General features: G+C 41.9%; 3 protein-coding genes across 28 annotated transcripts; 1 reads left to right on the top strand and 2 right to left on the bottom strand.

The window, feature by feature from the left end:
- Positions 1–25,327: 25,327 nt before the first annotated feature.
- Positions 25,328–76,201, top strand: FBXL2 (F-box and leucine rich repeat protein 2). 2 transcript variants are annotated; one of them, XM_054177140.1, is made up of 15 exons: positions 25,328–25,449; positions 36,178–36,239; positions 48,035–48,089; positions 52,340–52,414; positions 56,449–56,543; positions 58,696–58,764; positions 58,850–58,945; positions 59,250–59,376; positions 59,573–59,647; positions 64,540–64,670; positions 68,882–68,942; positions 69,941–69,985; positions 70,263–70,319; positions 75,101–75,313; positions 76,049–76,201. In XM_054177140.1, the coding sequence occupies exons 1-15, from the start codon at positions 25,447–25,449 to the stop codon at positions 76,154–76,156; spliced, it is 1,272 nt and encodes a 423-aa protein (XP_054033115.1). In that variant the 5' UTR covers positions 25,328–25,446; the 3' UTR covers positions 76,157–76,201. The 2 variants fall into 2 exon arrangements, with proteins under 2 accessions (XP_054033115.1, XP_054033116.1); XM_054177141.1 differs by lacking the exons at positions 25,328–25,449; positions 36,178–36,239; positions 48,035–48,089; positions 52,340–52,414 and having other exon boundaries at positions 56,458–56,543; positions 58,831–58,945.
- Positions 76,202–78,495: 2,294 nt separating this feature from the next.
- Positions 78,496–107,191, bottom strand: UBP1 (upstream binding protein 1). Of its 3 annotated transcripts, none has more exons than XM_054177138.1 (16): positions 106,690–107,191; positions 97,798–97,949; positions 97,014–97,090; positions 95,157–95,262; positions 94,452–94,558; positions 92,582–92,734; positions 92,317–92,427; positions 91,659–91,766; positions 86,453–86,556; positions 85,852–85,906; positions 85,582–85,672; positions 84,068–84,158; positions 83,400–83,509; positions 81,924–82,066; positions 81,316–81,367; positions 78,496–80,025 (listed from the first exon to the last, which is right to left on the bottom strand). In XM_054177138.1, the coding sequence occupies exons 1-16, from the start codon at positions 106,800–106,802 to the stop codon at positions 79,988–79,990; spliced, it is 1,611 nt and encodes a 536-aa protein (XP_054033113.1). In that variant the 5' UTR covers positions 106,803–107,191; the 3' UTR covers positions 78,496–79,987. The 3 variants fall into 3 exon arrangements, with proteins under 3 accessions (XP_054033113.1, XP_009897294.1, XP_009897296.1); XM_009898992.2 differs by having other exon boundaries at positions 85,582–85,675; positions 106,690–107,190; XM_009898994.2 differs by lacking the exon at positions 91,659–91,766 and having other exon boundaries at positions 85,582–85,675; positions 106,690–107,185.
- A 13,615-nt stretch (positions 107,192–120,806) lies between these two features.
- On the bottom strand, positions 120,807–258,824 carry CLASP2 (cytoplasmic linker associated protein 2). 23 transcript variants are annotated; one of them, XM_054177099.1, is made up of 43 exons: positions 258,321–258,824; positions 244,676–244,754; positions 236,053–236,156; positions 232,745–232,836; positions 232,334–232,409; positions 230,732–230,829; positions 223,670–223,740; positions 206,478–206,624; positions 185,942–186,021; positions 184,046–184,138; positions 183,078–183,223; positions 181,570–181,705; positions 178,324–178,394; positions 176,373–176,432; positions 175,089–175,166; positions 174,325–174,492; positions 172,532–172,587; positions 171,248–171,418; positions 168,061–168,084; positions 165,237–165,254; positions 163,218–163,319; positions 163,053–163,079; positions 160,052–160,078; positions 157,957–158,127; positions 156,916–157,023; positions 152,676–152,738; positions 151,846–151,955; positions 149,311–149,334; positions 148,610–148,854; positions 147,924–147,987; positions 142,725–142,888; positions 141,350–141,428; positions 141,084–141,134; positions 134,858–135,001; positions 131,106–131,249; positions 130,592–130,698; positions 128,559–128,712; positions 127,627–127,855; positions 126,051–126,244; positions 125,230–125,358; positions 123,529–123,735; positions 122,105–122,221; positions 120,807–121,194 (listed from the first exon to the last, which is right to left on the bottom strand). In XM_054177099.1, exons 1-43 carry the CDS (start codon positions 258,513–258,515, stop codon positions 121,108–121,110), a joined length of 4,710 nt encoding a protein of 1,569 aa, XP_054033074.1. In that variant the 5' UTR covers positions 258,516–258,824; the 3' UTR covers positions 120,807–121,107. The 23 variants fall into 23 exon arrangements, with proteins under 23 accessions (XP_054033074.1, XP_054033075.1, XP_054033093.1 ...); XM_054177100.1 differs by lacking the exons at positions 160,052–160,078; positions 163,053–163,079 and having other exon boundaries at positions 258,321–258,823; XM_054177118.1 differs by lacking the exons at positions 236,053–236,156; positions 244,676–244,754; positions 258,321–258,824 and adding an exon at positions 233,470–233,489.
- Between the last annotated feature and the right edge of the window lie 1,264 nt (positions 258,825–260,088).

The raw sequence follows: 260,088 nt of genomic DNA, 5'->3' as shown, positions 1-260,088 counted from the left end.
AGATAGCTGGTGCTGGGATGTGGTGAGTCTGTGGTTCAGCTGTGAATCTCCGGAGATATGGGATCAGACATGGGGAGAGCTTTCCCTCTGCCACATGAAGGCAGGCAGGGACACACTGCTGAGGCTCTCAGGGCAAGGGCAGGTTTTCAGGTAGGGGCTGAGGAAAGGTGACAAATGCTGTGGGATCCTGGTGACCAAGCCTTCCTGAAGACTGGGATTGAGAAGGATTAATCCTGCTAGTTCAGATCCCAGGCTCAGGATGGGCATATTGAGGAGAGTCAGCTGGTCTCTACCAGTGCTCCTGATCCAGGTGAGTGGTGCTGATCAGACTTGAACACTCTGAAAGCAACTGAAGAAGGGAGTTTCCAGCTTCCACCAGCCTCAACAGCAGTGACATCTGTCCCTTATTCTCATTTGTCCTATGTTTGTCACAACACAAAAGAAACTCCTACAAGAAGAGGAAACGTACTGGTGGTTATGCCAGGATTTATTTTGCTAAATATATAAATGGAATAGATTAGTGTTGCTGTTGGAACTAAGCAGCGCTCAGAAATGTTGTTTTCATATTCTCATCCTATTTTGCTTTTATTTCAGCTTCTTAAAATTTTTTCCTTTAGAAACCTGAATCTGGGCAAAAAAATGCTTAGTCTGCCAGAAACTCTGGCCTCCAGCAAGAGAAGCAAGGACCTGACCCTCCTCAATACCAAAGGCCTTGGTGTCCTATATGGCAAGGTCCTGATAGGCAGCTTACAGGCATCTTCTAATAATGCTGAACTGTCACCACACTGGGTTTGGTCTGACTGAAATAACCCAGGCTCAGGAACTTCTATATGTGATATTCAAGGCAGCAAGTAACACCATAATACTAAAAGCTTTAAAAAGAGCTATGTATGACAAACTCATGCAGATAATGCTCGGACCCTGTTACTTGTAAAGAACCATGGCCTTCTTCCCCTTCTTTATACTTACCCATGGAATGTGAACGTCCACATTGAAAGCTTTCAGACAGGTAGCTGTGAATTTTGTGTTTATCCAGAGAAGAAGGATAGTAGCAGGTTTCTTTTGTTGCCTTGCCAGTCTAACTTGCAAGGAACCCCTTTGAAACTAGAAGGATGGGCAGTCCCTTGCTCACTCAATCCTTAATGTGGGACAGTTAGTGTAATGTAAGTATGCAACCACATTTCATTTCAGTGGAAAACACCTGTTTTGTACAACAGAAAGAGAGAAGGAAACAAAAAACCATAGCATTCTTTGAATTTGTTTGCATTTCTGTCACTAGTGAAAGAGCTAATGGCATAAAATCCAGTTTTAACCTTCCAACGTGCCAGATGTTCTACCCCTACTGTAAAAATCACAGGACACAAAAAGATGAAAGGTACTGCAAAAATCACAGGACACAAAAAGATGAAAGGTACTGCATCTACACACTTTTAGACAGCCTAGAGATTCTATGGACTCAGTAAGTACAGCAGGAGACAAAGACATTCACAGAACCTTGATGTGACCACAACAGTAGCTCCAGGTGTCCCTGACACTACTCACAGGGCTGATGAATTTGCTGTCCCCATAAGTGTGACCAAATGAGTTGGAGGAAAGGACAGTATCTGCATTTCCATCTAAAATTCCAAAGGCCTGTTGGATTAGTTTTGCTACAATTGGATCAGTTCCTTGTGTTGATATATGTAGAGGCATGTTGCCACTCTGGCTCCTGTCTTGGAAAATCTCAGCTTGTGTTCTTGAGTAGAACATCTTACTGATCATAAAGAATTATGACAGACCACACAATCTGTTCCTTTTTGAACACAGGAACAGTTCCTAGAATGACCTGACTTCTTCTTGTCCTCCCATCTCAACTGTAAAGTAAGTCTGTAAGTGTGGAAAGTTAAGGACACTTACGAGTTATAAACTCCTGGGAGGTAACTATCTCACTGCCAAACAGTTTTCCTTCCAATCTAACATTTCTATCAGCAAAATTCCCTGCTGCTAGTGTATCTTGGAAGATTTGCATAAAGCTAAACAGACTATGTTTGTTCCTGAACTGATGTACACCTTGTTTTGCACTGGAAGCAACATCAATAAAGAAAAATCTGCCTTTAGATTTCAGGCTTCTTGCAACAAAAACTCACAGTGAATTCTGGAAGGTTCAATTCTTCAAGCTAAATTGTGCAGAGTGTCCACATCTGAAGCTATTACCTTGTGCAGAGTAACATGTTAAACTGACTCATGCTTTGGTGACAGAGAGGTATCTTTTTCTGAATGGAAACTTTATTTCTATTGTGCTTTATTCTGATATGAAAAGTGACCTTTTCTATGACTTGCCAGTATTCTTCAAAGAGCAGATTCTTTGCCAGCTGCAGAACTTCAACAAATCTGCCAGCATCTGCCCAGCTTGTCTTGAGATAGCAAAAGCTTCTTGCAGAACTAGAGCCTTTACATCTATGATGTTTACAGCATAGAAATGTTTAATGGCAGAAAGTACATATTCCTAGTAGTAGATATGAAGAGACCAAACACAATAATCTCTATTGTAAATAGGCACATTCCTGTTTTCAGATGTGTCTTTGTTCACTTAGACTTCTCTTAGGTGTTTTATTGAGCATTAAAAATCCATTCCAACTTGAATGACACATTCCAGATGTAAACTTATATAGATGCCCTTCAGGTACAAGATGCCCAAACCATTTCTGTGTGTTTCACAGTGTGTGAGTGCTTTGTGTATGTCCATTCATATCCGTATGCATGTCTCACATGTCTCACTCTCTACATGAAAGTTTGCATATAGTGAAGCACTGTTCTATGCAGTTTCACCGCTGGCACATTCACTGCTCCCAGGGAAAGCACAATCCAAGAGTTCTGTAGAGCTGCACGTACAATTAATCTTTTGTGACACATCCTAAGACATTGTACATCATTCACTGAACAGTTTGACCAGTGTGTTGCTGTACTGCTGTGAATGACAAAGGTCCTGAGCAAAAGGTTGTATCTATTTCTAACCATCTGAACTTCCAGATTTCACTGTGAGTTTTTGTTGCAAGAAGCCCAAAATCTGAAGGCAGATTTTTCCTTATTGATGTTGCTTCCAGTGCAAAACAAGGTGTACATCAGTTCAGGAACAGGCTCAGCTTGCCAGGCATCATGTAAAAAGAGTTGAAACAACTAGCAGAGAATACAGCACTCACCCAAAAGCACTGCAGCCAGTGACACCTCCTATGTGACACCTTGGCAGTACTGTACATCTATTGTACTCGTGGATAGTACACCTACTGTACACTGGATCCAAACTTATTCTGCAGCTGTATCCAAGCTTCCAACCTCTAAAAACCAACTGGAAAAGAAAAATTTTTTTAAAAAAAAAAAAGTAGAGAAAGATTTCTTTGTTTATAAAATGTGAATTATTAAAGCAACAGCAACACAAACATTTTTCAGTGTCTGGCAGTCTGCAACAGCCTACTAGCTGCAGGGAACATTTTATTTTATTTGTATAGAGTGTTTGCACCTAATTAAATGAAAAAGTAGAAATGTGCAGAGTTACCTGGAAGTAATTCAGGGAGCTGAAAAAAAAAAAAGTCCCAAACAAACAAAACATGGGGAAAAGGCATACGCCTAAGTTTGTGGGCGGTGCATCAAACACAGAGAGCTGTGTCATGGTGCTGCTGACCCTGACAAAAAGTGTGATTCTCGCACTTGCACCATGCTGTGCAGGGTCAGGCACTGTCATGCGACAGGCCACGACCCTGATACAAATCACTGCCCTGTAAACTGTGGAAATCACTCTTCATGTCTTGAATACTGACCAGTATCAAGAAAAGAATGAAGCTCTCTGTCCGTAGTATTAATTATATGCAAAACTAACTCCTTTGGTTTTCTTTTTTTCCCCTGGCTGGTTTTGGTTGGGTCTTATTTAGTTTGGGGGGAGGACAGCAATTTTTAATTTCTTCTGTTTCTAAAGTTAATGAGTTAAAACTATGTAGCAGTGTGAAAAAAAAAATCCAGTTTATCCAAATGGTTTCTCTTTGGTGTCTGTGGGCATCTGCAAAAGTCTGGGTAGAGACAGAATCTAAAGCCTTGCCTGGACTTCCCTCTTCAGCCTGCAGATGAGCCACTCCAGTTCCACAGCTTCAGCCTCCTTTCCTCAAACCCTCTATCCTTCTTCAGCCATGGTCTTCAGTGAGACGACAGAGCAATTACACTCAAGGCCACCTGCATCTACCTAGCTGATGGCTGCTGGCTGCCTCATGCTATGAACATGAAGTATGAGAAAGCACGAGACTCCTCTGGGCAATCAGAGAGGACAGTCCCGTTCTGGAGGTCTCACTGATGCTAGGAGTTTGTTCTGGTGCCAGGGTGCCCACAGCAGCCATATCTGGTATCAGCAGGGTGCCACACTGCCAGGTCAACACAGACCAACAAGCAATAGCTGAACTTCAGCATTTACCACAGATCCCCACACCCTCTCCATTCACTCCCTCCTTTGACTCCCTCTGGCTAATTGTGAGTCCTATTGCACAGAGACCCAGGGTCAAAGCACCTGTGGCAAGAAGAGTTGGGCCCCAACAAATTTATAAGGTGTCACCTCTCTGGCATGTGGCACTTGACATGGAGCTGTCTTCCTGTGGCATAACTGTGCTGCTGCATCCCAGCTTTGGTTTTCAAAGGGACATGTCCTTCCATTTGCAAACAGTTGCTTGCAAATATGGGAGAAGGAGGCATGCAGAAAGCTGGAAATGGTATCTTGCAGAGCTGCAAATGATCCCAGTCAGGGTTGTGCACAATACACAAGGCCATGGCTGTAATGCTTGTCATGCTTCCAGCATAGCAATTCATTTGTCATTTATTTGACCACTCATAACATTTTGGCTTTTGTGTCTCAGTCTCCTGTTTCCTAGAAGGCTGCTTAATTATACTATAATGTATGTTACCTGGACCTCAAGGCACCCTTAACTTCTCGTTAGCTGTTACCTCTGCCCTCCAGTGCTGCCTGCGACACTGAACTGGATGCTGAGTTATAGACCTGTGCCTTTGTCACAAAGCCCAGCTGGTGTTTCAAAGCCTAGCCTGGAGTACTGCATCCAGTTCTGGAGCCCCTCTTACAAGAGGGATATGGACATGCTGGAACGAGTCCAGAGAAGGGCCACGAGGATGATCAGAGGGCTGGAGCACCTCTCCTATGAGGACAGACTGAAGGAGTTGGGGCTGTTCAGTCTGGAGAAGAGAAAGCTCCGAGGTGACCTAATTGTGGCCTTCCAGTATCTGAAGGTGGCCTACAAGAAGGCTGGGGAGGGACTTCTTAGGATATCAGGTATTGATAGGACTAGGGGGAATGGAATGAAGCTGGAGGTGGGGAGATTCAGACTGGACACGAGGAAGAGTGGTGAAGCCCTGGAATGGGTTGTCCAGGGAGGTGGTTGAGGCTCCATCCCTGCAGGGATAGATGAGGCTCTGGGCAGCCTGATCTAGTGTGGGGTGTCCCTGCCCATGGCAGGGGGGTTGGAACTAGATGATCCTTGTGGTCCCTTCCAACCCTGACTGATACTATGATTCTATGACACACTGCATGCTTATGCAGCTCAGCCTGTGGCTCTGATCCACCCCACAGCATCTCAGCTGTGGGAACATGACCAAGCGCTGCTTTCAGCAAAGCGCAACAGAGAGATTTCCCCTCTCAAGTGCTGGGAGTTTGAGCTCAAGGTAGAATGAAGGGCTGAGCTAAAAAGAGCACAGGGCTCTGCTGAAGCATGAGGTGTCTGTGGCAGGCTGTCACAGGAACCATATGTGGTGTAGTCATGAAATGTCAGTGAGCTTTGCCCTAGACACTTTGCAGTTTGCAAAGCACATAAAGAACTCTGCACATCACAGCAGCAATTCTGAGTGGCTTCATGCAAACTCCACAGCGCTGTGTTTTCCTAGTTCCACTGGGAGAAAACATCTTTGCTCACACACTGAAGTTAGGACAATGTTGTCATGTTTCCTAACACAGCAGAAGGGAGTGCAGGAGACAAATGCATGGGTGCTGATATCAATCGTTGAAGTGCCTCCCCTCCTCGCATGATCCAAGGATTCCGTTACTGAGGTCACTGCAACTTTTGGTAAGACAGTTGGGAATATGAGGAAGATAAATGCTGAAGAAGCTTTGAGTCTTTCTTGTCATAGATGCACATTCATTTTTCTGGTGGACAATAAGTTATCCATGGGACAGCAAGATGCCCTTCTGGCCAAGAAGGCCAATGCTGTCCTGGAGTGCATTAAGAAGAGTGTGTCCAGCAGGTCGAGGGAGATTCTCCTCCTCCTCTGCCCTGCTGAGACCATATGTGGAGTATTGTGTCCAGTTCTGGGCTCCCCAGTCCAAGAGGGACAGGGATCTACTAGATAATGTCCAATAGAGAGCTATGAGGATCATTAAGGGACTGGAACATCTGTGTTATGAGGAAAGGCTGGGAGACCTGAGGCTGTTTGGAAAAGAGAAGACTGAGAAAATATCTTACTCAAGTTTATAAATATCTGAAGGGTGGGTGTCAAGAAGGTGTCAGTGTCTTTTCAGTGGTGTCCTGTGATAAGACAAGGGGTGATGGATGGAAACTGGAACACAAGAAGTTCTATCTCAACATGAGAAAAACCTTTTTACTATGAGGATGATGGAACACTGGAACAGGCTGCCCAGAGAAGACTGTGGACTCTCCTTCTCCAGAGACTTTCAAAACCCATTTGGTTGCATTCCTGTGTGGCCTGCCCTAGGTGACCCTGCTTTAGCAGGGGATTGCACTCCTGACAATCTCTGGAGGTCCCTTCCAACCCTTACCATTCTGATTTTGGGGAAGGAAATACCCTTCCACATTCCCCACCTTCCATTTAACACACCCAGTTTTCACAGTTTCTCCACTATCTCTCCAAGACATGCAAGAACCTGAGGAGAGTGGAACTGAGCCTCTGTGAGTGTAAAGCTGCTGAGGGATATGTATAGGGTTTTATTCAAAGATCACTGGAGCAATTAGCATAACAGATAGTAGATCAGAAAAGCTAATGCAGATGCAGATGGTACCTAGCTGCTGAGGGAGTCTGGGGCACTGAAACATGGAGAAAAGGAGGATAGAAAGGAAAAGATAAAACTCTTCAGCTCTGTTTTGTTGATCCCCCACCTATGTCTCTGCCCCCAGTGTGGCTTTCCATCTTTTCAGAAAATATGTTTATCAGGTTCCTCTCAATCTCTTCGGCATCTTTTCTCCAACTCTTCAGCTTCTGAGTCTCATGTTGACACTTAGCTGTCCCACAGAGGTTGGGAAGGTTGAAGAAGCAGAGCCAGATTTGCTGGACAGTCACGGAAAACACAGTTGATTCAAAGGCAGAGTCAGGGTCCTGTGCAAAGCAATGGTTTCCAGGGGTTCAGAGGAATGGGCAGGGGGCAATTGGGTTGGGCTGTATGATGATACTGAGAATGTTGTTTAAAGGAAGACCAGATACTTAGAACAGTGTACCTACCTGCTGTCAGTTTTACAGCGGGAACATCATCTTGCACCCTTTCCCTTTTAATGCAACAATTCTGCTTGTGCCAGGGAAAGTGGATAAACAATATTCAAACCATATTCACACAACAAAACAACTGAAGTGCAACTCCCTGCAGTAAGTCCAGCTGCCAGGCATTGACTAACACTTAAAACAGCTGTTAAGTACACCCAACAAGTCCTACTGATAACTGGGGTTGCATGACAAGGTAATTTGTGTACCCAAATCAGTTAACTGCTCTTAACAGCCAGGGAGTTAAGGTCAGCCATATGAACAGGTCAGCTCTTGCAAAGTGGTTTGAGTGTTTTTTGTGCAATGGGTGCATCCACAAATGAAAGGCTACTAACACTGCAGCCACCAGTTCTACTTCAAAAATAGCAGTGGATCGTTATTAGCTTTAAAAGTACTGAAAATAGACATTAAATTTAAACTGACATCAAAATATGCACTCTTAGCAGTGGAAATAGCTAGGATTTTTTTTTATATATTACAATATTTATTTAAAAAAGAAAAGTTGTATTTTCCCACATTTGGTAAAAGAAAAATCAACACTGTGTGTCCTCAAAGAACTAACCATTTAAGCTCTGTAAGTAGAAGGAGATTTGTACTAACTCTGGATGCCCAGGGGTTGAATATTCCTGTTGAGGAGGTGACTCACTTAATTTTTTATTTTTTGGTAAATTGTCCTGGTTTGAGCCCAGCCCTAACCCTTGACAAATATCTAAACCATGTATTTTATTTGCAAACAACATTGAACCCTGCCCTGAAGTTTGGAACATCTGCAATATGCAATTGTACAAAGAAGCTGGGTGAACTGAATCCAGACAGAAGCCTTTTGTGTGTACGTGCATGTGTGCATGCACACGCACGTGGGTGGGTGTGCTCCTTGGGGTGGGTGAGAAACAGGGAGGGAGGCAAGGAAAAAGAGAATTCTTTTCCTTGTTTCGTTATTTTTGCTACTCAGGACCTGGCAAAAGGTGATTTCCAGACATGGGTCTAATGCTGCAGAGCTCATCATATGCTGGTAACTCCAAAATTAGATTAGTGGCTAAGGCTTCCCACTTGGAGAACTTCAATACTTTTTTTGTGTTTCTCATGAGCATGTAATTGTATTTGAATAAGTGTACAAAAAAGACACTCCAAAGCATGACATGAAGCTAGATTTAAAGCTCAGTATTTGCCAAAAAATGTTATGGAATAGGAAGGTTAATTGTTAAGGTATATAATAAACTATTTGAACAAATAAAGCAGCATTTAATTATACAATAAATATTGTCTAATTTCAGGAGTTGAGGCATTGCTGACCAAGTTACTTTACTAAAAGCCAATTTTAAACCAGCAATGAATTAATGAACAATAGATAGTGCCTACTATAAGATCTGCTTATTCTGGCTTGGTCTGTGGCCACAGGATATTTATCATCTCACCTTTCCTCTTTATCTGACTAATCTTTTTTTGGTGGTGTGGGGTTTTTTTCCGTCTGTTTTCCTTGTGGAGCATAACCAAAGCTTACTTCTAAGACAAGGTGCCTCAAGAGAGGAGAGAGGAGTGCATCACAGCTTTGCACATGAATACAAGTGCAAATATTCTGTTCCTCCAACCCTACACTCTCAAAAATCTCTGAATGTCAAGGTAACTTTGCCCTCCAGAAGACACAAGGTGAGTGTGCAGCATTTAAAAGCTTGAAAACACCTGGGCTCCAAAGTTTCACATACTGCTACCCATCTGCTAATCCTTTGTTAAACACTGACACAACTTCAAATAATTAACTGGAGATACAGAGCTACTTAGAGCCCTTACAGCTAACAGAGCCCCTAAGCAGGTGCCACACTAAAGATGGGTATATGCAGTGTGTTTCCTGAGTCTTTGCTTTGCTCACTCCTCTTAGAACTTCCCTGTCCTGAGTACTGCCCTCTTCCTGCTTCATTTCTGTTTTCACCTTTGCTTTCCTTTCTCTGTTTTCTACTTCATCTACTAAGCTGCTGTCCCTCCTTCCCTAACTCTCTGTTCTTGTATTTTCACTCCTATAGACTTGTCCACTTTCTTCTTTGTTGTACTACAACAAACAACACAAGACATGGCTGGAACAATCTGAAGGGCTGCAACTCTGGTAAGCTTCCTGCACATCTCATGCCACATGAAGCCTTAACACAGGGCTGGGGCTTGACTTGAGAAATAGCAATTTTTGTTTGGTAAAGAGAAAGCAGCTTTCTAGCACACGTGGCTTCTGGGAAAATACTGTCTGAGCATACCCTGAAGGCTAAGAAACCAAAGGCAAATAAAATGAACCACAAAGTGATTATTTTTTTAGGCAGAAGGCAAATAAAAAGGAACTCCATATTGATTATTTTTGAGCCACTCTCATCATGTATGATTTTGGAGCACTTAGTGCTGACAACACTGCAACATAGATCAAGTGGAGGATTTGCCAAAAATCAGTTTGCTTCCTCTTCTACTCCTACAGATTTTTGAAGACTGAATGTTAAGATCTGTCACCTGCAAACTATCAAAGCCACAGCGTTGCACCCTGAAATCTGGAGAAAAGAAGCAGCAACCCAAATGGGAAATTTGGGAATTTCATAACTGCTGTGCTCCCTCCTTTCTCAGTTCCTAAATGAGGATGGACTCTGAGTCAGGCTCTGAAACCAAGGCACTCTACTGCCATGTTTTTAGGGCTGGTCCACCAGGCCCTACATCTTCTTGTGACCACAGACAGCAAATATTGGTAAAAAGGAGTGGTGGTGTGACAACACAGGAAAGCAGCGAGCGTTGTTTGTCCTTAGGTTCCCAGGGGTGAGGAGGGAACATGCTAAACCACAGCACCATCTTCCTCTCTGTGGTGTAGTTAGTTTCCTCCAATTTCCTTAATGACATCTCAGTGGCAGTTCAGCTTGAATAAGAAACTTCTCCAAACTCACCATATGGAAAAGTGTTTAACTCTCATCGGCTTTGCATTTTCTGTTTTGTCTTGTTAGGAAAAGGAGCATCATTGTCAAAAAATTGTGTAAGTGTGACAATGTTGCCTGTTCTCAGTTGTTCATTTCTGTTTGTGTAGCTAAGATGTCTGGCAGCTTGGTAGGCACCGTGGTATTTGTGGTTGGATTCACGCAAGTCATATTGACACATTCAAACGCTTGGATGTAACACATCCAAGTGCCAGGTTCTACACATTGGCCACAACAACCACATGCAGCACTACAGGCTGGGGTCAGAGTGGCTGGAGAGCAGCCAGGCAGAAAGGGACCTGGGGGTACTGGTTGACAGTAGGCTGAACATGAGCCAGCAGTGTGCCCAGGTGGCCAAGAAGGCCAATGGCATCCTGGCCTGTATCAGGAACGGTATGGCCAGCAGGAGCAGGGAGGTCATTCTCCCCTTGTACACCGCTGTGACCGTTCGAGGCTGTGCCTTTAAGGAAGGGACAGTTGCTGGGACACTCTGGCTGAATATTTTTGTAAATATTGATACTCTAAATGAATTTCATTGGTAGATTGGTGGGAGTGCAGTTTTAAGTTCAGTGCAGCTGGAATTTTCCCTCAGTTCCAGTTCCTGTTCGGCTCCTCTTCGCTCTCCCCTTCTAGCCTGTCTGCTTCTGGGTGTCTGGCCAGAAGGGCCGCAGATAACAGATAAGCATTAATCCAGCACTAATATTTCTTGCTACTAAAATTCTTCTTTTCTTATAACTGCCTTTTCTCTCTCTCTCTAACCCTCTTTGGGAAAAAAGGGAGGCAGGGGGAGGAGAGAGGGAGGTACGGGGGGACCCCCCCTCTGTCCAGGGGTTTTGTTCCTGTTATCCTTCTTGCCTGTATATTTCTGTATATATTGTAAATTCTGTATATTTGTGTACATAAATTCCCTGCGTCCCACATCGCTTTGTAAATACAGCATTCCCTTTTGCTTCACCGGCTGACTTAGCTGTGGTTACTTCTTCTTAGTGGGGGAGGGAAAGCTGGGCCTTCTCTCTCAACCCACCACAACCACACTGGTTAGGTCACACCTTGAGTCCTGTGTCCAGTTCTGGGCCACTCACTTTAGGAAAGATATTGACTTGCTGGAACATGTCCATAGAAGGGCAACAAAGCTGGGAAGGGGTCTGGAGCACAGCCCTGTGAAGAGAGGCTGAGGGAGCTGGGGTTGCTTAGCCTGGAGAAGAGGAGGCTCAGGGGAGACCTTATTGCTGTCTACAACTCCCTGAAGGGAGGTTGTAGCCAGCTGGGGGTTGGTCTCTTCTCCCAGGCACCCAGTACCAGGACAAGAGGACACAGTCTCAAGCTGTGCCAGGGTAGGTTTAGGCTGGATGTTAGGAAGAAATTCTTCATAGAGAGAGTGATTGCCTATTGGAATGGGCTGCCCAGGGAGGTGGTGGAGTCGCCATCACTGGAGGTGTTTAGAACGAGACTTGATAGGGTGCTTGGTGCCATGGTTTAGTTGATTAGATGGTGTTGGATGATGGGTTGGACTCGATGATCTCGAAGGTCTCTTCCAACCTGGTCTATTCTATTCTATTCTATTCTATTCTATTCTATTCTATTCTATTCTATTCTATTCTATTCTATTCTATTCTATTCTATTCTAATGCCACATGCCATGCTCCTCTCAGTACAGCTACCACTTTATTTTTCAATTATTTGCAGGCATGAATCCATCTATTCCTCTCTAAGCTGATCTAATGCTTGGAAATCAGAAATTGTGGAATCCATAAAGAAAACAGCATACAAAGAAGAAAAACAGCTATTTACAATTACAGCGACTGGGGTTTTTCCAAGAAATTCTGATTTTGTGTATTCTTCTTCCCGTGGTGCTTCAGTTTCTGTGGTGGATATTTTGATGGAGTTCAGTTGGAATGAAGTTCGGCACAGCAGAGGCAGAAGCAAGTGCAGGAACCTTGGCAGCACTGCTGTTGGCTGCTTGCTGTTGGCAAGGATGTAGAGACTAACCAACAGTGTGGTTCAGGACATGGGGAGTTAGGGCTTAGTTGCTGAGAGAGACAGCCATGGAAGGGAGTCAGCGATTCCTGTCCAAGGTGAACCTAGCACAGGAGTTTTATGGGTGCACCACAGAGATGCTGTCCACTATGAACAGAGGTATGTTGTGAGGAAGCTGAATGCTTCTAAAGCCTCAGCAATGCTAGGAGAACGTAGATTTGGGTGCACCTTTCCAGAAGGGCATCAAGCTCTTTCTGTGTATTAGCAGCATCCTGTTTCTCCTCTACCTTTCTCCTTCCTGAACCTTCTTGCCATCCTGAACCTTTCCTGTAACTGGGTAAATGGGAATAAACCAGACTGTAACTTATCCTGGCTCTTTTGTCAACTGCACAGGAAGATAAGGTGCTTAAAATAAGCAGTGGTATCTGGTGGTGAATGGTGTGTTTAGGAGCTGGCAGAAACTGGCTTCTGAAGCAGCATCTTTGTGAAAGTCAAAGGATCTCAGTGATTCAGCCAAACTGTTACAAAAATTCCTGACTGCAGGGCTCATTTGTCTAGTTCATAAATCTGCTTCTTTTTTCTTCAAATTGCCAAAAACTATCTAGTCAGACATCCAGCTTTTATAAGACAGTCTCAAAAGTTGTCTGGCTCAATTAGTTGAACTCTGATGGTGCTCCAGATTTTCAGTCAGCAAACCACTTTCTAAGGAAAATATCTACTCACAGACCCTTCCAGTACTGGTAGCTTAATCTACCATGTTATAGTTCTAAAATGCTTTCTTTCAATGAACCACAAGAAAATGCTTTGCAGTCCATCCACACACCACAGTTTCAGATCCTCAATTGCTCAGCCTTTTTTTGTTGGCCTTCTTCTCTGTACATGGTGGAAGTGAGACTTTCTATAGCCTGCTGATGTGTAACAAAACATGAAAACAAATTCTGCAAACTTGGTTGTGACTGAGAAATTCTAAGTACAAAACCACTCTGGGATTTCTTCAGCTTGAGCTCACTCTCTTCTTGGGTAATCCTGGAACAGGCTGTTCTGTATGATTACAGATGTAAATGGCCCCACAGAAGCTGGAGTCTATTACCTGGTTAGACTGTGTATGGTTATATCTAATTACTGTTTCCATTTTAACTTCTAGTAAAAAGCTGATATGGCTCAGTTAAACAGAAGCAATCCTTACAAATGCACAGTTAGAGCTTTTAATCTATAAAAAAGTAAAATTACAGATTTCACAGAATCACAGAAAACATCCGTCTGGAAGAGACCTCCAAGCTCATCCAGTCCAACATTAGACCCAGCACTGAAGGGTTAACTCTAAACCATATCCCTGAGTGCCAGGTCCACACACTGCTTAAACACCTCCAGGGATGGTGACTCCAGCACTGCCCTGGGCAGACCATTCCAGTGTTTGAGAAGCTTCTCCGTGAAGAAATATTCATGAGATCCAGCCTGAACCTCCCCTGGTGCAGCTTGGAACCATTTACTCTGCTCCTGTCCTTTGCCACCAAGCAAAGGCTGCCCGCTCCTCGCTCCAACCTCCCTTCAGGAAGCTGTAGAGAGCACTGAGGTCTCCCTCAGCCTCTTCTTCTCCAGCCTGAACACCCCCAGCTCTCTCAGCCACTCCTTGTAGCCCAGGTGCTTCAAACCCTTCTCCAGCCTCGTTGCCCTTCTCTGGGCAGCCTTCAGTCGCTCAATGTCCTTCCTGAAGTGAAGGGCCCAGAGTGGAACACAGCACTGGAGGTGTGGCCTCCCCAGTGCTGAGCACAGGGGGATGATCACCTCCTGTCCCTGCTGCCCACCCTGTTTATAACACAAGCCAGGATGCCATTGGCTTTCTTGGCCACCTAGGCATACTGCTTGCTCATATTTGTGATGCCTCTCCCTAAAAAAATGACAACACTTATGAAGTTACCCTTTTTCCCCCCATTTTTTTCTTATTTTTTTTCCTTGCTGCCCAATTAACCTCATTGTATTGGGTTGAACTGAGCTGGAGTTAATTCTCCTCACAGCATCGTTCCAGTGCTGTGGTTTTTGCAGCAGTAGTTGATAACACAGCAGTGTTTTGGCTACGGCTGAATCCAGTATCCAAGCTGTGTCCTTTCAACATTTCCCTGCCCCAAGAGTACATTGAGGGGTGGGCAAAATCTTGGGAAGGGACACAACTGAGCCAGCTGACTCAGACTGGCCAAAGCTGACATATGATGTCAGCTCAGGTATAAGAAGGAAGTGAAAGAAGGAAGTGTGGGGATTCATCCATGGCATTTATCCTCCCAAGGAACCACCAAGCTTAGAGAGCCCTGCTTCCCGAGACCGACCACCGTCCTGCAGATGGGAAGTAGAGACTAACATCTCTCTCTCTGCTTTCTTTTGCTTCCGCGCGGTCTATTTGCTTATTAGTGTTACTAAATTGCTCCTATCTTATCCCTGGCTTCTGTTATATTTTCTTTCCCTTCTTCCCCTGTTCACTTAAGAGGGGGAGTGATAGAGCGGCTTGGTGGGTATCTGGCCTCCAGGCCAGAGCCAAACCACCACACTCATTCTTCAAGTTTTACCCTTGGTAGTCAGCGTATACACAGAGAGATTCTCTTTCACAGCAGACAAGGGGCAGAGCTGTTTCCATCTTCCTACGTTTCTACAGTTTTCTGCTAATAACATCATCAACATTCCCACCGGCACTCCCAAGAACCTGGCTGCTTTGGTGAGCCCTTTTCCAGTGACACAGGCATCATTAATGTAGCCACACAGGCAAGACTGTAAGGAACAAAATCCAAACAGAAACCTGAAAAAAACAGAGACTCTATATTAATTGTTCTGGGGAACATTTCTTGCTTGTTGTTTTTTTTTTCCACGCTGGTCATGTAACTGGCTGAAAGCTGTTAGTGATAAAATTCTCCACCATGCAAAACACAAAAGAACAAGAAGGTAAATACAGCATGGGAATGCAATGTTCTCACAGCTTTGCTGTTTCCAGCATTTACTACATGTCAACAAGCAAACTCAGCCAAATCATATAGATTCATTTTTTGTTCTCTGTTTAGTTTGGGGACTTTGACCAACCTCTAGGTAGACAAAATGAATCCAAATAAGATGCTACTTCTTATATACTGTAGCATTAACTCACCTCAGCAAAAGCATAGCACAAGAATTTACCATCCTATAAGAAGCAAATATCAGAGAAGAAAAGCTATTTTTAAACTAGTTGCAGTGAATTCAACACAGTTAAGAGCAGGCCTTATTTTCATAAACTTCACCAGTTAAAATGCTCTTTTCATGAGAGATAATCATCAGGATTCTGTGGAAAGGTGTTGGCACAGTAACATACTTTTAAACAATTCTCCAAATGCTACTCATTCTCAATGATGTTTTCTGGTTGATTGTTAAAAGCCAATCTTATTGACTCAGGAATATACACTCAGCTTTGCAGCCACTGTTAATGTCTTGGGAAATCCTATGCCCTTGAAATGCTATGCAAATCATCTGAAAGGAGCCAAGGTTAACACTCAGACTGAATTAGAAAACAGGAAAATACACCAAGTAAGTAGTTTGAGGACAAAGTTGTTTCTAGCTGAAATTAAGCACTGATTCACAGTGACATTACGAAAACACTAAACTGTACATTAAAATTCCTAAACATCACTGCTATTCACAACAGGCCAATACAAACATTCATTACTTCTGTGTCTGTTAGGACAATGATGTCAGTATAAAAGAATTCAAACCTAATTTTATCTGATTGGCAAGCGAGTTCAAGTACTGAGATACTAAATAAATATTTGACAGCACCACTCCATAGTATAATTTATTTCACATATGCACTAAATTAAAAGGAAAGCTTTTCCAAACTGCAAGTAATTTGCAGGCAAACCATGAAGCAGGATGATGGTGGTGGCTGCCATTGTGTGATGGTAGAGCACCTCCTTGTAAAGGTCACCAGAGTTTTGAGCTAATAATCAAGGCCACAAGGCAGAGAGCAGTACTCTAGGTCTGCATTTGTCACGTTTGTAACAGGGAATTTCAATTTACACCACCAAGAGTTCATGGAGGAGGAGGAGGAAACAATGCTGAATGCCTGACCTGGCATTTGTGTCCATAGGGCTACCACTATGGATGAAAGTTCAGAGTTTTGCCTAGCAATAGGCGTTGCTGGGAAAAATCATTTCAGCATGACAGGGCTGTTGTTAAGATGCTGTTTAAATCTATGAGCTACCTGACATAGCATGTGGAAATTCGTTGTTCACACAGCCACCAGTACTCATGGGCACACGATGGCACAAGGAGGGTGTGGTGGTTTAAGCCTTAACTGGAGTTTAATCTACCAAAAAATAATCTGGAGTTGGTTTGGAAGTAGGAGAAGTAAATTTTTAAACAAAATATATACACAGCAATAACAGGGAGGGTTTACAAGGGTAAGGAATAAGGACAAATAGGCAAATATACAAAACCAAATTTGGATGGCCTTGTATCTCCCTCGATGCATGTGGATTTCATGATGCACTAACAGGCTCAGAGCTTTCAGAGAGGAAACTGAGACACAAAAGGTACCTTTTTAAAAATTGTTGTATGCTGAAATGGAAATTGCAGAGGGGCTGCACTTTGAGGCTCCCACAGTTCTGGCACAGGTAGGCCTATTTAGGGGTACTAGCCAAAGCAGAGTTTCTATGAAAGGATCTGTCATTTAACATTCAAGCAAAGAAGGAAGAATTTCACATCACCAGACGGAGAGAGAGCTGCTTTTTTACTGCTGTAATCATGGAGATCAAGAATCAGCCTGGCTTGGACCTTGCTGAAATGCTAGGGTCAAAGTTAGAACTGAAATTCCCTCAAATTGAGAGATTATTATGCAGAATTTTTCTTTAAACCCTCATAGAGACAATAAATAGCTGCAAAGTTCAGACGATTTATATCCCAAAGGACTTCTCAAGGGCAAGGTTCATAACCAATTATGAGAAAATGTGGGTAAGACTTACCTCAAATGCAAGCCTCACCCATATGTATGTAATGCCATATGCTTTTAAAATACTACAGTGTACACGCTACTACCATGTTTGGGATGTTAAACACAAACCAAAAAGCACTCAATAATAGTTAGACTTACAAAACAACCATTAAAATATCTGCTTTTTTCTCTGTTACAGAAAAAGGAGGAGAATGATAGACATGTTTGTCAAAAAAAAAACCCAACTAAAAGAAGACAGAAATGAAAACTCATTTTGTGTGGTGAGATTCAACTCACAATTACATTTTTCAGCATTTTATTGTACATTTTATGTTTCCCAATTAATTTTCTTTCCTAACTAAGAGAACCCTGGAATTAACCTACAAAAATCCTACTGATAATCCTACAAATCATGAAGCCTTCATGAATGTGCCATTAAAATACTTGGACTGTTAGAAGGAAAATGAATGCAAACAGTATTGGAGGTTCTGCATGAATCTTCATTCTCAACCTAGCAGTTTCTATCCTGTGTGAATATACACGGTCTCATCTTCTTGATGTAGCACACAGGGTCCTTTTTACGTCTAGAGAGTGCCAATAGAAAAAAGATGCATTTGTTGTGGAGCTTCACTAAGACAATACATAGAATACATAGAATACATAGAATAAACCAGGTTGGAAGAGACCTTCAAGATCATCGCGTCCAACCCATCAACCAATCCAACACCACCTAAACAACTAACCCATGGCAGAGTCTCCACAGAGTCTCCATGGCACTTTGGCATTGTTCTGCATGAAAAGCATTGCATGCATGTAAGCTGTGTCATTAAACAAACCACTTGATAGACTAGAAAGAATGAAAGAAAGAAAACTGTGGCTCTGAAAGAAAATAGGAGGGCAACGTTTTATCTTCCTAAGCTGACAGTGCCACATAATTACCAACACGAAGTAGCTGTTCACTGTATATACCATTACAAAAGAAACCCTGTGTGTGTGTCTGTGTGTGTCTGTGTGTGTATGTTTGGAATCAGCTACAAGTCATGGCTACCGAAACAAGAGCAATAAACTGTCTTCTAGCAACATGAAGGAGTCAGAAGGTGGACTTACAAGTCAATACTTACCCAGTTAACTACTAGCCTTGTTTCCTAGCTTCACATATCTCAATATCTTCTTTTGCAATGTTACCCGTTTTGAAACTTTTAGCCTAAATGTCCATGCACCGATGCTACACACAGAGGCTTATGGGCAAGTAAACATGCCTCCAACTGGGCACAGAGTGGACAGAATGGTTGGGTTTGTAGATGGTCAAAAATGCATTTGAATAACAGGTTTAGGTAATTTCATGTACAATTTGTATCAGAAGATTGGACTGTATTATTTCAAACCACAGGGAAATTCAAATCCGTTAAATACAATTGGATCTCTGAGAATACAAATGTGTGGTATAAAGCTGTGGCATAACGAATGCTTATGGAAGTTCTTAATAATGCTGCAGTTAAAGAGCTACTGTGGTGCTGATGTATTATTCCAAATTATGCCAACCTCTACTGGTGAAATCCAGTTAAATATATCTCAGCCACACGATTCTGCCCACACTTGGTTGGAGCTGAAGTGGGACACATCCTGACATCAGACTGGGTTAAGTGCCAGTCCAGAGCTGACTTAATCAGTGGCAGAAAACACCTTACCTTTGTCATGAAATAACTTGAGTAAAGGAAATAAATCTACTGTTTTCAGTGTAATATTATTGAAATAGATGGGTTTAGTAGGTGAAAAATTTTAACACAGGAACTGAAAGCAATTGTACTGCTTTTCTTTCTCTAATCTTTAATTACATTGACTTTCTTCCACCTTTTCCTGCCTTTTCATCTCCTATCATGACCTTAGTGCAATGCTGCATTGTCCATCAAACTGCAAGAGTTTCTCTTCTGGCTTTTTCCTGAGTCCAGGCTTCGATTTCCTGCTGATCTGCACAGTGCCTGAAGAACTGGTTTGTTTTGAAATGAGGTTGGTTTACTGCACTGTGTTGTAAATGCCACTCTAAACAGTGCAAACACATATATTGGTTTGACCTATCAATGTCTTCCAACCCCCCCAGTGTTATGCTGCAGTAACTTTTACCACAGAACCTTTGCAAGAGGCACATTCTACCCATCTGGAGTCTAATGCTTTACAAATACGCTCACCCAAACACCTTGCTTCTCAGTATCAATTTTTCTAGTTAATTTCTGTAGAGTGGAGTGGTCATTCTTGATGTCAAATGTCATTTTCATCTGGAAAGGGTAAAAAGACAAGCAATGAAACATGGAATTCTCCCCATCATTTCAATTCATTTCACACCTGCACATTTTCTGACTGCTTTCTGCCTTCACTGTGAAGATAAAACAAGATAAAGTCACCCTGCTGTGGAAAACATAAGCAATGTATGCAAGAAATGCTCAGGCTTGGCAGTATTCCTATAGATGAATGACACAGGAGGTAAGGCATGCTCCAGCAAGTGACCTTAAACAATACATTAACTGCTGTACGAAAGGAGATGCTGCACTCAAATGGAGAATGTGAGACCTACTACCCAGTGTCCCTGCTGTCCACAGCTGCCATTTAAAGATATGTTTCCCTTAGCGGCAGGCGATACTCAGGCTCTTCAAGGAAACAACCTAGAGGGCTTTTGCTTGTCTCCTCCCAGTCATGGGCCATCACTGCAATACCAGATGGACCAAAGGAGAGCTGCTCAGGAGGTCAGGGTCTCTCCATGCACAAGGTACCTGCATTTATACCGCTGTCATCTTTGCAGTGGACTTAATGAAATGGAGACATTACTCCTATACTAATTTATTTGAATGATTTGCTGTATTTGAGGTGCACTGTGTGTGCATCTGGTGTAATTCTATAAAACCTGTATTGCTGCAACAAGCTTGCCCCCCAGGAAATTAAAAGAGCATCATAACAGAACAGACAGCATTACACTGACAACTTCTAGAATCCCCCTTGGCTGCTTCTATTTTCTGTATGAAGCATAATTAAAATAAAGAAAAACAGAAGTTAAATTCTCAGTATGAATTCTTGAACTAATTCCATTGATGTCAGTAGAATTACAGTGTAGATTAATTTAGGTCTGTGATTGTCAAGGATAGAAGCTGTTCAAGTTTTGGGTTTCTTTTGGTGCACTTTTATTCTTCTGGTAATGAAAGCAGACAAAAATATGTTGCATATGGATTTATTTATTTTTTTAACAACATATCCAATCTGAAAGAAGTAAGATTGACCCCTCATAATTCACTCTTCTCTTCCCCAATGTGCTTATTGCACAGCTAGTTGAAAGGTTGCCATTAGGATTTTGTCACCATTTGATGTAAACCAAACGAAAAAGTTATTTTTAGGTCTCATGTATTCAATATATCACATATATTTCCTACATAAAAATGTAGAGATTATGGAAATTCTCTAGAAACATGGCCTTGGCCTTGTTTTTCTGTCTTACTGTACACTTTTTTGGATATGCTACAGTATTTCCAATCAGCCATCAGTAATAGGTTTAGCAGTTGCTTCAACCTCCCTCAAAACTCTAGTTCTCATTTTTATTCCATAGAAGGCAATTTAGGGATCCATCTGCACACACTTGCTGTCCAAAGCTGTACTTGCCACCAATAACAGTCCTTGTGAAATCTAAGTAGCAACTACTTTACCTAGTATATAGGAGTCTGGAGGATTGGAGCTTAGATGTTAAATGTTAATTCAATTTTGGGAGGACGTTCAGGCAACCCATGTTTCATACTACATGTGTGCCCCATATTCTGTAACTCCTGCTTTCCAGTTCTAATACTGCCTCTGAGCAGCTGTTTATTGCATAGATGATGCTGTCTACATGCTTTAATTTACCTGGATTTAGAATAGAAACAAAACCGTCTGTGGGCTTTTAGGAACTAAATGTTTCATTAAGTAAGCTGAGGACTAACTGTGCTGGTGACAAAAGCAGACTGAGATCTTCCGTGCTGAAGAGTCCATGAAAAGCAACATTTTCAGGGAAATCTTACCCTATCCTTCCTTTCTATGTGGGCATCACACCTGTAACTCCTGTGTACTGTTTCTTTAGCATCTGTATCTGGTGGTCCCACTCAGGGGCCCATTATACTAAACACTAAAGAAGAACATCCTGAGAGCATTAATATTTATGCTTGCCTTTGTACAGGCAACTGTGTTTACACCTTGAGTCATCTAATTTCAGGTGTGCTGCATAGTCAATAGGGAGTGGGTGGATTCTTAACTTTGCACAGGTCATTATAAAGGGAATTTGTTCTAATTCAAGCAGCTAATCTAGACACCAAAAACTCAGCTGTGTCCAAAATTATTCATTGAAACAACTGAATACAAACAAAGCACAACTGTCCAGTTCAAAGTAGAAAGGAGCATGATTCTAAACCACCCAGAAGAATGTATAAAAAAGGTGTCTATGTTATCCCTTCATGTAAGCTCCCTACTCTGCTGCAACCAAAGAATTGGGTACAATTTTACATTTATAAAATAGATCATAATGGAAATGGCAGAGTTCTGTTGAAGCAAGAGTGTGTACTCCAAGTTTGGAGAAAGCAGACATGCCACAAGGCATCCGACCACAATCATTTTTATTCACCATTTAAAGTTCTAGTATTTATCTTTCCTTCTGCTTTTAAGCCAATAAATCTCCAGTCAGATTTTTACCACCTAAGACAACATGGATGCAATGACTTTTAGTTTACCTGATCAACAACAGACCACATTTAAAGGCTTTTATTTCACACTTGCAAAATAACATTATTAGAAATTGTCAGGATACAGAGTGTCATCTGTCATACAGTACAGAACAAGTTTATCAAACACCATTTTCAAACTGCAGAACTGTTGGGTGCTACCACACATTTAAACTCCCAGTAGAACTCCTAAACTTGAGCACTCATTTGAGTGCAACAATGCAAAAAACTTTTGTCTGGTACTGTTACAAAAATAAATAACACACATATTCTCCCCAAAACACAAGGCTCACGAAAAAATCTTTGCAAAATATCTGTAAGGGTTCATATTTGTATCTTTTCCTGGGTGACTTGCAAATGTCTGTTGGTGCTCGAAAACAATACCAAACCAAACCCAAAACAAACAAAAAACAACATGCAAAAAGCACAGCAGCTAGAGCAAAGGATTCTATTACAGTTTGTAAAGGGTATCCTATTCCATCATTGCTTGTCAGCCTAACATGTTTCACAGGAAGGCAACAAATGGAAATTAATCCAAAGAAGCACTAAACACTAAGTTTTAATGCAATTTATCTTGACACAGGCAGAAGTTTAGGACAGGCAATAAAATACCACTCTGCTTATGAACCTAAGTTGTATTTTTTATTTGCAGCCACGCAAATCTTACAATAGTGAGTTTTGATTCTTCTACTTTTTACTTCAGATTTTAAACATATCTCTAAGTGAAATACACTAGGCTGCTGAGGAAGCCATACGTGGTCAAACTGCTACCACAAGTCTGTACTGCAGGGCAGTTTTTGGTGAAAAAAATGTCACCATGTGGTACTGCTGTGGATTGTTGAAAACAGGACACTAAACATGAACATAGCCTCTTAACACTTGGGATGTATACATTGAGACATTCCACAGACAAGAAATGGAGAAGATAGAACAGGATGTTACCACTTTTGTACACACATCTCTGAAGCCTCATTTCCACAACTAATTGCTTATTTGGCAAAACTGAAACCAATGTAGAGGGGCTTTTTGAGCAAGCTTGCCTTATATTTTCAAGTGATAGCACAACACACATAAAAAAGACTCCAGGAAGTTAAGTAATGCAGCACTGTAACATATAAAAGGGAGGGAGCTGGGGTTGTTCAGCCTGGAGAAGAGGAGGCTCCAGAGAGAACTAATAGCAGCCTGCCAGTACCTGAAGAGGCTACAGGAAGGATAGAGAGACTGCTTACGAAGGCCTGCAGTGGCAGGATGAGGAGCAATGGTTTTCTTTCTATACTCTTTTTACTCATAAAATATTGATTCAAATCTTTTCTGTAATGTACTATTCCTTACAGATTTCAATCAAATGAGAGCTGATGTTAGGCCACTTGGAGTCAACTTGAACGTTTGTCTCCTGTCTTATTTCCCTTGCACAAAGAGGTCCCAACTGAACTAATTATGCTGAACTCCTCTTCATCAAACCATCATTATTTTGCAATGTCCCTTCTCCTTGCAATATTTTTTTCCAGGTTTCTGCAACTTGAACTGATTGCAGCTCTTTAAATGTCTTTCTTTTCACTGCAGTGACAGAAAAAGCTGTCACTTTCACAGTCCAGAAATTTGCACTGAACTAAAAAAAAAGAAAAAAAAAAAAAGGGCAATCGTGATACTATTTTTTTTTTAAAAATGTGAACCAATAGTATTTAGAAACTGCTAGTCTGAGCCTTCTGTAATTCAGCTGAAGATATTTAAATTGTTTATACATATTTCACATTTCTGAGGCTTTCTTCCCTACTATGCAAATAGAATCAACTCAGTGAACCAGGTCATTCTTCAAAACATGGAGAGTATAAGACAGTAGATTCAGGAATGTGCCAGCAAATGGTACATGCATGTACCAACTATTTCCTTGCAGGTTCTGAGAAAGGACACTTTCATAAGGAGGATTTTTTTATTATTATTAATCAGACCAAGATGTTTCATTCCTTAAAGGAGGGAATGCAGCCCATTCCAAATAGCAAACTCCTGTTATTCTACAATGGCCACTGAAGTTTCTTAGAAATCTGAAGGACTGAATCAACAGAAAACAATACCTGCTGGGATAATGTTTTCTCCCTAATTTTTCCCATCTCCTGGGCTTTGCGTGTTATTGTGACTGCTGAACAGATGTAAGTGTGCTATTAATGGTATTGTATTTGGCTTTGTCAGCAGTTTTATGCAGTGAGCATTCTCAGAAGCAAGCTGTGCCCTTACTGACAGCACGCATCGCTTTGTAGTATTTGGCTGACAGACAGGGTTTGGTGAATTCTTCCGCAGCAGTTTAGGGCATTATCATTCCCCCTTATCTACAGACAAGCATCAGTGAATTCTTCTGCAGCAGTTCAGGGTGTTATCATCCCCACTAATCTACACCCATGGTTCCAACAACAGCCACTGTGTGCTCTGGTTGCAGACCCTCCAGCTCAGAATCAGAATTGTTTTGGTTGGAAAATATTTCGGAAGGTCATCAGCCATTAACCCAACACACTCAGATCACTACTGAACCAAGTCCCTCAGCACCACATCTACATGTGTTTCAAGTACCTGCAGGGTGGTGACTCCACCACTTCCCTGGGCAGCCTGTTCCAGTGCTTGACAATTGTTTTGGTGAAAGAATTTTGCTAGTGTTCACTCAAAACCTACCCTGATGAAACTTGAGGCCATTTCCTCTTACCCTGTATTAGCTGGGAGAGACCAATCCTCGCCTCTCTACAACCTCTTTCACAAGGAGTGTTTACAATGCCTTTACAAGGCAGCCCCTGTCTGAGCATGGCTCCGTAATACACCAAGTTGCAAACTGCAGGAGAGCAGGGGGCAGCTCCTTCTGCACTAGCAGCATCCAGGAGAGCTTTAGGAGGGGACGCAGCGGGGAGCGCTGCTGCCCGGCGGCTACATCGACCCGTCTTCACCCGTGAGGACAGAGCTACCGGGCTGACTGGGGACAGCTACCGGCGTCTTCCTGTCGGGGGCTACGCAAGAGCCGCGGAAGAAGCAGGCCCTGACCCACAGCCTTCCCTCGCCGAGCTGACAAGCTAGGCCGCCATGCCCAAAGCCAGAACCCCTTCTACCGGCGGCAGCACCGCCCGCCCCGCCGCCGCGCCATGCCCGCCCTGCCGCCGCCACCACCTGAAGCGGGCGGGGCGCAGTAGCCGCGGGGGCGGGGCAGGTTCGCGGCGCAGGCTCGCGGCGCAGGGGCGCTGCCAGTCACGTGAGGCGCCGGCCGCCCCGGCCCGGCCCAGCTCCGGCGGCAGTGGCGGCGGCGCGCGCAGGCGGTGCACCTGGCGCCCTCTTCGGGGCTGCTCGTCGCCAGGACAACCGGCCTCGCCGCCGCGCCTCTGCCATGGTGAGCCTGCGGCCCGGCCCGGCCCGGCCCGCCGGCGTTAGGGGCACGGCACGGCCGTTCGGGGCCCAGGGCGGGGCGGGCAGGTGGCGGGGCGGGCGGCGGCGCTGGCCGGGCCGTGTGGAGCGGCATCGGGGCCGGGCGGCGGGCGAGGGCAGAGATCGGGCTAGGCGTAACGTCTGCGCCTGGCGGGCCAGGGGTGTGCATGGAGCGTGCCGGTGTGCGCCGTGGCGGGGCAGTTGCGGTGCCTGCCGTGCGGCCCGATGCGGGGATGTGTATGCAGGGGACCGTGTCGGGCTGCGCCGGCCCCTGCTGTGACGGTGGGGGAGCAAGAGGGTGTCCGTCTGTCTGCCCGGAGCAGGGGGGGCTGCGATCTCCCTCGCTGCAGCACACGCGGGGGGAGGCTATGTGCCTGTCTGCGGGTGAGGTGTGGCGGGTACCCTGCCGCCCTGTACAGGGCCGGAGCAGCCATGGCTAGAGGCTGCCCGTGTGTAGAGCGGGTCGCAGTGTGTTGTCCTCGGTGTGAAACACAGCTGATCATCTGTGTGTAAAGCGGCTGGGGCGCGACAGAGGTGTGTCATCCCCTGTACGAGGCAGTCAGGAAGCCAACGTGTGTGTCTGTTGCAAGGAGCAGACGTGGGGTGTTAGGGTGTGGATGCATGGGGTGCTGTGCTTGTGCGGGGAGATAGGGTGTGGCCTGGGGTCTGCCCAGTACCAGATGTGTATACTGCTGCACTTCTGCATCAGTGTGTGTGTGTCTGCTACGATTTAGGCTTCAGATGTGTGGTGTAGCACAGATGTGGCGCTGTGCGGGGACAAGACATAGTGTGTGTGCGATTGTGTCTGTGTAGTGCTCTGCTGTGGGCTTGTGTCTGTGTATAGAGTGAGTGCTGGGTGTGGCATAACGTGGGTATTTTTATAGGTATGTATGCTATGGGTGTGGTAAGGATTATCTGTGCTTCTCTATGCGTGTGGCAGATACAGGGAATGGCATTTTGTGTGACTGGGGTGGCATTCACTTGTGTGTGTGAGTATGCCTAGTATCGATGGTTTGGTGTGTATATACAGGTGCATTAATAATAGACTTGTGGTATGCCTGTGGCGAGCACAAGCTTTGTCCTATCTGTGTGTAGAGATGTGTGCCATGGAGTATGTGAATGGAGCAGCAAAGGAGGAGAAGAGTGGTTGGGGGTTGCTCTGTGGGGAGAGCATGTGGGGATGTGATACAGTACATGTACACGGTGAGTAGCAGGGGAGAGGTGCATTGTGATGCTTGCAAAACAAAGATTGCAAGACATGTAAGGAGGAGTAGGCACAGGCAAAATGTGTTCCAAAGAGGGTATTTCTGTTATCCCTGTTTTCAGTTGCAACTTAAGTGTCTGATGTCTTATTGCTTCACAATGATAGCTTTAAACAGGAGGAAGGCACGGTTACTAGCCTTTCATACATGCAGAAATATACAATGCTTTAAGGGAAAAAAATCACTTTGTGTGTGTGTAATCATACTACATTTCCTGTAGCAAGTTCTGGGGAGAGGGAGGGAATGCTCAGCCTCAAAAGGAAGGAGCATATCCCTGTGGTGGTATAACCTTCCTTCCTTTGCTTGAAGGCTTGTTCATGTCCCTTCTCTTTCTTCAGTACTTTGTCTTCTCTTTCTGATTCTAGCCTATATGTTTTGAACTTCAGAAAATCAACACTGAAAACTAAAATGTGAGGTGGGATAAAAATACAGGTGGGCAGTGAGAGATTGCAGTGCACTTCCATGTAGAATCATGTTGGATTTGGTCTGTGTCTTTCCACCAGGAGTAGTAAACGTCAGTGAATGAGGCTGCGAATGGTGTGGTATTGGTGTTTATTGTGTGACTTCATGTCGTGTCCTGCTTCACATTAGTATTCTGTCACGCATCTTATTCCACTTCACAGAAGATACAGTATCTTGAAAGTCAGTTGAATAAAAAGGATGTATCTTATATTTTAAACGTAAGAAAAATTGCAGACTGAAAAGAAATGAACCAAATACATATGAGTTGTTTCCCAATATAAGTAAATATTTTGCATTTACCGTGCTCCACCTATGGTGCTTTTCTTCATCATCCATCTTGACATTCCTGGTGATACCGTTAGCGATCTAAAATGCTGCAGACATAGAATCTGCACAGAAGCATTGAACTACTGCCGTAATGGCACAGGTGAAATCTCAGCCTGCTGTGCCGGTTCTTCTACTGGGCATCTCCCAAGTTGCACTTGAGAGCTGATAAGAAAATAATGAAATAGTGTAATTGTGAGTGCTTATAGTTAGATCTTTCTCTGTTACAGGGTTAGTCTTGATTAGGCATGCTTATGTTGTACTTTCCCTCTTTGTTATTCTGAGCTGTATCTTTTAGGAAAGATGAGGAAGGAAATAGTTTTGACCAGTTAACACCAGACCTTTTAGTGTGGGGAATATCAATGTTTCTACAAATCAGAAGGACCATTACCTTATTGATTGCTTATTTTGGCAGCAGACTGAAGTATTTAGTCATCTTAGTTAAAATCGGGGATAATACAGGGCTAGCCAATGTGGAAAATTTCAAATAAAAGATTTTCACTAAAGCATGGCAACTATTTATAGGTTAGTGTAGAAAAGTAGTACTAATCTTGGCACTGTGACAGTATCGATCTGAATGCCAGCAGAAGGCTACGCATTAACGGTACTTTAGTTCTTTTGTCAATTAGAAATCGGAGTAACTGCACTAATTTCATATACATGGATCAACTTGTGAAATACTTCTGGTAGTGTTTCTCCTGAATGAGAAATACCCCAAAATAGGATGTACTGAGTAGGAGGGCCATGAAAATGATCAGAGGATTGGAGAGCCTCTGCTACGAGGACAGGCTGAGGGAGCTGGGGGTGTTCAGCCTGGAAAAGAGAAGGCTCCGGGGACACCTAATAGAAACCTTCCAGTACCTGAAGGGGGTTACAAGAAGGCTGGAGAGAGATTCTTTACAAAGGCCTGCAGTGACAGGACAAGGGTCAATGGCTTCAAACTAGAGAAGGGTAGATTTAGATTGGATGTTAGGAATGAGTTCTGCACCGTGAGGGTATTGGAACACTGGAACAGGTTGCCCAGGGAGGTGGTTGAAGCCCCATCCCTGGAGATGCTCAAGGTGAGGCTCAGCAGGGCTCTGGGCAACCTGATCTAGTCGGGGATGTCCCTGCTGACTGCAGAGGGGCTTGGTCTGGATGACGTTTGGAGGTCCCTTCCAGCCCAGACCATTCTGTGACAAAACCAGATGAAATTGTGAAACCACAGAGTTCTCCCTCACAGTTCAGAAAGTAGCCTTGAGCTAGTTTAGACAATGCATTCACTTCCATGCTTTCTAATAAGTTTTTAAGGAAGCTGATCTGGAGTTATTTTTATCTTTTTTTCCTTTTCATATCTTTTGTTTCTTTATCTTTTTTGGACGATAGAAAATGCTTGCAATTTCTGATCATACTTGAGCCATATCTTTTGGGTGGCATGATTTGAATGTAATAGTGTTGGAGTCCAGCTGGCTGAGCTTTTGCAAAACAGCTTCCCCACTTGAACTTTTAACACAAAGTGGGATATTTTAATTGTTTGTAAATTTTCTGAGGAGGAGGACTGTAAACAGAGATTAACTTTCAAATGGTGTAAGTTAAACCTGTGTTACTGAAAAGGCAGGAAGTCTCTATCAGTTGTTTCAAGAGAATAAAGGTATACATAAGACATTAAAAGTGTGATGATGGATTTAAAATTCACAGCATACTGTTTGTTTTTCAGGATCAAGAAATTATTTGTATGTCTCTAACAAAGTTTAAACTATTTGTTCTTGAGACTGAAGATTTTTTTACTAGTAGTTTGTAAAGAGCAAGCTTTTCACTCAGATTAGTTTCCCCAAAACATACTGTGCTGTGTCTAACAATCTGTGTACATAGTGTTATTCTACAGGAGCAAGTGAAACCAAACTGGTTGTTTTGTGACAAGTTACATTTTGACTGCAGTCCTTGTGAATGCTGTGGTAGTGGAAGTTGCCTTTGATTCTATTTCAGACTCAAAGTTGGTTGAACGGTCAAAGGAAAGTACCTTTCTCAGGTGTCTTGAACTGAGGCTTTTGCAATTTGCATTTGATTGTCTGAGGTCTAAGGAAAGGGATTTGTTACTTACCTGGTCAAGAAAAATGAAGCACAGAATCTATCTGATGCATACTTTTTGCTGACTCAATGAATTCTCTCCTATGCCCTACCAGGTGTCCATGTAGTTGCATTGATTAAAATACAAGGGCATCTCAGCTTATACATTCAAATCTCTTGAATGATTCCCTCTGGGTTGTTATCTTTGCCTTGTGGAAACCACAGCACTTGTGCTAGAGGAGGACTGGACCTGGAAATGTGCCCTTTTCTGGGCTTGTGCGTTTGTGACTACTTAGGAGCACCAGCTGCTGCTCTGTGGCCCACAAGAAAGTACTTAAAATTTGATACCAACATGCTGCCCTTAAAATACTGGCCGTGTGCTCTTTTCCTATTCTGGTGCTTTCCTGTATTCTGCTTTGGGCATAAGGAAATAGTAAACTCTGTTTTCGGATTTGAGTGCTGTTCAGCTGGTTAAGCAGTCTGTTCTGTAACTTCAAATCAATAAGGAGGCAAGACATCATGAAATCTTCATAAACGTAAAACTCTACCAGTATGTCAAGCTTGTCTGTCTTCAGAGGTTAGAGCTTTGCAGAGAAAAGGCATTTCCATATGGTGTTTTGATGTCATATAGTTGTTATCTAAGTATTAAGGGGCAAAATGTCTGACTCTGCTTGTAGTTCTGAAAATGGTCTGTAATCTCTTTCTGAAGTAACAAGGTTATTTCTGCAGGAATTCAAGAACCATAAATTTTGGCAAACACAATTAAGTGAGTGACCATTTTGTCTTCTAAATCTCAATTCTCTTCTAAATCTCTCTCTTCTTACCTTTCTGGGAGCAGTCTGGAAAAGATCTTTTGGAAATGTTACTATGATGCACTTTGCTTTGAAGTCACTTATAATTGCTGCTTGTAATCATGAAGAGGTACCTAATTTTGTCTAACTGAAAGCTTTTATTAATTATACGCTAAATATGTGCCATGTGCAGCCACGACACTGATTTCTGTCTTATCTTTTTTTCCTGGCTCATGCTTGAGGGAGGTTGCCTTGCAGAGAAGATTTGCTCTTTGTAATAATGAGTTCACACTCTGAGTATCAGGAGAAACATTAGTTCTGACATAGTGTTTGTTTACCAATTATATATGACTAACATGATGAGGATAAAACTTTTGTCAAGCCTGGTTTTTTACCTGTTTCTTTATGTGTCTTTATGCCATATAGAGGGATGCAATTAACAGCTTTTTCCAAATTTCTTAGTGTTTAAACAGTAATAGTTGGTTCTTGTTCTGTTTATTGTTTGTTTTGGTTGGTTGGGGGTTTTGGTGGGGCGCCAGATATCGGACAACGGAGATTGGAATCAATACAGCTGATCGCTATGATCTAATATCGTTCCTTTATTGTTCCAGTATTGCAGGCCTATGACACAGGCCTATGGTGAGAGTATAGCACAGTAAGGTATAGCACAGAAGGAGAAAGGATAGGAAAGGCAGAAGTGCGTAGCAAGGGAACTTCTACAACTTACATAAACTCGGAGTGCCTTGTTGGCATGGACTCATTGGTTCCCTATGAGTGACCACACATCACACTATTATAGATTATTGGTCCAACTACTGATGACACGCGAGGTTTGTTGATGGAGGTGCATGTCCTGTTGTCCCAAGATAACTTGCTGTGTTTATAGTTACCAGTGCCTTGTTTTAGTTACATGCTGCAAGACAGCACTGTTTGGTACACTGGTAGCTGGCTCTGCACTTATGCTGAGCATGGCCTACCACCATGTCAGGCTCTAGGCCTGCACTGCCAGATTGCTCACACTGCTTGTTGCTGGCATTGCCACAACTAGGTAGATCATAACCTGAGCAGAGATTTAGTCTTCAGAGTATTTCCTGTATTGGAATAACCTGGAGGGAAGCAGAACTTGCAAATCTTTTTTGCAAATAATAGTGTGATGTCTGTTTCTTTGGGTTTGGTACTGAACTTGATGTTTTCTGTCATGCAAGCTACCACACATCAGTTACATGATAGCAAGTATTGATCAAGTGCTATCTTTCAGTTGAATTTTAGGCCTGAGTGATTAGGTCAGTCATTAATTCTGCAAACCACTGGATTTCCTGATATCCCCTTCATAATTTTTAACAGGTTAAATAAGAACCATCACTCTGAAGTCAGCCTAAGTGCTGTGTTGACAAGGTACAAAAGATTCTATGCCACTTCTGCGTTCTGTGCCTCTGTGATGGGTTGAGGCAGACCCCCTCCCCACCACGGGCAAAAAATAACGACTCAGACAAATGGATTGCAAAAGTGATGGAAAGTTTAAATGGAAAGGGGTGAATGTTTACAGAAAGAGCCAGAAGCACAGTGACAAAAGAGATCCCAAAGCAGACCCAGAAACATCCCATCTCCACCTGAGGGTACACCCAAGACCCCCAGGGCTCCTTCTTCCCCGCCCCCACTGCTAGGCTAGTCTCAGCTGGCCAGATCTGAGACTGCCCATCCCCCCATGACCTTGGGCCTAGCCAGGCCCATGGCCAGGAGACATCTCCCCCAGTTACCAGGTGCCAGCAAGGGAAGAAAGAGGAAGTGCCAGGCCCTGCACTGGATCTTATAGTGGTGCAGAGAATTATGGTAGGAAATACCTAGTTTCCTGTGTCCACCCGCTGGGCTGGACTTCTGGACACAGGAAGCATCCCACGTAGCAGAGGGCACCAAGCCCAAACTGCTACATGCCACCCCATATTTCATATCATAATCTCTGCACCCAAACATATAATCAAATTAGAAATCTTCTGATGACCTGTCCAGCGAAGTCCATATCTTCATCTGGGTGTCCACCCAAACAGTCTCTCATTCAGGCTCAAGTGTCAGTCCATTCCAGTTCTTCTTCTTTCATCTAATGGAACCTCCCAGTGATGCAGGATTCATTCTTCTGCAGTGCAAGCTCTTCATGGATTCTTTGGACATCCTGGTCACCTGGAAAAGCCTCACAACTTCTCAACCAAACCTTTATTTCCATCTATATTTACTCAGCGGCATATTTCCACCCCTGGGGCAAGCCAGTCAGAACAATCAGGCTCTAACTGCTTCTCCACTCCTCCAGGAAAGTAGCACGCTGAGCCTTCCACAACCCTGCATGGACCTATCCCAAGCCCAGTGCTGACTGCTTCCAGCCGCGGCCCAAGGCTATACAGATGCATGTCACAGGTACACCGCTCCCCCACTGGGCGTTCATGTACCGAGGCATGACAGCATCTGGCTACACAGCCCTCCCCTGGAAGAGGGAGGGGCTGCACCACAACCTACTGAGAAGAAGGGAGGTGGAACCAGGTGCTAGGTGCCATTTTCGGAGCTCATCTGAAAAATTGGGGAAGAGATTAAAGCCGCCCCCGCTGCAGCCTGAGTGGATGGCCAGGGGCTGCCGTCGCCGCTCTGAGCGCACGGCTGGGCCCGCCGCCGCTCAGTATACAGCAGGGCTCCGTCCACCTCTACCGCTGTGCTACAGCCTCCTTAGTTTGTGTTGAAATTAATGGTGAACTAAATGTTTAAGTGAATGTGTCATGGCACCCTTAAATAACAGTGCTGGTAAAACAGCAGTATGTAAAAGTATGCTTAATGTGTGGGGCTAGTTCAGAGGCCTGCTGCGTCTCTGGAGACTTTGTAGGAGGTCTTGCATTAAAGGATGGACAGCTCAGCTAACAGGTGAGGCTAACCTGTTAGGTCTTAATGCCTTGGCTGCTTGGAGCAATTAGGCCATGCTCTTGAAAAAGCTTGATTGGTGACTTCCAAATATGTTGTTGGTAGTAGGTGACTGCTTTCTGGACAGCAGGCAGGAAAGGATAGTGCAGACTATTTAGTTAATGAGCTGCTGTGATTGAGACAGCAGGCAAGAAACCTCTGAGCACCTCTTGTTCCATACTAAGATACGATTGAGTTGAAACAACCAATGTCTGTGAGGTGGAGTTGTGCAGCTGTGGACATCAGCTCTGAAGATCACAAATTACCTTGATCTGTCATGTAGCAGGAACAGGGTCTTGCAGAGTCAGACTGATGCCCTCTAGTAAAATGCAAATAATGTGGAATGAATACGTGTGCTGACAGTACGAGAATGATGACTTTTCTGGAAGAACACCAGCAAAATGGGTGATGTGGCCAACTGCTTCTGGATGGTGGGCTTTATTATACTGGACAGCACTTGCTGTGGGGAAACTTCAGTTATAGGCAGCTTTAGGTCAGTTGAAGGCATTATGGAAAGAGAGATGTTTCCAGGTATATTTGATCTTGTTGTGCAAAGGCGAACTTTAACTGTTTAGGAGGACCAACATAGTAAGAACAGAAGGCTTTCCTATGAGGTGTGTGTTGCTTTTGATCAGTTTGCTGTCATGCTGCAAGGGAAAAGATCCTAAAGAACGACCAATGCAAAAGACCCAATAAGGAGGAACCTTTAAACCCACTGAAGACAATGCCCTAGGCTTTGGTAGAGGGTGTCCACAGACCACAATAGACCAGAATGTCTGGGATTTTAAAGTGCACGAAGGCAAAGCCTGAGACAGAGTGCAGTGAACAGCTAGAGCATAGGAGCGAGAGCCTGGAGGGCAGATTGTGTCTGTGTGTTGAAATAAAAGACTTTGCCGCCTGTCTGCTGCAGACAGGCTTAGTTTGAAGTGGGATCTCCTTCTGAGGTTGACTTTGGTGTGCTGTGATTTTGTCAGTGATACAGAAAGCTTTACCATGGGCTCTAATTTAACACACTCAGCTGTTGTGTCTTTGACATGGCTTATTTCAGTTCTGTTGTCAATGCATATCCCTTGCCTGTCTAACACTCCTTTTGTTGCCTGGATACGGTTACATTTTGCTGCTTGCATGGTGTTAAATGATTCTGCCTGTCTGCCTGTCTAATGCATTAATTATATATTTCTGGAGGAAGTGCCAGCCCACAGCAATTTCCTGACCATTAGAGAGAGCACTCTGTGTTGTAACATGTGAGATAATCCAAGATTTATAGTAAAGGAAGATTGTTTTCCTATTTCTTCTTCCTCCTCATTTTTCTGCTGTACTTAGAAAGCTTTTTAGGATGCCATTCATTACTTCAGTGTGTTCATGAATTGCACTGGGTAGCAAAGCTGATCTGCTGACTTCACTGCCACTGTAGCAAGAGGTAATTTCAGTAGTGCAATGAAGGAGATCACACAGGCAACAATTAGGTGCATCCCCTGAGGAGATGTGCAGCAAGCTGGCCAGTTTTGTGTTTGATAACAAAAACTGGACAAAACTTCTATTTTGTCAGGCTCTTCCTTTAAAGGTCTTGTTTTTACAATGCCTATTACTGCATAAACAGCACTAAAATATTATTCTTGCTAGTGAAAACCTGGAAGACTTGATGCTGTTTAGATATGGCAGTATTTACAATTCAGCTAGGGGATTTCCACTGTCACCCACAGGAGAAGGGAAATGTATGGATTTCCAAACTGCTGCCTCCTTTGGTAACAATGACCCAATGCTGCGTTTTATTCCTCACTTGATAAACAATTCAGCCCTGTTTTCAGTGTAGCTTTGTCTTCTCTCTTCACGGATGCTTTTAGGTGTCTCCCAGATTTCATCTTCCCTCTTTCCTAAATGTACATTTATCAACAATTACTTGCTTTAGCACACTACTGAGCAGAGATGTTTCTTCAGAGCAACCTCTAGTTGATTTTTTATATTTTTTTTGATGGTTTTTTTTCTTAACCAAGAAGCAGAACAAATAGTTACCAAGAATGTGGGGTGTGTTCACAATAGGTGATACTCTGATGCTTGAGTCAGGAGCAGCATATTCTTAAAAGATTTCTTTCATTTTTAATGCTTCTGTTTTGTGTTTTCATATTTACCTTTCAGCATTTAGAAAAGCGTCAGATATTTTGGATTGCTTGTTCTGGATTTTGTTTCTAATAATCTGGACAGCAAATGGCTGCCATAAAGGCCTTTGTACAGGGCAAGTGATCACTGTGACCCGTACTTCCTCTAGTCTGTGCCATGGTTCCTTAAATTCTGATTCACCTTCTGTTTGGTTTATTGCTGTGTTCCTCTGGCAAAATTTCTCAAACTGTAGTATTTACAATAAGTTGTAAGTGTGGCCAGTATCTCCTTTGTTTGGTTTTGCCATTTAACTGTTGATTGCTCTTTTTCTCCTTTTGTGGAAGCATTTTCCTATATAATCTTACTATTGCCTGCTTTTTCCCTGGGGCATTTTCTGTCTGGCTTCTGTCTCCTGTAATGGGACAACTAGTGTGAGTTCAAATCTGTCTTGCTGTTGCTAGAAGGTTTGCTATGACCTAAAACAGTTCTTTATGGAGTTAAGTGCATCTTCTGATTGCTTGTTTGATTATTAAGTTGCTCTGTATTTTTGTGCAATTAAGTCCTAGCTCTAGGGAAGAGCAGGTGTATGCATGGGTGTGCCCTTGTTGCAGACATTGAAATAACTCTGTAGTATTACTGTTGAGTATAATGTTGAAGACTTTGCATTAGCAGTAATTGAAAAGAATTGAACAACTAAGTAGAAGGTGAAAAGACTCTCTAAAACCTGTTTTTCTTGTTGGTCTTCTTAATAACATTTTTTCTTTCTGTTTCTAGGTTTTCTCAAATAATGATGAAGCCCTTATTAACAAAAAACTACCAAAAGAACTTCTGTTAAGGTAATTCTACATAAGAAGTGAAAATTTGAAGATCATGCATTGCTCATGTGGCCCACAGGCTATCAAGTGCTATTCTGTCCTTCTTAAATGTGCCTTGAAATAAACAGCAACATAGCAGTTTTCAGTCTTTGAATTCTCAAGCTTTCTTTTAGTTAGACTTGATTTGCATTCATGTGTTCAAATTATATATTATACTATGGGAGATATTTAATAGTGATCTTTTCCTTGCATACCAAAAAAATGGAAATAAAATGTCAATAAAGCTTTGGTGTACACAATAGTCAGCTTTTCCACACTGCCCAACGTTTTAGCTATAACAAGCAAGCATGTTTGTTTATAATGGTGCAGTTTTTAGTGATGGTGTTTTTAGTATTGAGCTGATGATTTCTTTTCAGGAAGCAATGACCTCTATACAAACCAACCCATTTGATTTGAAGTGGAAGAATACCTCAAATAATTCATCCTAGGGTGCTGAGAGAGCTGGCAGATGAGCTGGCCAAACCACTATCCATCATTTTCCAGCAGTCCTGGCTCACTGGAGAGGTCCCAGAAGACTGGAAGCTGGCCAGCGTGGTGCCCATCCACAAGAAGGGCCGGTTGGATGAGCCAGGGAATTATAGGCCTGTCAGCCTGACCTCAGTGCCAGGCAAGATTATGGAACAGGTCATCCTGAGTGCAATCACACAGCACTTACAGGATGGCCAAGGGATCAGGCCCAGCCAGCATGGATTTAGGAAGGGCAGGTCCTGCCTGACCAACCTGATCTCCTGTGATGAGGTGACCCGACTTGTGGATGTGGGGAGGCCTGTGGATGTGGTCTACCTGGACCTCAGCAAGGCCTTTGACACCGTCCCCCATAGCAAACTGCTGCCCAAGTTGTCAGCCCATGGCTTGGACAGGAGCAAACTGCATTGGGTTAGGAACTGGCTGGAGGGCCAAGCCCAGAGAGTGGTGGTGAATGGTGCCACATCCAGCTGGCGGTCAGTCACTAGTGGCGTGCCCCAAGGATCAGTGCTGGGCCCTGTGCTCTTTAACATCTTTATTGATGATCTGGATGAGGGCATTGAGTCCATCATCAGTAAATCTGCTGATGACACCAAGCTGGGGGCAGGAGTTGATCTGCTGGAGGGTAGAGAGGCTCTGCAGAGGGACCTCAACAGGCTGGGCAGATGGGCAGAGTCCAACGGCATGAGACTGAACACATCCAAGTGCCGGGTTCTGCACATTGGCCGCAACAACCCCATGCAGAGCTACAGGCTGGGGTCAGAGTGGCTGGAGAGCGGCCACGTGGAGAGGGACCTGGGGGTGCTGGTTGATGGTAGGCTGAACATGAGCCTGCAGTGTGCCCAGGCAGCCAAGAGGGCCAATGGCATCCTGGCCTGCATCAGGAACAGTGTGGCCAGCAGGAGCAGGGAGGTCATCCTGCCCCTGTACACTGCACTGGTTAGGCCGCACCTCGAGTACTGTGTCCAGTTCTGGGCCCCTCAGTTTAGGGAGGATGTTGACTTGCTGGAACGAGTCCAGAGAAGGGCAACAAAGTTGGTGAGGGGTTTGGAACACAAGGCCTATGAGGAGAGGCTGAGGGAGCTGGGGTTGCTTAGCCTGGAGAAGAGGAGACCCAGGGGTGACCTTATCACTCTCTACAACTACCTGAAGGGAGGTTGTAGACAGACGGATGATGGTCTCTTCTCCCAGGCAGCCAGCACCAGAACAAGAGGACACAGTCTCAAGCTGCACCAGGGGAAGTTTAGGCTGGATGTTAGGAAGAAATTCTTCCCAGAAAAAGAGATTGCCCACTGGAATGTGCTGCCCGGGGAGGTGGTGGAGTCACCGTCACTGGAGGTGCTTAGGAAGAGACTGCATAAGGCACTTGGTGCCATGGTTTAGTTGATTAGATGGTGTTGGGTGATAGGTTGGACTCGATCTCAAAGATCTTTTCCAGCCTGGTTAGTTCTATTCTATTCTAGTTAGATGGCCAATGATCATAACACTTGGCTGCTGTATCTTGGTGTACAGAGTACCGGCTGTTGCGTCAAAGAACTGAAAAATACAAGCTTGGTTTTGCCACTGTGCTTACTTGGCAAGAATTCTGTAAGCACACAAATGGTCCATATATTTTGAAGGGGGGGAGGGGGGCAGGAAATCTGTTGTCTCAAACATGATCCATTTCCCCACTTTGAGGTTTTGTGTAATTACACAGGGCAGTATTTCACCCTGAGTTGGCAAAGGCTGCTGCTCAGTGTTTGACAATCTTAAGAAAACATTCTAGTTCTATAATGCATATGCAGTATTTTATTTTCATTTTAGATCATGCTTTGCCTCTCTCTGAAAGTCCTCTGCAGTAGTCTGCCAAGCAACTACAATATAGCTATTTAGAATGGGGAACTACCAAACTGATACATCAACAGCATTCATACAGTTTAGGAACCAAGCTGACTGTATAGGAGTTGCTTTTGAAAGTAAAACTTACTTTCTTTTGGTTTATTTGCACAAATGATGATTTCTGTAAAAGGAAATCAAATCATGCCTTGTAGCAGTAACTTCCATTAAGTAAAGTCTGTCTTTTGGTACAGCATGCCTGAAATAACATCTGTCCAAGGAATTACTCCAATCTTACACTAACTACACAATGTAGAAAATGGTTAACTAGAAATATGGAGACCAATGTTGACAGGAAGCAAACAGGAATAGCAAATCAAACCCAGAGTTGCTGCTGTGAAATCATAAACTCATTTCCAATGGTCTTTGCTTCGCCTCCAAAAAAGCGATCAGAAAACCAACCAAACAGAATGAACCACAGGCACAAGTCACAGACAAGATAAAGCCTCTTGAAAGAGTGAAGAGTGTTTCAATCCTTAGCCAAGGAAAAGACAGAATTGTAACTCTTCAGGCCTGTTTAAGACTTGCTCTGTTCTCAAAATTCTCATGTGCGTTGGCAGCAGTCGATAAATAATGTCACACTACCAGTACCATTTGTATTTGTTTTCATGTGCTTGGCTGGATGTCGAAAGGCATAGTTACTTGGTTTCTTTCTGCCTTTGGCCTTCAAAGTGGTGTATCTAAGCTCAAATACACACAGAGAATCCAGTGACTTGCAATTTTCTGTTTAAGCAGCTTTGGCTGGAAAAAAATTCCAATGATTCTGAAGTGGAATTGGGTTTTAAAACTTTACAGTGATTTACCTCAAATTCAGGGCAGAACTTACAGTCAGAGACAAATAAAGACTCACTGGATATCTTAGTAGTCACCCTGCTGTGCTGAATATGGAAAAGTTTTGTGCTGACCTTTTCTCCACACTGCTACACATAGATGCTGGTAAAAATTTGTAAGAAAACAAACACTGTTCCAGATGAAAGTTTATGTTTTTCGGTTCTTTGCCTCACCAGTTGGCACTTTGTACACATCTTCTGGCTTCTTTCTACAAGACTCTGAACGCTTGCAAATGATTACATGATCAATTACATTTCACCTTTTGAAACTGGAATAGGTAGCTGCCATTCTCTATTCACCATGTTTAAGTGATTTGGGTTTGTTCACAAATAAATACAAGAATAAGCTTAAAACTTAAATGTTACAGGCAGAGATGTTTCAGATGGAATTCCTTCTAAAATGTGAGTGAGAGGCTCCAAGGACATGCAGCAAGTTGCATGCCAGTGCTCTTGTAAACTGGGAGATTTGGGAGCGGAGGAGAAATTTTTTGTCAAGATGCAGGGTAAGATTTGTGAATTTTGGAGAGGAAATGCTTTCTTCAATGTTTCTGCTTGAATAGTTGGGACTTCCTTATAAGTAGACTTACATAGCATTACCTGCTTGAAGTACAGGTACTACTTCTCATTAAGAACATGGCTGTGACATGATTAGTCACGCTGGAAAAATTGGAAGTAAATGCAAGCATCTGAAGGAGGAGTGTGGTGGGTTGAAGTCTCCCCACAGCATTAACTTTTAGTCAGACCAACTCAGAAGCAAATGAAGCTGTAATTACAAGCAAAACTACACTCTACAATGGAATGCAATGAATATGTACAAAATACACAGGATTTACACAGTATTACACAGGTATTTACAATTAGCAAACAACCCCAAAAGCCCCCTGGTCAAAAGACCACAGAAGCCTGTTCCACTGTCCCCCCAAACCCCCTGTCCCAAGAGAGAGAAAGGAGTTAGAATCATAGAATCAGTCAGGGTTGGAAGGGACCACAAGGATCATGTCAAGTTTCTTGTTGAAGGTCATCCTCTGGACCTGTAGCAGAGATACAGGTTGGATCAAGTCTCCTAAATCTTAGTTCAGCAACTAACCAAGTTTTCCATAATGTTTATGGAGCATTCCTAGGCTGTACTAGGAGTGTTTCATGTTGTTTTTCCACACCTTTACCTAGCCACTAGTGTGCAGGGTGGGTATAGTGATTTTGGGCTGTTCAGTGCCCAAACCATGTAATCTCCTTGCTCCCAGGGAAAAATAGACTGTAGGGTACTTGGATTGGCAAGTAGATTGGATTTGGACTGTGAGCTACAAGTTGAACCACTCTGAGCAAACCATTAAGCTGTTTTTATTTAGTGAGATGTATTACAGTTGCCAAATCTGTACTTCATAAAATCACTTAGCATTTATATTTTAAAAAGTCCAGCTAAAGCTGCAAATGAACTGTGGAGATCATCTAGTTCATCTTTTCTGCTGAAAGCATCAGCTGGAGCAGGATTGTTCTTGGCATTGTCCAGTTGAGTTTGAGTGTGTTAAAGCCCAGATACTTGATAAACTCTTTAGTCAGCCTTGTCTGATGTTTGGCAGCATGCCCTGAAGAAATAAAGTTTTCTTTCACTGAATTGGAATTTCTTGTATTTTAGCTTTTGTCTTCTGTGTCACTGGACACTACTGAGAGAAGTGGGTCATCTGTATTCCCTCCTGTCAGATACTTATACATACCAATAAGATCCCCTCTTCAACCTTGTTTTTTTAATGTACTCACCAGAAGCTCTAAGTCCTTGTCTGCAAAACTACTTTTGAGTCCGGTGGTCCCCAGCTTGTATGGCTGCATGAGATGTCCTCCCTAGGATCGGTCTCCTTTGGTGGATCCCTGCCTGCCCATAAGCAGTAGTTAATTTCTCATTTATCATGTCCCTTTCTGTACATGAGAAATCAGCAGCTGAGCCCCATTTTTCATTACAGACTGACTGCTGTTTGCCACCCTCTACCCTCCCCAGGGAAGGGGGGGGAGGAAAGGGGGGTGAACAAGCCTGTGCTCTATATCAAAGCAGCTGTAGCTGCAACAGTGATAAAAAAACCTTCTCATCAAGTTCATGTGAGGTATAGCATACAGGCTTCTATACATCACAGGATATTGCAGCTCATGCAGCACTTACAAGTGACTAAATCAGACAATCCATGAGGCTTTTAAAGTTAGAAACCTAGATCATTCGCCTCCACAAATACTTTTAGGAAGACATGAAGGATGAGCATGGAGGTGTTGTTAGCTTGATACCACTTAATTTGTAGGTAAATCAGGTGACTTGCCTCATTCTCAAATCCAAAGATCATTTTTATGGCATTTAAAAAAACCCACAAGCCAACAAAAAAAAACCCAAAACCCTACCCAAAACCCACAAAAACCCAAAAAGTGTAATGAGCATAATATCATCTGACTGAACAGCTCCTGCTCCACCACCACCATTCCTGCACCCATCCCAGAGCTGGGGGCAAGACCCTCACCAGCCAAGATACCACACAGAGGAGCTCAGCCCCAGCCAGCACCCGTGGATGATACAGGAGTAGCAATCAATGTTGTTCCTAACAACCAGGGGGCCACCAGGCCCCCCAGCCTTTGTTGTCACTACCAGCATCACCCAGTGTGCACCATGGGCGCTCACCAGTGATGAGAGGAGGATCCCTCAGCCCACATAGGCTCAGCTTGGGGCTTCTGCCTTTCCTGGGGGGCGATTAAAAAGGGGAGTGGGTGGGGAGGGCCAAGTGGCCACACCTGGGGTGGGAGGAGACTCCAACAGAGTGCTCAAGCCCAGGTGCTCTGGATTTGAGGGGAAAAAGGGGGGAAATGGGGCAGATGAGGGACTTTATAGTGTCAGGTAATGATAGGACTGGGGAGAATGAAAAAAAGAAATGGATAGATTCAAATTGGATGTTAGGAAGAAGTTCTTCACCATGAGGGTGGTGAGACACTGGAACAGGTTGCCCAGGGAGGTGGTGGAAACCTCATCCCTGGGAGTTTCTAAGGCCAGGCTGGATGTGGCTCTGAGCAACCTGATCCAGTGTGAGGTGTCGCTGCCTATGGGAGTGGGTTGGAACTGCATAATCCTTGAGGTCCTCTCCAACCCCAACAATTCTATGATTCCAAAACAATTTTGCAGTTTAGGTTGGATGTTAGGAAGAAATTCTTCACAAAAGGAGATACTGGCCATTGGAATGTGCTGGTGGAGTCACTGGCCCTGGAAGCGTTTAAAATAAGGCTGGATGATGCACTTAGTGCCATGGTTTAGTTGGTTAGATGGTGTTGGGTGATAGGTTGGACTTGATGATCTTGGATGTCTTTTCCAACCTGGTTAATTCTGTGATTCTTGCATCCTGCCATTATATGACACAAGATAACTGATGCAGTGAAGCAACTGATCAAACCTGTTAGGTCACCAGCTACTTTGAACCATATCTAAACAAGGATGTTGAAACTGATTCTAGCATGCATCTGACTCTTTGTGAAGCATGAGAAAAAAAATCTGTTTCATGGCTTGGACTTTTCTTGGACACTTGGAATATATAAATGTTGTGTTTGAGTCTTTACTGTGACCTTTAAAAGGTTGCAAAAATGTGACCTTTTCTGTTGTATTATGCATCCTTGATACCTGAGTAAATATAAATTAAGTGTGCAACGGGGATGCATTCACGTGCTATCTCCTGGACTTCCTTTTCAGACTAAAGGTACTCTGTGATTTACATGGCATAGTTGTATCTATTAGCTACACACCTGACGCCGCAGAAGAAATTACTGTGTGCTGTAGTTGCTGTGTCCTGAACTGGCCCTTCTTGAATTTATCGTTGGTTTCTTAGTTTATCGTTGATAATCTGAGCTTCAGATACTAAGAGAAATAGGCACTGAAAAGGTTGTGATACATATGTCCATAGTTTGCAAATAAGTAAAATTTTTATTTTGTTTTAGGGAGCAAGTAATATGATTCACTTTTCTTGTGGATAATGTATGGGCTATAAGGAGTTAGATGCTGTCCTGTAGTTACAAAATGGCTCAGCAGAGCTGATTAGTTGTTGACAAAGCTGACTTAACGTTTCAGCTACAAACAGGTGCTAGGCATCCTGTTGAAAGGGTGTTCTTTTGCAATCGCTAGTGGGGGCTCGTGTCAGGGCTGTGTAGCAATAAGCATCTTGGTAAAAGGAGGTTTGACTTGTAAAGAAATGGGGGGTTGGTACCGCATTTGTTATTGAAGGACTCGCTATGTAGATTTGCTGAGAAAGGCATCTTAGCTTGAGAGCTTTACAAGTGGAAATTTCAGAAGTAAAAGTTACTGGAAAGTTTTGGAATGTCTCAAGGTTTCTAATTTAAGTGCTTTACTGAAAGTAGCATGTCCCTAGTAAAAAGGAGTTTGTTTTCATAATTGACCTGGGAGGTCAGTGGATATGTCTCTCTTAGAGATATAGCTATTTGTCAGCCTTTTGTGACATGCTGCTGAAAACAGGCCTGACTGAAATGAACTGAAAGACACTTTTTTTCTTATTAAATAGTCAGATTCCTTAAGATTTTAATATGCATCACATTTGCCAAGGCAAGTAGTATGTGGTTTTACTCAATAAGGTATTGCTGGAATTTAACAGTGGGGCAGGTTTACCAGCTCCAACTTTACCAGCAAAGTTGGTGAAATTCAAAAGTATACCAAACCCCAGCATTGTTAATTTGGTCATGTAAGTATAATCTATGCATGCAAAATTCTACTTTTATGGGTTATGGCTACAAATTATTTATCTATGTATTTTCTAACCTCCATATTTTTACTGTATGTGTTTGTAGGTTAGTGCTGGACTGCAGCTAAGGGTGAGATGTCTCATACCTCAGTATGGTGTTTAGTAAAATGGGGGATGACCGGAAAAACCTTCCACATGCATCATTACAATTTTAATTTACTGATTATGACCTTTTAGGAGAAATAACAGCACAGCTTCTGTGGGGGACCTGAGACTTTGTGACCGTCTGCGTTGAAAAGTGATGAGTTGTGATGAGATGTGTAGTTCACAACTAGGTGCTCTTTTGCCCTGTTGCTTGTTAACAGAGCATGCTTGGGCATTCTTCCAGAAAGGTTTGGGGGAAAACATGGTAAAAGAGGAAATTCAGATCTGCAAATGTTGTCCTTTGTATCTCTGTGATATGTTTTCCTGTGTGTAGGCTCTACTCTTCCATGTTACGTTTACATTCATAAGGAGGACTTTCAGAAGAGCATGTTTGCAGTGGATAAGGTGCTGAAAGACTCCTGTCTGGTGCTGTCTAAAAGGCTGGTACAGGGGCCTGAATTGGCTCTGAGAATGGGGGTAGTGCAATCATACTTCATGTCTGTGTGCCATATTGTCAATAAATTGTTTAGTGCTGCACATGCTTCTGAGGGCTACATTTGAAGAAACATACTAGAAAAATAATGTGCAGAGAAAATGAGATTTAAAGACTTGAAGTCAAAAGATTATTACAAATAATTAAATATGACATGATAAGTGGCTTTATAACTTGATGAAGAGAAAGCTGACTGCTAGAGCACGCTTTAATTTGGTGAAGAAAAGTAGGAAAAAGGCATAAATCTGTAAGTCAGACATTCACCTTGCAAATAAGGCAAACATTTAACAGAGATTAACCAGTGGAACAAACTACCAGAGGTGGTGGTGATTTTCCATCTCTTGAAGGCTTTTGAATTAAGAATGGATCCTTTCCTGAAAGCTGGGCTTTAGCCAAATACAAGTTTGCCATAAAGGAGTCAAGGAACTGTGAGTTTGTACAATGTTTTGTGCCTTTGGCATGAAGCTCACGTTGCTGCAGCTCCTATGAATACTGCAAGATCTCCAGGGCCTAACTCATGGGATATGCCCAGAGTTGGTGTGTGCTTAGGGATGGAAGGTTTTGAAAAGCTTCAGTTGTTGGTGAGTGGGTTCTCTCTCTTAAGCTTGATACAGGGTAGCTATGGAGAATTTAATAGGCTGTGATACTGGAACAGATGATTCTAAACTTTTCTGTGGATCTATTAACTTTCAGTTTCCCTCTATAATAATCTGTGCCAAAGACTTAAGTAGAAATTAATCCTACTGCTGGCTCTACTAGCTTCCATCTCTGTAGCTATGGAGGACAGAAGTGCTATACAGCCATCAGCTGCCCTACTTGCTGTTTTTTTCCACTTTTTGAAATTACAAGTGCTTGCTGACACAGCCCTTCACCCTAAGGCAATGTCTGACACTGACAGGTAATTGACTGTGTCAGGGTTGCACTCTCCGTCTCAGCTTCTTTGTTGCATTTAAAGACTTTAAAGTCTTTTAAAGACTTTCTAAGGCTTGAAATCCTTCAGTCTTGTGTCATGTTGGCTAATTTCCCTAAAGGGTAAGTGTTTGACAGGAGTTCTGTGGGACTGCAAGTAGAGAAGGTAGTGGTTCACTTGTATGATTATATTACAGAAGGTAAATAGAAAAGTGTGGGAAAAAAATGTTTGCAAGCAAGTTAACAAAATGACTTCTTGGAATTATAAAAGAATTTTCTAGAGTGTCTTACCTATCATAGTATTTAATGAATAATATGATTTTGCTGTGCTATAGTGTGTCCTAATGTTGTTACCTATCTTGATGGGAGCAGCTTGGGCCACCTTGCAAAATATTTCTTCTTTAGAACAAAAATTAAAAAGCCAGCAGCATTACATTTGAAAAAATATTTCTGCTTTTAGCACAGAGTGACCTCTTTTAACCTCTGACTTTTTAAAATGTCACCTCATACAGAATGGAGCATAAATAAATACATCTGTTCTGCTTTTGTTTTTAATTTACTTCAACATTAATCTCTTAACAGCACTAAACAGTCAAGCATGAAGACAGTCTGCCAGACAACTCAAGAGTAGTGGGGATATGTGAAATACCTAAAATACTGTCTTTGGCATCATACAGTTTCTTCTTTTGTTTCTTATTTCAGTAGAACTTGATACATCACTTCTGAAGCATGTCACATTCTTCATTTAGGCAAGGGCATTGTGACATGAAATGGTTTGTCACAACCTTTCTTTTTATTTGCAAATTACATAGAAATCTGTATTTTATGTCTCAGCTTCTGTAAATCTGCAGAAATCCTTCTCTGATTCCACTCATCCAGTGGCACTACGAAGAAGCCTCTACAAGCCAAGGAGCTTTTGCAGCTCTCTAGCATAATCACACCTTCATCATCTGCCCTTTGCCTCACAGCAGGGGGGCAAGGGGAATTCAAAATAAATGTTATCAGTGGGGTTTTATAAATTATTTCATAGCTTCTGGGAATATCTGTCCTGCTCTTTGCATGACTAATAGGTTTTCTGAGAAAATGTATTACTGTGTGGTGGAAAAGAAACAAGTCTTTCATGTGTTAATGAAATGCTGGAAAACGAGTATCTGAAGTGATCATAATATAAGCGTTCAGAAGGCTGTTGTGTTCAAGAAGTACTTCCATTAACTTCCATTACAATTTTTGACTTTTAAAATCACAACACTTAAGATGCAGGCATCCATTTCAAGCTCTAGCTTTAAATTTCCACTTGGAAAATAGTAACCAGAGTTTTAGATTATTAAATTCCATATCTCTTACCAGTTGTTTGCTTCTCTGTGTTAACATCTCACTAGAAGATGAAATTTTTATTATTACTGTTCATTGTTTTGATGCCTGAAAAAGTTAATTGGCAAGTTTGTAAGTGAATTGCAGTAACAGCTTTCCTATATTTCATATCTTGCAATCTCTGTAATAGAAATGTATTTTGGAGTAGGATCTCTGTTGTATGCTTAAGCTGAGAACATCAGTTGAACAAATGTAATTGTCATTTGGAATTGGTATTTAGCAAAATTAATTGTGACGCTGAAAAATTTCTTTCAGAAAATTATTCGAAGTTGGCAACCTTGGGGAACTGGTTCCATGGTTAGAATGGCAATGCTGCATTTTCAGTTTTAGTTGGTTTTGGTAAACTAAAAGAAGATGCTGACTGTGTTGGGCTTGGTAGTCATTGTGCATCCCCTTTAGAAAATGGTTTCATCTTTCTTTGTGTTGGTACTTCAATACTTTTGAACTTGGGTTTACTTCTATGGTGTTTTCCAATTCTTTCTCTTCATCAGCTTCTAAAAATCTTCCCTGTAACTGTAGCATAATTAAAGGTGTATAAGCCAGTTTCTCTGAATTTAAAGGAGAGAAAAAGAATTTGGTATCATTCGTACATGGCACTTGGTGCTATGATCTAGTTGTGAGGTCTGTTGGAACAGGTTGGACTTGATGATCCTTGGGGTCTCTTCCAACCTTAGTTACTGTGATACTGTGATATGTTCAGGTAGTAAGGAGGGGGGAACAGAAAATTGCTTTTTCAGAGACAGCACCTGCTGGTTCTAATATGTTGGTTCTGCCTTTCACGATAGCTGTGGTATTAATCCTTAAATCTCAACAATAAAATCATTAGGTAAAGCACTCATGTTACATTTAATTTGCTTCTTGTGTAACTGATGTCCTTCCACAGAACTACAGAAATTTCAATCCACATATTAGTTTGACTTCATAACAAAATGTTTTAATTGTTGTTTTTTCCTATCTTCCTAGAATATTTTCTTTCTTGGACATAGTTACTTTGTGTCGCTGTGCACAAGTTTCCAAGGTATGTATGCGTTTCTCTTGGAGTCTTCTGTTCTGTGGGATGTTATTCGCTTAATTATGTGCAAATCATGGGGTTTAGGGCAATTTTCTCCCTCTCAAAAAAACCCAAACAATAATCAAATAGTTCTCTCAATTTCTGTGTTTATTAAAACAAATAAGTAGTGGGTCTGGTTTTGCATTCAGATGTGGACTCAGTTGCTATCTACTGGACTTCTGTTTAAAGGCTATGGAAAAGATACCCAGTTGTATATGCACAATATCTGGAGAGAGGATTAAGCCCAATTTGGCAGGATGGCATTTGCTTGTTATGAAGCACGCAGCTGTATAACACTATTTCCCAGATGCATTTTCTGCTTAAAATTCCATGTAGTTCGGTTAATGTGCACCATGTATCTAAGAAGTACATCCACGTTGGTTACATGCTGAGTATCAAAGGTGTTAAGTAGATGGACTACTAGTAGAGGAAAGAAGCATACAGAAAGCAGAGAAAGCATGCTAAGTAAGCTTTCTTGTTTAGCTCACCTTGATTATTGTTTTCTTGAATTAAAACTAATAATGTTCTGTTCCTGCATCAAGTGTGTATAATGAAGTGTATTCTTATACAGCATGAATGAACTTTTTTTTATTTCATACCTTTCCTCCTTGTCTTAATGAGGTTTGGTCAGTTGCTATTTTTTTCCTGGTGTGTTTTTTGTTAATTGGGTTTTTCTTGTTTCTCTGTTTTATTGCATCATCATGTAACTATTTCCTTCCTACACCCATATCACCTGGCCTGCAACTTCAGTAGGTTTTGCTAAGTTGGCCAACCTCAGGTTTTGTTAAACCCTCAGTGTGACAGTTTTATGCTGCGCCTTTAAGAAAGGGACAGTTACTGAGACACTCTAGCTGAATGTTTTGGTGTAATAAGGAAAACAAAGATAATTCTAAACGAATTTCATTGGAGGTGCTTCTGAGCTTAAAGACATCCTTAAGAGAGCGGCAGCAGGAGCATGGGGACAATAATTTCAGGAGGATGAGACAGATGAGGAAGAGGATCATATTCAAAACGCTTCAGCACCGAGGCAAGAATTGAGACATGTGTGGAAGGATTACATCAGAGCAGAGAATGAGCCAGTTCTAGCTTGGCTTGGTAGATGGTTAGATACAGGTGCACCAGCTCTAATAGTGGGAGATAAGTCAGCATCTCAGCTAGGCACTCCCTCAAAGGATAATGGAATAGATAGACATCTAGGCAGGTCTCTCGGTAAGGTTTCTCTGTGGGTACGCTTTTTATTGACAGCACTCATGAGATACCCATCCCGAGATGATCTTCCATGGAATCCTAAACCCTGGACTACCATGGATGAGGGAATTAAGCGTCTGAGAGAATTTGCTGTCAGAGAGGTACTCTATGGTAACCATGAAACTCTGAATCCTGATGAAATTCCTGTAGGAACTGGTCTTGCTAAAAAGCTCATCAAACAGCTGACCTGTGGCAGGACATTGCTGATCAAATCGAGAGAATTCCAGTGAAGGTGAGACACATTGAATAGAATAGAATAGAATAGAATAGAATAGAATAGAATAGAATAGAATAGAATAGAATAGAATAGAATAGAATAGAATAGAATTAACCAGGTTGGAAAAGACCTTCGAGATCATCAAGTCCAACCTATGTTTTCCTCTACTCCTTGCTACCAACCCAGAACAGTGACTATCCAGGCTGCTTTCCCTAGCTGAATTAAGCCAGCCCTGATTCCTGAGTTCAAATGAGCTGGTTTCCCCCTTGCATTAAAAGTTACTGATTGTGCTTAGCACTTTTGAAAAGCAGACCATCCTGCCATGGGCTGTAGTTGTAGCTCTTCTTCAGTATGCAAGTCTGAAAAATCCTGGCTTCCTTCTTTGGCTGAAAACTGGCTTAATTATGAGAAGCTTCTGCCAGTCTGGAGAGCACATTTTTGTAGTGCTGGCTGTGTGGCACAGATGCCATTGACACTCACATTCCTAAAAGCAAAGCTACTGAGGAACAGCAACACAACCATCAGGCAGATTTAGCTGCAAGAGTTTCTCAAGTAGACATGGACTCTGATCTTGATCTCGACTGGAAACACCGAGGTGAGATATTCTTAGCTCAGTGGGCTCACGATTCGTCAGGACATCAACTGCACACAACACCATTCTCGGTCTGGAGAGACAAATCCTGTGGAGACACAGAACTGCAGAGAGGATTGAGTCAGAAAACGGAACTCACTTCAAAAACAATCTTGTGAAGAACTGGGCCAAAGAGCATGGCAGTGAGTGGATATTCCATATCCCCTACTATGCACCAGCTGCAGGGAAGATTGAATGCTACAATGGTTTGCTGAAGACCACTCTCAAAGCCATGGGAGGTGGATCTTTGAAAAACAGGGAAAAACATTTAGCACAAGCAACCTGGCTGGTGAATAGTAGAGGTTCAGTGAACCGAGCTGGACCTGCACACTCAGGTATGCTACAGAAAGTAGAAGGTGATAGAGTTCCTGTTGTTAGAGAAAAGAATCTGTTAGGCAAAACTGTTTGGGTGTTTTGTCCCTCAGGAGAGGCTAAACCTGTCCGAGGGGTGGTTTCAGCTGAAGGTCCTGGTCGCACTTACTGGGTAATGCAAGAGAATGGTGAAATTCAGTGTATTCCTCAAAGAAATTTAGCTTTAGCTGAGAGAGTTTAATTTTAGACTATTGTACAGATACATCGCACCCAAAGGAAGAATCCATGAGGAAACTATGGTGCATGAACCCTGAGAACCCTGAGAGCCCTGAGTCAACTGAGAGTCCTTGATCCCTTTTCTTCGCTTTGTCTGTGAAGAAACAAACTGTTTTCTGTTTTCTTGTTTCCTGACTTTCTTGGACTTCTGAATCATCTACACCTGAGGATAGCCGAAATGGACTATGAACTTCACTTACAAATTGTAGATATTGTTTTAGATAAGATGGACAGTACGAACAGCCAATGAAGGGGTGGATTGTGACCGTTTTAGGCTACGCCTTTAAGAAAGGGACAGTTGCTGAGACACTCTAGCTGAATGTTTTGGTGTAATAGGGAATATGAAGATAATTCTAAATGAATTTCATTGGTAGATTGGTAGAATGTAATTTTAAATTTCAGTTTTAGTTCAGTTTGAGTCTCAGTCAGTCTCTGTCTGTTTGGAGTCTGAGTCTGAACAGCTGCTGTTTCTCTTTCTGAGCTTGGCGCTGACCTTCAACTAATGAGATATGAAACTAATTCTTTTTTTTTCCTTTCCTGAGCATACGCTTTTAACTAACAGAATTTCCTCCTTAATAGTTATTTCTCTTTCTCTAACCCTTTTTGGGAAAAAAGGGAGGGGGTTTTGGGGGGGACCCTCCTTGCTGGAGGAGGGCAGGTTTTCTGTGTTACATTCTTTGCTGTATATTTTTGTATATATTGTAAATACTGTATGTTGTGTATATATTCACTGCATTTCATCCTGCTTGTAAAATACAGCTCTTTTCCATTTTTGCTTCTCCGACTGAGTTAGCTGTGGGTTGGGGTGGGGGGGAGAACTGAATGCTTTCTCTCACCACCACGCTCAGTTAAAGCCCTAACAAACAGTGGAAGAGAACTGAAGTGATTAAATAAGTTGCATTTTTCTTTCAGAACTGCTTGTCAGTTGGATATGGTATTATTTATTTTTTTTTCATTTTTCCAAATCCATTTGTGTTTCTCTGACTTTTTTTTTTTATATACTTTGAAGAAGTATTGCTTCAACAGTGAAGGACAAATTCTCAAACACACGAGTAAAGGAAAGGCCAGTGGAAAGTCAGCAGTTTTCTGAAAGGTTTCTGTTTCTTTCAGAACAGTAACTAGTGGTTTTATTGGAAGGAGTCTCACCTGCAGAGACTTTCCCCCATATAGATACAGACAGAGTATCTTGTTAGACAAATTTACAAAAGTGTTTTTAGAAATGGAGGATGAAATCCTGCTGTACTCATGTATGTACTTGACATTTAATTTCTTGCTTTCCTGCATCATTTACTGACATAAAATTGCTTCTGAAGTGTGATCCATTTAGGAGGTTTGAGATGTATTTCCACACATTCTATGCTTCAAACGAGTTGATATTTTCTAACTGATAATACCTACAATTCTTTTTCTTATAAACAAATGCTATCTGAAATCCTATATTTTGTTATATTTAAATTAATTTTATTTGACTTACTGAAAGGAAAATGAAGGGGGCAGGCAGTGGAGGTAATAAATGCACTGTGTTTTCTGCAGGCATGGAACGTTTTAGCTCTGGATGGAAGCAACTGGCAAAGAATAGATCTCTTTAACTTTCAAACGGATATAGAGGTTAGTGTCTTGGGATTTTTTTCATTCCTATGGTGATGTTTAAGCACAGCCCATTTTGAGTATCCCATAGGCTGTGCTTGCCTTCACACATTTCAAAGGCTGAAGTTTAAGATACTGCTGCTGTGAAGGAGTAAATAGACAAGGACTCTGCCTTTGTTTTACACTGAATATTTCAGTTCTGATTGCCAGCTATGTATCAGATGTCTTGCATATTCGTATATGTGCAGGGCTCTAGAATTTCAAAGCTGCTGATTTCCTGAAAGTCAGGGTAACAAATAGTGCCTCTGGGTAGAGTGAAATCATCAGAATCACATTTATGATGATCTAAAAGATAATACTGTTGCTGGTCCCAAGTCCCTGTGAGGCTATGCCATCTAGTGCTGAAAGCTCTCTGGATGCTTGGCTGTAGGAGATCAAAACGGTGAAATGCTGAATGACTTCTCTTACCACTGGCTTGCCTAGATTTGATCTGGTGTGTATTCAACTAGCACTTTGTGAACATTTTGTAGAGTTTGAACCCTGCCTGAAATGCAGGTACATGTGGATTTCAGGCCTTTTCTGCATAGAATGAGAGGATTAGAACAGTCTTGTCTTATCTAAGAGAAACTTGTCACATTAGTGCTAACGTGGACGTGCATAACAATAAAATATAACATCTGAAAACGAAGACAAAAATCCATGGGGAGATAACAGTTCCTTAACTGACCTGCCTCATTATTTTTTAATTTGATGACACAATTAATTTGATTAATTAATTTGATTCTGGATTTTATGCTTTAGCTTTTTAGTTGCATAAAAGACATTTAGGTGGGTTTCAGTTGGTATATTTTGCTAACAGTTTTTCAAATTACTCCTCAAGATTTACAGTATTATATAGACCACTTTTTTTTCACCACTCTCTTTCATTTCCAACTCCTCTGCTATATGGATGTTAAACCTGAGAAATTTAGAGACACAGGAGAAATATTTTGGTATCTGCCTCTATCTAAATGTGACTTGCACTTTTAATGTCGTTTTCTCAGTTGCCTTTAAAAAGCTTTTGTTTCTCAACTGCTAAGAAATAATGAAGAAAACAAGTCTTTCTGATCCTTCTGTTAGTTGGCCTTTTCCTTGTCTGAAACCTTTCTGCTATTTAGAAACACACTATTGGACTTTTATGTTTTCAGTATGTTTGTCTTACATTGTATGTAATGGTGTTGCCCTTTGAGGTGCTGTGTTTGTAGCATGGGATTCAGGATAAGCGATTAAATTATGATCCTCTTTTGCTGTAAGTATCTATTGTAGTTTGGAATAATTCAGTTACTTTGGTAGATGTGAGTATAGCTGTAATATAAATGCCCTAAATTTATTCATAAGAGTATGTGAAACCAGCAATAATTACTTAAAGTAGTTTCAAATGATATAGACTTTCACATTTGCTGCCTAAGAACTCTGCTTTTTCTTCATCTTTTTTAGTAGCTTTTTTCCCCCCTGGTTATAGGTTTAAGACAGGTAAAAGCTGCTTATTTTACTTGGCAACATCTTGCTCAGTTGGGTGTTGCACTGTTCAGTGATGTTTCACATGACATCAAGCAGTAACTTGATCTGAGACTATAAATAATGAAAAATTAGGTTATATGAAATGATTCATATTTATGACCTTGTGGTAGAGAATAAAGTGCGGGGAACAAACTCTGTAAAGGAAAAATGTTTGGTTTTTTATCACAAAGATGTGGGATAATCTAGTCCAAGTTAAATATGCCTTAGCATTTCTTGTTTCAATAATAGAATAGAACAGAATTTTCCAGGTTGGAAAACACCTTTGAGATCATAGAGTCCAACCTATCACCCAACACTATCTAATCAACTTAACCATGGCACCAAGCACCTCATCCAGTCTCTTCCTAAACACCTCCCATGATGGTGACTCCACCTCCCTGGGCAGCACAATGGACAATCACTCTTTCTATGAAGAACTTCTTCCTAACATCCAGCCTAAACCTCCCCTGGCACAGCTTGAGAGTATGTCCTCTTGTTCTGGTGCTGGCTGCCTGGGAGAAGAGACCAACCCCCACCTGGCTACAACCTCCCTTCAGGTAGTTGTCGACAGGACTCAAGGTGTGGCCTAACCAGTGCTGAGCACAGGGCAGAATGACCTCCCTGCTCCTGCTGGCCACACTATTCCTGATACAGGCCGGGATGCCACTGGCCTTCTTGGCTGCCTGGGCACACTGCTGGCTCATATTCAGCCTACTATCAACCAGTACCCCTAGGTCCTTTTCTGCCTGGCTGCTCTCCAGCCACTCTGACCCCAGCCTGTAGCACTGCATGGGGTTGTCGTGGCCAGTGTGTAGAACCTGGCACTCAGATGTGTTCAATCTCATGCCCTTGGACTCTGCCCATCTGTCCAGCCTGGCAAGGTCCCTCTGCAGAGCATTCCTACCCTCTAACAGATCAACACCAAATGTAAGCTGGGGTAATTTGAAGAACTAGTTTATTGAGTGACATGGAGTTATTCAGACAGCTAAACACATTTGAATGCACTTACCTTGTCTTTTTGAATAGGCTGTTCATTGTTTCTTTTTTCCCCACATGCTTAAGAAACAGGTGGATTTGGGGAAACTTAGGGCAGTATTTGGGTCTATTTTCTTTGAATAATGCATTAAGATTTGGCTTTTTTTCCTGCAGTGTAGATTGAAGACTATCCTTACAATCAAAGTATTTGGCCTCTACCAAGAAATAATTCTGACTAATGGGAAAGGTTTAAAATTTTTGGTTTTTATGGTTTTCAGTTAGTTTGGCTGTAAATTCTTTAGAGAGATAAGATAAAGAATGTCATTTTCAGACTAAGAAACCAGCTCTGAGAAGAAAATACTTCCACATAGTGCTAGTCAGAACTTTGCTATTAGAATACATACATAGAATACATACATAGAATAAACCAGGTTGGAAGAGACCTTGAAGATCATTGCGTCCAACCCATCAACCAATGAACAACCACATAATGTACTGTTTCAGTAAAATTGTTACCATCCCATATAAAGAGGAAAACAAGCAAAACAGCCCATCTGTAATTTTATAAGTATTTTGTCTTTATTTAAAAAGAGAGAAGAAACTTAAAGGTGCTACTGGATATTAGTCCTGTTTGAATGATCGGTGTGTTGATGCATGTTACCTTACCTCTGTAAAATCTGACACAATGTGATGTCTTGTCAGCTTTTGCAGTGGCCACCTGTTTTTTGCTACCTTATTTTGTTTTTCCTAGCAAAGGGAAAAAAAAAAAGGTTAAAAAAAAAGTAAAGAAAAAAACATACTGTAGTTTAAATAATGCCTAATGCTACTTTCAGATTTGATGTTGGAAGTACTGTGCCATTCTGCTTACTCTTAAGTGTAGTAAAATGCACTTCCAATATGTAAAGAAGCTTTTTGGAGCAAATGTGGGGTCAAGTAGGAATTTTTATTTGTAAGCTGTGCTTCAGCCTTTGACAGCTAAAGAGGTACCCAGCCTGTAAGCTTCACAGTGTGAGAAGTTCTTTAGCATTCCAAAGTGTTAGGCACAGACACCCAAATATATGACAGGCAGCACCCCCCCTACAGCAGGGACTCAGCAGAGTCTGTAGGTCAGTGACACAACAGCCTAAGCACACCTCAGTGAACAATGCAGCCTTACATGCTGCAGTAGTAACTGTCATCCTTGAGGAGCAGATATGTCTCCTGGTCTGACTCCTAGAGAAGTTTTTTAGGTTCCCTGAACATCTGACAAAATTTGAAGAGCATTTCAGCAGTCTTAATGGGTAGATTTTGCTGATTAAAAAAAAGAAAATCTATGTATGATAGATGGAAAAATGAAAAAGAAAACTAAAGATGGAATTGAATAGCACTTCAGTGTGAGTGGAGAGTCTCAACAGGTAACTAGTTTTTCTTAAATCAGCAACAGAGGTATAGTTCCAGTGGGGTATTGCTGGGGCTGGGCCTTACTCCCCAGCATTTTTAATTTGGGTAGAATATTATGTCAGAATAAAACTCAACAAAATCTTCTTTTGATTTGCTTTAAGGGTCGTGTTGTAGAAAATATATCGAAAAGGTGTGGTGGGTTCCTGAGACAACTTAGTCTGAGAGGATGTCTTGGTGTTGGAGACTCCTCTTTAAAGTAAGTAAAGTCCTAGATTAAGATATCACTTATTTCCTAATGTCTGAACCAATAGTAATGATTGTAATTTTGATTTCTAAGTACTGACTAATGACCAAAACGGGATGCTTAAGTAAGTACTAAGTACCTTAATAATGAGTAAATGAGATGTCAGTTTGGAATTAATGTATAGCTATAATATTCTTTTCTGGAAATTAACTAATTAGAGATGAGAACTGTGCTTTTCAGAAACAGGGTGGTTTATTTCATTAGAATTGTGTTGCTATCTCTCCATTTTTCAAGCACTTAAAATGTTTTCAGACCCCGTGCTCTGGCGTCCTACAGCTTCAATTTCATAAAGATTAGCAGCCTTTTAGTTTGGACAAGACAAGGAAGAATAAAGACTGATAAAATTGAGTGCCTGCAAAATCAGTAGAGGCCTGTGATTCTCTTTGTGTTCTAATACAGGCAGGCAAAAGGAACATTTTGGGATGTCTCCAAATAGTCTCAGTGGCTCTTTATAAACTGTGCAATTTGTTCCCAGAGAGGTTGTTTGAATCCCTATAAGCTTTTTCTGTATGCGAACTCTTGAGCCAGGTTCCTCTGTAGATATTTCTGTGAGTGTTTAAACCCAAAGATCTTACCTCCATCTGGAGGTTTCCTAATCCACAGGTACTTCAGGACTCAATATTTGGAGGAAGCCTAGAGTATCAATTTTTCCACTTGTGCTTTCTCTGCTGTCACAGGAGACAGCTGAGATGGCTGAAACCAACTACCACTGTTACCAGTGTTCACATATGCATCCCTGGCAGCTAACTCATGCAGCAGATGGTGGTGTCTTAGACACTTTAGGAAAGGGAATGGTTCTCGTTTAAAATGTAAACATGTTATGTGGAAGTGAACAAACGATTGATAAATGCATGAGCTTTAAGGCTTTCGGAACACTAGCATGAGAAAGATACTTGCTCTCAGAAGGACTTTTCCTTTCAAGCTTTTTGTTTTATTTCCTGATCCATTAGTTTTGTGTGATACTTATTTTTCTGTTTATCCTTCTTCTACATCAACTTTTGTTTTAAAACAGCCAATTATTGAAGTAGGCATTGACTGTATAAGTGCAGAATGTTTGTGGCAGCTCTCTTAGGACATGCTCTATGCTTGAATCTCAGAGGCAAAGTCTGCTGCTCCTCCAGAGCTTAGCATCTTTCCAAGTGATTTGAAGGGTGTCTCTATTGTAAATCTTCCTCCAGTACATGAGTTTTGGAGTAGCTGCTTTGAGAATTCAAGTGGCAACTCTCTTCAGTATAACTGCTTGCTGGGTTTTCTTCCATTGTTTTCAGTCCACACTAGAGAGCCAGGAAGTTGTTACCAGCTGAGCATGTAGTCAGATCTGTTAACCACGGCGAGCCTCCAGACAAAACTGGTTTTGTGTGTTTCCTCCCCTGCTGCCAGTAAAATCCATGCAGTTGGAGGAAAGATGGGCTGAAAACCAGTGTTCTGAAATGCAGCACAGTTGTAAATATTACTTTGCAGAGATGAAAAGAAAGTTTATGTATTTCTTCTGGGTAATTAGTATAATGATAGAGGCTTTTAGCAGTATAATAGCTCTAATTATCCTTAGAGTTCTTACCCAGTAGTTCAAACAGATGAATCTTAATTTTTAAAATCATAAATAACTAATTTGTAATCCACAGGGCTTCCCATTGGTAGTCCAATAAGTTTAGGTCCTGCTTCTGATTTGTGCAAGCTGTGTTCTTTTTCAGTTGATAGGAAAGTCAGACCCTTACGACCTGCAAAGGCTTCAGTAATGAGATGTGCAAAACCCTTTCTCCCTAGCAGCTTAATGTTTAACTGATGTGGTATTTAAACCTTCCTATATTAATGCCCAGTTTTTAGTTAAGGCATTTGGAGCAAGTTGGTTCTGGCTTCTCTATGTCTGAAATAAACACCTTGCTTGAGTAGTGTTTGAGAGAGGAACAATGCTGGGTTCAGGCGTTGCAAAAGCAAAAAGCAACCACTGAAAGAGATAAGTGTGAGGTGTACTTTGTAATTACTCTGTGGCTCAAAGGTTAAGCTTTTTGATTGAGGTGGAAGGATGGAGGGGACAGAGCATGCTCCAGTGACTGCATTCCAACTTGTGACATTGGATTAGTTCTCCAGCTCTTTCTTGTTTTAGGACCTTTGCACAGAACTGCAGAAACATCGAACACTTAAATCTGAATGGGTGCACAAAAATCACTGACAGGTAAGTCAAAGGGTTTTTTTGTTTGATGGGAATGTTTGGAAAAGAAGTAGCTGAAGGTATTTTTAGTGTGTCTGCTGTTTTGCAGCACGTGCTACAGTCTTAGCAGATTCTGTTCCAAGCTGAAACATCTGGATCTGACATCTTGTGTAGCCATCACAAACAGCTCCCTGAAAGGCTTGAGGTAAGAAGATTGTGTGTTTGTGTTAAAGAAAAGCATTTAAAGAGCTGTTCAACATTTAATAAAATCTTGAAAATCAATGCTGAGCCATAGTATTGTGTGTCAGCACTGTCTGTATCCTGTGTCTAGGGCTTCTTGGATATAGTCTATGATGTTTGTGTGATCTTTTCTCGTGCTGTTTCTGTGGAGGCCTGGCACAGTCCACTGGCTGTCATTAATTTCTAACAGTGTGTTTAATTTGGGTTTCCCACTGTTATGACTATTTGAAGACTGGATTTAACTTTATGTATTTTTTTAATTCTCCCAGTGAGGGTTGCAGAAATCTGGAACATTTGAATCTTTCCTGGTGTGATCAGATTACGAAGGATGGTATTGAAGCACTGGTGAAAGGGTGTAGTGGACTAAAAGCTCTATTTCTTAGAGGTTGCACACAGGTACATAACTGCTTGGGTGATCCTTTAGGAATAAAATTTTTATTTTGGGTTTTTGAAATCTCCATGAATTAAAAAATACTGGTTTTGTTATAGTCATTTGTTCAGTATTACAAGATGTGTACATTCCTTGGGCTGCTTTGCTGTGCTTTTAATTTCTTGTTTCTTTTCCTATGTCTAATTTAATTGCTAAATACAGTTAGAAGATGAAGCATTGAAACACATTCAAAATCACTGTCACGAACTTGTAATCCTGAATTTGCAATCCTGTACAGTAAGTATTTGAAGCTTCAAGAGATACATTCTCTAAGAATCAAAACCCATTTTTGAATGCCAATGAGTTGATATAATACACATCATTCAAATAGTACATGTCAGTCTATGGAATTTTGTGTGGAATGGAGCTTTTAAATGACCTGGATGTTTCTACACCTGACTGTGCATTTCTGCACCAGGGTAGGGAGGCTCTGCAGAGGGACTTGGATATATTGGATCTATGGCCAACATGACCAGGATGAGCTTCAACAAGGCCAAGTGCCAGGTCCTGCACGAGGGTCACAACAACCAACACTACAGGCTTGGGGCAGTGTGACTGGAAAGCTGCCTGACAGAAAGGAACCTTGGGAGTTCTAATGGACAAGCAGCTAAATAGGAGCCAGCAGTGTGCCCAGGTGGCCAAGAAAGCCAATGGCATCCTGGCTGGGATTGGAAATGCTGTATCCAGCAGGAGCAGGGAGGTGATTGTGCCCTTGTACTCAGCTCTGGTGAGGCCACACCTCAAGTGTTGTGTCCAGTTTTGGTCACTTCAATACAAGAGAGATGTGGAGATGCTGGAGTGAGAGCAGAGCCAGGGTGAGGAAGCTGGGAAGGGCACGGAGAATAAATCTGATGAAGAGTGACTGAAGGAGCTGGGGATGGTTAGTGTGAAACAGAGGAGGCTGAGGGGAGACCTCGTTGCTGTCTACAGCTACCTGAAATGAGGTTGTGGAGAGGTTGGTGCTGGTCTCTTCTCACAGGTGGCTAGTGATAGAACAAAAGGGAATGGCCTCAAGCTGCAGCAGGGTAGGTTTAGACAGGACATTAGGAAAAATTTTTCAGGGCAAGAGTGGTCAGGCATTGGAATGTGCTGCCCAGGGAGGTGGTGGAGTCACCATCCCTGGAGGTGTTCAAGAGGAGATTGGATGTGGCACTTGGTGCCATGGTCTAGTCATGAGGTCTGTGGAGACAGGTTGGACTCGATGATCCTCGAGGTCTCTTCCAACCTTAGTGATACTGTGATACTGTAATGGCATTGTAACTGAAGGTGATTCAGAATCACTTGGGTGACAGGAGAAGGGCGTGCTTTTTCAGTAGCAATGGAAGAAACACGTTCAGTTGTAATGAAACAACTCGGAATCGTTCATGTACCTTTAATTCTACCTAGTACACAGAAATCAAATTTGCTATATTTTATATTTGCTTTTGTGTCATTTCTGATGTGACTTTCTAGGAATGGGGAAAATCCTCTTTTAGACTCTAAATGCATTTAAGGTGTGCTTTGTAAACAAGGCTTTGAAAAATACTGAAATTATTACAGTTTCAGTGTTTCAGACATGCAAATGTCAATTATGAAGTTAGATTTATTTATTTTTCCTTTTGGAGAGTTTTCTGTATTTTTATTGCTAGAAGGTATCATAAAATCTGCTTAAGACTTTGCAATCTGTTTTACAGATTATTACTGAATGACTGTGGCATGGAACCATTTTTTATTAAGGTTGGCTGAAAAGGTTTTGATTTCTGGAAAGTGTTGAACATTTTTGAGTGTTAGAGATTATTGAAAGTTACATTTAAAACACCGTAGGAGTAAAGAACAGCTTGGATACAAAACCTGAGCTTCCATGAGCCGGGTGTTCAGTGAAATGAGGGAGTTTCCAGGTTTTTCAGTCTGAATTTAGGTGCCTACTGAAGATAACAAGAATGAAAGGAAGTTCCTTCTTTTGGTCAGAACCAGACATAAATATGTGAGTCAGTATGTAATTTCCTCCCTTTTAGTCTTTTTGCTGTCCTCCGTCTCCAGTGGTTCTTCTGTTGTGTTTTACCTGAGACTGATGATGTGGTTTTGTGCAAGGCACTCTGGTGATAATCAGTTATGCTCTTTCCTGCCTAGAGAGAGCATTGGCATGGAAGTGTACTGGAGTTTTCTCCTGGTCAGTATGTTTGTTTTCATGTAGTTACTAAGTACAAACAAAAAAGTATTTTTCCCTTGGAATTTCCTAAGTTGCTTTATTTCACTGGCAGGTTGTACTGCTTGCTATGCCTTAAAAGCCTTGTGCTTTATATGATCCTCACTTTAATTCTAATGGCTCTCCTTTATGGACCCTGGAAAATGCCAAGCTAGCCCCAGCAGCTATGGAATGAACTCTGTAAATTGCACATCTGAGAGGTGTACCATCTGTAGAGGAAAATTTTTAGAACTGGGAAGAGTCAAATGCTGAAATACCTGACTGATGGTAGGCTTCTAAGGAAAAAAAAAAGGCAGCTTCTCTTATCTGTAAACAATACAAATCCTTCTGGATTCACAAAAAGACAAGACTTCTAGTTTTCTGTCTAGAATAGTATTTGACAGAACAAATTGCACATACAAAATACTGGAATTAGAAAGTACTGGGTTGGGTGAAGGGGCATAAGGTGATCTCCCTTTGAGCTGAGCTACTGCTGTTTCTTACCCTTTTTTAGAATAGAATAGAATAGAATAGACCAGGTTGGAAGAGACCTTCAAGGTCATTGCATCCAACCTATCAACCAATCCAACCCACTTCATCAACTAAACCATGGCACCAAGCACCCCTGAACCTCCTGAACACCTCCAATAATGGTGACTCCACCACCTCCCCAGGCAGCCCATTCCAATGGGCAATCACTCTCTCTGCACAGAACTTCTTCCTAACCTCCAGCCTAAACTTCCCCTGGCGCAGCCTGAGACTGTGTCCTCTTGTTCTGGTGCAGGCTGCCTGGGAGAAGAGACCAACCTCCACCTGTCTACAACCTCCCTTAAAGTAGTTGTAGAGAGCAAAAGGTCTCCCCTGAGTCTCCTCCAGGCTAAGCAACCCCAGCTCCCTCAGTCTCTCCTCATAGGCCTTGTGTTCCAAACCCCTCACCAGCTTTGTTGCCCTTCTCTGGACTTGTTCCAGCAAGTCAACCTCCTTCCTAAACTGAGGAGCCCAGAACTGGACACAGTACTCGAGGTATGGCCTAACCAGTGCAGTGTAGAGGGGGAGAATGACCTCCCTGCTCCTGCTGGCCACACTGTTCCTGATGCAGGCCAGGATGCCATTGGCCCTCTTAGCTGCCTGGGCACACTGCAGGCCAGGATGCCATTGGCCCTCCTGGCTGCCTGGGCACTATGCAGGCTCATGTTCAGCCTACCATCGATCAGTACTCCCAGGTCCCTCTCCACCTGGCCGCTCTCCAGCCACTCTGACCCCAGCCTGTAGCACTGCATGGGGTTGCTGTGGCCAATGTGCAGAACCTGGCACTTGGATGTCTTCAATCTCATGCCGTTGGACTCTGCCCATCTGCCCAGCCTGTCGAGGTCCCTCTGCAGAGCCTCTCTACCCTCCAGCAGATCAACTCCTGCCCCCAGCTTGGTGTCATCAGCAAATTTACTGATGATGGACTCAATGCCCTCATCCAGATCATCAATAAAGATGTTAAAGAGCATGGGGCCCAGCACTGATCCCTGGGGGACGCCACTGGTGCCTGGCTGCCAGCTGGATGTGGCACCATTCACCACCACTCTCTGGGCTCGGCCCTCCAGCCAGTTCCTAACCCATCGCAGTGTGCTCCCATCCAAGCCATGGGCTGACAGCTTGACCAGGAGTTTGCTATGGGGGACAGTGTCAAAGGCCTTGCTGAGGTCCAGGTAGACCACATCCACAGGCCTCCCCACATCCACCAGGCAGTCACCTCATCATAGAAGGAGGTCAGGTTGGTCAGGCAGGACCTGCCCTTCCTAAATCCATGCTGGCTGGGCTTTTCATCTATGAAAAGTAATGTGTGTGGTAATAGCCTCAGAAATGTGCTATAGTAATATTAACATACCTAAGTGAAGGGAATGTGTAGAATACAAGAAATACATAAATCTGAAAGGAATATACAGATATAAAAGAAATGTGTATTTTCACGTCAAAATACATTAGAGGTCCTTGTTATTATTGCAAGAGTAATTGCCAGGGAATAAAATAGCCTGTTTTACCTCAAAAAAATTAGTTATTCAGCAGAAAAATTAAATTCCTAAAGGTAGGAGTGGGAGGAGAGAAAATTTTCTGCAGAATAGGAGACCTATAAACAAAATCATATTTGCACACCCTGCCCCGCTGTTAATTTGGTTCCAGTTGCTATTTTGTGTGCAGCTGCACTGGGGCTATCTCTTCTGGTTCCTGTTGCAAAGGCAAAAATTTTATTAATTTTCCTATTACAGAGTTTCCTTTTTTCTTAATACCTAGTACAGAATAATTCTGAGAAAAGAAAACCCACTTTCAGCTAAGTTCAACCGTACAGGGTGGGGCAAACCTGGCTTTTATGTTTGTTTTCCATAAACCATAGATGATAGATAATTCTTGACCTCCAACTCGTGCTTTGAAAATTGGCTGAAGGTGAAGGATTTTTGGCCCTTTGGCCCTAGTGTTCAAGTATGATACTGTGATACAAAATAAGTAGTTAGCTCACCTGCTGTCAGGCTTTAAGCTCTTTTGCCCTGCTCCTAAACTTATGCAGTCACTGGAACAGAGACCTGAGCTCTACAAACATATCAGTGACAAGCTGTCCCACGCAGTGACAGCGACAGTTAAAGAAAACCAAGAAAATAACTCCCCCCAAAAAAAAACAACCAACCAACAACAAGAAAAATTGAAAATGATAAAGCAAAAGCAAAGTGAAGGGCAACAACAGACTCCTCTGCTTCAAACTGTCTTTGAGCAGTACTTGAGGTATGTTGGTAAGTAGGAATTGTGTGTTGATTATCTTCACTGTAATCAGTGAAGGTGGTTTCGTGATGGTATTTCTTGGCTGACAAATCCCCAGGTGGCTGTGGTTATGTCCAGTGTGACACTAACAGCTCACTAATAGGACTTTAGTTTTGCTGAATTCTTGACAACAGCATAACTTCAGCGTTCTTCTTTGTTGCAGCAAATTTCAGATGAAGGCATTGTGAAAATCTGCAGAGGCTGCCACAGACTCCAGTCCCTCTGTGTTTCAGGCTGTAGCAACCTTACAGATGCTTCTCTGACAGCACTTGGTCTAAACTGTCCAAGGCTGAAGTGAGTATGTCGTGTGTCATGTATCATGTTGTTGTTACTAGCCTGAGCTAAGGAGTTCACTTCTGCAGAGAGTCAGCCAATATCCACAGGTTAGGTTTAACTTTGTGCTGTTTGGGTTACCTTTGCAACCAAACCACTGTTAGAACTATCAGCTGGTCCTCTGTAGCTAGTGTATGAATGTAGTCCACTGTGTATTGGAAAAACAAGAATTAATAAATGACAAACAAAACATGTGGAACCTAGCAGTTCAATTCTGTGCTTCTAGGTAAATATTTTAGGTACTAATTACAAGCCAGAAGAAAAAGAAGATATAAAGCCCATTGTTTTTTTAAAAGGTAAAAATATCTCAGTTGTGTTGTGTCTTGTGATGTCTGTAATCTGCTGTGGTTTTATGCAGTCCTTTGTCTTGCAAAAAACCCAAAACAAACACCAAACAGCTAAATCATGTCTGAGTATTGTATTTACAGAATTTATTACAGATGTGTTTTTAACACACTCTGCAGTACCTCCTGGCGTTCTTAAACTCTGACATGGAGCATGCCAGTGTCTCTGCAAGCAGTGAGAACTGATGTTTATGGTGTATATTTTGACTAATTGGGGCTCATCAGTTAAAAGTAATATCAGTTTTTACGTTGGTGTAGTTTGTGCCAATGTGATGGGATTCTCAGAAGCGGGGACAGCTTCAGCCTTAGCAAAGCTCGGTCATGCAGCAGCTATCTGCATGTAATACTTCTTGTAAGGTCTAATTTTAACGTACAGCAAATCAAAAGGATTTCAGATGACACTGAACTGGCATTTATGACAGGAACTTGCAGGAGTTGCAACTCGTTATGTGTCAGTCACAGATAAATGAAGGAAAGTGCAGATTGTAAAATTAGGGGAAGCTACATTCAAAGCCAGCATGCAATACGCTGACACAGCTTTCCTTTAGCAAAAGAGCTTTTGTAACTGTAGAAAACCTGTCCTTAAGGACCATTTCCAGAGTGACAGTGCCCTTCAAAAATCATTCGTACTCAGAAGAGCTTTAGGTGAGCCAGTGTGTGGTAGTGAGAAAAGTACAATTCTCTCTCCCCCCCACCACCCCCGAAACCACGGCTAACTCAGTCGGAGGAGCAGATGGAAAAGCTGTATTTTTACAAGCAGAATGAAATGTGATGAATGTATACACAATGTACAGTATTTACAGTATATACACAATGTATAGTATTTACAGTATATACACAATGTACAGTATTTACAGTATATACACAATGTATAGTATTTACAGTATATACAAAAATATACAGGAAAGAAGGTAACACAGAAAACTTGCCCCTCCCCTCGATAGAGGGTCCCCCAAAACCCCTTTTCCCCCTCCCTCCTTTTTGTCCCAAAAAGGGTTAGAGAGAGAAAGGATATTAAGGGAAATGTTGTTACTTCAAAGCATATGCTGAGGGAAGAAAAAGAATTAGTTTCTTATCTCATTAGTCCAAGGTCAGCACCAAGCACAGAAAGAAAAACAGCTGTCTGGACTCAGACTGAAACAGACTGAGACTGACTGCAGAGACTAAAAAGTTACATTCCCACCGATCTACCAATGAAATTTGTATAGAACTATCTTTTTTTTTCCTTTTTACACCAACACATTCAGCCCGAGTGTTTCAGTAACTGTCCCTTTCCTTAAAGGCACAGCCTAAAACTGTCACACCAGTGTTAGGGCCTTAGATGCCTTCTCAAACACTTGTGCTCCTTTCTGCTGTTGTTACTGGGCTTCCCCCCGCCCCCATTTCGTTCATTCTCTCAGTTTACAGCTCAGATTAGAAATGAAAGGTCTAAAGTGCTGTTAGTTGAACAGTTCTTTCCCAAGGCAGCGCAGCTGTATCCCCGTCTGTGCCACGAGGGGGAAGGCGTCTGCCGCTCTACTTAGTGGAGAGCGACCCTTAGCAGAGATCACCGCAGAGAGTGCACGGTGAAAGGACAGTGATGCTCTTTTGTTTCTTCTAGCCCTGTGGGATCATGGGTGGAAAGTATTTGGATAAAAATTCAGTTGGAAATCAAAGGGAAATGTAATTCCACAGTTGTTTATATCTTCTGGAGTACCCTAACCCTAACACACACACCCCCCCAACCCAGCGCTGGGCCTGGGCAGGCCCAAGGGAGGCAGCTCACACCGTTTTACCTAGGCAGCAGCAGGGGGACAAAAGAGGAAGTAGGGACCCCACGTGGATGTTTTATAGAGGAGCAGAGAATTATGGGTGAAATACTTGGTTTGCTGTGACCACCCAGTGAGCTGGACCCTTTGGGGACCTCCCAGGTGTGGTCTGTGCAGTGGCATCCGGGCCAGCACCCAGCCTAAACCACCACAGCCTGGGGAACCTGCTCTTGGAGTTCATTTTGCCATTTCAGCTCCTGTGCTGGGTAGCTTGTCATGGTTCACTGGGTGGGAAATAAAACTGGAAAAAAGAGTCCTTTGTAATTAGTTACAGGGACTGAAACAAAGCAAAAGGTAGAGCTTTGCTCATTTTCCTGCTGACCAGTGCCTTCCCACCTGTTTTCTGTCCTGGGGCCTCACTGATGCAGCATGTGTATATCTAGCTCCCTCTCCCTGCACACCCCATTTCAGGAAAGCAGCAGCTCCTAGTCTTCTGGTTTCTTACTCCTCTGTTTCCATATTCTTCTTTTCAACCAGATGTGCATTAAGTAGTATCCTCACTGTTTTGCATATTGTGCATGTCATTTTCCCCTGGAGTTGGGGATCCAGTGGTTCTGATGGCAGTTGGAGTTAAAAGCAAGTAATAGATGAAAGGAGTAAGAAGGGTAATAAATATTACCCGAATTATGGTTTTTTTTGTTCTTAGTGGTGGTTTTTTTACCCTTCCTATTTGGTATCCTAGGTAATTTTCAGAGTAGCTGAGAGTATTTGTGATCTCAACCTACCACAGTATTTTATGATAGGTCCTTGATGGAAAGGTGCAAAGTTCCCAAATGTGACTCTGGAATGAAAATCCAGAGATGTTACAACATTTGGGAAGTGATGCCTGTCTTGTACCTCTCTGTTGGCTGTTCTTGAGCTTCCATCATATTTCTGACCCTTGCTGAACACTAGCACTCTGGATATGGGTTTCAAGGGTGTATACTGTGAGGCTGCTTTCCTCTATACTTGGCTGCACTCTTGCTTTTGGCTTGGAAGAGACTGATTCAGCGAAGTCATAGTCGGAGCCTCACATCCTGTACTCTGGTAGGGCTGTGTTTTTCTCAAAGGCTTTTCCCTGTGCACTTTCTCTCTCTAGAGAGAGCTTTCTAATGACCTCCTAAACCAGTGAAAGGATCTAGAAGCCTCTAAGTGTTACCACAGCAAGAGGTTCTTTTGTCCATCTTTCCTTCCTCCTCCCCACCAACCCCAGTGTAGAAGTAGTGTCTGCTGTGGTAAGTGGGCAAGTTGTGCTCAGTTTGTGTTGCTCATTACATGATGCTGTGGTTTCCCCTTAGTCATCTTGATACTTGCCTCCACCTGTAAAGTAAGAAATGTTCATGAACAATTAAGAAAACAAAGATGACAAAACATTAGTGTGATGAAGACCTGTTCTGCATACTAGTGGTGCTGCTTGGGGCAGCTGACCTTGTTTTGCTCTGTCAGTACTGCTTCCCAGTGCCTCGCAGAAGAGTTATGTTTTGCTTTCCAAAACACCACGGCATTTTCTTTGAGGTTGAGTTGGTCTAGGTTATAATTTTTTCTGTGGACTTGGTGATAGTAACCTCCTTGCTTTCTGGTAACTTGCTTCACCACGCATCATGCAGAGCCTCTGAGTAAACTTCTAGTAAGCATTTCTCAGTTTTGTGGCTTCCCAACATCCTGTGTTTAGATAACAGGTTTTAGATGCAGCTTCATCTGTGTTTTCCTTAGCTCAGGGTTTATTCTCTCCTATCTTTCCTCAGATGAGACAACTTGAGCATTTGCTGGTTTACTGAAATGAGGTTAAAATGCATACAGTTATGTATGGCTGTTTTTCCATTAACTGCTGAGATTTGAGAGTTGAACTTAATCTGCTCCATGACTATCAGAATCTTCTGACCAGCCGGCTCAAAAGTCTGCCTAGTGCTTTTTAGTGGCAAATCACTGTGATAAACAGGCATATATTGAGAGCTTTAATTGCAGAAGCCAGATTTGGATCTCAAATGCATTTGCTTTTTTTCTGTGTTAATGTTTTCTTCAACATTTCAAACTTTTCCAGGATTTTGGAAGCTGCAAGATGTTCACATCTAACAGATGCTGGGTTTACCCTTTTAGCACGGGTAAGGGTCATTTCAGAAGGTTAGAGCTCACCTTATTTTTATTGCTACTGAGCAGCTGTGAACTGATACAGTTCTGCTGGGAAGGAATATGAGAAGGAGAAAGTTTAAAGCATGGAGAACCCTGTGGAAGAGTGGACTAAAAATTATCTTATCTCCAGGTTATGCTTAGAGCTGCAACTTGATCTATTTTGCTGTCCATCATTGCACTTTTCATTTCCCCTTTTCCCCCTTTGTTTGATAGCATATTGTAATGGATTTTATCATGTTTAACATAATTCTAAGCTTGTGTGATGTACTGTAGCCAAATTTCCTCTATGAAAGTGGCACATCCCCGTATTATACTTACACTCCCAAAAGTCGCTCCAGAATAGATTATTCTGAGCATACCTTTACTCCAAAAATACTTATTACATCGTAGATTATAAACCATCAGCACTTTTGCCCCGATTGATACTGTATGAGCACATTGAATGTGTCAGATGCTTCAGGCTGGACTTGTATGTCTCTGGTTTAGGACATAGGAACACAAAAGTAGTGCTCTGTAAACAGGATTCCTCTAGGCTGCTGGCAGTGTGAATGGCAGGGTTTTTTCCTAGCCACAGTGGTTATGCTTTGGGTTTCTAATCATCCAGTGCTACAGCTTTGGGCCTTTAGTAGTCACCTCAAGGCTGATGATTTGGGGAGCAGCAAGTTAAACAATCTCTTCCCATGCCTGGAAAAAAATGGGTTGGGGTTTAGGCTGACACTGTGATCTGCTGCCAGGTCACAAGGTAACAGCACTCTTGTGAAATGAGTCACAGTCAGGTACTGAATGCACTTATGAAAACTTGCCAGGGATGTCTCACTGTACTGGGGAAAATCACACCTAGGAGTGTGACGTGTAGCTTTCTCTCAGCCTCATAGTGGACTCTGCTTTAATATTTCCTGCGTGCGTTAGCAGAGCAAGTTGCTTTTAAGGCTTCTTTCTGATTCATCTGTTTGGGTTTTGTTTGTTTCAGAATTGCCACGAGCTGGAGAAGATGGACTTGGAGGAGTGTGTTTTGGTGAGATTCAATATGAGAAGGAGTATTGAATGGCCGGTGAAAGAATGCAGTGCATTAGCACTGCCAGTTAGTTGTGCTTTGGTTTTTATTAGAAGTGCTGCATGTATGGTAATGAATAAAAACAATGACTGGTAAATTCTCTACAGGGAGGTACTTGAAGAGTAACAGGTGCTGGAGTGTTTTCCAGAAATAACAGGAAATCTATCTGGTGTCTTCTGTGAGGGTTGACTCTCCTGCTGTCTGTTGCTCACGGCTGTTCAATTTCTTTTCTTTCTAGATAACTGACAGCACATTGATTCAACTTTCCATACACTGTCCCAAGCTACAAGCATTGGTAGGTTTAACTCTTTGTTGGTGAACTTCAATGCACCTCCCAAACCCACACCCATACACAACTCCTGCAGTACAAATCCATCCTTCTTACTTGACTTAGTTCAACTGACATTCTAGGATTTGACTCTCATAGAATCAACCAGGTTGGAAAAGACCTCAGAGATCATCAAGTCCAACCTATCATCTAACACCTCCTGACAACTAAACCATGGATCCAAGTGCCACATCCAGTCCTTTTTGAACACCTCCAGAGCTGGTGACTCCACCACCTCCCTGGGCAACATAATCCAGTGGTAAATTGCTCCTCCTGGGAAGAATTTCTTCCTAACATTCAGCCTAAACCTCCCCTGGCACAGCTTGAGACTGTGTCCTCTTGTTCTGGTGCTGGTGGCCTGGGAGAAGAGACCAACCCCCACCTGCCTACAACCTCCCTTCAGGCAGTTGTAGACAGCAGTGAGGTCTCCCCTGAGTCTCCTCCTCTCCAGGATAAACAACCCCAGCTTCCCCATCCTCTCTTCACAGGGCTGTGCTCCAGACCTCTCCCCCACCTCATTGCCCTTCTCTGGACACATTCAAGTATCTCAAAGTCCTTCTTAAACTGAGAAGCCCAGAACTGGACACAGGACTCAAGGTGTGGCCTAACCAGAGCTGAGTACAGGGCAGAATGACTTCCCTGCTCCTGCTGGCCACACTATTCCTGCTGCAGGCCAGGATGCCACTGGCCTTCTTGGCCACCTGGGCACACTGCTGGCTCATGTTCACGTTTGAATGCTGTCCCGAAGCAGCATTCAAAAATCAGACTGCTTACAAAATCTCTTTTCTCAGAGGTGTAAAGTTCTGCACAGATATTATGTGAGAAGCTGAGCCTGAAAGAAAGTTAAAGGATCCTTTAGGGGGAGCCTTTGTAGCTGCTCCTGAGTGTTCATTACTTGTTTTCTTAGGGAGTATGATGCTATACATCTAATACTGTATAAAGAAAGCCACCCACTCAAGAGAAATGTAATCCCTCTGTAATCAGCTTTGCCTGCCAGCAGTTCTTCCCTGGGACTACATTTACATAGGAAATGACAAAAGAGGTTTTTTTGACCTAGGCTTTTGAACCTAATTGGAGAGGCTCAAGATGCCTTCAGTGGGGTTCCTTGCTCACTGCATTTCAAAGAACTGTTTTTTAGGGGACCGTTGCCTAGGTCATTCAGAACATTACCAGGTGACAGGAATTTGGCTGTTGTTCTGTCAGGGTACTCTGTCCTTACAATAGGAGTTCCTGTATTTAGGACCAGTTGTCCCATGAGCGTAGATTCCTTGTATACTGCTTCAGCTCTGTGTGAGAGAGCAAGTACCTTAATCATCTGTTCTTAGGTGGGATTAAAGGAAGGTGTGCTGCTTCATTAATTAAATTGTGTTATGATTAGGTAGTGTGACTCAGTGGTACTGAGGCAGCAACATGAGGAGATGGCTTTTTAAAAGGAGCTTGTTCACTAGTTGTTGGTTTTTCTTCTTCATTTTTTGCTTATTAATCGACCTCATTTCTGTACCAAAATGCTTAATGTTAAACCAAACAAGAGTTGTCAGGAGATATGGCATCATTTAAATGGGATACTTTTAGTTCTTCTGCGATAGATATGTTTTTGTGTTGCAATCCCAGCTGTACTTGGAAGGTTTTACTGGACTGGTTCTGCCAGTGTTTCACCAGAGATACTGTAAAACCTGCTCCCTTGGGCAGCCTTTGTGTGTTAGTCCAGGGAAGCATGGGATTGCTGAAATAGCATGTCTTGTTTAAGGGAACCAGAGAAAAGGATTATGTTGTGCTCATTATTGTTGATGTGATCCTTTGTGTAGGAAGAAAGCTTACTGGAAGGTCGTGAGTGAGTAGTGATGGCTGAGAATCACAGGGAAACAAAACCAGACTAGCAGGTGCTGAACACCCTATGTGAACTAACCTTGGTACTTCAAAAATCAAACCATCTACTGCTGATGGTTCTGTAAACTCTTCCCTAGCTTTAGCTTAACTTTTGGTGTATTTGCAGGTTAAACAAACATTTGGGAGTTGCAGAAATCAATTTTCAGTTTGTTTCCTGGTGTTTGGTGACTCAAGAGATGGTAGCAATAAGCCAAAGCACTGCTGGACCAATTATAACCAACTGTTGATCTCACCAATGTTGGAGTACTCAGGTGCTTGATTTCTTTCTGGCTTTAAGAAGTAATACCTGGTGAAAACGTTAAGTAATTGTTCATTCAGACTATTAGAGAAAGTGTGAAATACTGATGATACTCCTGGGGATGAGGAGGCAGTTGCACTCTTCAGTTGCTGGTGCTGTTTCTTGCTGTCACAGTGTATCATGCCACATGAGAGTTACGCACAGCATTTAGTGTGTATTAACCAAAAAGGAAGAAGTGAACCATTATCAGCTTGTTGTAAAGACTTCAAGCAATCGTATTTGTAAAAGCCCACATTATTAACACTTTGCAACAGATTTTTGAAGACAGAAGATCTTGTGGGTTTTGTGGTTTAATACAAGTATGTAGCATTCTGCACATTGGCTTTACAACTCAGCTGTGCATCCTCTATTGTCCTTTCAGTACCAAACACGGTGTCTCAGGAAAGCTGGTTTTATAAGCTGCTTACTTCCTGGGATAGAAAACTCTTAATTAGTCAGTAGACTGCTGCTGTAGCTAACAGCTTCATATCCCCCCCATCCTTCCTTTAAACAGCAAGTTTATTGTTAATGTTCTTTAACCCTGCAGCTGCTGGTTTGGTTCCAGGCTGTGAGCCAAAGTTCACAAAGCTCAGAACCCCTGCATAAAGAATGTAGGTATTTGAGAGAACCTTGGAAGGGGTGATAGGTGTGCAGGATGCAAACCTATCATAAGGTAAACCACTTCTCTAGGCTGGAGAGCAGTGTGGTGGTTGGTGTTGCTGCTTATGTGTGGTGAGGGAGTGGCATTGCAGCAGCTGGAGCTGAAGGGAAGCTGCCCAGGTGGCTGCCCGTCAGACTGGAGGGGAGCTGCAGACCTCCTCTCCCAGCCTCCCCTCTGGTTATTTGTTCATCCTGCTGAGCAGAGGAGGAAAAAAGATCTGAAGGGCAGGTTGTTGTAAAGGCCAGGTCGGACCCCCTGTGTCTGGCAGCAGGAAAGAAATGCTGGTGTCTCCAGCTGAGGTAAAATGAAGGTAATCCTCAGGCTTTCCTTGTCAGGCTGAAGGAAAGAAAGTAGATGGGATGTACTGAGACAAGAGCTACATCTGATCAGTGCTGCAAGCTAGTCACCCCCAGTCTGGGATACCAGGACAGGCAGGGCACAGGCTGAGCCCACAGCAAGGAGCTGGCCCCAGAGCAGGGGTGGTGGGAGCTTGCTGATCCTGCATGTTTCTAGTGCACAAGATATGAGAGCCTTTATTTCTCTGGTGACAGAGTGGTTTTCTAAGCCTCCTCTGAGGATGGCTTGTTTCCTCCTGTTGTCATCATCATTGCTTCTCCAAAGGTCATGAATTCCCTAAAGGAACTGGGAAACTGTTTTATGTGTTTCTGCTCCCTGAGATGGCTGCAGAAGCTCACCAGGAGCTGGCAGTGCACTCACACAGCCCAGAGGCAAATTGTGTCCTAGGCTGCAACCAGAGGAGTGTAGGCAGCAGTGTGAGAGGGGGGATTCTGCCCCTTGACTCTGCTCTGCTGAGACCTCACCTCCAATGCTGCCGCCGGGTCGGCTGTCCCTAGCAGAAGAGCTGTTGTAGTGAGTCCAGAAGGCCACAAAGATGATCCAAGGTCTGGAGCAGCTCTCCTATGAGGATAGGCTGAGGGAGCTGGGGGTGTTCAGCCTGGAGACGACTCCAGGGGGACCTTAGAGCTGTCTTCCAATACCTGAAAAGGATCTTACAGAAAGGCTGTAGACAGACTTTTCATGAGGGTGTCTAGAGTCAGGACAAGGGGAAATGGTTTGAAGCTGAGGGACAGTAGGTTTAGACTGGATCTTAGGAAGAAACTCCTCAGTATCAGGATGGTGAGACTTTAGAATAGGCTGCCCAGGGGAGCTGTAGCTGCCTCCTTCCTGGGGTATTCATGGCCAGGCTGGATGAGGCCTTGAGCAGCTGAGTCTAGTTGAGAGGTGTCCTTGCCCATGGTGGGGAGGTCAGTGTAGATGAGCTCTGAGGTCCCTTCCAACCTGAGCTATTCTACGATTCAAGGGAGTGAAAAGAATAGGTTGCAGAGGAACAGAATTTTGTAGTTGATGATGTGGATTGCTGCAGAAGAGACATGCTCCTGCAGCTGTAGGAGATGTTTGTTACTCCTGCTATGTACAGCCTGAAGGGTGTTTGAAATCATGATGTGGCAAATCAGCCCTGTTTGGTTGTTCTGTGTGGACTTGCACAGGCTTGGTCCTAGTGGTGTGTATGAAAACATAATAGCTGTGAAACTCCTGTTAGTAGGTCCTCATCTATTCCTGCACATTCGTGACCATCCTTCGTGGCAATCTCCTGTTTCTGGTACAGCACACATGCTGTTTGCACCCATCAGTGACAGATGTGGTGCCACTGGAACAGAATTCCTGCATCCCCACAGGGAAAGCAAAGGGGTCAGAGGAGTTTTGCCAGGGAGGTGTTTTAGGACTCCGCTCGCTTTGCTGCCAAGCTGCCAGTAGAAGTGCAGCTGATTCGTTGAGCAGAGATGGTTCTTCTGTTTCCCCTCTGGATGTCAACTCTGAACTCTCTGTAACTGTTTAACCACTAGAGTGAGGGAGGTTATAGACAACTGAGTGATGTCACACCGGTTTGCTTCTCTGTTTTAGAGCTTATCTCACTGTGAATTGATCACCGATGATGGAATTCTTCATCTGAGCAACAGTACGTGTGGTCATGAGAGGCTGCAGGTGCTGGAGCTTGATAACTGTCTTCTCATCACTGATGTGACTCTGGAGCACCTGGAGAACTGCCACAACCTGGAGAGAATCGAGCTGTATGACTGTCAGCAAGTGACGCGTGCTGGAATCAAGCGGATCAGAGTATGTCTGACAGCTTGCTCTGGTGGTACTGCTTGGGACTGCCCCAGGCCTGCAGGATGGAAGAACAGAGGCTCTCCCTCTCTTAGGTCTCCATCTCCAGGCACTAAGTATAGTTGTTCTCTATGAGCAGTAGTTAACTTCTAACTCAGTCTGTAATTCATCACGTCACTTTTGCTACCTTCTGCTTTCTGTACTGTTTGAAGTGCAGGCTTCTGTGTAGTGAGGGTTGCGTGGTGGCATCATCCAGCTTTCCCAAAGCACGTGTTAACATACAGAGCCAATGGTAGAGCATAGCATGGGGATTGCAGCTGAGGGGCTGGAGGGCTGTGAGACCCAGAGGTATCCCCATGTACCTCTATCACTGCTGAGGGGACGTGCCCTGTTCTATTCCATGCTGCTGTCTAGGGTGTGAGAGGCAACAGGGAGAGGTCCTTCAGAAGCCAGGACTGCATCTCTTCCCTGCAGCTGGGCACAGGCCTCTCCTGACAAGGGCTGATGGGTAATTGGTTGGAGGGGAGGAGGAAGCCTGTGCAGGTGAGCGTGCCCAGCATTGGCATGCCATGGCTGGATGGGACACAGGTGTTCCATGGCAGGAGAAGACTGCTTGGATAGCATCAAGTGTCTAGATGCCAAAGAGCTGAACAGGCTGAAGCAGAGCCCAGTTGCTGGCAGTGATTGAGATGTGCTAGCTGTGTTTCTTTCTCTGGTGTTACAATGCAGACTTCTCACCCACAGGCTCACCTACCTCACGTGAAAGTTCATGCTTACTTTGCTCCAGTGACTCCCCCCCCTTCGGTAGGAGGGAGCGGACAGCGCCTCTGCAGATGCTGCATTATCCTTTGACAGCGAGTGCAGCCGCAGGGAACAGTGGTGGTGGTGGCGAAGGACTGCACCTCTATGGAAGGAGTTGGTTTCCTGACAGTCCTAATGGTGGTGTTTGGTCATCCAGTTTTGTGAGAAGAAAAGCATTTTTTTCCAGGTAAAAATCTTAACGTAATGTGCAGCCGTGGATTAAGTTGGTGATGCTTTGGTTTGTATTAGTAACTCCTTCCTTCTGTTGGCATGAGAACCGAAGTACCGCGTGAGATGTGGGGGCCTTGCAGCCAAACAGCTACCTGGTGAAAGCTGACTAAACAGTAAGCGCTGCCCAGCATGGAATCCTAACCTATGCTGGGCTTCAAGTCTGTTACTCCAAGGGACTGAACCTGCTGGTCTGCACTATACACGACAGATTCAGTATCAGGTTTAAGGACAAAATCAGCTTTAGCAGACATTGACCAAAAAAATGCAAGGTAGTGATGCGCTCTGACAGCAAACCAGCTTGTATTCTCTCATGATTCAGCTTCATATTTAATTATGTAACAGGACAATAGGTAATGTCAAAAGGTAAGGTAGTACCTCAAGGTACCTCTATAAATAAATCCTTTCCAAGTTTTGGAACTTGGATCCATTGAACTAGGCGTTAGTATAAAGCCTGCCCATCCCTGAAGCACCTTCTACACCCAACACCATCGGCCTTTACGAGGGGCAAGAAATCCACTGGGGTAGAGCTTGTTCACTCTACTGTAACTGGCTGCCACGATCATACATGGTGCTTACTGCTAAGCTGCTCCTCTGTGTCCTTGGTCACCTCCCCTACTTGCAAGGGCAGGATGCAGCAGGCCAGGAAGAGTGGTGCAGTATTTGTGTGTTACTACAGGGGAAAAGAAGAAATCAGGTTGTTACAGGAACTATGCTGGAGCAAGGAATTCAATCCAAACTCCCTGCCACACCTGGTTTAGCGATGCAGAAAGCAGGTGGGCAAATAAAGCTGTAGGCCTGAGTTGAACCAAACCAAACCTGTGGGTTTCCAACGTGGAAAGCCCAACTATTCACACTGGGGTGAAGAAACTCTCAACTTCTGAATGGTAACAATGAAATCTGTGTATTAATTCTTAAGGCCATGCTGTCATCCTTAGTTTTTCAGTGGTAGAGGGTTAGAAAAAAAAAACCTTTTTGTATTGATTATCTGAGATAAACTTCTCACCAACAGCTCAGAAAGCTTTGTGCAAGATTGACTCTGTGTGTGTGTGTGTTTTAAGAGTTCAGGGCCTGTGTTCACTGAGAAGTAATAGAAATACTGGCTTAACAAGCAGTTGGAGAAGCTTCTGTGGGATACTGCTGCAATTTCCCCCCCCAAATTTTAAGCTGCTTTTTAAAAGGAGTGTGAACACGAAGAGACTTTTATGGATAAGAGCAGCTGGGTTGTGTTCACACTTCCCATTCACAGAGAGTGGGGATGGTAAAGGGAGAGGCCATGGATGAGGTTCCTTACAGCTGTGTGCAGGAGGTGGACTACAGAGTAAGCCAGCTGGGGCTTGTTTGGCACAGCAATGGAGGAGCCGTGGGACAGTGACACCTGGAACTCCAGTAAGAGGCTGCTGCGACAGGAACTTGTAAGCAGATGTTCTTCAGCCATCGGTACCAGTTTGTCAAGGTGTGTTGCCATTCGTTGGCTTTTATTTTTAAGGACATCATGAACCTTGTAAGTCTACTGCATTAAAGATGTACAAAACCAAATGGAACCTACTCTGATATAGGACACTTCAATAAACAGTCAGCTGATGTCAAGTGGGGATTGGTTTCGATTATTTCAGATAGAATTGAGCTTTCCAGGTGGCTGCAGGATGAGCTGCAGCGCTGGCTGGCCTGTGTTATTTCACCTAGCACCAGTGCCAGGGTAGAGCTTGCAGCTAACCTGATCTTAGCAGAAAAGCCACCTCTGAGGGTGGGGGAAGCAATCAAAAAGAAAAGCACATTTACAAAATTATTGAAAAACATTTATTATACTTAAATCAAAATGTGTACATCTTATTAAAAAACAAAAAGCAATTTGCTGGTGCCATAATTTAATTCCAATTTCAAGTGAGCCGGACAAACTACTGTACAACTTTTGATAGTCTTCAAAATTAAGATATTTGGATACTTTCCAATCAAGGATTTTTCCACTTTTTTTTTTTTTTTTTTGTATAAAACATCTGGATTTGAAGATGGTGTGAGCTGAAAAGACACAAGTGTCCGTTCAAGAAAATGCTAGGACCAAACAGTACCCAAAGAAAGATGAGCAACCTACAGGCAGAAATGTGTTAAGTACAAAAGAATACTTCCAGTGCAGAGAACACCAAAAAAAAAAAAAGAAAAGAAAAAAAAAAAGAGAGAAATCCTCTAGCTTTGATGTATTTAAATTCTCAAAATGCTACAGCTTTTAGAAGCTTTTCTGCTACGCACTCGAGCTGGTTACGGGAGAGGGAATGAACAAAGCCAGGCTGCTTTTGCAGGCGCTGCTGGAGGCGCTGGCGTTGAACACTGCGGCATTGAAAGCAAACTGCTTCCCAAGCTTTTAAGCCAGAGAGGAAGGGGCAAACTTCTCCAAGGCACAAAATGACAGCTCTGAAACTGTCCCTTAATGCCTTTTGAAATGCCCTCCAAGTACCTCAGCATTGGAACTTAACATTAACATAGGCAATGCTGTGCTGTGTCTTTAGAAGGAAGGAAAGCGTGAGCCCTGGAGCAAGCAGCTGGCCGTTGCCCAGGGCAGCGAGTGTCTGGTCCTGTGAGGAGGCACTGCAACAGCTGTACAGCCTGGGCTCAGGGAGGCTGAGAAGGGGCAGCAGGAAAGGTAGGAGACTCGTCCGTAACAGTGCCTGCAGCCAGGCCTTTACCTGCTGGGAAGGAGACGTAAATGGTGAACATTTAGTGTTACTTAAGCAATTTATTGGATGGTGCTGACAGCTACGGCAGCCCTCTGGTGCCAGGGGGTCATCTTCCCTCCTCAGCAGAATTCCACTAAGTCACAAACCCCATCTCTCACTGCTAGTATTTTTAAACCCACAATTTTACAAGCAAAGAGTTAAACTGCAGCAGTGCTCCGCAGAGAACCTAGGAAACTAAACATAAAGGATGCATAGGCAATTCTTTTCCATTAAATTCATTAAAGCAAAACACAATTACTCAGTACCCCATAGGACATTAATCCCTCCAATAAGGTACTATTGATAATGCAGTTTGCTGCATGCATATATTGCATCTGTCGGGGGCTTCTTCAAAGCCCTCTTCTGGCATTTACACTTCTTACATACACTCTTATACACAATTTACACAGGAAGCTGTTTAGACAGCCTTACTCTCCAAGACCCAACAATCTGATCACCATCAGCTTAACTACTCATCTCCACACAGATTAGCATGTGCTCTGCTAACATCAAAAATAAAACCAGCCTAAGGTACGAGCAAGTAATAGACAAACTGGCACAGAAAGGTAAATGCCCCCAAATAAGTTTACATTCATCTCCAACTGGACACAGATCATAGAACAGCAGCAGTGCTTTGCTTCTAGAAACTGCATCTACTGGCCATAATTTGCCTTATTTCAGGAAAGGGCAAGCACCTTTGCTCACATTGTCTTCCATGCCTGTACGTCAGCTGTCATGGCATTATACCTCTCATGAGGACACTTAGCTATGGCAGTGATAAGAAAGTTCACCTATTAAACAGCTCATTAGAAAGGTCATTTTGTGTTTTCAATATGAAACATCTTATACAGTGAAGTTAGATCCTAAGGTTGTGAATGATCTTCATAGTCTTTAGGCAGGACTTCATTCTGTGTTGGGGTATCAGTCTAGCAACTGTGTGACATCACTTCAGAATTATATGGAAGCCTTCACCATTCTCAGCTGAAAAAGGAAAAAAGAAAAGGTCAAGTCTTTTATAAACAGAAGCATAACTAACCCAACCACCTATGGTCCTGGGTTTGGCTCTGCAGCACTGGGAGAGAACTTGGAACATGACAAATCAGCAACTTGCTCCTCAGACAGAACTAACACTTTTCAAATCCCTCTGGTGTGCAGGCTGGTTATTTCTGAATGCTTCCCACTGCCCATGAAACCCCCTCGCCGAGAGCGGCTCCTGATACTACCCAAACTAGCCAGCTTCAGCGTGTGGCTTTCATCTTTTGTGAGACTGAGCTACAGAAAGCCCAACGGAAATGTTAAGAAAACCCAAACCCCTGTGGACTTTATGCTTGGAAGCTCACAGTACCACCAAAAAACCAAAACCTCAACAGCCAAGACAAACAGGTCCCTGACAACCACAAACACGAGCAGAACAACTTGTTTCACGGTAGCATGCTGACAAAGTGAAGCGGGCTTTAAAAACACAGCATTAAAACCCCCTGCTTGTGCCACAGAGAAGTGGTATGGTAACACCTTGCAATTGAATCTTCAGCGTTAGGGCAGTTCACGTAGGGAACATTTGCAGTCAACCTTGTCCACCGATCTCTAAAATTTCCTTGGCACCTTCTACCAGAAATGAACTGGGCTCATCTGAACTCCTCCAGAACACTGAGTGGTTAGCAGGGAGCCCCACAGCAATCCTTGTGTTTAACTGCGGGTACACAACTGAACTAATTCCCCACAGCTGGCAGCACAGGGCAGGGAGAAGTTTGTGCTGTGGCTGTTCCCCGTGCGTCTACCAGTTGATGCTGAAGAGCAGCTTCAGCTCAGCGAGCCTCTGTTAAACAGAGGAACTCTGCTGCAGCCTTCCCCTACAATGGCCACATCCTGTCTACAGCAAGCAGCTGCTGACCAGGACCACTTAGAGCAATGACAGAGCAGAACCGGCACTTGGTTCAGCAGTCACTACACAGCTACAACTGCCAGGATTGGGTTTTTTCTCCACACTTACGAGCAACAATCACTGGTCAGTGGTGGCTGACAGAACTTTAAATAGGTTTTCTTACCAGTGAAAGCCTGGAGAAAAGACTGAGGTATGCCACAGAGGCCAAAAGGCCTGGCTCCCAGAGGAGGAGCCTGTGGCCAGTCCTGTCTGTGAGGACAGGTCACCCTTCACTCGCTCTGCTGCTGCTCTTCACTTGGGGGGTATTTATTAGAATGGTAAAGACTGCCTCAAAGAAGGCTCTGTGGTAGAACAAACAATGCTTTAGAGTGTCAGAAAAGAGATGGTACCTTTGATCGTAGTGAATAAGAAGCAACTCTCATCTTGAAAGTTTTGAACCATCTACAAGAAGAAGAAGCAGTAGGTCATACTCAGGAGAGTTTCAAACAATGCAAAACAACAGGTCAGACATTAAAGGCAAGCAACTGATAAGCAGCTGTGTATTTTTATGGCTTCGTTCAGCAAGCATTTCCCAAATTAAATTACAGTACTGTCACAATACTGTGTCTTAATCACCTCACAGTGATTAATGGCCACTGGGAGCCCAATACTGTTGGCTGTGTTTTTGAAACTCTAAATACATGTAGCAGATACTTGACCAAGTAGACTTCAGCAGCATTTAAATGCTGCCAGGCTTTGGGTGTGTTTGAAATAAAACCTCGCTGCTAAGCAATCACTGCAGCACCATACCAAGTGCCTTTCTCTTCTCAGAACTTGTAAAGGCCACTTCAAGGATCCTTCTGTGCATTTTAATGCAAAGGAAACAATACTCCTGTCAGAAGATACTTGGCTGCATTCCCCAACAGAAGAGCCAGTGATAAAAGCAGCATGCATAAGAAAATCCCCCATTCTATCCAATCCACACATAGTATTTGTCATGATAATACTACTTGCTTACCTGATCACTAACAAGGATGTGGATCCCGGTGGGGCCCTGTCTGTAAACCTGGTTGATCTGATGCAGAGGAATATTAAATGCCGAAGCAAGCTTGCGTGTGACTTCTGAGGCTGCCATTTCTTCTAAGTAGATTGCATGATAAACTACAAGGTAAAAAAGTATTTACATAAGCTTGGTGCTACTAGATAACAAGTGACCAGAGGAAAGAAAACAAAATTGGTTGGGTTTTTTTTTTGTATCCAGGCTTCTAAAAACACTGTGCCCTTTCTCACTAAGCAGCATGAACTACCATCAATTCTTTCAAGGTGGAGTCCTAAACACACCTCTCCAAGAGAGGGAGGCTTCTGGTGGCTCTGATCCTGAAGGCAACTTCCACATTTTTCCTATAGCCCTTCAGACAAAGGCAGCCCTGTTAGACTGAAATGGATCTTTAGAGCCACTTGAGGATGAATGTGAAAGTATTTGGGGACCATCTCAAAAGCAGCAGGTCATACATCAAAGGGGAAACTGCTGCTTTAAATAGGGACATAAGGGGGGGGGGGTGTGTTGCTTTGTTTTATCTTTTTGTTTGATTCTTTTTCTCTAAAGGAAGCCTATCTCAAGGAATTTCCTACAGCTATCTCAGAGTGATGGGCAGCAGGGGGGAAATACAACTGAACAGAGCTCTAAGAGCAAGTAGCTGTTCAGCCCAAAGCTGCCTTTGCAGTTTTGTTGCTTACTGCTAGATGCCCTTGGCAGCTCGCACATTTCTCTGTCCCCAACCAAAGACTGAAGGTATCAGAGGGAAAATACCTACTTGACAGAGACTAGAGAGAGACAGTATCCTATTTACAGTTCCTCCTCCAGCTCAGTTCTTGCAGGGAACATACTATTCTATCAGCAATAACCTATACAGCTTTCAGTTAGCTAGGGCACTTCACTTGAGCAAGAACAGGATTTCCAAATGGCTCCATTCTCTTGTCAGATACATTAAAAGCTGCCATCTGTGCTGACACAGCAGCTATCAGGAGAACCAACCATACTAACACCATGAGCCCATGCACCACTTGGCTGTTTCCCTTGTCCCAGCCCCACCAGTTTCAATTGAGTTGCACAGAAAATGACAGGAAAACCTATCAGAAAATGGGGCTGAAAACATTCTGCTTGCGTGTAGCTTTCACATGCACCTACACCGGTCTGCTCATGACCCTGTCTGGAAGAACACAGCAAAGGTAATTTGAGAGCTTCTTAATTAATTAACATGTAACAGAAGTTTTATCAATGGATAAGGAAAAAAAAAATCAATTATTTAACCTTGAGCTGTTTTAAGATTCCATTGCTGGTGTGCAGCTGAAACAGCAGCCTTGTTCTGAGAACAAATGCCTGCACTGTTCGTAGAGCAGCAAAGCAGCCTTTTCCCAGCTCTGTTGTCATTTCTCTTGGTTTAGGCTTGCTGAGACCCAGCAGCAGTGCTCTGAGAGCCCCCCTGCTCCCTACCGTATATTGCACCGTTGCTGCTATCGCTGCTGCCTGCGTCTTGTCTTTCCAGTTCTATGCTCCTCAGCGGCTCCTGGCAGACGTAGATTGTTAACCGGGGCCTAACAGACCTGAAAGGCAGGGAGATCAGTGTCACAGAAAAGGTCTCTTGCTCTGGAAATACAGAAACTGACAGGCCACTGCTTTGCTATGCTGATGGTGCAGCACTTGAAATGTTCTCTTTTGCTGACCAACAGAAATCAAAATACCAACAGTGCTCAGAGGTCTCTGGGGTGCTACTGTGGTCAGGCTGAGTTTCAGTTTGTTCACCAGAGTGCTGCTTGTGGGGAATCCTGGAACATAACTACTGAGTAACAGTGACAATTGCTGGAAGCCAACGACCATGAGCACCCTTTCAGTCAGATGCTGTCTGGTAGCACTCAGCACCTGTGACCTCAAACCCTCCAGCTGCTGTTATTAGCTCCCCTAAATGAGAAGCTTTTATCTTGGCAACAAATCCATCTGTTGCCAAGAGGTTAGCGGTGCCCAAATGCACTGGTACCAGTGTTGCAGCCTCCCTTTTTGCTCACCAGTGCCCTCATCTCTGGGGCCCTGAAGGCACAGAGGGGAGGCAGCCAGTTCTGGGCAGAGCAAAGCCCCACCAGCGGCAAAGGCACCACGGAGGTTACCTGGATTTCAGTGCATTATAGAGCCGAATGCCGTCGGCAGGACCACAGATTTGTACCAGATCTTCTCTTGTCAGCTTTAATAAATCAGCACCTGGACAAACACAGGAGGGTTTTGATGAAGATCATGTCAGAACATCTGTACTTGTAACACTAAATGGTATGTTCATTTTAACTAAAAATAACAAACTCCACCAATCTGAAAATGGCCTCCTGCAAACAGGAACAAGCAAACCACGTTCAGAACCAGAAATCAGCCTCCTCCAGGGGTGGTCAGTGTCACTTGATGATGCTCACAGCTCTGAAAAAGTACCAAGTCTGCCAGGCATGCAGTTTCTGTATATACATGGGACTCTTCCATATCCAGACAATGCCTTAAATGACTCTAAGTGTTAACTGACTCCCAAGGCCAGTGTATATTAAATAGAGCAAAGATTTCTCTCTTTGATGATCTCTCACTTGATGAATTGTCCCAGGTAGTCAACAATGCCTCACATCCTCTATGCCCTGCAGTTATTACAGTGCCCTCATTTATAGAAGATACTGCTACAGGTTGGCATAGCTACAGCAGTGGAGTCAAACGAGTCCATCAGCAGTCTCTGAGGTGAATCCAGATTGTGGAATACTTCCATCCAAAAGCAACTGGGTTGTTGTTTTTTCTATTGTGACCCTGGGCATAAGTGGTCTTAAAACAACTCTTTCCAAAACATTTACTTTAGGAAGGGAAGCTTCAATGAAAGACACTGAGCAAATCTAAGCTCAAAATGGAAGGAAGGACCCTTCCTAGAAGCAGCATGGGTGTCAACAAAGGAAACAGTCTGACAAATCAGTCACTGTAAGAGGAATAGGAGGACAGGAGATTAAAATAACTTAAAAAGATGTCTATTTGTAAAAGTACTCCACAGATGATCTAGGAATGCCCAGGGGAAAGCCAGTAAAAATAAAGGGTCATCATGGCCCTTAAATACTGTAACAAAACCCCCACGCCTGAAGAAGTGTAATAAAACATACATACACCACACCTGCTGCTTCAGTGAACATCTATCAGCCAGCTGCTGTTTGACTTCTATAAAGACAATAATGAAAAGAACTCCTCCTCTCCAAGTTCTCCCACGGTCCCTGTCAGGAATTTGGCACTAGAGTTTACTGGGACAGCATAGCAATCATAAGATGAGCAGCAGAGCTCAAACCCAAGGTAGCAGCAGAGGAATGCCCAGCCTCCTGGGGAAGGGCACAGCAGAGCAGCCAGCCTGCTCACCTGCCTCCCCACAGCTGCTCCTTAATCTCCAAGGAGCAATCACAGTTAGAAGGATTTTGTGAACCTGGCTTCACTTTTGGGTGTCCAAAACAAAGTAGAAAACAAATGCCTTCCAACACAAATAGACCATTTAATAAGCAAATGGGTAAGTTGCTAGAAACACTGGTGCTGTATTGTTTTCAGAGAGTTATTCACACACACAAACCTTGCTCTCTTACCATGAAGAAAGACTTTACATAAAGAAATAAACTATAGATACCTGAGAAATTGGAAAAAAGTCTTGTATAGGTGGAGAACCTGTTCTTGAGCAACCATTGCTGAGTTTCCTGGATTGTGGCTGAAGGATGAAGCTGCTGTAACAAAGAAGACTGGATATAATTTGGATTTGGAAAAAACCATTGAACCATTGAAAAATACCCTTCAGCAAAACACTTTTCAGTACCTCTTAATGCCAAGGTACACACAATCATGTGTTCTGACACAAGCTTACAAATACAGCCATGATCAACACCAGAAAGCAAATACTCACATCTCCAGACCCTTGAGAGGTTCCATCTCCTTGGTGATTTGGGGAGGAAGAATTGCTACAGGTGTGAAAAAATAAGAAGTATTACCAGAATTTAATTAAGCAAAATACTTAAGCATTGCTGAAAAATAACCTGAAATCCACCCCCCTCCCCCAATAGATATCGCTGTAAATAGTGCCTCAGTACAACGTGTTCTAACCAACAGGACACCTGTTGAGCAGCCTGTAAAAATAGTTGCAGAGGTTTTTCTCTTGCAAATTGTATTAACTGTTTCTGAGGGGAACTGAGACTGGTCTTACTGTAAAAAGCTGAACAGCTTCTATAGACAAGGACTAAGCCAGAACAGTTAAAAGGTAAAGAGTTTGCTGTAGGACAACAGACAGGAAGAAAAGTTGTCAAGAGTGTGTAGTGAGAAAGGAAACCATCAGAGCAAATGTAATGACACAAATGGAATCCCATGGTGCAAGGGTCACACTCTCAAATAAATACATAGGCCAAAGCAATCTCCCATCCCCAGATGAACCAGAAAGCAGTCTCATCTACTCAGAAAATGCTGCTGAGTAAGCTTGGTGTTAAAAAGGTTACCTCAGTAAAGAAACCTACCTGTCTGGGACACTGTAGGTATTGTGTTGAGCAGAGGTAAAAGTTGGAGCAGGAGTAGGACTGTTGTTTACAAATGTTGTGGGAGTATCTGGCCATGGTGAGCACTGAAGGTAAAGAATTAAAGCTTAAGTTTCTCTGGACAATGCGTTTTCACTCTGATGCACTCTCGTTTCACCTCAAACCAGGGTTTTATCCACAGAGAATTCCAATTTGTAATTTGAAATAAAAGATTCCCTCCATCCCACATACTACATGCAGAGACTTCAGGTAAAAATCAGTTTGATCTTTTCTTTCATGAAGTCTCCCATTTATACTGTCTGCTGTTAACAAAATGCAGGTCTCTAGACACCCTCACGAAAAATACCTCTGCAGCCTTCCTGTAGGATCCGTTTCAGGCACTGGAAGGCAGCTCTAAGGTCCCCCTGGAGTCTTGTCTTCTCCAGGCTGAACACCCCCAGCTCCCTCAGCCTATCCTCAGAGCAGAGGTGCTTCACCCCTTGGATCATTTTTGTGGCCTCCTCTGGACTCTTCAACAGCTCTGTGTCCTTCTCATGCTGGGGACAGCAGAGCTGGAGGCAGGGTCTCACAACAGCAGAGTCAAGGGGCAGAATCCTCTCTCTTGACCTGCTGGCCACACTCCTTGTCCAAAACTCAAAAGGCATTCAGCAAGGGTGTGATACCAATACAGAAGTCCCTGGCCATTGGGTGTAAACTCAAAAGAAAAAAACCCACTGTGTCACAAGGAAGCATTCAACTTCATAAAAAAAGCCATCAGAGAGCAGAGAAGAGACTGACAGTGTGTCTTTACCTGTAATGAGCAATGAATATATACTGCTGGATGTTCACAGAAGTCGGTTTTGAGGTCTCAGGGCTAACTGTCCTCTGTTACTAGGTACACTAGTACCTAGTGCACACTAGCACACACAAGTGTGCTCTGGAAATAATGCCTTAATTTCCAAGCACTGATTAACTTCTGAAAAGCAGACTATCTTGGCTCCATCTCTAGCATTCTTCTGTACAGAACATGAATGAAGTTATGAAGTGCTGAACAATGGTTTTACTGAATTAGACAGAAAGACAGGAATCTTTCCAAGCCTGACTTTTCAGACTCAGGATAAGTGCAAAAACCCCAAGTTCTCCCAAGCCTCTCTTTGGTGTCATTTCTCTTCCTACTTGCAATCTACCTGAATCTGCCCAAATGCATGCTTCACAACAGAGCTTCTAGTAAGTCCATGCTATACTCAAATACCAAATCAACATGCAGGCAAAAATGATATATAGTTGGGCACACAGCATCACCTTTAGAGATCAGGACAGCACTTTTATCGCACAGGGGGACAGAGCTTTTTCAAGGAACCTACAAAACAGAGGTTCTTGCCCCAGACACCTGCCCTTAAGTGCCAGCAAAAGCAAAACTCCTGCTCATATTAACCTGATTACTCTGAATGCAGAAGAAGTTACTCTCAAAGTGTGACATCACCCACTATTCATATCCTGTGTGCTGGTGCTGCTATATGAAGTAAAGAGATGTAAAATGAAACAGAGGAACACTGTGTGCTTATGTTAATAAATTAGTTTTCTTCCAGCTCCACTTTCTGACTCTTACAGCCTCTAAAAGGTTTTATATTCAAAATTAAAGCCACACTGCTGCCCCAACCTTTTAATGTTCCCATTTCAGTGTCTATACCTGCCCTACAATCAGCTGTCTCTGCAAAACATGACCATTTCACCAAGTTCAATGGAAGTGCAGCTTCAGGTAGTCTAGTTTGTGACATTCTATACGCTAACATCAAAATCAATCAACACACTGAAGACCAAAAAACATGCAAAGACCCCAACTATCACAGTACAAATTTCCCTTTTTCAAATTAAAAGCAGTTTAAAGAATCTGCTGTGGTTTTAATCTCTTCCTCCTTAGATAACTTCTAGCTTCTATATATCACAGAACTGTCAGGGTTGGAAGGGACCTCAAGGATCAGCCAGTTCCAACCCCCCCAACTATGGGCAGGGACACCTCACACTACAGCAGGTTGCTCACAGCCACATCCAGCCTGGCCTTAAAAACCTCCAGGGATGAGGCTTCCACCACCTCCCTGGGCAACCTGTGCCAGGGTCTCACCACCCTCATGGGGAAGAACTTCTTCCTGATGTCTAAATGTAAATCTCCCCTACTCTAGCTCGGATCTATTTCCCCTAGTCTTATCACTACCCAACACCCTGAGGTATTTGAAAGAGAGAGAAAAAAAATGAGTCTCAGCACACTGTTAACTGCATGTGGCTGGCTGGCAAGCACTGAGACAAATGCTGCAGAAACTGCAGTGAATGCATTGAATTTCAGAACATCAGATGAATGGAAAGGACCAATGGCAAAGTGTTATCCAGATGGCATTCTTAGGAAAATGAATGAAAAGGAAAAGATGGGTGATGGCAATGAGAACTGGAGATTCTTTCTAAGGAAAGGATAGAAGAGTAGAGCAGAAAGATCAAACTCCTAGAATCCCATATGAACTAAACTGAAAAGACATTAGATTCAATGTTTCCTGAAGGAAACGCAGGAAGAAACCAATCTGTTCAAATCAGACTGTGGCTGAGCTGGAAAAAATCATATAGGAAAAAAAAACAACCAAACCCAAACTCCAAACCACCCAAAAAACCCCAAATGAAATGGAATTAGAAATATCCAGTAAATAAAACAGCAGAATGTTGGAGGAGCAAAATAAAAAAAGCCAACATACAAAATGAGATGCAAAAGGCAAGGAACAAAAAACCTGTATGTGATGTGTAGCAGGAAGGTAACGATACCCAGCTTTAAAAAGAACTATACACCGGATCAATCTAAATTTCTGTACTTCAGGAAAAGATTCAACAAAGAAAATTGTGGGCATGAGAAGCAGCATTGGGTAAGGAACAGCCAACATGCTCAACTCGGTCACACAAAACACACTCCGAACAATCCTGTTTTCCTCTTGTGATGAAGCTACAGTTCCCAGGACACTTAAGTACAAGGTCCATCATAAATGAACACATAAGGAGTAAAAATGGTCAGTTCTCTTACTTAAAAGTAGATCTTTAGTACTAGTTTGTGTCTACACCCCTCAGTGACAGCTGGTAAGAAAGTGACTCATGAGTTGGCCTCCAAGCTACGGATCAGACATCCCTTTTTTAGGTCAAGCAAACAAGTTACACTAAATTTATGTAGTTAAACCCAACACTTAACAGAGTGCATAGTGACTACCATGGTTTCACTATGAATACAGCAAAAACAGCATTTCATGGTATTTTTAATGGGCCTGCTGATTTCTAATAATAAAAATAATTGTCATGATGGAACAGGTTGTGTTGAAGCTGCAGATCATACCAGGTTACAAGGCTGAAAGCATTTCACCCTGCATGAATAAAACCCTACATGGTCTCAGTTGACCAAATGATCCAAAGGCAGTGTTTATTTAGGGCAAATTGAAACCAGAAGCAGCTGCACGAAGGAGAGAGCTGGAAGGCTGTACATAGCTGTTACGACAAAACATTTGTGGGTCAGAAAATCACAACAGTTGGAAAAGACCCCCAAAACTGTCAGTCCAACACCACCATGCCCGCTAAACTACGTCCCGAAGTACCACGTCTTCACATCTTTTGAACGCTGCCACCATTTCCCTGGGTAGCCTGTTACAATGATTGACCACTCTTTCAGTGAAGAATTTTTTCCTAATACCCAATCTAAATCTCTCCTGGTGCCACCTGAAGCCATTTCCTCTCTTTTTATCACTTGATAACTGAACTGAACCCCATCTCACTACAACCTCCTTTCAGGCAGTCATAGAGAATGAGGTGTCCCCTCAGAGTCCTCCAGACAAAACAATCCCAGTTCCCTGAGTCCTTCCTCATAAGACTTGTTCTCCAGACCCTTCATCAGCTTCACTGTCCCTTGTCACCCCCATCCAAAGCAAGAAGGGAAGGGATGGATAAACACACACACAGAGTCTCCAAGGTGTGCTTTGGGAAAGCCATTAGTCCAGTACTACCTGTTCTATCTCCATTTTTCTTTGCTCCAATTATGGTGTAAGAACAGGTTAGACAGCTTTCAGATGTTGTTAGGCTATGGTTTGTCCTATTCTGGACAAGGCATTTGTCATGTCTTTAAAAAAATCCTCCTTCAAGTCTTCCTATAAGCAATCATTCAATGAACTATTATTAACAACAGAAAGAAGAGAGCACAGTAGAAATCCCTCCAAGAACCACCTTCAGAAGCTGCCTCAGATATGCTTTATAAGTGACAAAATCCTGATTTTCTCCTGTCTGTACCTCCCCAACTCAGGGCCATCTGGAACAAGTGAAAAAGAATGTTTGCATTGCCAAAGAATCAGAAAGGTTACATCTTAAAATAAAATATACACGACTTTTCACAGACCATACATACAAACTACATCACACCTGAGAGACACGAGTCAGACAGTTGCTGCCTGACCGCTGCTGCGAAAGAGCTGCCAGCACAACATGCCCCCTCACAGAACACTCTCACAATGGTCTTCTGAATAATTGACATTTAAACTTGGCAAATGGAAGGTGCAAGATTGTTTCTCATCTATAAAAACCTTAAGGTGAGTGGCACTGAAACAGCACTGAAAACAAAACAGCACTGAAGACATCTGAAATAGTAAACCTTGCCAGAAAGGGTGTGTAGGATGAAGGTCAGATTCATTCTGGGGGCACTTAGAGGGTCAGCCTACAGGCACCATGAGGAAGTGCTGACTCTCCTGAGCTGCATTAACCTGCCTACAGCACAGTATGTAGATGGCTGAAGGAAAAGTCAGTACGATCAACACTAAATGGTGTTTTAAAAACACTGAGATAGACAGAAACTTGTATTGGATGTGAGTACAAATACAGGAAACAACACTAAATGTCACTCTTCTTACTTCCACTAATTACACACAAATAAGAAAGCAAAAGGCTGTTTCAGTTAAAATCATGTAAAAGGAAAGCTCTTGGCTTTTGAAAGTTACACAGTCCCTCTGCAACAGTTCAAGTGTTAGATTTAGGAAGGATTCCTTTGCTGAAAGCAAACATGAAGCAATTGGTGTACATAAAGGTGAATAGAATTAAGGCACAGCAATCAAAGTACTTTTACTTTATGGAATGGAAGTTTCTCCTATATCTAACACTGCACAAGGTATCTTGCACAATGAAAAGGTAAGCAGAAGTCCCTTACACTGCCTCGCTTTGCCAGAGAATCACCGTAGTCTGCTGGCAAAGTCCGCTTGCTGGACTTTTTCTGCTCATGTTCAACTGCATCTTCAATTATAGGCTCAAGCCTCATCTGGACAAACACCAAAGATTGGGATCAATTTCTTTTCATTACACAGTGAGGAAAGATCTATAAGCCTTTTAAAAACTTGTGAAATCTTTATAAAACTGCATAGAGCTCACTGATACTCCAATAGAAAGAAAATGCAAACACCTGCTGAGGCTCTGGCCTTAAACTCCATAATCTGCAAACCAGACTTTGAAGCTCAAAATTTGGCAGATTAGTTCAACTCTAGATTCCCCCCTCTCTTTTTTTGGTTTTTCAGTTGCAAGATTTTTAGATCTGTACCACAAGATTTGCTCTCAGGTTCAGTCCAGTCAGTCAAATGCTGCTCAGTCTTGGTGTGTTTTAATACAAGCACCTATCAAGTATGTAAATAAGAGCTTACTAAACAAAAATGTCAACATTTAATGTTGCTGTTCACTGGACAAGTTTGTCAAACAGAAAAGTTTCTCTCTGTGTAGTACCAATTCTTCCCCAGCCCTTCCAAGACTGCAGCTAGGTGATATGCTGTATCTATGTATTTTCTCCTCAGTCAGCAGAGAAAATGCTGGTTTGTTACCTCTGTAAGAACTGTGGTGTCATATGAAGGCTGATACTTCTCTTTCTCATGTGCGGTTCGCTTTTCCATCTTTTCTCTGTCTGTTTTCTGCTTCCTGTCTGCTCCTTTTGGCTAAAAATGAACAGTTACAAGAACAAGAATGTATATGGAAAATGGGCTTTATAACTGAAATCTGATATCAGAAATCAAGCAGTAATATAAAGATGTCTCGCATCTTTAATGGAGCTTCTGAGACACTTATTAAAGATCTGTTTTCTATTGTTACCTTAAAAACTTTGATTTGACAACTGGCTGAATGCAGATGATCTGTATATTCTCCATTTTCAGTCTGCTTAAAAGTGTCAACCTGAATCCTAAAAGGAACTCCTTTCTCTCCTCCATGTTTACGAGGGGTAAATTCAGTGCTGATACAATGTACCTGGAAAAAAAACCACCACCAAACAAAAAGAACTCTCAGAAGCACTCTAGACACGAATCTTACCACATTCTACCAACATCATGTACATTTTCTACGGACAAGTAACAATTACCCAGCCTATCCCAGGATCAAGTTGCATAACTAAAGCTTTGTTCCTTTTCATGCCCATGTGCAAATGAGCCAAAATTACCATACTTGAGCTGACAGGAAAGAGGGGGAAACAAGTGTATCACCACAACCTCTGCTAAAAGCAGAAGGCTTCATAGATTTTTACTAAATGAGAACTTGTTGAATCTTAAGAAAATTTTAGGTGGGTGACAAAAATATCATCAATAGAGCAAAGGCTTTTCCAAGGCACTACTGTCCAATGCACAGTAGCTAGAAAAAAAACCCTTCAGTTACTAGTAATGAATATTAATTACCAAAGCTATAGAAAGCCACTAAATGGAAGAGTTTTAATTTCCCATGAAATTACAGTATTTTCAAATATCACAAATTTCCCATAGAAGTCAGCAAACTTTTTATGTTGTGCTTGTTTTGTTTTTAATGTAGTGGCTGCATCAGACTAGATTTATAAGGTAGAAATATCTAAAAGGCATCTATATAAGGTAGAAATATCTAAAAGATATCTAAGGAGAAAACCAGTGTAACAAAGAATTATGGTGAACCTCACTGAACATTGCTTCCAATTATTTTTTTGCTTCCTTTTGGAATTTTTAGTGAGCCAAGCACCACAGACACCCTGCACTCTCACATGACTGCAGTACCATGTATTTTCTATGGCCATCAACCACAGATTGGAAACTGAAGCCTGAAGGGTACAATCAGTGCTGCTATGCTGCGCTCTCTAGCCTTTAGAAGAAGTGAACTATACTTGCATAATAAGAATAGGTTTCATTTGCAGTCAGTCTCTTATCACTTCTTCTAAGCAAGTGCATAAATAATACTCACAATTCTGCAAGTAGACTACATTGTAGTAATTACGTAATTCTTGCTGGGAAAAAGCCTTTGGTTGTACCAGATGACAGTTAATTTACTGACAATATGGAATTTCACATCAGCAGCAGCCTCAGTGAGAAATGCTGCTACGTCAAACTTTGTATCTATACCTTCTCCTTTTTAATAAAAAGGATCTGAGACAAGAGCTAGAAGTTCCAATGTAAACTCAACATTGTATCTAGATCATTTCCAAAGGACATGTTCAATAGCCCTGAATACAAAATACATTAATAGTAAAAGTCCTACTGCGAGGAAGTCTGCTGACACAGTAAGAAACATCTCTGAATGTCTTGATTCAAAACCCCTTTTGACAGCACATTATTTTTCATATTCTGTCCTCAAGCCAATGCTTTGCTGAAGCTCACCACTAGGAGAGTGGGCCTCTCAGCTGAAAAGAAAACCACATCTAGGAGCAACACTATTTGGAGGAATAGAAATAAATTCTATAACTAAATATCTTAACCATTCCAGTTTTATTCAAAGAGCTTTCTGAAAGCCTTTTAATTAAATTAGATTCAAAAGGCACTTTCATAAACCCAAATCAAGTTGAAAACTCTCACTAGGGACACATAGAGAACTATGAACTTGTATTTTTCACCAATCTGGTATTTAATGGCTCTCCCACAAATCACAAACAGAGAAGCTTCATAGTACAAATATACTATTTGTGACCTGAAAGGCACCAAACACAGATGTCCAGTCAAGTAAAGTTTCAAACCTGAATAAAAGCAGATGTACATTTTGTTGGATCCCACAAAAATTCAACTGCATTGAGCTGGCTTGGATTTGTCTTGATATCAATGACTCCAACAGACATTGGAATATCTATTAAAACAAGCAGTATACATTTCCATATAATCATATTCCAAGAAAAGATTACAAGTAAAGAGTAAGGTAAGGTTAATGTCAGCAAACACAGGTAGGGTGGAAAAACGTAGTGTTTGGGGTCTTGACCATAACCCCATAAACCATTTCTTCGGACTGATCTAAAGAATCGTAGTAGATTCAACATACTAAGTCCTAAGGGTTTGGGAGTGTTTTTTGATTCCCCTTCCCACCTCCCTCTCCCCAAACACAGCTTATACACCTAAAATAAAGTTATGCAAAATAGAGAAACCATATTGGTGCCATTTCCACCATCTACTACAGGCAGTGACTTTTGTCTGTGTTCTCCTCATTATTGCAACATAGAGTAATCAGAAAGATTACTAGGTGTTTAAGATTGCAGAGTGGCAGCAGTTACAGGTTTTAAAGGAACATGAAAGTGTTAAAAACATTTATATTCAAAAACACACACTATGAGAAAGCAGCACACAGAAAACGGGTCTGTGTTTTCTGGACAGCCCTAGCACAGGCGTGTGCATGATCAGCTTACATCTGGAAACTGAATTCCATACAGAGACAACAGACTGTACAATTGTACCTAAGTCCAGAAGTCTGTCCCCGGGGCGGTTCCACTTCCAGCCTTCTAGCTGCTGATGCTCTGTATACTGCAACCTTCTGTCATGGAACACAACTCTTATGATACTCTAACAAAAAAGAAAACAAATCACAAAGTTCCTGTATGTTTAGGAACAGCCTGGAGTACTAAAACATTACAAAACAGCCACAAAGCTGATAAATAGGTTTACAACAAAAGAAATGGGGCAACCATCAGTATCCCAAACTATTCCAGAACACTGAACAGAACCAAGCATCAGGAAATAGCTGCAAATGTGGTAAAAATTCAACAGACAATTACATCTGATTGCATATTCTAAAGGCCAGAGCTGGCCCTATGAAGGAAAGGTTTCTTTTCTGCTGCAGGAATACACATACAGAGCAATTTGTTATACAGGGGGGAGGGGGAATCTATACATTAACTGCCACTGAACAAGCAAAATGCAGACTAACTTGAAGTCTAATTTTTTCCCATTAGTCTACAGTCTGACCTGTACTAATAGTGGATCAGTGCATTCAAAACAAAACCCAAAGAACTTTAAAATGCAGTGCCTCCTGCAGAGCTGTTGCATTTCCTGGGTTTTATTTCCAAGCTAACAGAAAGCACACGTCCCTGTGTGTCCTTGAGAGCTCCCTTTTCACAGCAACCCTGTATGTTTGGAACTTGGAAAGATCTGCACCACCTTTGGCAACTTGGAACGCCTTCTTTGTTCAAGTCCTGGGATGCTGCATCGTTATACCTTGCTACAATAAAATTTCATTTTTTAAGCTTTTGCACAGCTTTGTAATATTCTCTACCCATCTAGTGGCTCACCACCAAGAGACTCCCCTACAAGGAAACAGCCCATCTGCATGTCTCAGTTTTCTGCTTGTCCTTAATACTTCATGAAACTCTGAACAAGCATCCCACAAAGAACAACAAGGTATAAGCCAGCCCAAAGTCAACTCAGCCTCCTACAGGCACGCTCCTCTGGTGTATAACTGTCAAAGCGAGTTTAATGAGGTTCTTCCCTTCTTTCCCAGTATATGAATAAGCCTTTTTTCAGAGAATTTGATAAAATCATGAAAAGCTTAACAGGAAAAAGCAAACTCTTCCCCTTCATCAGTTCTTTAAATAACTTGCATCGTGAGTTGAACATTTTTCAGTCCACCTCATTGTCAGACATAGCTTCTGCTTCTTTCTGTATGCTCCTCTAGCTTCCTTCCACACCCTCTCACCACTCAAAAAGGTAATAAAATGGCTCAGAAGACAGTGGATACAACTAAGCATCTTAAGCTTTGCATAAAACAATTCAGTCTTCACAACACACAAGGATGCTATGCATTGGGAATTCAAGTTCTTTATAGTCTTTATTTTAAAGATAACACTGGTCCACACTCATTCTGAACATACATCTAATGACAGAGAAAACAATCCATGAACTGTACAGTCTTTAGACTGGATCTCTCTCACCTAACTTCAGATACCTCATTTGGAGATTGCTTTTTATTGAGGAGGAAAGACATGGGCACCTTTCATGGAGATTTATCTCAACTTAGATGAGACTCATAAAGGGTACATCAAATGGTTAGCTTGAGTTTAGCTACCTAAAATGAGATGCAATCAACCTGTTGAGAAATGGGGAAGTGCATACCTGTATACTTAAAATCCATAGCAAACCTGAAATAAATCAAAACTAGGCATAAGGCTCCACTGTGTCCATTTTCTTTATTGGTCAGATCAGCTGGTCTACCTTCCTCCATGAATCAAGAGTACAATAAAAGGTTAAAACCTACTCTTTTTGTATGCAAACACCAGCAAAGATTTTTCAGTAACACTATGCAGAGAACTTCAGCTCACCTTTACCAGTTTTCCATTGATCTCTGGTATGTCTCCAGCCTTCCGATTATCTAGCATCCGTATTTCATAGGACTGACCTTTTAGAGAGAAGAAAGGTTGTATCAGCAGAAAAGTTGGAGCTCAAAGTTATTTTGTGTTTAATGCATCTCAGCTGAGCTTTTAGTTCACTTTACATCAGGTTGCTTGGATTGAGTGTAAACAGGAGCACAAAACTAGTCCTGTATTTTAGGCTATTACTACCTGAAGTTTGCCTCCTAAAATCCCCTTCAGCCTGATTTTAATCAGGAAGGTGGGGAATGGAGAGGGGTAAAACACAGAGAAAGAAAAAAAAAACCAAAAAACCAACCATGTAGTAGAAAGGAAAAAAAAACAGACTCTAAAGTGGAAATAATGACAGACTATCCCTATGGGTTTGAGAGTTGGACAAGAGTACTAGAGTAAGAAATCCAATCTCATTTTTGATGTGCATTTATTTTGCATGTACCTACATGCATCAGAGAATCATAGTATCATTTTGGCTGGAGAAGACCTTTTAAGACAACAACCCATCATTGTCTAACTCTATAAAGTCTGGTGCTAAACCACGTCCTCAGCACCGTATTTCTCTGCCTTTTAAACACCTCAAACGATGGGAACTCAACCACCTCCCTGGGGAGCCTATTCCAGTGCTTGAGAACCCTTTCAGGGAAGAACTCAAAACATGAAATACAGTTGCAGTTTTACACTTGCTCCAGAAACTGCATTCATCTATAGTTATGGCTGCAACATGTATGTACAGACCAACCTTGGTTCAAGTAGGTAAGAGTTTCATCGTACAGTTTTACTGCTGGAGATGTGGCAGCACACATAACATACTGGAAAGGTGGATGTTTGGTCTCATTTTCTTGTGGAAGGCTGGAATCTTCCTGTTTGAAAATAGGCAGTGCCAAAACATCGCTGAAAAGAACAAACAAATAACTTTGTAAAGTCTCACCTTAGCTGAAGTTCAAGGGGGGAAAGGTTAGTTGTTACTTAAAAAACACAGTGGAATACATAAAAAATGTTGTCACTGAGTTTATTGGTGAAACCAATGCGAGCAGTATCCAAAACATTAGACATCCAAATTTTAGGCTAGGATACATAACGATGACACTGCAACACAAGCAGACTAGAAAGCAGACACCATTTTGTGCTGACCCTCTGAAAATTTAAACTTCAGTTCTTGTCTTCAGTGTAAAAAAAAAAAATCAGTTTATCCTTAACTATTCACCTGTCAAAACAGGTAAGCCTGCCCAATACACACACAGTTGGGAGCCATGCATTTCCTTTCTTCTTCAAAATCATATATTCCCCGAAGTAAGTTCCACTGTGAAAATCTTTTTCTTTGGCATAATTATAGCTAACCTATTAATTCTGCTGACAGTAAAGACTTAATCTTAGCTACATTCCTTTACCAGTCACAACGGAAGACAAGGTGAAATACCCACTTAAGAGAAGCAGAGCTCTTCAAGCAGCTTCCTGATCTAGGCAAAAGCAGCAGTGTAGCCAGAGGCATGACAGAAAATTTCATAGATGGGTGGGCTGTTACTGGAGGATCACCTTAGAGAGACAACTTGGTGCCTTGATGACAGCCCAACAAGAGAGGGAGCACTGCAGCAAGCAGAGAGAAGCAGGGTCCCACGAAGGCCTCCCACGCCAGGAACCCATGCCCCGGGAACCCATGCCCATCACCCTTTGGCACACAAAGCATCAATTCGTGTTTTTACGACGAGGGACTTCAAAATGTAAAGAATGCAGCAGCAGTGCTTATGTTTAAAATACACACATAGGAGACAAAGTGCAACAAGGGAGGCACGCAAAGTACCTCACCAAAGAGCCTGTGATTCCTCACTAACTTCTGTAGCACTTGCTTTCACACAAGATTAAAAAGACTGCCTTGCAAACCTCTGTTTTTCACTCACCATTTAAAAATAAGTATGTATCTGGTCTGGCTTAATTTGTGCCACGATTAATGAACTAAATTAACAGATACAGCACTGGAACCCAACAAATAAAAATGGAAGACAAATTGAGCCAGTTTTAAACCTGCTTTTGCTAAAACTTACCAGGTGGCAATGAGTGCCTACCATTGTGGGGGGGGGAAGAGCCATCCAACTCTTCAACCTTACAATTTAGTTGTAAAGAGAGCACAACAGAGCACAATGCAGTCTTAAACACCAGCATTTGGGGAAAAAAAAACCCACACAAAACAAAACAGCTCCAGCAAACAGCATGAGGCAAACCTAAGAATCTCCATTTATTTTCCTGTGTACAAACATACATTTTTCTTAGTAAAGGGTCTGCTTGCTACCAGCACACTCCAAAGGAAGAGAGAAGCCATTTCAGCTTGAAACTCCTTCCTAGATCATCTTTAAACAACTACCACTTAGAGAACATTTTGATTCATTCACTTCAAGAATGCAATACCCATGCTTTCATAACATACACTTGTGCCCATCCAAAAACAAACGAAAGCTTCAGGAACTTAAAAAGTAAGTAGGGTATGAATAACTTATTTCAAATTCAGATCTTAAAAACTGTCAGTGTTAATGAAACATTAAGTGATCTAAACTATTAATTCCTCATAAAAAAGTGATCTGTCCCTACTGACTTATAACGAGGAAGTTGCTACAAAGCCACTGGTCTGCCTTTCAGTTACTGCTGTACAAGAATGGAGGATGACCAGTTTTATTCAATAACCCTGAGCCTATGGTTCACTGATGCAAAAGGTCTTCCAGGCAGCATTGGCACAAAGAATTTCTGCCATGTCAGCTGCTCCATCCCTCCCCTTCCCCTCTACCCATTTTTCTGGGATAGGTCGGGATCCCTGTCAGTTCACAGCACAGCCCAACACAGCTACACTAACTGAGGGTGGCAAAAACCAGGTGGTAACAGACTCACTGGAGAGAACACCCCCTCCTCCCAAACATAACTGGAGGGCAGCCTATTTCCCTCCTCTGGAGCATCGGTAACAGGAACACAGGAATCAGAAGAAATCGTTAACATCTGTATTTACCTTTGAAATCATTAGGAGCACGCAGCTTTGACAAACGCAAGAACACAAAGAACATTCCTCCCAGTTCATGCAGGCCAAAATCCCCTGCTGTTTATGCTGGTATTACTTCAAATGGGGACCACCTAAATGTCAGACACAAGCATTTTCTACGAAGTAAAATTCATTGCTCACACAGCATAGCTGCAGGAATGTTGTGAGATGTATTCACAATTCAGAGATGGAAACCAATGGCAAGCAAACTTAATATTCATAATAGCCCTCTTTAGTTAGACTGAAGAAACATGTCATGATAAAGTGCAGATAAATTATGCCATTATGTAGCTCACATTCCTAAAAACTAGAGATACCCTGAGTGACAAGTCTTTTTATCACCTCTAATTTAATACTGAGTCTATTACAAGACCAAACAACTCCACCCCTCCTCTCCCCCCACAACCCCCAAGGTCAGCCCTCTCACTTCCAGCTTTTTTTCCTCAGATCCAATACAAATTCTACATTTATAAAGAGCCAATGGCCTGGAAATGAAAATCATCTCTCCCTCAGTAAACCACTGGCAGCCTCCATGTTCAAGTGCACTTTAGCACCCTTCAGTCACTGTCCTCCTTGACTGGTGAAATCTGATTTGTGTCAGCCCGACGCAGATGAGTGATGAACACTTTCGTTGCCACCTTTGCTGAGGTTATTTAACATGGCAAAGAACCTCCTACACGAACTGCAGCAGTCACTGGCAGTTGCCCAGATGGATGTAAAGCAATAGCTACTGTTAAAATTATTTCAGGCTACAGGAGAAAGAGCTTTAAGGGACTGATGCATTTCTTGTTCTAATGCTGATAACCTTTGATCTTGTGCACTAAGTTACTTCACTTGTCTCGCCAAAGTGAACTTTGGACTATTACAAGCAGCTGAGCTCTAAATGAATAGTGAGGTTTTGAAGCAGCAGCAACATATTTTGATAGACTTCTTGCTATCATTTGAAAAAGCAGATCCATCAGGGTTTACTTTCCTGATGGAAAGAACTCTGAGATCAAGTTTTTGAGGCTGTTATTGTCAGTAAGAGAAGTCTTATCTTGGTCCCACACAATTTGTCATCTCAAGCATTCAACTGAAATTCCTCAAGTGAGCAGAAAATATTCCCAGAAAATCAAACAGAAAGAGTCTTCATTATACACCAACAGAAGTGCATATGTGAAACTTCACCATACAGAAACAGGAAGGCTTAGAAAAGAAAGCAAAGAATCCAGTTGGACTGATCATGTGTGATTAGTTATCCTGGTCTATCTGAGCATAGTACAAACAGACCAAGAAAAAAAATTACCCTTCTGTCATGTGTTTATCAGCCACAAAAATCACCTTCCTTCCAAATGTAAAACCCTCTTCCCTTTTTCGAAAGTATTAAAAACAAACAAACAAACACCCACAAACCCCAAGCCAACTTGGCTAGCAATAATAACAGGGTCATGAAACAGCCTCCTGTCCTCCCAACAATGTCATAAAAAAATTCAAAGTGCTGTTCCATCAATCATCTGCCTTATCTCTCCTCTGGATTGTATACTTTTGGGTGTGAGTACTAAAACATCCCAGAACATGCGGGTCTGTTGAAACTTTAAAGCATGGTTTACAAGGACAAATACCTTAAGAAAAAAAGTTTCTCAAGTGGTATTTGAATTAAGAGTTATAATCTCAAAGCCAAGCTCTGCACTATTAAGAGGTCTGAACAAATCATAGTAAGACAACAGGAAAGCTGATACTTCCCAACACTTTCCCTGTGTCCACAAAACCAAGTTTGATGTAAGATGAGACCCCCTGGAAGTAGTTGCTGGAAAACAACTCTCTGTGAAGCAGTTGTTAAAACAGGTGCAAATGTAATGCTGCTCCTGGGAATCCTACAACCCATCCAACAGAACCTCAGCTGGTTGAAGAAAGGCCTCCAAATATGCGGAGTCTGGTACAACCTTTAAAAAACAACCAAAGCAAGTACAAAAAGCCCACCACCAAAACCTGTGTATTCCCAAGCTCTTGAAGTTACCAAGGAAAAGCTGTAATAGCATTTGCTCACAATTGCAAATCCTGTGGCTCTCCAACACAGGGATGTCAGCTGCTGCTATAGCTTGCAGCAGCTGCAGTACAGATTGCTCCTAAGCGAGAGTAACACACAAACAAGGGTAAACTTGCTGCCCTGCTCTCAATCTCACACATCCATCCACCTTGAGAGGTGACAAAAATAATTATGCAATGTGAAGTCTTTCCCTTAACAATTTCACTGGTCTCAACTTTTTCAAGTGCATTCACATGTTCAGCTAGGAAGAAGAAAAAAGCCCCACAAACCCACATGTAATGTTAGCGATCCAAAACATAAGGTTTGCCTTTCAATGTTTTAGCTGTGGTAACAAAGTGAGGAGGTTTAGGTTTGTGGATTTTCTTTTTCCTCAAATGCCTGTTTCCTGACAAGTGTTCACATATTTCTGTGTCTGCACAAAAAACTAATATTCAAACAAGCTCCATTGCTAATCAGTAGATAAAAATTTATTTTACAGAGTCTATATGTCATGAAAATTATTTTTGCTACAGTGCAATACATAAAAATAGAACAAACATATTCTGCAGAAAATAGTGTGTACATATTCAATAAACACACATCTCCTCTGAAAAAAACAAGTCACAGTCTCTGAAGAGTGGGAGGCATGAGGAGAACCATAAACAGTCCTTTATCCTGTCAGACAAGATAGAATAGAATAGACCAGACCAAGTTGGAAGAGACCTTTGAGATCATCAAGTCCAACCTATCACCTAACACCATCTAATCAACTAAACCATTGCACCAAGCACCCCATATCCAGTCTCTTCCTAAACACCTCCAGTGATGGTGACTCCACTGCCTCCCTGGGCAGCACATTCCAATGGCCAATAATCCTTTCTATGAAGAACTTCTTCCTAACATCCAGCCTAAACCTCCCCTGGCACAGCTTGAGACTGTGTAACAGCAGCCAGAATGAAAACAGGGCCTGAATGAGCTAACTCCATTCTTGTCTTTCTGCACAGCAACTAACAAGCTAAGATAGTAACTACCATGACCCAACCATGTTCATCAGAGACTCTAAAACCACATCAGTGCACAAAAGCTGTTAGAAGAAATCACCCTCCCTTTCATCAGCTGCAAACAAAGCTGCAAGTTGTCAGAGGTGGTCCTCCAAACCTGAGACACCACCTTAGGAGTTAGCTTAGCCTAAAGCCTTGGAGAAGCTTTGATCACAAGGTTCCCTCACCATGCCTCTCCACAGCACCCTAAGGAAGCAAGATGGATTGCAGTAGGTTTCTGTCTCCTCAACCAAGGCAGCAGCCAGCCCATCTCCAAAGACACTCCAAGTGTTTGGGAGATGAAGCAGAGTCAAACTGACTTGATTCTCCCTAAACAGGATTATCTGGATTTGATTTTGTACAGGCTTTCCCGTTTCAGAAACAAGAGCCACCTTTTTCAATTTAGTTTAATGAACTTCAGGTTTCAATTCAAATTTACACCAAAATAGCTGCTCCCAAAATAATCCTCAAGTTCCCCAACAACAGCTTCAATTTTAGCACTACAAATACCATTGGAATTGCAAGCATTTAAATAAACCCATACACTAAGCTTCCTAACTACACATCAGCAATAAGTCATTCAGGTGCTCGTCCTTCTATTAATGCCCATGAATTTGATTAAATTCATTAATCAAATATTTAACTCAAAACACAAAAAGCTGAATTCTGTTATGCATTTCCTAAAACATATCTTTTAAATCAAACATCTTTAAGAGTTCATAGCAATGGTAGGTGGCTCCCAAAATTGCACATTTGTTGCTGTGTTACAGTGGACATTGTGATGGATTTGCAAGAAAACACTGGGAGTCTTAAATCTACGCAGTGGTTTCCTTACCAACTGAACAGCAATAGTCAAATCTCACTGTCACTGAAGGTACTACGTTTTGACACAGGTTTCCAAAGTGGGGCAGTTACTTAATACATCAATAATTACCATCAATTGAACTGAATTTTATGTTTATAGGCAGTTTCTTATTGCATAAGATGACACTGGAACAGCAATCAGAAGAACTGACTTTCAAGATTTAAATTCTTTTTTTTTAAACCACTAACCTGCAGAGACATTTTGCCCCAGTAGCTTCCTTTTAAAAACCACTCCAGTTACAGGTCAATGGGCATGAGCAATTCTCTTCACAAGAATAAAAAGAGGGGCAATGCTTCTACTTCAGGGCACCAACTGATCATTAGCTCAAGGAAGTATCAGCTACATTATACACAAGCCTAACAGGTGAAAGGATTATCTGCAGGCTTTCCTAACAACACACAGTGGCGTGTAGCTTGGGGAGCTCTCCCATCGTGGTTCCCTGGGCAGTATTTCTTTTTCTTCTATCATTTCTTTGAAAGGAGTGACAAGTAATTAGCCTTTAATGGCACACAGGAGAGCGACAGGGTAGTAATCTTCACTCCTCATGCTACACCATTTCTCGTATTTTTCCCTTCTCACATCACTGATCAGGCAACGATTTCCCTACAGTAGAAACCTAAGCAATACATGTAGTTACTTGCTGAAATTACTCTGAAACCACCCAAGACCAATCGCAATTAGGTGATCCCTTTAACTATGTGATCAAAGTTACAACGTTAGTGTGTGTTTCAAAAGCACTTGTATCCCATCACAAAGCATGTAACAAAACATAAGACTGTTGTATAGCTTTGCCTTAGAATATTACTTCCTTAGAACTGCTATAACTCTTTCTGTGGCAATGCAAAATCTCCTAATAGAGAACTACGTAGACCACAGAATGGTTTGGGTTGGAAGGAACCTTCAAAGGTCTAACTACCATAACTCAGAAAACACTTAGGATTGCTGCCCACCATGAAAGGATGTTAGAAGCAGAAGGCAGAATCTTGTGTACAGATTTCATCAGGAAAAATTAAAATTCTTGAAGCTTTAACAAACTAGACAGTGTGCATTACTAGGAGAAGAAATGAAGTCCACAAAAAGAAAGGGAAATCTTCAAAAAGCCATCCCAGTCAACAACTTACTACAAAAAGTCCTAGCTAGAGCTGGATCATCACAGAGAAGGAAGAATAGATCCTGAACACACGTCATCCATTGGTGTTCAAACGAGGAAAAGATAACCAGAAACTGAGTGATGAGAAGTCATCCAGGCAGCTGCGGCACAGCTGCCCACAACTGGCACACCAATTCCTGGGATGAACGCTTTCTTGACAGAGACATCAACAGGGCAGAATTGAAGATCCAGACAAACTGAACACAAAACCGGGAGTATTCTCATGAAGAGACGTGAACTGCCCCGTTCTCTGAACTGCCAAGTTCTCAAGGTTATTTTTATTTAAAAGAAAAAAAATTAATCACTGCCCCCTCCCCCACCAAACTGAAACACATCCCGCCATAACCCTGCTGAGCGCACAAGCCCAAATACTAGCAAAAGAGCCCTCGCTTCTGTTCTGCAGAATACCTGATTTATAACCTCAAGAGACACTGCAGTTCCAACACTTCACCTCTAAGTTCTGCCTTAAAATATATAACAGCTAAAACTTGTGATGCCCTCCAAATTCCAGGTAGCCCTGACAGTGAATGCATTTGCCTTACAGGCTAGGCCATCAAAAGTATCAAAACGCAGGGTTTCGCTTGTCCAGATTCTCAAAATACTAATCCTGTTAAAAACTGCCTCACAGTGGCTCCAAAGCAGCTTCTCTTTTTCATGCTAAGAGATCACTCAGGAATCCATAACCGAGATAAAATATACTGACTTCAAACAAATACAGTTTTATCTTAACTTTCCAAAAAAGCACACCCAAACGCTACTTTCACAACAAAATCTGGGGAATAATCAAAAGGCAAGGAAGCTGCCAAGCTGATTAAGAACCGAAGCTACACGGCAAGAAAACGAAAAACAAACAAAACCAAATCAAACAACAACAAAACCAACCCCACCCCAAACAAACAAAAAAAAAAAAAATAAAAAGAAGGAAAAAACTGTCACTAAATGCTACACAGAAATATGAAAAAATGAGCAGGCTGAATAAAGTACAACCATACTACTATCCTATTAAACACAAATATTTCACTTGATCCAGAAATAATGTATTTTACATGCTGAAGCGAACGGGGCTGTTTTTTATGAACCAGAATTATATTCGCCAAACTGAGGATGCCCACCTTCTTGAGACGTGTTACTGGTTAAACAAGTAAGAACCAGAAAAGTATGATTTTTAGGATAGATGATATGTGTAGGCTGAAGGCACCCAGCCCAAGGCGCAGCACTCCCTTTCAGGAGGCTATCTGCCAGCAGCAGGAGAGGGCAGGGCGGGGGACCCGCGGGAGCAGCCCTTTCAAACCATGTGGAACCGCACTAGGCAAGATCGACACTTAGGAGACAGCGGGGCGGCCTCCGCCACACGCTCGCTTCTCGGGAAAAAGCCTTAGGAAACCGGAAGAATTTAAAAAAAAAAAAAAAAAAAAGAGAGAGAGAGAAAAAGAAAGAAAAATAGAAAGAGGGAATTAGCGGGGAAAGCCCCATCTCCTTCCCGCCCAGCTGCAGGGCACGGCGGCCCCAGGCCGGTCGGACGCGATACAACCCACCTCCGGCCATGAGTTACCTCATGCTATAGGCACCGGCTCCCAGCTCCTGCCCGATGCCGGAGAGGCTGGCGTCGAAGTCGTGCACCAGTCCAGACTCGATCACTTCATCCATCTTCAGCACCCACGCCATATTCCACCGCCCCCCGCGCTCCCGCACCGCCGCGGGAGGAGCCGAACGGGGAGGAGCTGCTCGGTCCCGGAGCCGCCGCTGCCTCCGCGGGCGGCGTCGGGGTAGAGTGAAAGGCAGAAGAGAGAAGGGAAAATGCGTATAGAGTATGGGAAAGGGGGAGTCCACGTTCAGCCCTGGGGAGGCCCTTTCCCCACGGCGTGACTATGGCGCAGGGTCCCTCTCAGCATCCTGCGCTCGCCCGGCGGCTGTGGGGGGCTGGGGACCGGGCGGCCGCTTCCTCCTCCTTCTCTTCTGCTGCGCCCTTTCCCGCCGCCACCGACTGGACGCGACCCAGGGCCACCGCTGCTTCTGCCACCGCCCGAGCTCCGACCCAACCCAGCGGCGCCTCCGGCCGCATCATTCACAGGGCGGGGGAGGCGGCAGCAGCAGCAGCGCGGGCACCCGCGAGGAGCCGCCGCTCGCCTCGCGGGGCTGTAACACCGCTCACGCCAACATGGCGACTACTTCCACCCCCGAGCGGCTGCCGGGGCAGGGCCTTCCCGCGCTCGAGGTCGCCGATTGGCTGCTCGCCGCCAGAGGATCCAGTTAGAGGAAGGCGGGGTGGAGCGTGGGGAGAGGCAAGCCAATAAGCGGATATTTCCTCACGCGAGGTGACGCCAGCGGCTACCAGGGCCCATCGTGCACTGCTGCGGCGCGCTTCCTTCCTCCCCCGGCCCCGCGGCATGCTGGGTGCGGCCTCGCCGGAAGCGGAAAGCGGTCAGGTAGTGGCGTCATGGCCCCTCAGTTACCTCTCCGAGCAGCGGCTCGCAGGAGAGGGGCTGGGCTAGGACTCCTAAGGGTCCAGTTTCTTCCTCCCGCCTCCGAACTGGTCTGGGACAGCTGCTCATGGTAATCGGCCCCGTGGGCTAGTGCTGTACGCAGCCCTTAAGGAAGTGTGCTCCCCTGGCTTGTAGTTCATAAAAGAGAGGGCTGGGAGCCACGCCGCCCTGCAGCGAGCTGGGCTGTCGTCATGGAGAAGACGTTTCGAGCGAAAGCGTTTCTACCACGCCTGGGGCCAACCTGGCCCAGCGTTTCTCCCCCTTGTGTGTAGAAGAAATCCTTCCTTCTACCTTAGCCTTCCCTCTTTATTACCCTTTGGCCAACTGCAACAGACTTTGCTACAAAGATGGTCCCAAACTTTCGTATAGGCTCCCTTTAGGTATTGAAAGGCCAGAAAAAGGACTTCTTCCTCAACTACCAAAACACCTGTGTGCTGCCCTCCCAACCTAAAGGCAGGTGTTCAGAAGTGTGTAGGAAGAGAACTTTATATTTACATAAGGGTGGGGAAACAAACACCTACAGAGAAGCAATGAAGAAAGATGAGGATGCAGTTAAAATGTGTGCTGAGAAAAAAACGGGACATGCCACACTTCCTCTGGGCTGAACAGAGGCTGAAGAATGGAGGTGTGAGAGGACATCCTCACTTACCTTCCGTTTGCACTGGGAACTGTGCATGTCACTTGGAAACAGGATGGTGTCAGGGAGTTCCAGCACCCATTCACTGAGGGGACTGATGGATGTAATGGAGTGATTTCTACAACTCCAGTGCAGCTGCACACTTTGGAACACAACTATAATCTCTTATTTGTTTGTTTGTGTTTGGATTTGCTTGTTTGTTTTTCAACCTAAACCATGAGCATTTCTGATAAGAACATGCTACTCAACAGTTCCCTAAGAGCAGCAGTAACGCTGTGATGCAGCAGTAGATGTGAGACTCCACCACGTCAAAGTAGGCGATCAGACACCTCACATATGTAGCATTAGCCAAAACGTAATAAAGCTAAAGAGTGAACCACACTAAGTTGAAACTCAATTAACAGATACATTATCTGGAATGGGTAGGCCTAGCTGTTACCAAAACACAGTCATTTTTAATTAAAATTCTGAATACTGGCCACAAATAATACGTCAGTCACAAAGAGGCAAATTGGGTTCATAGCTTACAGGAGCAGGTTGATGCAATAAGCTACATATTACATCAGAACTTCAATGGCATTTAGCCACTGTGCCTGGACTGATAGTGCAAGCAGCCCATACTCCTGATCCTGCAGGTCAGCTGGGCTTCAGCATGTAATCAGAGACTATGAAACAACAAGGTATTTGTAAATCTGTATTGCATCATATAAAGAGAGCATTAGCTACAGATTGCAAAAGTAATTTGAAAAAGAAACAAAAAGTTAACACATCTGTGAACATTATTCTAACCAGTAAAACACTCCTGCCAGTGACTGGCACACTCAGATGGTGGCATGGTTTGTGAAAATCGTGGAGCTACAGTAAAGCAAATCTCCACTAGGACTGAACTGCTCAAACTGTTCTCAAAGGGTCTCTGGCACCAACTCTGCTTGAAGGCTTCACCTTGTGAATTAAATGCAAAGGCTACACAGTTTGAATTCTTGTGGATTAGAACATTACAATTGTTACTAAAGATCAGCTCTGCTCTTATCTTACCGTAGGTAGCTGCTGTTACTGGTGGGATATTGATGATGGTGATAATGTTCAGGCTGGCTGTGCCAGAAAAGCATTTTGGGATGAGATGAAGTGTGCTCAGCTAAGAGGTGATCACTGCAGCAGTGGGAGAGAGGAAAGAGAAAACAGATACATTCAGGTTTAAAATTGTAGTTGGGTTCTGCTCACACCTTTACACATAACTACTGCCACCAAGTTTGCTGGCGTTGCTCTCTGAAACCTGCATAAACATGACTGATTGAAGGAGGAATATACAATGACCTCTTTAAGGCAAGCAAGAGAGCTCAGTAGCATTCACACTGCAACCCTTTCCCTTCTAGCTGTTCATTCTCTACTAGTTCAAGTGTCAGGCTACTACAGAGTACAAGTTACCTTTTTGCTATTAAAGAAGATTCTTAACACCAATTTACACTTGCAAACAAAAGGAGGTACACATGCAAAAAGCTCATCTGAAGAGCCACCTGCAGAGGGCACCCATTCTGCTCGAGATGGAAAGGACTACTGAGAGACGGTAATAGTAGTTCTCTCGTCTGTTTTGTGGTTTTGTATTGGTTTTGTTGTAAATTTGGTTCTGTTTTTAAATACCACCTGCACACAAGCACACATTACTTGTTTTCTGCAATTTATTCTATAAAGAGGTACTTTCAAAAAATTACTGCAACATTGTGATGACATGCAAGCTATGAAAATCAGAATATCAAAGAGCAAGTTTCTGGCAAAAAAAAACCCCACATAAATGATTCCTTATTAAACTGAGATCAATATGCAGCAGTCAAAAAAACTTCAAATAACTTTTTTTCCTTTTTTTGGACAGCCTCAGGCAGTTCTCTTTTAATTTACCATTCTTATTCAGCATCGAACAACAAACAAAAAAGCAAAAGTCAGTATAGTAACAGAAGAGGAACTGTACGTATGGGTAAAGCAACACACCCCCACAACAATGTTGTCTGGAAAGGCAGACAAGAATTGTGACTGCTGGTGTAGTGGTTCTCAGTGATTCTTCTCTTCCAGCAGGCACCTAAGTACCTCAAGGAGGGCTGTCATAACAGACCTGCTTGTGTATGTGGATTGATCTTTGCCCCAGCAAGGATCTGGATGGGGGACTCTTTTCAAGGTTCATTTTCCCGTTACATGTCTGTACGTAGCTGTACACTCGTAATAGGCACCCTTGTAGCAGGATTCCAGTGATCACTGCTGTGTTTTAAACCAATCTGGTCTCAGTAACTGGAAGAAGAATGCATCCTGTTACCCAGTCTGCTCCATCTACTGGCAGGTTCTACAATAAAGATCATCCCCTCTCCAGCCTTAGACTTGGGCAAAGACAAATGTGCACAGGATGGTGCATTTGGAAGCCCCATTTCCCTTTGCAGTGATTGTTCTCAAGAAAAGGACTACATATCCCTCAGACCACTTCCAGTCTTCCCTTGGGGCTGCCATGAGAATCTCACATGGAGGGTAGGCTTCTGTTTTGTTCCCTGACTCGTATTTCTAATAAGTGGAAAGAGTAAACCCACAGATTCCCTTTCACTTGAGCTTTCAGTCCCTAGCACAGAATGGCTCCCACCTCTGTGTGTATCCCACATAGACCCTATGGCTTTAAATGTTCAGGCACTTCCCTCCCCCAGGTGGCCTGTTGCTTCTAGAGATGCTGGTTTGTCAAAGGGCAGGTGGGAACACTGCACCTTGATCAGCCCATTTTTGTGAAGTCCAGCAGAGAACTTGTGAGCAAAAGCAGCTGAAATGCCCAGACAAATCCATAGTCTCTGTGGAGACACACGTGTACACCTGCATGTGCATACTAAGAAACTGTACTCCTGGGTTTCCTCTTTAGCACAGCAAACTCTGCTACTAGCCCTTTCAGAACTGATTTTTGTATTTTTAAGTAAAACAAACAACATTTCAGAAGTCCTAGATTTATTCTGATGTCAAGACAAGTTGCTGTTGCTGAAGATAACCATCCCAGGGGAGCCCAGGCAAGCAGGTGCCAATTAGGCTACTGGCCTGGGGTAACTGCTGTGTTTCTAGGGTGGATGGTGAGCAAGAGCTGTAAGGCCTCAGTGCTTGAGTTGTGATTTCAGTTGTCTCTGTCATTAAGTTGCCTAGCTGATAACAAAGCTTCGACTCTACTGACTGCAGTAGTAGGTCTTGATAAAACACAGGAGCACCACAGTGAATGTGCCCATTCTATCTCCTACCTTCAGTTCTTCAAGTGTTATGTTCATGCTACTGCCCCGAACAGATCAGGTGTCTGTTAGCAGAGAAAGGTGAAATGATGAAGGCTTTAAGGTCCTTGCTACAGGTTCCCCTGCAAACTATTTCAACACTTGAGCCACAGCCACAAAAGCTGCTGCTACAAACCATCATATCGCACTGTGACCACTGTTCCTGATAGTGAAAGAGAAGCAAAGCAAACCTAGATCTTAGGAACTTCAATGCAAAGCCACTGTGGAAGAGGAAAAATCTCTTTTTTCCCCTCCAAGGGTTGACTCACAGCAGCTCTGAGTTCCTTGTACAGAAAGGGCTAGACAGAACATGTAAAACATGTCATTATTCAAACTGAAAATAAACACTACCAAAAACACAAACAAATCAGTATTTTTTTCTTCTTTTTACAGTCCTGTGTTTTGACTGATCTTTGTTGCAAACAGTATATAGGAAAAATTTAGTACAGTATACCTCAGTTGTTTAAATGATGATAAACCTCCCAGGTTCTATTTAATTCTGCTGTTTTGCCTCATGAAGCACTGTATATTCACCACACCCATGCCTGCTGCCCTTGACTAACCTCTAGACATAAAGGTATGTGGTTACAGAGTCTTGCAAGTTTGGGGACAAATAAGGTGAGCTTTTCACCTTGCACTGTTTGTTGTTAAAGGGCTATTTTTGTTTCTTGCTTTATGATCAGCCCAGTAAGTACTAAAACAGACCTCAGCAAAGAACTGTATACACAAGCAACAAGACATTATTTATTTAAAACATTTCTTGCTCTAAGGCTTGTGTATGGCATGCAAAGTCCAACCTGAAATTTAAGGTAGAGAGGCTCATCCCTTGCTGATGGGTGGATCTGCACCAAAGTCCTTTAACATATGGTGCCTGAAAACTTGGTTGGATGTTTCCTTGAGCAAGGTCTGAAACAATGAGGTTGCCTAAGGCACCAAAGAGTTAATCTTTTGTATAGTGATCAGATTCCTCACTTCAGTTTCTGATTCCCCCTCTGAGAACTGCAACAAATGACCTGAAATATTGGTATTGTAATTAGTTATGTACACAGTATGTCAACTTTGCTCTTCCTTTTTAGCAAGTAAAACTTATGCTACAAACAACACTGACTCACCTACATACATTGTTAGTGGGACTGTATTCATTGCCACTACTATGATCAACACTGACAGGTAACAATCACTTCTGCATGTGACTTATCACTGTTCTCCACAGGTCTCCCACCATAATAAGAACTGACCCAGCCCAGTCACATTGTCTGGTCATGTGAAAAGGTGGCCAAAGCCCAGTCTGTGAACGTGACACCATGTCTGCGAAGTGCAGTAAGGGATTGCCACAACACCTGCCTGTTCTCTATATCCACCTGCCACCTTCACCCTGGAGCACTGGGTGGTGGTAAGGCATCCCAAACTTGACCTGCTTAATGCTGAAGCACTGTAAGGTCTGCTGTGTTTACCAGTCCTTCTTTGTGACACAGAGGAACTCTTGAGAAGCAGGAGCGACAGTGAGAGGAAAGAAGAAATGGGAAAAGCCACGAAGAACATTTTTAAACTTCCTAAATGGCAACAGAAGTCGTAGGGTGCTAACAGCACAGACAAGGCAGCACATTCTGACCAGAATGGCTCTCTACTTATGTCTAACAGTACTTAGAACACTGACTACTTCAACAGTTCCTCATAATTCACCTGATAAAATACATCAGGTATATAGCAGACTGTGCACTTGAAATTGTTTCAATGTCTCCTTGATATAAGGCACTCTAAGAACTAACTCTACATGTGAAAGTGAAGTGTGGATTGCTTCCAATGATCAAGTGGCAGTTTGGGAAAAAAGAAAAAAAAAAAAACAACAAACAAACAAACAAAAAAACCCCCAACCAACCCACCCACAAACCAACAAAACAAGACAAAGCACTTGGGCTTTTTTTGAGGCATGCAGGGTATGCTCCTTTCCTTAAAGGATGCACCCTCTTTTTAAAAGTGCTTGAAGTGTCCCCTGCAAGATGCTCCTGCTCTCTAGTTATTCCCTCCAGTCATATTCCTCAGATAAATCACTTCTGAATCCAAGAGAATGTGATTCAAGTGCCAAGTTTGAACTGAGGAATAAATGTCTTGCTGACTTTGTATCTAACGGGATAGAGACATGGTAGCTATTACCTTTGCTTTCTTCTGTTTCTTCTGCTCCCTTTTAGGAAGACTGCAAGGGCTGCAAAGGAACCTGTCACATGGAGGTCATCTGTAGGCATCAAGTGATTTAGAGAGCAAAGATTTTATTTAATCCATCACATCATACCCAACTCAAAACTTACCAGGTTTATACTGCTGTGGCAAAGGATGAAGTTGTTTGGGGATTTTTGTATGGATGATTCACAGGATCACAGGATGTCAGGGACCCAAAGAGATCATCAGGTCCAACCCCCCTGCCAGAGCAGGACATACAGTCTAGCTCAGGTCACACAAGAACACATCCAGACAGGGTTTGAAAGTCTCCAGAGAATGAGACTCCACAACCTCTCTGGCCAGCCTGTTCCAGTGCTCTGGGACCCTTACAGTAAAGAAGTTCCCCATTGTCTTGAGGTGGAACCTCCAGTGCTGCAGCTTACATCCATTGCTCCTTGTCCTATCAAAGGGAGCAAGTGAGCAGAGCCTGTCCCCTCCCTCCTGATCCCCAACCCTCAGATATTGGTAAACATTTATTAAATCCCCTCTTAGTCTTCTCCTCTGCAGACTAAACAGCCCCAGGTCCCTCAGCCTCTCCTCACCAGGCAGTGCTCCAGTCCCCTAATCATCCTCATAGCCCTCTGCTGGACCCCAGCAGATCCCTGTCCTTCTTAAACTGGGAAGCCCAAAACTGAATGCAGTACTCACGATGAAGTCTCACCAGAGCAGAGTAGAGGTGGAGGAGAACCTCCCTAGATCTACTGGACACACTTGTCTTAATGCACCTCAGGATCCCGTTGGCCTTCTTGACCAGGGCATATTGCTGTCTCGTGGATAACTTGTTGTCCACCAGGACTCCCAGGTCTCTCTCCATAGGGCTGCTCTCCAACAGATCACCTTCCAACTTGTATTGCTAACAGTCAACAGTCTGCTAAGATGGACAAGTTCAGGTGTTCGTTTTCTGCTATGCTGTGTATTTGTTAGCCCAGAATTCAAGCGTCTGGACTGCCAGTCTGCTGCAGCAGCGTAGGCATCCTGCATCTTCTGACAAAGCAGGCAGCTGTGCTCCTCCTCTTCCTAATGGACAGAGCCCCTTTTACTGCAGCCTCTCAGGCAGCTTTGGTACCCTGCCAGCTCTAGCACTTTCTAGCATTGGGTTGCCTTGGCTTTGTGGACAAAATCCTCCAACATCAGTGTTTTCCTCTTAATTCCCAATGCAGCAAACAAGACGTTCTGTACTCCAAGAAAATATCCTTCCTAAAAACATTACAACATACATGGGACTGTTGAAATTTTTACAAGCAAGAGCTGCAACTCACAGGGAGTTAAAATAAGAGTATGCACCATGGCTCTCTTCTCATACTTTTTAACTAAACCTTGTTGTTTTCCACTTCCTGAGCAGAGTAGACACTGTTCTTACCCAGTTCATGGAGCAGTGGCTCATTAGCAGGCTTCTGATACCACAGCAGTTGTTTGTAAGGAAGGTTTTAGAAACTTTTTTCTGACCACTTCTGAACAATCAGGTATATCCAATAAATATTCCTCCTCTTAGGCAAATACAGGCTATATAAATAAAGAGGGGGAAACTCCTTAGGGAAAACAGAAATTTCCTCTGGGTAAAATAGTTCAGAATAGCTGGCCAGCATGACCACAGCTTTCATCTGAAAAATCAAAACCTCTATCAAACACCTCTGAAACTCTCTATGTAAAACATAAACATCTGTAAAGGATATTTAGTATAATGTAAATGTTTTATCCACATCACTTTAAGTTGTGATGGAAGGACAAAGAGGTAATAGGCCAGAAATTCCTATTTTACCAGGTAAGAGGCTTTTTAGAGTTGCATACCATTACAGTAACATTTCGAGCATATTCTTTCAAATTAGCAGATAATTAAGACCCTTAAAACATGCTAATCTGCAACTGTAATTGGAGCAGCCATATACAGCTCCCCTACAGGCTCGCACGTCAGCCGTTTGCACCACGCTGAAATTACAGCTTCCTCATCTTCCCTGGTGTTTTAACAGGAGCTACATATGCTCAGGCTAAACAAACTGTGCTAAGAAACACAGGGTTGGGTTTTGGCTTTTTTCCCCCCTTCACACAGACAGAGCCTCAAAGCTCAGGACAGATGTTCACTTTTGCCAGTACATCTGGCAAAGTTTCTGATCTGGTCTGAGATTGTTCCCCAATGTGATTTTTCTGGCGTAGGGCAGGAGAGCTCCCACCAGGTACTCTGCTGGCTCTGTCACAGGCAGAGGTGAATGAATAGAGAGGGAATACCTAACCAGGCTAGCTTACTTTTGAGAGTGTTTACCTACTGCACAGCTCCAATCTGTTTGTTTTTACTGCTTTCTGTCTTCCTTGGCTGGACAGGCACCACCTTTGAATCAAGCCTTACACACAAGTAACAGCACTGTCTCTGGTAATGACATCAATTGGAGTTTAGGATCTAGGAAAGGAAACACGCTAAAATAGAAAACTTGCTCAACTTCGATGCCCAAGATGAATTTTAGTTACCTTTCTACCTACTGCCAGTGGTACAAGTCTGGATGCAGGCATGTTGTTTTGTCCACTGAAAAGAAGTATTTTCCATGTTTTGCTACGCACCATTTGTTTCCAAACTTACTCCCTCAAAATACGCTTCATTAGGATCAGTTCTGACTACCTAAAATACATCAAGAATTAGAATTTATGTGAGAGAAATCATACAGTATTCAGGACTGCTTGCAACAGAGAGTTCTGAAGTTTTCAGGAGTTAAACAGCGATTCACAAACATCCTTGTGATTCTGTCCCAGCAGAAATACCTTTAGGAAACTTTCCTCAGTAGGGAACTTCCTGGTGAATGTGCTAATTATGCTAAAATCCTATCAGCAAATGAAGAAACTCTTTAACTGAGTTAATCCAAGCTGCACAGCTTGGGAACCCAGAGGTCTTGAGATGTGCTTAAAGAAACCATCCCATCACAATTTAGAAAAAAGTAAATCGACATTTTTTGCTTTTTTTTTTCCTCCTCACTTAACAGACTACCATTTTTTTCTCCTACTTCCCACATTACTGGACATCTTCAATGTTTCAACAAAACAGAAATTGATTTGAGAGAACATTTGTAACATACAAATCCAGTCTTTGAAGTAAGTGCTCCTAAAGAGCTGGGAGACAATCAAAAAACAGCTACGGGAAAATGGAAGAATTTTTCTCTGTAACACGAATATTGACTTTCATCTTACTTGGAAGCAGACTGCAACTGCAAAACTGATCACTTCTCTGTTTAAATTGGGAGAAAAGAATCAGCTTCCCTTCCCCAGATAATGCTCGTTCCCAAGCTGCACATGTATCCCCATCATACTTCTGTCAACTGGTGTTCTGTGTTGCCAAGTCCCACCCTGAGACAGCACGTTTCCACAACCAGCTGACCCATTCCCACTAACCTATGATAGGGAATAACTGCAGCATAACTTAACAAATTTATTCCTGAAGATGATTTTTTCATAGATTCATAGAATACCAGGTTGGAAGGGACCTCAAGGACCATCTAGGCCAGCCTTTCAAGGTAAGAAAGTAGTTGAAATGAGATGGTCCACCAGCCTGTCAAGGTGGGCCTTGAAACTGTCTAATGATTGCTTCCAACATGACAACGTCACGTTGCGAATCTGAATTCTTCTGCTGAAAATTAAACTTGAGCAGTTTGGGCCTGTATTCTCAACAAGCTTTTTACATGGGTGTGTTTGTGAATGCACTCCAGTGTTTAAACCTTCACAGAGACTAGTAAGAGCTTGTCAGTGTTTCAGGATACAAATGGTTCTTGCTCTGGGACTCAGACCGCAAATAATGAACACAAGTCAATCTGTTCCAACCTTTATCTTGGAAAACAAACAAGCAACCCAACTCAGCAAAACTTACATCATCAGCTCTCCTTCCAGTTTACATTCACTATCCCAACTTCCTTGCTAAGGCTTCAGCTGAACATAATGTGTTACTCAAATATCTCTAAAGCAAATGACATCCAAGTCTGAGACATCCAAAATTCACATTTCCTATCCTGATACTGCATGGAGCTTTCTTTCCTTCTTCCTCCATTTTTTTTAGCCCAAACATTACATTTCAATATTCAGATGACTTCAATGACCTGTTTTTACATAAGAACATAAAGAAACCCTTTCTGAAACAACAGCAACTTACAATCGTCCCAATTTTTCACAGATCTTTATGTAATCCATTAGAGAAGCCACCTTCAGCAGGAACATAAGGCATGAATAATCACTGCTCAAATTCAACTGAGCTAATGCCTATTTATCATACAGGAAATGAAGGTAAAAAGCAGTGCAGTGAATCTGAGTACTGGCCGCCATGGGAATAATTTCATTGATCCATTGATCCATTCTGTGGGATCAATGTCATATAAACTGATTCTTACCCACTCTGGCAGCCCCACCTTTGTTTGAAACAGAACTAGCTGTATTGTAAATAAAATATTCATTTAAATATACTGCATTTGGATTTTTAACACACAGGATAGCCGCAATTGGAACATTTGAAGATGGCTTAGAAGCAAAACTGATGGACAAACTTCCTCCCACCCGACCTGAAGCAAAATTTTTCAGTCATTTCAGGAATCAAACCCTTTTTTTTTTAACTGACTTTTGTTTACACATAAAAAAGTTAGGAATATATAATCTATGTTTCAATAACTTTTTTTTTTTTTCAGTATGAAACAGCATCTTCAAGAAGATGACAAACAGCAGTCATCTTGAATGATCCTCTGAAAATAAATATTGCCTGTACAAAAAGCAAGAGTTAACATAATTCGGGACTACCAAGCTTAGAATTTGTGTGACTTCTTTGAAGTGACTTTTGTAAGCTACAGGGTTGCAGACTGAAAAATGTTTTTGAATTAAAAAAAAAAAATAAAATGCAAACAATTTACAAATAAATGGAACAGCAAACAAGAAACCTGCCTAGATGAAGCAAACTGGGTATTCATAAAAGATTCTATTCCATCTCCAAACCCCACTTCTGTCTAGCATATTTATATCACAGCAGGATCTCAAATGCCAGGTCAGATTCAGTAACAAGAGTATGTAAAGAAACATTATTTGGACACACAAAACATGAAGGTTAAGATATTTTCTTTTTTTTAAACCAACGCTGGATCAATCACAATTTATAATTTTTCTTATAGCATGTGATCAAATCAAACAGAAAAGCAGAATGTGTACATTGCTGATTTTTTAAGTCATGTTATGTACATTTTATTGCCAGTATATGCACAATGGTAAGCATAGAACTATAAATACACCATGTAATTAAACAGTAGAAAACAACAAGGATGTTACATGTAACAAAGGAAAGAAAGAGGAGATACTATTTTCTTGATGTAGCTGCTAAAAAGGGCTAGTCATGAGTTATGACACTCTTGGGTTTAAGTCTTTACATGTATTTCTGCAACTTTTCCTCCAAGTAACTCTCTGCAATGTCACTGCTTCTTGAACCACATCTCAGCTCTTTCTATTCACTTCAAACTAAAGTGAAAACAACCCTCCATGGAACTACAAGCATCCGACTTGGATTCAATTTTGCTTTTCAGGGTTGCTAGCAAGTAAAGTGTATAAGGAGTTTTTTGTGATATTTGGCTGCAATGTTGAAGAACACAGTTTTGAATACACATTAAGTGATAACTGGAGGGGTGGAAATTGAAGGGGGGAAAAAACAAAAACTATTTTTGTAGATGGTTCTTCCACTGGGTGCTATATGCAGTAGCTCAGTCAAAAATTAGTCACCCTGAAGAGGTAGAGAGAATTTCAGCCTAGCACAGATCATCATCCTTGGCACTGCTATTTTCTCTCTTATCAGGATACACTTCCTACAACTAGACAACATCACAAAGGGAAAAGAAAAAAAAATTCCCTCAGTCAGGAGAAGGGCACTGCTTCATCCCAGCTCTCAGTTAATAAACCTGCTGCTTATATCCAGGACCAAAAGAAAACAGAAAAAAAAAAGAAATTAAAGGCAAAAAGAAAAAGACAACATTTAGGGATACATTTACTTAATCTTAGTTCTCTCTTTCCATCATGAAGGTCATAAATACAAAGAACCATTATTCACAATAAACTAACTCTTTTTCAAAAATGGAAAAAACAAACCCTGGAAACATTTCCACACCTTAATCCAGATGGGTCTGGAGGATGCTATTCAAGAAAACCATGCAAAGAATTTGGTAAAGCTTTCCCAACTCATCCAAAATATATATATATATTTTTTTTTTTTTTTTTTTAATTAAAAGGTGGCAAGATCCATAGCATTTGTGACTATTCTCCCCCCCACCCCCCCAGATTCAATGCAGAAAATCTTGGTGCTTTTAGGAAGGTAACAAATGAATATTCTTCTGCACTGTTGCCATAAAATCCTATGTGACTTACAATACAAGACTACTTGTTCCAGCAATTAGGTTGAGAGGAAACATTCTAGTGATAAAGATAAATACATACTGAGCATGCTTGGGCAGAGCACTCCATTCTGAAGCATCCTGCTTGAAGAAGGAAAAGTGACAAGGATGGTTCACGTCCATCAAGAGACCATTAACTCTGCTGCCAAAAAGCAGACTGCCACACTGTCAGCGGGTCAGCAGTGCTACCCTGAAAGGACTGTCTTCCACATCAAGAGGTACTGCTTGTACCAGCCCTCTACTGCACACACTAAATTCTTATTTATGCAACAAACATACAACCAATGAACAATATACTTTTACAGAACTGGATCGATCCAGCTTTTCTTTTATGGGCATATTTCTCAATCTCCAGAATATCCCAAGCAAGCTGTAAATAAGATGATGAACCACCACCACAGTGAACAAGGCTCACTCCAGTTCAGACTAGTTCAGCCTGGTTTCACATCGCTTCTTGATTCTAGCGAAGGACATGATACTCAAACAAAATAGCAATAAAGAAAGTAATGTTATCTGCAGCTGAATAAAAGCAACAGAACTTAAGAGTTTAACTTCTGAAGCTTAAAGCATTCCTTTTTAATTACCATTAAAAAAAATAATAATCCTTTTTTTAATACAGTAACACTGGCAGAAGTTAATGGGAAGACACAGAGGATTGTGAACAGGATAACTGATGGATTAGATTCTTTCAAAATTTTATTCTGCTTTGATCAACTGATGTTAATACTGTTTTTCCTTGGATTTAGAATAGCTCTATTGCAATAGTCACATGCAGGCTGAGGACAGCCGTTGGTTAAAGGAAAAAAACAACACAAAAAACCAACAGAAAGTATCAACAAAACAAACAACAGAAAAGTGGGGGAAAAAATACACAAGGAAATAAGTTCCAAAAATTGTATGTAAGGATTTTCCTTTCACTGAAGAAGGCCTTGCCCTTGCTTTAGGAGACCTGGTTAACTCTTGTCTGCTTCATTAGCTGTGTCCAGACAGATCAGCTGCTGCATCTCCTGGTCCAGAGCCTGTCTGTGCACGTTTGATGTAAAGGTTCAGTAATTTCATCTGCAAATTGAAGCCAGAAATTCACTTTGTTTAGAAATTTGCAAACTGTATGGACTACAGGAATGGTACAAAGGAGACATTAAACCCTTCTCTTCTCCCCCAAAGCAAATCTGTATTTTACACAGTTGATGCAAAGGTAATATACTTGCCAACAAGAACATCAAACACAGCAAAATTTGTCACAAGGAAGCTGAAAGCTTCTTTAGGGATGTAAAGAAGAGAATGATCTAAAGTAGAAAGATGAAGACAGACGGGGTATTTTCTTCAGATTACAACACAGTAGGTTGGTTGTTTTTATCTTCTAAGTTAATGTTGAAGTTTTAAGCCTCTAGTTAAAACAGTTACTAATGCTGCTACTCACTAAAGCTTGCAATACTGTCTGGAATCACAACCAACACTATCACTGACAGAGTATTTTTAAGATAGAAATGTCTCAGGCAAAGATATAAAACAGTAATTGTATCTGAGAGATGCCAATAAAATCATAAACACCCTGAACCAAAAAGAACCACAGACTGATTACTACTATTATTATTTCCAATCAGAGGTGCTGAAAGGACTGATGAAAGCAAAATAACAAGAAGGGAGAATAAGTTATCTTTCCAATTGGAACTTATGTGAAAATCAAGACAAGAAATACTGATTAAGAGAAGCCACGGTGAGTACAAGCAGTAACTAAATCCATTAAAGAGCAGTAAAAAACATAATTTAGTATTTACCTTAATGCTAAAGTTCATACACTTGCATGAAGATCTACAGATTCACAGTTCTGAACGTTTTATGATGAAGTAGCCCTGATATTCTCATCCCACTACACACCTTTATGAAACTTTCAGCAACTGCAACCAAAATGCAAATGCGTGCATGCATGCAAGAACCAAGATTCCTTTAAGTGGTATCTATTACTTACTTTACTGCCAGTGAGTTGACTGAGATGTGGTTTTAGTTCGTCACCAATTACTGCATGAATGGCTACAAGGCAGAAAACGCATGCCTTACGAACACTGCTCTCTGAATTATCATAACCCTAGAAAGCAATAAAATTAACATTAATACCTTGTCAGTTAATGATTGAAAGCCTCACAAAGCTGTTTATGTCTTTACTATAAAAAAAATCAACACTGAAGTCCACAGTAAATTAATGCTCAGGTAGCCCAGAGAAGCATTCCAACAACAAAACAAACAGGCAAAACCAAAGCATGCACTTAAAGAGCAGGCTGCTTATTAATCCCCATTGATAATGATTTTCCAGATCAAAATTAAACCCCACACAATCCTGGTCATAAATCACACTGAAAACAGAGCTGCTGCCATGCAAGAGGGTATGGAAGAGGAAGTGTTCCAGGTTACACAGACATTTACTTAAAGCAAAGACAACTCAGTTCAGAGCTTTGTTACTCTGAAAGAAGTGTTTTCTTAACAGCCAAAGGTTCTTTCTGGTGAATTTCCATTTCATTCCTTGATGCTTTTGGGTTTTATTGCTACTTTTCTGCTACCCCATGCATCACACACAGCCCTTCTCAGATGGCCCTGTTTCTGCCTCTACCTTCCTACAGATCTATGATCAGATCACACCCATAAAGATGAAGATCTGCACAATGCAGCTGTTGGTATTTTCAAAATCCTTATCCATCACATGCAAATCAATGCATCTCAGCTCTTGAGAAGGTGGGAAAGGATTTATTTTTAAAGGAAAAGGAAGAAAAAAGATTGTATCTTTCTAGTTTTATTAAAATGTCTCCAACCAACTACTGCTCTCCTCCTGCCTCCCCTAAACCCCAAGGGATAAACCCCTACAATTATGCACAAATACAACATGGTCAATTTCAGATCAAGTGATCACAGAATGTTAAGGGCTGGGAAGGGATCTTGAAAGCTCACCCAGTCCAACCCCCCTGCCAGAGCAGGATCACCTAGAGCAAATCAGACAGGAACACATCCAGACAGGTTGTGAATATCTCCAGAGAGACTCCAAAACCCCCTGAGGCAGCCTTTCCCAGTGGTCTTATGCCCTCACAGTGATGACAGCTTGGAAAAAGAAACCACCAAAAAAATACAATGAAAAATTAACTAAAAGAATCTACCAAGCTTCACTAGGAACCAGTACTTTGTATCCTACTGCAATTTCTGCGGAGTCCTAACCACAGTTCTAATTAACTAGCTGCCAATCCAAGAGCTTGTTCCCACTATCTGAGTTATCTTGGGTCAAAGCAGCCATCAGCTACGAGACATAACAGCCAAATGATGCTACTTAAAAATAAAAACAAAAAAATAAATAAAAAAAGAAATTCTTTGCCATTCTTCTACACACAGTTTGGTATGTATAGAACTTACCTGTATTAGACCTGGCACAATCTCTGGTAAAAGTTGAGTAAGGGCTTCTTTTGATACTCTTTCTATGACTTTTGTCTGCATTTTGATTGCAGCCAGATTAATGGGGTAATCTGCAGTTTGGATAATTGGACAAAGAACTTTGATGCACTGATCTGGGCTAATGGAAGTGGCCAGCATGGAAGCAGCTTCTTCAGCAGATCTCACGACCTATTGAAAGAATAAGTAAAAGACGTTGAAAAACAATTTCCTAGAGCTCATTCACTACGGTCTGATTATCCAGCAGTATGCCCAACAGCTGGAATCTTGTAAACAGATTTTCAAGACTCTTCCTTCAGATGTTTCTACAATGTTGTAGAGCTCTTGGTAAGGGATTTTTATGCTCAGCATCATCTCTACTCTGCAGTGCCTTCCAGCTACATACTGAACCATCACCACCTTGTAAACCTATGAGTTGTTCTGTTGTCTTTTGTTACTGCTTGTTAGGTCCATTTTCACATTCATCTCAAAAACACGTTTAATGGCATGTCTAGATAACTGGCCCTAGAAATCAATCCAGCTGTTTTTCCTCCCCTCTCATTTTGAAACAGACATGGGAGTATTTTAAGCCTGAAGAATATGCAGAACCAGAGTAATTAGGTAGCAACTGAATAGGTACAGAAGCTCAGGATATAACATGGGAAACAGAAAATTTTGCATCTGATTCTGTGATTCTGTGATCTTCCTAACAGTGCAGCTGTGGCATCTGCTATCTAGTGAGACAAAATCCACGGTTTGTATGTCAATGATGTACAAAAACCTCTGTAACTCTCTCCATTCTTGTCCCCTCTCCTCTCTCCCTCATTTACACAAAGCTAAGAGACAAAAATGCATGGTAACAGAAAAGGAGAGATGGGGACAAGACACTGTAATAAATACAGTATATGAAACCAATCAAGAGGGTGTAGGGAAAAGAGGAGTACCAGAAGAGTGACAAGAGTCACTGGTATGGAGCTGGTATGGAGATCTACTCATTTGATAATTTTCTCCACAGCACTAGTGACACTGATGAGAACTGATTAATATAGGGGTGGTTACTGTATTTGTATTTCTTACACCTACATGACTTATCCTTTATTGTGTAAATGTGGGCATCTCAAATACTTCTGAGCAAGAGCAGTTATCCTTCTACTTCTGATCCTCTGACTATTCTTGGCCACAACCAGCTTCTCCCTTCAACACGTTCCTGGGCGTTCAATCCTAACAACATCTGAAGCCATACTCTCGAATAGTGCAGAGCTGGCTAAAAATGGAAAGGCTTGACAACTCCTTGCCACATTCAGTCCCATCTCTCAACCATGCACCTTAATGAAATCTGGAAGTTTGTTGTAGAGATCTAGGCCACCTGTATATGACCTAACATGTCATAAAAGTTAAAATCTTCAGTTGCTCCTTGCAGATCTCTAACAACACATCATTGGATACCATGTCCTCTTGGACAGCACTTGAGGCAATTGCCAGAGCTGCTGCTAAGCATTTGAGAGCTTACAAAACTGCAATTGTGGGATTTTTTTCCTTGCATACCCATGTTAACTAACAACAGCTGAATGCTTGGTATTTAACAAATTAATAAGATCAGACTGACTTCTCACAGTTTTTAGACAGCTGTTTCTTTTTGCAATAATTTGTCAGAGCAGCGAAGAAATAAAGGAACTGATTACTAACCTCCTTATGAGGATCCTTATGAGCTTCTAACGTCTTCATGATTGTGAGCTCTGCATAATTCTTGAACCTTGCTGGCTGGTTTCTTAGAATTTCTCTTAGAACTTTCAATGCCAAAGCTCTAATTGCATGCTAAAGATTTAATATTAAAATAAATTAGTTATGTCTCTCTATACAGCCATACATCTTAACATTTGCTCACCAACTGGAAGCTGAAGAAAAATCTTTACTTCCTCACTCTTCTCAATCTCTCTTTTTGCAGATAATTTAGGTGGCATATCATAAGCATACTGTTAACCTGAATTACTTATGCTACCCAGAAGTTGCAAGTTATTTTACTCATCACAATGGTGAACAAATCTTTAGCATCACATCACACAAATACATTGCTGAAAACTTGTTCAGCCTTTTTTTTTTTCTCCTCTTCATCAAAACTGTGTCATTGGGATCCTCAGTAGTTTCAAGCACTTGGCCCTTGCAGAGGACACTTACATAGCACTCAGTCTCTTCACAATAGGCATTACTGGTTTTAAATGCTTTGCCATATGTTTTGATAGTCTAGACTCCACCCTATTAACAGATAAGCTTGGATCCTGGTGAAAAATGTTTCATTAAATGTATGGGGGAATTGACAAATAAGAACGCTTGTGAAGGTACTAGTTACACTCTTCACTCCCAGGGCACTCAGACTTCATGACATTCTTGCATTTATAAAGTTACTTTGTTTTTCAAGTGTTTTTGCTACAAGCCAGACAGATTTGAAAGGAACTGAAAGTAAACCATGTGCTTTGTTGACATTCTTAACTGGATTCATCTGACTTTACCTCTTTATCTCCAAGTGTTTCAAGCAGCAAAAGTAATATTGTTTTGAAGTGCTCATCCCAAACACCAAAAGACTCTTCCTGAGTTAACTTCATGAGCTCATACAGGGCAGCCTTTCTTTCCTCAACTCTCTCATTGTGGTTTGATAACTCTTTCAGTAACTCTGCAACCAGATCAGAATGGTCCATGGCAGGCTCTGTCATGAAGAAATACACCAACACGGTTCTCAGGTCAGGGCAAGTAAGTACTACTGCCTGCTCTACACGCAACTTTCCAGGATGGCTACCTTGCTTGCTAGCATGCTTTTGGTGTTTTGGTTGGTTGTTTTGTTGTTGTTATTGTTTGTTTTGAACTTCAAATTTGTCTGCAAAAACTGCAGTTTGGCTGCTACATTTTCAATGCAGCCAACACTGCTGAACAAGCTTACACTCACCCAAACCCCCTTACAATGCTATTGGAAAACACCCAACAAGCTAGTTTACTGCAAGAGTTTTTATGCTTGCAGTCCCCAAAGTGATCCCTTCAAATGTGATCTGTACATAGAATGCCACCTTTTCTGTATACCCCTTCCATCCAAGATAATAAATTTATCTTTTCTTTGTTAGTATTACAGAATTGTTTACTTTTGTAAGATGTAGTTCCATAGCAGTATCTAGGCTGTTAACACAAACGGGGGAAAAGACATGCACGAGAATGGTGCTTAAAATGAAATAACTGAAAATGGAAGCAAACCAAGGCTGTTAGACCCACATTGATTCCTGACAGTAGTCATTATGAGATGTCTCTGGATTCTACTTTTGATTCAATTGAAGGTTTCTATAAGACATCTTTGCTGTATGACAGAAGCAAAAGAGCCAGAAGAGAGAAAGTTCATTTGTCCCTCAATATTAAGAAATTTCTTTACTTAAAGTCTGATTTTAATCTGTAACTACAAGTGAGACATAACAAAAACAGAAACCAGACTATGGAAGCCACCTACTACATTTTAAAATAACGACAGTAGTGACACTTTGCAATCTTCCCAAGATACACTGGGAAATCCTAAAAAGCAGCTCTAGAAGCTTACAAAACAACAGCCCAAGTTCCAAGATTTAGATGGGCTAAATGAACAATCTTCCTGGTTAAAGCTGGGTTGCTTTGTTTTGTTTTTAAGAGAATGTTTAGTCAATAGAAAATGCCAATGTCATGTTTCAAATGCAAATATATTACCAAAAAAATACTTAGCCTTTCACCTAACTTCCAACCTGGCTTGATACAGTTTTACTTCCTTATTGTAAATACTATTTTCAAGTAAATTTACATGGGCAATGGCTGCTACAGGATGTGCTACCAGAGGTATACAACATTGTTCAGTACTTATCTCATTTTTAATCTTAATTTCTACAAATGGCAAGTAGCATAACCATGTCACTCAAAAGAATACTAACCAGTACTTCTCCACTCAGCATTTGTAAAACCTCTCGAAGAAGCAGCACTGCTGATACATGTATTGCTAACAATAAATTCAGAAACTCAACCACAAGACAGAAAAATCTCACCATTTTTCTTCCAGCACACAGCACGCACTCTGAAGCTTACCATCGGGAAACTGCTCTGCATCATCATCAAACATGGCTTCTTTCAAAGCAGACTTATTAAATGAGCTGATACCATCAGAGTAATTGTATGGGTTATAATCTCGTGAGCGTGGTGAAGAGTGGGGAGGCATTGTGTTGAGTAATGATGTTTTGTTATCGAGAGCTGTTCGGCCTGTATCGCTCACACCGCTTCCTGCTCGTAGGTCAACTATGCCAGAAGCACTGCAAATCTGCAGGAAAAGAAACCTCATGAGAGCCTATGAAATACACCCTTTGCAACTGACTACATTAACTCATCTATATATAATAAAACCACACAAAATTCAAAAACATTACAAATCTCAAGTATTTCAACTAACCATCAAATAAGGAGTCTTAGAAACAGTTCCTTAAACTTCCCTTTCTTTAAAACACTCCCAACTGTTGCTACTTCATTAATTATTTTGGACTGTATAGATCTTTTTTTGTACTTTATCTCACAACTTTGATGCTAAGTAATTAAAAACACATTTAAGGGTATTTTTCAAGCTCAACACATCTGAAAGAAAAAGTTCCATGCAAACAGAAGTTTGAAACACTGTAGGTAGCACTGATAACCCCACAGGATTTGTACAGAACAGAAGAAAAAACTTTGGAAAATAATGAACAGTCACTTGCAGACTTCTCAAAAACTGAACTCCAGTTGTTTTTCAACATAATCTGTTTTTAAATTGCTAGCAGTTTAAATAAATAAATAGCTAGTGCTACTTAGAACAAGCATTTACTCCAAAGCGTGGTTCAAAGAGTAGAACATCCTTTCCTGAAGCTCTGAAGTAATTAGGAGAAACATCCCATTTCAGAAGTTGTAACATATGAACCTACTGGAAGAGGTGTTTGTGTAATGGACCAATGGTTGGCTTGGTGTGCCAGTGCCAAGCTGCACTAAGTACTCACCGAATCACCATCATCTTTCTTGGACTCTCGTTTCACAGGCTCATTCATATCTTCCTGACTACGAAAACTGAAATTCTGAATGGCTTCACTAACTCCACGCAGAGAGCTGTAAATCTCTTCAGAATTCATATTTTCAGTGTCATAGTCAAATGCACTGTGGGCCACACAGAAAGACATAGGAATTCAGAATTTATTTTTAATTAACACATTTTCTATTAACATAAGCACAGAGTTATAGAAAGTCAAGACATACTAATAAAATAGTTGATTTTTTTTTTTTCTTTCTGGAAACCAATTAAGGCAGAAAAGTGGCTGTCCTCATAACAAATGTGTGTTACAGTACTGTGTCCAGTTCTGGGCCCCTCAGTTTAAGAAGGACATTGAGACACTTGAACGTGTCCAGAGAAGGGCAACAAGGCTGGGGAGAGGCCTTGAGCACAAGCCCTAGGAGGAGAGGCTGATGGAGCTGGGATTGTTTAGCCTGGAGAAGAGGAGGCTCAGGGGTGACCTCATTGCTCTCTACAACTACCTGAAAGGTGGTTTTGGCCAGGAAGGGGTTGGTCTCTTCTCCCAGGCAACCAGCACCAGAACAAGAGGACACAGTCTCAAGCTACGCCAGGGGAAGTTTAGGCTCAAGGTGAAGAGAAAGTTCTTCACGGAGAGAGTCATTCGTCATTGGAATGGGCTGCCCAGGGAGGTGGTGGAGTCACCGTCCCTGGAGGTGTCCAAGAGGGGACTGGATGTGGCACTTGGTGCCATGGTATAGTCATGAGGTCTGTGGTGACGGTGACAGGTTGGACTCAATCATCTTTGAAGCCTCTTCCAACCTTGGTGATACTGTGTGATCTTAGTAGGTGTGATACCACCGACAGAGAAAGAGCTGGGGAGTAGCTAACCAAGGGAAAGGCTATGAACGCAGCACTGTCGGTCCAAAGAAACAAACTCTGTCTGCTTGTTTTTACTCTGATGGGTATGAAACTGGGATCCTTACACCATTCTCTCCTTCTTAAAGATGTTCCAGGAGGTAAGGAGGACCGATAGAACTCAACAGTTTCCACAGGAAGTTGATTGGTAAAAGCAAAGTTATGAAGACTGCTTTGCTGGCAACATCGCTGCCACAAAGCTGCAGACCAGCACATTTATGCACCACTGCTGTTTGTGTCTAGCCAACATCAAGTCTGGTTTGGTGGCCCAGCTGACTTAACACTTGCTAGAGATGAACATTTAGTTCCTTGTCCTGCTAATCTATTTTCAGTCTAAAGTGCCTGTCCTCATTTTGGGCCATGAGCTGCCCAGGCCAAAAGGACAGGAAGGTATTTTACCCCCAAGGGAGTAACCCAAGGGAGTAAAATAAAAAGCACTCAGTGCACTAATTGGAGGTTAAATACAAATGCTGTTTACAAATATATACAGAAATACAATAGGCATTCAGGGAAAAATAATATATACACAAATTAGGCTCACCTGGGCCTACCGGGCCAAAACCTTCCAAAAACCTACACCCCCAGCCTCAGCAGGCCTCACTTCCATGCCAAGGCTGGATCAGGCCTCTCTGCAGAAATTCTGTAGCAAGAGCTAAGCCTGCCGAAGGCTGCAGAAGGCCCAAACTGCCCCAGGAACCACAAGGATAAGAGTGGTGCCATGCTGGGAGAAGAGAGCAGGGAGGAAAAGAGGGAGAACAGACTGTGAGCTCCCTTCCTACAGGGAGATGCAGCATGATGGGATGAACTCAAGTGTGCAATATGCTGCATCCACCCCCTAGACTGCCGAGCCTTGGAGGACTTCTGTATCCACGGTCCTAAACCCTAACAGGGCCGCAGCCCTTCCCACTTTGTGTGAGCCCTGGCCATCATCAGAGCCTTGAGGGGAAGCCAGCAGTTCACTGCACTGTCACTCCGGGGAAGAAGGGAGGGATTCTTTTTCAGGATCTGTCAATGCAAAATTCACTCCAGGCTTTTGCTGGTGGGGTTACAGTTTTGGGTAACGTGGGATGAAGCCCTAGATGCAGAACTGTAGCAGCAAGCATACGTTACCTTGGTGACAAAGTGTTCTGTGATGTATTGGTTGGGGAAGTGAGAGGACTTGACCAACTTGCTGGGGAACGTGGAGTAGGTCTTGTTAGAGGACTTCCCATCGATCCCTGGAGGAGGAGAGGCGAAAAGTAGTATTTCAGCTTCCCTTTCAACTTACTGTACTAATTTTCTACTGCCCAGATGTATTCAAAGAGCTTCCATTTAATCTCTTGGACTAGCTAGCCAATTACTAGTAACTTCAATCGGGTATAACACCGAAATGAGTAAAGATAAACTACTCTTTAAAAGTACATTCAAACTTATTAAGTCACTTGGAAGAAACATAGAAATTACCATTCTCTGGTGGAAAAAGAAAAGCCATTCTATAAAGTGATATCTGCTGCTGGGACAGAATTCTACACTTGATTTGGGTTCTCTCCCCACCACTAACTTTCTTTGTCTCACAAATACCTACTAAATTTCAGTCTGAGTTCAAAACCCCAATAACTTCAGCAAGAATAAGAAGTGTAGATACCTGACCACTGTTGCCTGTGTTACGGAGATGATTATGGAGAAGCTTTGTGGCTCCATCCTGAAAGGTTTTTGGTAAAGCACCCAATAGCATCGTAAACTCTGGAGTATTGAGTTCAAAAAGGGAAATCAGCACTGACTGTGCAGCCTAGAAGAAGAAAACAGATTGAAGACACAGTTGCTAAAGAAATTGTATCAGCAAGGGATGCTATAATGAGTGATAATCACAAAATGCAACTTAAGTCTTTATTAAGCTTAAAGAAAGATGTTAATGGATGTGAACAAACCCAATCTGCATCTGTTGGAAAGCTGGAAGTTCAGAGATTGATAAATCCAGGCATAAAACAATGAGATTACACTTTACACAATCATTTTAATGATGAGTCTGGCAGAAGTGTGCTATTCACACCCCTAAGCACAGGTCCTTACTTAGTAAAAAAAGTACTGAAGGAATTTACAAAATGGCTTTTAAGGAGCTTGGCACATTGAACAGATTTGAAAAGAAGAATGGAACACACCAGGCAGGAACAAGTCTGCAATTCCTTCTCCTGGAAGTGGTGATTACAGATGGATTATGAATACACTTAGCACTTTAGAAATTTGGAAAAACAAAACAAAACAAAACAAAAAACCCCAAACAAACCCAAAGAAAAAGAACCTCCCCAAAACAAACAAGCAGATCATCTGAACAACACAGTCTTGATTTTGAGTTGTGAACACAGTATTTAATATTCTTTGTAACTTATCATATGGCCAAACTAGTTAATTAACCTTTCTCCCTCTTCCCACTCTGCTTGCGTGATCATTTTAGATGACAGGCAAGCAACACGAGGAATAATTTAGCTGTCAACATATTATAAAGATAAAAACTGTTAAGTACTGGAGTTCATAGCCTAATAGATGTAGATGTCCGTTTTAACAGCTCATCAATGTTATTCTCATCCTACAGCTTTACTACGTACTTTTTATCTGATCAAAAACTAATCTCCTTCCTGACAAAGCAACACAGTAAGTTACACGATGGTTGGGTTCCCTCTAGTAAAGCAACGCTCGATACACGACTTGGTAGTGTCTGCACTTTGCAGAATATTCACTAACAAACCTGTCAGCATAGCAACTAAACTAACATGTGCAATGAAAGGCCAGCGATTAAGTTCTCCAGAACAGTTTAATAGCTTCTTTGTAGTACAAAGCTCTGATCCCAATATCAACCAAGTATGGCTAGGTTATACAGCTCACTATCAAGGCCTGCTGTACACAGGAGAGAACCAGTGCTGCACGATAGGCATGAACAATAGACAGCTTCCTTAAGCAGCCATATACTTCAAGGCAGTTGTTTAGAAAATTCTTTTAGACATTTATTCCCCTATTTTTGCTTCCAGAGCAATGAACTGTAGCATTTTCCAATTAAAAGTGGAAGGCCAAGGTATGAGCACACATACCAGTACACATGTCAGTATGAAGTTTAGTGCCAAAAATGCTAGCATGTTAGATAGCCACAGTTTATCTTGAAACTGACACAAAGCAAACCAAAACAAATCCAGTAACTGAGCAAGGGCTCAGGAGTTACCAGTGTCTCCACTCTGAAACTCTGTGCGTATTTAAGACACTCATAAAACGACACAGCAGGCAGTCCAAGGTCACCTTAGGAAAGAAACTGGTACCATCACATCTGCCCAGAATAAAGCTCAAAATGGATATTTGCTCACATAAAGTTTTCAACTATCCAACTATCTGCTTTCTCTCTCTCCCTTCACAAAAGGGGAAAAAAAAAAAAGCAGCATTTCAGGGTATTTGGAGGTTTTTCTTCTCAGCACAAGCTCTCACTAGTCCAGTCATAGAGGTAACAGCTTTAAAAGTCTTATTTTTTGGGTTGCTCCATTCTTAGAAGTTTAAGAACATTCTGATTCTTTCCAAAAGAATTCTAACCTTGGAAGAAATCTAAGTTCTGAAACACAGAGTGTGACCATACAAAAGGAAGTCCCATGTCAGTGAACTGCACCAGGGGAGTGCCCGATTTCAGACTAATAAAATAAAAAAGGCTTTTTCGTAATACTTAGTAATGGAAATGTTTTACCAAAGAAAAAACCAAAACTAAAAACCAACCCCAGACTCATCAATCACACAGAAATATACTTGGCAAGAATGTTTTAAAGAAACCATACTAAATACTGTATGCTTATAAATAAAGAAGCTTGTGGATAGCAGGCTGGAAACCCTGTTAGGAGAACAAAACATTTTTTGGCATCAGAGTAATTCTTTTGACTACATACTGGGGAAATTTTGTTTTAAAGAGCTACTAAAGGCTCTTGGCAGCTAGCTGCCTCTAATAGTTGTGTTAGGGAAAGGAAAAATAAAATGAGAAAACTTTGTGTAATTAAGGTTCCACATGATTTAGCTCACTAGCAAATCTTTCCGTGATTCAGTTACTTATTGACATAAAAATGCTTATTAGAGATATGGAGCATGAGATAAGACAGCTTGCCACGTGCCTTAGTACTAAACCTTTACTGATTCAGAAGATAGTGCTGCTTCAGTTCTTCTCCTGTTTTATGGTCTTACACATAGCACTTGAACATGGTACTAGGCAAGAGCAGTCCATAGGATATAATCTATTACTCTTTTTGTACTCATAAAATTATGCAAGAAACGAAAGACAGAAATGCTCTCTGCAGTATAAACTCTCCTACGTGTTTTTAGTGCATACTGAACACATTCCAGGTATCAAGAAGTCACGGAAGCTGTTTTTATTTTGTTCCCTTCATACTACATACTTCAAATGATGAAGTTACCCAAACTCAAACCTTAACTTTAAAAAGGAAAGGAATCTAAAAAACATGAATTGTTGCAACTCTTCAAACTGCAGAAATAAGCAAAGAAACAGAGGAGAGAGTTCTCTGCATCTAAGATGCTTGCACTTATCAGCTGTAATATAAATATGCTTATTTAGCACTGAAAAAATGTTAGCAAGCTGGTAATGGCAGCTAAGACAGAATGGCTGGTGACAATCAGAAAAACAGAGCCCTGCTCCATCAAAATGTAAACAAAACGCAAAGATTTTTGCTTTCTGTAATTGGAAGAACTATTTAGAAAGCCCTTCCAAAGACTGCATTTGTCCATTTCTCACGGTTACTCTGTATCTCTGGTACATCTAACCCAGCTCTCACATAACTGCTGCTCACAGCAGTTCTGTGTAAAAGGGAGTTTTGCACTGAAAAGGCAGCATACCTTTCATACCTTATTAAAGCACAAATTTTCTGTCTAAGCATCAACAAGTATTTGCCTAGCTATTGTTAAACAGAGGGCTGAAGATCCAACAGAGATTGAACTGAGTTTGCTACAAAACTTACCATTCCTGCACTATTAGAATCACAGGAGGAGGTCTCTGAATTCAAACTGCATGGAAAATGCTCATTGAACAGATTTCAATATCAGACAGTACTTGAAACAAAGTCATTCCTCGTACTATGGAAGATAACCTCAACATATTAACATACATGAAAATACAACCCTAATTTTACTTAAATATTCTTAAATATGCAATATTTGGCAAAGTTTTACTTTGTCACTTCCAATACTTGCTGCAGACAAATTAGGTGTGCTTGCCAAAAAGAATACAGAGGTATGTTTTATCAATAAAAAAATCAGTTTATTTTTAAAGAAACTTTTTTTGGTTTGTTTTTTTAAGCAAGAAATAATAGCTTCTGTGGTGTGCCAGAAGACTTGGAACCTACTGCAATTGGAAGCCAACCATACCTTTCTAACATCTGAGCTCTTCGGCTCTGTGGTCCAGGTGATGATTCGAGACACTGCTAACCTAGTTTCACTTGAATTTACAAAATCTCCAGGGTCCATCTGTTGTACAAGAGTCTCTATGTATTTAAGGATTGCAACCTTGACCTGCAAAGAGAAAGAGGGTCAGGTGGACACTAAAAATGGTGTGCTGTTAGAGCAAACGTGCTCACAGAGTGTACATTCCCCTCAAAAAAATTATTTTCCCCTTCCACTCAAACTAAAAATGTTTTCAGAATTGATAAAGAACTTTACACAATAAATCAATTTACAAATGGATATAGTATTTCCTACTCACAGAAATTCAAATATTAAGAGGAATCTTCACTGGTAGCAACTAAAAGATACACAAATCACTACACATTGCAGAAGCTTGTATTTATTAAAAGAACAGCACACACAAAAAACCCAGAAAATTTAAAAATAATCATGACTTGAAAGAGTTAAGAACCTTTTTCAAGAACTGAATTGCAAAATGAACATCATCTGATGAACCACTAATCAGTTCCTGTAAGTTCCTACTATGTAGTTAACTGTCAGCATTCCTTTATTCACCGCCTGAGTTAATGGTTGCTACCTCTTGGGATGAGCCACAAGAATCTTTCTATTACATGCTAAAAGGGTATGGAAAAGAACTTCTACAGAAGACTTTGAAGTAGTCACCTGCACACTTTTCCTTTGGAAGTAATCAGGAGATGGTGATGGGGATTTACCAGGAGGACAGAAAAGCTGCTCTACGCTCTCTGATAATCCTTCTCCTACTTCTGCTAACTCCCTTTACTCCTTATGCAGAATCTCTTTTGCATATCCTAGGCTGCTGCCTCTCTCTACTTTCTCCAAAGTTGCACCACAGTGCAGCTTTGGGGAAAGGCTATTTTATACCTGTATCTCCCTGAAGCATTTATCTCCTCAGCTCCTGCTGCCCCAGAGATTTGTAGCATAATCTGTCAATAGAAGTGGTGAATATTTAAGTCAACTATTTGACTTAACAGCTTTTATTTCCACTAATAAAAGCAGTGAACCACAAATACCTACCCAGGAGGGAGATACCTGTGTCCATCATAACCAGAAAGACAGTTCTGGGTGTGTTCCAGTACCTGAATGGTGCCTACAAGAAGGCTGGAAAGGGACTGTTTACGAAGGCCTGTAGTGACAGGATAGGGGGCAGTGGTTTGGAATTAGATTAGAGTAGATTGAGGGTGGACATTAGGAAGTTCTTTACCATGAGGGTGGTGGAACACCAAACAGGTTGCCTAGGGAGGTAGTTGAGGCCCCATCCGTAGAGATATCCAAGGTCAGGCTTGACAGGGCTCCAGACAACCTGATCTAATGGAGAATGTCCTTGGTGACTTCAGAGGCATTGGACTAGATAACCTCCGGAGGTCCCTTCCAACCCAAACCATTCCATGATTCTTAATTGCTCATGGCTTGTAGTACAATGGCTCTGAGCAAAGCTATTCAGTAATTTCCCTTGATCATGAAAACTTGCAAGCCACCAAAACCAAATGTTACACTGCCATACCCCTTAGTGATAGCTGATACAGGCAGATTAATAATGAATACTGCATTTCCACAGCTGCTGAAGCTCAGCCTCTCCTATGTTATACAACAAGCAACAGCTTATGCAGATCACTATCGACAAATGCAATAACCCCACACTATTTCCTAAATTATTTTGAAGGGGAAAAAAAAATCCACTAACACCTCCACAACAAAACACCTTAGGCTACATGGTTTTCCAAATATGAAGTAAAATGTCTAGATAAGCAATTGAAACCATTATGCCAGTACTATGTTTCACTGTTCACAAGTTGAAAATACACCTTTGAAAACATAACTCCTAAGAACTGTAACACTTAGAACACCCAGAGGCATCTCTTCCAAGGAAAATTCTGCAGTACTGTATCTGAGAGCAAAGTATTATTTAGTGTTTAAACTACTGCTATTCCCAGCGACTAAGTCACACAGACTTCTGTAAAGATGGAGGCTCTCAGGACTTTCAGATTGCCACATCCCAGTAGCCTGTCCTTGTTACTGGACACTTAAGAACTGCCTCTGCCATTATTTAACCACAGGACTGAAATAGACACTAAGACACTACAGATGAATTTTGAAGGCATCTCTCATCTCTGAAGCTGTGTCTTTGGCCAACTGGGCTTTTTTAATGCATAAATTTTGATATCAACTTAGAACTGCAGTGAGACACACACCCTAAGGTAAGTCTCACAGCTATTTTGGAAGAATGGTTTTGAGAGAAGAAATTCTGGAAGGGGTACCTTTCTGTGCTCACCTCTAGTAAGATAGAATTATTCAGGGACTAAAAATCCCCACCCTGAACTAAACTGCATAATAGCAGCAAAGCTACTCTTGATGCATTTTTATCATTTCCAAGAAGTATATTTAGAATTAAAAGGTCTAATACAGTTGTCTTCAACAATTCACTTCATCTGGAGGTAAGCAATCTTTGACTGCAATGAACGCAGCTCCAAGAAGTCCTACAACAAATACTTGCTGTTAATCTGAAACCACTGTCTATGAAGATGTTTAATACTGTTTTGACTTCCTTTTGTGCTTTTCTAGATTGAATTTATTGTAGGTCTGCGGGACTATTACCACTGAGACATTTTTCCTACACGCCACAAACAGACATCTTGTCTAAGAATAGCACTGGTGTAGTAAGTGAGATGAAAAATAGAGCAAGCCACAATCAGGACTATTACTCGTGGGGAAAAAAGCCAAAACGATTACATGTAAAGTGCTTCAAAAACATCTTCCATGGAAAATGAAGTAACAAATCCTGGCACAAAAGTATGTGCAACTAGCTCCAGAGACTCAAAACACGCTGTAAGGATGCTACCCAGTCTGTACCAGAAGCCTTGTGAAACATTTGAGATTCATAGTTTCATTTGCTGCATAAGGAGGAAAAAAAAAACCAAAATAAGAGGGGGGAAGGGTATGAAAAAAATAATAAAGAAGAAAAAGAGGGGAGGAAATGTGGAGAAGCAGTTTTACTTGAACCAGAAAAAAGTTCATCTCCTAAGGATGCAAGAGACTCAATTCAGACTGAATGCAAGCAATCAGGCAAAGAGACTTTCAGATTGCCACATCCCAGTAGCCTGTCCTTGTTGCTGGACACTTAAGAACTGCCTCTGCCATTATTTAACCACAGGACTGAACTAGACACTAAGACACTACAAATGAATTTTGAAGGCATCTCTCATCTCTGAAGCTGTGTCTTTGGCCAAGTGGCTTTTTTAATTCATAAATTTTGATATCAACTTAGAAAAAGTACAATCTTCTGATCAACTGCAGCAAACTGTCAACAAATTGGTATTTTCAAAGAAAAGAAGATTCAGGGGCTTGGAACGAACTTAAGTCACAATGCTGAAATAGATTCCTTATTGAGTGGGAACCATTTGATAGTCCACCCCAGAAAACTGGAAGTTATGATTTAGACCTCATTAATGTTTATGACCTCATTCATGTTGATAAAGATGTGCAGGGTGAGTGCCACGAGAACGGAGCCAGGCTCTGCTGGGTGATGCCCAATGACAGCACAAGGGGCAACAGTGGAAGGTGAGGCATAGGAAGTTCTATGGAAACGCGAGAAAGAAATTTTTCACCGTGAGGGTGACAGAACACTGCCAACAGGCTTCCCAGCAGGGTTATTGGGTTTCCCTCTCTGAAGATATTCAAAACCCACCTGGACACATTCCTGTGTGACCTGCTCTAGGTGCTCCTGCTTATGGCAGCAGGGTTGGATTGGATGATCCCCCTGTTCCTGCTGCCCACACTGTTCCTGCTGCCCACACCGTTCCTGATACAGGCCAAGACGCCATTGGCCTTCTTGGCTGCCTGGGCACACTGCTGGCTCATGTTCATCCTACTATCAACTAGTACCCCCAGGTCTCTTTCTGCCTGGCTGCTCTCCAGCCACTCTGTCCCCAGCCTATAGCACTGCCTGGGGGTGTTGTGGCCAGTGAATCTGGCACTCAGATGTGTTAAAACTCATGCCCTTGGACTCTGCCCATCTGTCCAGCCTACCAAGGTCCCTCTGCAGAGCTCTCCTACCCTCTAACAGATCAACTCCTGCCCCCAGCTTGCTGTCATCTGCAAATTTACTGATGATGGACTCAATCCCCTTCTTCAGATCATCAATAAAGATATCTAACAGCATGGGGCCCAGCACTGATCCCTGCCACTAGTGCCCGGCTGCCAGCTGGATGTGGCACCATTCACCACCACTCTCTGGGCTCGGCCCTCCAGCCAGTTCCTAACCCAGCTCAGAGTGCGGCTGTCCAAGCCAGGGGCTGACAGCTTGGCCAGGAGTTTGCTGTGGGGGACAGTGTAAAAGGCCTTGCTAAAGTCCAGGCAGACTACATCCACAGCCTGCCCCACATCTGCCAGGCGGTCACCTTATCATAGGAGATCAGGTTGGTGAGTCAGGACCTGCCCTTCCTAAATCCATGCTGGCTGGGCCTGATCCCTTGGCCATCCTGTAAGTGCTGTGTGATTGCACTCAAGATGTCCTGTTCCATAATCTTGCCTGGCACTGAGGTCAGGCTGACAGGCCTGGATTTCCCTGGCTCGTCCAACCAGCCCTTCTTGTGGATGGGCATCATGTTGGCAGCTTCCAGTCATCTGGGACCTCTCCAGTGAGCCAGCCATCAAACAAAAGCTGAAGACTTCAAGACACAGAGTAGTGCCCTAGGATTACCAATTGATCTATGGGACAGCTGGGTGCACTGAGACAAAAATCTATTCAAGATAAATATAAAATTTTCCAATTTATGCTCAATAACTTTAGTGTCTCAATCCTGGAGTTGTAATTACCTCATGAAGATGGAAGTCGGGGGGAGATGCCACTTTATTCTCAAAAAATACAAACTTCCTTACTAGCCACAAGGTCCATTTTAATTATTCTTGATTTTATTTCAGCCTAACAGGTGTTCTTCTACCACAGTAGTTTTTACCAACATCTTGCTGTCAGAAGTCTCTCTACAATACTGGCAATTGTTTTCAGAATATCTCCCTATTGAGTGTCTATGATTTCTTAATTCCTTCTAGGTGGCAACGTGAATAGCCTTGAACTCATCCCAGCAGGAGTCCATATCTCACTCCAAATCTACACTCTCAACTGTGAAACATGATCAATATGGATCTGTCTGTAGGCAGGTATACTACTGTATGGAATAAAAGAACACCTCCACCATCAAATTCACCTTCCTGGGGAGGAAAATCAAGTAAACCAAAACTGAGTCAAATTTGCCCCAAGGATTTATTTAAGAAAACCCCTAATTTTCACTACCTCATTTACTGTCTTCAATAAATTACAGTAGTCCCTTTTTAATATGGCTCTACGAAGCAACAGTGGCCAACATATCAACTGTCCTCAAAAGCTTAAAAATGTTAAATTTTACTATATTGTAGACAAAAAAGGCACATTCATGTGACTTGAGGTTCAACATCACTTGGGAAGATTTATTCTTGCACAGTATCAAACCATGTCAAAACATTTCATGCAGGATAGAGCAGAAAATGCCAGTTACCACATGCTTGTTATTTCCCCATTCACATCGCTTGTAAATCTTAGGATTTGATGCATTTATCCTAAAATCAACTCTCTCTGTAACTGCAAATGTACTAGAGAATACATTTTTGCTTTTCAGTTATGCTGCCAGGTTTATGAACTACAGATTCTTGTGCAAGAATGTGCGTGATTACAAAGCAACACGCTGCTTTCACGAGTACATCTACCAAAAAGGGAGCTGATTTGTAATATAGAAACTGAAGTTCATACTAAGGTAATTCTAATAAATTCACAACCTACCAGGCTGAACTCAGGAAAAAAAAAACCCACACCACAAAACCCCCAAACAAACTAGGAAACACTTGGGAAATCACAAACATAAAATTAGAAAAGACTTGATAGAGTGAGTTTGCATAACCAGCTTGATGTTAGGCGGCCACGTTTTTGTTGCTCATTTTTACTGTGCCGTGGGTTGATTAGATCTCTCTTGCAGCAAACGTTTTTATACTAGTGTCATGTTTTAAGGCTGAACATCTGCATGCTTCAAGTTTCTCGCAGAGGTTAGTAGCAGCATATGAATGCATTCAAATAAAAATTATTGGAAACACTGTAAGAGTTTGCAACAGGGTTAAGAAAAAAGACAATAACTCAGACAAAAACCTTTGAGCTCCAAAAAGAGCGAAGCTGGTCCTGTAGTGCTGGCTTGACTGTCTGAAAGTTTACAAAAACAAAATCCACCAATTGAAAACCTTTTTTTCCCCTTTTTGTGCAATTAAAAAAAACCAAACACAAAACCAACAAACCAAATTAAAAAAACCCCAAAACAACCAATAAACAAAAATAAACAAGTTAAATTAAAATATTAAGACAAGCCAATGTCTACCAATGAAAATTTTGGTTTGCACTGCAAGCCTGAAAATTCTTACCTTCAGGCTAGGTGTTTGGGTCTGGTCAACAGTAAATCTCATTAAAATACTGAATTGGAGGTCATTTGGAAAAGACTCCCTGTAAAAGAAACAAATCAAATTGTGTTAAACTATGTAAGGCACTGAAGTATTCAGTATTCAGTAGTTCAGTATTCAGTATCACTAAGGTTGGAAGAGACCTCAAAGATCATCGAGTCCAACCTGTCACCACAGACCTCATGACTAGAGTAGGGAGGACACTAATGCCCACTGCAGGCTTGAACTCACGACCTTCCCCATTAAAGGTGTTATGTGCTACCAACTGAGCCACACCACTCCCCCAAAACCCTTCCTCTCCTCAGCGAAGAAAAGATTTAGTACTTCTGACAGAAAAAAATGTCTACCGCTTTTGTTGATGTTATATCTGACTTGCAGAAACTATCACCTAGCACTTACAGGACAACTGTTAGGAAATCCCTTCTTTGAAGCAATTATAGCTAGAACAGATAATGCAAGTAATAAGGAATGATATCATGATAGGGTAGCATTCTGATTCTACATCGATGCTATCCTTAAATTCCCATGCAGTAGGCACAGCTAAAGGTATACACCACACCCCTCTGCCCACTTCTCTGAATCCTCCTGTTCCATTCTGGGCTCCCTCTGCTCTGCCACATCAAACAACCCAGGTATAACCTTTGAGGACTCTGCTGCAGCAATGAAAACAGAAATGCAGTAGATGATGCTTCCTCTCTCCCTGCCACAATGAACATGCTCTTCCCCAGACTTCACAGCACATCTGCCACGCAAACAGGTACAGTGGAGGCCTAGATCAATTACACTGCCCTGTACTTCAGAGAACGGAGGATGAGGAGGAGATACCACACAGCCCCTCTATCTCCATTCAAAAATCTAGCTTTCATTTGGAAATGAGACTGTCCAGGGATGGCCAGCTCCCACGGTCACCAAAATCACGTAAGATCATTTTGGAAGCAGGCTATTAGTGAAGTCTGGGAAAAGCCAAGAGAAGACAGAAAAACTCACTACTGCCATAACTCCTTAATGCCTGCTGACACAGAGTGCAATATTGCAAGAGTATTTTTACATCAAAACAAACAAGTTCAAACACAAGCAAGGCATCCTGGCTCAGATAAACATTTCGGAAACTGTATCATACTAATTGTTCATCATTAAGGGACTCAAACCCTTTCATCTCAGAGCCATTTAGCAAACCAAAATGTTTAAGTAGTGAGGATTACAAGCTTCATGACTCATTTTCAGCTCTGCACTTAACCACAAATCTGATACTGTAAAAAAAATCCAAACTTGGAAGTAGCCTGAGGGTTTGGATTTTGTGAGTATTGCTGCTCATTTGTTGTATTTTGGAACTCATTACCTGGTGACATCGAGTGCTTTCTGAACTTTTGCTTGTACAGACCCAAGCAAATCAGCACCCATTTTTTTCAACAGCTGTGTCAGCAACACAAACAGCCAGTCCTGCAGATCTTCTTTATGGACCTGGACGAAGTCCACCAGCGTCTCCAAAAACATACTGAACACCTAAAAGGCAGAAGATGGAAAGAGGGTAGGATGGGGCAAAAGAGGAAACGACACTGACGTATACTGAACTTACAAACAAAGAAGAAAGCAATAAGGGATTCAGAGGCAGAGAAAGGCAGTGCTTTGCAGCCAAGCAGGAGGAGAAAAAAAAAAAAAAGAGGAAAAAAAGAAATCTGTCTTGCTTTTTCATTGCATTTTGATAGAAGAGTACATTGGAAATGTTAGCCGACTTCTGTAAAGTTGGATAATTAGCTATTCCATGCAGTTTCGTCAAGAAAAGAAATGCTTACTGTGATGGCTGGCGCAACCTCAATTTGCTCAGTAAATCTTTACTGTGTATCCTTTTAAGCTTTATCATTGAGTCGATTTGACACATCCCTTGAAGACTAAAAAACCACCACTTTCTCCGGAAAACCAAAAAAAAAAAACTCACTGCATGTACCTGCATTCCTAAATCCTGCCGAGCCATGACAGCTGGTCAGTCCCTTCACACAAAACATTTGCGGAACAGAACAAGACTCCCCTGCTGTGGGCAGGTATCCAAACACAAAATGGTGCAACCATGTAGGGCAAAAAGCCACGACACATCTCAGATTGGCAGCTGTTTACAGCTCAGGAGTATTTCTGTCTCTCCAAAAAGAATTTACCCATTGTGTTCAATAAATAAGGCTGAATACAATAAATACCAGTGATGCTGAAAAGCCTGCATTCAGCAAGAAAATTATGTCTGTTGGCGTCTTTGTAGTAACCTCAGCAGTTAGGCCAGGAAGGCGAACTTTTTGGAGGGAAGGGGTAAAGCAGGGCATGACAAATAGGAAACTCTGCTGAAATGGCCTTCTTAGTATCTCGGTAGCTTTGTGGGTGTTTTTTCAAGGCTTATGGTTAAATCTGGATGCATATGCTCTGTACCAGTGTGGCCTGTGGGTTTCCCATTCCTCTGACAAGAAAAATGGGTGCCTGGGCTGAAAATGCTACCTTCACAATAGACAGGCACCTCAGCTCCGGTATATAGCTGGGTATGGAAGCAGAAGCATTGTTATCATCCAAAATGGCTTGGAGAGATATTGCCTCCTCAGTATTTACGACATGGGTACAAGGGTGAAAAGAGTTACCACAGAGGAAGGTCTGGAACTTCATATTCTCCTGTGGCTGACCTAGCTTGGCACAAGGCCACATTCTGCTACTGTCTGTGAAAGCAGATGATCCCAAACAGTGATCATACCTCACACAGCACAGAACCCAGTCCACAGAAATGGACTTCACTGCACAGAACTGATCAAGCATGGAGCTGACACACTGATGCATGCCTTCATCACGGATGAGAGCAGATCTCTGTTCATGTTACTCAAGCCATGGAAAGCAAATTTACACCATAAAGTAGAAAAATCCATACAGGTGTCGTTAAAAGAAATGCCTCGTAGCTTACATTAGAAATCAAAAATTAAATCCCACTATTTTTGCCAGGAATGGCTGTACCAGATGATCCTTGAGGTCACTTCCAACCTGGTATGCTATGATTCTTTCAAGACCATGGAGAATCTTTTAACAGACATCTTAAACACTAAAAAGCTGTGTTAGAAACCAAACAATACAAATCCTATTCAATGTAAAGCCCATCACGAATTAGCTTCCCTTTGGGGAAGTTGAAACTACACTGAAAATTGTAAAAGAAGAAATAAAACTTTCTACCTCCTCCGCTGTCTAGATCTGTGCTCAAGACTGAGGTTTAAAAATCTCCCTCACCTCAGAGGGAAGATATTTTTATGCCTTCTGTGCTTGGCTGAACTGAGACAATATCCTGCTTTGCGGATGCGCAACTGTAAGACCTAGAAAAAAACTAAACCAAAAAATTCTCTCTGTGTAGTAAAGTGGTAAGTCTTGGATTTGAAAGCCTTAAAATAAGGTAAAAAAAATCAACTGGCCTTGGGCAAACAACAAAAATAGCTCTGGTGCCATGGAGATTATTACACTGGAGGTCTTACAATTGTTCTTTAAACCGCTCCAAATTCAACAATACAGCTCAGCAGACGATGGAAACTGTACCTGCTCCTTCAAGTTTGCAGACACTCACACGCGCTTCTTGTTCATTAACACGTGCAAGCTGAACAAACCAGCTACAGCCTTACTTGATGGAGTAATGTGGACTTCTTATGACACTTAAAACACATAAAGCGGTTTAAACTGGAATCATTATGAAGTGAATTGTGACTCACTATGGCAAGAGTCCTTCAGAGAACCTGGGCCAATGATTTAGTTATTAAAATTGCATATAAAGGAGGACTCGATTTGATTGTCAAGCGTCGTCTGATTTTAGGTTTACGACAGAACGTCGGAAAACACCTCAAGGAAGTTGAGTCATTTTGTTGCATTTATCTTTTTCTAGGAAAAGAAAGAAATTGTGCTGTTTTGTCAAAGCATGAAGAATTTCAGGTGGCTGTAAGAGCATTGAAGGTAGAGGATGACTTTGGAATGGAAAAATGGAACTCGACCCCCTCTATGTTGAATGATACCTGTGGTACTGTGAATTTTGCAGCTTCTGTATTCATGATGTAAATTGAAATTCTGAAATCAAGCACCTGAAGTTAAAGTTTTTAATAATTTGATAGTGGAAAAAATAAAAGGAATATGAAAAAACCTACAGGTGACCTATCTACTTTTGAAGTGAGTTATTTCAGATGTGCCAACCACCACAATATAAAGCAGGAATGCATAACCAAACAATGTCAGTTCATTAGTAGATAAAGCACATCTCGAAACTTTACCACACAATTTACATAATTGTATATAGCATTTTATGATTGCAAAAGGCTTGACACTGCATGAATTTGTTGGGGGCAAGAAAAATAGAGGAAAAGGGTTAATTGCACATTCATGCAAGTAAGGTTAGGCTTCCAACGAATATTGAACCAACTTACTCTCTAAAGAGAGTTCCAACACAGGGACAGCATGCAAAATGAAAGAAAAACAAAAACAAAACAACAAAAGGGAAAAAAGATAAAAACACACAAATTAGTGGCCATCAATACAAAGTTCCTGTATGGAATATAAAACTAAACAAAACAAAAAAGGTATTTTAAAACTTTTATGATAACTTTACTAATTTTATTGGGATACCAAATGTATGTAGAAGAAAGAACTTGGCATGCCCTTCAAATCCTTCTCCCGTTCTTTCCTCCAAATAATATTACTCTTGTTTAATAAGCAATTCCCTAAATCCAGCTATCATGTTAAAGGAAACTTTGAAAAAGAAACTGAAGGAGATGACAGAATAATTGCTATAGACCCTTGAAAAAGAATCTAAGATGGGAGTTGTGTAGCCGTATGTATGTGATAAAAAATGTACAGCTCGTGAATTGTTAACACTTCAAGGATGCTCTCAATACTACACCACCTCTTAATAGTTCGGCCACACCAAAAAGCAGGCAAGGTTTCAGTGATGAGAACAGGTGCACCACAGCTGCAGGCAGAGCAACATTAATTCAGGTATAAGAATGCCCAGTAAAGAAAACAATCAACTATAGTAATTAAACATAACACTCCAAAAGGCTTTAAGGAAACAGAGTATGCTCTTCCAACACCCACAAATCCATTCTGGAACATGTATGTTATCATTTCCTTGCTCCACCAATACAAAGCAATCTCCGGGGTAGTTGTGATATATGCATAGCTGCAACACAAGAGCACGCTAAATAAACAAAGCTGCTGTTCACATTTTTTCCACCATTCAATGTAAACTTGGTAATACTCCAACACTTAATTGTCTTTCCTCTCCTCTGACTTAACTGCTCTTTTTATGTAATATTTTCTTCAGTTTCACTGCTTGGCTTTAACCTTTTCTTCTGGATTTCTGCAGTGTGTGAACAGCTTGGCTGTGATGTTCCTATGTGCCATGCAAGTTTCTTCCAAAATACATGGTGTCACAGATAGCAGCTAAGACACTTTTTCCAGAAGGAAAAAATAAGGACAGACAAACTCCATGTTAACTTGCCCTAACATCTCACTTTGTATTCAGTTTTCCATTGCAGCAATACGGAAGATTTAACAACATGTAAAAAGTATTGCCAGAATCAAAATAGCGTTTCAGAATTTTGCTGGGAAAGAGAAAATACTTCTGAAGTAACTGCTTTGAATTTTTCTGGGTTATCATTTTTTCAGTTCTGAAATATGGACACAAGATGGGACATGTTATACTCAACAGAAAAGATACAAGTTCCTTCCAAGCAAGCCTAAAATTCAAGCAAAATTAGAAACTGCATGTTTTTAACATGATAATATTGTCAGTTTATCAGCTCCTTTATCAGGACCTGCAGTTCTTTTGCTATAGGCAGTAACTGCACCTATGAAGCTTACTGTACAAACTCTATGAAGTAACTCAGAGAGACTGTAATGGTCTTAGAAAACAAGGATCACTCTTCCTGATCTATCATCCATACTGGGTCTTTACCTGGGTAAAAGTGAATAAACATCACATTTACCTTCACAATGAAATATAGTCTCCGCCTTACTGAATACCAACCATAATGGAAATATTGTTCACCAGTCTCAACTGCCAGCCCTGTCTATGACATTTGAGGAAAACATCCTAAGCTATGATAAAAAACCCCAGGCAAAACAGGTCATGACACACGTGGTATAGCTCACTTGTCATGTATGATTTAGTCAGACCACTTGCTATATCATTTGCATTACTGCAGCACAGCCATTTGGTTCTAATTGAGAAAAACTCCATTACTCATGTTAAAATGGCCTCTGTAAGCCACCTGACTTTGTAAAAATACAGATTTTGAGCACAAACTACTGGACTACTTCAGTACACTTTAGATGAAACTAGCCTTTATTTCAAATACCCTGAAAAACCGTCTTGTTCAAAATTGCCAATTAAACCCATTGAGATCTGATCCCATTACGTGCTGGCAGAACACAGCTTGTCAGATTCTTACACATGGAAACATCACTGATGTATTTTACCGCACCTGGCTTTCCATTGATTTATGTTTCCAAACATTTACTGAGAGTAAGAAAAACTTAAACATACCTTACTGTGAGGATCAGCAAACATTCTTGTGAAGATTTCACACAACCTTTTCAACTCAACACGACTGTCAAAGGGACAACAATACATTAGTCAGCTCCTCTGCTAGTACTCCCAGAACGCTAATGCATAGAAACCAGTGAAAACAACTGTAAACACTGAATCAAAAACATCTAGTAAACAAAACAGAGAAAGACATTTAGAGACATGGATGAAAATGTAATGAATTTTGTCTTCAATGAGACTTTCAAACTAGGAAGTGTTCCTTCAATGCATACATTACACCATTCCTGACTATTTTAACAGAGCAAGTAATGGGGAAAAAGTATTCCTAGTAGCTGGTAGTGAACAGTTTCTTCTTCATACACATCAACAACAGGCAAATAAATTGTAAGATAAATAAAAATAAAGATCTTGCATCAGTAAAAATGCCTTAGTGATCCTTTGCACTGCAAGAACTCCCTTGGGTTTAAACTCCAGTTCTTAAACTGAGCTTTTTAAACAGGTCTTACACCCTAGTGGTCAGAAGTTACAATAGCTTGATGCTCCTTCCTCCATCTTACTCTCACACACACTCTGCTTCCCCTTTCCCCAACTCTGTCTTCTTTCAAATACTGTATTAGTCTCTTTTCCTATTTCCCAGCTTCAACTCTGAAATCCAGTGCTTTTCTATTAACACGTCTTCTCACCTTAAAGTTCTCTGATTCTTCAGTAAGTTTTGCAGGCCTAGAAGGCCTTCTTTTCTCTCTGACCAGTTGGTGCTGGCACAGCGGTTTAAGACTTCAGCCACATCTTCTGTCTGTCTCATGTATGTTGGTATGCTTCCATTCCTAGAGCTGTAGGACCTCTCTGAACAGGCACTTGATGCATCACTGTTGGCATCATCATCTGAGTACATCCCATAGGACTCATATCTTCTTCGCACAGGCTTCTTCTGTTGCACAGAAACACCCCATGTTAGCCGAGATGCACCACAGGACGGCAAGCACACCCAGCAGAAACACCAACAGTTCAAATCAGTGTGACCCCAACTACCTGCAGTGACCAACAGCCCCAACTGGTCAGAGCAGGTGAAACCACATTCATGACACTATTTGATACAAGTATGGCTTATGCAGTATTCTAAATAGGAAAGTAAAGCAGGTGTAGAGAAGACACACATTTGATCAAACATTCATCTTAAGGTTTACTTAAAGAAAAAACCCCACAGAATTGCATGATAGGGTGACATTAAGACTGTCTTGAAAGTTAGTTATTTTTGTTTAATAGCTTTATATATGCTACAGAATTTAACATTCAGGTCTATACCCACATATTCTGTCATTTCAACTTATTTTGTAAGTTAATAGCAAAATATTAAACTATTGAGGAAGGAAAATGGTTTCTATACCTTAGTCCGTATGTCTCCTAAGAGCTGTTAGCAGTAAATTATTAAAAAGAAACAGAAATTGAGAACAGGAAGGTAAAGCATAGTAGCATTGTGACTATTAAAGTATCTGCCACTGGAAAACACAAACTCCTTGTAAATGCTGTTCTTGCCTCTCTGTATCCCATCAGTAGCTTATCATGCATTGCTAAAAAGTAGCTTGCTAAGCTTCCATTTCCAGGGAAATAACACGTCACCTGCTGGCTGGTCACAGAGGCTTCTCTGTCAGAGCCTTTGCATTTTAGGCAGTGGTAGCTTAGCATGGAGACTCAACACATGCAGTCAATTGCTAGGTATGAAACCCTCATTTAAATTCTATTTTCCCACTGACCTCTCCACCTCTTTAACTTCATTCCAACATCTATAAAGTTTGTCATTTCTACGAGATGTCAACAGATGCCAACGTCCTACAAAAAGCTGAATTGGATAATGCAAAATCCAAAATCTCTTAAAAACAAAAGCAAGCCAACAATACATGCCAAAGGCCAGAGGGAAAAAAGAAAACAACACACAAACCCAGCAACCTACCAAGATGCTGTTTATCCTAAAGGAAAAACACATTTTTTTTGTAAAATACTCTGCCATTCCAATTTTGGAGTTGACCCTAGCAGTTAAACCTTTGGGTTTCAAGACCTACTCAAAGAAGAGGTAGAGTGAGTGATTGTCTCTCTCTTGATTAATACTGCCATTTGCACAAGGATTTCATTTGTGACTGTGGAGTAACTTGAAGCGCATCACAATACAAACTAATCAATACATCATGTAACAAGTAAGCTTATTGCCAACAGACCAAGCATGGATACATGTGTAAGTGACTAAAGGAAGGAGAAAATCACAAAGACATGAGCCTTTCTGAAAAGGGTCACCAGTACATTAAAAACAGAAAGTAAATTAAAGAAATATTACATAAAATGTCAAGGACTAGGCTAAAGTAAAAGGTATAAAAATATGCACAGATGCCCATAATGCTGCATTTCTTGTGCCCTGTGTTCAAACCAGATGTTAGCCAGAAGTCTGGTACCCCTCCAGCTTGAGCAGTATTTGAACTGGCCGAGTGTTCTTCATACCATAAAAGCAGCAACACAATCCAGAACATTTTGGTTTTTCTAGTACCTCTGTCAGGACTCTACATTCTACTTTTTGAAAACAGTGCTATGAGAGGAGGCTTCAGTCTACAAAAGGAGGATGATCATAACCAGATTTCCAGCTAAATGGAATAATTTGTGCAGGACAACCTGCACATTTAGAGCACGGCAGACAACCAGGCGCGCAAATGTCGGAGTAACAAACTACTGCTGTTCGCGATTCTTCTTTGTGTATTTTAGCTAAACTCTGTCACTACAGGCTAATTTTCCTCTAACATTTCTAGAATTCCCCATTAGTGCTGAACACTTTTTGTAGGTTTGCAGTATCAGAAGGTTGGGGAGGGAAATCATTCCATCTCACCAGGATCTCTTGGGCAAGATTTTACAGCAATCCTGATCTCTGCGCCAGTGCAGGCACATGAATTTCAAGCTTTTTAGCCAAAAATTTAAAAACCAAAACCAAACCAAATAAACTTCCAGACTAAGAACATGACAGTTGTTAAGATTTTTTTCCCTATTAATTTGTTCTTCCTCTATCCAGTCCTGCTGGCTATAATGAATTTTTTCAGCCCAGCACATAGAGTGCTTCACTAACATTGCAAACAATCTCTTCAGTAAAACAGAGTAAGAAGGAATTATTTAGAGCACTCTGATAAATATTTGTAAGTACCTGCTATGTAATTACTGATACGCAAACAGCACACAATCATTGGTAAAAATTTATCCAGTTCATAGTGTCAGAATTTTAAATTATTTGATGATTTCAGCTTGATGTGCATGTCAGAAGATCAAAATACATGACAGATCCAGTTTGACTAACTGGGCCTGGGAGGTAGAGGCACCAAATCTACCCTTTTAAAGAACAGTAGAGGTTAAAAAGGAGAACAGCATAACCAGTTTAAAATTCAGGGTAACAATTTCAAAACAAAAATACCCCAAACCTAAACCTATCAAAAATGCTGCCTGCTCAGTCATCAGTTTCTCTCTTCTGTGTCAGGAACAACTTTAAATGCAACTCAGGCTTACAGTAAGTAGAGTGCTTTAGCTGCCATCATCCCCAGCTCTGACAAGCCTTGCACTTCGCCAGAGCTTGGACTGGCTGTTTTGAGAAGATGCTGGTTAGTGCTATCTACTCAAGTGATTCCTTGGGCCACTCCAACAGAAGAGTTCCATCCAGACTGTTTCCTGCCGGTCATGGAAAAATTTAAATTTCTCAAGAAGTCAAAAAACACTTCTCAAACAAGTCTCCTGTAGGAAACAAAATGCCCAATACTTGGCAGCTCCAGCAATCCAGTATCTCGCTTTTCCCCACCTAGAAGTCAACAATATAACGAATGACAAGCTCCCTTGCGTAAATCAGGTACCAAACACTTTAAGAGTCTGTATGCTTCAGAGGTAAGGGCAAGGTTCTTACCAGGGCATCTGCTACTGCCTCTTCCACATCTGAGCCGGTGTTGAGCACTCGCATCGCACTAACTGATGACGACAACCTACTCGACTGGCTGATTCCAAAGCCTGTACCTGCTATAACAACAGCAAAAATGAACAGAAGGAATTTAATCAGAGAGGTCATGTGGAACCTTAATAGCACATTCACTTAAAAAAAACCCAAGTAGAAGAAAAACATTGGCTTAGCATTTCTAATCAAGTATGTACTGGCTAAAACACTGGTTATTTTCATTCCAAAGTCTTTAGTAGTGTAGAGAAAAGTAAGAAATGAACTTAAAAACCAGAGTCATATACAAACATTTTATTCAAATATATGTAGAAAAAGAAAACCACCAAACAATAGTTTTAACTGAAAGAAGCCTTCCTTTTTTTCTTTTCCCTTTTTTTTTTTTCTCTCCTTCCTTAAATTAATGTCTTCTTCATTTTGGGTTTTTGTTTCCATTTAAAAAGAAAGCAAATACAACAGGAGGATTCTAAGATTAGAAAACTACGTGCATAAAGAATGCTCTACAAGTACTGAAAAATGGATAACCAAAACAAGAAAATGAAAAAGCTTTTCTGGAAGTAAAAATAAAACTATTTTTAAGGATGAAAAGGATTAACACTGGAGGGTGGAGATGGAGACAAAAAAAATCTATCAACATAAAACACATCTACCCGGATGACTGAAACCACAAAACTCAAAATTAATACAAATAGTTTTTTAAAACTGAACTATGAGAATAACCAAGTGGGTGGGGAAAAAAAAATCCAGGATGACTGCACAGATGACAGCAAATTGTACTCATCCTTCACCTGCAGCCCCATAAACATCAGGAGTGTAGAGGGCACCAGTGGATCTGGAGTGATGCCTGGAAGCTGTAATAACAGGATCATACAAACCCTATCTATTACCACGGGATCAAAGTGCTGCTTACACAAACAAGAGAGTACTGATCAAAAGGATTCAGCTTTAGTACAAGAAATTGAGTATTACAGAGAAGGGAAATGCTTCAGAGAAGTTGATTATACAGAAAATTTTGATGTTTAATCATTTAGATTTACAGAGAATATGATTATATAGGTTTATTTACAGTGGACATTTCATGCATAAATTTTTATTTAAAACATTAATAGCAGATTAAAAGCAAGTATGCTTAAGTTCAAAGAAGAGAAAACACACAAACACACGCACACAGAATTCTCAGAAACAGCTGAAAAGTTCCACTGATCCTGTTCTTCCATTGCAGAGTTAACTCAATTCTACACACTCAGGTACCAAATACCTGCACAAACTCGCTGTGTTATAAGCTGATCATTTGTATAAACTTGAAGTCTTACCTATGTGCAGATAAATCAACCTCAGATAGAACTCACCAATACAGCGATGAAAGACAGAATGGTTCAATTTTAATCAAAAGTTTAAAATCATTTAATGCAATAAATACTTCACATTTGTATTGCTTTCTTAAATAACATGTTAGAACTGAAACTTTCATGTAAGTTACTATAACACTTTCCACTACATTAAAGAATGTTAAAGTGGGAAACAAAGATCCTTATGGACTCTGGAACAAAACTGAATACCCTCCTACTCCTGGCACTTGCATAAAACTGGTCTTTCAGAGACTCTAAAGAAGCTGAATCACTATTGCTGCTATTTTCTGCCTTGAGCCAAGTAATCTTAAATTCACGTTTTTTCTTCATTTCAGTCTAAGCTAGAATTTTATAGCTACATTAACAAATCTGTGTTTGACAGTTTTAACCTGAATTCAAATGTCCACCAACTGTGATACAGACCCCAGCTACGTTCTTACCATTTAATAAGTAACTGAATGCAACCACCTTTTGTACACTGGAGGATGCCCCCGCTTACTGCAGGCAGGTTGGACTAGCTGACCTTTGGAGGTCCCTCCGATCCCAAGCCATTGTGCGAGCTTATGAAACTAGGAATGAAATGAATCATCTTTTCCTCTGATTAACAGACCATGTGAGGGCCCAACTGCCACCAACCAACTCTGACAGGGACCAAATCATGTCTGGGGAAGCACACCTCTTCTAACCTGAATGAACTCAGATAATCCCAAGGCCTATAAAAGTCCTAGAAACAACACTGTGGGGTTTTCCAAATAAAGTTCTCTACTATTTACACAGGTACAACTATGAGTTACTTCAAAGTAAATCTGCATGAAGTTGTTGAGCTAGGGAACTGTCATTTACAACTAATGCTTTGTGGAATACTTGGTTCTTTAGAAGGTGTAGCTCAGTGTGGAAAACAAGACAGGACAAAGGATGTCAGAACACAGACATCAAGACTGATAGAGCTTTAAACACAAGCAGTAATGGGATAAACCCTTCTACTGCTTTCCATCAACAAGCCCTGAAAATGAAAAGGTACAAGTCAAAATTCCAACCTCAGGCATATAATTTAAGACTGCACTGCCTCCATGCACATTCAAATAATGCTGGACAAGACCTTAAGACAGTGAAAGGAAGCACTATATTTGATCAAATATTCCTCATTCCAAGAATACTCCTTGCAGAAAGTGAGCAAGTATTTACTTTCCTAGTTTGATTCTTTTAAAAGATAAATCAAGATTTTAAATGGACTCAACATACTTTCTTAGCTGAAATATGGAATAGCAGTCTGTCATACTAGTCTGAGGTTTAGTATTAATTAATAGACAAATGGGCACTTCCATGTAAATTGCAAACCATTTGCTTCTCAGGGTGGCTGTTCATCTCCCAGTTTATAACCTTACACTGTGATTACATAAACACTTCATACCAATGAATGCAGAGCAGCAATTACGCAGCATTTGGGTAATTTTATGCTTTTAAGGACTCAACATTTGTAAGCAAAAACTTCTGTGCTGAGAACCAGTTGCAATATTGATTACATTTCCCCCTCCAACTCCAGACTAAACTGTCTCTAGCTACAAACACAGACCTGAATTTACCTTACTTCATCCTGTACCCTTGAAAAACATTATTATTTTGGACAGAAGTTTCTAGCATCCCATAAGACAAAACTGGTCCGAAACGACAACAAATTACATTCCAAGTCATTCAGGAGAAGTCAAACTAAAGGAATCCTTGGAATTGTCCTTTATTCCAAATAGAGCTGCCCTTTTTGTTTTGGGCTTTTTTGTTTGGTTTTGTGGTGTTTTGGGTTTTGTTTGTGTAGGTTTTTCTGGTTTGCTTTGAGGTTTTTTAGTGTTGTTGGTCTGCTTGTTATTATTTCTTTAAGCAACACTGTATTCCTATACATGCTGCTTAGCATTCTCTGTGCTATCATACAGTTCTATCGTATTCGGTGCACGGCTTTGATACCCAAATACTAAAAATTAACCTCTATCAATGAAAACAAAACCTCAAGCAGCATCCATCCTTATGATCCATCTTTATGGTAAGGCTCCTTATGGTAATAAGCATTGACCAAATATAAAATGTACCTCAGATCTTGCACACATGCAATTGAAGTCAGACTGTAAGGCAGCAAAAGCAGCGCAAGATGATCTGGAAAATAACCTTGTTTTCAAAAGAGAAGGTTGATATGTACTACCACACTGTCTGCCAGCTGTGTTTCAGTATAAGCTTAAGTTTACTGAAGGATGAAGTCTAGTTTTCATATATTTTCCTAATTAAACAGTATCTGGTCAAATTAGCATAAGTTACTGAAAGTACTTTCATCCAATTGTCTGATACTTTCCCAATAAACCCAGGGCTGACAGGAAGCACACTACCTTAACAGATCACAACAGACCTCCAATGGTAACTCAGGAGTACAGCCAGGTGCCTCAGTCTGAGGTGGAAACCAGAGATCATTATTTTCAGACCGTATTTAAGAGCTGGTATTACAGTCCTTAACTGTAAGCCACACTTGAACAAACAAAAGATGGATACATTCTGAAGACTAACTCAGACAAAAATAACACCAAAGGTCAGTTTCAGATACAATTTTATGGAGACAGTTTTGGATTAGCTAACAACAACCAAAAAACTACCCAAAACAACAACATTTAAAGACTTTTATTAAAGTTTACTACCAGCTTCACAAGAAGTGAAGACCATGTTGATGCAGTAAGTAGTTAATCTTCCTGTGCCTTAGTGACATTTCAGAAACAACCAACAGCTTGCCAATCCTGCAAAACCCTTTCAGTGCCAGGCCAATAAATTCAAATACGAAGTGAGAACAAACTTTTGGTTATAGCAGCTCTAGAAATGAGGAGTGAGTGTAGATGTGCCTCTGTGTAAGTTCGAAGTTGTCAATTCCTCTTCTTCCCCACAGAATGAGCCGCTACTTTGACTATTTATCACTTGTTCTACACAGGTTAAAAGTAAACTTCTGAACTATACTTTGTTCATCTGCTTCTAAAAGGACTTCACTGCTTGCCCTGTGTGTTTTCAGAAAATGGAAAGCAGCCTCAGAATGTGCTTCTGCTTCAGTAATTGGTCTCTCAGCTGCATCATCACATTTATTTGCTTTCATGACTAAAAACTGAAGTGTGTTTTTTTCACATCTGACAACAATATAGGTAAGGAGACATAAAATGAAGCGCATCTCCTTCTTGTATGCCAAAGTGATTCACTGACCCAGAAGCAGTTTTGAGTAAGAGCAAGCTCTGGCTGCTGCTACAAGGAAAGTTGAAGATGACAACTGCACACTCTTCTCTGCTCTAGCTGGTCAGTGAAAAACAGCTTATCTAACTGCACCCAAGCAAAGATTCCTGCAATAGAAAGTGAAATGTAGCATTTCACCGATCTTTCCAAAAGCCGGATTGCCCTTTCAAAAACAGTACCTAGAGACTACATACCACACACCTTTCCAGACTTGGTACTTAAGGCAAGACTGACATCAGCAAAGCCACTGCTTTTAGAGTATGCAACCCATTCACACATTGGTCAGTTCTCCATTAAAGGAAGTGGTGAGCCAGCCAAAGGAGGGGAAAATAATGGTGGTGGGCTACAAGCTAAATGAAGGAGGCACGGATTCGTTAAGTGCAAATCACAAGGGCAGGAGCAGCCATGCACAACAAGGGCTCTGAGTACTTACCAAGGGGTGGAAAAGAGCGGACAGGGCTTGTGTCCCTGCTACTTTCACGGCTGGCCTCCCGACTGCACCCCTGACTCACACTAGGCCGAGGAATGCGGCTGCCTCGTGCTAGTATGATTCAGGGTACAGACAAACAGCAGCACAGAAGGGAGAAGACATAAGAAAAGTTGCAATTTTAATGCATTTCTGGTTTGCAATAAGATCAAAGACCTATTGCTAAGAAGAGACACTGAAGATTAATGTTGTATTCTAAGTCCTAACTGCTTCCACACTTTCTAGTTTGTGCTGTATTACACTAAGTGTAGCCAGTTCAAAGAAATTATTTCTTTGTGCAGCCAAAAACGGGGATTTACCAACTCTTTACACAATGGGTGAAAAATCTCTTGAAATGGAGAGAAAACAAGCAATAAAAAATAACACAGTATCGATGCAGAGTTTGTACTCAAGTTCAAGTTAACCAACAGTAACACAAATGAAAAAACCCACAGCTTTTTAAAGAAGGAAAATCTGATGTGAACACAGCTAACGTGAAAATCAAAACACAAAAGAGCAGCATCAATAACATCAACTGGTATTTTTCTACAATATACTTTGTAACAGACCACAGTAAGTAAGATATCCTCTGAGGTTTCAGAGCTCTGACATTGATTTTTGTACCACAGAAGTAACATATGCACCATACACAAACAGAGAAGACACACAGAAAACGAAGAAAAGAATCTTTTCAAAATGGTGTCACACCTCCTTTCAATGGATGTGAGCATTTTGGGTGTGGGAATAAGAAGAAAAGGGAAAAAGATAAAAAGGGAAGATGAGGAAAATAACTCCTGCACTCTGACAACCAAAAATGAAACTTTCTGGTCAAGTTTAAAACTGTTCTGTTTATCAAGAGGTAGCCTCAGAAAACAGGCACGTTGCAGGTTTGATTGATACATTTTCTACTTTTATCATTTATCTAAAACTACAAGCAAGCTGTAGATATTTGGAGCTTAAAGTAAGAAAGGCTATAGAAGAAACTAGGAGTTACTCAGTGGTTCTTACCTACTGACAATCTAGAAGGACTAGCTTCTCTACTGCACCCCTGACTTCGTGGGATTTTGCTTCTTTTTTGTGCAGTTGCAGGATTCACTAGCACTCTCTGAACTCCCGTATTCAGAGTGGAAAGTGTGGTTGTTGTCAAAACTCTTCCAGGAGACCCAGATCTACTGCCAGCTGAAGGCAAAATAAAGAAATATAAGGAACAGCACAGAAGATAAAATGACCATGGTTTGAACGAAAAAGAATACTTGAAGTTAGTAGTTAATTGGCAGTAGACTGAAATGGGCTAGAACAACTTACAAGGGAAAATGTGAAATATAAAATCCTGGTCAAAGTTCTCATAACATTACATACAAAGTAGATACAATGACTGATGCAACGAAGCACTTGGTGTGGCATTTACTGGCAGATGTGCTCAAGAAACTAGAAATAGTATTTCTAGTCTTCACCAACAGTTCTAATATCACTACCATGAATATTGGTGTGTTTGGTATTTAAGCTACGGGGCCTCACTAATCACCTTGTCTATGAACAATGAAACAAAACAAAAAGAATTGCTGGGAAGCCAAAGAGAACAGCTTTAAACTAGTAAGTTGACAGTTATCCCAGTTCTTCCAATACAACCAGTGTTATAAGGAAATATAATTTCTCTCATATTTAAACTTTTTTCCTTTGCTTTTAAGAGCATGGGATCTTCAAGCACTATTCTCTCAGAAGCTAAGTAAATGTGACCGAAGACAATTAAAGTATTCATTAATGCTCATTTCTGTGGAGGTTACCCCACAAATTAAAAACAAACTCTTCAGTTAGCTTTAAACAAGCTAAAAAATTTTCAGCAATACATAACCCAAATTACATAACCCAACCCACATTAACCCAAACTGTACGCCACAAAGTACTCACGACCAGAAACTGGTCACTGATTCCCAGTTTTGATATTTCAGTTCCAAGTTCTAAGCCCTTACAAAGAATCCATTCTTTAGTTATAACAAACTTATACCACCAGTTGATGTATTTTTTTTTTTCCCCAGCTGTAGGATTCAAGAAGTCTGATCAAATAAGAATACAATTTCATCCACAGGTCAATTACATACAGATATGAACCCTTCATTCATCCTTTAAAAATAACCAGGTAACTGTATGACTGCAGCTACGCTACTGGATCTGTGGACTTTACATGCAACATCTCAAGTGAGTTTCATGGGTTACTTCTTATGAGGCACACGTGAAGAAAGAAACGAGTTGATTAAAGCTTCACTACATGGGAAAAGAAACAAAACCCCAAACCAAACAAAACATATGCTGGGCGGAATAGAGATAACTGAAATGATGCACCATGCATATACTTTCAGATTCATTGTTTGAATTCGAACTTGAAATGAGTATTTAGCAAAATCCCTTTTCCAAATTAAGGACTTATTCAGCAGAAACGTTAAATCAAGTATTACACAGCCGGGGGAGGGGGAAGCGTAACATCTATAGCAAGAAAAAGAAATAAACAAAATAAGAAACCCAGGAAATTGCTGTGATCTGCAAAAAACTAAAGGTTTGGTAGTTTCTTCACAACATTTCAGCTTAGACCTGGTATTACTATGTTTACTTCCTAGCCACTAGTACCTGACATCTCCATGAAACAATGAAAACAGTGTAAATTTTCATGGTACTGGAGACTTCACGAAGACTTTTTTCAATAGGTCAGAAACATGAAAAACCATCTTCTCAGAATATACAGAAGAAATGCAACCTCTTATTCTAATACTTTTGTCTTTCTGTTATCTGACCTGCAAAAAGTGCACCACTATAGCATAAATAAACCAAATGAAGCTTCATATGCCAAAAATATTATGCTAATAAGATTACTAGCCTACTGCTGTCAGTTCTACCACTAGTAACAAGCAGGATGAAAGGGCTAACTGAACAAGTATTACAAAAAGGCAAAACATTCCCATTTCTGCCACCTTCTGAAAGATTGAGTCCAATTAGGTAAGTGCAGCACATGGAAGAAAGATCCAGTTTCTGCTGAATAGGGTCCTTAAATGAGACTATGTCAAACAGGTGATCAAACAATGACGTATACACAAATTCTGTAGACTCTTACCACCAATGGGGTTAGCAGACTGTGATCCTGAGCAAGTGTAAAGGCAGGATTAGGGTAGGGGTTTATAATCCATGAAGAGGGAGGGAGCAGAGCAGATTTTAAAATGCATGGCAAATGGAAATAAGAAAGCTTTAGTCATTTCACAAGGGAAAAAAAGCCACAAGGGGGTTACGCTAAAGCAGTGCTTTTAAGTAGCTTCCACAGTTGAAGAACTAAACTCAAATGCTCTATGTACAAAGCAGATGAAGCAAAGCTGCACAAGCAAATTACAATTCTTCAGCTTTCTAAGCAACAACTGGATAACACTGAAGAATTACATTTCAATTAAACGTGAAACTGTAGCCTTCATATTACTTCAGAAGAATATGACATAGCCAAAAAGGTTCAAGGAGTTCAAGAGCTGAACAAAAATCACACGCAAGGCCAAAACATAATTATTTTTCTTTTGAGACAAGACAGCAAAGGAACTGAGCTGCAGGTGCGGCGGATGACAAAAAGGAAATAAATAAAATAAACAACCTCACAATGGCACAACTGAAAAGACTTGCACAGAATTTCAGGTTTCCTCTTTGAAATTTCTCTGAAGTAAGAATTGGTTTCCATTCAGAAATTTAATTCTTTTTCTCTGAATGAAGACTGTAATGTAATTTCAGCACACCTTGCTGAATTACCCGAAAACTGGAAAGGAAAAAACTGAATCCTTTTTTTTTTTCCATAGATGAGAATAATGAGCTACAGATTTTATATTTTATGTCACAATTTTAAAATAGAAGAGGAAGAGCAAAGGGCTTGTCAAACCCTAAGAAAACGTATCTTTTGTAAAAGCATTCAAATTTGCAAGTCTTTCATAAAATGACCCTTGAACAGAAGTGCTAAATACTTGTAACCCTGAATTTACAAAAGCATCTGTGATAAAACGTGGGGTTTTTAAAATACAAGCTTAGTTCTAATATGAAACTATTTTCCCATTATGAGCTGGGGAACTAAATCCCCTGCATGGAAATATCAAACACCTCATTCCCCATGATGCTGTGAACACTTTCAGTCACATAAGGCAGCATCACCGAAATAGCTGGCATACGGTGCCTGAAAATTCTCCACCTGACCATTTGCATTGGCCCTGCTTATCTTCCTTAAAACATCTCAGAATTCTTGTTCTCCCCCACTGACAGGTTATTATGAGCTATCTGCAGCCATTAGTTCTGAGCAGTAGTAATAAAAGGCTGTAAAGATGCCTTTGTGCATTTCTTTTCACACATCACATGCAGACAAATCTAGTTATTTCAGTATCAATTCAACTTATGTCATTAGACATAAATCCTGTGCAAAAATGAATTCTCTTGGGAAAATGTTGTCATTATGAATAAAAAGCAACTGTAAAAGCTTCAGTATGCTTCCCCAAATACACAGTTTAATTAACATATGCCAACAATCAGAAAAGTCTTATATTGCTACCTAAATTTAACCCCTCCCCCAAAGAGTTTACCCAAAACTAACTTTAAAAGAATTTATTAAAACTGTTCAAAACATGAAGGTATTTTCAAAAAGCTTATTTCAGAACTCTGCTGACATTTAAAAAAGGTACTGCTTACAGCTTGTCATCAAGTGACAAAGTTATTTGAGAGGACTGTTACCTCTCCTCCCCCTTCAATTATTAATCCAAATCGTTTTTGCTTGTGATATTGAAGTATCACCTTCACACTTAATAAGTAAGTTTTGCATAACCTTTGTCACAGGCAAGAACTGGATTCTATTTTCAAGCTCTCGTCCCACAAAAACTTGTGGTATTAGAACACTGTAAAAGCAAATAATGACCAAAGAAAACTTATGTTACTGGATTTTATTGTATTTCCCTGTTCCATTTTTTACAAGTTTTATTTACAAAAGCTGCAAGCATTGGATCAGGTTTGATCCAGCTGTGTTTGCTGGAAAAAGTAATGCAAAATTGAGTGGGAAGCACTCTAACAGGGAAAGAGCCCTGAGACTCCTCTGCCTGGTTTTATTATGCTCTGTGGTCATTCTATTTATGATAAATGTAGTAATTGCTATTAACACAAATTCTACCATTAAAAACAGAATTATAGGGTTTTATTGAAAGAAAAGTGCATAGAGCTACTGATAGCAAAGTAATTGTACTGGAAAACTCACCTCCTGTGTCATTTACTAGGTTTGTAACATTAGACTTGACAAACTACAGGACTGGTTATTATAATTTTACTGTTAAATTTGTCTTCCTTTCATCAATTTCACTGCATTTCACTTAATTAGACAAAGATGAGAATGTGAAAGTGCTACAGAGCTAAGTCAGCAGATGTCTGCTGGAGACATCAGATGTGTGAGCAAATTGCTGTGGGTTGGCCAGCGCCAAAGAATGTGAGGTAATCACCTCTCTAATTAATGACAGTATGCTCAGCTAGATGGGAAATTTCACATTAGCTTTGGTATCTAAACACACAGGGAAAAGACTGTCGGTTAGCTGCCATACAGTAAATTGCTGGCCTTAACCCTGTGATTCAAGGCAAGTAACTGGTTTTAAATTTAGGGCTTAGTATTTTTATTTTAGAGAAGAATTAAGGTAGCAGCTGCAATATGAACAACAACAACAAAAAAAGGAGCATATATCCAAGAGTAGTGCCTAGCTTCAAATGAAAACAGCTATTTATGGGTCAAAAATTAAACTTTTTGGAAAATGATCAATTGAGTTCTGCTGTTAACATTGAGGGCACCATTCAGTCTACCCATCCTTCTGTATTATTAGTCCATGCATCATACAGAACTGACATAAGAGCTCACTGTTTTTCATGTTGGGGAGGTCAGAAAGGGGGGGAAAAGAATGTTGAGAAGTCATAATTGAAGACAGAATTTAAGGGTATATTTAATTTCCTGTTGCATGACATAATTTGGAGAACTAAGAACTAACCTCATTGTTTTGTCCAGAGAAAAACAACATGAATCAGAAAAGCATGCAAATACCACTGACCCAAAACACTGAAAAAAATACCTTCATTTTTCTCTGGCGATGATGAACCTAAAGCACAGAACAACAACTCAGTATGTAGCTTTTTTGTTTTAGAATTAACTTTGACTGTAGCCATTGGTCAATGAACAGATGCTTAAGCATTTGGCCTCTCTTATCAGGTATTACTGATGAACAGAAAATACATACGCTGAGACTGTGACACCACTTTGGTTCTACTCCGTCCTCGGGAATCTGCTTTAGAATTTCCAATCCCAACAGAAGGCGTTGAAAGCTTGCTTCGTATACGACCTAGAAAAGAGAAAGGGCATTAAATCAGCTCCTCCCAGTGATGCAGAAAGCAAAGCACCAGTAGCACCTACGAGCGTTCGCTGAAGTTTTGGCAGGAAATGAAGCAGAATAACGTAACTCAATTGGTGGAAATTCGCTTGGGATAATTAGTAGAAATTTGAACACCTTGAAGAATTTAATACTTGAGCAATCAAAATACTTCTCCACTGATGCTTATGGTTCAGTAATTAGCTTCCACACTAGCACTTAAATGCCTTGAACTAGTTAGCTAGCTTGATTCCTACACAGGCTGATCAGAAGGAAGTTTGTTATTAACAATATATATGCTAAAGTTGCTTTATCAGGTGCAGTCTTCTCATGATTACTTGTTGCTGTAATTCTGCTTATGCTGTCATGGAACTACAGAACTGATGTTGACTCTCGTTTTGAGCAGGGTCTGAAGCTTCTTCCTAACCTCACTTCTACTTTTAGAAATCTAAACACTAGCTTTCCTATTACTGAAGATTATACTGTTATACTCCTGGCCACAGTCATACAAACTTCTACAGGGTTTCCCAAGCCTGTTACGGCGTTTTGCCAAGCCTAAGTACACTTAAGTACTTCTCTGTGACAAAATGATATAGGGAAATACTGCTCTCCTCAACAGTGAGAAGAACTGAGAAAAGACAGATTAAACTGACTATGTCATGGTAAAACAACAGATTCTCTTCTCCCTAGAACACCAAACTGTTTTGGTTTTGGATTACAACCTCCTGCATTTAGCCATGCTTCTCTCACCATCCAGAGCGCACAATGGAATTCCAAAAGAAAGGAAGACCCATCTGGATGAATTGTAGGTAACTGAAAGATTACTCAAAGGGAAATGGTAGAGTTGTGTACTACATTTCCTAAGACAACCTCTCAAACAACAGAAAAATGAAACAAAACCCCAAATTATGCTGACCACAATTCTTGCAAGTTGCAAGAGCAAAACCCAAAAAGCTTGTGCAGGGTGGATCTAGCTTAACAAGTAATCCACTCCTACAAAAAGCATAATTGAAGTACTTTCTAGACATCTTTAATCAGTAGTGGACCCAGAAAAATTAGGTACACAGACTGTTATTTAGTTCTAGCCTCTTTAGGTTTTCCACAGCAGAATTTGGAGACCAACCAAGTTAATATTATTCATCCAAGTAGAGGGAATAGCCATAGATGAGAGTCTATAAGAGGAGAATCAGGACAAAGAAGGTTATTCACTAAACTAATAGAAACCAATATGCTAGCAAGAATGGTTAGATCAACTAGTCCAAACTCTACTAGTTATCCCCATGCAATGGCAGTGCTGTGAGACTGCAAGGTATATAACGGCGTTCAGAATTTGGGCCAAAACCTTAGGAATACAGAGTGCCACCATTTCAATACTATGTTAAATTATTGCATGGAACTTGGTTTAATTTTACCAAGGTGAAATACTGTATTTGTGAGGCAAACCAACTGCTAAATCACTTGGAGTCTCAGCATCCATCCGCTAATGACAGGTTTAAATGTTAATGGCATATTGAAAATTAATTTCCCAGCCTGAAAGAGATGAGTAATAGTAGCACCTGCTTCCCCAGAGCATGAACACGTTTGATGAAGTACTTGGTGACAAGATTTGCTTTAAAAAACTAATGCAAAATTACAAAGCTCCTGTACTTTCACACTACAAATGTTAAAGCAATGACACCTACTGCAGATGAGAACTTGAGGATTAAAATAAAAGCAAAAGAACTTAAAAAACACTACATGACAACCAAGTATTAGATGCATAAGATATCTGGAATTATGAACCTCCACAAAGCCCCAGAGAAAGACCACACTCTACTTTTCAAGCTTAACTTATATCAATGAAAAGATGAAGCTGAAAATATTAGCACTTCTAACAAAATATTTTCTTACCATCTTCAGAAGCTGTGCCTAAACAGAAAAAATAATAAAATACATGATATTCCAAACAATGCTGTGTCTCTCCAATTCCTTTTTGAGATTGATCTTGACAAATCATCAGGGCAAGAAGCCTAAGCCTCTGTTGCAAATCCATTACTGAACTGAGGCAAAATTATCAAGAAACATCCAAACTATACTGTTAGCAATCTACGAGAACATAACATGTAGAGCACTGCCTTCCAAACTTCTTACAAAATCACACACAAAAATCAATAGAAAAATAAATCTGTAAGTCAACAAAATTATATGGATAGATCAAAACAGACATGAAAAACATTGTAGTGTAAGCTCTTCTGAAATTATAAGCCATATTGGTATAAATTATCTCAGAAAGAAGCACAATGACAGCGTTTCCCACACTGGACAGTGAGAATGTAATGGGAACTGCCAGCACGGATGTTTTTTTCTGGATTTAATCCATGATTACTCTGAAGATCTACATGCACAAGATCAAGTTTTGCTCAGTGACCACACTTGAACAGGTATGCCAAGCTTAACAAGGCTTGATTCTGGTAAAATAGGAATTGGATGAATCTTTTTACTGTCATCAGTACCTAGGAACTGATGGAAAGTTATCTGAACAGCAGTGCTTCCTCTGTCTATGTTCCTTTGAAACAAATATGATTATGGAATAAACCATATATTAGTAGTGATAAAAATGTTCAATGTAAAAAATACAATATCAAAGGGTATTTTCATTGTTGTTTTAACTCTGCCATTTCTGCTTGTAAGAGACTTACAATGAGTAAAATGTCTGTTAGTGCCTTTGGCTAGCCTGAACCTAATTAATTAATCCAGCTATGGCTTTCTATGTTACACTGCCTTCAAGGCACTATTTTTAAAAACTCTAAAAAATTAATTCAGTTCAAATGTCAATGCTTCTTCACAAAAATCAGTTACACTCATATGTAGGTAGGAGTGCTCAGAAGTTTCCCAGGTAAGATTTGCCAGTTTATTAAAAACAACAACAACAAAACCCTCCACACAAACCAAAACAACACCAACCAACTAAATAAAAAAAAAAAAAAAACCAGCAACCACAAAACCCCACAACTAACAACACAACACACCAAGCCTAACCTACCCCTCCAGATCCAACATTCTCCCAGAAGTCAATCTTGGAGGGCCGGTTCTATGCAACAACTAAGTCAGGCTAACAGCTAGCTACAACTAGAAGTGGTGGTTCTGCTTCTCCTTCTTCTCTGCCATTGAATGCCCATTTAGATTGGATAGCTGAAGGATCACTGTCAGCTCCAAAAGCTAAGTAATAGAACACTACTTACTTCCAGTTTATCAGTTTGACTTACTGTGATCGATAATGGAGTATTACAAGTTACCAGTGAAAGAAATCGTAAAAACATGTGGCCAACATTAGTGACTTGGAAAGGAAAAAGGATTAGTTCCTCCTGGTGGTGGTTAGATCAGAGTAACTGTATCATATAACCACAGCTAAAGCTCCAAGCTGCATTCACTGTCCCACTGTCTCCCTACAGGTAGCCTTTAGAACCCCTCATTTTGAGCAGTTGTGCTAGCATCTCCCCTACTTTTCCTAAACAGATGTGTGGGACACCATTGTGCCTGTTGATCTGAATGAAAGAAAAAGCCTGTACACATGGCCCTAAGAACCTTTGCTGCTGGTGGCAAAGTGAAAAAGCTCAAGATTAAGTGTTCAGCACAGAGAGTTATAAATAAATTCTATTCTATGCAGCATAAGGAAATCTGATATGGAAATAAGACAGACAGACAATGCTTACAACTTCCCTCATTTGAGGTTGGCTTACCATCTGCAACACTCAAAACTGGCTCAGTCCTTCCTATCTGAAAGATCTGTGCTAAGGATTCTGGGCTTTGGAGATCCAGAGATCTTCATTTCTATGAAAAACACTGCCTGCTTTGCTTCCAGTAAACTACTAATTCTTCAAAGCATGTACTGTTACTAAGCACGTCACAGCAATGCTCAAGTAAGGAGCAAACATAACTGGATAGGTTAACTGTTCCCCAGGAACAGTAATCCATCAGAATTATCAGGTATCAAGCTGGGACTCTGTCATTTTATGATATGGGAAGCATTACTTAACACACACCTGAACCAGACAACTGCTATGAGAAACCCAATTCTCATCTGCTTTGCAGTTGGGATAAATATTCCCTCCACACGTTTAACATACTGAATTAAGAAAAAGTAAGCACTACAACTGAAAGAATACTTAGGAGGCTGTTTTACACAGTAGGTCCTCCTTAAACTATTCCTTTAATAGAAATACAAAGTGTTGCAGGACTTACAGGCTCTTCAAGTGATATAACTAGACAAGATTTTGATAAAGTGCATTTGAAAGAAGATTTTAAATATATGTTGTTTTTTAAAAATCCTTAGTAATGAGGTCAAATATCTTCTGCTCTCCAATTTGCTACCGAGAAGTCAATATTTTACCTTATAGGTAGAACTATGAAACACAATGGAACTAGAACTAGTTAAAAAACCCAGGCATGTATTGATTATGGAATTGCTCTGTCATTAATAGAGCTTTTAAAAAAAACCACCAGGAGTCACATCCAATTTCTGATGAAGTTTCTGTTGCTCCTACAGACCAATCATCAGAAACATTGACAAGAACAGCAGTAACACAACACATATGTGAAGACACCAAGATTACACAGAGGTTAATGAAAACGGCATAGTATTTTGTTAATAAACAAATATATTAAACAATTTTACATAAAAGACATAGTATTAAATATGTAATAGAATTAGAGGACAGACTAAACAATTTCTTACCATCCATCTTGTCAGAAGTATCCTCTTTGTTGAAAAAGCAGGCAAAGAAACATGGAAAACTTAGTGTGTTAGAATAAAGGTGTTCACAACAGTCATAAAACATTAATTAAGGAAAACACATTAATATTAAATACAGCAGACATGTTTATCTAATTCATGCATGTACAGGCTGCCTTAAGTAAGGTTGGTTTCGCTCAGTGCAAGGTACAAAATTACAGCAGAGGGTACAAGTACCCTGCAGAGACATGCTGAATCTCTCCCTATTATGCAGATTTGAGCCAATCCTGACAGCAAAATATTGATAAACCATTTCATTCTTGGTGTCAGTCACTGACGCATCAGTACATATTTATATCATTACTGAATCACAATATTGCCATTTATTAGTAAAATTTGCTAATGAGCATCAAGCTCCACCTGGGGTAAAGGACAGGAAGGAAAAAGATCTCAAGATAAAGACAGATGACAAATAGAAAAAAGTCCTGATCCAAAAGCATTCAAGATTTACTGGTTCAGCTGGAAGCCAGTGTACACACATTCAGAGTAACAATCAAAATTAAAATATTCATCATGAGACATATCATGTCATACAGCTCAAGTCTCCTCAAAAAGGACATTAATACTTAAGGACACGAAAAACAATCAACATTTAGAGTAACCAGAGAAGGTCCTCATGCTTCTAGAGCCATCTTTTTAAAAACACCCTGAAAAACAGGCAGGTAAGAGTTCTACAAACAACAGAATGGGGAGAGACAAGGAGAGACAACTACAGATCACTATGCTCATGAACTTCTTGTGATGCCCTAAGATCTACATTTGCAGGTGTTTAAGCCAAAAAGGGGATGTTTCACTGTAAGGAAGGGTGAAAAGGGGAGCCAATGGAAGTTCCAGAGGAGACAATGTTGCTTATTTTCTGACTGCAACACCGGTGCTGTGAAAAGCATTTTCTAGGCATTTTAGTACTCCAGTCAGCATTATCGTGACAAATCTGTCATTTCAGTTGCCACATTTGGATTTAATATGAGCAAGCCCCTTAAAGGGGCAGAGCAGGAAGTTAAGAAGCATTTTCTGACACCTGGTACTTGTTTGGGTTCACATTCCATTACATTTCCTGCTTACCTTTTGAAAACTAAGAGCAAACAGTATTTTGAAGTGGACTCACTGATCAATCCATAGCCTAACACATGACAGTCACTCTCTACATTAGTAGAAGTGGACAGGTATGTGTCATTTAAATTACCTTACAGATATCCAAGAACTGTCATGTGAGTCAAGATCAACCAACCTTTTGTGTAACCGTAAGCAAGCCTTAGTCTCCTTGACTGCCCTTATACCATCTGCAATAGGATCTGACTTTACTATACATTTCTAGTGTCACATTATTTTGCCATTTCCAACTACTATTGTATTCTTCTCCCCAAGTGACTGCATCTGCTATAGCAAGGCAAAACTTTCCACTTCCTTAAAACCTTCGAAAGAATATGGCCTGGACTTACTGCCTTTCCATCACCCCCACTCACCAAACCTATCAACTACAAAAGGGAGTAAACTCTTCTTCATTTCTATTTTTCTCCTGCATAAAGTCACCACTGTTTATTTCCCTGAAGAATCTCTGAGCCCTTCTCAATCTTTGATTATAAAATTCAGGGCACACATCACACATTGTTTAACATGTTCTGAAAACAAACCAATGCTCCAATCATGAGCTAATTTTCTTTCAAACTCTTAAAACCAAACAGTCCCTTCACTTCAGCAGCATGAAGACCATAAATTAACAGAGAGGGGTGTCTTTGTCTTCCATTCAAGATGTATTTCCTTCTACCACCATGCTCTGCGTCACTTTCATTTCTCACAAGAGCTGATCTCCAGCTTTGTCTGAGATTCACAATATGCCCTGTTGCACACCAAACCAGACCAAGCACTAAAGTGGTCTTGGAGAATAATCATCCCACGTATTTCAGGCTTGTAGGTATTGAGTTAGCTCCTGAAGTGATGATCACAAGCAGATCTCCAGCAAGCAGATTCGAGCAGCCCAACTTTGGTGTCCCGCTACTACTCAGCAGGTTCTTCCAGCTCTGGGCACTAGAGGGAGCGCACACCCGAAATTACTCTTTCACATAGCAAAGCCTCCTTTCACTCAGCACTGCTCGCACTCCACACTTCATCCTACCATCAACGGTGTCCAAACCGCTTCAAGTAGGCCCCGAAAACAAAGGAATCAACGAATTCAAAATAGTTTCGCACTCAAATGTCTATATTAAAAAGACCACAACCAAAAACTATGAAAACAACAACTTAAGTGTATCCTAGCATCTCTCCAAACATGAGCTAAATCTTGAAAAATTCAAGAACAATATTCTTTCTCTGCCTCTCCTGTGATTTTCAGCAATACTGAGGACATGCCTCCTTGGTGATCCAGCTGGCACATAAGATAAAAATAAGCCCTAAGTTCGGTAAACACAGAACCTCACTCCCCCCCATTGCTATCCCTACTGTATAGATAACCCAAAAGGAACAAGAACGTGCTCCACTTACTGGAGGTTCTACCACCACCACCACCGAACACTTTTCTGCACTACTATAATTTGTGGCACTTTCTATATCTAAGAGCAAGTATGATCTTGAAGGTCTCTTCCAACCTGGTTTATTCTATGTATTCTATTGCCACCAGCGAAGTCTCAACTAGTTAAAAACACACATGTAGGTCCATCGACATGCTTGGGGAGAACCTTTGAAATCAGTGTTGTGTATTACTGTATAAAGCACTCGTGTTACACAAACATGCCACCACTTAACTGCCAGGATGTCACTTCAGCATTGTAAAATAGTCAGCTAAAGAGCTGAGAAAACCAGAAAATCCAAGAGTCCTAACACTAATTTCCCTATTAGTTCTGGGAACAAAAAAGCTACGTTCACCACCTGCTTTTAAGTGAAGGTACTGCCCCTTTCAATGCTGGATATTAATTCCAGGTTAATGCATCTAAAGAGCACAATATGGACACATTCTTTGCATCAGCATTCTTCCAGCACAAAAACAACAGAGCAAAGCTGGTAAGTTACTTCAGACACCTGCCTTTCTGCAACACTCCAACACAACCAAACCAAAGGATTGTTCCAATATGTTAAGTATTTTGCCCTAACTTTCTGATCAAGTTGTTGGACAGTACCATGAAGAGGTTTCCCTTACCTAGTGAAGCGTAGGAGCCCGGGGGCAGGCCAGCTGCTGAGAAGCGCGCAGCTCCAGCTGCCTGTCCGGCAGCATGGCGAGCTTTGGCACCGGCCGCAGCATTCACATCGATGTCACTGCGAGACCTCTGCAGAGTGCCTGGGCTCGCCACACCCTTGCTGACTCCTGAAACTGCCACAAATACAACAGAATTACAGAATCAGTTGAGAAAGAACGCAAGTAACTCTGTTCAAAAGATATACATTCCCTACTACTGCATCATACCTGCAGAAAGCACAGAAAAGGATGTAAAAAAAAGTGGAGGTCAAATTGGTATTAAATAAAATACTACTGAGGTTAAGAGATAAACTGGAGCTGGTCTTGCTGTGAAATTCGGATAAATAACACTTTATTTCACAATTATCTTCATTTTGCATGAAATATTAGCATTCTAGTACAAATTGTGAGCTCTCACCCTAGGACCAACAGCACCATTCTCATCGTTGATGTGATCTATTACATTACTGAATGCTTCACAAACCTACGGTAATTCACAGCATCCCTTGCAATGAGTATCATTTTCCCACATTTAGTAGCTAAGATAATGCCAGAGGCAAGCTGAACACATACTTTGAGAATTGCTTTAGGGTCTACTTTACTGCTGTATTCTCATATTCACCTCCTATTATTTACTGAATGTTTAACTATTTGCTTCAATTTTAACCACTGGTCTGTGTCTTTAAAACTTGACTCCACCTGACTAGTTTCAGTATCCAAAAATCAGGGACTCTCAATCACTGGCCACTTGTAAAATGCAGCTCCTGGATTCACACCACAAGGCTTATAAAGACATTATGTGAAAAGAAAATTAAAATATTTAATTCTGAAAACTCATGAGAAAATTAAAGTCTTTGAATTACAAAAGCTGTGGTTTTGTTGTTGTTGGTCTGGGGTTTTTTATAAAGAGGAGCAACTACACAGCAATAGATGAAAGGGACGTTTTCAGTTGCTGTAAGCCTAGACCAGAAAATAATGTTTTGTTTCATTGAGAGTTACTGTTCCAAGACAAAACGCCGAGACAGATGATCCATTAATTGACACCAGTACATAGCAAATTACATGTTATACTTGCACAACTGAAATACATAAATTGAAGTGAGCAGGAGGCTGTCTTAGCTCCACCTGCGGTTTGCAGTGACTTGGAAACACAGTTAATGCTTCAGTAAAATTTTAAGCTGCCTTTAAAACTTTTAACTCCAAGAACACGAAAGAAAATTGGTGTACACTATGCTGCAGCCACCTTACCTCTGCCTGCAAGGCTTGATGAGCTGGCTGCAGACCATTTGGAAGACAGAGGCCGACTGGAAAAAAACAACAATAAATAAAATACATCAATAAACCAATTAAGACTCGTGTACCAGATCCAAAAGGCCAAAATAAGAGAGAGGGGAAAAAAACCCCAAATAAATCTCTGGTTCTTCTCTTCCCTTCAACCATCTCAGCAAATTTCAGATAAATTAAATACATTATTATTAAATGCAGAATAATTTGAATGATACACTTAATCTTTTATCACAGTATCACAGTATCACTAAGGTTGGAAGAGACCTCAAGGATCATCGAGTCCAACCTGTCACCACAAACCTCATGACTAGACCATGGCACCAAGTGCCATGTCCAATCTCCTCTTGAACACCTCGAAGGATGGCGACTCCACCACCTCCCTGGGCAGCACATTCCAATGACGAATGACTCTCTCGGTGAAGAACTTTCTCCTCACCTCAAGCCTAAACTTCCCCTGGCGCAGCTTGAGACTGTGTCCCCTTGTTCTGGTGCTGGTTGCCTGGGAGAAGAGACCAACCCCCTTCCTGTCTACAACCACCTTTCAGGTAGTTGTAGAGGGCAATGAGGTCACCCCTGAGCCTCCTCTTCTCCAGGCTAAACAATCCCAGCTCCCTCAGCCTCTCCTCATAGGGCTTGTGCTCAAGGCCTCTCCCCAGCCTTGTTGCCCTTCTCTGGACACGTTCAAGTGTCTCAATGTCCTTCTTAAACTGAGGGGCCCAGAACTGGACACAGGACTCAAGGTGCAGCCTAACCAATGCAGAATACAGGGGCACAATGACCTCCCTGCTTCTGCTGGCCACACTATTTCTAATGGAGGCCAGGATGCCATTGGCCTTCTTGGCCACCTGGGCACACTGCTGGCTCATGTTTAGGCGGTTGTCGATCAGCACCCCCAGGTCCCTCTCTGTTTGGCAGCTCTCCAGCCACTCTGACCCCAGCTTGTAGCTCTGCATGGGGTTGCTGTGGCCAAAGTGCAGCCCCTGGCACTTGGATTGTTGAATGCCATCCCGTTGGACTCTGCCCATTTGTCCAGTCAGTTGAGGTCCCTCTGCAGAGCCCTTCGACCCTCTAACTGACCAACATCTGCTCCTAACTTGGTGTCATCTGCAAATTTGCTGGTGACTGACTCAACCCCCTCATCCATATCATCAATGAAGATATTAAAGAGGATGGGGCCCAGCACTGATCCCTGGGGGACGCCACTGGTGCCTGGCTGCCAGCTGGATGTGGCACCATTCACCACCACTCTCTGGGCTTGGCCCTCCAGCCAGTTCCTAACCCAGCACAGAGTGCTGCAGTCTAAGCCACAAGCTGACAACTTCGTCAATTACATCATGAAAAAATACAAATCCTTTGGTTACCAATAGGCACACATTGCTAACACAAAGTTCAGGTGTTCCAGACTAGAAAAGGAGTAACACCACTATTTCTTTTTCCTAGACTCATACCATTGCACCAGACTGCTGGACATTAATATGTGAACTTTGAAGATATTTTAGCATATTAAAGGCTATTAAGAAGCAAACATACGGATGAGAGGAGCCTGCTAAAATCCAGGTAATGCCTGCCTGCCTTTCTCAGCTGGCTGTGGAAGTACTGCCATAGAGCAGAACACAATACAAGACTTTATTTTAAAAAATTAACTATGACAAAACAGAAGGGCAGCTTTTCTGAACACCACAGAAGTCTGCCTGAGTGGCTTTGGAAAAACACTTTTTGTGTACATGCTCAGAAATAGTTTAAATGACTCTTACTTGAGGCTCTCCTGTGAGCTGGAGGATGACCTGTCTGACTGAGGGAGAGATGCTATACTGCCAGAATTCTTCAAGTAGGTCTGGAGGCTTCTTTGATAGGGTGGCTCGAGAGAATTGTACAGAGACTCAGCTTCACTAGGAAAGTGATTTCTAAGACCCAGATAAGCCCTGCAAAAGAAAAGAATAACCACAGGTAGTAGCTCTATGTTTTCTTCAAAGTGTGGAGTCAGGAAGTAAAGATTACAGAATGAACCAGGGATGGATGCAAAGGAACTTGCACTGAAAACATTGAATGTATACAATGCTGCTCATCACATCAAAAAAGGAACCACCCACAACAAATGAATCTTTTCAAAATAAGAGAAATCTATTCTCTGAAACTGTCACATTCAGTTACTGACTCTGTAGGGAAGTGAGAGAAAATATTTTCTAGCCCATTCTGTAGTCAAAGTGGTGTTTCAGTGGTGTTTAATGACTTAAGGAGTGGCTAAGAATGACTGTGCAGCGGGATAAACCTTTATGACTCCTCTTGCAGCAGAAGCCTCAAATGCTGGCTGATGGTATTAACTGCCTCAACTTGCAGAATGTCTTCTCCAAAAGAAATGAGATCTTAGTTCAGGACTCTGAGCATCACAACATCAGATTTTGACCTCACTTGTGTCTTCTTCTTCAGCCATGGCTGGCCACTCACCTCTCATTAGAGGCTTCTACCAATCCATGTAAAACACACAATTTTGTCAGAGTAAAAGGTAGTCAAAACTCACTTTCTGGCCTCCACTCTTGCTTCCGCATCAGCATCATGAATGCCCTTCTTGATTGTTTCAACCAAGACAGCTGCATGCCTAGAAAACAGACATTCTTCATGCCATTTTGCTACTCCAAGTTCCGTTTTAAGTAGTAAGGCCTTTCCTACCCTTAAACATTCCTCTAAGTCAAACACATCTCAGACACGAAGTAAACACATGCTTAAACACACTCATGACACTTCTGTGAAGGTTTAGGTAAGCTTACTCCTGCAGCCTACAAGAACTATAATCTACTTTATATATCCACCTGTTGCACTTAAAAGTATCTTTTTAAAGCCATCTGCTTTCATGAAATGGAAAAAACATTTCCCCTACTATATTAATGTTAAGAAAATACTTAAGAACAGCAAGTTTGCGTCCCTGAAAATTCACCTCCAGAATCATTTAGCTTAGGAGGTCTGAACCTCAGCATGTGCTCAAAGAACAGCAAGACCTCCATTAGAACAACTAAAAATTGTCATGATAATAAACAGATTTTAACTCAAGACATGTTTTGGATTCTGTTTTGTTTTGTTGGGTTTTTTCCCCCCATTTGGTTGCTTGGCTTTTGGTTTGTGATGTTTGTTTTGTTTTCCTGGAGGAGAGAGTGTTGTTTGGGGGTTTGATGTTTCTTTTTTTGTTTGTTTGTGTTGTGTTTTTTTAATATACACACACAGAGACAAATCAAGTGATGTCACATTATTCCCTTTCTCGGGAGTACCTTCAGGTGACTGGATCTGGATGAACATTTCAGAGCCTTCTCTGGATGCCCTGCAGTCTCTTTGCTCTGATTCTGTGCTTACATTATACATTCTGCAGAGCTGATGTGTGTACTATTTTTCAATCTTTCCAGAGAAGGTACATCATGCTCTTAATTATTACCAGAAAAAGTCCTCCAGCCTGTCCAACTTGCCCTCTTTTACAGCAAACACACATTTTCTCCTTCCAGGAGAGAACAGATCTTTTGCTGCACAGGATACGTGATACAAGTGAAACTCTGGTGTGCGCTGCTCATGTGATACAGGAAAAGAGACAGAGAGTGAGGAAAGAAGGCAACACGAAATACAGGCTGAAGCAGGCAACTTTCCTCCTCTCTGGCATTCCAATGAGCCGTGTGACCTGCTGTGCTAGAAAAGTTGTCTATGCTAGGAAGGCTGGCCAAGAGTGAACAACATAAGTCAATTAAAAGCATTCAGTGAAAAGATTTCTCTCTAAAAACTCCTTAGAAGTTTATTCTCTGGGAAAAAGAACAGTGGCCCCTACCTTTCCAACGAATGTGTCTGCCACTCTTGTAACAACAGGTCTAAAAATTCAAAGGAACGCCTAAAAAGACAGAACAAAGACTTACAATTAATACTAATTTCTCTAATGTGTTTGCTGTATAAACAGTAACCTTATTCTTACCCCTGAAGGAAATGAATACATAAAAGCATGTTTTACCTGTCAAGTAAGGACATTGGTCACGCTATTTCAAAGTTAAAATATTCTGCAGAGAAAGCAACCATAAAGACATAACCAATCCTAAACTTGAAAAAAACATCACTGTGGTTCAAATAATTATCTCCTGCTCAGGCCATGCTGTTACATATAAGCTATATGAGTTTTACCTGCCCTAAGTAACAGCCAGAAATCGGGAAAACTTAAAAATTGTATAAAGCATAGAATTTTAATATATATATATATGAAAAAATTCATCTGCTGAGTCACAACATGACATTTCTATGGTGGTCTATTTCTGCACAGTGTCCCAAACATTATTCCCACCCCTTCATCTATCATTACTGAGTATGCAGCATACTATTAGAGACCATTAGTACCGGTCTCTGCATATAGAAAGCACTCCTAATGATTTGCTGGCGCTGCTCAAACCAAGTTATGTAACTGTATTCAGTAATCCAGAATTCTTGACAATTTAGCACACAGCCACTAGGAAAGGGTGTACTTCAATGTATGTCTGAAGCTATAGCCCAGTGAACAAATCAAAGCAACATGGATTAGAAAGGTGTAGATAACAAGTCTTAAAAAAAAAAAAGTGCACTCTGTTGCCTACAACTGTAAATTTTTTGGGGTTTGGTGCATCTTTTATCTGTGCTGTTCAGACAGATTCTCCCCAAATCCTTTGGACACCTGCGTGGCATGGCAAGAAACTGGATCCAAACTGCAAGTACCAAAGTTACCTACGGCCTGATGTTCCCAAGCAAAGCTGTGGTTAAGTGGAAACACTGAAGCCCTGTAAATTGTTCTGCAGTCAGACTGGATGTTAGAACAGGTGAGTACAACCTGGGTTGAGATACTACTTGTTCCGGATGCAAAGAGAGCTTAAACTCAGAGCAAGTAGCTCACATACCCAAGCTATTCCTTGTATACACACAGCTATAACACTCTCAGGGCTAGTGTGAGTCCAGAAACAGCATTACCTGCTTCTATGAGATTCTGTGCAGACAATTACACCATTAATCAGAAACCAATTCATCTTGTCAAAAGCCAGTCCAAGTGTTCAAATGTCATGTTCTTAGACAAACAGCAAGATGAAGTTGTTAAACATGACAACACATTGATATAGCACAGCCTATCTAAGGCAGCAGTCACTGCCTCAACCTCACAGGTCCCACCATGGTAGGTTTATTATTATGGGCACAGCGTCAGACAACGTAATTCCATGCATTCAGACTGCATTGCACAGAGGTTACTAAGTCCTCCTGGCATCAAGAGAGCAAGATGTTGGCACACACTGTATGCGGCAGACAAGAGCTAACCTCACCAGGCCTGTCAGGTCTGGCCCTCACAGTAACTAACAGGCTCAGGCTGGTCCTTCACAAAGACATATACCTCCTGTGTGCTGTCAACACCAGTTGTGTTTGCTCCCATTAAACTGAGCAACACTGCTTCAGCTACAGTTTTGGGTTTTTCCCCCCCCTCCCTTCTGGTTTTAAATCTGCAGGTATTTTTTTCAACACGTGTGAGAAGTATTTTACATTAGAATAAATAGGCAGAAGGATCCATGGGCATCCCCCAATGGAAAGTACCACCATTCAAAGTACCCGGTAGGAAGCACCAATCCTCAGTATCAGCTGAAATTCACTGATTCACTTTTTTGTGGTTTATTGGATAACAGTTCACAGCCACAAACTTCAAATCTGTTTAGTTTCAACACATGATCACCAAATTTTAAAGAGCAACACCTTTAATAATTAGCTCTTCATAATGTACTCACCTTCGAACTGCAACTGATTTTGAGGTACAGTTGCTTGTTATTAAAGGTATGAGTCGTGGTACATGGGTATGCTGGAGAGAAAAAAACAAAGAAAAAGGAAAAAGACAAAGCTGTTAATGACAACAGAATTCTTGAATTTGTACTGTGCTAATTTAAGTCAAACAGAATTAGCAACTAAATAAAAACTGCAATCATTTAAAATGCTTGCTGAACCAAAATGTGCGATATTACTAAGACTGCTGCTAGCACATCCATTCATTAAACCTATTTTTCTCCAAAATGTCAAGCAAAAAGCACTTGCCATGCCATCAATACTCACATCATGGTGTGTCATATTTAGCTGTCAGGAGTCATCTAGGAAGGCTTAAATATAACTATCTCCTCAAAGGAATTGTAAGCTGATGTTATGTTAGTTTTGCCAGAAGAAAAATGCGATAGACACGCAGTCTTAAAAATCAGCTATGGGCATTCCTTTAGAGATCAGTCAACATGATCAGTGCTACAAAGGGCAAATTCCCTTTAATACAAACCACATCAATAACACAATAAAAGCATAACACACAACATGGAAACACCTAACATCCTCATGGGAAAAGAAAACTCTTGAACTACCACTGAAAGTGGGCAAGACAAACTACAGGAAATCCAAATGCAATACTTCAGTTCAGAATTAAAGGAGACTTACTTTAGCGTAGTCACAAAGTATTAACATTTTAATTCCAAGTATGGGTAACATGGTTTGAAAAACCCACTTTCACTCTATGTCTTTATTCCTTCTCAACTAGTCCTCAATACAGTGTGAAGCTGCAGCCTATAACAAAAGCCTGCTTATGAAGTACAGTACTGAACAATTTTTAGCATGACTCAGACTTTCTCCATAGGTTATTGTGGCAGGATATGACAACACAAATCACCAAAAAAGCAGGGAGATAATTATCAGCTCTGAGAGTAAGGCCAACTTCTGAATTTGGAGGGAATTAATCTGAAAATCTGGAAGAGCTTCACAGTTGCATTTGTTTGTACTGCTACGCTTTTTGAACAGGATTTTAGGGGGGTTGTTTGTGCTTTGTATAGTTTTCAATTTGAAAAGTGGCACATGACTGCCAGAAAGGGAACAATAAGCAACATCAGGGGAAAGAATAAAGCAATTTTACAGATGGAGAAACCTGTATATTCCAAGTCTTTGGAGCTACTGACAGAGTAATTTCTAGAAAGTGTTTTGCAAAGGAATCAAAGCCTCAGGCTTGCTTTCATTCAGCTCTAAGACTGCACATTTCATCTGGCACCCCTTTGAAGCTGTAATGATAGGTACAGGTCAGTCACCAAACCTGAATTCCACCTCCCTCTGGAAAAGATTTTCTGCCACAATGCCATCCCACAATTACACACACCCCCTTCTCTTTTTTTTTATCTTTAAAACCCAAACTTGTTTCTTGATTTACTAGCAGTCAAGAGCAAGAAATCAGCCTGCAGCATAAAAACTAACCAGAGAAGAGCTCTGAAATACAATAAAGGCATGAAGATGAGCTGGAGCTCTTCAAGATCATTGGTGTATTACAGCTTCCCTCTTCACACAAGCTCACTCTCACAGCCATTAGATACTCAAGTACCATGATTTGAACTGTCTGTTGGCGGATGCTGGCAGGAGTTTTTGGATAAAATGCTGACTTCAAAAGCTGTGATGGCTTAGGCTCTAAATAGTCAACCAATTGCACAATCCCTAGCAAACTCATTTAGTCTGAAGGACAGAAGTCCAAAGGAATTCTGCACTTTGACTCTGGTATTTCTTTTTCCACTGTAACCTGTTGGGTTTTTTTCAGCAGACCACCTCGTATAAGCCACCACCAATTGTGTCTTTGAACACTATGGACAGCATTTTCTCACTTCTATACCTGCAAACTGAGATCAAGAGAAGTTTAAACAAAGTCAGGATAGCTGTAGCCAGTATGTAGGCTTGTCTCTGAACTGAACACATAAAGCAAATTTAATAATGTCATTGCTGAATTTTTATCTCATGCTACCTTTTCTGGGTTTTGTCTCCTGTGAACAAAAAGGCAGGGTTAGCTTCTTACATGCCTGAGCTCATCTAAAACTACTGCAAATTATGTTCCAGCACTGTCCCTTTCTTAAAGGCACAGCCTAAAACAGTCACATCCTCTTACAACTGTCATCATCCTGTGTAAGGTGCAGTGTGCCATTATCCATCTCACAGTACACTCTAAGTTTGGGGAAAAAAATAATGACAGATCTTAGACCAAGTGCTGATGTAAAGGTAATGCAGAAGTCAGAGCATGTTCTCAGAGGCGTGGCTATGATACCAAAACATGCTGAGAATGGCAAAAAAAGGTGCAAGACATTAAACCACTCAGGTTTCCAACAATGCACAAAATTAAAACCACAGATGAGATCATAGTGACAAGCAGTTAAATGTCTAGCATTAAGAGCACCACAGCTCTCTGCACCAAGGACAAACTGCATGAAACAGTATTTTGGTAGCTTCAATGACACTCTCTTGAACATTAAGAGTCACTAAATTCTGAAATCATCAGAGACACCTGAAGTGAAAATGAAAGACTGATTCCCAGGAGTTGCAAATGAAGGACAGACATCTCCAACCCCTCCTTCCTGCCTTGCCTGAACACCATCATGGCTGTGTGTGAAACAGCCAGGCTAATTTTGGTCAGAGGCAAGGTGAAACCTGATGCCATACATCTCCAGTTTGCGAGCAATTTAAAGCACCTGAAAGTCTGAGTCAGCAGGTCCTTGACCCACTAGTTTGACTGTCCTTTCCAAAAAGGCAGTTAAATAAACTTGTTCTTCTACCACTACTACATTACCAAAACAACTATGAAAATACACTTGCTTTTCACACCTATTTATAGAATCATAGAACTGTCAAGAGTTGGAAGGGACTTCGAGGATCATCCAGTTCCAAGCCCCTGCCATGGGCATGGATGCTTTCCACTAGATCAGGCTGCTCAGAGCCCCATCCAGCCTGGCCTTAAAAACTTCCAGGGATGAGGCTTCTACCACCTCCCTAGGCAACCTGTTCCAGTGTCTCACCATCTTTACAGCAGTAATGCTGCAAATTTGATTTAATAATAAGTAACATTGGTCCATTTTTGAGAAAAACACCTTCCCCATTAAAGAATGATTTATAATCCTGCATCTCAGAATTTTAAGTATCTCTGCTAAGAGGGACTACCTGAACACTCCCAGCAAGTGAAGTGAGAGAGGAACACCTACCCGAATAATGAATCTAATGGCTGCACACCCAGAAGTTGCCATCACTTTGGCGCTGTTGGGAACCAGATTAAAAAGAGTAGGCACGATAGCTTCAGCGCCATGATCAAACTTGTTTCCCAGAACAGTTGAAAGATGGCTATTTAGGAAAAAGAAATAAAACTGGTTAACAAAGATTTAGTATCTCGAGTCTTCAAATAACAAAGTTCACTGGACATTTTAAAGACTTTGCTTTCAATTTGATGATTTCCAAGCCCTTGTCTCATTAGAAAGGTGGGATGTGGGACACGTTTTTCTTACTTAGCAGACACATTAGTAAGCTGAACACTAGTAACTTTATCTCATAATGAAGAACAAACACCACAATGCAAAGGCTAAGATCCTCATGTACACATAAAGTACTGTTATATTTCTACTTTTTGCCACACTTTCAGAGTATATAAACCTAAAAATCTCACGGAAATTTGAAGCTTTGAAGGATTTTGTTTGGGTTTTTTTCCATTTGAATGCAGGCAAAACTACTGAATTTATCATGTATTAGCCAAGTGTGAAATCCAGCTCCCCTGCTTATTGAAGGTTATGGTTTCCATTTTAACAAACACACAAACACGTAAAACACAAAGCAATTGAACTGTTTAGCGGTGGGAACAAACACTTCCTCCATGCAGAGACACTGTACAAAAAGAACTGGCAGGCAGCAGCAAATGACACATGAAATACATCTAAGTTTTAGGGATCAAGAAAAATTCCCAGCTCTTGGGCCCGAATGAGGACATTTTACACAGTACTTTTACACCACACCTGACTTCACGTTAGGAAAGGTCAGCACTATTTCCCAAAAGCTTCACTTTTCCAACTGTCCTTAGACAGTTACACACTGCAATAGGTCTCCCTGTCCTGTTCAATCAGGGGATCAGAATAGCAAGGGTGAACTCTGGGGCATATCTGTTCCAGATGGCCAGGGAAAATCAGTGGTTACATTAATGTCTCAGCAGAGGAAAAAAAAAAACATGTGGGAAAGGCTGCTCTTGTGTAAAAGTAAGGCTTTTCCCCCTGCCCCTGAATTTAATTAGTGTCTCCAAATTGAGAAGGGTGAAGATCCTACTTCTGTTTAGCCACAGCTTTGCAAGTTGACATGAAAGATGCTACCTTACCAAAACAATGTTCAAACCACCAGAAGGCAGCTCACTTTATCATTGCAGATAGTTGCAATGACGTCCTGTGCCAACCACCCAAGCCGAAGTGCTCCAACAGTAGAGTAATATTTAAGATGCAGTTTGCATTCATTTGTGCTAAGTACTCAGTGTAACTTGTGAGTTACACTTGTTTTGCACATACAAGGTGTTACAGTTATCAGTTACTTTGAATGTTTCTTCATGTTTAAGGCTGATTTGACTCTTATCAGTCATAGCATACAGCAGTCCAAGACAATCTTCCCTGCAACACTGATAAAGCATCTTTAGGCTCCTGCTCAAGCCTGGTGATGCACACGAAGGCACAAGCATACTCACGCTACAGTAATGCAGGCTTCTCTGACCACCTGGGACCGGAGATCCTTGGCTGACAGCTTGAAAGCACCATCCAGCAACCGCAAGTGCTGGAAAAAGCCATCATACTGTGCAGCTCCAGCAACAAGCAGTGACCGGACTTTCTTCAGCTAAAGAATTAAAGGCACCGAGTTTAGGGCACTACAGATATGCACTCCCAAAGAAAAAAGTAACTACCTTGCTACAGAAACATACATAATCATGTCTTTAAAGCCAAATAGCATTTTGAGATGCATGGCAGCAATTTAAAAAGTTGTGAAGAAATTCTATGACTTACATTGTAGACTGGGATCTGAGAATTTTTAATTTGAAAAGACATAACTCTGTTCACTTACTTGTCTTCAAACGCTAAGACAACTCAAATGTGACAAAAAAAATATAAATGCTAGATTCACACAAACATTTTAAGCTTCTAAGTAGAACCCATCATCACATAATGGCTTAGGTTGGAAGGGACCTTAAAAGAGCATCCAGTTCCAACTCCACTGCCGTGGGCAGGGACACCTTCCACTAGACCAGGTTGCTCACGGCCCTGTCCAACCTGGCCTTAAACACCTCCAGGAAGGTGGCATCCACAAGCTCTCTGGGCAACCTGTTCCATGGTCTCATCACCCTCACACTGAAGAAGTGCCACCTGCAAGAGGGACTAATTCTAGCAGTTTACATGCAGAATGTATAGCTTTGCATAAAGGCCAATTGAAACATGTACGATGGCTTTTGGGAATGCTTTCACATAAATATTAGCAGAAATTATTTCAGCCTTTTTTAAATAGTCAAATTTCTTTTTAATCTAGAAATTCAAGGTTTAAAACTTAAACTGAACATTTGTTCAATTATCTAGAGCGTATTTACATTAAGAAGAAAACATTTTACAGTGTCTCACTGCCTGTGCTTTATGCAACAGAACCCCCAAACCCAAATAAAAAGTTTACCGCATTAGTCCGCTGATCCCAATCATGTTTGTCATCTGAGAGAATTTCCCTGATTTTGTTCAATGTTTCTTCAAGTTCTCGACTAGAATAGATCTGAAGGATTAAAAAACCCCAAAATGTATGTTGTTAATAACCCAGGTAACCTGATGACGGAAAGCAGCTTAAAAAGACGGAGAATCCAATTGTAATTCTGAAAATCTAGCCCCAAATATTCCAGGTAACCAAGAGGTATAAAAGGGCATTTTAAGTAAGTCTTTGAGGGTATCAGAGTAGTGAATATTCAATAAAATAAAAAAATCTGAAGAATCAACACTGATGAGGTCATCATACTCAGACTTTTCTTAACTCCATTTAAAAAACCAGGTTCATTCACAATAATCTGTTACCACAATTCGATTTTGTTTTCATACTCACAATCACAGATCACAAACATTTGTTCTTCGCCGGGTCTAGTACAGAAGCTTCTCTCACATAGCAATTAATGTGGTCTCAGAATGTGGGATTTAGTTTTTTTTAAAGATCACAAATTGTTCACAACCAGAAGGATGAAGTTAGACAGCAGGAAGTTATTATTCCCAAGAACACTAAATAACCTTCCCCCCCCACCTTTTCTTTCTTGCATGGTCAGCAGGTTTTTCTTACATTCCCATTGATAAAACAAATTGGTTATTTGGGATGAGTTACACATTTCTCTCCCTACCTCTTCCTCTCAAGACAGGTGAGATATGAGATTAATGAGGATGAGTGTGTCTTTGACCTCCACCCTCTGAAGTTAAGGAATGACCCACTTTACTAGGTCATGCAGCACGCGCCGGTCAAGGAACATACACTCACCTCACCTTTCCTGCAACCTGAGTAGAAAACTGCAAAAATTGAGGCACTGAACTACAAGAAACACATTTTCTGTGCTGTGGAAGATGGCTCTGTTCAACATGATGGGGATAAGCAAGGGCTCTGTGGTTTTGCCCTCTGAAGAATTCTTAACAGTTCAGAGAGGCACTGAAACAAAGCTCTTGCAGGGTAAGGCAGATTCCCTTGACGTGGCAGGTCCCATGGAGGCAGAATGCTCCTTCATAAAAGCAAATGGTACTTGTGCCTACAGAAGGAGATCTAATGAGTAATTAAACTGCCATCCCATGAAACAACAATAGAATCAAACTATGTATCAGGAAAAGGAGCCACACAAAACCCTTCTGTTGTGTTTGGAGCTACGTCTTACTGCATTTTGAGTTGCCTTCCACACTTCAGCTCCTCATTCAAGAAAAGCTTAGTCAGATTAGATCTAGGAAGACACAAGCATATTCAAGACTCAGCTGTGTGGAAGTACTAAACAGGTGCCATTCCCCAGCTAAAGAATGGAAATTAAAAACTCATCTTTCAACTAAGAACTCGGAATCCAACACTAGTATTCAAATAAGGCACTAGAGTTTATTTTTGTTGATGTTTTGCTGGGGATGATGCCATGTATGCCAGAAATGTATCATTACAATTCAGGTACATTTGAAAATACAATGCCTACTTTTTAAATTATTTGCCTGCATTATTATTATTCAATTATCCCTTGAAACTGCAGTGCTACATTTGGAAATCTTTTTTGTATTAAAATACACAATTATTTTCAGTAGATCCCTGGAAAAGATTAAGGAAAGCAATAATGGATTTTAGCTGAAATACTGTGTGATGGTAACTAGTAGGACAGCAAAGAAAAGGTGGGGGGTTTGGTAACCTGGAAAAAGTAAAGAGCTTTCCATAGAGACTATAAATTCAGAGAGGAGAAGAAGCAAAGACACTTGCTTAGAAGACTGTAAAGTTACCTAAGTTTTAAAAGCAGGCTAACACATACTATTGCAAATGGCATCTTTCTTAAAACAAGCCTGAGTACACACAGCATCTTACCTGTACAGTAGGAACATCTGTAAATGCCTTAATAAAATCATCCTCATCCACAGCTCCAGCTCCTCCTTCTTTTGAGGAACCTACAGAAATGCAAATTACTGTTAGAATAGAATAGAATAGAATTAACCAGGTTGGAAGAGACCTTCGAGATCATCATGTCCAACCTATCATCCGACACCACCTAATCAACTAAACCATACAACCAAGCATCCTGTCAAGCCTCGCCCTGAACACCCCCAGCGACGGCGACCCCACCACCTCCTCAGGCAGCCCATTCCAGTGGGCAATCACTCTCTCTGTGTAAAACTTCCTCCTAACCTCCAGCCTAAACCTCCCCTGATGCAGCCTGAGACTGTGTCCTCTTGTTCTGGTACTGGTTGCCTGGGAGAAGAGACCAACCTCCGCCTCAGTACAACCCCCCTTCATGTTAAATGGGTGGAATCCATGTCAGGGTTTTCAAACTGGCATAAGCGTCTCTCACAATACCTACTTTCAAACACCAAATGTAACTTGCAAAAGTCCTGAATATCCACCACATGGAAGACTGCAAGCCTCTGAACCTGGACTTCACCATGAATAAAAGCAAAGATGAACTTTTCTTTTAATTTGTTTTCAAAAGTGAAAAATTCTCAGCAGTTTCCAATTTGACAAAGTTAATGGCTTTGTTTCACTATATCTGTGTTGGAACCAGAAACATGTTTAGCTAACAATCCTCTAGTAGTTGTATGCGTAGAATTATCAGACCTGCATCCTGGGAACGCAATTCCTCAGGATAAATGCTCACCTTAACACATGTACCACAAGCAATCAGCCCCAGACGTCTGGGGGTCTTTTTATTTATTTTTTTTATGTTGCATGGTAGCCCTAAGTGATTCATTTACCTTGTGCTTCCCAGTAATCTCAAGAGGAGCTATGAAGTGAGGTGGATTTCTCCGTCCCAAAGCTCCAAGAACTTGAACAAATAAAATAAGAACAGTGAAGGAAATTTGCATTAGAGCAAAATCCAAACTTCACTGACTGACAGCCTTCCTCTCAGAGTGCTCACCTCCACAACTGTTCCACAGGGGGCCTCCAGGATTGTGTTCCCTGAAGGAAGTTCCCAAGAACCTTCCAGACACATTACTAAAGAACTATCATAGCAAGAATATTTTCTCACCAAGAGCTTCCATGACAGTCATGTAAGCGGGAGGACAGTTACTTTTGTGCAAGGTAAACAATGAACCTATTCTTGCATAGCAGGCAAAGATGCCCCCAATTCCAAGCAAAGGGATTGGGGAAGAATAATAACAGGTAACCTGTTGCTTTCACACTGGCACACAGGTCCCAAAATCCATTAAGATCTTGGGCAGAAACTTGAGGGAACTCTAAAAAAGAAAGCCATTTAAAACCAGTGCCTTGCTTTCAGTTTCTCACAGGTAAGAGTGCTAGAATGACAGTCCCTTTGTGTAGAGGAATGAACTCAAGTTTGCTATCAAACAGAAGAACAAGTCACCAGGTTCAGACTGCACTACAAGCCTAAAACCCCAAGCAGGTGGTGAAGCTTGGCAGAATCCTCAAGTATCTTGAATAATCAAATCATGCAGATCATATGACATGACAGGTTAACTGCATGTAAGTAATCAGTCCAGCAGAATACTTCCTTCTTGAAAGGATTAAAAACAAAAAACAACCAACACACAAACCCAAAAATATCTTAACAGCAAACACATGGGAACAAGGGTCTTGTCTCAGCTCTTTCAAGAGTCAGACAAGAGAGAAGAATGTCCTCCCTAACCTGTAGAACACAGCTGAAATGGAAGCATCAGGCAGAGAAGACATGTATTTTACCAACTACAGAACAAGTGAAAACCGTAAGGAAAGAAGCAGCTAAGATGGAGTGGTCAACTGAAACAAAAACCTGAGACTTCCTGGGCAATCTGGCTCTCGGTGACTGCACTCTTAAAAACCGTTCCATGGTTTATAGTTGCTTATGGAGCAGAGAATTACATCTGCTGTGCTTGTATACTCATGCAGTTAGGAAATAGAAGAGTCTGCTACTACTATAAATTGGACATTAAGTTTATTATATCTCATCACCTCTCATGCCTTTGTGGTTACTTAGTGTAAAAAAAACACTGAAGTGATATCCAGCAAAATTTGGATGTGGTGCCTGCAGCATGGCACAGGAACATCTAACAGATTTTGACAGCCTTAGTTCAAGTATCCCGTAAAGTGATGCTGTATGCAACACAGTTCTGCATGTGTATCTCCAACACCATCTGTCACAACTGCAGAAGTGCCATACAAACTAGTACAGCTCCTCACAGGGAGGATATCCTGCTCAGAGCAGATTTTTTGTGGACCCTTTAAATGAAATTATTTGGCACAGGGGTGCCACACTAAGCTAGGCGGTACAAACTGCTGCCTGGATGCTCCATTTATAATCTCATTTCTCATTCCCCAAATACTCCAACATTTAAGAAAGTCTCATAATACCAAAATAATACTTAGGAAAAGTAAATGGAACAGAAAGCTTACATGGCCAAAAGGTTAACAGTAAACCTACTTTATCAAGGTTAAAACCGTTTCCATACAGGCAAAGAACTTATTTTTTTAACAGTTCTTAGAGGGTTTCTGTTCTTGTCAAAACTGTTTTCCTCAAACCTAAACCACTGTGTTAGTCACACCACAGTAAACCTCTATGAAGCTCACACTACACAATTCTTTGCAGCATGATAAAAGACTACACTTCTGTCACAGGAAACAGGAAAAAAACACCCCTACAATTAAGAGTTTATACAGATCTTGAGGTGAAGTACTTTGCATTCCCATCCATTACTTATTTTCTGCCAAGAGAATAAATTTACAGAAATCAAGTATCAGAAATGGACATACAGAGGCCATAAATACAAAAACATAGAAAACATTTCAAGTATTTTTAGTACACTCTTGTACAATGTTGTGATTAGAAGAGGATGAAGTAGCCTTTGCTAAGAGAAAGAAGAGAGTTGTTACTACTGTTTAAAAAACATTTGACATAGCCTAGGGACTTATCATTTCCCACTGTCCTGGTCTTAACAAGTCCACTTCCACAGACCACTTTTAATTAGTATTCCCTGAAAATTGTTTGATTGCCTCTTTGCCTGGTAATAGAAAAGGTTATGTGTTTTTTGGCAGGTGACACTTCAAAAAAAAAATCCTTATCTCTAAAAGCACATTTACTAACAGGTCGCTAATCTCTCTCCTCCTCTCTTGCAATACCACACCTTCATACAAAAAGTAACTGTCTTCTCTTTACACTGCCCACAAGTCCAAGTCTAGCATGCAAGAGAAGGAAAACCTGAACCCTTCCCACCTTTTCCTGATCTCTTGGTAGGTATGTTTAATAATTCACTCAGTCACTATTTCTGCAGAGACCAAGCAAAAAATGGCAGAACTCAACCCAGTGTTGCCCAGTTCAGAAGAAAATCTCCTACTGTGCTAACAAGATAGGTAGTAGTCACAAGCATGTAGATACCTTCAAAGAATCCTTTGTAAGGCTTGACTGCCCTCCACAAAAGCTGGGGATCTGTAAAGCTCTGCTCCACTTCAGACAGTGCTGCCTTCAGACTCAGAAATGACAGAGCATGCATATCCCTCTAAGCTCTTTTGCTGCTCTTGTTGCTTACCTTCTCAGACCAAGATGTGATTATACATTTCTTAGAGGTAAGTATCTCTCCCTAGTGTCAATGCCTTCTCAACTTCACCCACAGAACACATGATCCTTTAAGTGCCCAGCAGATAACTGAAATCCAGGGCCTCACCAACCAGCTTTTTCTTACATTACTCCAATCTGTTTCCCCTCCTTTGAATCCAAGTGGGCCTCCCCCAGCTGAGATCCAGAAGACAGATGGAGAAGATGGAGAAATGTCTTATGTGGTGTGTTCTCTACCTTATTTGTTAGTTTTCATTCATAATTAACTTGTTCTTAACTTTTAAACACCCCGATTAGACTCACAGACAGATCTGGATCTGACAGATCTGAGTTCCACTTCAGGAAATGAGAATGTACTGCATGTAACAAATAAGCTGTTTAAGTACCTCTAAGTTCCACAGGACCTTTGGGCTTTTTAACTGAAGTGCAATGTGTCTGGTGACAGAGGAAAATGGCAATTAAACCCTTACTTCCTGCAGACTACTGAGACACGTTCCCAAATTAAATGTAAGAATTTCCAACAGTTTGTGAGGCCCTGGAAATGGTGTTCTTGTTAATTAGGTTTTTCCCAGTCACAAGGCCTTACGTTCAGCATTTTTAAGAGCTCAACACTAGAAAGGGTTCTGGTTGCAAGTGAAAAATTAGCCAGTCTTTTACAGTATTAGCTTTGCACCCACAAATTAATTCCTGCGGTCGAATTTTATCTCTCTTCTGACGGAAGCATTTGAAATCATTCCATCATATCACAATGACTTGGGACTGCTCACTCGCTCTACTGTCTTGACGCTCTCCCCACTAGTATCTACAGAGCTGTACATCATGGGATGACAAAACAATAAGGCAACATAAAAGGGGAGAAAAAAGATGTCATGAGAGTGATCCTGGCCTAGAATTCGGTTTTGAAAGGCAGAACTGTCTAATCAAAGCATACAACTGCTGGTCTAAAAATACCCCAAACTGCTCATCTTTTATTTGGCATCATGTCCAATGCAGGTTTTCTCTACTTTTGTGGGTCTTTTGACACAAAAATTTATGACCAAAAAAAGGAATTTCAAAACTCATACAGAAACTGAGGAGTAACTGAACCTCTAAAATTGTTTCACTTTCTGATCTTCAGTGGCCTTCTCAAAACACTTCCCTAAAAAGCTGCAATTTCCAATACCAAAAGCATCACAAGTAAAACATGGGCAAACTTTGAGAAGCCTGTTATTATACAAACACCTGTTATCCTTCAGAAATCTCCAGCTGCAAACAGTGTCCTACAGAGAAACACATCTAAAGCATGATGCAGATTGCAGGTTTTTTCCCTGAAAGAAACCAAAAAACCAGAAAACCTAGATTTACTCTGACAGTTCAACTAATTCAAAAGCTTCGCTTCTTGTCTATCAGAGGCTGAAGATACGATGCAGATCATTTGGGATTTAAAGATAAAAAAGGAAAAGAAAGCAGTTACCCATTTGGCTTTGTAGGGTAATAAACAATCAGCTATAAACTAGGACCTGACAGCAGCTTCAGCTCAGTGTAGGGTAAGTGGACAGGATAAGCTGAGGCACCTACTTAGCTTTTTGTGTAACAGGTGTAGTGGTTTGGGCTGGGTGCCCTCTGCTGTGTTCATATGAGGGACGCTCCCTGTGTCCCAAAGAAGTCCAGCTCAGGGGGCGGACACAGGAAGCCAGGTATTTCATCCCATAACACCCTGCTCCCATAAAGATCTCAGTAGGGGTCCTGGCACTTCCTCTTTTCTTCTGTTGCCACCACCCGGTAACTGGGGGGAGGTTTTCTCCCAGCCTTTTGGGCCCAGCTAGGCCCAAGGCCAGGGGGATGGGCAATCTCAGTCCTGCCAGCTGAGATTAGCCTAGCAGTGGGGATGGTGGGGGGAAGAAAGAGCCCTAGGGGGTCTTGGGTGTACCCTCGGGTGGGGATGGAATGTTTCTGGGTGTGCTTTGGGATCTCTTTTGTCACTGTGCTTCTGGCTCTTTGTAAACATTCACCACTTTCCATTTAAACTTTCCACCACTTTTGCAATCCATTTGTCTGAGTCTCATTTTTTGCCAGTGGTGGGAAGGGGGTCGGCCTCAACCCATCACAACAGGTTAACTGGCAACTCCCACTCCCACCAACCTCCCTCATTCTAGCACTAGTACAGCCGAGTAGTGAATCACAACAGCTAGGTTGAGAACAAAATAAACTGGCCAAGAGCTGACCAGCTCCCGGGTCAGCTTCACCGCTTGAAACAAACGCCATGATAGCACAATGGAGGTCTTGGGATACGCAACAGTGGGGATAGGGAAGGATATTACTCCAGGCTGCTTAACCAACACAGCTGCTCAAATTCTAAGTATAGGCTGAAGGGAGTAGAGCAATACTCAAAACTAACACAAGGAAGGGCAAGTGCAAAACCAACCTAGTGGAATGGAAACAGGCTATCTCACTAAACACAAGGGGAAAAAAGCCACCAAAAATTAATGGAAGTGCTGATTGAAAAAGAGAATTAAAAAAGGCCGGGCCCCCTGCCTCCCCCCCCCCCCCCCCAAAAAAAAAAGGCAAATGTATTCAGGGAAGCTACAAGTAAATGAACAGACTGCAGCACTTTTTGTAGGCAGAGTTTTTTAGCATGGTACTTGCAATAGACAGAGACAGTGCTCAATAACCAAACTCTGTTCCCAGGCCCACTGGGTAGATGTTGCAAAGGTCCTGTCTAATTCTTTCTCTGAATACACATTTTGCTGTTTGTTTCTGAAACTGGTCTATTTTTGGTTATTCTTCTATAGCTCTCACAGTCTTTGCACAGACTACTTGTTTAACCTTGGTTCAGCTCTTATTAGCATTTGAGAAAACTGACAGCTTACTTTTAAAATCCTATCTGTTGGGGGGCCAGGAAGAAAGTTAACAGAACTCATGATCTGAATTGTCACCTCTGAGACAGCAAAGGTGGATCTTAAGACAGAGATTCTGCACAGGGAATCTCAGTAAATCAGTCAGGAATCTCTTTATATTTCCAGGTGCCACAAGAATAGTGCTACAGTTAATAAAACAGTCCAGAAAAACATCATCTCAGATGCACTCTTGACACTATTGCTCTGTAAAACATCAAGTAAATGTCTGGAAATGTAGCTGGAGATTGATAATTTCTGAAAATTCCCTTCATGCTTTGAATTACTGGGTCATCTAAGACCAACTGATATACTGTGTACACACACCTTGACGTCAGCAGAACACAGGAAACACTGGAGGTCCTGCCTTAATCCTATCAATGTTCTAAACATTTTTATTTCCATGTTTGAAAGACTGATCTTTGGATTTTAATGGAAAAACCTGAATGAAAACCTCCTCTAAGACAAGCAAAGAAATACTCTTCCATCTCAACTACTTGGATAAAGCACAAAGATGTTCTTTCATCAGGTGAATGAGAGTCAATTAGTATAGATGCCTCCAAGTTACCTGCTTAAGTTAGAAAAACATTTGAGAGCAACAAAGAAATAGCACTTGCTCCAGCAAAAAAAATCCACTTTCATCAACATTAGACAAGGTGGTTTTTGTAAACAAGGCAGATCTACCTTTAGATAGCTACTCTGCTAAGTCCTACAGGATGGATATAATTAGACTAATTTAAATAAAATTATGTTAGTGTAATAACTTGTCTCAAGTTCTACTCACAGCACAAGCTGCACCAGCCAAGGCACTCAGTGTAACTGTTTGCAGCACTTGCAGGCTTCACTATGCAAGCTAAGAGAGCACACTGCTAATTGTCACAATTCTGCCAGTAGAACTAAGATCAAACCATGAAAAGCTGTAGTGGCCCCAGTTTAGAGAAAAAATTGCATCAACAGAACTAGAGCTGCCTTGTATCCTTTTTCTGATGAAAAAAAGAAACACCAAACAACAAACCAAAAGGAAACCAAATCAGCAACAAACCTCAACACAGTTGCATCTCAAAACAATTTATCTCCTCATCCTCAAAAACCTCTCTGCTACGATGAACTTATCTATATTCCTAGTGTTCCCCTAAACACACTCCTTGCCAACCAGAGAAACCTGACAAATAAAGCTTAGGAAGCCACCGGATTACCTTAGTGGGTTAACATATCTGTCAGATGGTAATTACCTGCACAAGGAGAGAGACGCAGCAGAAGGAACATGCACCAGTCTCTTAAGCCACTGCATTCATTCATTAACCTAAGCTAAAATACCTTAAGCTGAACTGCCTTTCACCAAGACATGGGGCAGACAACTAGAATCAGGAAACCTATTCAGTTGTTCTAATGCAAGCCACCAGAGGTTATTGCTTTTAAATTAAGTTTCAGATATAAGAAGTATTTTAAACCAGCAGATCCAACACTAAACCCAAAGAAGCCTTTGGAAGGGTTTGGGGTTTGTTTTTTTTCCAGCAGAACTTCAACTGACAAAGCTTTCACATTGTTTCAGACTGGCTTAGAAGACAATTACAACCAAGTGACTCAGCACAGCAGAAAAGCCTTGCCAGAAAGCCCACTTTAAGGAAACTGACAGATTAATTCTGTCATGTTCAACCCCAGTGACTGGCATTCATTCTGAAGTGACCTGTCCACACCTCAGCTCCTCCGGAGCTAGAAGTCATTGTCCCTGAGGCACCCAGAAAATAATTCAAGCTGAAACAGTTGCACAAACTGAACAAAATAGCAGAATACCTTCATAGTACCTTCTGTTCCTTTACTTTATCTGCCTACATTAGAAATATGGTTAGCTATCTTCCCTTCAGAACCCACCTGGAGCACACTTGCTTCACTAAAACATTCCTCCTACATGCCAAAGATATTGCATATAAAGTTTCCACTCAGCTAGTGAGTGTGCTGCCTCTGAGGAATGAGATGCTAAGCAGATCTCTCCATACAATTCCTCACTCCAGGAAAGAACAGGAGCAGGAAGAACAAGAATAAATTAGGAGCTATCTTTACAGGAAAGGCAGTGGTGCAAGGTGTTTAACTGCTAGGATAGCAAGTCTCAGTCCTTGAGGCATGGCACATTAGTCAGGAGCACAGGACTCCTGCACAAAGAAGCAGCACAAAATAATTCTGAAGACAATGAATATCACTTCCCCAGTATACATGCTTAAAACCTGGAGATGCTCTGGGGCATGAACGCTCCTTTGGAATTGTGCACTAAACATTCCGATCTCTGAGAAATTTAGTCAGTAGTATTTGAAGCTGATTCTAATACTGAACGCACCATTTCCACTACTTCAGCCTCAATTCTTGTGCAGCACAGCTTCACAGGCATGAAAGACTAGACATACTACCTCTTATTTCAACAGGAATGATATAGAAATTGATTCAACTCCAAAGCATTTGTAAAGCATGCAGGAGATCAAATAAATTAAGAGTGCTGTACTTAGTACCATGTTTGGACAGCATGCAAAGATCAAACTCAGGGCATGGGGAACAAGCAGCAGTCCCATGGGCAGCAAGAATAGAGACAGCTGATTTCTTTCAGGCTTATCTCACTATTGGTTAATGTCTGATTCTACTTAACTGGAAGCTTCACAGTCATCTTTCAACTCACACACAACACTGATGCCTGTGAAGTAATCTTTCAAATCCCCTATCACAGAATGTTAGGGCTGGAAAAGAGACCTCAAAAGCTCAACCAGTCCAACCCCCTTGCCAGAGCAGAATCACCTAGGGCAGGTCACACAGGAATGCATCCAGGTGGGTTTTGAATGTCTCCAGAGAAGACAACTCCACCACCTCTCTGGGCAGCTGTTCCAGGGCTCTGTCACCCTCAGAGTGAAGAAGTTTTCATGTTCATGTGGAACCCCTCTGCCTCAGCCTGCACCCCTTGCCCCCTGTCTTATCATTTGAGATCCCTGAGCAGAGCCTTGCTCCATGCTCCCAACACTATCCTGCACATCTTTATCAACATGAATGAGGTCACCCTCAGGATCCTCTGCTCCAAGCTCAAGAGCCACAGCTCCCTCAGCCTTTCCTTCTAGGGGAGATGTTCCGCTCCCTTCAGCATCTTTGTGGCTCTGTGATGGGAGACTTTCAAGCAGTTTCCCAAGGTCCTTCTTTAATCGAGAGCCCCAGAACAGGACACAATACTGGAGATGCTGCCTCACCAGGGCAGAGTAGAGGGGGAGAAGAACTTCTCTCAACTTACTAAGTACACCCTTTCTAATACATGCCGGGATGCCAGAGGCTTTCTTTTCTTCAGCAGCACTCATTTTCCCAAAATAATTAGAACACACACTGGAGACTCTGGCTCATACATCAAATTTCAACAGGTGAATTTTAAAGTTATGCTGATTTTACAAGCATGACAGCATTAGTCTTATTTTCAGCTTTTAATACAGCTTCCTAATAGCCAAATATTAACACTTTACTTGAATTTGTTCCTAGTTTTACACCTGAATAGACAAAATTACAGTAATTATTTTAAATTACACGAACTGATGAGAACAACTAGAAACACAAATTGTTTGTTTGCATCATCTACAATTACTGTTGCCAAACGGACTGGTTCAAGGTACGAAATTAATAGATGAGGGGCGAGCAACTCATGTCGTTTATCTGGACCTGAGCAAAGCCTTCGACACTGTCCTGCACCACATCCTGGTCTCCAAACTGGTGAATCATGGGTTTGATGGGTGGACCACTAGATGGATAAAGAACTGGCTTGATGGCTGCACCCAAAGAGTGGCTGTCAATGGGTCCATGTCCCAGTGGAGGCCAGTGACAAGCAGAGTCCCTCAGGGATCAGTCCTGGGACCAGTCTTGTTCAACATCTTTGTCAGTGCCATGGACAGTGGCACTGAGTGCACCCTCAGCGAGTTTGCTGATGACACCAAGCTGTGTGGTGCAGCAGACACGCTGGAGGGAAGGGATGCCATCCAGAGAGACCTGGACAGGCTGGAGAGGTGGGCACAAGCCAGCCTCATGAGGTTCAACAAGACCAAGTGCAGGGTCCTGCATCTGGGTCAAGGCAATCCCAGGCACAAATCAGGCTGGGCAGTGACTGGCTGGAAAGCAGCCCTGAGGAGAGAGACTTGGGGGTGCTGGTGGAGGAGAGGCTCAACATGAGCTCTCAATGTGCACCTGCAGCCCGGAAAGCCAATCAGATCCTGGGCTGCATCAAGAGAAGTGTGGCCAGCAGGTCAAGGGAGGTGATTCTCCCCCTCTACTCAGCTCTGCTGAGACCCCACCTGGAGTACTGCCTCCAGTTCTGGAGCCCCTATTACAAGAGGGATATGGAGGTGCTGGAACATGTCCAGAGAAGGGCCACGAGGATGATCAGAGGGCTGGAGCACCTCTCCTGTGAAGAGAGACTGAAGGAGTTGGGGCTGTTCAGTCTGGAGAAGAGAAGGCTCCGAGGTGACCTAATTGTGGCCTTCCAGTATCTGAAGGGGGCCTACAAGAAGGCTGGGGAGGGACTTCTCAGGATAGCAGGCAGTGATAGGACTAGGGGGAATGGAATGAAGCTGGAGGTGGGGAGATTCAGGCTGGATGTGAGGAGAAAGTTCTTCACCATGTGAGTGGTGAAGCCCTGGAATGGGTTGTCCAGGGAGGTGGTTGGGGTGCCGTCCCTGGAGGTGTTTAAGACCAGGCTGGATGAGGCTGTGGACAGCCTGATCTAGTGTGGGGTGTCCCTGCCCATGGCAGGGGAGTTGGAACGAGATGATCCTGACTGATACTATGATTCTGTGGAGTTTTTATGAGGTACCAGTTCCAGGAAAATGGTATTTTTGTTATTGTTGTCATTTCTCTTCAACTGTGCATTCTTTTCTTCAACAGCTTAAACAGACACCCCATTGAGAACAATGAAAGCAAACATTGCCTGTCACTGCAAACTACACAATTACAGTTTTTACACATTTTAAACAACACATTTCTATCTTTTACTTCTATAAGTTCACTAGTGCAAGACAGAAGGTCAAAAAGCTTCAATTCTAATGTACTGTTTTTATCCTGTATCCTTAAGGGTATTTCATTTATTTGTTGCAAGTAATGTCTGCAGCCTTGGTGAAAATTTTCCACTCAAATTCCAAAATGAATTTGCGCCTGATGCTTCTACATTCCCTGCTTCTCTATTTGAGGGTACACAAAATGTTCAAAGAAATTGAACAGATTTAAGACACTTCTGCCCCAGCACCCCCAAAAAGATATCACACCTAATACAAGCTTGGCAAAGCAGCAATGTTTTGGAATGGTTCTCTGCCTACTCTGTAACACAGCTATAGTCCACAAGGACTAAGGTCAGGCTCAAACAGGCTCTGAGCAAGCTGATCTAGTGGTGGATGTTCCTGCTCTGCAGGAGCATGGACCAGGTGACCTGTAAAGGTCCCTTCCCACCCAACCGATTCTGTGATTCCTGACCCAAAGCAGCAGGGTCAGCTGATGTCAGTGCAGCTTCCTTCTCCCCAGTTCCTCTTTCCCTTTTGCAATTACCCATATGAAATTCTAAACAAAAATGGCTTTCCCCTTCTTATGCTTGGGAAAAAAAATAATTTAACACAGCAATCTAAACACGAGGTGAGCTACCTCCCTCATCCTCACCACTGGCTGGTACTACTGTGATTGCTAGTAGGACATTTGGGACTACAACACAGGGTAAAGATGTTAAAAAACTGCTTACACAATGTGGTGACCTCTTCTCTCCTGACCTCCTAGTTTCTGCTCTGTTCTTACCCCCTTCCTGTTTTATCCACTTCTAAACTGACTCCTAGGTTATGATCCTCTTTAGAGATGTCTTATTGGGTACAGTTGACTTACACCAGCATAGTAAATTCTACTGTCTGATTGAGGCATCTAGAAACTAGTGCAAAATAAACTAATTAGAACTCTGCCAACTGTCCTTGGATGATGCACACAAAACAGAGACTAATTTACAGTAATCATGAATACAGAGACTCACAGAATGCTTTGACTTGGAAGGGACCTCCAAAGGTCATTTAGTGCAACTTCCCTGTAGTGAGCAGGGGCATCTTCAACTAGATCGGGTTGCTCAGTGCCTCAGCAAACCTGACCTTGAATGTTTCCAGGGATGGGGCATCTAACAATTCACTGCACAACCTGTGTCTGTGTTTCACTACCCTCAGTGCAACAAATTTCTTCCTGATATCCGGTCTGAATTTCTCCTCTTTTAGTTTAAAACCATCATCCTGTGTCCTCTTGCAAGAGGCCCCCTTTAAGTACTGAAAGGCTGCAGTAAGGTATTCCCACTTGAAAACATATGTATAGGTGTGCTTACATACATGCAATTCATCATGTTTATTTCCATTCAGCTTACTCATTAAGGTTAATTTTCCAGTCCACCTGCTGAGGCTAGCTAAAAAGGAAACTATCTATTAGAGGAACAGTAACTCCAGTGTCTGGACAAGAATTTGTAATGGCCAAGGAGATCAGACCACTGATCATCTACAAGGAAACCCTCTTTGGAAGTTCACTTCAGGGAAGTAAACAACATTTCTTAAGTACAGTGTGTAGTTTTAATGAGGTTAACTTCTCCTGGCTAAGATTTCAGAAGGCATGGGTCTATTTTTCCGCACTCCATTTGTTTTATGCAGAGCCCTCCTATTTAAATTGTTTCCTACTAAAGCTTCCAAACATTTAAAAATGTCTTCTGTTAGGAAAAACAGCTAAAAAAAGGCCATCAGTACCATTTCAACACTTCCCTCAACAAAGAACTGTACTACTATTATTAAGAAGCAGGGGGAAAGCATTATGATGCTCACAAAACATACTGTAGACAGGTGCACAAACTCAAATTTCCTGAAGTTGGGAATAGCCTCCTACAGTTAAAAGCATCCAGTCTACATATTTCTTCAATACTTCCAGGGGTGATGATTCAACCACTTCCTTCAGAAGCCTATTCCAGGGCAATCTTTTCAGCAAAGGCGTTTTTTCTTAATGTCCAATCCAAACCTACCCTGGTGCAACTTGAGGCCATTCCTCTCATCCTATCACTTCCTGCTTGGGAGAACTTTTTGCTTGGGGGCAATCACAGAGCACCTGCAGGGCAGCCAAGGGATCAGGCCCAGTCAGCATGGATTTCAGAGGGGCAGGTCCTACCTCACCAACCTGATCTCCTTCTATGCCCAGGTGACCACCTGGCAGATGTGGGGCAGGCTGTAGATGTAGTCTGCCTGGACTTCAGCAAGGCCTTTGACACCATCCCCCACAGCAAACTCCTGGCCAAGCTGTCAGCCCATGGCTTGGACAGCAGCACTCTGAGATGAGTTAGCAACTGGCTGGAGGCTGAGCCCAGAGAGTGGTGGTGAATGGTGCCACATCCAGCTGGCGGCTGATCACTAGTGGTGTGCCCCAGGGATCAGTGCTGGGCCCCATGCTCTTTAACATCTTTATTGATGATCTGGACAAGGGCACTGAGTCCATCATCAGTAAGTTTGCAGATGACACCAAGCTGGGGGCAGGAGTTGATCTGTTAAAGGGTAGGAGAGCTCTGCAGAGGGACTTTGCCAGGCTGGACAGAGTCCAAGGGCATGAGATTTAACACATCTGAGTGCCAGGTTCTACACATTGGCCACAACAACCCCAGGCAGTGCTATAGGCTGGGGTCAGAGTGGCTGGAGAGCAGCCAGGCAGAAAGGGACCTGGGGGTACTGGTTGATAGCAACTGAACATCAGCCAGCAGTGTGCCCAGATAGCCAAGAAAGCCAAGGGCATCCTGGCCTGTATCAGGAATAGTGCGGCCAGCAGGAGTAGGGAAGTCATTCTGCCCTGTGCTCAGCACTGGTTAGGCCACACCTTGAGTACTGTGTCTAGAAGGACATCAAGGGACTCAAACATGTCCAGAGAAGGGCAACAAGGCTGGGGAGGGGTCTGGAGCACAGCCCTCTGAGAAGAGGCTGAGGGAGATGGGGTTGCTTAGCTTGGAGAAGAGGAGGCTCAGGGGTGACCTTATTGCTGTCTACAACTACCTGAAGGGATGTTGTAGCCAGCTGGGGGTTGGTCTCTTCTCCCAGGCAAGCAGCACCAGAACAAGAGGACACAGTCTCAAGCTGCACCAGGGGAAGTTTAGGCTGGAGGTAATGACAAAGTTCTTCACAGAAAGACTGATTGGCCATTGGAATGTGCTGCCCAGGGAGGTAGTGGAGTCACCATCCCTGGAGGCATTCAAGAGGGGATTGAATGTGGCACTTGGAGTTGTGGTTTAGTCATGAGGTGTTGGGTGATAGGTTGGATTTGATGATCTCTGAGGTCTTTTCCAACCTTATTGATTCTATGCACAGACCAACACCCATGTCACTACAACCTCCTTTTCAGGTAGCTGCAGAGAGCAATAAGGTCTCACCTGAGTCTCCAGGCTGAACAACCCCAGTTCCATCAGCCTCTTTTCTAAAAACCCTTCACCAGCTTCATTGTCCTTTAAAAATGGCCCAGCACCTCAACACCTTACTTTTAGTGAGGACCCCCAAAAATAAACAGTACTCAACGTGTGTACTCATCAGTATGGAGGTAAAGGGGTACTATCATGTCTCTATAGTTCTGCTAACCACACTGTTCCTGACATAGGCCAGGATGCTGTTGGCCCTCCTGGCCACCTGGGCCCACTGCTGCCTCATATTCAGCGTGCTGCCAAACAACACTCCCAGGTCCTTCTTCCCTCAGGAGCTTTCCAGCCATTCTGCCCCAAGCCTGCATGGGCTTCTTGTGATGCAAGTGCAGGGCCTGGCACTTTACTTTGTTGAACCTCATACTACTGGCTTTGGCCCATTGACCCAGCCTGTCCAGTTCCCTCTGTAGAGCCTTCTTCAAGCAGATCAACACTACTGCCCAACATGATGTCATCTGCAAATCTACTGAGGGAGCACTCAATCCCCTTGTCCAGATCACTGATAAATATTTTGAAGAGACTGGCCACAAAACTGAGCCCTAAGAAACCTCATTTGTGACCAACCCCCAGGTGGATTTAACACCATTCATCACCACTGTTTGGGCCTGGCCACTCATCCAGTTTTTAACCCAGCAAAGAATACACTCATCCAAGCCTGGAGCAGCCAGTTTCTCCAGGCAGACACTGTTGATTCTGAGGATTCTTACTCCACAGTATCTTTTGAAATACCAGTTACAGGAATTCTAAATCCAAATAAATAATATTCCCTTTGCTGGTTTGATACTGGATGATTTAACCTCAAGCAACACAGGTTGCTTCAAAAAGCACAGCAACATTTCTTAGTGTTGAACAACCAGCAATGCATAATGGTGCCAGGGGCAAACACACTACGGATCGTAAGCAGGAGTACAGGATGTGCGTCTCCCCACTAAAATCAACAAGTGGATACTCTACCTCGTTTCACATTACAGCATGAAGAATAACGTTCCAGCCCTACAGAGGATCTCACCATACAAGAGAAAGTGAACATAGACGTGGGTCATGAGCAAGTTTTATGAGCATGTTTTTCTTCCACATGGCTCCACTGAATAGCCTCCACCATTCCTACATTTAATCCATTTCAAAGATTAGTAACTTAAAGTGACATTCTGGGAAAAGAAGTCATCTTGCTGAGGTACAGACTGAGGCTTCCTACCAAGATCTAGAATACAAAAAGCTTCTGAAGAGTATACTAGCAAACCATTCCCTAGAAGACTTGGAACAGGGAGCTTGCAGTTGCAAGAGAACTTGCCAAAGACCTGAAAGAGATCTTGAATGGTAAATGGACAAGAATATAGCTCATTTGGCTAACACACTCCAGCCTTTTTCTGCTGTAAACTATGGTGTCCCTTACAATGGAAAAGCTTCTTGCCATGCTGCCAAGAGCAAGCCTGAGTCTCCATTTCTGAGCAGCAGAACACACATGGTGCATGTTCTCAGCGAGAAGGCTTTACAGCAAAGAGGCATTTTCCAGAGGCTCTGCCACTGGAATGAAAAGCTGAAAGCAAGACTGTCAAAAGTCAGTAGATCAGCTGTGCATTGCCTGGCAAAGGGCTAACTCCAGGGAGTGTATTGACCATGGAATAAGAAATATGCCAAACAAAATACCGCTCCATTAAGTTGAAGACTGATCTCTTCTCATTCATTAGTGGCAAGAAGGTCACTGCCTGAACACCTTGATGCAGTGAAGTCACAGGGCAAACAGCCTGCTGGATTTCTAATTCTCAGAGCAGTACACAACTGAGGCTGCCTGCTGTCATCTACAGGCCTGATCACACCTGTCAGCAAAAGCTGTCCCATTCCCACTGCTTACATGAAAAAACCTTGCACAGTCATCCCCAGCACAAGGAGAGAGATTTCCAGCCCAAGCAGGACATAACTATTGCTATTGTAAGTACCTCTTTCACCTGCCTTCCTAGACAGTGACTTAGCATTTCCTGTACCACCAAAATGCATTTCCCACATAAAAGTGTCCACCACAGTGAAAAGAATCTTTCACCATATTGGATGGGTCCTTTCACTTGAAGAGACTATCTACCTAGTGGTGGAATTATCCATTTCTTCAGTAAGAAATATCTACAGGGAATATACAATGAAAAGCCAAGCACAAATGCATCTGAGGTATAATTCAACAGATACAAGCATAAAAAAAGTGAGCAGCATGGCTAAGAGGTTTAATTTTCTTAGCCTCAAGGCAGGATAGCTTCCACTCCCTCCTGGAATCAGAAATAAGCTGTACTTTCTTTATTGTCATCTGCAGTTGATTGGAAATGCTTCTAAAGCAGTATCCTAGGAAGAGGATCTCTGGAAGGTAAAAGGCAGTTTAAATGAATGGAACTTGCAGTAATCACAGCCTATGCTCAACAGTTTCTCCTAGCCGTTTTGCCTGGTCACAGAAGCCTGAAGAGAAGAAACTGCAATGAAGGACCTGCTTCAGCTGCAGGTCACTGACATGTGCTTGGAGCTTTTTGTAAAAAGGAAAGAAAAAGCAACACATTTAATGGAGCTGCTGTTTTTCCCCTCTAAGGGTGAACTGCAGTTTCTTGGTACATATACATGCACAGACAAAAGTCAGGAAGAACTTATGCAGGCAGGACCAACAGGTGGCAGAACAGTGAGGTAAGCAGTTACAAGCCTGAAATACCTGTAGCCCCTGCTTATGAAGGCAAGGTGAGAAAAGTTGTGCCCACTGATTACAGTCTTGAAATGAAGCAGTGAGCAGAAAGATCTGGGACTGCAGGATATAGCAGCCCTAATGAATCAGCAAGAGCAGGCAACTTCCTGAACCATAGATTTGCTTCAAGGGTGGCAATTTTGAGGTTGCAGAATAGACTCAGGCATACTTGTAGGCATCTGCAACGCAAACTCTATGGAAAATGGATGCAAGAAAGCATCGAGGGATGGTTGCAGCTATGAAGATTCATGACGTCTCAAGCACAACAAGATGCCCTAACTGGACTCTTCAAAGTCTGTGGTTTCCTGTGGAGCAAAGCTCTCTAAACCCAGCATTTTGCCCTGTGTTGGCAGGGTGCTTCTGAACACTTGCACTGCTCACATACACTTTGTTGTGGTCACTTCCGATTACTGTCAGACAGGACAGGAGACTACACAGACCTCTTTCCTGATCTAGCATCCTTGTTTGTGGGAATTATGTTATGGCCAATTCCTCACTTCCAGAAGAGACTAGAACCTGACTAACTTGTTCAATAAATCCATTTGGCACCTGCACTAACATTCTTTATTAGGCTAGAAGATGCAGGATTTGTACATACTATGCAAAATGGTGAGGCTCTCTCAGCACAGACATTTAACATTCCCATCTGCTAGCAAGACAGAAGTAGTTTAAATATTGGTAACCTCTGAAAAAGGGAGATAGAGTAAACCAGAAAGATATCAATAATGAGCAGCAGGTGTAAACTGAACCTGCTAAAAATGGAGGCATCAGTAACAGCCTTACTGATGAACGCTGACATAGGGAAATGCTAAAAAGACTAGGGGTCAACTCTAGGTAAAGTGCAAGGGACAAAACCACCGAAGAAGAATTCAACTGAGGCATGTAATTACATGTAAGGAAAGAAATCTGTGCACAAGCAAATTAACAGACTTGTAAAAGTTTCTCCCTGGTAGACAGCAAGAGGAAAAAAGAAGAGGTAATTCAGAACAACTGAGGACAGGGAGACAGATTTCCACCTTCGAGCCATTTGGTGAAGAATCCAAGGCATGACATCTTTGCTCAGGAGAATTTTTGCCTTAACATCTTGTGGAAGTCTGCACAACCACACCACAGATACATGCACAGACAAGCATTCAAAGAATGATTTAATCAACATTATAAATGACAGTAAAACATTTAATCAAAAAATTTCAATGTTGTGACTGCAGACACACTGACAGAATAAAAAGAGGGGAAACAGATGCACCTGTGAACACTCCTCTGTGTTTTCCAGAGTTCAAAGAAGATGGTAAAAAGCAAGGAATGACCAAAGTGCTCTGGTTCTGGCCTGCTTAAATTCTGTACCATTCCATGTACCTCTTCATTTTATTTTTTTTTTTAAGTTGGGCAATATAGGAAAAGGAGGAAAAATAATATAATAATTTTTGGCTTTCTAATCTCCTTTACTACTGAATTTTTAGCTAAATTGGAAAGATTAGTCAAATGGTTATTCTAATTTCCCTTTCCCTGCTTTCCTGTCTCCATGTTCTTGCTGCAGAGCATGTACAATGAAAATCTGCATGTAAAAACAATTTTACATGTAAGTATATCTGTATTTTATTGAATACTGTTAAAAGAAGCATGTACTGAAAAGAACAGGAATCTTGAGCACTCAGTTGAGGTACTATGCATGAGTCTTGCATGCAAAACCCACCATGCTTCAGGTTAAATTTGTCATTATTGTCACTTATTTGTGTAATAATAATAATAGATATTAAGAGACAATTTCAACAGCTAACTTCCTTTAGGATTCCAACTATCAACATACATACTATCAATTTTCAGTTATACTGTGGCAGTGTGGATCTCGCCCTAGAGGAATCTTTTCAATGCATCAGGAATTCTGAAGATGACATTACAAAACCAATGAATTATCAAAGCATTAGCTGTATCTTATTCACATGAAAATACTCAAGGCAGCTTGTTAGGCACGTTCATTTTCTTTCAAATTTTATCTTTGCTTTGCAGTACACATATGAGAATGCTACAGGAACAAGGCAAAAAAAACCACTGACTCTCACAAAAATCCCTTACTGAAAGAATCACTTATTCATAAAAAGCCATACCCGAAGCATGATTTATTTCCACTCAATTGAACCATCAAAAAAGCCCTTACTTCCTTAACAGCAAACAGTTCCTTTTGTTAGATCACCTCCACCCTAAAAAAAAAAAAAAATGCAGATTTCCCCATTCAAAGATTATAATTAGTAAGCATCATCATTACACTGCCTCCAAGTCTACCATGCAAAAAAACCCTGGGAGGGGTATTGGCCCTCTGTTTTTATCTTTCACAATCAGTTTCATAATCCTCTGACAGTTTAAAGAACAACAATAAAAGTCATTCAGGTCTAAGACACCTCTGGTGAGCTATGTGGTTGATGGCTGCTCCCTTTCAGCCATGTGAAACAGTGCAGACCTCCAGTGAAAATGTCATCTACACAGCTCTACTACAGAATTTCACAGTGTACTTCTATACACAGTAAGACATGGATTCTATCAGAGACAACCAGACATTCATTTCATCAGCACAACTGCTATCTCCAGATGTTAATTTATAACATGAGAGGCCTTTGCAAGCTGATGTGCATTCACAAAACCAGGCAGGCATGCAAACACCTCTACATGTGAATAATTACATAAAACAGAGTCCCTTACTGTTTTCAGCTCTGCAAAAAAATACTGCAGTCATGAATTAAACATCACCTTCCAAAGTTCTCTAGTTTGTGCCTGCCCTGGCAAGGCCTATGGGAGCCCCGATTAGAATGTGAATAGCTTTACATTACCTCCAACCTTAGGCCCACCAGCCGATCCTGGCTTTCTTGCACTGTTGGGAGGATTTCCTGGCTTTTTAGGTGCCGGAACCTTGAAGGCTGAAGCAGCTGATGATGGCCTATTTCCATCCACTGACTCTTCATCATCAAAGCTTTTGTCTGCGAAAGGATACATTAAATAAAAATGCAGCTATTAGAATGGATGTATATTTATTTCCTAATCAACCATTCTGCTTCACATTTCATAGCAATTCACAAAACATATAAATAAAAACAAATATTTATCACTTTGTCCTCTCTCTCTGACCTAGGAAGAAAATGACAATGAGAGATAAACAGCATTTTCTACATGTTAAGTTCTTATAAAATAAGATTTTAACCTTCATAATAAGCCAGCGTAAAACTGAACATGAAGATAAATCCTACAATTGATTCTCACAAAGGGAAAATACCCTTGCAGAGACAGAATATTTTTTGCCCATTTCTGAATATTCTCCCCAAAAGACAGCCCTTAATATCATTTTTATCATTCCAGTCTCCCAAAGGCAAACGTTTCTCCCTTCTCTTCCTTTACTCATGCATGCATTTTCTGCTACACATCCTCCCACAATGTGTCTAACCAGCAGCACTCCCTGTCTCTTTCCTTCCACCCAGATTTTTCAACTTACAATCACAGATCCTCTTGCAGATCAGTCGCCTCATTCCTCTGATAGCTCTTCAAATCCCCTCACCCTAGGACGGACCCAGCACCTCACATGGCCACATGCAGTAAATTGGCAGTACTAATCAAAGATTCTATCCAAAACTGCTCGCAAACACCCTAGATCCACCACTGAGATTTGTGCCGGCATCTTTCTCTCCCTTCCCTGCACTAGGTGCCGCACAACCAATGAGCTGCAAGGTGACATCATCTTCTGGGAGCCACCACCAGAGGAAAAGGTGAAAATCCTCCATGCAAATAGATTCATTCCCACACACAGCATTTGCCGCTATTCCAACCCTGCATTAAAACAAAAATTCCAGGCAGACAATACTCTGAGGTTTGAACTCCTCTTTCCTGTAATTTCAGGCTTGCAACATTTTAATCGACAACTAAATTAATTTCTAGTCCAAGAATAAAATATTCAACCTTCAAAAAAGCCCCAAACCCACCCTCAGCATCCTCCAACAGGAGAATGCAATCGTTTCTTAGTCCCCTCGAGGAAGAAGGATTTATCTATAAGCAGGAGCACAGAGAACATATCAGCCTACGGTTCCTACAGTAAGTAAAATGGGCGAGGTCGAGACACAGCTGTGCTACAGTAATGGAAGACCAATTTAACATGCTACCTGCTCTAAAATCTGTCATTACTTAAAAAACCTGTGAAATGTCAACTACATGGAATAATGCAGCCTCCCAAAGGAAAGCAGCTTTCATTAAAAGGGTAAAGCAAGATTTTGTCCAACTATGTCTGCAGCACCAAACATTAGGATACCCCCCGTATTTAACATGTCCAAGATCACTGCTGCTATAATTAGTACATGTTTTCTAGCATTGGCCAAAAGCTCTGTGTTGCACTAAGTAATCTTCGTGATTCAAGACGAAACCACCACAACCAACATCTGGATGTATATTGACAATTTTCACTAATGCCATTTCCTTCTCTCCTACAAACACTGATTTTTAAGAGAATCTTGCTAAGAATAATTGTTTGGATATGCAAACTCTCCAAACAGGGAAAAGAAACCAGCCTCCCCCCCACTATCCTCTGTGTTGCCATGGAAACAGCACTCCCGCTCAGCATCCGGGTGGAGGCAGAATACATTTTGATTCCAGCTCCTTTCAGTATCTCCAACAGAACCAGACATCAAGCTCTTTGATCAGGGAAAACCACTAACCCAAATGCCAGAGGAAGGCAAATGAAATAAACAGTACAATTAACACATAAATTGTAATAGAAATGTATCTCCCTGCAACTTCACACATTGTAAAGTCGCATTAAGAAATATCTTGCTGATTTTGAAGATGCACAAAGAGATCACCACTGACACATGAGTAGGTTATCATGAGAACTGATTCAAAGTGAAATCATGGTTTTCAAATAAAAATTGTTTTGTTGCTGCATTTTTTGGGGGTGGTTAAACATGAACCAGGCTAGACTTCCCTGTCACTATTCAACAGCACTACAATGCAGTGCTGATACACAAATACTGCACAGGAAGCCTTAGTGAACAAAAAGTTACTTGCAGTAGTTAAAAACAGTGAGCATTCTGCTCATTTATGCAAAACCTCCTGATCAAGAAAAACCTGAACATCAGGAAACAATAGTAGACTTTGGGAACCAGTGGCTCAGATTTTTTTCTTCCCATCCTATTCATTATATGGAGTACTGAAGATGGAGAACTATGGAAGTCACTGCTCAGCCCCAAAATGAAGAAATAGAGATTCAGGAAAAAGCAAGGCCAAATGTTCCCAGCTACTGACATGTTGTGTGAATTACAGAACGCTATGTTAAACAATGATCTTGGTAATATAGTCAAATTACTTAGCCTAGTTAAAGAACATTTTCTTCATACACTGAGCAGTAGTTTTATACTGCTTCTTAGCCCACATAACCATTAAAAAACACAAACACCTGCTAGCTGTTTTAAGTATGTTTGAGAAACACAGAACTGATCTTAGCCATCAATACTTGGGGACTCTTATTGATTTATGTTACAGTATGTTAAAAACTTAAGTACAAGCATGAAAAGTATTCGAAAACTGTGACACTGTACCATAAATATATAGGATTAACAGGTGAAATGGATCTTTCCTAATTCCTTTAAATCCAAAGCAATAACATCTCTCAGGCTTTTTTGTTGTGGGGTTGGTTGTTTGCTTTTAAATAAACATAAGCAGAAACGTTTTGTATCATGTTTTACAGAATCTGGGAGTTTGCTCCACCCTTCTGGGCCTTCACACTTTTCTTTCCCTAAGCTCTATTAACAACATAACCCAAACTGATCTTTGGGGACATTTCTTTTTCAGGATGGTACTTAAGATTATTTGAGAAGATCTGGCCCCCAAGTCTGTATTTATGGCAGTTAATGAAACAAAAGCATTGTATCAGGTTCCAGCACGATGTGCTTTCCCTAATGCACAACAATACATCCATTTCTAGTTATTCTGAGAGTCTGTCGGTGTATTTCAGCAGACAGAATCCCAACTTAAAGTGCAACTGCTAGTTCACAGGGTATAATCAAGGTGCAGTTCTACTCCATCCAGTTGAGTCAAACTTGTTTAGACATGCCTTCCTTCAGCCATTGGATGAGGGCTGGAGCTCCTGACTGCCAATGTGCAGTGTGATGGCAGTATCCAACAGCTAATGTAACATTACTTTCACGCAGCCTGCCAACACTACTAAATTTCTACAGCAGGGGTCATAAAAGCCAACATATAATTGATATTTCAAAACAAATCTATCTAAAGGATGCAAACACTTTTATTCTATAGTGGCTAGACGGTCTTCATTCTAGTTAATACTGAAGGCCTAATACTTTCAGCATTTTAGGTTTTACATGCACAAGTACAGCTGACAGCTCAGAAAGCACTATCCAAACATTTTTCAACAAAGTTCTAAACTACAAAAAGCAGTTACAGAAACCTGTATGAATTGCTGAAGTGTACAGAACAAGTGAAAAAAACCACCATTAAAGACATTCATTATCTTAATTTTAAATCACAATGGGCAAGAAGAGTTTGAGGTAAGCACACCTCAGAGAGACGCTTGGCATCTAGTACTGCCAAAAGCTCCCGAAGAAACCCAACAAGCAGCAAATTCTCTCTCTCCAGAACAAGTTCTCTTCCTGATAAATGACTTCCAAGCAGGGGGGAAAAGAAAATTCAAGAAAAGGTTCTCCTTATAGTCAGATATCTAGAAACACAATATTCAGCTTCCAAGCATTAGAAGTTTCCTGAGAGAAATGTGAATGTATCAAATTTGATACTCAAAACTTTCCATCACTCCCAATGCTACAAACTAGCAACCAACCTAATTACTGGGATTTGGCTATAGAGCAGCGAGGCTAATAACATGCAGATCCAGGCACAAGAGTCTCTGAATACTTTTTGCATCTACAAAGAGAAAAATGTTTCATGTGTCAAGAAAATGAAATTAAAATATAGTTACAATTACTCTAATTCAAGCCTTTACCTTGGCTGATCTTCAGATTTATAGAATTAATGTGGCATTTAATATCTAATATTTTGTAAGTCACAGTCAATAACAGAAGAAAGAAATAGAGCATCATCTGTAGAAACTGAAGATCTATATTCTACTTATGCTACTCAGAAGCAGCCAATCAAGTTAAGTGATCTTAAAGCAGGTCCCCAAGTAACACCACTGGGGGGAAAAACCCTAGATTCCCTGCAATGACACATAAGTAAAACTGGCAAATCTCAACACCGGATCAGTTGACATTCACATCTAACAGTACTATGGTCCTAAGTACCACCTTGCAGTATTTCACAGCAGACTGACAGTAGTCATACCTAGGAACACAGTAACTTCAATGACACTGCATTTAAACTTTGACTTTTGTTTTTTGAAAATCCACTTTCACTATCCTCCTTCAACTATTGGTAACAGATACCAGCTGTTTGGAACCACTGCTAACAGCTCCTCTTCCATACCATAAATCATTTATAGCAAAATGATTGCTAAATTGTGCCCAAGCAAAACAGCAACAGGCAGACAAACTCCTTGTATATCCCAAGTCACTCCCACATCCTGCACCTACCTAGACACTGACTGCCAGTGTCTCTTTAGTCATTTACAAATACAGGCTGCATCAGTTACTGGGAACATCTGGGACTGGCTCATTAGCTCAATTCCAGATAAACTGGTGCAGCCTACAACAGTTTCTCTCAAGCATGAAAATGAAGCCGCAAGCACTACAGATGCATCAAGGTTAGCTGATCCTTCTAATCCATACGTCAAAGCCAATGCCCCACATCACTTCATGAGCACTCCATCCCTTACATGTCACGCATTCCATACAACCCTGATCTGCTTGTCCTGACACAAAGGAGATAATTCATTTGCCTAAGCAAAGTCATCCAAAGTCATCCCATCTGGCCACCAGCCAACACTGCAGAAGGGCACAGATCTCTTTCTTACAGGTCTTTGATCAGGTTTGTGTGTGGCTAGCATGGATACTGCAAGGCACCTCACATGGCACTAGATGCCATGTCTGGGCAGCTGAATCCCATCTAAAATTCTTTTAGATGTATTGTAAAGGCATAATTGCAGGCAATCTCCCTTTCACACAGCAGGCAGACAGACCTTGAACCATTACAACACAATTTTTCGAATCAAAACCAAAAACCATTTTGCTTCCCACAATGAGGGAGTTGGCTCTTCACAAGACAACAGAGTGCAATGACATATGTAACATGAAGTCATTTACTGATAGATTTGACTTAACTTCATGGTACTTCCTCCTCTGTCTCTCTTTATATTCCTGAAGGAGGCACCTGTATCTACAACTTGATGCTAGCAAACAGTTCTCATGTCCTGGGCAACACATTCTGATGCTCATCAGTAAAATCTCAAACTCCTGTAAATACAAATCTCCTTCTTCTGCTGTAACCTTGGGGTGATGATCAAAAAAAGAAAAAAAAAAAACCCAAAATACAACAAAAAAACCTATGACAAAAGTTGCTAAGTAACACAAGTTGGTTCAAAAAACTGATGGGAGTACTCCTCTGTTTTAGCACCAAGTAAAATGTCTACCTCAGCAAGCATTTTGCTCCCCTATGAAATGTTGGGAGTAAAGCTGAGAAGGGCAGTAGCTTCTGAAGCAGACCTCAAGCCCTCTGGTAAATGAATGAGGACTCCTATAGAGTCTCCTCATCCAGACATTGATTAAAATTAAATTAAGTAGTTCACTTAGAATAGTTAATAATTTAAAAAGACTTGGGAGAGAATTTTTACTTGCTGCCTGGTAAATCTGAGAGGCACAAAGATACCCATCATTCCTATTAGAAGTTACTGTTTGTTTAACTCTTTCAGCCTGTCCAAATTCACACCTTGTTTTCAACCCAACACCTCACTCTGTTGTCTGCCTTGACCTCTAAAAAAAGCTACCAATTGAAATATTTCTTTTAAGTACAAACGTCTCTACTCACCTTGAAAACGTTCTGTAACTCAACAGCTAGTCTTTGTTAGGTAGGCCTGGTTTCAATACTAACTGTCCTCATTACCTAGGCTCCCGAAGTCACTCGCTTTCTTCACAAATTTCCTTGGCTGGTACACCAGCCAAGTATCTGCCCTCAGGAGCAGCAGTTATTTTCTTCAGTGGATCTAGTGACTTATTTTTAAGTCAATGAAAACATTATATTTAGAATCCATTGTTCATAAATTACAGTAACATGGATAGCATTATGGAGGTATTTAAGTTCAGGAAGCAAGCAAAAAGGATCAGCATTTGAGTATCTGCAGGTAAATCAAAACAACAATGGATACCCATTGAGGAGTTTTGAGTCAGCCAGGGCAACTGACCTGAGTTGGCTCTCAGATGTGTCCCTGACCATACACATCACACTCAGCATAAATGGGGAAGTTTGCTGAGAAGAGGGAAGCCTCCTGCTCCTCAGGACTGCTTTCCCATTTATTGTGACTGCCATACCTTCACTGGGTTGAGCATAACTTCTTACACCTTACATTGGCATTAGCATCAGAGTTAAGCTGTTTCCTTAAATCCATTTTCACTTCAAGCCATGAGTTGTCTTAGTCCAACTCCTCTTCTCAGCTGGGAAGGGGTCATCAGTTTAGCCCTAGATACAGGCTAAATGTAGGCAACGGCAGAGGACCATGCCACAAATATCATGTACTATCAGTAAGGAGGTTTACAAACTGAGCTGGAATTGTGATATACTCTTAGAGGCTGACAGTGACAAATGTATCATCAAAGACACCATGTTAGCAGCCAACACCTGTACTGCCTTTTGGGACAGCAAATTTCTGTGCATTTAACCTGATTTGTATGTTGAAATGTAAAACTGCAAGGCAGGTTCACAAATAAAACGTAGGTCTTATAAGAAGTGAATATAAACATGTAGTACACATCTTTCTGAATTTACCTCAAATCCCTGTAGTCTAGGAATTCAGAAGTAATATTCACCTCTGAACACACAAATGAGCATGCAGTGGCACAGAATAAATGAGGCTGTTAATGGTCTTTGAGCTCACTGACATTCAGAAATGGAGATTAAGAAATTATGGCCATTTACTCTCAATGCTGCAACTTCACTGTGGATGACAAAACCTGCAGTTTTAAGACTCTCCTCACATTGGGCTTCATATAAGAAACTAGAAAACTCTCATCAGATCTGAAAAATCTGCAATGTCTGGTTAGAGAGCTAGGCAGCCATTTCTCCTTTTGTGAGAACATCATCCAAGCCCAGAAAAATACATGCTGACTGCCTCTCTTGCTATTCCTAAACAGTCTGCAGAAAATCAACCCCACACCCCAAAGAAATCTACACAGAAATGCCTTTAAGTACAATGGCAAATCTCATACTACGTAAGTTTGTTGACCAAAGGAGGTCAACACTCAAACAATCCATAATGATAAAAGGCTGTTTTCTCAAAAAGGAACCTCCTGTTCATAGTTTAGGTGACCATGGAATCTCATGGAGCTTGGACATTTGATGAAAGCAAAAGTAGCCACTCTGAAGAAAGCACGTTTCATCTGCAGACTGTTAAAAGCTCTGTTCTACACCCTCTCGTTTTCCTGCTCACCTCTCATCAGGCTCCAACTATACAGAATTTTGCAGGCTTTTAAGTGTTTCTTAGTTAAAGGAAGAATTTTCCCATCAATTAAATACATGGGCAGCTGTACCTGAAAAATTTTAAGCTAGTAGCCATGAAAATCTGCTGCCTACCCTCCATATGGCTGTGAAACTCATCTGAGTGGAGTTCTGAACTGCAGTTACTTGTTGTAAGAACCTATGGGCATAGCTGGTTTTCAAAAGGCTTGCTCCACTTAAGCACTGCTCTTTCCTGCTGTCGCTACAGAAGTGCATTTTGATGAGTGAACTGGGCAAAGCAAACCCCACCAGAAAAATATTTAAAACTAAGGTGCTTTTATAAATACAATACAGAATGACATTTCTGATTCAGGTGAACACTAGAGCAGAACCTCCACCCCTGGAGGCACTTCAGACACCTGAAATGATCCAATCATACCTTACTTTGCTCATCAGTGTTTACTACTATAAGACTTTATTAAAAGTAACATAACAGTAAAGAAAACCTCCTCATATTTGATAGAAAATGAAGATGAAAATTAATGCTGCAAGACAAATATGCAATTAAGTCATGTGAAAGAGTCTTGCCATATCTGTCAAAGAAAATCCTTACTAGACTGAATTTCTCCTTGAGCTGTTGGCAATTCCAATTCTTATTTCAGAAGACACCTTTTTATAAAAAAACCTGAACAAACAAAACAAACAGAAAACCAACCAAAACACAATGGAAAAAAACCCAAGCCCACCAAACAAAAACACACACAAGAAAATATTTTAAAAATAAAACAAAACATACTATTAGCCACAGCCTGAACAATCCAGGACGTTTCAAAACAAATAAGGATGTCCATGAAACATGAAAGGATGTTATTTTTCCTTAGGTAACTTGTTCTTAAGAACAAATGGAAATAGACTCCAAAAGCAACCAACTCTTCTGGATGCCAGATTAAACATATCTGGAAATCTCTTCAGTGGACTGGTGTTTCACATTTAATTAGAAACCACACCACCTTCCCCCATAAGTTCTCCAGAAGTGAACACCCAAAATGCTTGACACTTTAAAAAATGTCATTTTGAAACAGGAAGACAAGACAGACTTGTAGTCATTATTTTAAAACATTAAAAAAAAAAAAGAAAAATCAAGCATTGTTATCATTCTGTAACCTATGGTGCCTTTGAGAAAGTAATTGTCTCTGCCATATGTTTGCAGCTTTGTTAACTAAGAAATGCTCCCCAAGTTCCATACTACCTCCTTGAATTTTATTTTTTTCCAGTCATATCAGCATTTAACTTGCTGTACTCATCCACTCTCTGGGTAGAAACTGTCTTTTCATATTGGCCTTGGCTTATTTACCCTTTGCCTCCCTCTCCCACTTGCTTGTTTCACTGTCTCACTGTTCTTTTACTGATATTAGCAACAGTACATGTACTTCATGGACAAAACACCACTTAGGATCTACATTAACCACTGGGAGTAGCATATGACCTTACCGTGAAAAGCAGCTTTGCTCTGGCTTGGTTCAGAACAGCAATCGAATTCCAGCTCACAGCATCTGTCCTTCCTCTCTCAGGCACAGTCAAGTAAAGCCAGTTCCCAAACCAATGAGCCCACCAACTGTTGACAAGGGAAGAGGAGGAGTGCAGAGCAACTACAGGGAAAGGAGCCAGGGCAGGCGCAGTCAGCATGTTAAGAGAAAACAGGCCCAAGAGGAAAACAGAAAAGGGAACAAGCAATGCATTTTTATTCCCTAGACCAAAAAAAAACCCCAAACTTCTGCTGCTATCTGGAATTTTATTATTCTTTTCTTTCTAGGAAATGGCTCTGATTGGTGCAAAGCACCACAGTTAGCACCCTGCCCAATTCCTGGACTGATGTAGTGATTGCTTTATTACCATCATTCACAGGATTCTGTTGGTTTAAAAAGCCTCTTCCCTTCCAACAGTGGAAAAGAAAATCAGGAATATGCAACAGAAATGCATATGCACCACAATTATATATGCATAATGCAAATCAAAAAATCAAAATCAAAGCTGATGTCTCACACATCACTATAGCCTCTATGCCTTTAACATGGTCAATCATTTTTGTAGTCAGAAGTAAAATATTAAAGCTGTACAGCACCTGCATTTTACAGAAACTACTAATGAGATTAAAGACTTAGGAAGACAGCCTTCCCTCAGAAGAACATCAAGGAATGGAAGGTAATTGTGCTCATGCTCTAGGACCATCCATATATTAATGCAGTGTTTTGAATGAAGGCAAAATCCCTCATTTGATATGCATATGTAGAAAAATATAAGGGTAATGCTTATTCATAAACCAGTCACATTGTATGCCACTTAAATAAAAACCCACTAATAAATAGATTTCTCTAATTCATTACATGGTTCAAAATAGCATACTTAGTGTATAATACTGCAACAAATGCATGCACCAAATATGTCCACTTACAAAGCTGATTATATGCTTTTAGATAGTCCTCAAATATCTCATGTCTGCTACTGCAATATGTTTAGCACACCTCATGAAAACCTGTGTCTGACCTTCCCTTCATGGCATCTCAAGAGTTTTTAGTAGGTAATTCTCTCGTTATTAGCACATTCAACTGGGAGCAAGACAGCCCCTTACTTTTGAAGCAGCAAAACAGTCCAGCACAGGCTGACAACAAGGTGAAAAAACACTGATGGAAGCCACTGAATTACAAGCCCTGAAGAGAACAACGTGATGTGTTGCTTTGCAGTCCTGTTAACAGCTTCCACACCACCCTAATCTGGTTATCAACGGATAAGGGCAAAAATGCATTATCCTCTGCAAGGAACAAGAAATCCAGAGCCAGGAATGGTTCCTGACTGGTTTTCCTCAGCAGCCTGAGAACAACATGCAGGTCAAACACAGCCCTACATTCAACCCAAGTATGTGAAGTGCCTTTAAGACCGAGATGGTGCATGCTTTCCCACTGGCACACATTCAGTGCAGTAGAAGGAACAGTCCAACTGCTTTCTGGGCCACAGACACAGTGCTGATTCCCCCCCCCCTACATTCTTTCACTGAAAGATTGGAGAGCTTGAGACAGTTAACATGGACGCAAAGAAGAAATCTGGCTCTTCCCTTTAATCTTCACTGGAGAAATCAGCTTAAGATGCAACTGTTAAGCACTACATTTTATGTACATTTGTGCTCCTACTCAAGAAAACTGAAAAAAAAAAAATAAATTCCAGAAGTTCACAATAAGCCAGTGTCTTGCACTCAAGATAAAGCATAGAAATTACCAGCTCTGTATATCATTTCCAAAAACACTCCGTGGAATTTTGCAACCTACCTAAGCTGTTTCAGTGAGCAAACCAGTTCAAATAAATTTAGAAATCTGTTCTCTGAAGTATCTGCACAACACCCCTCAGAAATCCAGCACAGCCACACACACAAAAGAAGAGTTATACATGCTGACCACAACAAAGCAACATTTTGTCAAGACGGGACATTTCTCAAAGGCTACAGAATCACTAACCTTAAAACAGATTTGTTTCTTCTGTGTTGCATATATTAGAAGGATGTACAGACTATTTACAAAAACAAAAGATCATGGCAAAACTTACACTCAATTCAGAAAAAAAAGAGATTAAAAACTTTTAATAGTAACCAAGGTTTTGTTTTCCCTAGCAGTTTCATAACACAACGTCAGAAGCCTGAATTCCTTGTAAATGTGGTAAGCAGTAATTTTAAGAGAGACCAACAGCTCCATAATCATCCTACACACTGTTAATTGTAGCTGGCATTATTGCTCAAAGCTCCTACACAGAATGTCAGCTGACTGCCTGAACAGTACTTTGTTCTTAGTGCCTTTGTTAATAACGAATTAAATTACAGAGAAGAGAGCCCCACAACCACCCTCACTTTATAAACCTCGACCATTACAGAGTCACAAAAATCCCATGGCTTTGCCGAGGGAATAGTTACTACTTAACGTGCTAGAACTTGCATCCTCAATCTGCAAGCTACCACAATCCATGTTTACACCAGAGAACTGTGTTGCTTCACAGGAAGGAAACAAAAACGAAAGGGGGGAAAAAAAAACAACCACACAACATTCCTAGAAAAGAGTCTCAACAAAAAAGAGCTAACTACGTGTTCAGCTCTACAAAGAGCACAACTGCCCTCGCATCTTGCAGCTGACCAACTAAATTATAAACACCAGAGAACCGCCTGATTGTTTTTTCTTAAACTATACAGTCCAGCCTTCCTTTCACTGCTTTGGTTACAGTGATGATCTTTTTCAGTCTCCAGCTACCAAAGAACAAAGTAACATACATTGCAGATCATTTCTCAAGGTGTCCTTTCTCAGGGCTCTCACTACTAAATTTTTTAGCAAATTCAGGTAAAAGATTCACCTTAATCTAAGTATGTGATCTTTTCAAGACCGTCTTCCTTAACGTTACTTAAACCCGGCATCATTTGTAAAAGCACACCCCTTCGACTATATATTCCTGAACTTGCTGCAAGTCTAATGAACACCTCTCAAGTTTCTCTGAAAATAAAAACGCCTATACAGAAAGTCATCAAGGTATTAAGCTCAAAGAACCTGGGTGTCATGGAAAAACCATGAGATGTGACAGAACACACGTCCGGTTTTAAACCAAAACACAGTAAAATAATCTGTGTTGCTTTACTGACCTACTTTCCCCTTGGTTTGTATAACAATATATCGTGCAGTGAAGGAAACCTAGTAACATCCCATGTCTTTATTAAATATACATTCCTATCCCTAGAAGCAAGGCGCTTCTTTAAGGGCTGCACTGCATTACTACACATTTCTTCACAAAACAGCGCAGATGAACTGTTTACAAAGCAGTAGAGCAAATTCGATCTCTTGCTACAAGTAACGCCGAGACGAAAGGAGTAAACGGAATGCCTGCATAAAAACGCAGAGTAGAAACTGCCAGCGTGGTGAATAATTAAGATCAGCGAGCATCCCGGAACGCCCCGCACGGATCAAAGGCCCGGAGCTGCTGCTCCCGCTGCCCCAGGTACCCTCCGGCGGCACCACCGCCGTGAGCGGCAGCATCCACCGCATCAGGACCAGCTGCCAGCCTGCCGCACATCAGCCTTCACGCTCCATACAGCCAACCCTTGCTCTGAGAGGCGGAAGATGCGGAGCGGAGCCCGGCGGCCCGCCTTCCCTCCCCGGAGGACACGGCCCGGCCCCCGCGGGCCCCTTCGGCCACCGAGCGCCCCGACCGACCTGCACGCCTCGCCGGAGACCGCGCACCGCTCCGCGGGCAGCCCCGCGCCTCCGCCGGGCTCCGAGCGACCCGCGCCCTCCCTCAGCACCGCGGCTCCCCGAGGCACGCACTCACCGTCCCCCACAGCCATCATGCCGCGCCGGTGCCGGCCGCCTGCCGCAGACACCGCCGCCTCGCTTCAAAATAGCAGTCCCGCCTCGCGCGGGAGCGCCTCGGCGCCCGCCTCCCTCCCGCCGCCGCGCCTGGCCCCGCCCCGTCCCACCGGGGACTTTTACTGCGCTCCGCCCCTGCCGCCGCGGTCACGTGCCTGCAGGATCCGGCCCCGCCGGCTGGAGAGGCGCAGGTTCCCCCGCGCAGCCCCCAGGGGAAGCATCATCCCGAGGTGCGGTTATCCCCGCGGGCAAGCAGGGCAGCGCCTCAGCCCTTTCTGCCCGGCGGCATTGGTCCGGACAGGCCTCCCACGCAAGTCAGTCAATCGAAGAATCAAATCCGTTCCCGTAGTGAAAGCAAGCCTCAAGCAGCAGGAGATAGCCCCAAGAACCGCGCTCAAAATCCCCTTGCCACTTGAAGTGAAACAGGTCTGGGAAGCATCTTGTGAATGCAGCAGATGCTGGAGACTGTTTTGCAGGGGTATGCAAATCGTCATGAAAACGTAACTCAAACCCTGAACAGTCTATTCCCAAAACGGTGTTTGAAGTGACATAGGCAATGCAGAAGGCGTGATCCAATAGCATTGTTTCAAATACAGAAGCAGCTTCAGTTCGCTCCGTCTCACCTCAGGAAAAGTTTAAAATGCAGGCAGAGGCACAACCATAACACAGAACAGGCTGCACACACATCTCAAGAAGCCAAGACACAGTTCCCTGCAGTAATAACTCAGAAACTCATCCAAGGTCTTTAAAAAACGGGAAGCAGCAGGCTGCTGTGGCCCTTCACTTCCACACGGCTTATGCTTCACCAGTGAGTGAACTTTCCTATGTAAAATGATAAAGAGCTGAACTTTTAAATCGTGCCTGTGTTCTGGCCGTTGGCATTGAGCAAGTGAAAGAAAAGCTGAAACCCCTACAGAACAGCCATGGCAGCTCTCCCCAGTTTCCCTCTTTCCCAAGTGATACACATTCATCGTGTGCCAGCCGCACTGGTGAGCTCTGTCAGACGATGTCGTCATTGTCTCCATAGTAACTGTATTTCCAAAAAGAAAACAGCAAAGGAAAATAAAAAACAAGAGAGTAACGTGGGCAAACAGGTACATGCTTGTGCTATGGATTTTTGTTTGCCATGTCTTTCAGAAGTGTGCCTTGACTGCATCTTTATGACCCACAGCACAGCTCTCCCGACACGCGCCACACTGGCAGCACTGGTCTCTACCTGTCACATTTTGTGTCTGTAAAGCCAGTGCTACCAGGCATGCCGTCATCAAATGGTTAAAAACTGCATGGACCATTTATATTCCACATAAACCATCCTGTCGGATGAATGAAGCAGAGAACTCAATATTGTTATTTTCCCTGCTCTCTATTTCCTATCTCAAAATTTACACTACTACCTGACATGGGAGTCTGCTTGAATTCTCTTAGAGAAAACAGCATTCACAAACCTCAGGCAGCAGAAACAAGTGCTTTTGCAGCTTTGAGATTGGCTGATGGTTTGGTTTCCATAGAAATGAACATTGGTTTGCTGAGAAACAGGGAGGTGCTTTAAAGAGCCTTCTCCAGTTAGCAAGCACACATGTATTCCTGGTAGCGTGAAAGGACAAGCCTTGCAGCACATGTCAGATTTTGCTGAAGCAGCAAACATCCTGATAGGATTGTCTTCATGTGCAACATCATTATGAGTGCACATAAACCCCATGGTTTTCATAGCAGCTAATTCATTCACATGATTTATACTGAAAGAAATTATATCTCGTTTCACTATCTGCACCTGAGGGCAAGGGGAGATGGGGGTGAGAGTAATCTAAGAAAAACAAAACCAAACAAAAAAGAAATCCAAGGTCAGCTGGAGAGGCAAATTTAGCCATGTGACTGAGCCTTTAAGTCACACTGATCAGACAAAAGCACTAAGACTCTTGTCCAGCCCCCTTGTTAGACATGGTGCCCTCTCATCTGTCAGCTTTTGATACTCCTTGCTACAACCTGCCCCAATTATTCTAGCCATGCTTGCTTCAATATGCTTTTCACCTCCTCTGCTCTCTAAGAGGATCTGTCAGTCTCCATTGCCCTCCTCCTCTCTACAGTTTCAACACAGGACAACGCTAACACAGAACTAAGGGGATTGCTCACACTAGGTCCACTCTAACACAACCACAGAGATATCAAGACAGTAAATCTACCTGCGTGCATGGGACCACAGATACCTTTTCTTCCCCTCACATCCCTAAACATACCAAGTTTTCCAAACCTCTCATGTGCCTAAACATATTAGTACAAGCATTCTTTAAAAACACACTACTGAAAACCTTCTTGTATTCAGGTTGTTTAAAGCTGTGAGTTTTGAGTGAGTTGTCATCATCTTTTTTTTTTTAAGCTCCTAAGTACATGCTGAATAAAAGACACTGAACAACTGACATCAGCATTATTTTGTAAAAGAATCCTAAGTCACATCTCTGGTCCTCAGAAACTAGGTCAAACTAACAAAGATTTCCTCCTACAGCAATGTCACTGAGGTCAGTGAAGAAACTGACATCGTCCACAGTTGTACTGGCAAGCCCTTCGCTAACAACACACACTGAAGAGAACCCTCATCAGTACAGTTAGCTTATTTGACAAAGTAACTGAATCTGGCAAAAAGCCCTTCCTTTTGTTGGTAAAAAGGTCCACTACAGAATCGTGCCAGTCTAATTACATCAAAGCCTGTTGGAGAGGTTTTCTTCCCCCTCCCCTGGCTGGAAACAACCCTATTCCCCTCTACCTTCCCAAACACTGCTCTGAAATATCTAAAGCACTATGAAGTCCTTAACACTGTAACAGATGTATTTAGACATTACAATGTGGCCTTTATCCAGAGATGTTTGATAAAGCTCCTGAAAGAAATGTTGGTAACAAGGCTACAGGATTTCAACGGCAACTTTCAATATGCACATGCAACAAGTAAACACATATTGTCCTTCAGAGAATAATGAACAACACAGCCAAGCTAAAGCACTAACAATGGAAGAGTATCTTTTCATCAACACTAAAAAAAATGCCAAGATGGATGTAAGAGATAAACTCGGTTCAAGGAAAAGCACTGAATCCAACATACCAGAGGAATTTTGTCTCTATGGAACCAAGACAGAGTCAGAGGCACTGTTGCACAGTAATTGCCACATACAAATAAATGTTTTATACCTCTGTAGACACTATTATCCACATGTTACAGATCAGATCAACATGGCTTGAAGAAAACCAAACCTCATCAAATCTCTTAAAACAGAGACAGCTCAGAAGAGCTATTGTAAACTGGTCCAGCATATTTAATTTCAATGCACTTATATTCCCTTTTGTAACTTTCTCTATTCTCCTAAGAGCTATTAACACACCAAAAATACATGTAACATACATCTGAGCCTCTCAAACCTATGCAACTGTATTTAAATGTGTAAAACCCTTCTACAATGCACAATCTAACTTTCACTCCAACTTTGCACTTGCATACTATGAAATGATACATGAAGGATTAACAGTTAACACAGATTCTCTGTACAACAGGTTCTTTTCATGAAATTCATCAAAAATAAGAGTTCAAACTCAGTAGAGAGTTTCTTCAACATGTGTCTCCATGTCACCTATTTCTGTCATTTGAAACTTCACATAATACAAACATTATTCATCACTTCAGCTATAAAGAAATAAACACATCCACCACTAAACGATTCTGATTTAGAAACAGTCAGATACGATAAACCTTTCTCTGATCTTTCTTCCCATGCATGACTACTTTGCAGCATTCCTCTATCCTCTGCCAAGCACGCATGTAACTTGTTAAAGTTTCACTGCTTATTTCCATGCAGTTTCAACACCTTTTCCAATTGTGTTCTGACTGCAGTCCAGCAAATACTTTCAGTAAAAGAGTTTATTTCACTAAGTGTCTCATTTTCTTACTGTTTGCATCTGTTTCCAGTCACCCATCTCGCACTGACGATGCCAGCATTTAGACATGCATCTTGTATTAACCTAAAGCTGAATAAAAACATAGCATCTTTCATACTCACCACTGACACTACTCAAAATCATATTTCCGGAGTTTCTTACTTCATCAAATTTGGCAAAGATTGTTTGCAATCTGTAAAACACAACAAAAAAAAATATTTTGATATCCCTGAAATCTCCCAAGTCACTGTTAAAACCAGAAATCTGTTCATTACCATACATAAAACAGTAATACAGAATACACAAGGGATTAAGAGTATCAAGTAACAATTCCTAAAGGACTCCTTTTTAGTTGAGCATCTTCACACGAATGCAAAGGCTAAGTTAACTTTTGCAAGAACAAAACTGAGCATAATTAATGGCAAGATTACAAGAAAAAAACCAAACTCAATTTCAGGTAGTAGCATTTATTGAGTTCAGATGACTGGGATAGTGCTCTACTCATACACAACACTAAAAGCAACAATTGGAGCAATTAAATGTTTAGGGGGAGAAGGATTTTAGGTGTTCTGAGACAACCACTCATTTTCCTCAAAATTTTTGTTCCTCAAAATTTCCTCAGTTTTGTAATGAAAATACTTTCATAGCAGTTAGCACTTCTTACAGCAACAAATGAAATGCTTTCTCCTAAATTTAAGGTACAGTAACCCCTTTAGTGATGTTCAACTCGCACACCATGATTTAAACCCCCACAACAGAAAACACTCTGCAAATGCTTGCCTCTATGTAAATAGCCAAAAAAAAGCCAACCTCAAAAAAACCTCTAGATTTGTAATCTAGTCCCATAAGGCAAAAAATGTTATTCAAGCAATAAAAGCTGGCAAAACACTGCAACAGCCATTTCTCATCATTTCTGCAGAAAGCTTAATAAAAGCAGTAAAAGCGTCTCACAGGAAAAAAGTGACCCACACATTAGTCCTAGGTTTGTACTGCTATAGTAATACACTGTTCAGCTGCAAACAATTGAGAACATTTTCTTACATTTCTCCAAAGATTTTTCTGCACTTAAGACTACTCAGATTATGGGATTATCTAACATACACGTGAATTTGTAGCTACAAGGCTAGCAGGACTGAATCCTGACCTCAAATGCACAGAGTTGTGAACTACACGGTGCTCTGAAACACCCCAGACACAGCTCAGCTGCATTTGCAGTACTAGAGACAATCTTACCTGATTCAAAGTTTCCTTAAAGAGCAAATACTGAAAGGCTCTGTTTTCAACTCACAATCCAAACTATTTTAAGACAAACCAAGAAAAATGGCTAAGAACAGTGCTTGGCTATGTAAATTCTTACCATACATAAAGGAACAAAGTCAAGAACACACCAAGATTTCACTTCAACATTTCCTTAAGCACACATCACTTTTACTGAATGACCCATGCAGAGAGGCTGTGCACACTGTCCCTTCTCTGACAGACTGCACACCCTGTTCATTCACTGGTCATTTATCTAATAATAAAGAAAGTGATAAAACCATGAAACACACCCAGACGGCAGTATAAAAAGTCTGATTCTTTACCCCCCACACAACACTTCACAATAATTTAGGACTCTCAATGTACTTTGCAAATGCTTCAAAGCAACCTGCTACAGAGCGCATCTGTCCTGCACTTAACAGGCCCAGCACACAAACTACCCAGATTTAGCTGACAATTCCACAAAAAGTTCTACCCTACTGCAAGCACCTAAGAAAGCAGAACCAAAAAAAATAAAGCTTTAACAGGTTAAGTCAATAAGCCCTAACACAAACCAGCAGTTAGTCTACCATTTCATCTTATCTCAAAACTAGATGTAGCTCAGCAGTAGTTTACCTAACCTTCCCCTAACTCGGTTGGGTGTCTGCTCCCCAGAGAACATTTTCCTCCCCACCACCATCACATTTATGACCACTGCAGCTACCCAAAAATGTCTGAAAAGGCAACAACTCACTAATGTCAGACTACACTGCTTTAACATTAAAGCCCTTTTTTTTTTTTAAATGAAAAGATCAAATTGCAAAGTAGAGGCTTTTCTCTCAGTAAAACTTGAAAAAGATGGGCTACCATTATCTGAAATGCTCTTTGGGTACTGCTGTTTACTAATGACACATGGAATCCCATTACCATACTTTGTGCATCCAAATGTACACAGTGGAAAGTTCACACAACAATCAATAAACACAGCCATGCATTAGGCCATCTTGCTTTCCTAACAGCAAGTCAATGCATTTGCTTCAGAAGTACCATAGGAAGCATTTCTACTGCTTACCAGTGGTTGCAAGTTCCCCTCCACACTGCTGGATTCCATACTGAACACTGCATTAACAGTTCACCTACATCTGTATGGTAATGCTACATCTGAAAGGCTGAAACTGTCATCCTGAGAGAAATTGAACAGGAAAACTAGAGAGATTAGCAGATTTCCTTTAAAATTGCACTTCAAATGTTATATTGTGTTAGGCTGACGTGATGCATCTGGCACACCTATTTTAGAACATCCAAAATAATTTAAAACAACAAAAAAAAATTATATTCCTGCTCTTTTCAACTTAGTTTTCAGAAATGCTTTCTCAAGCATTTTAAACAGAAGAAAAACCAAAATGCTTCCTTATAAATACATTGTAATTATACACACATTGCCTCCCAGAGCAAAACATCTGGTAAAGTACTAGCTGTGAGTGGTGATGTGTTTCTCAGCACTGGATGCTATGCAGCCAGTGGCACAGGCTGGAGAGCACCACAGTGCTGCCACTGCTAAAGCTTTCAAAGCATGTCTTTATGAGCAGAGGTACACTCTGAAGTATTTCATCACAATTTTAAAACCCCCAAACAATGCAGTAAAACACAGCTCACAAGGCAGCCAAGCACGGCTGTGGATCCAACCCTCTCTTTAGTACAGCTTACAGAAACTGTAACTACTACTTTGCAAAGACTTTCACAAAAAGTTTCTCCCTCTCCCTCCTCCCTCCCAGCTCTTCATGCCACCCATTTGACATAATTTTCACACAGCCACGGGCAGCAAGGCAGTGAAGGCTAAGGTCTCTAAAATTATTGCAACCACAGAGTTTAAGAATGTTTACAGGAGGTCAGCTCCCAGCAAAAGACAGGCAGGCCAAGGAATCCAAGGAAGTTTAGAGGGCTGGGTCAAGACCAGTTGCAGTGTCAGCAGCAAGTAACATTCTTTGAGAAGACAGCATTATAACTCCTTGATCTCATATCTGCAAGCCCAAGTCTGGATATGGCAGTGAAGTCATCAATCAGTAGAAATACTATGTCAGCAGTGAATAGAAATACCTTCTCTCTCCAAAAATGCACAGACACATCTTCTGCAACTTCACATATGGAGGGAAAAACCCCAAAACATAAGCAACCCCCAAACAATACATGTTCAGGCCACTTCTGCACAAGCTGGATTATTGTTGCTGTCTCAGTGAATGAACGAATGAATGTGTGAGGTTACAGCACTTCAAATGGTGCTCCTGGCTATCTGCTAACTCTCCTGTGGCAGGTGACAGGTCTCTATCAAAAGATTCACATATTATGGTGATTACATTCAAGCCCAAGACACAGCTTGAGCTGATGTGCATGCTCATGGAAATGCGCGTGCTAGCAAAGAACATACACTGCGTTTCTCAACTGAACAGCTGCTATTGGTGACCATGCTTGAGGGAGTTCAACTGTTTGCATGACAGGCAGAGCAGGGAATACCTCAAGTTTGGATCTTGTGATGAAGAAGCAAAATAAATCACTACTCCCCTGTCAATAGCAGAAGGCTAAAGAAGAAGAAAGCTGGTGACTAGCCTGTTTTTCACATCCAAAGTGCGTCTAAAGCAGGAAATGGACCATATGAAGCCTTACACTTTTTTCCCCTTACTCCTCCCTTCCAAAAAAGCAAACGGGATCTTGCATTGACATCAGACATGTCCACATCTGGACACACAGCAGATGGGCCTCATCTACCACATGAACCAGACAGATGAATAGCCTGTGCATGCTACACAACATGCAGTATTCAGAAATGCACATTGCAACATGCTTTAACACTTCAGGATATGAAGCTGCTGCCCTGGATACAAGAACTAAACAAAGAACTGATATTCATGTTTCTCAAGTGACACTGGGAAAAGTTGTCAGAAGACTTCCTGAAAGGTCTTTAAAGGCTTAAACCAAAAGACTAAGCAACTGTTATCTACCCAGAGCCACACAGACTATTTCCATTCAGGGGGGATCAGCCACACAGATTTCCATACTGTAACAAGCTCACATGAACGAAAGGGCAAACCTCCAGATTTCCAACTACTGACTTGATAGCCATTTTTCTGAAACAGGAATGTGCTTTAGGTAAAAAGCACAGTATTATTCTGAGGTTTGTAAGCTCAGCAATAACAAACAGAAAGAGGAACTTGCTACTTTTTTTAATAGAAACTAAATCACAAATTAATCTCTGTAAAGAATGAAAGTGCACTGAATAAAAATTATACTTGCTACTACTGCATTTTTATTCAGATGCCACTTTCTTTTCTTCACTACCTAGACTCCAACAGCTCCAATAACCTTCTCTAGAAAATTCAGTACTTTCCACAAAGTTGAGCCTACCAGGTGCAGATTACAAGACCTTTAAAGCCTACTACTAATAAATTACTAACTACATTTGGCTTTATATAGACACAACATGTATATACTGTTTAAGGAAGTAGAAAAATTTCTCAGAACAGCACTTGATTAACTTTCCTGCCTTCCCCTCAGCAGGCAGGAGCTAACCGAGTGCTTCAGTGCAGAGTAGGTTCAAGCAGCAACATACAGCTCTCCAATGTGTGATTTGTTATGTCAACTAACCAAGCCTGCGTTCTATTAGTCACCTGTGCAGTATTAGGGTTTTTCTGCTCATATTTATGCTTACAGGCCATTTCTAATGCAGCATCATACACCTAAGGAGCTGCAGTGCAGTTCTGTAAGGCTGAACTCAAGGACTGACAGCAGCCATGTCTGAACTACAGATTATCCATAATACTTAAAACCTTTAAAACCTACCCAGACACACGGATATGAGTACAGATTCCCCTCCAACAATGACAAGAAGATACTCTGTCAAAGGGCTTTTAACACAGATCATAGCTCCTGCATAACCACATGAAACTTTGTCTGTGTCTAAGTGAAGGGAAAGTTCCCGACAAGCACTGGAGAAGCATCTTTAACTAGGTCTGCCTCAGAAGGAACAACAGCCTGCACTACCACAGAGCTAATCTGTCTTTCCTGTCCTTTGTCAACTGCCCTGTTAGGCGAGTGAAGGAGTAAGAAAAGGCTACAGGAACTCTGTTTTCTGTCAGCAATGGATGGGAGACTAGCAGCCTCACACTCACCTCAAGTAAATCATCGCTCCCCCTTCATCTCAACCTGGAAACTACTGCAGAGGACAGCACTGAGACTCAGCTCATTTATTATTTCACACTAGCCTTGACTGTCAGGTGCATAACTGGTCTAGTTTGGTGGCAACAAGCTGTTTAACATGCAGGACAGGGAGCCTTGCCTCTTTGTCAGTGTAAAGGGTACAACTGTGCTTGAATTTTGTATTCGTCTGACTCAGGCAGTAGGAATAATGATCTGGCACCCACTGCAACTAAATTAGAAGCTGTTGATTGGCCTGAGGATGCAAAGCTCCTATGGTGTTTAATCCTATTTGGATCCCAAGATTTACTCAGTTTGTGTCACAGAGAAATGTGAACAGGCTGAATGGTGAACCCAAATTACAGGCAGACCCAACATTCCTAGAACAAACAAAGGCTGTTATCTGCATTCTTTTGCTCTTATTTTCTATTCCAGAAGATGTCCAAGACACTGTCTTAATGCCAGGAGAATCTTCTCTGGTATGTTCCAATTAACTCTATGAAACTCAAGTTGCTAGAATTGTAGGAATAATGTGGCTTGAACTTCTGTGATAACCATATGATCCCTTAGTAGTCTGAAACTGTGACAGCCATTGAATAGAAGAGAATGTTTACAACTTCCCATTCCCATAGACAGGGTAAGCTTTTGTCCAAACATACTGAACTCTGCCTGGAATTTGAAACAATTAATTCAACACCACTCTGCAGTGACATTTTGATACCCCACAAATCATCATTAAAAACTCAGACTGATAATGTTTTAGAAGGGTCTTTTGGGGCACAGCATCCATTCTGACATTCTCTCTCAGAGAAATCAGGAAGACTCAAACTGAACCAATAAGAGGTTAACACTATTTTATTTAGTCTAATTTGCTTTAATAAGGCATTTTAAAGGTTTTTACTGTATAAACAGTCTTTCCCACTAAGTACCATCTCAAACTTCGTCTACCTTTCTTAATTAAGCCAATACTTACCTAGGTAGCAACAAAACAGTGACTAATTTCATAGAAACTGAACTACACACAACACAGACCAGCCTTTAAAGATCAGAATTGTTTTTCAGGAAGAGAAAGGACCAAATAAAGTATGGATTCTCAAAATTACTTTGCACCTTTTGCAAGAATCATCTGGTGTCCTGTGATGGCAAGTCTAACAGACCAGTGAATGTGCTTTCTGAGCACTACCTCCCCCCTAGACCCCAGAAATGGAAAGGACTGGTCCAGTGTAATTAGCAAGAAGCAAGGGAAGACAAGTTTTTCAGTGTAACTACCTTCAAGGAAGTAGAAGCTTGTTGATTTTCCACACTTCCATTGCATGTTCACACACATACACACACAGAGACCTTCTCACACATGCACAATATATGGAAAGTATGGATTTCAGAGCTTCAGTTGAGACTCTTCTACACTGAGGCTAAACAGCAGCTCTAGAATAAGGAACAAGATGTATCTATTCAAGTATTTTCTAATTATTTCCTCACTGCACTCAGCATGTATTTGCTTCATTTTGGAACGTTATTCTACTGCAGTCCAACTCTCAACTTCTCTTAAAGTCAGGGGATTTTAGTTGGGGCATGTAAGGCTGCTTTTCATCATACACATGAATGCCTCTCCCACAAAGAAAAGATCACTACAAAAACAGTCTAGTAACATCCCAATGGAAGCAAAGCTAACTACAAAAGCAAATTTAAATTGCAGTAATTTTAAGAACAGTGACATAGAACAGCTCAGGATTACAAAATCACAAGAGCTAACTCACCTTCCAGGCGGAATTCCTCTCTTTGTCAGGTCTACTCGTACTTTCTCTCCCACATGTCTATAAATCTCTACAATGGCCAGTATGGCAGCATCTCTCACCTGCAAACACAGGTTCAATGGTTAATTTCAGGGTCACAGAAACCAAAACAGTATTTGCCAACAACACACTGATCATCCGGTTTCTATCAACCTGTAAGCCAGCTCCTTTCACAAAACACTGAAACAGTGAGGATGGAAGGGAAAGGAAAGACAACTGTTATTTCAAGATGGTATTTGTTCCAAATTAGAGCATCTCCAGATGGTGAATGAAACATCTTAGAAATAACAGCTCTAGACAGAATTTCTGGGACTGACATAGTATTTTGGCAGGGCTGGGGCAGGGGAAGGGGAAGGGGAAGTGGTTCATTTAGGACTCTATCACGGTATGCAGTGCTTCCAAAAGTTAGTCCATGCACTCAGTATTGACACATCATCTCGCTCTCATCTGTTTCTTAACCCAGTGAGGCCCTTCTGGGAAACTGAGGACCTGACTGCCCAGAGGAGCAGGCCAAAGTGATCAGTGTTCTTCCTCTGACTTCAGCAAATATTATGTGACACCACAAACAAAAAAAAGAGAGCAAACGGAACAGGGGAAGGAACATTTAGAGCAAGTAGAAGTGTCTCTTAGAATAAATTAAACCATAGTCACTGCAATGAAAACTGCCCCAAATGCATGTCAGCGAACACTGTTCTCCTCTAGAAGGAATTACTGGAATGGCTTTATTGGTCTTTGTAAGAGTTCAAAGTAAGCCCACAATTGCTCTATCAAAATATGAACTACATCTTTACTAATGATCAACAACTTGACAAATTCTTAACAGATTTTCTCTCAACTTGAGTAACACTACACTATACAGAGGAGACAAGAACGTTACAGCACCCAGGAAAGTCAGCATAGAAACTTGTACTATTTATTTTCTAATCTTCTACCAATGCTACTTTCATCCTTCCTGTGTTCTTAGCCTTTTCTCTCAGACAGAACTTCAGATAAACCAAGAGAGATATTATCCATTTCCACCTGGAGCTTTTCTGAAGTTCAGATGCCACCATTCTGAACTAAATCTTCATTTTCCCTGCAGGTGTTTTTGCTTAATTAACCAATTTTAACTACAGTCCTTGCATGTGCTCAAATGTCATTTGGATTCCATTTAGGGAATTATCACATCTGATAATGTTCTCTTTAGCAAATCTGGCAGACTATTACAGGTCTCATGTAAGGGCTCCTGGAGAAAATTCTCCCTCTTTTTTTCCACCCCCCCCCCCCTCTTTTTTTTCAACATGCCCTATAAGAACCAACTATTTTCAGTACTGACTGGTCAGAAGCTCTGAAGACAAACCTAAAGGAGTTGCTGTATTGCAACACTGCCACCTTTACAACGCCACCTTCATCTTCCAATGGATGGACTGACTCAGAAGAAAACGGGTTTATTGTTTCTCATGATAGAAAATCATGATCTGTTGCATGCCAGCCTATTGGCTTTCCTTAAATGCCTCCATTTATTTTGCTTTCACTCCCCCATCAAAGCACAGCTGCTGAAGCACCAGTAAGCAGTAAAATCCTCACCTGACTATTGGAGTCACCAAATGCTGTGCACAGATGTGGTACCAGTTTGCTGAGGACTAATGGTTGTGCACCATAACTGAAAAAAACAAACAACAGTTAACATGTTTGTTGGGGGTTTTATAACAGAAAACCAGGAAATACTTTATGCAGAAGTGAACTTTTAGCTTAGTATCAGTAAAATACAAATTTACAGCAAACTGTATCTCTCCCTTACCAGTCTTTTGTCTATGTTTAAGGAAGAAAAAAATTACTACTACCTTTAGTCCTTCCTTCAGAAAGCTCACAATTAAGTTGATTGCTCCTATTTATTAGTTTAACTGAATCAGACTTCCTAAATGGTTAGTGTCAGAGACAAATGGCATTCAAAAGAAGGACAGAACCGTTAGGTCTCCATAGAAACCAAAAGCTTACATGTTTAAGGTAGCAATGAGGCACAAACACACTCCTTCTCGGGATCGGTAGTTCTTGTGTTTAAAACCAACAGCAAGGCGTTCCCAGATGTACTACGAAGACAGAAGTCATTGTCTTTGATTACCAGGAGCACAGCACGACGTAATTCTATCCATATTTTATAACTACATTTGTGATAGTTACAAAAGTCCCCCGCAAGACTGGTCCACTGGGAAAATAAAGGCACTTCTGCGATGAAATTAAGTTATAAAATGCACAGAATAGAACACAGCCTATTCCTATGCCAAAATCAATTTCTCAAAAACACTCTACAGAAAAACTGAGTATTTTTATTATTTGAGAAGCAGCTCTTAAATATACACAGTCAACACATACAAAATGAACACTAACATGACAAACTACTGACTCAAGCAGAAGTTGCTTTTTTTTTTGCTTCATGTTGTTCCTCTGTCAAAATTTCCTCTCATCCATTTTAGCTTGTCCTTATCCATACTCCTGCTATCCACTTCTCCCCTACTTTTAATTTTTTTCTTCATTATTTATTTCTTCCCCATTTATTCCAATTCCTTTGCTTCCATTTCTGTCCTGCTTTCCTGTTTCCTTTTGTGCCAGTGCTGCTTGCTGTAGTACAGTTCCCTGGCTCACTAAACCCTCAGTTTCCCTCCCGCACACTCATTTTTCTCTGCCCGCCTTTAGTCTTCCCCTCCTCAGTTCTTCTCTTTTACCTTTCCATTTCCTTGCCGTCCTCTAGCTGAACATTAGGGCGTAGGAAGCGTAACCAGGAAGCTCAGGGAGCATGGGGATTCTCCGGAGTATTGCGGAGCAGATGCAGAGCCTCCAGCTGGAACTCCCCCAGCTGCAGCGCTGCCATTACAGCCTTGCCAGCACCCGCGGGGAGCGTTGCCTAGCGATGGCTGCACACTGGCAATAGCACACTCTGCAGCCTGGCACCACCCCCGAAGTGCTGCAATTGCAACGTGCAGCGGCTCCAGACCAAACTGCTCAGGGCGTCAGACACGAATTATCACAGCTGTGCTCACCTCTCCAAACAAACCCTTCACCGACAGTTACTGATCGACAGAACAGCATCGGAACAGGGACGGCTGCTGCCCCTTCATTAATGATGATGCAGCGCTTGAAAGCAGACGTAGCGTTTTCCAATTAGAGCCTTGCTTATTTTCTCCCACCTGGGGTTTCTTGTTTATTTGTTTTATATTTAATTACATTTAAACAAGCCTTAGACAAGCAGGATACGTCTTGCCAAATCTGCATCTTTTAACAACAAAGAACAGGGTTTTATGGAAGAAAACATTCCCATGAACCCACTGTCCTGGACAGACATGGGGGAAAAGGAAATCTCCTTGCTAGGTGTAAAAGCAAAACAACATAGAACAAAAACAAGCCCAACAAACAACAAACCAAACCAACCAACCCTAAAACTGAACAGATAGAGAGGGAACTGTAGACTACTGAAACAAGCAAAGCAGACTTAACAGGAATGTACTCTTCCCCTAAATCAACCTCACTTAAAGAACTAAATTCCTCTAGAAAGAGGAAGTCAGATGTCTGCTTAGAAAGTTCAACTCTCGGGACTCACTAGCAACATTGTCCCTTTGTCCCACTCAAGCGTTCATACCACACCTATGCTCTTATTTTCAGGCTTCCCTGCCCATCACCAGCTGTATCTCATTCTTGCTCATAAAGAAAAATCCCACAAAACAAATTAAATAATATCCAACAACACACTACAACACCCAAAATGAGTTGATTGGAAAGGAACTTACAGGACTTCTCTCAAAAAAAAAATTACATCTACTCATCTCTTCCAAAGGGATGTTTCCCTGCAGCCAAGGGAGTGTAAAAATCTGTACTTTAGTGTTGAAGGCACAAGACACACTTCTGTGGTTGTAGTCCCTGCTGGGAGGATGACTGATGCTTTCAATGACACACAAGCTGTCCTCGAGCAGCCAGATGAAGTCAGGTTTCTCCAGCCCTAGGGGAGCTGCAGAAGATCCAGACCTCTTAGTGTGTTCCTCTGACCTCATGAACCTTTGTTGTCTCTGATTTGGCAAGTAACCTTCAAAGGGGATGGAGGCTTTCAATCGCCTCAGTGTACAGCCTAACAACTCTTCAGGAACTGGAGGATGGAGTAGTAAGGTAGTAGTCTTTCAAGGGGAGGGCCTAGCAGGAATTACCACATTCTTTATTGGCAATTGTTCAAATTAAGGTGTCACCAAGATGTGCACTTACCCAAATGCTACCATAGAGGTAGGTGCACATTTGGGTCTGCATGACAGGCACTTGACAGCATCCTGGGACCAGGAATATGTCACTCAGGAACTATTTGCAGTAAGGCATGAAAAAGTGCTGCAGTTTCTCTTTGCCAATGGATACAATCAAACCAGATCTCCCAGAAAGGTAAAGGCATGTCTTTGTGGATGACACTAACAGACTCTGATGCCTGAACCCCAGTCAGATCCGTGATCAAATCATGTAAGAAAATGCCTCATGTTGGAAGGAAGATAAATATGTTTCTATAGTTGCCCAACGCGTTACCTGTGTTTCCCATCTGGCAAAAACAAGCAACTGAGAGTATTTTTTTCACTGCAGATTATTATTCCCTGCACACAAACATTCAAACCTCTATCTATGAATAAACAGAAGTCATGAATTAGCATGCAAAATAACCTAATTTTCATTCACAAAACCCCCCAAGACGTTCTCTAGTAACTTCTTCCCTTAAAAACTCAGAAACCGTTTTTCTGCAGAACTCAAAGAATAAGTTCCTATTGACAACCAGAGCTCCAAGTAGCATCTTAACTCAAACAGTATCATCCCGTTGAACAACCCAACAGTTTTCAGACTCTCACACAGCAGAAATTTCAGGTTCAGGACTTGGAAGCCACTTGGCTTAACTCTAACCAAAGATGACAACTCAGTTTGACCAAAGTTCACACGCCATGTTTGTCACACATCTAGAGGCCAAATTTTTTAAGTCAGAAAGCACCATTCAAAATGCAGGAGCTCGATGAATAAACTTATTTAATCCCATTATGCAAACTGAAACCCATGACATGAAAACACCTCCCCAGAATTTAGCTAGGATACACAGAAACTGCAGCTTTTCACTGTGCCAGATTTTTATCTTTAGCTGAAGAATGCATCACTGTCAACCCATCAGTAGTATCTTTAACATTTACACCATTAACAGACACCATAACACTGTGACACAACATTCCAAGGCAAGCTCATGCATAAGTCATAAGCTCACTGGAGGCCCACATCCAATCTACAGTAAGCAATCATACCATGGGCGGTGCTGCTTTGTCCATCAATTTCACTATAAGATTCTGTGCCTGCTCTCGAACCTGGTCTTTGGCATCTCCCATACGATCTATCAAAGGCAGGAGAACTACAGGAAAGAAAGAAAAACAGATTAAACATCAAATGAAGAATCTCTAACACATAAGGATTTGCTGAAACAGATGTAAAATGCACTTCCTTCAAAAAATAAAAGCTGACTTGACGTTGGCCTCAAAACACTTTAAGGTCTCAAATGTGTTTGAGTATGTTACAAGACTAGCAACAAAAGCACTGCACTGAAATGGAAGAAAATGCTCTCTCTCCACAGGTTAAAAAGAAAGCAAGCTTCCCATCTTAAAAACTGTACAAGTGACTTCATTCAATCCTTGAAGTGTGCCAACAGCTGCTGAATGTCTGGCTTTTCTGAAAAATAATGCTAGGCCTGGGAAAGAATTGAGGCAGAGGAAAACAGAAACAAAACCTACTTTGAAATGAATGGCATTTTGCTGTTGTATTGCAAGACATGGAAAAGTTTTAAATCCTCTTACTCACACAGCACATCATCTGGGAACCCAGCCTTACTTCAGCCAATGCAGTGGTAAAAGGAACAAGTGTCCTCAAATAATAACAGTGTATGGTAGCTGATAGGGGGTCTACAAAAAGGATGGAGACTGTTTGCAAAGGCCTGCAGGGACAGGGTGAGAAGCAAGGGCTTCAAACTAGAGAAGGGTAGATTTAGATTGGATGTTAGGAACAAGTTCTACACCATGAGGGTAGTGGAACATTGGAACAGGTTGCCCAGGGAGGTGGTTGAGGTCCCATCCCCAGAGATATTCAAGGTGTGGCTGGACAAGGCTCTGGGCAATATGATCTAGTTGGGTATGCCCCTGCTGACTGCAGAGGGGTTGGACTGGATGACCTTTGGAGGTCCCTTCCAGACCAGACCATTCTGTGATGATTTCACAGCCTAAAAATCAGAACTCACTCAAAATGAAACAACTTAAAATCACAGAATCAGTCAGGGTTGGAAGGGACCACAAGGATCATCTAGTTCCAACTCCCCTGCCATGGGCAGGGAAACCTCACACTACATCAGGCTGGCCCACGCCTCATCCAGCCTGGTCTTAAACACCTCCAGGGATGGGGCCTCAACCACCTCCCTGGACAACCCATTCCAGGGTTTCACCAGTCTCATCGTGAAGAACTTCCTCCTCACAGCCAGCCTGAATCTCCCCACCTCCAGCTTCATTCCATTCCCCCTAGTCCTATCACTGCCTGCTATCCTGAGAAGTCCCTCCCCAGCCTTCTTGGAGGCCCCCTGCAGATACTGGAAGGCCACAATTAGGTCACCTCGGAGCCTTCTCTTCTCCAGACTGAACAGCCCCAACTCCTTCAGTCTGTCCTCATAGGAGAGGTGCTCCAGCCCTCTGATCATGCTCATGGCCCTTCTCTGGACACCTTCCAGCACGTCCAGATCCCTCCTGTAATAGGGGCTCCAGAACTGGAAGCAGTACTCCAGGTGGGGTCTCAGCAGAGCTGAGTAGAGGGGGAGAATCACCTTCCTTGACCTGCTGGCCACACTTCTCTTGATGCAGCCCAGGATCTGATTGGCTTTCCAGGCTGCAAGTGCACATTGAGAGCACCCCCAAGTCCCTCTCTTCAGGGCTGCTTTCCAGCCAGTCACTGCCCAGCCTGGATTTGTGCCTGGGATTGCCTCGACCCAGATGCAGGACCTTGCACTTGGTCTTGTTGAACCTCATGAGGTTGGCTTGTGCCCACCTCTCCAGCCTGTCCAGGTCCCTCTGGATGGCATCTCTTCCCTCCAGCGTGTCTGCTGCACCACACAGCTTGGTGTCATCAGCAAACTTGCTGAGGGTGCACTCAGTGCCACTGTCCATGGCACCCACAAAGATGTTGAACAAGACTGGTCCCAGGACTGATCCCTGAGGAACTCCACTTGTCACTGGGCTCCACTGGGCCATCAAGCCAGTTCTTTATCCATCTAGTGGTCCACCCATCAAACCCATGTGTCACCAGTTTGGAGACCAGGATGTGGTGCGGGACAGTGTCGAAGGCTTTGCTCAGGTCCAGGTAAACGACATCAGTTGCTCGCCCCTCATCTATTAATGCTGTCACCTGATCATAGAAGGCCACCAGGTTTGTCAGGCAGGATTTGCCCTTGGTGAAGCCATGCTGACTGTACCAAATCACCTCTTCACTATTCTTACTTACTCTTTCTGACTTCTTACTTACCAATTCTTTCTGACTTCTTATCCAGAGAGACATTTGTTATCACATCTAATACACAAATTAGTGTTACCTTACAGAGGGAAGTTATTTGAATGAAGCTTCAGATCAGCCCTACACAACACATCCCTGCTGCACTAGTTCCCATTTCTCTATCTGGGGCCTGCACACATGCTGGGGCTCAGTTTGCCATTACCATGGCATTTATTCCAAGCATCTAAAACTATCACATTTGCCTGGAGTTTTTTTTTTTGAGACTTTGGTTCATATTTCAACAGCAAACAAAATAGTGGCAGTTAAAATCACTTTTACTGCATTTGGTGTTACACCTCTTAACACCTGATGGTACTGCCCCATTGCTGCCTGATTTCTCTCAGCTGCTGACTGCTATGCAATTCATTTTCCTGTTCTACTCACCACAGAAATAACTGTATCACCCTGTGTTCTGAAAGGGAGATGGAAAAAATTTTATCTGTGCTTAATTCTATAGTAACAACCAAACAACACAGCTGCCAGCAAAAGAAAGGGAACAGAGTCAGTAACTTGGGTGGTCTCCTCAGTCCTCTGCTCCTACACTAAAACAAAGTCACTTCTGTACCATGATTAGTAGTGGACATACACACTGCTGAAGTTTGAATTTCCCCTCCTGTTGTAGCTGCATACTTTCTAATTGTCCTCACCTCAGTATTTACTTTTTTTGGCTCTGGATACTCCACTAGAATCTTTCACTACCATTATCAAAGTTTTAGAGTTTTTCATCTGTCTTCCTTTTCTCCTCTGAACAAACTAAAACAGCTACTTCAGTTTTACAGTTTGAAGAGAAAGGTTTGGGTTTTGTTGGGCTTGGTTGTTTTGTTGGTGTGGGGTGTTGGGGTTGGGTTTTCTGGTTTGGCTTTTTTTAAAGGAGGTGTTTGTTTCCTTAAGATGGCTTGAGTTTGTTGTGCATGAGGATTTTTTTTCCATTTTGTAAACACAAGAATCATCCAGAACTCAAGAAGGGATTTTTGGAAGTACACAGCTGGCCCATGTCATAAATTTCCTATCAGTCATATACTTACTGATTACATTTTTCTTCCTAAAAGTACTTTCATGATTCTTTTCAGCACTTCTAAACACACCTTTTACCCATACCACATGTTGCTAGTGAGGTCTGCTATGCTGAGCTGACTCTTGGGCAGCTGAAGGCAACCCCAGATTTGTAGGAAGGAAAACAAACCCCAGGCACTGAGAAGCTGTTTCAGCAGAGGGGAGCACAGCCAGGGCCAGTTCTGCAGGGACACGGCTCCTTTGTGACTAATTAGCAGCCACAGTCAGTTGACAGAGCTGCAGATACCAGGGCTCCACTCAAACCACTAAGGCAAGCACAGAGAACAGCTCCCAGAAGCGGCTCAGAGATGAGGTCACTGAGTTAAACCAAGCGATAATGCAGCCTGCAGAGCTCTCTGTGCAGCCACAGAACACACCAGCCTTTGTCACTCGCTGAGCTCCAGCACTGACAGCCTACTGTGGGAGCTGGTCAAGGGTCCAAATGGCTGCAAGCTGGACTTTTCCCCTTGAATCTCAAGTTTTGTAAGACTCCACTATAAGGCATGATACATACGATATGATTGAGGTTGGGAGCAGGTCCAGAGAAGGGCAGGGAATCTGGTGAAGAAGGGTCTGCGGAACAGGGCTTATAAAGGGTGGCTGAGGCAACCGGGATTGTTTAGTCTGGAGAGAAAGAAGCTCTCTACAACCACATGAATGGAGGTTATGGCAAGGTGAGTGTCAGTCTGTCCTCCTTGGTAACAATCACAGAACCAAGGAATTGTTGAGGTCCTGAAGGCTGGTGAGGGGCTTGGAGGGTGTGCTGCAGTTGTTTAGTTTGGAGAAGACTAAGGGAAAAATCTTATTTCTCTCTACCTGAAAGGAGGTTGTAGTTGAGACTGGTGTGGGTCTCTTCACTCAAGCAACCAGTGACAGGATGAGAGGGGAGGTATAGCTTGGACACTAGGACACTTGGACACTCTCTTTACTGAGAGAGTGGTGAGGCATTCAGAACAGGCTGCCCAGGGAGACGGTGGAGTCACCATCCCTGGAGGTGGTCAGATTATTGGGTTATGGTTGGGCTCAATGATCTTAAAGGTATGTTCCAGCCTTGGTGATTCTATCGTTTTAAGAGGGCAAAACAACATCCCCTCCTTCAGAAATGAAGCCACGAGTATTAGTAGAGACTTTTCCCACAAACTATCAGGCACATTGCTCATAATTCTAATACTCTTTCAGATCTAATATTTTAATAATTAATGCCATCACCCAGGAAGAGAGACTATGACAGGGTAATTACATACTCTCACATAATCTCTTTTAATCACAGAACAAGCAGCAGTTTTAAGTGCTCAAAGATGTAACACACAAACACTCCTTAGTCTGAGTTACTTTTTCCAGAACAGAGCCACCTAGATTTATGAGCTAACACAGACCCTGATATGTATTGCTTGCAAAGTATTCTCAAGCATCTTCACTGGCAATACCAAAGAAAGAGATTCTGAATTTGTATGTCTAAATTCCCAACTGCAGGGAGCATGCACTGTGCTTAATCACCAAAGGACAACACCTTGGAGGAAAGTTACTGCAACATGAGATTGTTGCCTAGGAAACTGAATTAAGTCTCTTATCAGCCATTATATTTCAATACAAAGATCACCAACATGCTCTTCAGAATAGTGGAAAGCATCTGTCCTGAAACTATTGTACTGATTCTGTCCAAATCTCATTTATGGCATATGTAGGCTGTCAAGACTGAAATAACAATGAAGTATTTATGGTCTTATTTCTTTGCAAAGAGCCTGTAATGCTTATGGGGACTAATACTCAGTCAGTTATTTTACTCTGTCCTTAAATCTATCCCCATCTTAAGGAAACAGGAAATTAAACAGAGGGAAGGAAAAGAATAATGTAAAAAACCCCACAACACTTTTTCTCTAACTGGGTAATACACTGTTACATTGCCATCATTTATGAAGTTCTGAATCACACATGAAAACACCTCTGGTCACTAAACCAGAGCATTCTTTATTAAGATAAAAATGCATTTCAGGTTCCAGGTAATTTATGACAAAACACAGCTATAGAAGTGAAACTTGGCCTGGAAAAAACAGCATTTATTCATTACTCCAGTAAAGCACTGGAACAGGCTGCCCAGGGAAGCAGTGGAGTGACCATCCCTGAAGGGACATCAAAAGCATGGAGATGTAGTGCTGAGGGACATGGTTTAGTGGTTGACTTGGCAGTGCTGCGTTAACAATTGGAGCTGATGATCTTAAGACTGTTTTCTAACCTAAGTGATTCCATTTTCTTCTGGCATCCGCAAAGAGCTCACTTTAGTTAGGGGTAATACACAGTCAGCACTGAAGAGACAATATAGCTTTTATAAAAAGCAGAGGTACCTCCCAAAGTTGTAAGAGTTCTCTGCAGAACAGCTGCCTAAGAGGCAACTCAGCTTACTGAGTGCAGCTGAGTTTTTGAATAGTTCAAGAGGAAGTCTCACAGAAAAGGAGACAACATGAAGTCATGAAGGAAGAGACCCCACCCTGAAGAGTGGACCCCCAATACACTGTCACTGCACCAGAAACAGGTTGTTATGGTGGACAGCCTCATGAATATATTAAGTCAATTTTCAGAAGCAGTGATGTAACAAAGAAATAGATTATCAGTAATTATGAAAGTAATAGATGGCATAATACAACCAAAACAGAATTATCCTACTATAAACACAGGCTGCATCTGTGCTGTTACAGCTTCCTCAGCTCAAAAGCCCTAAACAGAAAGGCATTGTAAGGGGAAACAAGAACAATAAAACCCATGGAACCATGTGTATGCCAGAAACAATGAAACTGGGACTCCTGCCCAGGCTAGGGAGGGAGAAAGGGTAGCAGAGGAGCATCCCAGAAGAGATCTGTAACATGAAGACTGGCAGTCAAGAAGGTTAGAAATGATGGCTCACCTCTTCAATACCAGACCGAGCAAGCATCCTGGTATCTGGAAGCCAGTACAAAAGGAGTTTTGCATAATTAAGCCTTGCTACAGAACACTGAGGCCAGAAGTCTGTGTGGGTTCAAAACCTAACCAGATAAGCTGTGGGGAAAAGAGAATGACAGAGGAGACACTGAGGACACCATCTGCCTCATCTGGCCCTGAACTGCCAGCTTGCTGACAGCCAAGGGGTCATACCGAAGGGGTTATCACCGCCTGTCTGTCCTGGCCTTGCTTTCTTATCAGCTCTCTACATAGGGACCACTCTCATATTATGTTAGAAGCCAAACCTGCCGAGTCAACGCAACATGATTTGGGAAACTGCTGGTTCCTTACACTTCGTTGAAGAAAGCTGTTCTCTTGCTCACTAGTGTGCTTTTAATTACTCTCATAAGCCCTGGACTACCCACACTCCCAGACATGTACAATAAAGTCCTTGTAATACTGCTTCACCAAAAACACTGAAACTGATCCAACCCTTGTTTCCAGATGCAGAGAGACAGCTACCAACTGAAGAGGTCTCATACTATAAATCACTCTTTTTTAAAAGTCACCTAAAATTAAGAAGTTTTTTGCCTCTACTGAGGCTGACATTTTGGTGTCTGTTAAACTTGCACAGAAGCTGACCCTGCACAGCAGTGACCTGCAGATCCAGCATAATGCTCTCTACAGGTCTTGATTCTGGAGAGACACAGAAGACCAATTTCAGCTGAAGGCACTGCAGCTTTTCTGAGAGGTAGTTCTGGAATATATACCTTCAGGTGTCTACTGATGTTGAACTACTCAGTGCTAGTACTCTCTTTTTTCCCCCGTATAAATATTACTGACTACTGAAAACTGAAAACTTTGATTTTCTCATAAGCATAAACCACTGAAATATTGTGACCAAAAAAACCCAAAGGCTCACAGTGATGGGACGACAGACAATCGCCTGAAATTCAACAAAATAATTTCAATTGGACATTGGGAGCAAGCTGTTTACTGTGAGGGTGATGGAACACTGGAACAGGTTGCCCAGGGAAGTAGTTGAGGCCTCATCCCTGGAGATATTTAAGGTCAGGCCTGAGAAGGCTTTAAGCAACCTGATCTAGTGGAGGATATCCCTGCTGGACTAGATAACATTTGAAGGTCCCTTCCAACCCAACCCATTCTATGACTCTATGATTCTATTCTCAAACAGTTCACACTTGAAAAACAAACAAAACAAAACCAAAACCACCAACAACAAAAAAAGTCAGAACAACTTAAAAAAAGCTTTAAGCTGCTGTAATTTTAAGTTCTCTGCACACTAGAACGTGAATCAGAACAGTGTAAAACTCTTGAAACCTAACCACTGTTTGTAGTGACATGGAGAGGCTATTAAGACATCACTATTTTGCATAGCACAATATACCTCTAGTTCCCTTACACTGCTCCAATACAAAACTAACCAGCCAAAGAAAAACAGATTTACATTCTGTAGCACTCTTCTGCAGTGGTTCTACAGCATCCTGAAACATGCTTCCAAGGAGTTCTGAAACTTGCCATAAACCATATTTCATATTTGTAAACTCTCCAAGTCTGATGATTTCTTCAATACAAAAGATGACATGTGAAGAAGAGGAAGCCCAGCATTTTGTCAGACCATTTAAGATAGCTGAGGATGTGGGAGCAAGAAGCAAACTATGGCACATAATTTTTGGAAAGCCAGAAACTCCTGTTAAAAATAGCCAGTGATGTAACCCCACTGCTAATGCCCTGCTATCACCAGCAGCAGCAAAATTAGTTGAGCAGTAGAGGTTGCTTGTACCTCCCAGAAAACTGTTTCACATGCAGGCACATGCAGATCCACTTGTCTCAAATTCATTTGAGTAAACATTTCACACAAGAATAACAGTGCTTTCTTTTAATCTCATCAAAAGTTTAGACTACCAAAAGCTACACAGTCCAGTTATCTGACAGGAGGTGGACCATACAGTTCTCAGACCACAGGCTTCAGCTGACATAAGGCTCTAATTAAAGTCATCTGCAAATACAACTTCCCATCTTTGACACGAGTTAAAAGGTAACATGTTCCAATGTAGTTTTTAGATGACAGCCTTTGGAAGTGGTCAGGCATGCACACAGCAGGGGAGTGGAAAGCAACTAAACAGCATGAAACTAATTGCAGACAAGATATTCCTGGAACCCTTACACCATCTAGAAATCAGCGACTTCATGACAAAGTTAACATAAAATTATTTAAATTCCAACAACAGCAATAAGATGCCTCACTAATGTATTACAATTAGCTCAGAAAGCTTTCAACATGATCCACTTCAGCTGCTGGAAGGGAGAAGTATCTTTTTCTTTTTGGTCTTATGAGAAAGAAAACTGTATTTCACTTACCAGTTCCTATATAGGATTTAAAGCGTCCTGACAGTCTGTCGACCAAGGCACCTAAAACATCTAATCCCAGTAATGCTACCTGTTGAAACAAAAGCATTAGATGTACAAAATGGATCACTACAGAGTTCTTTAGAATCTATTTCAAAGACATTAAGTGTGCAGAAATACTCTATCTTAACCTAAAGATAAATTGAAGTTCCACTTGGAGAGCTGAGGATGCCTTGAAAACTTCCATTGAGTCAAAGTTATCAGAATGCTTGGAAGGGATTAAGTCTATTTACACATACCAGAGCACTTCAGATTTTTCAGTACTTCTCTTAAAGAAATGAAATAAACTTTAGAAATCCAATGTTCTAATGTTTCTAACTACAAATGATTCTAATTAATAATTGAGAGTATTAAGGGGCTGGAATAAGCTCCTGTCTGGATCATGTGTTTTTTTCTCCCCTCCTGATCATATGTTAGGACTGCAGCTCTGTCCCTCAATTTCTTTAAAAGATGACTCTAGAGCTCTAAGTCAGTATTTCAAATTTCCTTTGAAACAGGTACTTGTGTAAGGCTTTAGGCCTTACCTCCTCTGCCAAGTTTCAAAGCTACTGAAAGAAACAGAAGATAATTCCTTAATAACAACAACAAATGTGCAGTTACCAGTCACAGAAACAGCAAACAACTTGAAATGCCAAACTAGCTAAGCCCCCAGCATAAGCACTAACACAGACTGGGGGGGAAATAACACAAATAAAACCCAAACCAAAAAGACCACACACCAAGAAACCACCCAACCATGGTTCAAGCTATTTCCCAGATGCTAAGAGCTTATTTCAATCTGCCTACTTGGCTGATCCACTAAGGTTATTACATCGTTTTCCAAACACCCAAAAGAAAACAACTTAGAGAAGTTAATATGGTCCTCCTCAGCAGTTCAGACCACAGCATTTGTCCACCTGCTCATGAAGCCAGACAAGTTCTATTTCTCTTTGCTGGCTCTTGTTAAAAACAAAACCAAAGCAACAATAACAAAAATAATCAGGACAAAAAAGGAAGCTCAAAACACTACTGGGATTGTGAGGCAGCTCCATTAACCGAAACTAGATGAGAGGACACTATCTGCTAATAAAGAAACAAAATCATGATCAGAAATGATCTAACTGAATTATTTGGACAGGACAGGACAGTTTTCCTACACTTGACTATCCTGCATACTGTTCCAATACTTCTGTCTATTTCCTGTAAGAGTCCTTTTAGGACCTGATGAAGCTTGGGCATTCCTAAGTTTTTCCTTCTCTCCCCCTCTAGTAAGGCAGGCACTGCAAATGTTTCCCCATTAAGACATGAACAGAATTATTGCCCTCTATTAGCTATTTATTTTCATCAAACCTGGAAACACGTTTTCTTGGACAACTCCATTTCCTTCGAATCCCTACCTGTCACAGCTGTCCAGACCAGACAAGAGACAAAAAACCCAGCAGACTGCACAAGGCCCATGTACACAGGATCACATGAGCCCTGCTTCCACTGGAAATGAGATGAGCAAGGTCCCCATAAACTCTACAATGTGAAGCAGCTGCACAGTTTGGCAGATCGTAGTAAATTCAGTATTAGTACAACAGATCTCCTTCTAAACAGGAGGTACAAAGCTCAGTTACAAGTTAGTACAACTTACTTGGAAGCTTAGATCATTTTATTACATACTAAAACAGAACAGCAAATTTCAATGGATGGCCTCATTGGCTTAAATTAATGTATTGCCAACAAATGAGTGCATCTACAGCTGCAGATGAGAACACAGAATATTGTCATTGGTAACTCAGAAAAAGTCAGTTTTTATGGTAAAAATCAAGGCTTCCCAAAAGCCTTTTCTTTTCATATTTTTACCAGATTGTCAGACTACATGAGATTTAAGACAAAATCTCCATCTGAAAGGAGATGCCTGAAATAAGGAATTTGTTTGGGATATACATGGTTTTTCTAAGCTTCTGTTTCCAGACTGTAAGTCCCACCTTAGACTTGTCTTTCTAGTAATGACTTTTAAAATACCCTTCCAATGCCAAATGACAGGACAAGGAACAGAGGGTACAAGCCTGAACACAGGAGGTTCCACCTCAAACACGAGGAGAACACTTCTGTATAATGAGGGTGACAGAGCACTGGCACAGGCTGCCCAGAGAGGTTGTAGAGTCTCCTTCTCTGGAGACATTCAAAACCCACCTGGATGCCTCCCTGTGCAGCCTGCCCCAGGTTGTCATGCTTTGGCAGAGGAGTTGGAATTGATCTCTTGAGATCCCTTCCAACCCCTCACATTCTGTGATAATGAGGTCTAACACACAAACTACAGCCCTTCCTGCTCTGTAATCATAACTTCCAGAGAGCCTCTCTTGGCCAAAATCTTTCTGAAGATTTTTATCTTTCAAAAATCTCTCCTGAAGAGAGATTCTGAACAAGAGCTATCTCAGGGATTTACAAAGTAAAGCACATGACTGCTTTTTAACTGCAGATCTACTCTTTACTCATCCCAAAAAAAGAGTTCCGAGTAAGATGGAGAGCATTTCTTGATGAGCTGCTTCTTGATTCCTTTCTCCAGTGCTTAGCCTCTGGTGTTCAGAGGTGGATTTTGCAGCATTTGTTTTGCCTTTGGTGGTTAGTTTTGATCAGGCAAGAGTGAGGACTGCTTGTTTTTAAAGTCTTACCTGGGTAAAAATGGTGGCCATGCAGAATATCTGAAGCTCCACATACCTACAGCTCAGAGCCTTGATAACTGTCAGCTATTTATTCTACCATAAGTGCTACTGTCAACAATGAATCTGGTCACTTGTATTTCATGTGTGTGGAAGTACTCACTGATATAACACCTACATATTCCAGTTTTGTATCCCTTCCTGTGAATGGGGACCACCCCTGATGATGCAAGCCACATTTATCTTGACTCATCATTCAAGCAGCTGTCAGTGTGGTGTTGACACTTTGCAACTGTCCAACAAAGACTTGCTTAATGAATGCAATAAGGGGTCTGCTTCAATAATTAGTGTGCAAAAGCCTCTACTGTAACTATAAATACTATAAAATTGAATATCCTGATGATAGTTTTGTCTTGTGTCCTTGTTGTATGAAAATGTGTAGTTCATACTGCATGCAATGAAGAGACAAGACTAACCCTGCATTTAAGACATGCAAAAGCAACTCACACTGCTGTGAAATTCTCATCTTTAACAGGTACTGAACAAAAAACTTTAAAGGTAAGAAGTAAAGGAAGAGGTTAGTATAGTTTTTGAAGCAGCAATCCTTTACCTACATCATGATGGTTATTCTTTAGCTCATACGAAGTCCTTTATGGTCTACAACCTTGAAAACATAACAGGTATGAAATGTCACAGTATCTGCAGAGTGAGAAAGTATGATGCGACCACAGCCTGGAGGTAATGGGAAGCTGCTCTAGCTGCAAAATTGGCTCTCATCTCACATTTCAAACCAAGCCAGCAAATGCACACCACTGCAGAGAATAGCAAACAACCAACCTTGTATTGTTTTTGCACATCGGTCATTGTGTCTGCTTGGTTACACAAGGGTCTGAGGTTTCAGCATCTCCTGGTAGCTATCAGCCATGAAGTATTCAAGGAGCCTTTCAGCAGGAGTCCCTAACAATTCATATGGGGTCACAGGAGCAGCACTGATTTGTCCAAAGCAGCATTGGTCTTAACAAACAAAAGTGGGGGTTCCAAGCTCTCAGACAGCGTGGGGACCCAGGTAGCAACACAGGCTCTTCACTGTCAACAGAACAACCTCTCACCACCATTATGGCTCTTTCCTCATCAGCTTCAATGAGGGATGTATGTATTTCTTACAGGATTAAAATCACTGAATGTTTCTTATTCTGCAGTCATTAAGCCTTTTGCCTGCTGCCTCGAAAGAGCCTTTGTATATTGAGCCTGAGTCATCAGCTCACTATTGTTTGATGCATTCAAATAACAATTGTTAAGACTTGCAGTGGAAATTTCAGCATACTGGAACTGAAGTTGGTTAGCTGGTGAGGTACTTTTCAACAACCTAGTGTTCAGGAACATTCTTGACTTCCTGGATCACAAAAGAATCTAACTAAGAAATACTTACCTGTTACAGCATCACCAAGGTTAGAAGAGACCTCAAAGAACATCGAGTCCAACCTGTTCTAGAAAGGACCAGCCTCTTTAATGAATTCAAGGTGTTCCAACCAAAATGTAATTATGGATTGACCACTGATTAAGAGCCTATTCCTCACTCTGCAGTGTGTTCCTTGACCATCTCTCCTTCCACTGTGAGCATCTTCCAGGCACCTGACCAACCTGATCTCCTATGCCCAGGTGATTGCCTGGTGGATGTGGGGAGGGCAGTGGATGTAGTCTTCAGCAAGGTCTTTAACACTGTCCCCCACAGCAAACTCCTGGCCAGGCTGTCAGTCCCTGGCTTGGACAGCAGCACTCTGTGCTGGGTTAGGAACTGGCTGGAGGGCCAAGCCCAGGGAGTGGTGGTGAACGCTGCCACATCCAGCTAGCAGCCAGGCACTAGTGCTGTCCCCCAGGGATCAGTGCTGGGCCCCATCCTGTTCAATATCTTCATTAATGATCTGGATGAGGGCATTGAGTCCATCATCAGTAAGTTTGCAGATGACACCAAGCTGGGGGCAGGAGTTGATCTGTTAGAGGGTAGGAGAGCTCTGCAGAGGGACCTTGCCAGGCTGGACAGATGGGCAGAGTCCAATGGGATGGCATTCAACAAGTCCAAGTGCCAGGTTCTACACATTGGTCACAGCAACCCCAGGCAGTGCTACAGGCTGGGGTCAGAGTGGCTGGAGAGAAGCCAGGCAGAAAGAGACCTGGGGGTGTTGGTTGACAGCAGCTGAACATGAGCCAGCAGGAGCAAGGAGGTCATTCTGCCCTGTGCTCAGCAGTGGTTAGGCCACACCTTGAGTCTTATGTCCAGTTCTGGGCTCCTGAGTTTAGGAAAGATGTTGAGTTGCTGGAAGGCGTCCAGAGAAGGGCAGCAAAGCTGAGGAGGGGTTTGGAGCACAGCCCTGTGAGAAGAGGCTGAGGGAGATGGGGTTGCTTAGCCTGGAGAAGAGGAGGCTCAGGGGAGACCTTCTGGCTCTCTACAACTACCTGAAGGGAGGCTGTAGCCAGCTGGGGGTTGGTCTCTTCTTCCAGGCAACCAGTACCAGAACAAGAAGACACAGTCTCAAGCTGTGCCAGGGGAGGTTTAGGCTGGATGTTAGGAAGAAGTTCTTCACCAAAAGAGAGATTGGCCATTGGGATGTGTTGCCCAGGGAGGTTGTGGAGTCACCATCACTGGAGGTGTTTATGAAGAGACTTGATGGGGTGCTTGGTGCCATGGTTTAGTTGATTAGATGGTGTTGGGTAATAGGTTGGACTCGATGGTCTCGAAGGTCTTTTCCAACCTGGTTAATGCTATTCAAGTACACATATACTGTTCTTTAAACCACACCTGGGTAACCATGCATGCTTACTACTATTCTCAGTATGATTGTGTCATTTCTCATCCCTGTAGGGGACCTCTAGGGCCAGGAAACCATCTCTCGTTACCTAAGTTGCCAAACAGCCTTAATACGAATGTCACTGCATTTGGTCATAGGAGCTTTACAGATTCTGCAGATGCCCATCTGCAAACTAGCCCTGACAACCTAATGGGAGAATTATGGAGGTCATTATCTGGAACACCCAAATAACACAGGTAAGGCACTGGACTTCCTGTCAGCATGGGGACAGCTGTGGTACCAGCTAACAATTGACCAGCAAACACAAAACACCCTGCCAAATAACTACACCCTGCTAGAACAAGCATTGTTCCAGCACTGCAACGCTGGAGCAAGACACATGCAAGAGTATCGGTTGAGTTTCGTTGTGTTTAAGTATTGCCATCCAAGCCCCAAGGTGTACTTTCTCAACACTCAGATAATCTCAAGTACCTCTGAAGTAGCTGAATATGAAACAAAAACATTTCATGATCTTCAAACTGATGCAAGTTCAGACTGAAAGTGCAACCTCCAAATTGTTCTGTACTCTGTGGACAATCCAACAGTGGCTGCTCCAGAATGTGTCACACAGTGGCTCCGGCTTGAGCCATTACAGGAGTACCTAAAGTTTGCTACATATGCCTATCAAATGTTCCTCCCTCGACCACTCCCATACATTTTTCATAGATGTTGTTCCAAAAACACTGACCATAAAACAAACCTACATTACCACAGAACTGTCAGGTTGTAAGGCACATCAAGGATCATCCAGTTCCAACCCCACTGCCATGGGCAGGGACACCTCACACCACATCAGGTTTCCCAGAGCCACATCCAGCCTGGCCTTAAAGACCTCCAGGGATGAGGCTTCCACCACCTCCCAGGGCAACCTGTGATACAGCAACAGCTGACATTTCAAGTCACTTACTTTGAGATTGTCTGGCTTAAAGTTCATGTGCTGCAGTAGAAGTCTGGAGACAGAGCCTCTTCAAAAGCAGGGCTCTGTGGGAAGACAATGACTTGTATGGTATTTCTCTTTGGAGTATGTAATTAAAAAAAGCAGTGAAGTGTTTGGGGGAAGACAAATGAAACAGGCTTGAAAGCATTTCTAAGCATGTTCATGGAGCAAAACAAAGGAATACTTTATTTTAGAACTTAGTACTTCCAAAAAGGATAGTTCTTCTTGTGTCCAAGGTCTCTCATTCCTTTCCCCATTTCCTCTTAAATTATATTAAATATACAGCGACTCCTACTCCAGACTCCTTACTCCTAGTGCTGCTCCACTGCTGCAAGAGACAAGCATTCATGCAGCCAAGTAGGAACCCACATGAGGAAATGAGTCCAAAAAATTAACAAGAGAAAGCATTTTCTGAGCCAGCTCTCCTCCCCCAGCCCCACAAGCACTCCCATCAGAGCAGGGAAGGCACGTCACACCATCCCAACTCAGCAGCCAGGGAGAGAAACTGCTTCCCTCAGCAAGGCTGCTAGGAACGCCTGGTGTGGCTCACGGCCTTCTCTTCTGAAGGATGCCTCTCTCCTCTCTACACTGCACACAGCTTGGAAGGGTCTCTACACATCCAAATCAAATTGCAGGCTAAGGAGTTCTCTCTCACAGGTGTACTGGATTTGGTGTATTTCCATCTCTTGTCACATCAGCCAGACCAGCTTGGTGCAATGCTGGAAAATTAATTCAAAGTCCACAGCAGGTAACTGCCTCAAGTGCAACACTGAGAACACTTGGCCACAGGAGAAGCTGAGCTGCTGTTTACACAGGGACCACAAGCTGGATCACACAAACTGAAGCTTCAGAACAGTTGAGAACTGTCAATTCCAACTGAAGAAGAGACCCAAGAAGTTGAAACTATATATTCCACATTCCTAATTAAAGGCTGGACAAAATTAGTTTTAATTAAACTCAAAATAATTAAAACTTCTTGCAAGTTTCCCAACCCTTCTGGAGTTCTGTTTGATTTGGCTAACATTCTACAGTTATTTCACATTCTGTGAACAGAACATAAATAATACATGAAAAAATAGCAATTATTGGTCAAGGGGGAAAAAAAAAATCAAATAATTGAGCTTGAAAACTAAAACTGGATTCATATATGGACAGGTTGAGTCATGTTTTCATTACACATAAAGGAAAGTAGCTCTCACATAGCCAAGATGAAATGACTTGAAGTAGTAATAATGAAATTCAGTGAAGACATTTAAATTACCTCTATTTGCTAACAGAGACCAAGAAAACACCAAAACTCAAGAGAAACTGGAAAATAATGGTTGAGGTGGGTGGTTTTTAATTCCACTCTTCTGTGCTGCAAGTTAGCCCTACAACTCACTACAGCACTTGCTTTGTGTAGCATATGCTGGCTTGTGGTCAACTTCACATCCAAACTAACCCACACATTCTTCCTAAGCACTGCTACTTAACCAAATGCCCCACACCCTGCATTTGTGCATTCAATTATTCTTACTGAACTGCAGGACTTCATATTTTTTGTTTCTGAACTGCCCTCTTATCAGACTATAGTATCTCCATGTTGTTCAAGTAATTTTAAATCCCAGCTTCCACTTCACACACCACCATGCCACCAAGGAAATTATAACTGCTGCTACCTCTTTGCCAGGGCCTCAGACAGAGATCCTAGCCACTCGTCGCAACTATTTGCAAATTTACTGTTGAAAATCTCCCCTTCCTTTCTGGAAACTGAAAGCTCCTCCTGCTGGCCTTCTGCTGAACTCAAGACAAATCAAAATAAGTACTTGCCAAACCAAGGAAATGCAAAAATGCAACAATAACTTCACTGGTATCTTTCAGTATTTGGTATTGAAACAAACTAAGCTATGAAAAAAATCTCACTCTTCAGCAAGCTTAGAACAAAAGAGAACTCCAGATTTGCCTACCCGTGCTATCTTCAATAGAGGGTAAGAAACTGATCATCATCTTCCCCCTTTACTGTGATCCAGCGAGGTCACACCTGGAACACTGTGTTCAATTTTGGGCTCCCCAATTCACAAGAGACAGGGATCTGTTGGAGAGAGTCCAGAGGGCTACAACGATGACTGGGGGACTTGAACATCTCTCCTGTAAGGAAAGCCTGAGAGTCCTGGGGCTGTTTAGTCTGGAGAGAAGGCTGAGAGGGGATCTGGTCAATGACTATCAATATGTGAGGGGTGGCTGTCAGGATCAAGGTGCCAGGCTCTTTTTGGGTGGTGCCCAGTGATAGGATAAGGAACAATGGATACAAGCTGGAACACAGGAGGGACACTTCTGCATGGTGAGGGTGATGGAGTACCGGAACAGGCTGCCCAGAGAGGTTGCGGAGTCTCCTTGTCTAGAAACTTGCAAACCTGCCTGGATGTGTTCCTGTGCAGGCTGCCCTAGGTGACCCTGCTTTGGCAGGGGATGTTGGACTCCATCTCTAGTGGTCCCTTCTAACCCCCTAACATTCTGTGCTTCTGGGGTTCTTTTTGTGACAATCTGCTGCTCTGACATGAAAAGAGCCGTTATTTTCTGCTGCTGCTCAGGAACAAAACATGCTAAAATATCAACTGTTCAGGTAAGAAATGCAAAGGTAACTCAGTCACAAACATTACTGATGACTTTTCTTGTATAAAATTACATTTGGCAACCATGAGAATGTCAGTCATAGGTTTTTATTACTGCTGATCAGGTGCAGTTTGCATAGAGAAACAAAAGATAGCTTCACTGCTTTAAAAGATACGTTTTCTGAGGGTAGTTACTCAATTTTGGTGGGCTTAAAAAAATACAAAAACAAACCAAAGCTCAACATGCTGACAGTCAAGGGCATACTTGCAAAGCTCTGCTTGAAGAGTAACATTTCTGCTTCCAGCAGAAGTTTGGCAAGTAATCTGCAAATCTGCTTTGAAGTCAGACATAGAAGAGTTTGAGCCACCAGCCTGTACAAAGTTAATCTTGTAATTACTTCAAGTGACTATTGAGTACAAGAGAGACATAAGAGGTGTTAATTAAAACCCATGTAAGCCCAGTAAGGCCACCAAATCACAGAATGTGATCTATCAATAGCAATACTCTCAGAATGGGGAATTAATTCACTGCTTGAAGGTCTCCTGAGAGTCTGAACGCAAACATTAGCACTGTTCCAGTTTTCTGAGACTGCCAAATATTTCACTTTGAGGAGAACAAATATCAGCAGGATAATGCCATCACCCAATTCTTTAGTTGTATCTAACCTACCCTCTCAAAAAAGATATCAGAATTCACTGCCCTTATTTTTTAATCCATTATCTCTTACAGCCTAGAGAAAAGCATCATTTTGGTGAAACATACTACTACTACTAGTACACCCACAAACACACAATCCACACCCTTCTCCCCTCCCCCCCCAGAAAAGCAAGCAACCAAAAAAACCCCAAAAACCAACCAAACAAATCCCAGACAAACCACAAGCAAAAAAAAAAACAAATCAAAAACCAACCAACCAAATAAAAACACCAAAACCCCAAAAAACTAACAAAGAAAAAACATACAAAATACCCCAGAACCCACCACGAACCAAAATCCAAGGCTTTGTAGTGTGGGAGGAGAGGTAAGTCCCAGCCAATATGCAATAAACCAGGATCACGGTACCAGGAGACCAAGTAAACAATTTTCACTGCAGTGATAGACTCAAACTCTAATGAGATGCAAAATAAAAGTTTAAACCATTTACATTTTCTGGGTACTCCCCGGTGTTGCAAAGTTTGCCACAGCCTGTGGAAGCCAATTTATCAATGACTGCATTGTCAATGATACACCATTGAAGTCAGCCTTGAAAGATGACTCATCTCTTTGGTCCTTCCCAGTGTTCTGCAACCAGCTTTCACTACAGCTCTGTACCATTTGCAGAGGACTCAAAACATTCTTCATCTCGTCTTTTTGATTTATCAGTAACTAAAACTGGCAACAGCATTTTCCACTTCAACGAGCCAGATGAACTAAAAAATGTTCCTATCTGATTTCTTAGTTAGGAACTGCCAGACTGGTTATTAAACCACTATAAATTGTTGCAAATTCCAGAAAAGCAAAATCTTAAGAGAGGAGTTAAGTCAACCTCTCTGATAACAGATGTATACTGGTTTACTGAACACCCATTCTTTTTCCTCACTCATTATCAACAAGACCAAGTGCAGGGTCCTGCATCTGGGTCGAGGCAACCCCAGGCACAAATTCAGGCTGAGCAGTGACTGGCTGGAAAGCAGCCCTGAAGAGAGAGACTTGGGGGTGCTGGTAGACAAGAAACCCAACATGAGCTCTCAATGTGCACTTGCAGCCTGGAAAGCCAATCAGATCCTGGGCTGCATCAAGAGAAGTGTGGCCAGCAGGTCAAGGGAGGTGATTCTCCCCCTCTACTCAGCTCTGCTGAGACCCCACCTGGAGTACTGCCTCCAGTTCTGGAGCCCCTATTACAGGAGGGATATGGACGTGCTGGAAGGTGTCCAGAGAAGGGCCATGAGCATGATCAGAGGGCTGAAGCACCTCTCCTATGAGGACAGACTGAGTTGGGGCTGTTCAGTCTGGAGAAGAGAAGGCTCCGAGGTGACCTAATTGTGGCCTGCCAGTATCTGCAGGGGGCCTACAAGAAGGCTGGGGAGGGACTTGTCAGGATAGCAGGCAGTGATAGGACTAGGGGGAATGGAATGAAGCTGGAGGTGGGGAGATTCAGGCTGGCTGTGAGGAGGAAGTTCTTCACCATGAGACTGGTGAAGTCCTGGAATGGGTTGTCCAGGGAGGTGGTCGAGGCCCCGTCCCTGGAGGTGTTTAAGCCCAGGCTGGATGAGGCGCTGGCCAGCCTGATGTAGTGTGAGGTTTCCCTGCCCATGGCAGGGGGGTTGGAACTAGATGATCCTTGTGGTCCCTTCCAACCCTGACTGATTCTATGATCAAGCCTGTCAAACCAAACCACCTATTCCCTATAGATTCCTTCCCTTCTGGTTGTATGAGGCAGAAACTTTCTAGCGTGGAATTGCATAGAAAGTTTTACCTTTAGAGAGAGTTATCACAGAGCTCTGGGATCATGAATCTTCTCTTTCACTATGATCAAGAGAGTGCACTGCATGCAAGGACCGAGTTTTCAGACAAAAGGAATGATTCAGGGTCATTTACATCTATTGTTCCTTCATTATTCACATCAGTCACCTGCACTGGAAATAATGCTCCCCCTCAAATTTCCTGTAGTACTCCTCACTTGTCACTCCAATTTATCTAGCTCAGCAGTTCTCATAAATTGCCAGTCATTATCACTGCTCAGTTAAATAGCCACATCAGCAGGGAGGGATTAATTGCTTTGGGACACTGAAGACCTGCAAGACTTGTAGTAGGACACAAGAAGAGATAAGTAGAACTATCTAAGTGCTCCACATACCCATTCTTCAGCAGAGGAAAGGGGAACCAACAAATGATTACAAGTACAGTGATGAAATTACTTTTCAATACAGTGTTTGTGTGTATAAACAGCTATCAGTAAGTGGAAGCAAAGAACATAAAGCAAATATATTTTAATTATTAAGCAAGCTATTTTAATAACTCTTAGTATTTGTAATACTCTCAGTGTTGTCTTGCATGACTTGTGTCCAGGACTACTACGTATTCCTCGTATGCTCTGCAGTTCTGACAGCCAGGAAGTTCTGTCAGCAGCAGAAATGCCTTGTGTTATGAAAAATGCACCTTGAAAACCAAATTTCAAGTATTAATGCCCAAATTTGCCAATTTGGAAGTCCAGGGAGAAACTTCTACATTGCCCTGAGGAGATAAACAAGTATCTAGTTCTCTGTACCCAAAAAGGTTACTTTTGAAGACCTATTTAGACTTCACAGTAATCGATTACCACCAACAACTACCCTCGAATGAGGAATATAGAGGCAAATAAACTGCACTTGTCCAAGGTATTTCCTCAAGCTAGCTTGAGCTTTGTGCACAAATTCGCCTCCAAAAAAAGAAAAAGCATACACACAAATAGAGTTAAGCCGTATTGTTTCCATACCTCAAACTCAGAAGTGCCTAGTGCCAATACTGGCAAACAGACAGCCGTCTAAGGTGAAAAAGAACCCAAAACGTTTCACAGTGCCCTTATGAGGTACTCCTGCGCCTGCCTCCCGACTGTAAGCAAACAGAATAAAAACTACGCTAAGGCCACCGCACTAAGTTTAAAGGCCCAAAGCGCAAGCCAAGGCTCCGACCAGGCGTGACGGGGAGGTAAAGAAAGCAACGCAGCTGGAGGGAGGATCTCAGCACCGCAGACCCACACCGCCACCCCACGACGGCAGCAAGGACCTGTCCCGGCTGCACACCGGAAAGGAATTCATTTATTAAAAAAAAAAAAAAAAAAAACCACCACACCAACACAACACGATTGCCCTTGATCACAAAGCTACGTTGTCATCGTGTTATCGGCTGGCCAACGCCTGAAACGCGTACACCTACAGCACGAGGTGTGTGCAGGAGCAATCACTGCTTCCCTGTAGCTCTGCCTAAGATTCACCAAAAAAAAAAAAGGGAAAAGAAGCAAACGTGAGTCATCACTGGGCTGCTGTAGGGATACTCTCTAACTTCCCACCCACAGCAAAGTCACCTAAAGACGATATAAACAACTTTAAACTTACAATGGGGAGCCCCCAGAAGCAAATGATGGATTAAATCACATAAAACACAACCGGTATGCTACAGACCTGGTAAAGCCGCACTCCTTACGGCCTACAGACCATAATGGCAATCCCATGAAGCACTACAGCCCAGTGCAGACCATGGCATGGGAAAGGTAGTTAAATAAAGGAAAAAAAGCCCATCACTACCTATCTTGTTTCAGAATAAGAAGCAGAAACCTAGTCTGTTAAATATTTTGGGGGGCGTTCTTTTTGGCATTATGTACAAAAACCTTTAACCAACGATAAAAGCAAAACTAAGAACCCTATTACTGCTTCTTTCAGGACAGCGGGAGAGGAACACGAAAATGTTAACCAAGTCCTCCCCAAATTTCCGAATTCCCCTTTGTGGGTGGGAGGGACACAAACTGGTCTAAACGTAGTTTTATTTCTTCTCGCATCTGATTAAAAAGTAACCCGGCGCTCTGTACCTCCCTACCATGATGAATCATGGTCTTCCTGCACCTCGCCGCCCAGCCTTACCTTAAAATTACTAGAGTTGACCCATGCTGTCAATTCATCGATCACTTTATCAAGGCGTTGCTGGTCCTGCTCCAGATCGGTGGACCTCGCCGGGTCGCCCAGGTATTCCAGCAGTTCCTGGCCGACCTGCATCCTGCGGCCCACGTCCTTCTGCTGCACCTGGTCGCAGAAATAATCCATACCGGCAAGCTCCATCCTCGGCCGCTGCACCAAAGTTTTTTCGGAGAAGCACCGACTGGCTCAGGGTCGGGAGCGCAGCCAGGGCAGGGCGGGGGACGGTGGCGGGAGGGAAACGCCCGGCGAGGCGGCGGTCCCCGGGAGGGCCGCTGCCCTCATGAAGCCTCTCCTAGCCCTCTCCGCTCCGGCCCCGCGCCCGCCGCCTCCATGCGCACACGCTCCGCACGCCTCCGGCCTCCTCCCCGAGTTGAAGCCGCAGGTACGAAGGGGAGACGCGGGCTCACACGCGGAGCTTGGAGACTGCAGCAGGCGGAAGGGTCAAGAGGGAACCGCCGCCTTCTCCTCCAAGGGCTCGGGGTTTTCCAGGCGCCTCCGCGTCGTCCCCGGGGATCCCGGGAGGGCTCCTCGCTGCCGCCCCTGCTCTTCCCCCGCCCAGAAGGAAAACTGAAAGCGAGAACAAGCGTTGAAGCTTGCCCTGAGGGACGGTGGGAGCTCGCTGGCACTTCAGCGGAGTACGCGCAGCCGCGGGCTAAAGGGGGTCCCCGCGGGAACTGCCGTCGCCTCCTCTCGCTCTCCTCCCGCCCGTAGGCGCCGCGGATCGATCCCTGGGCCTCCTTTCACCGCCGCAGGCAGCGACCCGTTCTCCCACGGACGCAGCACCGGTGAGGCCGAGAGGGACCGCTCACGCTCCTGACACCGCGGCCTCCCGCCCCTCCTGTGCTCGCCCGCAGGGCAGCTTCGAAAACTTCGCCCCGGCGAGTCTCAGTACCACTCTCTCTTTCCTTTCCCGTCAGCTTCACGGCGGGGCAGGATCAGGCGAGCCCCCGCAGAACCGCTCACGCTCCTCCGTCCCATGGAAGTTACTCCCCCGCCCCGCCGCGAACCTCCCCACCCGGCGCCAGCCACACTGGGAGTGTCTTCCAGCGACCACGCCCCCTCCAGCCGCGTCTCTCCCGCCTCTGGCAGCGCGCTCCCGCGAGGTCCCGCCCCGCGCTGCGGCGGGCCGGCTGGCGCCGCGCACTTGGCGGGTTCTCACTGTCGCGGGTTCGCGCCGCCCGTGGGCTGTGGCCCGTGGCAGCAGAAGGCGCGTGCGCAGTGTGCCCTGCGCGGCCCGCAGAGGGAGGGCAGCAAGGCGGTACTGGGGGTTCAGCGCTTCTCCAGCCCCGGCGCTGAGGAACCGTGAGCGAGTAGCTGCCCCGGCGGGCATCCAGGGCTGGCTCCTGTGCCTCGCGGCGCTGTTCTCTTCCTGCCCCGGCTGGTTTTAGCTAGGCTCGTCCCAGCTCGGTGAAGGGTAGGGGGACGGAAGGTGTGCGAGAGTGAGCAGCGAGAGAAGCAGAGTTCTGTGGGGCGGTGAAACGTAAGAGCCTCGCTGCAGAGGCGGGAAAGGAAGCTGCTGCCAGCAGCGCTGTCCCGACTGGGTCGAACTGTGCTCGGCTTTGGCCCTACCCTCTGCTGTGATTGAAGGTGGGGAGATCCCCCGGGACCCGTCTCGGTACACGGAGCGCTGTTACTGCAGCGTAGCTAACCCACCTGCAGGCTACCAGGAACGGACCTTATTTAAAACACTTAGTGCTGCGACTGCGACGTGAGG

This window comes from Dryobates pubescens, chromosome 38, assembly GCF_014839835.1.
Source record: "Dryobates pubescens isolate bDryPub1 chromosome 38, bDryPub1.pri, whole genome shotgun sequence".
Classification (NCBI taxonomy): domain Eukaryota; kingdom Metazoa; phylum Chordata; class Aves; order Piciformes; family Picidae; genus Dryobates; species Dryobates pubescens.
The sequence above is the reverse complement of the archived record's forward strand: the minus strand, read 5'-3'. Positions and strand labels throughout refer to the sequence as shown.

Bases quoted from the DNA above. Each gene is read 5' to 3' on its own strand.
- FBXL2 (XM_054177140.1), top strand. The intron at 48,090-52,339 runs GTATGTATGCGT...TGTTTTCTGCAG, and splicing joins GCTGTGCACAAGTTTCCAAG to GCATGGAACGTTTTAGCTCT. The intron at 58,765-58,849 runs GTAAGTCAAAGG...GCTGTTTTGCAG, and splicing joins TGCACAAAAATCACTGACAG to CACGTGCTACAGTCTTAGCA.
- UBP1 (XM_009898992.2), bottom strand. From the start codon at position 106,802: ATGGCGTGGGTGCTGAAGATGGATGAAGTGATCGAGTCTGGACTGGTG. The intron at 97,950-106,689 runs GTAACTCATGGC...TGTTCTTTTCAG, and splicing joins GCCGGTGCCTATAGCATGAG to CGATGTTTTGGCACTGCCTA. The intron at 86,557-91,658 runs GTAAGGGACTTC...CTTTACCTTCAG, and splicing joins CTCTGGCAAAGCGAGGCAGT to TGCTCACCATGGCCAGATAC.
- CLASP2 (XM_054177099.1), bottom strand. From the start codon at position 258,515: ATGGAGCTTGCCGGTATGGATTATTTCTGCGACCAGGTGCAGCAGAAG. The intron at 158,128-160,051 runs GTAAGAGTCTAC...TTTTGCCTTCAG, and splicing joins GTCTGCTAACCCCATTGGTG to CTGGCAGTAGATCTGGGTCT. The intron at 141,135-141,349 runs GTAAGAATTTTC...GTAAACTTTCAG, and splicing joins CCCAAACACCTAGCCTGAAG to ACAGTCAAGCCAGCACTACA.